The sequence below is a fragment of the Cavia porcellus genome, unplaced genomic scaffold, assembly GCF_034190915.1.
Source record: "Cavia porcellus strain 051 isolate PalLab524CR breed Dunkin Hartley unplaced genomic scaffold, mCavPor4.1 scaffold_23, whole genome shotgun sequence".
In the NCBI taxonomy this organism is placed as follows: Eukaryota; Metazoa; Chordata; class Mammalia; order Rodentia; family Caviidae; genus Cavia; species Cavia porcellus.
Genome location: NW_026947506.1, coordinates 54,385,839 through 54,629,631, shown reverse-complemented (window position 1 = coordinate 54,629,631; position 243,793 = coordinate 54,385,839). Strand labels below are relative to the sequence as shown.

Sequence of the window (243,793 nt, the reverse complement as noted above, 5' to 3'; positions counted from 1 at the left end):
AGTGTTGTGCCTGTGGATGTCCCATTTTCCCCCACCCTTAACTAAACATGCTATCTTTCCACCAGTGTGTTTTTGACCGTATGCCAATGACTGAATGGCTGTGTGTACAGGGTTTTGTTTCTACTTCTTTTCTGTTCCATTGATTTGCATGTCTGCTTTTGTGCTCGTACTATGCTGCTTGTACCACTACAGTTCTGTAACATACCTTCAACTCTGGGACTGTGATGTCTCCTGCTTTGCTCTTGTTGTTCAGGATTGCTTTTTCTTTCCAGGCCTCTTCCAGTTCCATATGAATCCCTGGATTGTTTTCTCCGGATCGGTCAGGAATATCATTGGTATTTTGATTGGGATTGCATTGAATCTATACACCAGATTTAGAAATGCAGCCATGCTGACAATGTTGCTTATGCCTATCCAGGCACACAGGGTCTTTCCACTTGCTGATGTCTCCTCACTGTCCTTTTTTAGAGTGATATAGTTTTCCCTACAGAGATCTTTCACCTCCTCAATTAGGTTAACTTCTAGGTATTTAATTTTTCTTGAAGCTATTGTGAATGGCTGTTTTGGTTTGTGTCTGAGTGTTTCCCCAAAGCCTCACACAGTCATGGAGGTGGCTGAGTCTAGCGTTCATTGTCTAGCACTGGGATTGGTGGTGCAAGTGCTGCACCCGCCCAGCAGTGGAGCCAGCATACAATAAGGGAGATGAGGAGGCATGCTTTTCCCTTTTGCCCTTTTGCTCTTGTTGCTTCTGGTATCTGTTGTAGTCATGCTGCCCCTTAGCCATGCCACCTTGCCTTGGAGCCAGCTGACTATGGACTGAAACCTCCAAAAGCTGTAAGCTAAATAAACCTTTCCTTCCTTCATTTTGGGTGTCAGATATTTTGTCCCAGCAAGAGAAAAATAACAAAAACAATGGCACTGTTTTCTTCATTTCTTTCTCAGTGAATTCACTATTGGTGTACAGGCAAGCTATCAATTTTTGTGTTGATTTTGTGTCCTGCAATATTGCTGAACTTGGTTATTATTTCAGAAGACTTTTGATGGAGTTTTTGGGTCTTGTAAAGAGAAGATTATATCATCTGCAAACATGATAGTTTTGTCTTTTCCTATACATATCCCTTTTCATTCTATTTCCCAATTGCTCTGGCTAATGTTTCAAGGACTGTATTGAACAAGACTGCTGACAGTGGGCACCCTTGTGTTGTTCCTGATAGCTTTCAGGATTTTAGAGGGAAAGCTTTCAGGTTTTCCCCAATTAATGATGTTGGCAGTAGGTTTGTCATAAACGGCTTTTATCCAATTGAGATAAGGTCCACCCATACCTGTTTTCTCCAGGTTTTTTTTTTTTTTATCACAAATGGATGTTGGATTTTGAGACTTTTTTCTACATCTATTGAGATGATGATGTGGGTTTTGGTAGCTTTGTGATGGACAAAACCGAGAAACTACTCATCTGCCATCTGATGGGTAGCTGGCTTGGCTCCAAGGTTGCCCATGGACCACGACCTGTCACTCAGGAAGAACTAGGAGAAAACTATAACACGCACAGCTTGTGTGGGCCTCAGGGAAGCTACCAGGAATGAAAAAGCCAATCTTAAGAAGACATAGGAGCTAAATGTGGTGGCACATACCTGCCAACCTAGGCTACACAGGGAACTCAAGGTCAGTCTAAACTACATAGCAAGACCCGGTCTCAAAAAAAGAAAAAATATATATATAGGACACCAAGTGTGGTTGTGTATGCCTGTAATCTCAGCTCTTGGCTGAGAGGCTGAGGCAGGAAGACTGCTTTGAGTTCAAGGCCAGCCAAACATGCTCAAGGGGATGCTGCAGAGCTATGAACATATACTGTGAGGAAATTGGTGGAATGAGAACAAGCCTGGTGGGTTTGTTCCGTGAGTCCCGTCCTGGCCCTGCACAGTGGCTGGGGAAGCTGCTCTGTGGCTTCCTGAGCTATTTGTCAAAATGAGAAGGTAATACCAGAACCCACCTACGGTTATTTTGTCAAAGGAATCTGAGGAGCCTTCCACAGTGTCTCCTGCTCTGCCTTGGCTCCTTCTTGACTGCTACACAAGTCCCAGCAGGGATTTCTACATGTCCCCAGCCCTGTTCACGCTCCAGCCTTGCCTCGTGGGCCCTCTTCACCCTCAGGCTCCTGCCAGGGAAACCTCCACTGTACCACAGGTGTGGGGGCCTCACATGAACTTCCAGGGTTGACTGCAGCTTGGCAGGGGACACTACTCTGACCCCTGTGGGGACGGTAGAGGGCAGGAGGGATTGGGAGGCTGTGTGCTCAGTGGTTGCTCTGAGGATGTGCTGGAGGTGCAAGGGTCATTTTTTCAGCCCAGAAAAGGAGCTCTTGTAAAACGTTTTTTTTTCCAATGGCAGCAACGCACAGGACATGACATGGATTACAGGATGGAGTTCCAGCTGGGCAGATGACCAGGTCCTAGAGACAGACGGTGGTGATGGCTGCACAACCTCATGTCCCAATGTCACAAAAGGTTAAAATGGTAAACTTTGTTTCACCACAACAAAAACATTTAAGCCTTCTGCCTACCGCCTTGGGTGGGAAAAGGCACCTGTGGTGGGCGGAGAGAGGGACAAGGACCTGGCTGGGTTTTCTCGGAAGCTCTGTGCCCCTCTACCAAGGAGGGGCTGGGCCCAGGGTGTTGACCCTGGCTCTGTGGGGCTGATCTTGGGGACCCAGTTGGTGGGGACGGCTTGCTGGAGGCCAGGGCTGTTGATGGTCCATGCTAAGCCCCACAGCAGGGCCCAATGCAGGACTGCAAACAGCTTAGCTTCAAGGTCAGGCCCTTTGTGCCTGGGTGCAGAAACCAAGACACAGGAATGCCAGGGTTCTACCCAACATCCTGGGGTGGGTGGAGGCAAGGAGGGGGAGGGTGTATGTCCAGCTCCAGGATTGCAGCCTCCCTGCCTGGTGTGGTATTCCTAACACCCTCAACCTGTGTATACCTGGCTGAACACCAGGTGGGGTGGAGTCTTTTTGGGGTCCCTAGGGGGCTGAGCATCTGGGTTGTAATGCAGGGCTCTGCACTAGCAGGCTATCCTGTCTCCCAGTACCCTGACCCTTTGGGCCCAATTCCTTCCCTGCCAGGGCCCCTTGAGATCCAGCCTGATGGGTTGTCACCCCTGTAGAGGTCCAAAGATCCCACCAATCCAGCCATTCCCTGGGCTGCCTGGGTATGTGGGGTCTGGGGCCACTTCCTGGCCCATGCCCACTTTCCAGTGCTGTGCCCACGGAGCACCTGGACCTTTTACACTTAGCAGAGGGAAATTGGACCCAACCCAAGTTCTTATCAGCTGGAGTGGTGAATTGACATTCACTGAGCCAAACACTGCCATGGGTCCCAGAGGCCAGGAACAGAGAGGAAGGCATGGCCCACAGTGGTCATTCATGCTACCAGGAACCATGTGACAGTCCCACTGAAGCACCATGAGAAAGCTGTACTTTGTCCTCTGGGGAGTGGAGCCTGCGGAGCTCTCATGTCCCCCAGCTGCTCTGAGGTTGCAGTGAGGCTGGAAGAGGACAGCACAGCTGGTTCCAAACTGCCGTCTATCCGGGGCTCTGCACAGCCCTGCTCAGAGTGAGGTGTCTGTGGCAGTAGGTGGGCCAGTGGCCAGCAGAGCAGTTGCCCAGCCCCGAGCTTGGCCAACCCTTCACTGTGGCATCCCTTCATACCTGAGCATTTCTCACAAGGGCCCCACTTGTCTACTCCACATGGGGCCATGGATGCTCCTGGGCTGGTCCCGGTGGTCACCGTGGGAATGGAGCTGCCTTCTCAGATTCTGAAGGGAACTTTATGCCTCGAGGGTTGTGACTGGTTTCACCAAATGGGACTTTTTTGTAAGTTAGACTTTTTCCCTTTAGACACAAGCAGCTTCTAACTTCCTCAGGCCAAGGTGAATGGGCAGAGCACAGATACGGGAACCAGAAGCCCAAGTCTAATTTCATTTTCTTTTTTTTTTTTGTTTTTTTCATCGGTACCGGGGATCGAACTCACGACTACCTGCTTTCAAGGCAGGCGCTTATGCCGCTGAGCTAAACCCCCAGCCCGCTAATTTCATTTTCTTAGGCAAGTGGAAGTCTAGCTGCAGGAAGGGATGACAGGGCCCTGTATACATCTGTCATTTCTGTGTGTTCCTCACCACACCCTGTTCCTTGCCCTGAAGACCTTTACCCACCTCAACATGCAGAGACAGTGATCTGAGGCATATGTGCTCTCCATCTCCTTGGGGCAAGCACTGAATAAGTCTTTCCTTTTTTATCAAAATAAACGGCCTCCTCTGACTTGGGCAGCAGCAAGCAAACCACGGCACATATTGGCCTTGGTGACCAGAAGGGGCTGCAGCTACGTGGCGTTCCACTGAGACACGAACGCTGAAAACTCGGTGTTGTGGCGAGGCGGAGTACGCTGAAAGCTGCTGTCCAAACAAGTCTTCACTAGGGATCAGTTTAAACCTGACCTCTCAGGACCAATCAAGCCTGCCACTGCCACCACAGGCCATGACCCAAACTGTCCTTCCTTAGCGACTTCTAATCTGTCTTGAAGACGTGTCCAAATCTGTCATGCTTTTGTGAGCTGCAGCTCCTTAGTGACCCAGACAAGTCACCCAGGGCCACTTCAGCCTTGTGGTAGCCATGCAGGAGGTGGTGTCATTGTGTGTTGGCATGATCACCACAAGGGGCTGAGATGAGACCAAGAAAGGCAAAGAAGCTTAAAGGACAGGGCCGTGGGGGACACTCACAGGGCAAGTGGGTACCAAGCCATGGGAGTCTTTTTTTTTTTTTTTTTTTTGGTCTTTTTCATTTTTATCGGTACCGGGGATCGAACTCACGACCGCCTGCTTGCAAGGCAGGTGCTTTTGCCACTGAGCTAAACCTCCAGCCCCGCCATGGGAGTCTTAAAAAGCCCAGCTGCTACAGGGCACCACTGCATGTCTTGGGGACAGCGAGGCAGGCACATCATTGAGGATACAAGTGTAAGTGCAGCACAGGACAACACTGAGTTGTCACATGGCTTGCCTTCTGGGTGTGGTCAGCGTTGCCTTCAGTTTCAGGGCCTATGTTGACACTGGGACCACGAGACCAAGACAGAGTGCCTGAACCCTGAGACAGGTTGGGTCTGCCTTGAGGCTGCTGAGGAGACGCACCTGGAACACAGGTGATATGGGGGAGGGTTACTGGTGTGAAATGAGCTCCTCTCTGAGCAGATGTGGTACCCACTGCTGGCCCTGGGCCCACCCTGTACCCAACACTTCCGACCATGAGCGGTGGCAGGGTCTTATCACAGGCCTGGGATGCTCACCAGCTGGGTCTCTCCTGTTCCTGCCCCACCCTGGGCATGCCCCTCCTACCAGGGAGGCCAGAGGTAGACCCAGGCCCTGGCTCACTCATGCAAGCATCACGCTGAGGTAAGAAAGTCCCTTCCTTGTCCTGGCTAATGGTGCTGACCCCTACCCACCTGATGCCTGGCTCTGGTCTATGGCCTCTTCCTAAAGTTCACTCTGCAGGCCAGGGCTACACACACTGGGCCATCAGGTAAGGCTCCCACAGTGGCCACCACTGGGTCACAAGGTGGCCCCAACCCTAGCTTTCAGATACCAAGCTTAAGTTTCCTCTCCCTCCTCCCAGCCCCACATCCCTGTGCCGCGTCCCCACCTTGGCCTTAGAGCCCCATGGAGAGGCAGGCCCTGCTCTGCAGAAGCTTGGGCAGCTCTGTAACCTCTTGGCAGGGCTCACCATGGCACAGGTCTGGGTGTGGGGTATTCCTGAGGTGGATGACACTGAGGGTTCTGCCCTCCTTCGCCACCTTGTCCCAGGCCCGTGCTGAGGAGGGTGACTGTGATGGCCTCTAGTCTGTGGTGTCCCTTGGACCATGTCAGCTCTGCCACTCACCTTTGTCACAGGCACTGTGGTCAGGACTCGGGGCAGCTGGTCACTAGGTCTAAAAGGACAACAAGGTGACGGGGCATGAGGAGCTACAGGGAAGGGGGCAGCAGGCCTGAAGCCATACACTTGAGACCAGCAGCCGCCATGCCCTGTACCCCAGGGTCCTGCACCTCTGTCCTGGTCCAGAAGGCTGTGGACCTGTGTCCACAGGGCTGTGACTCTGTGTTCTCATGAGGCCCTCCCTCCCCTCTGCCACCCCAGTGACATGCACCTGGGCAGCATTTCCCAGGGCAAGGCAGCCTCCAACGGGCAATGGCTCTGTTCTTCCCACCACCCTAGGAGCTGCAGTGGCCACCGCTCCCACCCATTGAGGCCCTGTGTGTGGACAGAGGGGAACTTGGGCACTTGGGTGGGTTGGACACCTTGGGAAGCCTCAGCCCCATCACATCAGCTCCTCTCCTTCAGAAGTTTCCATTTTAAAAAATAAAACCAAGAAAGTTGGGTAAAACACAAACCACAGTAGTGTGGGCAGAGATGCATTTTCTTCTGGCCTGAGGGTAGGGCTGTTCCATTCCAGGGCTGGCGGGGTCACATTCCTGGGCACATCCTGGTGTCTAGGGGAGGCTCCCAGGGAGGCAGCCCAAGTGCCCACTGCCAGACTTTGGCCAGCATGGACACTGGCCTGGGCAGGCCACCCAGGCCTGCATCTAAGGGACAGCAGGTCTCAGGCAGGGTCAGGGCTTTGGAGCAGGGAGGGGCTCCCTGAGGCCTGGCCAGGCCAGTGTCCAGCTCTGACAGCTCCACACTTTCTTTTCACTTTTGGAAGTAAGCCACCATTGCTGGCTGAGCCAGCTGCCAGCTGGCCCACTGGGGGAGCAGATTTGAGATAGGGTGAGGTTTGTTCCCCAGGCGCAGGGTTCCGGCCAGTGCATTCCCTTGTGCAGCAGCTGACACCTCCTGGACATATTTCTGCATGACACACGGCTGTTCGCTCTCCTGCACTACAGCCATTGTCGCTGCCCTCCCTTCTGAGCGACGACTCCTGCCACTTCATTCACTGAGACCCCCACCCATCCCTGGCCCTGACCCCAAGGGGCAGGCACAGGACAGATGGACACGCTGGTCTGGGCTCCCAGACAGGCACACCCGAGGTCTGATGGGCCCCAGCTGGATGGAAGTCCCGTGCTCCTAGGCCAGCCGGGGCTCAGACACCAAGGCCCAAGGCACTGCAGCCAGGCTGTTTAGGAACTGTGCCTGCCCAAGCCTTCAGGGGCAACACTGCTCCAGGACACGCTTCTGGGGGAAGTCAGATCTACAGCTCCCGCCTGCCACGCGTTCACAGGATCTGAGAGCCACTGTGAGGTCCCGCAGGGCTGCAGGCTGATGGGAGTAGCCCGTAGGAATTCCCTGCTCTGGTGCAGGCTCCAAATCGTAGCTAGCGCTGCTCATGGGCTGAGCTGTCCTGGCAGCAAATGTCATAAACAGACTCACAATGCTTAAATACAGATTTATTGCAAACTAACACCGAGGAACTGGAGCAGCTTTGCAAGCTGGACACCCCACTCTCCAGGGCCCCTGGACAAGGGGAATGAGTCACCCCGCTTTCCTCGGACCTCAGCTGGTGGGACTTAGTGGCCAAACTGCAGCTGTCGTGTCTAAAAAGAGAAAACAGGCCGTGCGCCAGCCGTGGACAAACACTGGTGGCACCCTGGGCAGAGACCCAGCCGCTGGGGACAAGCCATGCCAGGAAGGGGCACGGCAGGGCCATATGAGACTTTGCACTGTTCTTCCTGGCCAGAGGCTTGGCTTATTGAGCAGGGTAGGAAATGGGAGGAATCCACACAGAAAACAAAAGCAGGCAAGAGGAACACACACCGCCATGGAAGGGAACGACTCCAAGTCTCCCCAACAATGAGGCACAGAGCTCCCACTCTGTCACTCCTCAGGCAGCCCAGCCACAGGCAAGGAGAGGACAGCAGACACATGTACTCTGGAGGCAGTGGCATGCAAACCCCAGGCTCCCGGTGGGAATTTCAGGAAAAATGACTAAAACTTCCTCAGGATCTCTGGGAGGTGACAGTTCTGCTCCCTGGCAGCAGCTCCATGGTGAACGTGAGATGACAGGGATCTCATAGCTCTGTTCTCTCCTTGAACCACACAATACTCTCTGGTTCCCACCTCTCACAGGGCTGCCTGTACCCTTGGGCACAGAAACTCCCTCACATGGCGGCAGGGAACCAGCTCTGGCTCCATGGCTCCTGGAGGGACGTCCCCCCACCAACCCCCCAGGGACAGCCCCTCTCTAGGCCTCACTTCCAATGGGCTGCAGGAGGCACAATTGTGGAGACCCATCTGTGTTCCAAAACCAACGTCTAGGAGACAGGGCAGCACTGGGCAGGGGTGACACAAGCTCCTGGCTACAGGTACACAGAGCTGAGTGTACCTGGGCCCCTCTGGTCTGCACAATCTAGCTGTGATGGGGCAGCAGCCATGCTCAATGTGAGCACAGGGCTGCCAGCACAGTGCCCAGTCACTGGGAACACTGGGACAGTCTGTGGGCTCTGGGACTGCCATCCTGAGCCAGCACAGGCACCCCACGCCAGGGGCTGAGATCCAGGCTGTGACTTTCTGTGGTCTCCTCCTGAGGGTGCTCCCAGCCAAATCCCATGAGGCGGCATCTGGACAGCCCAACAGAGTGCTGTGCAGCAGAAGCCACAGGCAGAGTGGACAGGCCCTGCCGAGCCCGAGACTCCCAACAGCAATGACATGCAGACGGCACTCACAGAAAAGCAAGGCGCATGAGCACACCCCAGAGTGAGGGGTTCTGCAGAGGCCCAGCAGCATCCCAGTGCACCCTGTTCCCCTCATGCAAGCACTGAACCCCACATTTCAACCTGGCCTTGCTGAAAGGACAGAACTCCCCACCCAGCCACAAGGACAGCAAGTAGAGGATGTTAACACAACAAGTGGGCAGGGCAGAGGGCAGGGCCCTGAGGCTGGGTGGTGACTGCAGCATGCACTTTTGGCTCCTGGGCAATGTCCCTCCTGTAGTCAAACGCCTCTGGTCAGCATGCGCCACAGCGGCCAGCAGCACTGGCCTTGCACCTTCTCCTAAGTCAGGAGGTGCGAGGTCAGGGAGAACGGCCTGGCTCACCCTTGAGGGCAAGGGTGGCTAGGGGTGAAGGAGGTGAGTGTGTCCCTGGCACGGAGAGAGCCGGGGGGACAGCCGAGGACAAGGGTATCCTTTTCCTTCCAGTCACTAAAACTGCACAGCCCCCGGGGAGATGTTGAACATGGCTGGGTCGAATCGCTGGCCTCGGAAGGGAGAGCCTTCAGCATCCCACCCCTTCTTCAGCATCTCATGGACTTTCTATGAACAGAAAACAGAGAGGTTAAAGATGCCCAGCAGCATGCTCTCTCCCTGGCATACTGACCACGGCAGCCTTGCCTTGGGGCACTTTCGTGGCAATGGCCCACTCTTCTTCAAGACTGTGGCCCGGCACACCTTGGGGGACACTATGGAGGTACATGGGAGAGTCCTATCATTGATCACACAATCCAGGATTGACCCAGAGTGTGAACACCTCCCTGGGCACACGGTCAGAGCTGGGGAACTCAGTGCCACTCCGGAACTGCTGCCTCCTACAATGTGGACAATCCTGTTGAGGGATGAGTCTGCATTACGCTGGTGAGCCCTCCTGGCCCTGGCATCTGCTGCCTGCTACCCACCCACTGCACAGCACATGCATCTGGGGTAGGGGTGGCCCTACCTTTCTTTCCATCGTGAGAAATGGAGTTAGTGCAGGTCAGGGGCCCCTGCTGTGGAGTGTACAGTGTCTGCTACAGAAAGCCCAGCAGACAGGTGGGCACAGATCTGAGTGGCGGGGAAGCCACTGGGTCTCCATGGTGTCCAAATGAAATGCCACTTTCCTGGTAGGGCTTCCTTTCTGGGGCTCCCCCCAACCCCAATGCTGGGCACTGATTCTCTGAGTTACATCCCCTTTTACTGACACTGATCTATCCTTCCCAACTTCTCACAAGTAATTCAGAGTCTAGAAGGAGCGTTTTGAGAAGGTTCTGCAGCAGGCCTGAGAGAGAGCACACACATGACTGAGAGGAGGGAGGTGACAGAGAACTCCTGTGACCCTGAATGCCTAGCCTCCATCTCGGTTTGTAGGGAACATGAGGCCAGACCATCTCAACCAAACCCAAGAATGGACTAAGCCGACAACCCAAGCAGGAGGCCATGAAGGCTCTGGAGCCCCTCCAGGCTGGGGATAGCTGGGAAGTCCCATGGGAAGCTGAGCAAAGGTGATCATTCTAGACCTAAATGAGGAAGTCAGTATGCGGAAAGCAGGCTTTCTGGGTGTCGCCAGCTTGCCTGGTAACGCTGGCATCTGTCTGTCGGGGGGTGGGGGGTCCTGCTATGCTGAAGACAGTCATCCAGCTTGAACTGACGATGGGCCTGCGACCACACTCCCTTCCTTGGGGAAGCCTGCGCAATGAACTCAATGAGGGCAAAATGAGTTGATTCTGTGAAACAGTGACCTCACAGTGACATCGAAGACTTTAAAACAACATGAGAAGTGTTATCACTTCAAAGTTAAAATGCTTCAGAACACACAGCATCTGTCATATTAGAAGTACAATTTGATATCCTGGCAAATTTAGAAAACTCGACGAGTGTGTACCATAAATGGGCATCCATGCTGGGCACGCTGGTGACTGTGATTATGCCAATATGCATAGCAGACGAAAGCTGAGAGAGAACATGCCCCACCTCCAGCCTCTCTGCAGGGAGGCTTGTGATCCTCAGCGAACGACCTGGGCCCCAAGAACTCTCAGGTGGGTCCCTCTGCTTCTCTGTGAGGTATCCCCAGGGCCAAAGAGAAAGTGGTCAGACTGATTCCTGGGGCCACTCAAGGGCATGAACCTACCTTCTAAGTTGTTCCTCCATTCAACATAAAAAGGACTTCATTTACTATGGCATTCTTGGGTGGACAGGGGCCCCAAGCCATGTGCCGAGCCCAAAGAGGAGCGAAGACCTGGGCGCTATCACACAGCACTGCCCCATGACTTGGGCTGATTAGCAGCCATGGCTGCAAGGCTGGGTGCTGGGCTCACTGGCTGTCTAGGAGCAGGTCAGTGAGGAGTCACTCTGGTCCCACCCATGCACTGAAGCCCTGCATTTCTGCAAGTTGCTGAAGGCTATGTAGGGCCCTCTGCAATGGACAGGGACACCATATCCCTTCGAGGATGGCAGGCTACCCAGCCTGGCAAGTCCACAGCAGAGCTCATTTAGATACAGCAGTCTTTCCAGACCACACCACCTGAAGTTTCTCTGGATTCTTTTTAATCAGACTGCTGCCCAGATCCTGGACTCCCACACAGAGCCACCACCAGGGTGCACCAGGTTTGCGAGTACGGAGGTGTGATGCAACTGGTGCTAGGACAGAAGCAGAGGATACATGGGCAGCTGCCCACCCACAGGCAGTGGCGGACTATCCCCTAGCCCTGGAGCCTCTCCTGGGATTGAGGAGACTTCTGTCCCCAGTCTGGGTGGCAGCTGCCAACACATGTAGCCCCAAAGCTCAGGGTCAGAGACAGAGCAGCTATACAGAGGCTGAGCTGCTCTTTGCAGAAGGTGGGCATGAAGTGCCTGGGCTCTGAGGACCTGGAGGGCTAACTCAGGGCTGCCTTCCTCCTGAACATGGCGCTGTCAAGAAAGTCACACTGGACAGCCAAAGGGCGCCAACACAGAACACACAGGATAGGGAGGAATAGGAAGGCAAACAAGAGCTGAGGCTCCTGCTGGTCTGGGTAGGTCCACTCCTGGTTTTGACTTGCACGCCCTAACTTGCATACGTGCTGCCAAAGCAAGCATGCCCTTGTATGTCCTGTGTGTCCCAAACTCGAAAGTCACAGGTGGAAAGCACTGCAGGCCATTCCGGCTTCTCCCAGGTATCACAGTGAAGTCCAAAGCAGACCTCACTGAGGCTTGACCAAGGCACACGGCTCATGCCAGAGTGAATCCCCATTCTTAGAATTTCCCTGTGACAGACTTGAAGCTGGCATCTGGAGAAGGCATGAGGAGCTGCAGCCCTCCATTCCACCGTCTTGCAGTGCAAAGATCTGTTGCCTGAGCAGGATGCTTGGCAGGGTTTCCTTCTAGCCTGCTTAACTGAGCACCTACATCCATGTCCTGAGTCAAAACAGACCTAAGCCCAGAGTTCGCTCCCTGTGGACACAGGCTGACCTTAAATGGGGCCCACCCCTAGATCAAAGGTTCACAGACGGGATGGATGCAGTGTGATGGGACCAAATGCCATCCGTCTACACCACTGCAGGTGAGTGCCAAGCCCCTGCTGTCACCCTAGGACCCCACGACCTCTAAGCCAATGGATCTCATGACATGTCCTTTGACATCACTGGGCCCTGGATAAATGGGAACTGAGCTGAAAGAAACGTTCTCTCCCAAGGGACCCAGTCAGGATGGGCAGGCCAGGCAGGCAGAGGAGTCTGGGATGAGATCTGCAGTCAACCCTGCCTGGGCCCGTGGCTGATCTCAAATCATTCTGAAGCCCTGGGACTCAATATTATGAAGAGAGATCATCTTTTTGAGGTGCTGCAGGGCAGGGGCCATGGCCACAGCATCTCTAACACAGCCATAGAGCATACAACCTGATGGGTACTCGCTGCCCAGGAAGGCAAGGATGGGCCAACCATACAAACTACAGAGACTCAGAGACCAGGGCCAGACCCCTCCATGTGCACTGAAAGGTGAAATAACTTACAGGCAAGTAGCCCTTTCTTCCCTGTGCAGCCACTCTCAGGGTCATTAAAATAGCAACCATGAACATGTTTATCTCATCAGTCAATCTCTTTGCCACAGGCAGACAGATCATCCCTGCACCATGGGGCGGCAGTGACTCCCTGCCCCAAGAAGGACCCCAGCCAGCTCTGTGGCCAGCCTACCTCCTCCTCACCACTGTGGACAAAGCAGGGGGGCTCATCTCAAGGCACCCTCCAAGGCTGTGCCACCTGGGCTCATGGGTAGAATACTGTGCACATTTGTCTTCAGGTGGGGACACAGGTGGGACAGGGTGCAAGATGGGGACAGACACGCCCCACCCACCAATGTCACCCAACCCAAGAGCAGCCTGTCACCAGCAAAGGGGAGTTCAGTGGCCATACCAGCTCATGGCTCTGTGGCTTGCCCTGCAGCTTTTGGTGGTAGTCGAAGGTGAGCCTGTCCAGGACTGCCTGCTCCTCTTCATCCACGGTGGCCATGGAGCGCTCTTTGTTGATCTTGTCAATGTCAATGGGCTCCTCACCCTCCAGGATGGCATTCCACCAGTACTCGCCCACCTTGCTCAGGCTCACCTGAAACAGAGAGCAGAGATGGACATGGAGGGCGGGAGACCATGGCTAGCTAGCCCACACCCATCCAGGGGCCAGCCTTCTGTGTGGAAGGAGTCTGCAGAGGGACAGGCATCCAGAACTAGGAACACACCCGAGCTTGCTCAGGGAGGCGGCTATAGGCAAGGTGTGTCAGACATAGGCATGAGGGAAGAAAACTAGGGGATGCTCATCCTGTTGGCACCTGAGACCTTCTTCCCAGCCTCTACCCTCATGCAGGCTGGCACATGCCCACACCCACTCCTACCCTGTCCCAAGAGATACCCCACACACAGGACCTGTCCTGGGCTGCATGAGGCCTCCCTAGGTCCATCCTGCCTGTTTGGCCCGCCCCACCAGCTCTGGTCAACTACCTTTCTGGCTCTCAAGGCCACCACCCAGTCTCCCACTGTCTTGGTAGCTGAGACCTACAAGGTGAGACCAAACTCTCAGGGAACCCTCACCACCCAGTGGGCTGGCCCATCCCCACTCCCTCCCTGCAGACCACTCTGAGCCCCACGTGCGGCCTTGGCACGGGGTCTGTGGGTCTCGTCTCAGAGCCACATACAACTACTGTGAGGGAGCAACGCACACCTTTTCCTGGGAAGCTTTGTGTATCCTATCTCTGTGGCTGGGGCCAGGGATCGAAGGAGTAAGGACACTGGATTCCTTGCCATCAGAGGCTGAGCTCACTGGGATGTTCTTAGGATAGTGGCCAATAAGCAGCAAGTAGGTCTCGGTCCATTTCACCCTGTCCTGTGACCAGTCCTCACAGTTCTCGGTCCTCACAGAACAGGAAAAGACAGCCAGGGCTGCTGAATGAGGCCTCCCACCATGGAAGAACTGCCACCAGGCTTTCCGACCAGGGGGCAAAGAGACCAAGCCACTCTCCAGATAATTACAACACATGGGCCAGCAGTGGCCCACAGAGGACGCACCCTAGCCACAGTTCCGGGTCAGACTGGGAGGCAGGCAGCGGCCGCAGCAATGGCCACAGTGGAAAAGGTCACCTCAACTTGGAAACAATGTGAAACTCGCACCACAGCAGACGTCAGTACCTCAAACTCCCCTCCTCCAGGCTCCTGGGACTGGGAGGGGACAGGGATCAGGGACAAGGAGGCCTCTAGGCCCCAGCTCCACCAGCAAACACCACTGCTTGACAGCACCTGGTGCCATAGGAGACTGTTGGCCATCTGTGGTTGGCTTCCTGGTGCGAGCGGACCTAACCCAGCCCCAGAGTCCCCAAGTGGGCATGACAATGTGCCCTGCTTCCCTAGCCTGGGAGAGACTCTGAGGTTTTTAAGAGGACTGCTAACTGCTGGAGGAAGAGGCTCTTATGCTTTTCAAGCTCATCCCCATCAATAATTACCTCATTAATCTACACAGCATCCTAAGTCCTGTAAGGCAGTACTATAGGGCTGGACCCTGGAGGTCAGGGCTGTGCGGGGTACGGTCACTTGAGCCCCCAGCCTATTGCTGGCCAAGGGAATTCAGGTCTCAATGGCCCTCAGGGCCTTTCTACAGTGCACTGACCAGATACCACTCATGGCCAGCCCCACCCTGCCGCCACCTCCTGGCTGAGGCAGGAGGGAGGGACTCGCCCCCATACCTGACCATAGCTGCACTCACCAAATCAGTCACCTGCACCCCTTCTTGTCAGAACTGTGTGCTCTACAGCTGGAGTACACAAAACTTACAGTTAAGAGTTGACTCTTATTCAAGTTGTTCCAAAACTACTTAGATGCCTTTCAGCCAAGAGCAGTGGTACACTCTGCATTTAGGGAGGTCAAAACAGGGTAACACCTTTGAGTCCTGTCTGGGCAATTTAGCAAAACTCTGTCTAAAATAAAAATAAAAAATATAAAAAGTGCTGGGGATGCAATTCAGCACCACTGGCTTCAAGCCCCAGCATCACCCACCAAAATAAATCAATAAATAAAATCAAGTAGGTTTTTAAATTAAAACACAACAGTAGTTTCCACAGTCATGCTGTCAAATGTCCTCACTTAGCTGTAGTATCAGGACCACTAGGCTGAGCAATGCAATTTACAGGAGGTCACCCTGCTCACATGTCACTGTGCGTATCACAGGTATGTGCTAGAGGGAGTTGTGAGCCACTTTGTAAAATATTTTTGGAGTCTTTTTGCTTGTTTTTTTTGAGACAGGTCTTGTTAGCAGTTCAGCTTGGCCTTGAACTCACTATGTAGCCCAGGCTGGTCTCGAACTCACAGTAATCCTCCTGCCTCAGCCTCCCAAATGCTGGGATTATACAAGTATGCTAGCACACCCTGCTTAAAATATGGTATTTTGTTGTTGTTGTTGTCTTTTTGAGACAGGGTTTCACCATGTAGTTCAGGCTGGCTCTGAATTCACTGTACAGCCCAGGTTGGCCTCGAACTCAACAGTGGTCCTCCTGCCTCAGAGATGAAATTCACACAAAATTCTGCCCACAACTAAATAACTCAGTAGATTTAGCATATTCACAATGGTACATAACCAGCATCACTATCTCTAAAATCATCCTTTCTCACCACCCCAAGAAGTCCTATGTCCATTAGCAGCTTCTCCACATTTTGCCCTATACCTTCCCCTAAATGCCTCTTCCCTGGCCCCTGGCAACTACTGATGATTCCATCTCTAGTGATCTTCCCATCTGGATATTTCAACACTGGAACCTTATGATGTCTGTGTCTGGATTAATTCACTTAACATGGGCTCCTTCAGGCTAGCCATGGTGTAGCCTGCATCAGAACTTGGCTCCTTTTCATGCTGAGTAATATTCCACTGAACGGACACACTGTGCTCTGCTTATCTGTTCATTCACAGAAGGGTGCTAGGGTGGCCTCCACTTTCAGGCCATTGTGAGTAACATGTGCAAACAACACCTGTTTCAGCTCTGCTCTGTCTGGAGTCTTTAAGCACAGAATCGCTGAGTCCAATGGTAATTCTACATTTAGCTTTTTGAGAAGCTTCCAGATTGCATTCCATGGGGGTGGTACCATTTTCCATTCCCACTAGCAACGCGCCTCACTCTGATTTCTCCACAGGCTCAGTAACACCATCCTCTTACTAGTCTCCCCCAACAAGGGTGTGGTTGGCGCCTTGCCCTCAACCTGACCATGTGCCCAGCGTCTGCTTCTGGGTGAGCTCTGGTGGATGCCTTCAGCGCTGGGGTAGCAGACAGGACAGGAGCTCACATGAAGGCCCAAAAGACAAAGCCTCCTCTTCAAAGCCATAGCCAGCTTCGTCCTTGGCCCTTTCTGAGACAGGGTCTTGCTCAGTCACCCAGGCTGGACTGCAGCTTGCTGGGCTAGGACTGGAAACACGTGCCACTGTGCCAGCTTCTTCCTCTTCCTCCTCTTCCTCTTTGTTAGGAGGTGAGGGTGGGGGAAGGGAAGAAGGAACCCAGGGCCTCGTGCATGCTAGCTCACCCTTCCCATTTCATTTTCTGTAATAATCTGCAGGCCTTCTGAATGCTAAAGTAATATAATTTACAGTTTCTACTCTGGCTTCATGGAGATGCACATGAATGGATCCACAAGAACAACTCACAGGCCAAGAGAGGCTGCCAGGCAGGACAAGTGGCTCCTGGCTAGGAAAGGTAAACCTTTTCCTCACAAGAAAGCCAGGTGAACAACTGGAATGTCCAGATAAACCAACAGAGAAAGCAAAATCAGGAATCCATGTCAGCAAGGACACAGGTGTGTGGGCGCACACACCACGGCAACACTCGGAAATGCTGCATCCCCCAGGGGGCCCGCTGAGAACCAGACTCTGGAAATCGTCTCAGTACAGGAGGAGAAGAATGGTGCAGCTTGCACAGGAGACTTGCAGGGTTAAAGCCTCATGCATGCACAGTTGGTTTTCAGAGCCTGAGCTTCAAGGGCTAATTCCTTAGAAGAGCATGACACTCCTGCACCTTCGCTACGCGTGCACCCTATCAGCTCGAGAGGATGCAGGAGGATGGGGTGCACAGCATTGGGGGCCTCCTGTGCAGCCTCTATGGCCCCTCCAGCCCCATGGTGCCCACGCAGCCTGCCAGTGGGAGACAGCTTGCCGGTTCCCCGCTGAGGAAAAGACAGGACAGTGTGCAAGTCGGAGCCCAGCTTCTAGGCGGAAAGAGCTGGTGCGGTTGCCACGGCTGATTTTACATCTCTGTAACCAGGCTAGGAGCCTGCCTGAGTCAAGAAGTCTCATTTAACATTCGACGTGTGGGAGGGAGGGAGGCAAGAACTGTCACACGGTTTTAGCTGCCACCCCTGCCTGCCCTGGCTGTCTGGTGTGGGAGCCACCACGCAGTGAGGGGGAGACCAGCAAGTCTGCTCTCCTGCAGCAGGTGAGGAGGTCAGAACCTCTTGCTGTGGAGTCTAGGGCAAGACTGACAGCTCCTGACAGTGCCCTTCCTCTTGGCAGATGCAAGAAGAGCCCTCCACAAGTGTCCCAGGACTATGGTGGCAAAAACAGCCTGAACTCTTACACATGGTCCTCTTGTAGTTCTTTTTCTATTTTTTTGGAGACAGGGTCTCACCATGTAGTTCAGGGTGCCTTCAATTTGTTATGCAGCCCAGTCTGGCCTTGAACTTATAGCGACCCTCTTGCCTCAGCCTTCCAAATGCTGGGATTACAGGCATAAGCCACTATATCTGGCACTCTTGCAGCTTTGAAGGCAGACATCCAAAATCAAGGTGTGGGCAGGATCGCATTCTTTGGAGGCTCAATCTTGCGCATGCTGGTGACTGCTGGCTCCCCTGGCTTGTGGACACAAGTGCTTTCTGCCTGGTCTTCACATGGCCTTTTCAATGTCTGCATCCCTCTTCTGTCCTCACAGGAATACTTGTTTCAAAATCAGGGGCTGCCTGGACAGTCCAGGAGGTCCACATCTGCCCTCTTCCGGAAGAGGTCACACCCACAGGGTATCTGGGGCCCGTGGAGGCAGGCCCTCTACTCCCTCTCCTTGGGATGTCCTGCTCAATACAGGTAGCTGCGAAGCCATGAAGCTGCGCCAAGGCCGAGCATTCAGCTGCACATGAAGGATGAGAAGCAGCCACCTGCAGCCAGGCCCTGACCTGTAGCAGCCACTCTATGTCTACTCAATGAGGGGAGACTGTGCCAGGTTTCATGGGGCAGATGTAGTGCAGTGAACAGGATATTTACCAATCAAAACCTGCTTACTAACTTACGGTACCTCTCAGCCGTGATCAGAAGGAAAGTGTCCCCACAAGGTCACCATTCAATAAATTTAAACCAACAACACAGCAAACCCTTGGTTCCCATGAATGGTAACTTTCAGTAACTAGAGGACAGCAGGAGCAGGCAGAGGCAAGCAGAGCTCTGCAAACCAGCAGGAGACCCCAGTACAGGGTAGCCTGGGCTGACAAGACAGCCATAGGAATAGGTCAAGATGTACCACATGACTTGTCTTTCCTGAGACCCTTTATTTTCCCAGTAAGGCTGCAGTAGAAATACAATGCCCAGCACTGACAGTAATAGCAGCTTTGAGGGACCTTGGAGCCAGCAAATGTGGCTTCTCAGTGCCAGCATTTTTGCCAGGCTGGCCGGCACTGGCAGAATACTGGAAATACCTGTCTGTGGCACTGCAGGTACCTTTGACTGCAGTTGGCTCTACAGGAGCAGGTGCCTAGCAAAAGTTGACTAAAATATTAGTGGCAGCAGGGATGCAGGGAAGCCTGGATAGAGACATCTCAGTGATGACAGGCCTGAGGGAGTCCGCAGGCAGCTGGGTGCACATAATGTCCTCCACAGCCAGGACCCCCAATGTCTCCAGCTAGGGGAAGACGTGTACAGAGCACCCCCACCATGCATAGGAGTGCAGCTCCCTCCTCACCATCTTTTCACCCTCCTCAGCTGAAAAGAGTCATTTTCCAGCTTGCATGGGGCCGGGAGTTTACTCTATGGGGAAAGAGTCCACGAGGACTGATAGGGATGGCTTTCAGGCCCAGCCTTAGCTCAGGCCACATGTGCAATGCTGGCAGCCAGCCTCACAAAAGGTGAATATATTGCCACATCCTGTTCCACCTATACTTTACATACAAGTGCACCAAATACACAGAAGAAGCAGTATGGCTTGAAACTCCCATAAAGAAATGAGAGTCGCATGGATCAAGGAAAATCCTTAGGAGATGAGCAATGTAGTGATAACCACACTTTACAGAAATGGTGTAAAGTAAAAGTAATCATCAGTACACAGTTTACAATCCTGGCAGTTCCAACCCAGTGGCCACAGGTCCAGAGACCAGTGATAGAGCAAGGTATAAGGGGGTAGAGGCAAGGAAGCCAAGGAGCAGGGTGGGGATGGAGACTCACCACCCGTGGTACAAGGCCACTGGACAGCTGCCATGCACAGAGGCCACACTCACCAGCACACACTTGCCCGGTTCCAGGCTCCAGAGGGAGCTCTCGGTGTTGATCTTATGGGTGAGCTTCCCTTCCATGAGAACGCGCTCCCTGCCCTCCTCCAGCAAGGCCACGCGGATGGAACCACTGCTGAGGGCCACCGAGACCTGGGGACAGGCAGAAGAAACATGTAAGGATGGCTAACAGCTGCTGGGCTGCGGCAGGGACACTAATTTCAGAGACCTGGGGTCCTGAAGGTGTCTAAGGGAAGGAAGCCATTCCAGCCCACTCTGCACCCAAAGCCACATGCTCGTGCCCTAGGACACAGCATGCATTCTGAATCCACATAGGCACCTTCTAAAGTCTGTTTTTGGTTTTTTTTTTTTGATACCGGGGATCAAACTCATGACCTTGCGCTTGCCAGGCAGGTACTTATGCTGTTGAGCTAAATCCCCGGCCTAAAGTCTGTTTTTATAATGCAGAAGTCCTTCTAATACTGTATCCCTTGTGCAAAATATTTGGGGGCAAAAATGTTCCAGGTGTCAAAAGTTTTTCTGATTTTGGAATTTTTGCATAGACTTTACTGGTCAAGCCTCCCTAATCAGAAAATCAGAAACCTAAAGATTTTTGGATCAGGGAATATTCAATCTGTACTTGCACAATATACATATTAAATATTGAAAAAGAATTTTCCGGGCGGGGGATTTAGCTCAGCGGCATAAGTGCCTGCCTTGTAAGCAGGCAGTCGTGAGTTCGATCCCCGGTACCGATAAAAAGGAAAAAGACAAAAAAAAAGAAAAAGAATTTTCCCATAGGTCTGAAAATTATTTTAGAGGCTCCTTGGTACCTGATTCATTAAATACTTATAAAATTACTGGGAAAAAATCCTCAAGGTTACAGAATTTCCCAAGCAGAGTTTAGTATTTGCCAATGGAATCTGATACTGTAAGCTAACTGTGGTTTAAATGAGCATGAACCATAAAGGCAAGGGGAGGACCCATATGCAAGCCTTTGCCCTGCCAGGTACTTCTCAGTGACAGATATGTGGGCAGCTGGGAAAGGAGGGGACAGAGGACTGCCCCAGAGGACATGTGACCCCTCACACACCAGGAGCAGGGAGAACTCTCCACCTGCCCCAGGCCACACAGCCAGGTTCTGAGAAGACTCAGGGGCGTCCTCCAAACACAGTGCACATGGGCCACCTGTGCCAACTTTACAACATGGCCACCTGTGCTGAATCTTTACTTTGGAAAAGTCTGCTGCCCTGGCTTTGCTGCCCACCTTCTAATAGGAAAAGAAACACAAACATATGTGAACAGCTCGGCTCACTCTCAGGTTGGCACTAGATGGATGCTGGGTCCAATGAGCCTAGCTGTGGAACTTGTGTGTGTGTGACCAACAGCTGATGCCACCTAGCTCCCCTGGCCTGGCCTTCCAAGAACAAGCTCAGTCTAACTCCTTTGGCAGCTTTACACAGTAATGTGATTTCCAAATCTGGGCAAGATTCTCACATGGCTTACCCAGGAAAATGAATGAAATCTTCCAGGGAGAAAACCAAGAGTTCTAGCTGAAAAACACCACACCAGAAACAGGTGGTCGGTCATCTCTGACCTGTCACTGTAGAAATGAAAATAACACAGAGAAAGACCACATCCCAGACAGTGCAAGGAGAAGAGTGCACCAGGAGCAGAGGAACCTTAAATCTGGGGGACACAGAAGGGCTGGCACAGGAGACCAATCTTGCAGGGCAGGAGACACCTAGGAGCTACAGCGGGGAGCCCAACTGAGGGCTGGCAGTTATGGAGGCAGAGGTGAGGCTGGGGCACAAAAGGGAATAGCTGAGTCAGTGCCCGGAACAGCTGCATGTAAAGTCCAGCCAAGAGGGTTGAGGTCTGTGTAACCCAGACCTGCCAGACATTGAGCAGCAGTCTGAGGGCCTGGCATGGATGTCTAGGCCCAAGTGAGGTTTGACCCACTCCAGTGTGGTATGACCAACACCTTCCAGCCTGCAAACCAAGGCCGCCATGCTGTGGAAGAACAGACCTCTGACACACAGGGAGGAAACTGTCAACGCTGCTCCACACACAAGAAACTGGGGTAATTAAAGAAAAAGCAGAAAACCAAGGATTGGGTCTTATTAAGAAAACTAGCAGCATGAAAAGAAAGACATAAAAACTAAAAACAAGCTACAGAACTAATCAGGAAAAGACACACTCAAATATTTCCATGTTACATATCTTTACAGAGAATTGAAAAGATACTGTTTGGAAACCAAGAGTAAAATACGAAAAAGCTGTAAGATCAAAAGGAAAAAAATCAAAATTCAGTGAAGATAAAGTCCAAGAAACCAAAGTAGAGACAGAGCAATCAATCTGACATTCTGGAAATTATGGCAATAGGCAGCAAATTTCCCAGCGAGAAAGAAAAGTATCTTTGAACTGAGAGAGAAGACCCTCTGTGTGCTGAACAGAATGAATGATCAGACTTGGGTAATTTTATAGCACTGAGTATTTAAAAAGGTCCTAGGCATTCTGAGGAGGATATAAAAAGGTTTACTCACAAAGTCCCTGAAAGGATGAGGCTTCTAGAATCAGCAGCACCTGAGGTAAGAGAGCAAGGGATACTTGCAGTCAGCCTTCAAGGTGAAAGTGGCCCTAGGACAGAATGCTACACACACCCAGTAGCGAAAGATGTGCCAGGTTAAAACCAACACACTTTAAGGCATAAACCAGACTCGGCATTTATCACACATATCATTTTGATAACCCAAGAAGAAGAATCTCCAATTGGGATCCAAAAAGCAGTCCATTTAGTCCACAAGTGCACAAAAAGCCTAGGATGTAGCCAGAAAGCAGAACTCCAGGATAGTCACCTAGGCTGGAGCCAGAGAAAGTGATTTCTAAGTAATACTGCATCTGGATAACTCATGTTACAAGGAAACTGCACTGCTTTCCACAAGATGAAAAAGAAAGGCACAAAATCCCCAGGAAACCAGCATGATGCATGAGACTCCTGATCCACTGAGATCCCAGGGTAATGAGAGGGAAACAATTTAACATAGGACACCCACTTTATTTATAGGGTTATTTTATAACACTAACCCAAACAGTCAAATGCAAAACAGTACAGGAGAGCTGTTCACACACTAGAGGCCCCAGGAATCCAGCTGAGGAATCTAGCACTGTCTGCACAAGTCGAGCTGGTGGCCTTAGAGCCCATAACAATGTCTCACACAAGTCTGCATCAAGGATCTGCACTGGGAAGGTCCAAAGGCCAGTAGTGGAAGCTAGCAAGCCTGTGCCAGCAGGATGAAAGATCTATGCCAGCAGGCTGAGGGATCTGCATTGTAGCCAGGAAGCGCCACTCAAGTAAGGACCAGGGCTCCCCAGAAGAGAACTACAGCCATCCCCAGTGATAGTGAGAACCCGAACTCCTCCAACAATGAGAACAGCTGCGCTCCTGTCAGGAAAACCAGCTTGATAAGCTTCTTCAGGAGAATCAACCCAGCACACCATCTTCCCTCCAGTTCTTTTATCCTGCTGGCAACAAAACTCATCAACATGCTGAGTCAGTTCAGCTGGGTTTACAAGTTGACCTATTAGTTAATCCACCACAAGTACTAAAAAGCTCTTTCTTCCCTAAAAGCAACCAAAAAAACCGGGAAGTGTCAATACCAGCTCCTCACAGACATGGAAATAAAACCACAGGTCTGCAGAAAGCCGGGGAGGATTTACTCAGGAAAACCAATCATGCCCCCCTTTAGACCAGCAAGCTGGGAGGCACTGTAACTTGCCCAAGACCCACCCCAACGCTGGCCTGCAGCAGCTTGCTCTCTAGTGCTCCCAGGCAGCCTCCCTGAGGAGCAGCACAGAGCCAGAGCTCTTTCCAAGCTCTATTCCAAAGAACACAACCATTATCTGACCTGTCTGAGGGTGTCCGGAAAGACCCTGCTTGCAAGGCTGTTTCAACAGAACTCAGACACTCAGACACACACACAGACACTCTCTCTCTCTCTCTCTCTCTCTCTCCCCTCCCCCCATGGGTCTTCACTGAAAACAATTACACATGAGGGTGTGACAAATGAAGTAATCAAAAGGCAAAGGTGGGAATAAAATGCCCACCATGCCTCTGAAAGCTCTGGCATATTCCAGAGCTCATAGAAAGCCACATGAATGTGCAGGCTCAGTGCAGAGTGCACTCAGGGAAACCTGGGTGGCCGCAGCTTTCTTCTGTGGCTGACCTTGACCATGAGCAGGAAGTGAAGGCTACAGCAGATTGCACTGCTAAGTCAAGCATGGTGGGCAGAGTTCAGTGGGCACATGATGCCCTTCAGCCAGGACCAGCTGACTGCTAAGTTCATTCTGTAGAGAGCTCACTAGCTACACAGGACAACAGTATGTATTTAGGAAGATGGTAGAGTGGTAAGCAGCAAAGAGTCTCATCAAGATTTGGTGTCCAGACACTAGAATATAGCAACATGAGGAAGGTGGGTCCCCTGGACCCAGGAAGGAGCAGAAGTGAGACTTAAAGACCATGGAGAGAGATAATCCAGAAATCCAGCAAAAATAAGAAAACCTGGCCCAGAAGCCATGCCACCACCTCTCACTCCCCAGTGAACCAGCTGGCAAAGCCAGAGAGGAAACCAGCCTGCACACATAGGGACAGTGGAGGCAGGCCCTGAATTTCTGAAATGATAGTGACTGAAGGAAAGAAACAGCTCAGGGCTTACATTGATTCACTTTGCAAGCCTGTATCTAGTAGTTGGAAGGTAATACTGTGTAGTATAGTAACTACTGCTGAGTTCCTACTGTCTTGTTTTTAAATTCCAAGATCATTCTCAATGTATTGCTTTGTTACATTTTATTGTTTTGTTTTAGTCTCTTAAAAAAAAATACTGGGACCCGAGATTTAGCTCAGCAGTACAAGCATCTGCCTGGTAGTGAACAGTCGCGGCAAGTGAACAACAACAACCACCAAAAAACCCTCCAAAACAACCAACCAAATAAAAACGGATTTACAGAACCACTTCAGGAAAATCATTAAACTCCAACAATAAATAACCACAAGAGAATCCGATTTTGGGGCTGTCACACTGTGTTATTACAACAGTCACCTTTCAACAACTACAAAATATAAGATTTAAGGGGCTGGGGATTTAGCTCAGCGGCATAAGGCAAGCAGGCAATTGTGAGTTCAATCCCCAGTACCAATAAAAAGGGAAAAGACAAAAATAAATGAATAAATAAGCTTTAAGAAATGAGCAAGTGTGGCCTTTACACAGGGAAAAGAAAGCAATCAGCAGCATTTGTCTTTGAGGACATCCAGACATGGATGTAGTAGAAAGTTCTAGAAATAGCTATTTTTAAATATGCTCAAAAAACTAAAGAAAGCCATGTGTAAAGAACTAAACGGGGGGGGGGGGAATGAAAACACAGACTCATAATGTAGCAGCAAACGCATCCCCCAGCCAGTATACTTTAGTTTCTTAGTTGTCCAGGTAACAGTTCCTGTTACAGTTCCGGTTGCTCCTGCCTCTTAGAAACAGCAGATCACTGTGATGCACACTGTGTAAACCAATTCTCAACTGACAAGCCATTCTGCCTCTATACTTTCTGCTCACTTCTCCCATATAAGCCCAAGACCACCAGAAATCGGGGCCTGATATTCTGGGAATGATCCCGATCACTGCCTGTTGACATAAAATAAATCTGCCTCCAAATCCTGGGTGTTGCTGTTGCTTGCTGTTGTAGTAAATGTACAAAGTATCAACAGAGTGATGGAAATTTTTTTATTTACAAGAACTAAATATAAACTGGAGTTCAAAAGTAACTGGGGAAGAAATGTGGAAAAAAATCGCTATAAGCACTCAAAAGCAGATTTCAGCATTTAGAAAACTGCATCAACAAACTTGAAGGTAAGTCCTTTGAGCTGTCCAATCTGAAGAACAGAAAGAATGAATAAAAATGGACAGAACCTTGGAAACCTGAGGGCCACCAAACACACCAACATCTAATGAGATGGAATTCACAGAAAGAAAAGAGAAAAGGCAGAGAAATATATGAAACAAGAGTGGCCAAAAACTTTCCAAACCTTTATGAAAAATTCACCTACACACTGAAGAACTCAATGAATTTGAAGTAGGTCAAAAGCTGGATCATGCTGTCAAAAAAAGCAAAAGGCAAGCTGGTTGTAGGAAAGCATGCCTATAATCCCAGCTACTCCAGAGGCTGAGGCAGGAGAACACAAATATGAGCCTAGCCTGGCAATTTAATGCAATTAAAAATTTTAAAAAAGGATTGTAGATCCAGCTCAGTGGTAGAGCTCTTGCCTATTTACGTGCAAGGCTCTGGTTCAATTCCTAGTAGGAGCCTGAGAGGAGATGACAAAGCGGGGAAAAGCAATTCATCCTGTAACAGCTGGTTTCTCATGAGAGACCACAGAGGCTACACACAGTGGGATGATGTGTTCATGTCACTGGAAGACGAAAAAAAAAAAAAAAAAAACCAACGACAACTCTATATACAGCAACATAATTCTTCAAAAAGTAGGAGATAAGGTACTCTTAGATAAAGGAAACCGAGAGCTCACTGCCAGCAGATCCATCTTTTCTTGCAAGTCCTACACAAAACACTAAAGGAGGCCCTGCAGCAGAAATGAGCAGATGCCAGGTGGCTGGCTGGATGTGCATGAGGGACAGAGTAACCAGTCCAGGGAAACAGACAGCTAAGGTCTGTTTTCAGTTGGTAACTTCCTCTCCTATATGATTTCTTATTTTATTTTACTTTTTGAGCTAGAGTCTCAAAAATAGTGCAGGCTGGTTTTGAACTATTTTGAAGCCCAGGTTGGCCTCAAAGTTGTGAATCCTTCTGCCTCAGCTTCCTGAGTGCTAAGTTTACAGGTGTATATCACCATGCCCAGCTATTTGATTGTTTGAAACAATAACTGCATAAAATACAAGTAACAGCTCAAAAAAGAAGGGGTAGGAGCAATACAGGATAAACTTTTGTATACTATTAAAGTTAAATTAGCATTAATCTGAAATAGACTGATATAAAACACAACATGAATCATAATTCCCAGGGCAAACACCAAGAACATAATTCCAAAAAAAATTTTACAAAATAAGGAAATTAAAATACCAAGCTAGAAAGCAGTAATAGAAGAAAAGAGGAACAAAATGTTCAACACTTACTACCAAGTCACAGTGACTGAAATCAGAATGGTACTGACATGAGGAAAGACATATAGTTCAATGGGACAGAATGAGAAGTCCAGTAATAATCCATATATTTCAGCCAGCTCATGGTAGAAAGGGCACCAAGATTACTCAATGGAGGAAGAGTATTTTTTCAATCTATTAAACCATGATAATTGGCCTACTTAAAAATGAAGTTGGACTTCATACCACAGAATAATTCAAACTCAAAATGTATCAAGGTTTATTTACAAGAGCTAAAATTAGAATACTCTTAAAAGAAAATGTAAATGAAAATGGAGTAAGTAATGGCAATGGTTTCTTTTTTTTTGGACCAGGGATCGAACTCACAACCTTGCACTTGCCAGGCAGACTCTTAAATCCCTGGCCCCAGTAATGGTTTCTTAGAAACAACAAAAACACAAATAACAAAAAGTAAAATAAAAACCTTTGGACTTCAAAGAACATTGTCAAAAATGAAAAAATAAAAAAACGGGATAGGGCTGAGGATTTAACTCAATGGCATAAGCATCTGCCTGGCAAGCATGAGGTCGTGAGTTCAATCCCTGGTACCACCAAAAAACAAAACAAAACAAAACAAACAAACAAAAAAAACGAGATAGAAGAAAATACATTATTTTCAAATCATGACAAAGGTATACTACTCTCACAATTCAACATTAGAACGACAAATTACTCGATTAAAATATAGACAAAAGACAAAATCAAAACCACAATGAAATATTACTTCATACTCAGCAGAACTATAGCTATAACTATTTAGCTATAGCTAAAATCATAAATCAAAGCAAATCCTAAGTATTGGTGGGGGCATGGAAACTTGAAACTTGACATAATTCTGGTGAGGATGTAAAATGTAAGCTGGTGTGACTACTCTGGAGAGTGGGTTGGCAGTTCCCCCGGAGGGAATTACAACATTCCACTCAGCCCAGCGCAACCCCACAGGAACTGAAATCCTGCATGCCGCGTGAGTGGCAGTAGAGGAGAGAATGAGGTACAAGTGGGAGTATGTGGATGCCCCTTCCCTCCAGCTGTGCCTCACAGGCCAAGTTCTAAGACACCACGAGAGACAAGCGAGGCATCAGAAGGCAGAAAAGTGTAAGTGACCTTAGAAGCAACACTGTAGCACTCACAGGCATGGAAACACCCTATCAAGAGTAAGAGGCAGACCTCCAGGGTTCTGCTAAGAGCTTCACCACAGAGGCCCTGCTAAGACAAGAAGTGATGCCCAGGACGCTGACGGGCATATCATTACTCAATCGTAAGACCGCACGCAAGTGCACTGTAGAGATACAACGTGAGAGCAGTACCACATTTACTAAGCATATGAGTTACAGTCAGTACGAAGCCTGGTTTAAAATCTAAAGCACTCCCCCAAAACACCACACTATCCTCATCCAATACAATAATTTGTACCAGGTGGTGTATAGAATCTAGAGCAGTTCTTTTTTTTTTTTTTTTTTTTTTTTATTTAAAAGGAAAAAGAGAAAAACACAAAATAAAACAAAGCGGTGTAAGGATACACATAATACAGAACTACAAAAAACAACAACAACAACAAAAAAAAACAGTAAAAAATCACCTGTTGATAGATTACATATTATCATCTTAGAAATAGTTGCTCAAATCACAGTATCAAAGAATACAAAGTAGACATTCAAACAGAGAGACTGCAAACAGCTGTGTTCAATGATCCAAAAACATTACTATAGTCAGTTATTTAACACCCCTAAACACACTTGCTGTTATATCCGTTAGAGCTCTTTTTTTTTTCCTCCCTCTCTTTTTTACAACAAAATTTAAACATTTTGGATTTTATTACTCCTTAGTTCTTATTACTTTTTTGGGGGGGAGAGAATAAAGTCAAATATGGTAAAACAAAGCTGTCAGTCAAAACCAAGGATAGACATAGCACATGATGTAAAACAGAGTACAAGGTTATCAACAATGGTTATCAACGATGTGTCCTGTTTCCTTAAAAAGAATTGTCTATCTCATTAGATATTATAAAGTTGAACAAAACAGTAGAGAACAAGACCAATAAAACTTAGGCATTGTAAACATTACAGGACTTCCAAAGGAGACAATAGTCAAGCCAGAATGGGCTTCTTAGTGAATCTTATTGCCTTCAAAGTAGTTGCCTATACCCTCAAACTTGATACCATCATACAGAATGGAACAGAGTCTAATCAGTCAAAACAAGATCGTGGGAGTGTTACAAGACTTCAAAACAAGTTAATAGGAAATCAAAAAGAGTTACTATTATATATCCTGCTAATTTTTTTAATTTTTCCCCTTAATTAAAACAAACATAAGAAATAACTAAATAATAATTTTTTAAAGAATAAGGGAGAGATTGAGATAAAACAGGACATAACAAAATAACAATACAGGTCAAAGCATGACTGTTTCAGCAACCTCGTGCTTCACCTCCAAATAACCTGACTTAATAGTAGTTACCATAGTGTCTGTCTTTTTACAGGGAGGGGAGATTCTTTTTAAAAAATCACAATTTTTAAAAAGCAGCGTTAGTGTTCATGTTCAACTTGAGTTCTATCTCCCTAATTCTGTTCAATTTCAAGTTGTCTTTTCTGTTTTGTTTTGCAACCCCAGGAACCAAATCAGGGCCTTGGATGCTAAGAAAGTGCTCTATAACCAAGCTTCAACCCAGACCTTACAGCATTATCTTACAGCAGCGTGTTACCTAACAAATACAATGAGGAGGCCAGTTACAAGTGACACATTTCATACTGTTAGGTGTTGGTATTCACAAATGAGGTGAGTCTCAAACTGCCAGACAAAGCATTAGCCAGATTTCTGATTACTGGGACCAAACACCTGCTACCCATACCATGAAGAGGGCAGAGTGCATCAGGCTCATGGTTTCAGAGGTTTCAGTACATGACCAGCTGGCTTCAGGAGAGAACCATCATGGTGGGAGGGCATGGTGGACCAAAGCTGCTTAGTTCATGACAGGAAGCAGAACAGCGGTCAGGGACGGAGAGGAAGGGGCAGGGACAGACAAAGTACCCACGGTTACCCTATATGACCCACCCCAAACACAGTAAATCAAGTGTGCTTTATAATCTCCTAGGTGGCTCCCAAGCCAATCAAGTTCAACCGCTACATGGTCCTTCCATAAGGAAGACAAATCACTTCATTTCCATAACAATTAAATTGGAAACCATTAGTAGGCTTTACACAGAACTGTTCTAATAGGATGAGTAGATCAAAGTGGACCATAAGGTAGCCAAAGTTCAAATAACTGACCATAACAAAAAAGCTATAAAAATGCAACCTACTCCTTTCCAATCCTGATTCAAACTCCAGAAGGCATTTTTTAATGTACTGATTAATATAACTACATAAAAATTACTATTAAGTTCTGTAAGGAAAAAACAAACCAACAGAAACTTTGTGACAAAATGAAACAATAGGGTTGTAACAGAGTAAAACTTATCCATGGTTTTGCTATCTGTAATTTTAGCTGCCTGCAGTCAATTGTGATCAAAAATTTTAAAAGGACAATTTCAAAAAGTAAAAAAATGTAAATTCTAAATTGCACGCCATTCCGAGCAATGTGACGAAATCTTTTTTTTTTTTTTTTTTTTTTTTTTTGGTCTTTTTCGTTTTTTTATCGGTACCGGGGATCGAACTCACGACTGGCTGCTTGCAAGGCAGGCGCTTATGCCGCTGAGCTAAATCCCCAGCCCCTATGTGACGAAATCTTGTATTGCCCTCACCATCTAATCCTTTCTCTCCAGTGTATCCATACTTTATATGCTATCTGCCTGCTAGAACTTGGTAGCCTTCCTGTCAGATCGACTATCACAATGCTTGTGCACAGGAACCCACATTTTGCTTAATAATGGTCCCAATGCATAACAGCACAGATGCTGCCAATTCAGATATGCCAAAGAGAAGCCATAGAGTGCTTCTTTTTAATGAAAATGTGCAAGCTCTCGACTTAATTTAAAAAGTGTGTGAGGCTGTTAAGATCTATAATAAGGATGAATCTTCCATCCACAAAATTTTGAATGAAAAAGAAATATGTGCTCCTTTTGCTATCACACCTCAAACTATGAAAGTTTATGGCTGTGATGCACAGAAAGTGCTATGTTAAGCTGGGAGGGCAATGAAATCCAAGGCTGGCAGCACTGTGGTGCACAAGAAACTGAACTCCCACAAAAGCTTCAAAAAAGGGTCCCTCAAACAAGCGATACCAAGCCATCTACTGCCAAGTCTAGGCTGGTTACATAGATTCATGAATAGGTTCAGACTGGAAAATGTAAGAAATACTGAAGAAGCTGCTTCTGCTGATGAGGAAGCTGTTGCTACGTTTCGGCCAGAGTGGAAGAAGTTGGTTACAGAGAGAGAAAGTTCTTAATTTTGAGGAAATCAGGCTCTTGTGGAAAAAAGATGCCCAATGGGGCCCACATTCACAAAAGTGCAAGGAAAACAGCAGGAGATAAAACAACAAAAAAAGATTAATTATGGTACTATGTGGCAATGCTGCAAAGCATATGATAAAGCCAGGCATGGTGCACAGAGCAAAGAACCCACGCACATTTAAAAACAAAAACAAAAATTATCTGCCCATGTTCTGGCCACATAATCAGAAAGCGTGGGCAACAGCCATCTTGTTTATGGAATGGTTCCACCAATGCTCCAGCCCAGCAGTGAAGAAATACTTGGAAGAGGAAGGGTTGAACTTAATGTTCTATTAATACCAATGCGCAACCATCCTCAATTTGTTTGCTATGAAAATATAAGTGTGTATTTGTACCTCCAAATACTCCAAATCACCTCAGCCTCTTAGGCAGGACACTATTTGGTTTGTCAACCAAATCAGCAAAAGATGCAGACCCTAATCTGGACCTAATGCAGTGTGGCAGTCACTCACTACTGCCACCACAGTAATACTCATCAGCAGCTGCAAGGGCTGAGTTTCAACCAGAAACTGTCTGTTAGAAGGACTAAGGCATACAGCTGTAAATGACTTTAAAGGCTCCCTGGGGACCAATGAAGAAGGTGGGAAAATCATTCATGCAGCAGAACAATCTGGTGGAGGAGGATTTGCTGATGAATTTGATGAAGACAACAGAAGAATACACTAAAGGCCACAAAGAACCGTTAACAGAAAGTGAGCAACTTAAAGAATTTGAGTCATCTACAGAGGAAGAGGAAGATGGAAAAAGTATTGCAAACTGGACAGGCATCAAAAGACAAAATTATAGAATAAGATTCTCAGATATAACACCCCTGTGGAGGATTCCCTTTTAGGTGAGAAGGGAAGACTTCCAATTACAGCATTCTTCCAAAAAGTTTAGTCCCACTGCAGAGAATTCCCAACTACTGACTTGGTCATGGCCCAATGACCCAGAATTACCCACAGCAGGAAGGTCTCATCTCATACTATCACAAGGAGGAGGTGGGAACAGTACAATGGCAAGATTTTCGGAGAAAAAAACCACATAACTTTCATTATAGTATATTATTAACATTGTCCTATTGTATTATGTTGTTGTTAATCTCTTCATATGTCTGATTTATAAATTGTACTTTACTAAAGGAAGGCATGTATAGGAAAAAATCTCTCACATATAGGGTTCAGGGCTATCCTCAGTTTCAGGCATCTCTTAGTGGGGGTATGTGCCCCTGAAATTTATCTCCAAGGATAAGGGAAAGGTATTTACATCACAGAAGATGATCTCTCTAATCCACACAGAGCTCTCAGAAAAAGAGCAAGAACCTAACAGAAAATGGGTGAAAGACACAATCCGTTCAAAACAAAGGCACATGTTGAAAGATACTCACATGTAAGAGAAACACCAATTCATACTACACCTACGTACAGTTTTTCACATATCCAGCTTATCAGAAGTTTGATAACGTAATAGTGTCAGTAAGTCTGAAAAGGACTCTTGTACAATGTTGATGGGCATGTAAGTTAACACAACCTCTATGAAAGGCATTTCCTTAACACCTAGAGAAATATTTTTCAATCTCAGAACTGCATTTCCTGGAGTTTATTCATATGACAATGTATATATGCAAAATAAAATATATTAAGACATTCACTGCTTTATTGTCTATAAGAACAAAACATTGGACCAACCTAGGCAAGCAATAACATCTGTGCTATAACAGAGAACAGGGAAACATACATTCATACTTGATTACATAGACCTCAAAAGTATCCACTGAAGTATCCCCCAAGCCAGTTGTGGGGTGAGTTAGATCAGTGTGGGGTAGAAGAGACACACAGCCAAGCCTTTCTTTTACTGGTCATGTTTATCTTTGTGCAAATATAGTGTTGTGCATTCAAAAACTAGGTAAGTTAAAGCGCAAGAGGATAAACGCAGCCTACTAGCCTTTTCTGCTGTGGAAGTTTCCTGTAATAACGTCTGCCCACGTTTCTTCCAGATGCGTTCTAAGAAGGGAACACCATATGTCACAGAGCTTTCAGCACAAACCCTAGCACCTGCACTGAGCTTAGAGGAAAGTGTCACCCAAGTCTAAACCCAGAGATCAGAGCCACACGAGCCACACCTGAGGCCGAAGTGCTGTTCAGTGGTTCTGGGGTGAAGCTACAGTTGGCACAGGCACACAACAGGGCTGGGCACCCACAACCTCTGAGAGGAAAGGGAAGAGGCCAGAACAACAGATTCACTGTCGTTCAACAGCAGGCAGTAACAACACCACAGCAAGCTCACTGACTGACAAGACGGTCAACAACACAGCACCTGTGCTCTGGTCTCCATCTTTTCACCCTCAAATAAGTTTAACACAGAAGTCTTCCGCATGAACTCAGCGCTGCCGTCCTCTTCCCAGCATACAGTGAGGAAAGGAAGGGTGGCGAGCTACTTTGCCTCAGCAGCAGAACCATAGTCTGAGGCAGGAGATTAAAAACTTCACCCTGGGGCTGGAGATTTAGCTCAGCGGCATAAGCACCTGCATTGCAAGCAGGTAGTCGTGAGTTCGATCCCTGGTACCGATAAAAAGGAAAAAGACAAAAAAAAAAAAAAAAAAACTTCACCCTGGCTCTTCTTTAGATTCACCAGTGAAGTGATTTTTTTAAATGCTGCATGTAACACAAGCCCATTTCTGCTCTCCTCTAAAGAGCACAATGTACTCTGCATGCACTCCTGCATGGCCCCACGACTCTGAGGGGCTAGTGGGTCCTTGCCATACCATCTACAGGAAAGGAACTGGCAAGGCATCTGGGACCCCATGGCGTGAGCCACACCTGGAGGACAGAGCATGACCTCGACCAAGGTCCTGTCCCGCCAGGTAGAGCCAGGGCCAATGTCATCCGATGAGCACCGCTGTCAGGCATGATGTCATGGTGCTTGTAATCTGATTGATGTTAGAGACAAAAACCCAAAATAAACACTACTGACAGGCTGCCGTGACAGGTAGGCTTGGGAAACAATGGGAAAAGGAGTCAGTCCTGAAAAAGGAACAACTCTAAGGAAAAGCCTTGGTGCAGTGGAAGCCAAAAGACAGAGTAAACCTGTTCCAAAGTTTGAATAAGGGTATGATTAAAATGCTGAGATCACTATAAGAGAGACCAAGTCTTTCCAAAAGAAGTTTATAATTTTATAAGAATGATGTGGGGTGAAAATGCTATTGAAGAAGAAAAAGAAAATTCCCCATCACAGAGGAGATGAAAGTTTTCACAAGCAGGTCACTGGGGTAAGTTGTGTGAGTACCGCAAAAATGCCCATGCTAAATAAGCCAACAGCAGTCACAGGAAGGCCCTGGCACTGTGGTGTCACAGTGTAGTGCTCAGAGCCCTCTCAGGGTGCCAGGGATGCTGGCTCCTGCTGCCTGCTGCCTGCCAGCTCAGTGTGCAGGCCTGGGAGCCCGCTAGAGCACAGGAGGGACAGGCCACTGAGATGGGCATCCTCTCAGCACCAGACACATGTAAACCATTGCAATGTTCTTTACTATTGCCCTATCCTGCCACTGCCTTGTTCATTATTCGCCAACTCTATTGCTGCCTGTGCAATAAAAGGATATACAAGGTATGTTCTAGAAATTCAGTGAATGCTTACATTTTAAAAACTTTATTAAAGACACATTGCTATTAATGCTCCTCAAACTATTCCCCCTTGGTTTGCACACACTTATCCCACCTTTCTTGCCACTTTCTGCAGCAGCTTCGGAGTTCTCTTTAGTTAGCTTGTTCTCTTGTAGCTTCTCAATCCAGTCAAAACATTTATCTTTCATAGTCATTCTGACTTTGAGGAGGAGCCACAGCCGCACAGTACCAGACACAGTTGAGTAAGGTAGACGAGCACACATTGGAATGTTCTTAGGAGCCTCTGTCCTTGTAGATAGATATTCAGGAAAGAAAACTCCAGGGCTGCTTCAGAAACTGGCAAAATGATAGGCTAAGTATGTTGGAAGTGAGAGAGGGTTTCCTGAGGGGGACTAATAACAATACATCTTTTACTGTGATATGTTTTTAAAGTTTAAGCATTCATTATATGTTCTGATAACCCCTGTAGATTCTGGACCAGCAACCCAGTCTGACTTGAAGGCCACCACCTGGGCCACATGCTCAGAAAACACCCACTGCAGAATGAGTGAGACCCAGGGTTGCTCCTGGTGAAAGTAGGACTACATCATCCCAGAGTTGTAACAGGGATGTGTGAGAGGTGTGAAGCTCATCTTGAAACTGGGCAGCCTGTGAGATCCACGGGTCAGGGCTTCCCCAGCGTGATGCCCACAGTGCAGAGCTATGGTTTCAACTCCAGTTAGTGGCACACACCTGAGACCCGATAACAGTCCAGTGCAGTTGTGATGGAGGCTGTGGAAGGAATGGCAAAGGTGGCTAACCACCCTGGAACTGTGGAGTTGCAGAGACAGAAAACAACTAGCTTTGCCAGGCGTAGTGGCTCATGCCTGTAATCCCAGCACTCCGGAGGCTGAAGTGGGAGGATCGTTGCGAGTTTGAGACCAGCCTGGGCTACAAAGTGAGCTAAAGGCCAGCCTGAACTGCATAGCGAGACCCCGTCTCAAAAAAAGATTTAAAAAAAAAAAAAAAAAAGAAAAGAAAAGAAAACAACGAGCTTTAAGCTGGCCCTAGGATAAACTCTTTGAGAGAAAGCCTCAGTCATGCATAGCACATGTTAGTCAGAAAAGGTCCAGAAAAGGAAACCAATTTTTTGGCCAAGTGAATGAGTACAGTACTTTTCAGAATTCTACCAGAAAATGACATGGAAATCAACACCTGACCCACTAACATCCTAAGAAGCTGGATAAACAACCTAAGAAGGGCATCCAGTACCCACTCATCTTCCCAAAACTGACAGGGAACAGCCACGCAAAGCCAGGACTCTGCAGCCATTCCCACACTCTGGCTTGACTCAGATCCCAGGGGAGCTGGAAAGAGACATACTCTACCTGGGTGGGTAGACGGAAGAATTCTGCAAATGGCTGATTCCTGCCAAAGCCAGGCCACTCATGGCTCACCAATCCATGGCTGAGGCACTTTAATGGCTGAGAGTCCCATCTCTGCTCCACTACCAGCACATGAGCATATCCTGCCTATCCCCTGGAAGAAGCTGTACTCATGCAACCCAGGCCACCTGCTACAACCCCACCAGATGCTACCCAAGGGCAAGGAGGGCCAGGTGCATCTCACCGCCAGCCTGGACTCGGCATCTCCCAGGCCCAGGCTGGGGAAGATCCTGGCTGCATCCTGACCATCACCATGTAGAGGGCAGGTTGCCTCACTATCTGAAATACACGTGCTAGTGTCAGGAGTAGCTCCAAGACACAAGTGTAAACTCAGAGGTGCACATATTCCAGCCCTCCGTTCCCTCTGACAGGCTACCAGCAAGGGGCCTACCCTAGATACTGTAACACCTTCTCAGTTTCTGTTCCTCATCTATAAAATAGCATTACTTTGCAGGTCTCAGGTTCTGGTGAAGCCTGGGGTGAGGACTCATCTCATACTGGCTCTATTGCCTGGGGTTTCTGAGAGGAGACTTCCTATTTACAACAGAGAAAACCACCATGGCTAACCATGGCTAATGAGGCTGCCTGAGGAAACAGCTCTCCTCTTGGAAGGGTAAACTATTCACTGTAGCTACTAGATGAGGTTTCAGAAGCCGGCTCTTGACCCACAGAAGAGCTGTGGGGCATAGGCTGGAACAGCACGTGGTCCTGTGCCCTTGGGTTTCTCCTCTGGCCTCAGGACTGGACAGCATCGCAGGGGGTCTCACCCGTGACCTGACCCGAATGAAGCCAGGATGCCTGAATGCTCACAGCTGAAGATAAAGCAGCCGTTCTGGGTGCGGATTAGGGAGGAAAGCAGTGCTGAGGCAGCAGGACCAGCCCTCCCCAAATCCCATGAACAGGAGAACTGAACGACATCAGGCAAGGCCTCTACCTCTGCAGGGAGAGAATCCTCCCCGAGGACCCTGAGCCAGCTGCAGAAAGGAAGCTCTAGGACAGGGAAGTGTGTACTCAGCACACATATCACCCATGTGAAACCAGCGAAAAATAGTGCAGGAACAAGGGAACAGACAGCATGGAGAGCAGATGGGGATGCTGGGTGGGCTCTGGGGGCCACAGAGTCTGTAGCACCCACGCTCTCCCCTCCTGTCCCCTGAGGAGGTCACAAATTCCCTATCTCCATGGCACACTGTTTGTCATACTCAGGGAGCGCATTAGGGAGGAAAGCAGTGCTGAGGCAGCAGGACCAGCCCTCCCCAAATCCCATGAGCTTAGTGAGTCCCGGCTGCCGACACCAGGAACCTCAAGGGACAGCAGCCGTGTGAAGGCCTCCCTGGGGGCCTGGCTGAGCCAGCTCCTGCTAGGAGGCTCCTGACAGACTCATCTTTAGGAAAACATGGACTCCACCAAGACAATGTTGGAGTTTGCCCCTGAAAATCAAGGCCATCCACTCCACTGCCCTGAGAGCAGCTATGACTGTTTAGTGGGAGATAAGGACATCAAATATGTGAGCCTCTCTCATGGAGCTCATGCTGCTCACAAGAAGACACCTGCCGGCCAGCTGAAAAAAAGAAACTCACAAGTCCAGTGGTGAGAGGTATGCAAGTGACCCCAACTGAGGCAGGAGCAGGACTGAGCCATACATCCTAGGCCAATCCCAACCCTCACCTATAATACTGGGTCCCTCCTGAGACAGTGCAGACTGACTGAGGGAAACTCCACCCATACCTCCACCCCAATCAGGGCTTTTACCTGCTTCCCCTTCACCACGTGCTTGGGCACCGGCACCCTGACCTCCAGGTCAGTGTAGTCCTGGGACCAGGTATAGTTCTCACGGACGGCACCGTTGTAACTGTCGGGGTTTCTCTGGAACTGCTCCTGAGCCCTGAGAAAGAACAGGAAAGGTGAAACATGGCCAGGCAGACACAGGCAGTGGACCCATGGCTAGTAAAGCACCTGGCCCAGAGCCTATACCCAAGGAGTGACCAACCCAAGCTGATGTCAGGCTTGCTTACTTATGCATCTGCAAAACTCCTCACCTGGTGTGACTTCCTTTCTGACCCTTACATGGTCTTCAGGACAGCCCAGGAAAAGGGAAACGCTACAGAGAAGAAAACCCACATGTAGAACCCTCAAGCTTACGAAAAGTATCTGTGACCACTGTCAAAGATCAGCCCAGCCAGGCATGGTGGCACATGCCTGTAATCCCAGCACTCAAGAGGAAGAGGCAGGAGGATCTCTGTAAATTCAAGGCCAGCCTGGCTACATAGTGAGTTCAATGCCAACCTGAACTGCACAGTAAAACCTTGTCTCAAAAAATTGAAAACAAAAAACAAAGATCAGCCTAGACATGCCACAGTGCTCAGCTACAGACCTGTGACCTAGCCAAATGCCCACAGGCACTCAAGTTTCCTATAAACTGTGTAGAAAGGCCAGCTTTTTATTTTGGTACTGGAACTCAAACTCAGGACTTCAAGCTTGCCAGGCAGGCACTGTTTCACTGAGCTAAATCCCCGACCTTGGTTTTTCTTTTTTTTTTTTTTAATTGATTTTATTTAAAGAAAGACTAAACAAAACAGAAAACAGGTAGAAATAATACATACTTTCAAAGAAAAATAAACAGTAAGAAATCACTAGTTAATGATTACATATTGTCCTCTTACAAATAGTTGTTCAAGTTACAAAAGTGAAGCATACAAAGTGGAAGTGGTCACTCAAACAGCGAGACGGCAAACAGTTCTGTTCAACTGTCCAACAAAAACTTAGTAATACGGTTATCAATCCTATACACTTTAAAATATACATGCAGTTATCCATGCCTTCATTTATGCTAAGATTAAACAAACAAAAGCAGGCTAAAATCACTCTGAACAAAGAATAAAAGTATTGCTGGATTTCACATCACGACACTACGGGATCAGCACTGGGTACTGTAGTATCTCTTTTTCTTCAAAATAGTTGTTCATTTCATCATGCGTTATAAGATCAGTTCTTGTAAACTATTTATAGGTTCTACACATGCATGAGTCTCAACATGTATTTCTATCCTTTCTATATTAGAGGGAGAAAGAAAACAAAGCAAGACAAAACAAAACATATTCCTATAAACACATGAAATGAAAAAGTCATATAAAACCACTGTACAAGTAGTTCTACCATGGCTACTATGTTGTCTCTTGTTATCTTCAATAGAATTGTCTATATCATCAGACATAGTATAATTGAATATAGCAGTACATAACAATATTAATAAAAATAAAACTTTGTAAATAGTATAAAACTTCAAAAACAGGTAATAATCAAACCAGAATGGGTATCATAGTGAATCTTGTCATCTTCAGTGTAGTGGCCTATACTCTCAGACTTGACACTATCAATCATAACAGTTTTGAATAAAATCTGTCAATACCAGACAGCAGTCAAACCAGATTTAACTAAGATCAGTCATGGTGAAACAGTATAAGTTATACAGGGCTCCAGATTAAGTTAATAGGAAATAAAGGATGATTACTGTACTATATCCTGTTACTTTTGGGACAGCTGTCTGTGCTCTCAGATCTAGTGCAAGTAGACAAACTGGGACAGAATATAATCTATCTAAGCAGAGTAGTGTGAATAATGTGGGTTTTAAATCCTGATACACTATTAACAATATCCTCTGCCTTCTTTTTTAAGACTACTCCTCCCTTTCACTCCCCCAGGGTACACTATGCATTTTTGGGTCTCATCACTTCCCTCAGTTTTTAGATTGGGAGAGGGGGAACCTGCTACTTACCTAAGTGGTTTCAAACATTCTCCCTCCTGGACTGATCTCAAGTTGTATTCCTTTACCTATTAAAGCCTGTCTTTCCAATCTATCTGCAGGTGCTGGTTGAGTTGCCCCTATTATTCTCTGGTTCCCTGTCACATAGAGCACTGTTTTCTCATATTTGATCTTCGCTCTGTAAACTCTTTTTCAGGTTAATTATATTTCCTATAAGGAGCCTCAGTGGACCCTACCTCCTGATCTACTCTGCCAGTGTCTCTTTTTTTTTTCTTTCTTTCTTTTTTTTAGTGTGTCAAAGACCATCTATATTAGAGATTATAGCCAACTTTCTCTGCCTCATTTCTGTTGTGCCCTTTTTCTGCCTTTAGTTGTCTGCTTTTCTCCTTCATTCCCCTTTCTGCTCCATTCATTGAGGCCTCTCTGTCACTGTTCCTGAAATCCTGGTACTGTTCTCTCTCTAGAATGTCCTTCAGTATTCTCTATAGGGTTGGATTGCTGGTCGTGAATTCCCCCAGTTCCTCTTTGTCTTGGAAGCATCATATTTCTCCATTAATTTCTAGAGACAGTTTTACAGGGTACATCAATCTGGGCTGCAAGTTATTTTCTTTCAGGGCTTGGAATACTTCGCTCCAAACTTTTCTTGGTTTGATGGTCTGTGTCGAGAAGTCTGCTGTGATTTTGATGGGTTTTCCTTTATAGGTGATCTGTTTCTTTTCTCTGATGGCTTCTACTGTTCTGTTGTTATAGTGTATTTCTGAGATCTTATTATATGTCTGGGTGTGGCTCTGCTTCGGTTGTAGGTGGCTGGAGTTCTGTATGCCTCATACATCTGAATAACATTTCCTTTTCCTATGCTTGGGAAGTTTTCCTTAATTATTTCTGTGAATAGCCTTTGTAGTTCCTTTGTTTGTACCCCTGAATGTGAATCTTCATTCACATTCTTTATTCTTAAGTTATAGATCCTCTTGTCGTCTTCTATCCTTTGTATTATTGCAGCCTGTTTTATTGTTATTTTTAAGAAATTTTCCTTCCATGATCACACATTGCAAACCTGTCTTCAAGTTTTGATAGTCTATCCTTAGTTTCTTTCAAACAGTTTTGCCAGCTTTCAATGGAGTTTTTTATTTCCTGGTAATGTCTTTGAAGCTGCTTCATGTATTCTATGTTTTCTTTACATTCTTAACGTTTCTCTCCTTTTTTTTTGTTCCTCCATTCTTCCATCTGTGTTTTGAGAGGTGCTTAGCATTTCTTTTATTAATCTATTTATATCTTGCTTTACTTGATTAATTATTTCACTTTTGAGCTCCTCTATGAGGTCCCAAAGATATCTCCTTATGTTCACTGATGCCATGCCTGGTATTGCATGTTTGCTGCCCTCGGTCTCTTTTGTATTTATCTCTTCTGGATCAATGTTCTCAGGGATGGGGGCTGGGGACTTTTACTTGTTTCTTCCTTTTGTCACGTTTTTTGTTTCTTCTATACGGGTGTATAGAGGAGGTCCCAGTCCCTTTCCTTGTTGGTTATAGTTCTTCTGAAGTGCACTGGCTAGGTATTCCTGCCCACTCCAGTGTGTTATTGAGGTACAAACAGGGGTGACATATGCTGGCTCCTCCCCTCTGGATCAGTCAACCTGCTGAGGCTTTCACTATGTTGGTGTGCGCTGTGTAGGGAATTGATTTGGGACAACTTATTAGGTCTCAGCCAGAGGCATGACCCAGGCCAAACATACCGCACCAATCTCGTCTGGGAAGGGAACAACTGACTGAAGTCACTGTTGTTCCTTGTTCCTGCCAGTCCTGCCCAATTCCAAAATGTCTTCCCATTTGTGCCCTTTTCCCAAGGAAGGGTCTTACTCCCAGCACTCACCAGAGGTCAATGCAGGTCCCTTGCTGGCTCCATTCTCCTTTGGGCTCGCCGACCTCCCACATCAACGCAACTGCACTTCAGTGTGACTGCAGTTCCAGGGAGTCAAAGCAGTGGGAAGTTGGGCGGCTCGATGAGTCACAGCCACGTGAGTTCGGGCACTGCATTAAGAGCACCGAATCTTAGCTGCTCCAGTAGTAGCCCCAGGACTGCATGTTTGACGGGTTCTTTTTCCTTTAGTTTTTTTCTGGGTCGAGAAGATCCATCTGCCTCTGTCTGGGCCTCCCCATGCTGTTTTATTTCGGCATCTGAGTTGCCTGTCTCAGAGAGTCTCTGTATTCTGCTCTTATCTATCCGCCATCTTTGCTGGATGGCTGACCCTGGTTTTTGTTTTGAGGCAGGGTCTTCTATATAATTCAGACTGGTTTTGATCTTACTATGTCCCTCAGGCTTGTCTCAAGATCGCAGCAATTTTCCAGTCTTATGCTCCTAAGTGTGGGGCAACCTTTCTTTAAAAAAGCAAAACAACTTTACTTGCAGCTGCTTAACTTCAATTCTACTCTAACTTGAGGCTGTATATTCTCCAAGAAAGCAATTCAAAACTAAAGGGCCTGAGCCAGGCGTGGTAGCACACACCATCCACTACCCAAGAAGCTGAAGCAGGAGGATTCTTGGGTATTTAAGACCAGCCTGGGCTACAAAGTGAGCTCAAGAAGAAAAAAAAAAACTAAAATCATAAGCCTGCACTAAAGTCATAAGCATCCTTAGTAAAAACATAGATGATATATTCAATGAGGTGAATCTAAGAGTCTGGTCAACCAAATCCCACTGGAATCGTCCACCACAGACATAGCACACACAGACAGGTTGAGCCACGACAATGTGCTAAAAACAAAGTACAAGCATAAAATTGTATCATGAGTTTAGACTCAAGTCCACTAAGTGAGTTAAGAATCTAAATCACAGAAAAAAGCCTCATTTTGTGGAGAAGGTAGCCACATGGAACATTCTGCAGTGGGTTGCACTCAGCCACCTTCTCCAGCCTGCCCAGAGACCAAGAGGAGGAGACACATCCCAGCAGCCCTACAAACAACACGCGCACTTCACTTGCTTGAAGAGCACGAGAAACTTCCTGTGTCTCCATCAGTGCTGATGTAGACCTAATGCAAGGGTGGGAAAGTTTTGAGACAAAAGAATGTACCCTGAGTGACTGGGCCTCCCTCATGGTCCAAACTGTCTGGGTTAGGTGTGGCTTGGCTCTTAAGGGCTGAATTCAGTCATTCCAAATGATATGTTAGTATCTTAACCCTTCAGATACAAAATATGACCTTACTTGAAAATAAGGTCTTTTCAGAGGTGATCTAGTCACAACGAGGCGATTAGTGTGTGCTCTGACTCACTATGCCTGGTGGCCCTATAGGGGGAACTTTGGACATGTTCCCTAGGGGACATTCCTAGGGAAGACATTGTGAAGAGGGTTTCATGAAAACCATGGCCAGGACTTGAGCGATGGGGCTGTCAGCCAAGGAATACCAAGACTGCAGGCTACCCAAAGCTGGAAGAGACAGGAAGCGCCTTCCCCAGAGCTTTCAGGTGAGAGGGTTGCCCAATCCCTGACCTCAGATCCCACTTCAGAACAATGACACAACTGATACCTTTTGTTTAAGCCACCATTCTGTGGCACTCTGTTGTGACAGCACAGACAAACTCAAGGGCTAAGGAAGTTAAGCTCTCAAGTCAGAGGTGAGATTCCAAATTCAGTATCAGACACTGGCAGGACCAGGCACTGGTCAATCAGAATGGATGCCAATTAGAACAAGGCTGGTATTGTGGAAGTATGGAAGTGACACATGGGGACTGAGAGCCACTGAGGACACGTGCTTTGATAGCATAAGAAAGCAGGGCAGGATGGCAGCAGGAAAGGAAATAATACCTGTATGCAACTGATAAAAGTATTTTCAAAGACTACGTAGTGGGGGGCTGGGGATTTAGCTCAGCAGCATAAGCACCTACCTTGCAAGCAGGCGGTCGTGAGTTCGATACCGGTACCAATAAAAATGAAAAAGACAAAAAAAAAAAAAAAAAAAAAAAAGACTACGTAGTGGTGTAGAGAAAGCTTTCAACATTCCATAAAACTTAAATATAGGATATACAACTTTCATGTGTGTTTGGGACTCTGCTTCTAAAAGGAGCAAATACACATACACAGCTGTACATGCACATAAAAAGCCTGGAAGGAAGAGGGGTAAACCTCTGCTGCTCCTTCTGGCAGCAGCAGGGTAAGAAGGCATTTGATCTTCTCCTTTGTACCTGTGGGTATAGCCAAATCCCCTACAATATATGGACATTTTAACAACAAAGAGGAAAATGGTTCTTTAAAAAAATTTTTTTTACTCAATTCTTTTATTTTTTATTCTTTCTGTCTTTCCTTTATTTTTTTTCCTTTTGGAGGAGGAGGATTGCAATTTTTTCTCCCATTTTTATTTTTCTTTTCTCCTCTTAACTTTTTACTACCTACTCAGGAAAATGGTTCCTGTTTTAAAATTGTTGACAGCAGACAGTGATGCTTCCAGTGGCTCCGAAGGGCCACCATGAGCCCTGGAGTGTCCAGAAGTCAGCTGTGGAGAGTGGCACACAGGTGGAGGACACACCTGCACATACTCCAATGGCAGCATTAAGCTCATGTCTGATGTGGCAGCAACACCTGAATACATAGCAAATGTCTCCAGGAGAACAGGGCAGCAGCAACTGCCACCACTAGGAGCACTGGGTAGGGATGGGGAACCCTACCCTTGACAGCCTGCACCTGTCACCAAGTAGGAGTAATCAGAATTATGAAAGCATAAATAAAATACCCACACACACTAGCAAAAGACCAGCACAGCCCAGAGATCTGGAAATTCATATGAAGACTCCTCAAATGTGATAATGAGACAGCTCTTTCAAGACATGAGCAAGTGTCCTGGGCAAGGGGCTTCAGGCTACAGCTTAGCCCTGGGCAAGGGGCTTCAGGCTACAGCTTAGCCCTGTCTATCTTGCTGGTGATGCCACAGGGATGTACTCCTCTAGGGCAAAGGACATTGCTCAGCCCGGGCAATGTCCACCAGACTGACCTGACTCCAAGTCTGTCCCCAAAGCCCTGTGCCCCTGGCAAGAGCTCTGATCACATGGCTTCCACCTGGCCTCTCCTCCTACTGCGTCCTCGGCTCCCCTTGCATGGGGCCCTATAGCCTGCTTTCAAAGCAGGCAGGAGAATCACTCCTAAAACAGCCCTAGCAAGTTGCTGGGTGCTTTTTTTAGCACTCAGAATCCACATTCTCTTTAAATAAAGTTGCTTATTTCCAGCCGACAGTATGTAAAAATAAGTGTCCTGTCAAGTGCAGGTGGGTCTGGGCTGTGAGGGAGGGAGAAGATAGAGGGAGAGATAGAGGGAGAGATAGAGGGAGAGACAGAGAGAGAGAGAGAGAGAGAGAGAGAGAGAGAGAGAGAGAGAGAGAGAAACAGAGAGAGAAACAGAGAGAGAAACAGAGAGAGAAACAGAGAGAGAAACAGAGAGAGAAACAGAGAGAGAAACAGAGAGAGGGAGAGAAAGGGAGAGACTGACTGGCTCCCCGCCCAACCCAGCTCTGCTGCCCCCAGCCACCCCTGCAGCAGTGGCCCAGGGAGGAGGAGGGAGGCAAGGGAGGAGCATAGAGGCTTAGCACCAGAGTGGGAGGGAGACAGTGAGTCAGCAGCTTGGTGCAGATTATAGAGCAGGTATCCAGCAGCTCCCACTCCTGCTGAGCTGAGACACAGAGCCTACCAGAGCTGAGGGCACAGATCCTGTCTCCTCAGAGGTGGGCCAGCTCCAAACGCTAGACACTTCCCAGGCCTCGACACTGCAGGCTAGGGCGTGCCAGGACACAGTCACCTGCACAGGTGTGCACTTATGGCACGGTCACCAGGAGTCACCATTATGCCGGGGAGAAGCAGGGCAGCTTACACCAGGGCAGGAACCAGCACATCAGGCAGCCTGTCCACACACTGTCATGACGACCAGAAGGTCCTCTATGCCTGAGTTTGTTTAGACAACCCTGAGTTAGAACAGCTATGCCAGTATAAGAAACTGAGGAAGAGGAGCCTAAAGCCTTAACCTAAAGAGTCTCACCCAGGAAGCTGACCCCCAATCCGGCAGTGGCTTTATTACTCTGGGGAGGGGGGGGGCTGCAGATGCCACCACCAGGCTCTTTTTCAGAGAAAACGCACCTTGGCAGGCATTTGTTACCTGAGAAGGAGCCAGGGGCTGGCTCTTCCAAGCCACCACCAAAGCTGAGGTGCCTGTGCTGGAAGGTAGAACCTATACCTGCCATCACAGGTGCTCCCTTGGGGCCATATCCCTCACCCCCAACAGAGCTGTTCTCGAAAATCTCTTGCAACCAGTCTTATCCTACTGGAAACATCCACACTCGCCCTGTATAAGGTAACACAAAGACTACCACACCTCTGTGTGCTGATGATGAGGTCACCTCAGGTATGAGTGGTCTTATCACACCTCCCCACCTGCTATAGACTCCACTGGCCCTGCACCCTTGGGAGAGGCACCACCATGTGTGTGCCAGTCTAAAAGTGTGTGTCCCAAAATTCACACAGAATCCTAATCTCCAAGTGCAATAAGGAGGAAGAGCTTTGGGAGGCACAGCCCTATGAACAGACTTGGGTCCTTATGAGAGGAACCTCAGAGAGACCTGTCCTTTCTCCCCACATAACATCACACAGAAAGTACTAAGAAGCTTCACATGCTCACCAGCACTGCCAAGAACCTGACCATGAACTTCCAGCATCCACAACGCAGAGCAATGAGCGTCTGTTGTTTGTAACCACAAGATTCAGGCATTTTGTTACAACAGCCAAGCAGACTGAGACAGAGTGTGCTTCATGCAGTGTGCATGTGGTATGCCCGAATGGTGTCTACATGCAAGGGGCACGCCTGGGTGTGTGCACACTGTGGTTCATGTCTCACCTTCCGCACTCTGTGCCTCTTTCACCTAATTCCTCTCCTCTTGCTGACCCTGCAAGCCCCTGGTGGTCTCTTCTCATTCCAATGCAACCATGCAGTCTCCAACAACCTTCCGCGGCTCTCGATGGGCCAGGAGACAAAGCCCAGAACCTCGGCAACACCCCCAAGACATGCTTGATTCAGTCATCATGGCTCCTGCCCCTTTTTCCTCTGTCCTGCTCTTCCTCTATCAACTCTAGCCTGCCTTTGTTCAGTCTCAACCCAAGATTTTACAGAAATTTTTTCCACCTGGTGCAAACACAGTGATTTTTCTTCTATGGCTCTTCATTTCTGAAGCTTTATAGAATGAACACACTGCTCTGCCAGGCTCACATCCTGCTGGTTGGCTACAGCTCCTTGGGAGAGGCCACTCATCCCCACGTGCCACCCTCAGTCTTCTAGCAACAGTGCTGCATCACCTAGCGCCCAGCCCAGGTCTTCACTTACTGGGCACTACGACTCTGCACCTTTAACCTTCTCACTTGGAAGGCACAGGTCATGTCCTGGCCATGTTCCAGGCTTCCCACGCAGCAGCAGCTCCCAGCCCACCAGCCTTCACAACCCTTTCGGTCATGGATCTAGAGGGCGGCCCTTGTGCTGCCAGCTGGCTCACATTCCCCTGCCCTTCCTCCTCACAAGTGCCATCCAACCACTGCGGCATATGCCTTACTTCTAAGCTTGTGCTTCCTCCTTAACATTGCCAAGGCCCCTGAGCAGAATGACACTGTGGTCATGGTACCACTGCAGCACTCACCTGGACCACAGGCCCTGCTCTCAGTGCAGCCTATGATTCAAGGCCACAAAGCAGTCCCTGGGTAGTGGAAGTGGGTTCCCCTGCCCAGAGATCGCTCCGCATCTATGGGATTCAAAGCCTAAGGCCAACCCTGATGTCACCTGCATAACCATGTGATCTCAGTAAGTTTCTTGGCCTTCCTGTGCTGGGGGGACCCTGACTCATAAAAAAGGCAACACTAGCAGCATCTGTCCCACAAGGGTGGACCATGAAGAATAAATGAGAGAACTCACATTAAAGGACTAAAACAGAAGTTCTCGTTCTGCTCTTACTTATTAAGTGCTTTTTTCCCTGTTAGAAAGCCTTTGGCTGTTGACGAGGATTCACCAAGCAACTCCTATGACAAAGCAGAGAGGTAAGTTAATCACTGTGCCTAGTAATTCCACACTTTTACTCTTGGCCTTCTTTTTCTAAAAACCCAGTGCCAGTAACTTTCTTTATGCTGATGTCACTAGTTTCCCATTTGCCACCATTAGTCTTCTAAGAACAGCATCTGGCTGACTTCAGGACAACGGTGACCCACCCACAGGGGGTCTAAATTCCAGAGCAGTGGCTAGACTGCATGTGGAGAGCCTGTGCCTTCTCAGCCACTGAGGAAGTATAAAGGGTTAGGAAGGTCATGCTGGAAGGACACAGGAGCCAATTTCAAGAGGCTTCTGCCAGCCAAAGACAGGGTAGTCAGAGCATCAAAAACAATAAAATGTGCAAGGGACTGAAGAACACATATAATAAAAGCCTGTGGGTTCATAAAACAACAATCCATGGCTCAGTCTGGTGACAGAGTACCATTCAATCTAAAATCAGCAATAAAAGGGTAAGAACCATAATTCCAAAAAAGCTAAGTCCCTAAATAAGAATTCCAGATAATAAATGAAAATCACCATCTTGTGAGCTGAGACAAAAACAAGCTGGCAATGGTCCTCTGTGGCTCAGCTCCAGAGGAAAGGCTATTGGGACGCTGCTGGCGGATGGACCCGGAACATTCCCCAACATCCCCTAAAAGCCTGTGGCAGCCAGATGCCACACACCTCCCAGAGAACACCACCTACAAGGTACTTGGCCTCTGGCCAGGGACCTCTTATCTGTTCCAGCCTGCAGATCTTACCAGCAGCTCAAGAAAAGATGGGGAACCCTAAAGAATCACATACAAGTCACAGTCAAGGCAGAATCTGGCAAGAGATACAGGATGTGGTTCTGATGTTTCTTTGACAAATATGTGGTATGGAGTAAAAACAGGAAAGGGAAATTAACCTAAGTCAAGACACTTATAAAACCCTTTGGCCAAATTCAGTGTTTGAAACTCACTGGAATGCTAATGTGAAAAAAAAAAAAACACCACAAAAAGACATTTTTGAAACCATCAGAAACAAGAGAACATGGACTGGTATCCGATGATTTTAAAGGAGTGTACATTTGTAAAACAGATAATTACATCAGATCTAAACCCTTATTTTTAATGAAATACTTATGGGTAGAATTACATGATATCTGGATTTGTGCTATCAAAAACAGAGCAACAAATGTCTGGTAAAAGATGAAGCAGGAACCATGACACACTGCTAAGTGATGAAGCAGGCTGAAAGTTCTGTGGGCGTTCGTTATGCTATTCCCTCCTCTCTGCGCTATTTTTGAAAATCTGCAGAATCAGGTCTTGGCTATCCATACAGGAATGGAACTGCTAGGCCACAGGTGTGAACATGTCCACTTTCAAGAGATTATGCCGAGCTGCCTTCCCAGGGATCAGCCCAGTTCTCCTCGCTGGCATCGTAATGCTGCAAGCTCACAGGACCAAAGCCTTACACTGGCAGGCTCAGTGGACTCATGCCAATCGCAATACACAAAACAGTGTCTCAGTACAGTCTCGGCACTTCCCTGCTTACTATTAGACTAACAGTGCCGAACAGCTCGTTACAATTATTGACCATTTATGTCTTATCATCTACAAAATTTGTTCAAGTCTTCTGATATTTTTCTTTATTTCTGATTTCCTTGATGTGACCATTCTCCATAAACTATAATTTAAAATTCTATTATTTTCAGCTTGTAAATAATGAAAGCATCCATCATCTTCATACTTTTAAGATGTCTAAAAAACAAGCTCTTCATTCTCCTTTTTTTAGCTGGGTGTGATGGCTCACGCCTGTAATCCCAGCACTCGGGAGGCTGAGTTAGGATGATCGTTGCGAGTTGGAGACCAGCCTGGGCTACAAAGTGAGCCCAAGACCAGCCTAAACTGCACAGTGAGACCTTGTCTCAAAAAGACAAAAAACAAACAAACAAAAAATCCATTCTGTCTCTCTCTCTCTCTTTTTTTTTTTTTTTTTTTGTCTTTTTGAGACAGGGTTTCACTATGCAGTTTAGGCTGGCCTCGAGCTCACTTTGTAGCCCAGGCTGGTCTCAAACTCCCAATGATCCTCCTGCCTCAGCTTCCTGAGTGCTGGAATTACAGGCGTGAGCCATCACAACCAGCTTAAGCTCTTCATTCTCATAACATCAAATGCACTGATAGTTCCTTTCACATCAATGCTTCTACATCTTTACAACCCCTTTCTTCTTCAAGGTCTGAAAGAGTCATATTCCTTTTTTTTTTTTTTTTTTTGGACAGGGTTTCATTATGCAGTTCAGGCTGACCTTGAACTCACAGCAATGCTCCTGCCTCAGTCTACCCAGTGATTGTAGGTGTGTGCCGCCACCATGCCCGGTATCATATTTATTTTTTTTACCAAGAATATGCTCTAATTTTTTCTTCTCTGTTACTATTTCCTTTTCATCAACTTTTGTATCTTTGTGAATTCTTTTCTTCTGTTGACTAGTTCACTGCACCAGAAGTTTGTCTATTTTGATGTTTTGCTTTGTCTTTTAAGGTAATCACCTTCTACTTGTTGACGACCTGGACTACACAATACTGAAGGTCAGCTTGGAGCCCAGGAGAGTCCTCCGTGACTACTGTCTCTGCCGGTCTGGGCAGAGCCCCAGCTCCCTGCAGCAATGCTCCAGGGGCTGGCAGCTGGCTCCTTCTGTCCTATGGCGCTACCTGTACTGTCAGCAAACTGTCCACCGTTTGGTCAGAAATTGTAACGTTATATTTTGAAATTTTGCTTTCATATTTTAAAATCAATTTTGTAATAAATAAAATAAAACACATTTTGTAGCTATAGTTTAAAAATACCAGATGATTCCATATTTACCTAAAATAATGAGGCAAGGTCCTTAGACTCGCTTAGAATAATCTCCATGAATTTGATGGGTTAAAATGCAGCTTAGGGAATACATCTGACAATCCACATCAGACAGTTAGTTGATACCAACAAAAATCAATCAATATCTACTATGAAACTATTTTAATTAACTAAAATGTATGAGATTTAAATTGTGTTAACTGCTTTAACAAGGCAAAAAGGAATTCCAATTTTTACAAGTATATAAATACATTTTGAAAATTAGCAATCAACTCCATAGATCTAAAAGTATTCTGGGATATGTAAGTATCTTATCCAACTCACTTTTTTTTCTCATTTATTGAAAATAAAATATATTAAGGCCAACTCTACTGTTTCAATTCCCAACAAATGTGTCTTTCCCTCTTCTGCTTGTCTCCATCTCCCTGATGCCACCAATTCTGAAAATCAGATGCAGTCCTATAAGTGCAGCCCACCCAAGGCCCCATCAACATCCCACCTACCCTGCACAGGCCTCTCTGAGCCACCTTTGCAGCTGCCACCACTCAAGCTGGTGTTCATTAGTGCTGAAAACAAAAGCTCTCTTCTGCCCACACTGGGATCCCAGGGCCTTAGGAAAGGACCCCACAGCTAGCACATCAACCACAGGTGACCCTACCTGCCATCACCAAGGCCAGGTGTCTGCACTATTACTGCAACCAGGGACATCAGAGAAAAGACACAGAGCTCACAAACTCAGGACCAATAGAAAGTGACAAAATAGCCCCTCAAAAGCTTTAGGTGGCAGAGGGGGCCTTGAAGGGAAGCTGGACACTCACACTAATCGCCTATAGAAAGTTAGTGGAGCTCGCTGGCCTGTAATCCCAGCACTTAGAAGGTTGCAGTAGAAGGATGGCTGCAAGCTTGAGACCAGTCTGAACTACATTTCAAAACCCAGTCTCGAAAAGACAAAAAAAGATGAAAAGAAAGGAAAAGAGAAAACTCAGTGGCCCACAGGAAACAGGAAAATGGATCTTTTGCAAATGTGAAGAGGGTCCAGACACACGAGAGGGGAAGGGGAATAAAGAGAACTAAAGTGTATTAAGTGCATGTACCTACCCTTAAGCTGAGTGTAAACGTCATGCACTGCAAACATGAGCCAGTAAAAAAGGAAGAAAGTCACTTACCTATAACTGCAGCACCACCTTGACATCACCGTGAGTGAAGGCTCCGTGTTACACCTGTTAAATGGCAGTGCACAGGTGCCTGTCCCAGAACAGCTATGGGGTTAATGAGGGTCAACTGCCACCATACTGCATCATCCTCAGTATTCTCACTAACCTGGACCATCAGTACTGCTAACCTCACTATCATCAAAGAAGAGAGCTGTCATACCTGGTTAGGGAGGCCAGATGTAACACTGCAGGCTAGGAAAAGGAGTAACAGATTTAAATGCTTACAGTTGTTGTATGGGCAGTAAACTGCTGAATCCTGAAGGGAGTAGATCTGGCAGGTGTTTGGGGCAGCAGTCTAAAGAGGTAAGAGATTCTATGGCAGGTGTGCACTAGGGGGGACACCAGAGCCAAGGGCTATGGGACTCACCTTTCTGGGCCCACCTGCTGCTATCTCAGCTCATTCACCCATAGCTGTCCCTTCACCTTCAAGCCTCTGCCAAAACTGAACTTCTTTCCTGCTTGCAAGGAGGGAAGCACTCCCTGCTCTTCTCAGCAGCTCCTTCACATTCAAAAATCATGCCACATGTGTTCACACACAGAGCAGGCTTTCTGCCCACTAGCTCACTGTGTTTACTTAAGTGGCCACATGACATTATTTGTGCTTGTCAAGGACTCCCATATGAGATTATAACCTTTTAGGAAGAAAACAAGCCACATTTAGACAGTTTCCAACATAGAATGCACACAGCAGGGGCAGTCTTCAATGCTGAAGAAAAAGAACTTATGGACAGATACAATCACACCACATTCTAATCTTACAGAAGGTATTTCACTCTTGTTTCCTTTAACTGGACATTAAACAAGTAACCAAAGTCTGCATTATGTTTTCAATTTATAAGAAAATCTCTGGAATCCTAAGAGCTGGACAATGCTTGGTCCTATGTCTTCAGCTGTTTTGAAGACCTGGAGGCCAGCTTCTGCACAAGACAGCCTAAGGACACAGCTCAAGCCCTGGCAAGTTCTACTGGAAATGTCAACCTGAAAGTCAGCCTTCTTTCTGGGCACCCATCTTCTCTCATTATGCCTGAAATGCCTGTGCCTGCAAACAAAACTGTGCACCTGAAACACAAGAGTAATCCCAGTGAGGTTTCAGAAGAAGTGACACAACAGGTGTGTTCACCTGAAAGGGATGCATTTAGATACCTCATGGCTCTAAGAAAAGCTATCATAAAAAGATGCTGGCACTTTTTCTACAAAAGGAGGTCTGCTATGTTGAGCATGTTTTTCTGCAACACAGATGGCTGAGGCCAGCAGCAAGCTTGGGGTGTCACCTGCCACACTCACTGTCTTACCTCACAGCCTGGGATGCCAAAACACGTACGGTAATCCTTTGCCCCCCTTTCTCTGGGAAGGACCCCAGATAAAATTAATAGCTGTCATAAGCCTTGCCTGCCCCATACCAGGTGCCCCAAGCCTGGGGATGAGGGGAGGAACAGAAGGCAGCCAGGTGTGGCGCTACACACCTGTGATCCCAACACTCTAGAGGATGAGGCAGGAGGATCATGAGTTTGAGGCCAGCCGAGCTACATATTAAAATCTTTTCTCAAACACACATGCACACATGTGTGCACACACACAGCAGGCACTTCTGAGTGGAACAGCCAATCCCTGAGAACCTCTGTTAAGGTAGAGTCATAAGAAGCTGGAAAACACACTAAAAATTGAACTGTTAGGTGATTTTGCTGTATTAACCTCTCAAGAGTGAGCTCACACAACTCCAGACTGCACAACTACCACCACATGGCTAGGCTCTGTTGCACAGCCTCTGTACCAAGGCTACTGATCTATGCCATCAGCAACTGGAATACAGCAATACCACTAAACAGAGCTAAATACAAAACAGGTACCTAAAAGCACAGTGCGAAAGGGTACAGAATGCAGCCTGTAGGCTGAGGCTGCAGAGATTGGGCCAAGGCAGAGCTGGACGTGAAGGCCCAGGACGCCTTTGCACACCACTCTGGACTTTGTAAATATGCTGCTCCTAGGCTACACTGAATTTTTATTAAATATATTTTTCTTCCTTCTATAATAAATTAGCCTTATCCTAGTGGAACTGTTCAACTTTACATTTAACTTCTTGATTCTTCTGTAATACTTAGCTTAAAACACAAATGTACTATACAGCTATACAAAGGTATTTCTCTTTATAACCTTCTTCCTGTTTTTAAAGTTTTTAACTATTTCAACTTTGTGAGCTCTAAATTAAGACATGGAGTGTGCTCAGAGGAGGGGCCCTGAAGAATGGCTCCTCTGTTTACAACACACCCAACAGGAATCCAGGGCCATTGTGAAGAGGGGCACAACACTTGTGGCCTCCCTATGAGCAAATGTCCTACATGTGAAAAAAGAAAAAGAAGAAAAAACCCCAAAAAACTAAGACACACACACACACTCCCCATCCCAGGCCGACACAGGATCGGCAACATCCACATTTTATCCCCAGAACGTCTTCAGGGAGGTGACTTAGCTGTACAGTCCTCTCCAGAGACTCAGGGCCTTCTCTGGACTCTCCCAAGGGGCACACCTGAGGCTCTTGAAAGCCTGCTGGCTTTGTTCCTTTCCTGTCACAGCTCTACTATGAACAGACAATGCATCATGGCCACAGCTCTATAGTCATGCAACCTGCTGGTGTTGGGGCTGCACTTTCTGACTTTTAAGGAGCTTGCTGAGGTTTACAAAAAGTCTACTAAACCCACCATGACTTCTCTTGGGGGTTCTTTTTTTTTCTCCCATGGTTTCCCCTTGCCTCTTCTTCAGCTATGCATTCACTAGGCAAGATATATATATATATTTTTTTTTGTTGTTGTTCCGTCACATTCTAAAAGACTGCTCTGGTTTATGTGGTCCATCATTGATAGAAATACTTCTGCAGTACGTGACGAGACACTCACAAAGAGAAATCAACACACTCAGGATTCTGTTATTCCACAGGATGCTAGGGAAGAATTATTTTGACAGGTTCCTAACAAAGCACTCAGATAACACACAACTCTGACACTAACCGGTAAGCATCCCTACTGGAAACAGGAGTCGGTGGACCAGGGAGGGCCTCTTTCCGCAGTTTTCTATGCAGGTCTTCCTGCTCTTTTTACCTTCACACCTCTGCCTTCCCTAAAATCAAGCCCGAGGACTCTCTCAGCCACTGTTTCAGCTACACTATCTTCTTCCTTCCCTTTCTAGCCACAGCATCCTTCTAGCAAGGCCCACGATGTCTCTGTCACCACAGACTTTCCAGCCTGAAACCCGACTGCCTTCTTACAGCTTCCGTCCATCAGATGGTCCACAGCACCTGGCACCAAAGTCCCTACCCTGGGCTTCCCAGGTCCGGCACAAGCACACTCACAACACGCTCTGGACACTTGAGTGACTGTAGCAGCTTCCCAGCACATGTCCACCCTGCCTCCCTACCTCATCCATGCTACTGCCTGGTATCTTTCTAATGAACGAGACTCCACTGCTCATGAGTGAAAAACTGCTGCTAAAGATCCATTTCTTCAGCAGTAGCAGAGGTATACTGTGAGGTCCCTGCCAGTCTCATCCTCATAACATCTGGTCCTCAGGAGGCAGGAGCTCTAACATTTCCTTCATACCACCCTTTATCTGCACAGGTCACTCCTTCTGACCAGGCGCCTGTCCCTGCTCTCCTGCTGATCTTTAGCGCCATCTCCCCTGTAGGCTCTGCAGCTTTCCCATCACCACTTCTTCTTCTTCTTCTTTTTTTTCCATCACCACTTCCCCAAGGAGAGAAGAGGCTCTGTGTGTGCCCACAGGGACACACCACAGAATGGTCGGCCAAACAACACGACTATTGGCCATGAACATACCTTGGAAATATCGCATGGCAACTTTGAGCTAAAGTAAAGATCTACAAAGTAACCTGCTCACTAACAAGAAAGCACAAAGCCAAGGCAAAGAGGTTTTACATGTCAGATTTGAGGGAAGGTGCATCCTTGAAGAGTTGCAAATAAAAGAGAAAGGGAAACAGCACCACCATTCACAGTTTAAGGACACAGACTCAAGGGCAAACCCCTGCTCAGCTGCTGGTCAGCAGTGTAGCCATGAGCTGGTTACCCCTGGATTCCTAAGCCACAGTCTGTCAGCAAAAGGGGAACACCACATCCCCTGCAGAAGCAGCACTGCTTTCTTGGGTTGCATGACAGTCTAATCACCACCTCAAACAACACACGAGGTGAAGCTATTCAAGGCCAGGAAGGATGCCCTGGCTCAGCTGTGACCTCTCCTGCACTCAGTACTATGCAGTCCTTTGCTCATGATGACAGAAACAGGCTTTCTGGGTGCCCACTTTGGGGTCCTAGTCAAGAGAGCTGCCGGTCTCATCATCTGAGAACACACATAATGTAGAAGGCTTGGCCACGTCAGAAACTGACATCCTGGGGCGCTGAGGTGCATTAGCCAGGACATGGTGAGAACAGAAGGAAGACAGGCTGGGGAGCTGCCCTCCCAGCTACACAGCCTCGGTGTAGCCAACCCCATCCTCTTCCACATACAGACAGGCTAAGGGGCTCCAGTGAGCCCGTTCTAACTAGGCTGGGTAACTATCCAGGTCACACCAAGATCCAGCCACTCACTCAGATATGGACCCTTCCAATGTCTGGCTGGGACCATGCTTTGCTGTGTTGATTTATGTTTGAATTTGATGCAGGAGACAGATGTTCTAACTCACCACAAGCCTAAGTCACTTTTTACAGCCCCTATAAAATTATTTCAGTGGAAGACCTTTGGTGGATAAATCAGCAATCCTGTACTAATATCTTTTAACTAGCATGACTAGTTACTCTATCAAACTACCTGTATGATTCTATAAATAAACAATTCCTCAGGAATCCAGTCTGGTTTCTGCTCATCTGAAAATTCTTTGTACTAAATTATATCATCTTGCGCTGGGGATATAGCTCAGTGGCAAAAGTACCTGCCTGGCAAGCATAAGGTCCTCAGTTCAATAGTCAGTACCAAAATAATAATAATAATAATAGTAATAATAATAGCTTGCTGGATTAAATCGCATTTCAATTAGCACAGCCTCAGTGAAACAAATGTCAGAAAGTCAGCTGTGATGAGGGCATTTACATAGGCTACAGAGGAAAAGAGTTCTGGGCTTGAAAGGTACAGATGCTTTGCGGTGAGGCTACTTCACTCCCAGGGACAGGCCTGTGGGAGTGGCTCTGGCACCTGCCCACCTTGCCACTTACTGAAGCCCGCAAGCTGACATAGAATGGGACAGGCCAGACAAGTGTCACAGCCAAACCAACAACTCCTGGGAGCACTAAAAATGTTACTTTAAATTCTGGGTCCAAGTGCCCTTCCTCAATGTGAGGAAACACTACCACAAATGCTTTGTGCAGAAGGCGTCCATCCACTTGCCACCTGCTAACGTTCAAACATGTGCCCTCCAAAATTCAGGTGCCCAAGCTTAATGGCCAATTTGATGGGTGAGAAGGGCTCCTCCCATATGAATCAGGAGAAAACCTTCTCCCCACATCCAGCCCTCTTTGCTTCCACATCTTCTGCCACAGAGGACACAGCCAGGCAAAGGCGGTACGGCCTTGGAAACACAGCAGCCTTCTCCAAACACCCAGCTGGTGGTGCCTTGATCTCAACTGCCAGCCTCCAATATTATGAGGAAATGAGTTTCTCTTTGGTATAAACTACCCAGTCTCAGGTACTAGCAGCCACAGATCAGGTACATAAAGATCACACCAAGCACCACTGACTTATGCATGCATGAGTGTGGAGAGGCCAAAGAGAAGAGTCACCATTACCCTGGGGAAGGTCGCCTCTGAGCTACAAGAAAGGCCTCCAGCAGTGTACCCAGGTGGCCCAGCCAAATCTGACCTCCAGGCTGCAATGTGTCTGCCACATCTGTACCCACCCAGTGGGGGGCTCCCCAGGGTACACCCTGCTTCTGGTGCTCACTTCCACGCTCAGCTCACCTTGGCCTTGGTAGGTTTCTCTTGCTCCCTTCACTGCACTTGGGCCCATTTATCCCCGTTTCAGGACTCAAGCAGGCACGAACTCCTGGTCTGCAGCACAGCAACCATGAGCAGGAGCCAGCCTCCAAGAGCACGGCAGCTTGGCCACCAGTCAGCCTACTGCTGTTCATGAGGACAGGCACCCCGCCAGCCCCCACAAAAACATGGAAGTGATTGCTGATCAACCTGTCAGGGGTGCTGGGGAAGGAGTGGGTGTGATTCAACTCCACCCCAGCCAAATTCACAGCCCGGGGTGCTACTACCCAGGGCTGTCGGTGCCAAGAAACCTCTGGGCTTCCTTGATCCCAGAACCACAATGGGCATCTATATACTGTTGACACATTCCTGGATCCCAGCTCACTCGAGCCCTGCAAACCTCACCACCTGCTACCTCCTCTCTCCTAGCCTCACTCAGAATCGGTCTTCCTTGTCAAGGCCATGCTTGCTCTGATCAGAACATCAAGGGAAACCAGAGTGAGCCTGGGCAACAGGGAGAAGAGTAGGTCACCTCGCAGAGAGACTGATGTGCGCACCCATAAGCCCACAGGACATGAGGACTGTTCAGCTGTGGAACCAAACTCAGGGAGCAGAGTCAGACTGCCCCCTAGAGGTGTGGTTTTGTGGTTTTGGGGCCTAGAAGTGGATGAGAATTCCAAGGGAGGAGACTGCAGGGAGCAGAGACAAGAGTACAAGCTCCAGAACACCCACATTTATTAATAGTCAGAAAAAAGACAGACCAAAGAAAGAGGCTGAAAGACTAATCACTGGGAAGAAGAAAACTGGGAGGAAGGGATATCCACAGCCTCATACTCTGGGTCAACAATGGGACACTTAAGGAAAGGCCACTCACTATCAACCCAGGGGAGCTGGCCACTGTGAGAGCCACTGATTGAACTCAAGAGAGCAGAAATCAAACTGTTGGCTTTCACACAGGAGTAGGAGGCAAGGCCTGGGCAGAACTGAGGCAAAGGGAAAGGAATACCATGCTGGAGGGCAACAGGCCCAGAAAGCCATGTGGGTAAGGGAGGCTCAGCAAGCAAAGATGCAGAAGGCAAAGAAAAACAGAAGAGAAAACATTTAAAAATTCAATATAGAGCCTAGGGAGAGCACATGCTTAGCGTTTCCAGGACCCTGGGTTCAACTTCAGCCTTTTCAACAAGCGATGCTGTCAGGACTGGATATCCATATGCAAACAAGATGAGCTTCAAGCCACACCTTGCACCACATGCTAAAAATAATTCAAAACAAATGTAGATCTAAAAAGTAAAATCTAAGACTATAAAACTTCTCATAGAAAACACAGGAGAACTTTGTATTGTGACTTTGTATTAGGCAAAGATTTCCTAAAGACGACACCAAAAACATGATCCATAAAAGAACAAACTGATATTCTACACAGTACCAAGAATTTCTTCAAAAGGCAATGTTAGAGCTGAGAGGTGTAGCTCAGTGAGAGAAGATTTATTTAGCACATACAAGGCCCTATCACTACCAAAAAAAGATAAAAGAGAAGGAAAAAAAAGACAATGGGTTTTTTGTTTTTTGTTTTTTGTCTTTTTCCTTTTTATCAGTACCGGGGATCGAACTTACGACTGCCTGCTTGCAAGGCAGGCACTTATGTCGCTGAGCTAAATCCCCAGTCCCAAAAGACAACGTTAAAAAGTGAAAAAACAATTTAAGGGCTGGAAGAAAATATTTGCAAATTATATATCTTAAAAAATACTCATATGCAGAACAAATGCAGAGTTCTTAAAATTTAGAAAATGAACAGGACTTTAAAAAAAAAACAGGCAAAAAATTTGAACAGACACTTCACCAAAGAAGGCACAAAGAACAGCAGTGGTATTGCTTATTAGAGAAATGCAAATTCCAACCACAGTGAAATGCTATTACACACCTATGAGAATGTCTAAAATTAAAAAGACTGAAACAACAAATGCTGGTTAGGATGAACAGCCGGTGATGCCCTGAAATGCGAGTGGGCAATGACGTGTGCAGCACTTGGGAGGACAATGTGGTGGTTGCCCTGAGTGCAACCTCCACACCTCAATATTCAAAGAAGCGAGGGATTTGGCAGAACAGTGGTTCACCACTCCTTGGCGACATTAGCTCTAACAGGCGAAAGGTGGGAGCAACTCAAATACTCATCAGCGCATGAAGAACAGCAGCACTCTGGGAAGCTGAGACAGGGGCCTGAACAACTTAGTGAGAGACCATGTCTCAAAATAAAACAGGGCGGGAGGTAGCTGGGGGAAGAGCCTAGGTCAGTCTGTAGCACACATGGGTACACAAACATGGGTGTGCACGCACACATGCACACACAGCCAGAGAATGAGTAGTTGAATATCAAGATAATTATCATGAAAGAAACCAGACCAAAAAAGTCCACTTTGAAGAGATACTTGTGTGCTGGGGATTTAGCTCAGTGGCATAAGCACCGCCTTGCAAGCAGGCAGTCATGAGTTCGATCCCTGGTACCGATAAAAAGTTAAAAAAAGTTAAAAAAAAAAAAAAAAGAGAGAGAGAGAGAGAGATACTTGTGCTCTCCTGTTCACAACAGCACCACTCGCATTAGAGAAAAGGTAGAAGCACCCTCATGTTCACTGACAGGTGAATGGAAAAACAAGATGCGGTCTATTCACACAGTGCAGAATCATTCTGCCTTAAACAGGAAGAATATTCTGACACATGCATAAACCCTAAGAGCACTACACTGAATATGTCAGTCAGTCTCAAAAAGACAGACACCATAGGGTCCTCTTCTCTGCAGCCCCCCACAACAGTTAAAGTAGCAGAAAGGAGAAGGGGCCACAAGGGCTGGCGGGGAGGTGAACACAGAGTTGTTTAGTGCAGACATTGAAAGACGCTCAAAGTCTGGGAAGATGAAAACCTGGAGGTGGACGGTGGTGGCAGATGCATGACAACCAGAGGTACTTAACGCCACTAAAGGGGCGAAAATGCAAAGTTTCTTATGTGATGTGTACCTCACCACAATTGTTAAAAACAATGATTTTTAAAATTTTATTAGTAATTTTGGATAAGCATATCACATTCATCATAGGAAATTTGTACCTGTACATAGTTTCTTCTTTCCTATCCCCCACCCTTCAACCCCTCTTTTCTTCCTTATTTACAAAGTTTTGCCCCATCTTTTCCTTCTGCCCGTTTTTCTCCTAGTACCTTTCCTTGCTTTCCCTCTCTCCCTTCCCTTGTTCTCCTTCTCATTTGAACATTTTCTTCCTATTTCACAATATCTATTACATATTCTGGTTCTTATTTACATTTTTGGTTTCTCACACCAGAAAAACAATATGATGTTTATTTGTTTGTTTGTTTTGAGACAAGAGTCTTGCCAAGTATGTAGTTCAGGCTGGCCTCAAATTTGCACTGAAACTCCTGCCCCAGCCTCCCGAGTGCTGGGATGATGAGTGAGTGCCATCATGTCCAGCTCGATGAGGTATTTAAACATGTGTCTGATTTATTTCACTTAACAATATGGTCTCAAGGTGCATCCATTTAGCTAGCAATGTCTCAAGTTTATCCTTCTTTATGGCAGAGTAATACTCTATTTTACTAAAAAACATAACTTCTTTATCCATTATCAATTGTTGGGCATGTGGGCTGTTTCCAAGATTTGCTATTACAAACTATGATTTATATCGGAAGGTTGGAAAAGAAGTACACTCTGCAGCATAATGACCACTAAGAAAGCACTCACAGTGTCGTCCAGCTATTACACTATAAACATGGCTGTGCATATATTGCTATGATACGATGCTTTTAATTCTTTCAGGAAGATACCAAGAAGGGGAATAGCTGGGTTGAATGAAACCTCCAGTTTTAGTTTTTTGAGGACTCTCCACACTGACTTCCACAGTGGTTGTACCAGCCTGCATTCCCACCAACAGTGAAGAAAGGTTCCTTTATTCCTCCCAGCCCTGCCAGCATATGTTACTGGTTGATTCCTATCAACAGCCATTTGCCAGGAGTGAGATGGAATCTCAGAATTGTTTTAATTTGCATTTCTCAAATAACCAGTGCCTATTTCTACTTCTTTATCTGGGAAGTGTATATGCATTTCAGATGCCTATTTTTGGATTGGGTCTTTAAATTTGAGGAATCTGATTTTTTTTTTTTTTTTTTTTTTAGTTCTTTATATAGTCTAGGTATTATGAGGAACAGCTGGCAAAAATTTTTTCCAGGCAGGGCATATAGCTCAGTGACACAGTGCCTGCCTGGCAAGTACGAGGTCATGAGTTTCAATTCCTGATACCAGAAAAAAAAAATAATTTCCCCCCCACATTGTGGGTTGTCTCTTCACCCTGTTGGGCGTTTCTTTTGCTGTGCATAAGTTTTTCAAGAAAGTAAGATCCCAGTTGTTGATTCTTTGTGATAGTTCCTCTGCAATCAGGGTTTTGTTCATAAAATCTTTGCCTACATCAATGTATTCAAGAGTTCTACCAATTCCATCTTCTAACAGATTTAGTGTTACAATTTTAATATTTATATCTTTGACCCATTTTGATTTTAGTTTACTGCATGATGAAATATATGTCTAGTTTTAATCTTCGGCATGTAGAAAGCCAGTTTTCCCAGCACCATTTATTAAAGAGGCTTTCTTGCTAGCTGTGGTGGTACATGCCTATAATTCCAACACTCAGTCAGGAGGCTGAGGCAGCAGGGTCACAGCCAGTTCAAGCCCAGCGTGGGCTACACTGTGAGTTCAAAGCCAGTCTGAACTACACAAGACCCTGTCTCAAAAAGGTTGGTGGGAGGTATCAGGGTCCAGGCAGCCTTTCCAGAACAAGAAAGAAGGGGCACCCTCTATGCCTCACAGAGGCAGGGTGTGAAGGTGAAGGACCCAGCAGGAGTCTCACTTCCCTCAGGATGATGGGAATCCCAGGGAGTCATCCACACAGAGCTCCTGCAGCCAGGAAGAAGTAGAAATAGGCACTGGTTATTTGAGAAATGCAAATTAAAACAATTCTGCCTCTGGACCTCCTCCTTCTGTGTTTGGAAGAGGGCAACAAGGCTGTCAGACCAGTTGTCTGCTATGTGTGGTTGGATTTAACGTAAGCAAATCAGATGAAGGGGCACTTGGATGAGGGGCTGAGGGCACAGAGGTGTGATGTCACTGAATTTCGTCAGTCTACAATCAGGCTTTGGAAGCCCCTCACACACTCACTTCCTTCACTTCTGTTGCTCTGGGCAGTTCTGGGGGAGACTGACTGTCAGGTTTCACAGACCTTCTGTTCCCAACCCAGGAACCCAGGTTAGACCACTGGGCAGGTGTGGCTTTAAAAATAATCCAGGTCTACAGAATGCTACAGCAGTACCTTTAGAAGACACCCTCATGGAATCATGTTTCTGTGAGGCAAAATTTTACTATGTACCCCAGGCTGGCCTCAAACTCACAGTGACCCTCTTGCCATAGCTTCTGAGTGCTGGGATTACAGGAATATGCCATTAGGCCCAGCTAATTTTAAGTAGATTGAAGGATCTTTTTGTGGACTTAATTGACTGCCCCTGTAACTCTAAATCTAAGCTGAGCTTACAGGTAAAACGATGCCAAGACAGGGCCTTTGCTGCTCTCAACAGCAGTACGTCCACCCAGACAATGTCCAACAGCCACAGGACCTCGAGCTGAAGGCGAGCTGATGCAGGGGTACTCACGCCACCCACCAGGACCCTGAAACTGCTAAACATCTTTAAACGTGGAGAATCATCTCCAAGAAGTTGCACAAAAGCACACAAATAAAACATCCCCATGTACTGATCCTGCCAGTCCAAGTCTGTCACACTGCTGCTGCTGCTGAAGTGGACTCCTTTTGCCTGCTTGACCCAATGGAGAGGACATGAGGCCAGCCTGACCCTCAGTGAGCATGGCGCTGCCCAGTCCCCTTCTGCCCTACCGTTCAGGTCAGTGACAAAGAGACCTCCTCAGGATTCACCCCTACAGCTCTGACCAGAAGCCTCCATACTCACTTCTGCTGTCCTGGCTGTCTCTGCCACTCCTCTTCTCAGCTGCCCCTCTGCATGGGACCTTTCCCATCTGGCACTGGTCTCTGCCCTCCTCACTCCCTCCAGTGATAGTATCTCACTCCCACAGCTGCAAGCCTCAAGTTCAATTTCTGTTTCTCTCCCCCAAGCTTCAGATTCCACACCTACCACTCACCAGTCACCTCTCAAGTCAGCCAAGGTGGTACATGCTTGTGATTCCAGCACTATAGGAGGCTGAGGCAGGAGGATTATAAATTTGAGCCCACCTGGGCAACTTAGTGACTCAGTAAGACCCTGTCTTAAAAACTAAGAAATGAGCCAGGGATGTTACTTCAGTGTGAGGCCTTGGATCCAATACTCCATACTGTAAAACAAACAAACAAAACTAAGTCCTAGCTAAAATCAAACACACATTTCTTATCTGTAAAAGCTAGAATGCTGGGGACTATGCTTACTTTGCTGTGTATCCTGTGGCCTTTGGGCCACTCCCACCAGCCTGGCTCAGGACATCAATTCCCACTAGCCCATATATCCACCATTTCACTCTCTGCAACCCTGCCCAACCCTTAAAGTGTGCATGTACATGTACATACATGTGTGAGAATACAAATTAGTGTACTAGTGTGTGAGGCACACATGAATATATGGGAGAGCTCATAAATTACATCTCAATTGTTTAAAAGTTTACACACATGGTAAGGCATGTATCTATCACGTGCATGGTGAATTATATATTTGTACACCTGTGTGGTGAAGTGTGTAAACATGTGAGTCCAGAGGAATATAAAACACATTCCATGGTGTACCAACACTGGCTCCACAATTTGTAGGGTAGAGCAAGGGTTTATTTTTACATATTTCCTATATAAATATACGTAATTCACTTGTCACAGTGGCCAGCTATTTTCTCATGTTAAAATTATCTAGTAAAAAACAGCAAATAGATTTTTTTTAAAAACAGAGGAAATTTAACAAGATGCTATAGTAATGGAACATAATTTTCTCTATTTTCCAAATTTTCTAAAACCTGCTCTTCCTGTTTAGACTAATGAAACAGCTTCTCTGTCACCCAGCTATAGCATTCACTGGGAAAGACACCAATCCCAACAGCAATATACACATTATCTGGCTATTAATGGAACTTGGACACATGGGATTTGCATATAATTCTACAGAGTAACTGAATTTAATGGGAGAAAAAAGAAAGCTACTGATGTTGGATTGATTTAGCTGCTTTTAATGGGAATATTTAATGAGAATAAAAATAATTATTCAAGTTAATATGCAGTTTTAACATAGTATGAATTAAAAGTCCCCAAAGGGCCCAAGAAAAAAACTTGATCAACTCACAGTGAAATTCATTTGAAAGAAATCAAGCAATATTAACAGAACAATCGCCTGCCTCGCAAGCACAAGGTCATGAGTTCAATTCCCGGTACCAAAAAAAAAAAAAGAGAGAAAGAGAGACCTTTCATAGAGTCATGGAATGGCACATTTAACTTACAACATTTAAGGACAGAAAGATTTTTCTAACACAAAGAAAAGTACTAAAGACAAGACAGTGAATCAACTAGAACAAAAACAATGACTAAGAACACAGGGAGTTTGATTTGTAAAACTACAGAAGCACACTATCCAAACACCCATCAATGCATTAAAGTAGGAAATACTAAGAGTAAGTCTCTGTATGGAAAACACAATCTTTCCTATAAATAAAAAATGCAAATTAAGCAGCAGACTATCATTACAGTTGTCTACCTAAAATTTAAAGATATACTCAATTACCGGTTTGGATGTAGTCCAGCTGGCCCTGGGGGAGGTCAGGCAGAAGGCAAACTGGAGCACACTTTACCGGGCCAGCAGCAAGTGGGTAGTGACCACAAAACCATCTGCAAACAGGATGCCCAGCACTGCTACAACTTTTTTTAAAAGCCATCAGTATATGTAATTCTTACCATAACTAAAGCTAAACTAACCAAGGAAAAGCAGTATCTTTACCACTGACCACACCGGGGGACAGAAAGGAAGTCTAAGTCCTGGGTCCAAGACTGACCAGTCACAAACAGCACCACAAAAAACAGCTCCATGTGAGTTAGCGCTGCACTAGTCACCAGTCACCTCCTGGGCTACTAGGAGATTTTATAAAATTTGCACTAAAAGGTTTTGGGTTTGCTCCATTGAAAAACCTTTCAGTGACTCTACAAATAGATTTGACCGTCATCACAATTCTTTTCTACCACATATTTCAGGTAGCCCTAGAAAACAGACCTGCTAGGGTGGTAGCATTCAGGAGGCTGAGGCCAGCCTGAGATCCACAGTAAGTTCAAAAGCCAGCCTAGACTACCTCGGGAGACCAAGTCTCAAAAAAAAAAAAAGAAAAGAAAAAAGAAAAACAGGCTTAAGAGCTATAACACACCAAATACTCCTCATCTCCAATGCTCCTTCCATTGCCACCCCACCAGGAGAACTCCCAAAACACACTTCACAGGCTCTTCTCCTCCCTTCTCCCAGTTCACTGAAGCTTTGAACCCACAAAGGCCAGCATGGGTAACCCCCTGTCCTGGAAGCATTCCTAGCAGCCCTTGGCTTCCAATCCCCTCCTCTGCATTTTACACACAGGACTGCAGCTGTTTGTCCAGCCCCTGCCCCCCAAACTGCAAGCATCTCCCACTTTGTGGTTGTCATGCCTACAACAGGGCCCAGCACATCAACATCCCTGTGGAAGAGGAGGCTGGAAGAGCATCCTGGAGATGAAGAGAAGTCTTCTCTAAAAGGGAATGTAAGTGTGCAAAAGGAAGAGGCCACTTCAAATTATCCTGAGCTCCTGGATGTGGGAGGCACGCTAATAAAGACTAGCAATCTCCCATCCACCTAGGATGCTGTGGAGGGACTGAAAAGATAAGACACAGCAACCTGCCTCTGGGAACTAAGAGCCTTTTGGAAGGCACCAAGCTCAGACAGGAAGGATCCTCCACAAGCCACATGAAGTATGGCCAGGTCTCGGCCAGGTCTCAGCCACAGGGACAACAAAGCAGAGACAATGACGGGTAAGTAAGTCTGGGAGCCCGGCTCTGACCTAGGGCCATGTGAACGCTGTCCACAGTTGGGATGGACAGGTGGTGACAGGACAACATCCAAGTGCCTGGCTCTGTAGTAAAAAAGCGGGGCTCAGATGATTCAGTTGTGCAGGCAGATGGTCCCTGAATCCAGGGCGTCCCCAAAGAAGATGTACTACAGCACTCTTTGCACCTGGAACGCTTGGGCACCCTCAACCACCAGGAAGAACTACCAGGGACAAAGGCAGGCACACGTCTGCATAAGCGCACACACCCCCCTCATACACACATTCTGAGAGTAGTGTGTACTATCCCTCTGTCCTTGAGGAAATTGAAGGGAACTCAAGGGACTCAGTATATTTTGCTTACAAACAACATTTTGTGAACCACTGTGAAAGTTTAGAAAAAATGCCTAATTTCCAGGGCTCTACTTAAAGTTACTAAATAAGAACATGGCAGACAAATAATAGCAGCCACAGAGGCTCTCTGAGATTACCAGCTTAGAATCCAGGAATGGCACCCTGTAATGAGTCCTAAGTGAGGGGAGATGTACCCTGCTGACCAGGAACGAACTAAGCTGAGAGAAACCAACTGGAAATGCAATCCCGGTGCTATAACCAGAACAGGTAAAATCTCAGCACTGAACCTGGATCCGGCGCCATTGGAAGTCACAATTTGAATTTCCTGCTGCCCCTGCTGCGTCCCAATCAACACGGCAGGGAGAGAGACGTGTGAAAGCTCTGAGAGCGGGAATCGGCGAACCAAGAGGCATTGAGAGCAGGACTGGCAGGTAGCCCTGCATCGACCTGCGGTGAGTAAGAGAAACGGGGACCCTTTCATAGACTAGGAGGCTCCAACAGAGAATATTCTGGGACCAGGCAGACTAGCCGGGACAGGGCCCTGCAGTGACTTTAGTAGCACATTCTCCTCTCAAGTAGGATTGGTGGGGAGCACTTGGCCTGGGTGACGCCGCTGACTAAGATCCAGTAGGCTAGCCCAAACCAGGTCCTTGCACCTGGTGGTGCACGCTAGCAGTGAAGCCTTCACTAGGTTGATCTGGAGGGACGGGCCCAGCAGAGGCTGCCCAGGTCTGTGTCTCCCTAGTACACTGCAGTGGGCGGGAACACCTAGTAGGCGGATTCAAACAAACTGTAACAGACAAAGAGAAAAAAAAAACTGGGCCTCCTACATACGCTTGTATGGAAGGAACAAAAAGTATGGGAAGAGGGAGCAACAAGAAAGGGTCCTCAGTCCCCAATCCTGAGAACACTGATCCAGGAAAGGTAAATGCAAAAGAGAATGAAGACAGAAAACATGCAATATCAGACACAGCACCAATAGACATAAAGCAGTATCTCTGGAGCCTCATAGACGAGTTCAAAAATGAAGTATTTAATGAAATAAAGCAAGAAATAAGTAGAATAATTAGGCAAATGCTAAGCAACGTCCAAGAAAAAACAGATGGTGAAATGGAAGAACAGAAAAAAAGAGGAGAATTGTTTGATGGAGAAAATAGAAAAAACATAGAATACATGAAGCAGGTTCAAAGAGATTACCAGGAAACTAAAAACTCTATTGAAAGCTGGCATAACAGCTTGAAAGAAACTAAAAATAGATTATTAGAACTGGAGGACAGATTTGTAAGGTGGGAGCACGAAATGAAAAACTTCTTAAAAGTAACAAGAAAACAAACAGCAATAATACAAAAGCTAGAAGATGATAAGAGGATCCACAACTTAAGAATTAAGAACATAAAAGAAGTAGGGACACAAACAAATGAACTACAAAAGCTATTCACAGAAATAATCCAGAATTTCCCTAATTTAGCAAAAGGTAAAGATACTCAGATGTATGAGGCATACAGGACCCCAGCCACCTACAACCCAAACAGAGCTACACCCAGGCATATAATAATCAAAATTCCAGAAATACAATATAAGAACAAAATACTAAAAGCCGTCAGAGACAAGAAACATCACTTACAAGGGAACACCCATCAGAATTACAGCAGACTTCACGGCACAAACCATCAAATCACGAAGAGCATGGGGGGAAATAATTCAAGCTTTGAAAGATAATAACCTCCAGCCAAGACTGATATATCCTGCGCAACTGTCCCTAGAAATTGATGGAAAAACAAGGTGCTTCCAGGATAAAGAGGAACTAGGGGAATTTGCAACCACCAATTCAACTCTACAGAGAATATTGCAGGATATTTTAAAAATGAAAAATACCAAGATTCCAGAAACAGTGGCAGAGAGGCCACAATGAATGGAGCAGAAAGCAAAATGAAGAAGACAAACTGATAACTAATGACAGAAAAAGAGCTCAACAGAAATGAGGCAGAAAAGATTGGATGGTAGGAACAGCCATTTTGGAGAAAACAAGACATCATAATAGGTAGTGCTGATCTAATATCATCTTGTTTTGAAGTCCCATCGGTTTTAACCTGTTGTATCTTATTGGATTTTATTATATGTGATAATATAAACAAAAACTTTTATAGACAAGGAGATTATACAGAAACCATTGTTCATTTTCTGTTAGTTGATTCTAAATACCCTGTAAAACTGTCATTCTCTTGAACGGTTTTACATTGTCTTGATATGTTTAATGCTACAGTATACGAAGTTATACCCAAAGATTTTAAGAAAGAGACACTATGGTAACACTTTTATGTCGAGATTATCTTGTGGTGAAACACTATTTTGCTTAAATGGCTATGTTTTGACCTGCGCTGTTTTGTTGTTATGCCCTCTTTTTTATCTCAATCTTCTTTTTATTATCTACTTTTTCATTTTTATCCTTTTAATTAAGGGAAAAATAAATAAAAAATAGCAGGATATATTATAGTAACCCACACTGATTTCCTATTAACTTGATTTGAAACCCTGTATTGCTCTCACCATCTTGTTTTGACTGATTTTCCTCTATTCTGTTATGCTTGATAGTACCAAGTTTGAAAGTATAGGCAACAACTATGAAGACAATAAGATTCATTATGATGCCCATTCTGGTTGACTATTATCTTCTTTTGAAGTCCTCTAATGTCTCCAATGTTTTGGTTTTATTGGTCTAGTTCTTTACTGTTTTGTTCAATTTTATTATAACTGCTGATATAGGCAATTCTTTTTAAGATAGCAAGAGGCATTATGGTAACCATTGTTGATCACCTTGTATTTTGTTTTTACATTATATATTATGTCCATCCTTTTGATTTGACTGACTCTGCCCTATTATGTCACATTTGGTTTTACTCTCTTCAAAAAAAACTAATAAGAAGAAGCCCCTTCCTTTGTCTGGAGGACTGAATATCTCTGCAATCAGGGAGGGATCGCAGGTTCCTGAGGCACCTCGGACTGTGGTAAGTGCTCAGCACACTCTGCCCAAATCTCAGACTGTTCCGGACCCCCCAGGCTTCCGGGTGCAGTGAAGTGGAGCAGCGGGTTAGAGACCACTACATCCGCCTCCCCATCCTGGCTACATTTGGAGGTCTGCTGAGCTCCCGACGGGTAGGCGCGCCTACACTATCCCCCGAGCCCAGCCGCGCCTAGCCATCGGTGTGCAGAGGAGGAGCTGGGCGGATCTGGAGTGCCCACAGAAGCCCCTTCCTTTGTCTGGAGGACTGTGGATATCTCTGCAAGCAGGGAGGGATCACAGGCTCCTGAGGCACTGCGGCCTGTGGTGAGTACCCTAACCCGGCTGCGATTGAAGAGCTGTGGAGCTTCCAAGGGGCAGGTGGGCGCACAGTGTCCCGGAGGCCCAGCTTGTCTGGAACTGCGGAGTTCTGAACAAGCAGAGGAGGGCCATTGGTTCTACAGGCCCAATGGCTTGGGGTAGCGTGGTGCCAGAGTCTCAGTAGCTGCAAACATAGAAGGGGATTTTCAACAGATCCTGAGGAAGCTTTCAAATAACACTTGAAACACAGAAATATAGGAAAATGACAAAACGAAAGACCAAATTACAACCTCAAACCTCCAGCCCATCTCAGGAAACCCTAGGAGGAATGTATTTAGAAGAAAATATACCCCATCCACCTCATATATCAGACACAATAGCTACTGAAGTTGACAAGCAACTCCAGGAAGCTTTAAAGAAATTCAAACTCGAAATAATTTCCCAGATAAAAGAAGAAATGATAAAAGAAATGAAAGAGATTCTAAATATATCTAAAGAAAACACAGATAAAAAATTGGAGGAACTAAACAAAAAGATAGAATCCCTAGACGAGCAATATAAGAAACAAACAGAATACATAATGCAGATGCACAGAGATATACAGGAAATAAAAAACTCCACTGAAAGTTGTAAAAACCACCTTAATGAAAGTGAAGATAGAATTTCAGACCTTGAAGACAGGATTGCAGCTAGTGAACAGGAAAGGAAAGATCTTTTAAAAATAACAAGGAATCAGGAAACAACAATTCAACAACTGCAAGATGATGCAAAGAAGAATAACATAAGAATGATAGGGATTAATGAAAAAGAAGGAGACAACATAAAGGATGTCAAGAGGATATTTAGAGAAGTAATAGCTGAAAATTTCCCAAGCATAAGATCAGAAACTGACATCAGGATCAGTGAAGCATATAGAACTCCAAATAGTCATAACCAAAATAAAACTACACCCAGGCATATAATAATCACCATCCCAGAAATCCAACACAAGAATAGATTATTAAAAGCTGTCAGAGAGAAAAGACAGATCACTTATAAAGGAAAACCTATCAGAATCACAGCAGACTTCTCATCACAAACAATAAAGTCAAGAAGAGCATGGAGTGAAGTATTCCAGATCCTAAAGCAAAATGATTTCCAACCTAGACTGATATATCCTGAAAAACTATCATTCAAAATAGATGGTGAAATACGATACTTCCATGACAAAGAACAGCTGAAGAACTTCATGAACACCAAACCAACCCTGCAAAAAATATTGAAAGTCAGTTTAGATACACAAAGGAAAAAACCACTAAGCAAAGCAAATAATTAAACAGAACAGAAAGATAAAGATGCAACAGCAGAGAGATAAGATTCCTACAATTAACCAGCATTTAACAGTAATAACCATTAATGTATTTTCTTTTTTTTTTTTTTTGGTCTTTTTCACTTTTATCGGTACCGGGGATCGAACTCACAACCGCCTGCTTGCAAGGCAGGTGCTTATGCCGCTGAGCTAAACCCCCAGCCCCATAACCATTAATGTAAATGGTCTCAATGCACCAATCAAAAGAAACAGACTAGCAGAATGGATCAAGAAACAAAATCCAACCATATGCTGTTTACAGGAAACCCATCTAACCCAGAAGGATACTCACAGACTGAAAGTCAAAGGATGGAAAACAATACTTCATGCAGCAGGAATCAAAAAAAAAGGCAGGAGTAGCCATTCTGTTTGCAGACAACATGAACTTTAAACCAACAATGACCATAAAGGATAAAGAAGGTCACTACATACTCGTAAGGGGAAAACTTCAAGAGGAAGAGATAACTATCTTAAATATATACGCACCAAACTCCAGAGCACCCAGTTATATAAAACAATTATTAACAGAAATGAAAACTCAAATTATCAGTAACACAATTGTAACAGGAGACCTTAATACACCATTGACACCAAGGGACAGATCAACCAGACAGAAAATGAGCAAAGAAATAACAGAACTGAATCATACCTGTGAACAAATGGGTTTGATAGACATATACAGAATGTTCCACCCAACAACATCAGAATACACATTCTTCTCAGCAGTACATGGATCATTTTCTAAAATAGACCATATATTAGCTCACAGAACATATTTAAACAAGTGCAAAAGAGCTGAAATCATCCCTTGCATGTTATCGGATCATAGCGCTCTGAAATTAGAAATTAATGACAAAAGATACTGCAAAAATCCCACAAACACATGGAAACTGAATAACACACTCTTGAGTAATCAGTGGGTCACAGAAAATTAAAGAAGAAATTAAACAATACCTAAAAGAAAATGAAAATGCAGATACAACTTACCGGAATCTGTGGGATGCAATGAAAGCCGTCCTGAGAGGAAAATTTATTGCACTGAGTTCCCACATCAGGAAAACAGAACGAATACAAATAAATAACTTGATGCTACACCTCAAACAGCTAGAAAAAGAAGAGCAAGTCAAGCCCAAAGCCAAAAGAAGACAGGAAATTATAAAAATCAGAGCAGAAATCAATGCAATAGAGACTAAGAAAACAATCCAAAGAATCAACGAATCAAAGAGTTGGTTCTTTGAAAGAATAAATAAAATCAATAAGCCCCTAGCCAACCTTATTTAAAAAAGGGAAGAAAAAGCTCAAATTCATGCAATAAGAAATGAAAAAGGAGAAATCACTACAGACCCAATAGAAATACAGGAGATCATCAACACCTATTTCGAAAACCTCTACTCTCAAAAGTTTGATAACACAGAAGAAATAGACAGATTCTTAGAAGCATATGAAGTGCCAAAGCTAGATCAAGAGGATGTAAAACTGTTGAATAACCCAATCTCTGTTACTGAAATTGAAAATGTAATTAAGTCCTTACCCACCAAGAAGAGCCCAGGCCCAGATGGATTCACTGCAGAATTCTACAAGAAATACAAAGAAGACCTAATGCCGACACTCTTCAAACTATTCAATGAAATTGAAAGGGAAGCAATCCTTCCTAAGTCATTCCTGGAAGCAAATATTACTCTAGTACCAAAACCTGAGAAAGACCCAACTAAAAAAGAGAACTATAGACCGATCTCCCTAATGAACACAGATGCAAAAATCCTAAATAAAATATTGGCAAATAGGATCCAGCAAATCATCAAGAAGATTATACACCATGACCAAGTGGGATTCATCCCAGGAATGCAAGGATGGTTCAACATACGCAAATCAATAAATGTAATCCACCATATCAATAAAGCCAAAAATAAGAATCACATGATCATTTCTATAGATGCAGAAAAAGCCTTTGATAAGGTCCAACATTTATTCATGATAAAAACTTTACAGAAAATTGGAATAGATGGTCTTTACCTCAATATAATAAAGGCCATTTATGACAAACCAACAGCCAGCATCATACTAAATGGCCAAAAATTGAAAGCCTTTACTTTAAAATCAGGCACAAGACAAGGATGTCCTTTATCACCACTCCTATTTAATATAGTACTGGAAGTACTAGCCAGAGCAATTAGGCAAGAAAGAGAAATAAAAGGGGTAAAGATAGGAAAAGAAGAAGTTAAGTTATCATTGTTTGCAGATGACATGATACTCTACATAGAAGACCCCCTAAACTCCATTGAAAGACTCTTAGATACAATAAATAAATTCAGTAATGTGGCTGGATACAAAATCAATACTCAGAAATCAATAGCATTCCTATACACAAACAACAAAATCACAGAGAGGGAAATAAGAGAAACTGGACTATTCACATTAGCAAGCAAAAAAATGAAATATTTAGGAATTACTCTTACGAAAGAAGTGAAAGACTTATACAGTGAAAACTATAATACACTGAAAAAGGAAATTGAAGATGATCTCAGAAAATGGAAAGACATCCCTTGCTCATGGATAGGAAGAACAAACATTGTGAAGATGGCCATTCTCCCAAAACTGTTATACAGATTCAATGCAATCCCAATAGAAATACCATCAACATACCTTATAGATCTAGAGAAATCACTCCTAAATTTCATCTGGAACCAGAAGAGACCTAGAATCGCAAAGGCAATTCTATTTTATTTTATTTTTTTTAATTTTATTTAAGGAGAAAATAAAAAAAAAGCAAAGAAAGGGTACAAGTTATACAGATTTACAGAAAAAAAAATGAACAGTAGGAAATCACTAGTTAATGGATTACATATTGTCATCCTAGAAATAATTGTTCAAGTCACAAAATTAAAGCTTGTAAAGTGGACATTCCATCAATGATACTGCAAACAGTTCTGTTCAATGATCCAATAAAACTCTGTGATATCATTTTCTATCTTATACACTTAAATATACATGCAGTTATATAGTTTAGAGCACTTTCTTTTCCTCTCTTTTGTACCATGACTATTACACATTTTGGGTTTCATTGCTCCCACGGTTCTTATTACTTTGCAAAGGCAATTCTAAGCAGCAAAGACAAAGCAGGAGGCATCACAATCCCTGACTTGAAATTATACTACAAAGCAACACTAGTAAAATCAACATGGTATTGGAATCAAAACAGAGCTGAAGATCAATGGAATAGATTAGAAGATACAACCACAACTACAAACACACACTCAACCACCTGATCTTTGATAAAGGAGCCAAGCAGGTTCACTGGAAGAACGACAGTCTCTTTAATAAATGGTGCTGGAAAAACTGGCTCTCCATTTGCCGAAAACTAAAGCTAGACCCATGTCTATCACCATGTACTAAATTAAAATCTAAATGGGTCAAAGATCTGAATATTAAAACAGAAACACTAAATCTATTGGAAGACAAATTGGGTAGAAACCTTGGAGACATAGGAGTAGGTAGAGAATTCATGAACAGGACTCAAACCGCACGGGAAATACTTCCCAGAATCAATAACTGGGATCACTTCTTATTAAAAAGTTTCTACATGTCAAAAGAAATCTCTAGCATAGTGAAAAGAAAACCCACAAACTGGGAAAAGATTTTAGTGAACTCTCAGACAAGGGACTCTTGTCTAAAACATATAAAGAATTAAAAAAACTCAGACCTCCAAAATTCAAAGATCCAATCCAAAAATGGGCATCTGAGATGAATACGCAATTCTCAGATGAAGAAATGCAAACGGCAAATAAATACATGAAAAAATGCTCATCATCATTGGTCATTAGAGAAATGCAAATTAAAACCACACTGAGATACCATCTCACTCCTGAAAGAATGGCCAGGATCAAGAAAACCAACAACAACAAATGCTGGAGAGGCTGTGGGGAAAAAGGAACTCTCCTGCACTGTTGGTGGGAGTGTAGACTGGTACAGCCTTTGTGGAGGTCTGTCTGGAGATTTCTCAAAAAGTTGGGATTGGAAATCCCATTTATTCCAGCTATTCCACTTCTAGGCATATTCCCAGAAGAACTGAAAGCATCATACCACAGTGATATATGTGCACCTATGTTTATAGCAGCACAATTTGTAATCGCCAGATCTTGGAAACAACCCAAGTGTCGATCAACTGAGGAATGGATAAAAAAGTTGTGGTATTTCTATACAATGGAGTATTATTCAGCTATAAAGAAGGATCACATTGAGATATTTATCAATAAATCGGCGCAGCTTGAGACCATACTCATAAGTGAAATAAATCAATCTCGCATGTATGAATACCGAATAGTTTCCCTAATGTAAGTAATGATTCAAATATATAAAAATATGTGGTAATCATGATTCCCCATTATGTGGCCTTGAAGCCTTATAAAATTTTCACTTATTAATTAGAAAGGCTTTATTCTGGGCTTCTTGATATGGAAATATTTGAAGCTATAGTATATGAAGTTTTATCCAAATATTTCAAGGAAAAAGACAGACACTATGGTAACTACTATTCTTTAAAAAAATTATTTAGTTATTTCTTATGTTTATTTTAATTAAGGGAAAAATTTTAAAAATTAGGATATATAATAGTAACTCTTTTTGATTTCCTATTAACTTGTTTTGAAGTCCTGTAATACTCCCACGATCTTGTTTTGACTGATCAGACTCTATTCCATTCTGTGCGATAGTATCAAGTTTGAGGGTATAGGCAACTACTTTGAAGGCAATAAGATCCACTAAGATGCCAATTCTGGTTTGACTATTGTCTCCTTTGGAAGTCCTGTAATGTTTACAATGCCTAAGTTTTATTGGTCTTGTTCTCTACTGTTTTGTCCAACTTTATAATATCTAATGAGATAGACAATTCTTTTTAAGGAAACAAGAGACAACGTTGATAACCATTGTTAATAACCTTGTACTCTGTTCTACGTCATGTGCTATGTTTATCCTTGGTTTTGACTGACAGCTTTGTTTTGCCATATTTGACTTTATTCTCTCCCCCCCCCCAAAAAGTAATAAGAACTAAGGAGTAATAAAATCCAAAATGTGTAAATTTTGTTGTAAAAAAGAGAGGGAGGAAAAAAAAAAAAAAGAGCTCTAACGGATATAACAGCAAGTGTGTTTAGGGGTGTTAAATAGCTGACTATATTAATGTTTTTGGATCATTGAACACAGCTGTTTGCAGTCTCTCTGTTTGAATGTCTACTTTGTATTCTTTGATACTGTGATGTGAGCAACTATTTCCAAGATGATAATATGTAATCTATTAATAGGTGATTTCTTACTATGTTTTTTTTTGTAGTTCTGTATTATGTGTAACCTTACACCTCTTTGTTTTGTTTTGTGTTTTTCTTTTTCCTCTTAAATAAAATTTAAAAAAAAAACTAATAAGAACAGTGGGAGTAATAAAACCCAAAATGTGTAATTGTCATTGTACAAAAGAGAGGAAAAGAAAGTGCTCTAAAGGACATAACTGCATGTGTATTTAAGTGTATAAGATAAATAACCATATTACCGAGTTTTATTGGATCAATTGAACAGAACTGTTTGCGGTCTCACTGTTTGAATGTCCACTCTATATGCTTCGATTTTGTAACTTGAACAACTATTTCTAAGATGACAATGTGTTCTCTATTAACTAGTGATTTCCTACTGTTTGTTTTTTCTGAAATTCTGTATAAACTGTACCCCTTTTCTGTTTTTTTTTTTCTTTTTTATCCTTAAATAAAATTTTTTTTTTAAAGTTACTAAATAAATGCAACCATCATGGGCACTGCTAGCATCTTTGCTATATAATTAAGAAGAACAAATGAACATATATACAGCTTTCATCTAAACTCCACTAGCAACCAGGTCCCCAGAATGATTTCCAAACAGGGTGGCACTGACCAACATATTTACTAACTTCTGTACATAGAATAAACAAACCATGCTGCATGCAGTGGCACGCCCCTGTCATTCCAGCTACTTGGGAGGTTGAGGGTGGAGGTTCTTAAATTGGAGGCCAGCCTGGGCAACTGAGCAAGACCCTGCCTCAAAAAAGAAAAATAAATAAAAAGGAATGAGTGTATAGCAAGTCATAAAAGCAAGTTATTCTGACTTCAAACATGCAAACAGAAGGCTCGTGGGATTCTGGGAATGCATAAACCAGTAAGGGGTTCCCTTATCAAGGGTAGCATGACAGGTGAGAGCTGCTGCCTGCCCTAGACACCTACCATGTCCCAGCAGACACTCAGAGCTGAGGAACTAGTTTACAACCCGTCTGAACCTGGAAGCTAACTCAGTTTTAGATTAAAACCAAATTATGTTTTGTACGGTTTTGTTACATTCTGAATTTCTCAAGAAAACCCCTGCTGTTCAAATTTACTCTGGCCTTTGCCAAAATTTGGTCTGTGTTTTGAAGACTGCTCCCCATTTAAGTGCAGCACTGGCTGTCTTCTGGGTGCTCAAAACCCCAAGGGCTGCACATGTAGCCTGCAGCCTCTCTCCAGGGCCAGCAGCTGCCTTCCTGGGGCTGCAGTGCTTAGGTCAGGAAAAGGCTAGGGATGCCTTGACTCTTTCTGTGGGTGTGTGCAAGCATGCAGAAGTTATATGGACCACACAGTAAGCGTGTGGATATACGCTGTATCATCTATTTCCAATGCAGGACAGTAAAGGAAGGAGATGCTACAAAATACATGTCATAAAATTAGAGCATGTAAGGAGGAGAAAAAGGTTCAAAGGGAGGGGAGGGGAATGGCAAAAAAAGATGCGGTAAGATGTATCATATACAAGCTCCCTACAATGAATGCTACCATTAAGGATATCTAAAATGTACCAATGAAGTAAAAAATGCAAAAAAAAAAAAAAATTAGAGCACAGGTCTGAGGGGGTCTAGATTGTAGAGTTTAGGATGGAATCTAGTTTTTTCTTTTTGTTTTAGATTTTTTTTGTAGTATTTGGAATTGAACCCAAAGTTATATCCTCAGGCTTCCCTCCACCCCAGCCAGGGTTAAACTGCTAAATCATCCAAGCTGGGCTCAGATTTGCTATCCTTCCTTCCTTAGCCCCCCCCCCCATAGTGCTGGGGGCTCTACCAACATTCACGGCAGTGCTAGCCACAGCCTGAGCTCCTGCTCTGGCCTATGGAGTAGAAGGGACATCAACCAACAAACGACCATGGAGAAACCTCCAGTGCCAAGAATCCACTGCTCAAAGGAGTGCTCGCGTTCTGTACAAACTCCTTTTGTGCAGAATGACAGGGCCTCATGGTTCAAAGGACATTAGAGATTATCTACTATTCTGTCATTTTCTAGACGACAAAACTGACATAACAACTCAAAGTGACTTGGCCCTCGGCACACAGGCCAGTCCAGCCTCCTGCTCTGGCACAGATGACCCACTGACTGTATCAGGGTCCCTGGTCAGAGAGCACTGCAATTACAGGGAAGGCAGGCACTGGTTACAGCCTCCACAAGCTGACTGCTGGATACCTTGGGAAAAGCCCCTGGGCTGCAGTCCCCACGGAGGGTGCACAGAGCACAGGCCCCTTCCCCTCGGCACTGCCTCTGTCTTTAAACACAGCCTCTGCATTTTATAATTAAACGCTGTTAGGACAACTGAGCAGCCATTTGGAAAAGGATAAAACTGGATCCATACTTCACAACAACTGAGTAAATTCCAAGTGGACTGGAGATATAAAAACCCAAATTATACAAAGGTCATTTTCACAGACTTATAGGAAAAAAAAATAAGTACTATAGGAAAAATGATGAAATCCTTCAAAATTGCAGGGAGGGGAGACCATCAAACTCTGATTCAAAAACCCAGATGCAAAAAAAAAAAAAAAAAAAAAAAGGAAGGAAGGAAGAAAAGAGAGAAGAAAAAAGATTGAAAAATCTTTTACAGTAAACATTTTTGATACTAAAAAAAAAAAACCACTTATGGGCCAAGAGTGTGGCTCACCAGTAGAATGCTAGGCTAGCACACACAAGGCCCTAGGTTCAATCCCCAGCACCATAAAAAATAAGATAAGTCAATTTAAAACATTTTTTAAAACACTTGTTTGAGGGAAAAATCAGAAACAAAAATAAACTGGCAACAAGCTCAAGGTCCTAGGTTTGCTCCCCAGCAACATACACACACACACCCCACACCATAAACTCGAGGAAATATCTATAATACATATTACAGTTAAGATTCTAACCTCATTTCATATGGTTAACTCTTAAAGACTGAAACCACGGACAGGGATGAACACTAGTAATGCTAGTAATCCAAATTACTAGGGAGGATGAAGCAGGAGGATTGTAAGTAAGTTTAAGACCACTTTGGCCAACTCAGCAAAACCCATCTCAAAATAAAATGTAAAGGCCAGTGGCAGAAGTGCACTGGGCATTTTAACCAGCTCAAGTCTAAAACAGAGTACTTGCCTAGCATGCAGGAGGCCCTAGATTCCAAGCCCAGGACCACACACAGAGACACATACAAACTCAAGCAGAAAAATAACAAACTCTCCAGAGAAAAACAAAAGATACTCTCAGAAAAAGATACAAATGTCCCTTTAATACCTGAGACTGCCCACATTCACATATAAAATAAACATTAATATGTCAGTGCGTACTACCTTGTAGATGAGTAAAATCAAATCTTACTTGCACACCATGAATCAGCTGCAAAACAGCCTCTCTTACATGGCAGCAGGAATACAAAAAGGCACTGCCTCATGGGGGCTTGGCTGGCATGAGCTAACAACAACACAGGCACATGCCATATGAATCCAACTCTAGGGATTTACCTAAAGGTATCCCCTCAAAACTAGCGTGACCTACAGCACCAGGTGTCCCAGCAGAACAGCAAGAAATATGTACATGGCCCATAGAGTCTGGGGCCCAAAAAGCCATGACAGAGGGGCTGGTACTGCTGTCATACACAGTGTACCCCTCAATGATATGAGGGCAGGAGCTCCAGGGCAGAGTCAGCAGAGAAGTCGATATGAGGGTACACAAGGAGATTGTCTTCTGGATAAGACCCAAGAGGAAAAAAGAAAAAAAAAAAAATGTATAATGTATGGAGTGTTATTTGCTTACCTTTGCAAAAAGAAAAACCAAATGAATACATGGTCTCCTTGGTACTTAACATCAATATGCTCCAAAGGCTCAACAAATAACAAAATGATGAATACCGGACTAATCATTTTAGCTAGTAAGGGTGGAAAGTCACAAGGCAATTGACACCAACATGCTCTATCTGGTTTGCATACTGGGTACCAAACAAGCAAATAGCAGGACAAAATTTTAGTATCAAAATGTATGGAGTGCCACATTACGAAGGGTCCAGAAACTACTGAAAACTTTCCTGGGAGTCAAGTTGGAAACAAAGTAGAACAAGCATGAACTTGCTCTGAGGATGTCTTTTTAATAAAATTTTGATCTGTGAACTCTGAAAATAAAAATAAAAGTCAAAAAATAAATACAAAAAATGCTAAGTTCTAAAACTGAGTACAAATAGTAGAAATAAACCTAACTGTATGTTGAATTGATAACATAACTACCAGAACAAAGAAGTAATCCAAATAACTTATGAACATACTCAGCAGAGTATATTCTAAAGCAATGGCAGCTGCTGAGGAATCCTTAGCTTTACCCAGTAGGTTTGCCGGTGACAAGTGACACTGGAATGGGTACAGAAAGTATAAACCATTCTGCATGTAGAGGGGACACACACTGATCCTGGAACCAGAGTTATCATTATGAGGGAAGGGAAGCACATATTCAGAGCAGAGAAGCAAAAAGGCAGTGACCACAGGAACTGGTACAAAAACAAATCCCTCGTGCTCACTTCGGCCACACATACACTAAAAACAAATCCCAGCTCTGCCTACCAAAGGGTCTGGAAGCTCAGCTGAGAGCACATCTCCTGCTCATATTCTAAATATCATCCCAGAGGGACAGAACCAGAGCAAGTTAAGACTACAAATGGTACCAGAGCTGAGATAGAGAAGGCACAGGTGACTGTGGTACAATGTGTGCCACAACAGGAGTACCCAAAGAACAGAGATGTGCTCCCACCGTCCAAACCAAGGACAATGGAGAATAGATAATAGTGAATGACAAGCCTTAATCCACAAAACAAAACATCTGATACACACAAAATAATGGAATTTTTAAGTCATAATTTGCAACCACTCATACTGTAACTGATTTAAGCAGGATCATCAATAGATACAAGAGACTGTGGTGGCCTCAACCTATCTCCTGCAGCTCCTTTATTAATGACAAAGAAAAGGCTTTGCAAAGCAACCAACTAACTCTCCCAAGAACCTTCACCTAAGGCCGGGTATTTAGCACAGTGGGCATAAGCGCCTGCCTGGCAAGCAGGAGGTCATGAGTTTGATCTCCGGTACCAAAGGGAAAAAAAAAAAACCCTCACCCTCACAGGCTTCAGTGCAACAGTACCGGCCTAAACACAATGTCCTGCTTCAATCTACTCACAGGGAGCAGTCAGAAAGACCCAGACTGTGAGACGCCTGACAACTAACCCTTGTCTCATAAAAGCCACAGTCAAAATGACAGAAAGTGATAACTATTTTAGATTAAGAGAGACTAAGGACACAGGATAACCAAACATAATGTGTGATGTTTGGATTTTGGAAGAAAATAAAACACACTTCATCAGTGGTGGAATGAACTGTCATAGTCACAGAATTAAATAATCCATAAAAACTATTTTTTGTGAATGAGTCCCACAAGCATGAGAAGAGGTCAGACAAGAGCCTGTACCACATGACTCCATGTGTAAACTTCCAATCAGGCAAAGCTGCTCTGCAGAGGCCATGAAGAGGTGCTTCTCAAAAGATATGTACACATTCGAATCTCCAGAATCTGCAACTGTGGCCCCATTTGGAGAAAGGGACTTTGCAGATGCAATTCTGTTAAGGATCTTCACGTGACAACTCCAGACAACCCAGGTGGGCCCTGAGATCTAGGGACAAGCATCCTTCTAACAGACACACAGGAGAGAAGGCCATGCAGTGACAGAGGCAGGTGCAGAGATGCTGCTGCAGCGAACACCTAGACCATCAGGAGCTGCTTCAAAAGAGGCAGGAAGGCAGGCAGGACGCTCCCACAGAGCTGTCAGAGGGCATGCAGCCATGCCCACACTGGATTCAGAGTCCTGCCCTCCAGGACCGTGAAAAGCTGTTCCTGGCTACCAAGCTGGACATGCTTTGCATTAGCAGCCCCAGGAGTCAGGCCGCTGGGCAGCTGGGAATGGAAAGTGGGAGAAGGCATAGGAGTGGCTGGGGCGGAAGGACATTCCACTTGCTTGTTTGGAGAATATCCTGTTACGGTGATTCCACAGTAATATTCACTTTGTAAAAATCCATAAAACCAGGCCGGAGATTTAGCTCAGCGGCATAAGTGCCTGCCTAGCAGGCACAAGGTCACGAGTTCGATCCCTGGTACAAAAGAAAAAAAAAAAATCCATAAAACTGTACTTTCAAAAACTTTCACACTACTTTTTTTTTCCCCTCTTCTGGGGACTATGTCTACAGTTTAGGCTTTCACCATGGTCCAGCACTTGACTTACCACCGTAGGCTCTACTACCACACTGCCTCTAATGAAACTAGGCTGTCCTGAACCTCAGGGAACAGAACTGTTTACCTCTACACCAAGAAGGTCGTGAAGGCTGCCACGTCTGCATGAGGTGTGTGCCTGGGCAGACTTCAAGGGATTCACATGGTACAACCTAAAGTTCTCAAGTGACTAAGACAAAGAAGTGCATCAGGAGGGCCTATGGGGGCTCCCTGTGTGCCAAGTGTGTCTGAAACAGGATCAAGCATGCTTTCTTTACTGAAGAGCAGGAAATTATGATGAAGGTGTTGAAGGCACAAGCACAGAGCCAGAAGACTGAATATTTTAGGATGACACTCACTGTGTAATAAAACAATAAATAAATAAATAATAAAAACTTTCACACTAATGGTCAAAGAAGATCCTGAATGAGATTTGGAAGGTTTGAAACTGTCAAGTATAACACTATCAAGACAAGCAAGGGTCTTGATAAGCCCAGCTTCCCAGGGTGTCTCCAATTTCATCATTTAGGTCCCTGGCAGGTGGTAAACTGTGAAGCTGCATCTACCAGCTCTGTGAGTTAACTGGAGACCCACAGAGGCTGGGGTTAGCATAGCCCTGGATCACTATCAAACTTGCAGAACTCCCACTGGCACAGCACAGCAGGAAACTACAGGAACCCAGGATACACAGCACCTCTTCCCTACAAGCTAACACCTGATGTGAGCCAGGACCCTAAAGATGGCCCAGGTGAGCAGTAGAGGTGGCAGCAGGTTCATGCCTGGTGACTTGAGACATGCAAAGATCACAGAGAGCAGTAAGACAGCAGCAGCACAAGAGTAACCTGTGCACTCAGCAGAAAACCTCAGCCTTCTCTCTGGATTCACTGCCAGGGAGGAGATGGGAGCAGCGCTCACTAAGAAAGGGGTCCAGAGGCTGGGGATTTAGCTCAGCGGCATAAGCGCCTGCCTTGCAAGCAGGCAGTCGTGAGTTCGATCCCTGGTACCGATAAAAAAAAAAAAAAAGAAAAAGAAAAAAAGAAAAGGGTCCAGTGGCAGTGTGCACATCCTGCGCTCCACAAGGACAGCTTCCAGTACTGGGAGGACAGCAGGTAGAGGGCAGTATCAGCATTTATGTCTCCACAGAATCAGGAAGCCCACAGGGCCACAGGGAGGCAAGCACATCCATTAGGAAGAGATTTTCAATCTCTAATTTATATTCTGAAATAAACAAAATATTACTGGATAATGACTCTTTTAAACCTCAAACCATAACCATCCACATGAAATCTAAATGTGCAGGAAAGTGACAAGAGTTAAAGAAAGGAAGAATGCAGGACTTCAGTGGGAGGCACAGGTCTGGACCCCATGGTACAGTGTGTCCACAGAGTAGAACAGGAAGGAGAAGATGGTAGGGAGGGATAGAGAACCACCGAGGCACGAGGGAGCCAGGAAAGGGGTGTCCCAGAGGCAGAGGAAGGAGACAGTGTGGGCGTCAATATGACCAAAGGAAGCAGGAGAAACTTCACACAGAACACAACTTCAGCAACTCAGAGGGAAAGCAAGGGCATGGTTAACTAGAAGGCTTACGGCGGCGGGCGGGGGGGGGGGGGGATATGTGGGATTCTGAAGTTACCTCTGTGCATGTGCTCCAGTTGATAGCTCCATGTACCCCCAAAGTGTCATACATCAGAGGAGGGGCTTTCTGAAGGTGACTGAATCATGGAGGTGCAACATTCACAAGATTAGTCCACTGATGAGCTTACAGCTAAATGTGAAGACTGGTGGGAGGAGCTGGTCACAGTGGGCATGGCCTGGAAAGGTGTGGAGGTACATCTTCACTCCTTCCTTGTGGCTGCTGCTTCCCACCTATCTTGCCACGAGCTCTCTCCCCTCTGCCACGGTCCTCTGTTATGCTACCATGCCCTAGAGCCAGTCAACTACAGACTGAAGCCTACAAGAGCCAAGCCATGAGTCAAAATAAACCTTTCCTCTCCAGAGCTGGGGTGTCTGGTACTGTGTTACAGAAATGAGGAAGTAATTAAGATGATGTGCATGCATGTTTATAAGCCAGAGGGAAACACAACTGGACAACAAGAAGCATTAAAAGGTCAAGCTACTGTCAGGAAACTGAGACCAGCTGGAGGGAGACCTTGAACACCCAGGTCTAAGCACAGAAGGGGATGCTCCAACAGGACTGGCAGCCAGAGATGTCCAGAAACCCAGCCAGCTACAGTTTGGCTTCAGGAACACTGAGAGGGAGAGTGTGTTTGAAATACAATAATGGGATGACCATCTGCTCCCCTAGATATGAACGTAACCCACTGCTCACTGGAACACAAATGGCATCACGCCCAAAGGGAAAGGGACAGAGTGGACACTTAGGGAAAGGAGGACTTGTGTGGCCTTCTATGAGCAGATGCCCATCTTCTCTGAGAACCAGTTGGTAGTGATACAGTACACACCATGCCCAGTCTCAGCTGCAAAAACTGACATGGCTCCTACACAAGCAGACAGTAATCTCCAGGATGGAGCCGCAGCTTTCACACATTATGGCAGGAGTGCCACAAGACATGGAGTCAATAAAGCAACTGGATGTGAAGCCAGGCATAGACAGCAGCCTCCAGCACCAAGACAGGACCCTACCCCAGGAAAACTCAGCTGGAGAGGTGAAGAATGAGCATTTCAAACTGGGATCACTGAAGTTCTAGAAGTGCATAAACTCAAAAGGTGCACCTGAGAACAGTGGTTATCTGTGTAAGACTTCAAGGACTGGGTGTTGGTCAAAAGGATCTTCAGTTTCACCTGTTTACAAAAGCAATGCATTCTGTTACTTGCTAAATAACAGTCAATGAAAATTTTCCAAGAAATACATTTTCTATAGGAAGAGAGGAAAATTTAGTACTTCTGTAACCTTCCAGGCAATATGAAAGACCAAAAGAATTATTTCCTAAATTGGGCTCCTGCACACAACAGTCCCTCATGAGCCAACTGGAAGGAAAGGTTCCCTGTCCCTAGTAGTTTGCTGTCTTTAGTTTTAAACTAAAGTCTCATTAATCTGTCTACATGACATGATGATTCATCAGGAGCTCTGGTGAGGGGATACACTTGGTCACCACAGATGGACGAAGAAACATGGACTTGACCATGAAACTACCAAGTCTTGATGTAAACAGCACTTCTCTGTTCATTCCACTGGCTATTTGTTTTTCCAGAAAAGTCACCCCCATTCTTTGGCTTTTGTATTAAGACTCCCCATGACACTGGCAGCACAGAATTTCAACCTTCTTCTTTGTCTGACCTCCCTGCTCTTACAGTGTGACAGAGAATAACCCACATCCTTTTTGGGAGGCTGGAAAGCAAAAACCTTTCAATGCAGACACAACACTGCTGCAACAGCAGTTTTACACTCATGTCACTTATTCTGGAAATTCGGTTTCAACTAAGTATTTGCAGTACAGGAAAGAAACTCACACAGGCAGAGGCACCAGGGGCTACAGAACAGGGCAAATACAGGCACAGACAAAGGTGCCAGTGCTGGTGGAAGCAGGGCCCAGCTGCCCCAGACAGCCCAGGCCAGCCTCAGGAAGCAATCTAAAGTGCCTATGTGTTTTTCAGCTGTATTTTCTAATTTTTCTCAACATTTCTTCTAAAGAAACATTTAGCCTGTAATTCCCTACTTGGAAGAGCAGCCATGAGGATCACCACAAGTTTGAGACCACCCCAGGTTACACATAAGACTGTCTCAAACAAAGAAACACAATTTTTAAAAGTTCAGTCCCCTCTGCTTAGTCACCATTCTCTCATAATTCCACCAGAAATGGAAGCTAAGAGCAAGACAAAAGCAGCCAGAACGCAGCTCATGCACAGCACCATCGCCCCTGAAAGGCTGTCCCTACAGAAGGCTGTCCCCATGAAGCTGGACAGCACCCAGGCAGCAGGCAGCGGGCTGCAGGGTGAGCTACAGGCCTGCCCAGGCTGAGGGCCATGCAGTACTGACAGCGATATCACTTGTGCACAAGTTTAAAACTAAAGACAGCAAATTACTAGGGACAGGAAGGAAGGGGCAAAACAGAACTCTACTTTCTACTCTATTTTGCTGTGAAACTAAAACCATTCTAAAACAACAAAAAGTGTTTTTTAACAAGCAAGGGGAGAGGCATAAACAAGTGCAGAGACACAGGTGGACAGCAGCCACACTGGATGGCAGCAGCACAGGGCCAGGCCAGAGCTGGCAGGGTGCTTAAGTTCCACTATATTCCCTGCAATATTTTTCAAATTTCTTCTGATCTGTGAGGCAGCATTTTTCAAAACATCAGTTCTAACTTTTTAAGGAAAAAGAGGAAATTCTAAGGTAGGAGTTCAAGATAATCAAGTCTAAAACAAAGCCTGCATCAGCAAAATTATAGATGTTCAGCTCCAAAGCCACAAAGCAAACCTCACAAGTGCCATTTTTGGAAAGAAATGATCAGCAGCCCTGACACCAGGGATCTGGGTGGCTCAGACACCAGAACAGGAACCCCTAGGGCCTTCATGAGACATTAATTGCCAAGACCCATGTGCAGCACAGCACAGAGCCAATGTTGAGCTCAAAGAGCCCCAAAAGTAGGGACAGCTTGTAAAAGGAAAAAAGCTGAAATTTGGAGGCAAGTCTGAGCCCTCATCCTCAGCATGAGTCTAAATGTGAAAATGACTGGCAGCTGTGAAGGCCCTCAGGCGTGCCCTGCTGACCTATACCTGAATGCCCTTCCAGGCATGCTCTGGGTGTCTTAGTCTATTCTGAGCTCTGAAAGAAACCTACACGCATTTCTTTTTTGTTTGGAGAACTAGGGGCTTGTTCTCCTTGCTGCGAGACTACACCCAAAGGTTTCAGGAAGGCACTGGCCTCGTCCTCTCAGGAAGCCAGTCAGGAGGCCACTGGCCTTCACACCCCCCTGTGCAAGCCAACTGCCAACAGCGCAGTTCCAGCTCTGCCACACTACCTACAAAGAGTCTGCAAGTTTGTACTCCTGGGAGAACCTGTGCTTCAGAACTGACATTTCTCCTGCTGTATTCAGCTTCTCACTAGGGACACTCAGATAACGCTTAAGCATTTTTAGGTCACAGCTAGTCCTACCTACCCACTTACTGTGGAGCTCAGCAGCCGCAGAACGAGAAGTGCTGTGTGAGCCTGCAGACAGGAGCACAATGTCGGGGGCAAGAGGGGACCACCACCAAGGCACAAAGCCCTCATGTGGAGGGACAAGAGTCCAACCCAGCCCTGTGTTCCAGGCCCTACCCTGGAGGGCACAGGGAATAAGCGCAGCCCAGCTCTGAGAAAGAACAGGGCCTCAAGCTACAGTGGGATCTGACTGCCTCCTGAGACCCTATAGTGTTTCCTTCCCAACACCCAGTCCCCCACCCAATGTGAAGAAGGCTGCTTGGCGCCTCCTCCCCTAAACCCTGGAGTGAGGGATGGGCTATCCCTGCTATTACAGCACCCAGCCCTGATGAGGAAGTCAATGACATAAAAGTTACGCCAGGAGAGAAGAAGGGGAGGAGGCCCTTCTGCACACAGCATCCATACCATCCATAAATCAGTGTGGGGTTTGCTTTCAGAAGCAAAATGTGCCCAGACAGAATCAGGACTGCTCATTTCACTTGGGGACAGAAAAACGCCCATTAAAAAACTCCTGCCAGTGTGTGGCCACAAAGAAGCCCTCCTTCTTCCTTTTCTGGCTCAGACCATACAAGAGCTTGGAGTGGCGTGGGCAGAGAAGCCACCAGCCAGAAGCCGAACTTCCAATCAAGGCCTACAGGGGCAGGGCAGGGCAAGGCAGGGCAGGGGACTGGGGCAAGGTCCGAAACTCCACCTGCAATCACAAATGTTCACTCATTCTATAGATACTAAATCCAAGTACCAGACCTCGTAGAGCCATGTGCCAATGATGTTTCTGTGAACAAGGGGCCACATACACAATGGTGGTCCCCTAAGATTACCACAGAGGTAAAACAAGACACCTCGATGAACAAGAGCAAAGAAAACTACGAGAGAGGAAGAAAGACTCACCAGAAAAGTCACGGGGAAGAGTTCAGCAGTTTCTGCAGACCTCAGTGAGCTCCTTGAAAGTCAGGTGTAGCCCCAACACCATCAGGTTGCATGACTATTTAGGCTCGGCCATGGCACACTGTCAGCTTGTAGCAGAGCTGTGACAGGAACAAAGCCAGCAGGCTGCTGTGACCAGATCCTGAGGCAAGGGACAGCTGTCAAGAACAGCCTCAGATGTGCTCCTCGGGAGAGTCTGGAGAGGGCCCTGAGGTGCTGGAGAGGATAGCTCAGCTGCATCACCTCCCTGAAGACCTTTTGGGGATAAGATGTGGATGCTGATGATTCTAACCCTGCATTGGCCTGGGACAGAGGGGTGTGTGTGTGTGTGTGTGTGTGTGTGTGTGTGTGTGTGACTTAGCTTTTAATAAGAGCTCAAAAAATTAAAATTTAAACTTTAAACAGGAAAAAACTTATAGAAGGACAAAAAGAAAAATATCTTTGTACAACTGTAAAGTGTATTTGTGCTGTCAGCAAAGGGTGATTAAGTTTAAAAATTCTAACAGCTCATAAAGAAGATGTTACAGAAGGCCGGGGATTTAGCTCAGCAGCATAAGTGCCTGCCTGGTAAGCACAAAGTTGTGAGTTCAATCCCTGGTACCAAAAAAAAAAAAAAAAAGAAAGAAAGAAAGAAAATGTTACAGGGCCAGAGATTTAGCTCAGCGGCATAAGCATCTATCGAGGTTGTGAGTTTGATAGCTGGTACAAAAAAAAAAAAAAAAAGAAAGAAAGAAAGAAAGAAAGAAAGAAAGAAAGAAAGAAAGAAAATGTTATAGTAAGCTAAGGTTAACTTACTCGTTTGAGGAGCAGCAGAGCATGAGGCAGGCTCTCACTACGTAGTTCACGCTGACCCGAACTCACTGTGTAGCCCAGACTGGCCTGGAACTCACATTAATCCTCCTGCCTCATTCTCCTGGGATTGATTACAGGCATGTGCTGCCATGCCCACCAAGGTAAATTTATTACTGAAGAAGAAATCATACAAAGGATGTAGGTGTAGAGCAGCAATGTGCGGCAGAGCCCTGGGCCTTCACACAACACACTGCTTGTGCCCCCAGCCTACAAGCTCTGCTCCTGCTGAGGGCCCATACAGGGCACGGCTGTGCATCTTTTAGACCCTGTTTTTGGTGTATTTTTGCTACATTTTGGTATATTTAGATACACAAATCCTTACTGTTGTCACAGTTGCTTACAGCACTTAAAACATCACAAGCTACACAGGTTTGTGGCCTGGGAAAGATAGGCTATGCCACCAGGTGAGCTTGGCCAGAGTACACTCAGGGACACTGGCCAAACAGTCACCTTGGGTGCATCTTTCAGACTTACCCAGTTACACAAAGAACTTTCACTGTACTTGTTCAGTGAACCCTACAACAACCCGCTCAGTTAAGCACCATCAGCTTACTTCATACCTAAGGAGGAGCAATCTGCTCACAGCCAGACAGCTCAGCCTGGTCACAGCAGGCAGCAAAGTGCAGCATCTTAGGACTCGGGACTCAGGCTCTCAACCCACACGCTAAAGTTTTTAAAGAGGAAGAGGGCTAGGCCCAGGAAGTGCGAAGATGAAAGTGGTGGTTTCATCGGATAAAGAAGCAAAACACAGAAGGGCCTTCCTGGCTCGTCCGCGGGCAGGGCTCAGCAGCTCCCACGAGTCATGACCTCAGCTCCCAGTTCCTGCTCCCACTCTCCTATCAAACAGCAAGGCTGCCTGGAGAAAAGGTCTCCTCCACAGCCGATTCGGGGAAAGACCACAGACCTAGGGCACTGCACAGCACAAGAACCAGAGATGCTCCCAGACACAGGACAAGCCGGTGGATGGAGCAACTTGAGAGTACAGGTGACAGTCCAAAGCCGTGGGGTAAACACCCACAAGCACATGCCAATATAAACCACTGCAAATAAATAAATATGTGGGGGAAGAGGAAAGGCTCTGCCATACTGTGTGCAAAGTGGCAATGACAAGAAGGCCACTATTAGGACACAACTGTATACCAGACCCCAGGCATCAGCCAAATGAAGAGGCCCACACGAGGCTCCACCTCACAATCTGAACTCTGCTGTGCAATGCATCCAGCCTGAGTCAGTGCCCCAAAAGAAGGTCACTCTGAAATGGCCACTCTACCTTTCTGTCACCCACTTTTGCCTGCCTCAGTCATTTCCCGTCTATAAAACCAACTGACTTCTTGGTGAGGTAGAACACTATTTCATAAAATGAGGTGTTTCCCAATTCCTGAATTGTAAGTAAAAAGTCAGGTAGATCTTTAAACTAAATTTGCTGTAATTTTGTCTTCTGACAAGTATAATTAATAAATGTAGGATAACAAAAATAAAAAATCATTTAGCCGATACCAAAGTAATAATTGTTCTAGGTGAGCATAATCAGTGGTTATAAAGATTAGCGGGCAAAACCTAATAGAGATGTTTACCTAACACCCAAGCAGCTCCTCACAAGATACCTGCTAACTACACAGGGAACATTGCAACTCAAGGGGAGAAAAGTGTGAGTGCTACCAACCCAACCAAGCCACCATGTGACCATGGCAGCAATGGGACAAAGGAATACAGAGACCTTTCTGACAGGAGGTGCCCAGAACACAGGTCACCATCACGGTATTCTTGGCCAAAACACTGCACATGAGTATAGTCATAAGGAAGCATCAGACAAAACTATAATTAGAGACAGCCACAAAAAAAGAGCTCTCTTGAAAAAAGTGTCAAGGTCATGAGAAACAAGGACCAAGAAACTGTCCCAGATAAAGAAGACTGAGGCAGTGTATCCATGAATGCAATGATAGGAACAGAGTAAAACCCGCCATGAAAACAGGACAGAATTGGCACAACAAATGAAATGTGAGGAAGACTTAAAGATGCACTAACAGCAGCCCCTGGCTACATGGGATGCTAGGATTTGGGGAAGCAGGGTGAAAGAATATGGGATTCAGTGTATGATTTTTACAAATTTTTGATAACAAGTCTGAATGATCTAAAAACTGACATTTTAAAAACCAAATAATAATGATGGTAATAATAACAACACACACTGACAGCTCCATGAGAGAAGGCGCCAGTGGTTGGCCAGCCAAGAACAGTTTGGCTTCCTCCCCCCAGCCCACCCTCGTGCCCACCAGCACACACCTCACAAGCCCGACCTGCACACTCTACCACCCAGTGGCCACTGCTCAAGGTATCACAGCTCCAGCAGCTCCCAATGTAACCAGGCAGCTCACAGGACTCTGAGCCAACCATCTGAGACAACCCACCCAGAGGATCTCTTGGGGAACTCTGCAAAATGCAGCTGCCCATGCGCCACACCAGCCAGACACCCAAACACCATTCTCACTTCACTAGTAAGTTCCTTGGCAGAAAGACTCTGGTCACTCCAGCTACGTTGAAGAATAGCTCCCAGCCTGCACAGAGGTGGTCTACAAAGTCCCAGGTGATGTCACAGGCCACCATGGGAGATAGTGAAGAAGAAAAGCACACATAGCAAGACCAGCCCATAGCCTGAGGCTCAGCGCCAAGGAAGGAAATGTGGTCACAGGAAGCCACCTTCGAGTTTGAAGCAGAAGGCCAGAAAGTATGACATGTGCACAAAATGAAAATGAGGAAAAATTTAAAAATGTTAAATGTTACTGGATGATGTGAAAATTTTAAGGCTGATCCTTTTCAACATGCCTTTTAGCTTCCACCATTCACTCAATCAGTTGCTTACCAAGGGCCAACAACGGGTCAGGTGCTGGGATCCACAGTGGCCAGGCAGACAGAGGCTCTGCCTTCACGGAAAAGCCAAACAATGCCCAGCATAGACACATCCACAGTGACATTAGCCAAGGGACAATGATGGGGCTAGGACCTCCCCTCTTAACTCTGCCAAAAAAGAACAGACAGGCACCAGGGGGCGAGGGAAAAGACACAAGAAGGCAGGGTAGACAATGCAAGCAAGCATGGTGGTGCGGGTCAGAGAACAGAGACAACCTGCCTGGGGCACTAAGGCTGACGCTAAGCAGAAACAACAGAGTCCCTAGATGCGAATGTCAGCGAGAAGGGGTGACAAGCACCCCTGGAAGCTTAGATCGTCTGATTTTAGAAACACACAGAATGGAACAGCAGCAGCAACTCTGACCACAGCAGTGCTGCATGCCACCTCCACTTCCAGGCCTGTCTGAACCTTGACCTGACCCCACTAGCTCAGGGGCTCACTCCCCTGGCCCAGGCTTCACTCTTCTGGACAAAAGGCTCTGCACATCACAAGGCCCAAGCTTATTCCTGAGACTTTTCTCTCCCACGGGCACCCTCTGCCTCAGGGACACCCAGGCTACAGCCTTCAATGCATCCAAACCCTGACGTTTCCAAATGCTCTTTATATCTTTTTTTTTTTTTTTTTTAAATCAGTACCAGGGATCGAACTCACGACTGCCTGCTTGCAAGGCAGGCGCTTATGCCGCTGAGCTAAATCCCCAGCCCCTCCAAATGCTCTTTAGTCCTGCTCTCCCTAGAAACCTTGACCCAGGTCTATTGCCTGTCTGGTGATGTCAGCCTCTGGTGGACACAGCCGCAGCCCACCTGATTGCCTGCAGAAGCTGCCTCTCCCGTGCATCAGCAATTGGCAGCTTCATCTTGCCAGTTGCCTGGCAACAGAATTTGAGATGGAGAACAATATACAGCTACATTTAAAATTCTAAGTGTGAAAAACACTTATAATTTATTACTAAATAATTACTATATAGTAATAAAGTATAATTACCAAACATAATAAATACTAAATAGTCTATACACCTAGAAAAGCCACAAGAACAAGGGAAAAATTATTAGAAACCACAAAAGGCAGTCAGTATCCGTATACAGAACCTACTGAATAAAAACATTAAATTCTACAGAAGAACATAAAACAAGTCTTAAATAAAGAAAACACACCTGTTCTTAGATAGACTCAATAATGTAAAGATGGTAATTCTCCCTAAGGTGAAACATACATGCAATTACTCCCAAAGAAAATTTTACCAGAATTTGCATATGGAAAAATTGATTTCCAAGAATACTCAAGAAAAGTCTGGGAAAGAAAAAGATAAACACTAGTCCTCTCAAGTGCTAACGTGCATTATAAACCTATATAGTAAATTAAATAGCTTGGTAGTAGTAAACAAACTAATGGAACAGAAAACAAAGAAAACTCAGAAACATATAAAAACTGAATCGGAATCTGAGAATGTCACAGTGAATGGCACTTCAAAGAAAACCAAAGAAGAAAAGGTAGGAGTAGTACAGAAGTAGCTCAGAGCCATAGGCTAGCACCTGCACTGCCCAATGAGTTTCCCTGAGAAAGCTGATGGTAGAAACTCTCTGGGGCCAATTTAGTAAAGTTAAAAAGTTAAAAAACTCAAAGTTAAACATCAAAGTTAAAAAACATCTCTGACCCAGTAATGCCTATCCTGGGAATTCAGTCCACTCATATGCATATACATGTTCCAAGAGACAGATGCAAGCTTAGTTACTGCATCATTAGTGGTGATAGCAGATTGGAAACAACTAAAGTACACATCCCTGGGACTCATTAAATAATGAAGTTTAAGATCCACCAGGTAAAATATTATACAGCAGTAAAGAGATATCAGAGTTCCTGGAGAGTAGCTGAACATGCACATGACATGCAGGCCTCACCCAGAGCTGCCGACTGAGATCTCCAGGGAACAGTCCAGCAACCCACAGAGGTGAAGATGGTGCAATGGGAAATCCAGGGGAACATGCAGAGGTGAGGCTGACCCCACCCACTGCGGCCCCAAGAAGTGGTGCCCGGCAACACTGCATGTGATTAGTACTAGCTGCTTATCAAGCACAAGCCTACACAGCACACTTGAGTACGTGGCTAAGTCAACGCTCACAGATGTGCTGTGTGCACACCTGCACTGTATGTACCAGGCCAACCATTTACATCCTGTGTCACACACGCACACACACACACAGAGGTATACATTTTACAAAAGAAGCTACTGACAATGGTGGTCCTAGGAAAACTTGTTCCCATGATACATTCTTGGTGCTTTCAAAATTGTTACTCCAGCCAGGCATGGTGACACACACCTGTAAACCCAGCACTCAGGAGGCTGAGGCAGGAGAATCGCTGCAAGTTCAAGATCAGCCTGGGCTACAAAGTGAGCTCAAGGCCAACCTGAGCTGCACAGCAAAACCCTGTCTCAAAACACCAAAACAAAACAAAACTGTTACCCAAAGCCCACTCTGATTTACAGGAAACAGGACAGAGGACAAGTTAAACTACATCACATGTAACAATCACAAAACTAAGACAGTGACAAATCCAACAACTAACCAAACTGAAATCTTTTTGTTTTGCTTTTATGGTGCTGGGGTCAAACCCAGGGCCTCAGGCACGCTAGCAGATGTTCGCTATGAGCCACACCTGGCCCAGTGTGATTTCCTCAAGAGACCTTCTGAGGGAGGTGGGGAGAAGCACGTAGAACCAACTCTGAGCCCAATGTTGACTGACTTATTTGTAGTCTGAATCAAAAAAAGCTGTTTTTTAAAATTAGGATATATGAGAAAAGAGCAAGTTTAAACACTACCTGAAAATATTAACAGGTGAAAAGGTATGAGGCAGAAGCTGTCTGGGAGTAACACAGGAGAGGAGAAAGTGGGCCGCTGCTAAGACATGACAATGGGCATGCAAGGAGTCTCAGACACCTCCTGTAGTTTCTACTTCAAACTCTATCTAACATTGTTTTTGCAAGCCATACACTTTTTTTTTTTTTTTTTTTTTTGTCTTTTTCATTTTTATCGGTACTGGAGATCAAACTCACGACCGCCTGCTTGCAAGGCAAGTGCTTATGTCGCTGAGCTAAATCCCCAGCCCCACATTATTTTTTAAGATAGGGTTTCATGCTTCTCCTGTCTCAGTCTCCTGCGTACTGGGACTACAGCACTGCACCACCACACCTCTGCCTGTGGGACCTCTCCATTTTGTTTGTTTATCTGTTTGCTGAGATACAATTGCTTGGTATACAATTTGAGTTAATCTTGAACTCACTATGTAGCCCACACTGGCCTCACACTCAAGGCAATCCTATTGCCTCGGCCTCCCGAGTGCTGGGAGTATATGTGTACACCACCACCCTGGCTGGTTCTCCACACTTTTTTTCTTTTTTGGTACCAGGAACTGAACCTAGGGCCTCACACTCACCAGACAGGCAGGGTGTATAAGCTGCGTTACAAAATAAAAAGATGAATTACAAAATAAAAACAAAAAAGCAAGGTTACTGGAGGAAAAAAAAATAATGAGAACCTATATCAGGCTTCCTGCTTGTGACTTGAATCAACTCCTCTGCAGGCCTCTTCACCTGAGCTCTGGGGGAGATGCTGCAGTGAGAATTGTCACCAACATGAACAGCAGCAACAGTACAAGGCGCGACAGCTGGAGTCCGGTCTCCTCCCCAGGTCCATCCACAGACAGCTGACTTTAAGGGGACAAGCAGATCTCCCTCTTCACGGCTTTCCACTCCTGTTTTTTCTTAGTATGTGCCATGCAGCACACATCCTATTCACGAGCAAGAGCAACCAGGCACAGCACTCAATAGTGTTCAGTGCAAATTCGAATGCAAAACAATGCAGGAAAGTTTCAGGATACAAGGTTCAACAAAAAAAGAGACAGTGTCAGCCAGGCTTGGAGGCTGAGGCAGGAGGGTCCTGGGCTACCTAGTGAGTTCAAGGTCAGCTTCTGAAAGTATACAGTGAGACTGTCTCAAAAAAAAAACAGAAAAAGAGTCATAATATTTTACAATACATATATATGTACATATGTATATTTTTACATGCAAAGAGAAGGCTATAGAAAATATATCAAAAATTAGGAGTGGTATGATTTTTTTTAACCTATATACTTGCCTATTTTTCAAATACTGTAAAATTGAGTATAATCAAAACAAAAGCTTTTTCTTATTTAAGTAAAGGGACATAATAGTAACAATAACCAGGCATAGTAGCACATGCCTGGGATCTCAGCCCTTGCAATGATGAGACAGGAGGATCAAAAGTTTGAAGCCAGCGTGAGCTCATCACAAGCTGAAGGCCAGCCTTTCCCACATGGCAAGACCCTGTCTCAAAAAAGCATTTTTTTTTTTTTTTGTCTATTTTCCTTTTTATCGGTACCAGGGATCGAACTCACGACTGCCTGCTTGCAAGGCAGGTGCTTATGCCACTGAGCTAAATCCCCAGCCCCTAAAAAAGCATTTTTGTAACTGACTTTGCCACTGCGATTCTACCAAGGGTCCTGCCACAACGGGCAACTGAAAACAGTGCCTTCACCAGCAAAGGAAGAAGGTCCTTAAAACAAACCAAGGAACCCAGTTTCCTCAAGCAGTGGGACTACATAGATAGGGTTCCTCATACCCGACACACCCCACCTGCTCAACAGCCCAGCTGAGGGGCACCAAGGGGCACAGACATCAGGACAGATGAGAGCATGCTGCAGGGTTAAGTACCAATGTCCCAACATCCCATACTGCAACCCTGACCCTCAGGGTGCTGACACTGGAGCCAGGACCATTAGGAGTTGGTTCAGACATGGGGTCCAGGCCTTCCTAAAAGAGACCCCAAGGAGTTCACTGGCCTTTCTACCATGGGAGGACTCAATGGGAAGAAAGTTTAAGAACCATAAAGTGGGCCCTCAGCAAACACCAAATCTCCCACACCCAGTCTTGGCCTTCCAGCCTCCAAAACTGTAAGCAATAAATGTCTGTTGTTTACAAATCACCCATGCTACAGAAATTTGTTATTAGTACCTGAAGGAACTAAGACAATAAGCAAAACTGAAGAAGAGTGCTCAGAAATGAACTGCGCATGCCCCAGAGTGCTTGCCTCACGCAACACAAGGCAGTGAGAAAGGGTAAGGAGTCTCTCCAAGTCCCAGAAGGCCTGCAAGAGCCAGCCACACACAGACAAGGGCACAGCGGGGTAGTGCTCGGGAGACCTGCAAAGACGGGAAATGTGTAGACCAAGAGAAACTGAGCACCTGCACAGGTCCCCTTACAAAGCTAACATTTCTCTTCCAAACAGTGCCACTCTCTTCCCTAGAAGCTCCATGGCCCCTGTACCAGTGGCCACAAGGCCACTCCACCAAGAATGGAGGAAAGATCTCCTTGGTAACCACATCTACCTATGAGGTGGTTCTTGGTTAAGTATTTCCTGATCCCTCTGCTCATGCAGCACTCCACACTCCTCCACTTCCCTGCGTGGGGCAGGAGGGATAGGCTAGCTGGATGCAAGGTTGGGGGAGTGCCCCCCAACACCAACAGCCCAGGCACCGCCACCCCAGCACTCAGGACGACTGTCTCCAGGTACTAACTGGTATTATTATTGCTATTTTGTATTCCTTTTTCCTTTTTTAAAGAATTCTGTTCACAATTTATACAAGGGAAAACAGAAGTGGCACAGTCTTTTGGAGATTTTCATCAACATCACAGCACCACCAATTGCTGCGTCCTTCGGCTGCCTGCAGCGACACCTGCAGGTAGGAGCCTGAGCTGCAACAGCCGTGCCTGTGACTACAACGGTAGGGAGGGGCCCTTGGCTTCTATTGAGACTGGCCCCAGAGCAGGACAGAAACCTACAGCTCTGTAGAGGTAGGGCAGGAAGAGAGGTGCCACATGCTGTGCCCCCTTCCTCCGCAGTGCCAGTCAGGTCCACTGCACTGGTCACTGGACAGTATTTCTCACAAAGTCTCCAGCAGGAACAACTCAGAGCTGTGACGTTCTCGTACTATCCACATGCCCATTCTGCCTTGTTCTCCTGTCCAACCCTAACTTCTCCTCAGAGGAGTTAAGTCTAGCACTGTAAGCACTGTGGATTTCTTTTTCTTTTTTAGAGATGGGGGTCTCTGTATGTTGCCCAGGCTGTCCTCAAACTGGAGGCTCAAGTGATCCTTGCTGGGCCTGCCAAGCAACTGGGCCTTCGGGCACGCACTGCCACACCAGGCTCAGCACTGGTGTTGGGACCTTCGCTGATGGGTCCCAGCTGAGATGTTAGGGAGGAAGAAAGAGCTGCAAGGTTGGAGCTGGGGATTTAGCTCAGTGGCATAAGCACCTGCTGGCAAGCACGAGGTCATGAGTTCAATCCCCAGTACCCCCCCCCAAAAAAAGAGAGAGACACAAGGTGAGGGAGGTACTAAACTCAGTGCTGGCAACTTGAGGCCAAATTAACACTTCCCTCAAATATCCCCCACATCACCCAAAAAATACTACACATGTGACTACATGTAAAGACCTGCACATTACTACCTACAAATAAAAAAAGTACATCACAAGAATGTAAAAGCACAAGACAGCCTAAGGGTGCAAGGCCTGAGGGTGCAAACGAACAGCAATGGTAGTCCCTGCTGCTGCCAATAAAGAGCAACAATCCCAGCTAGTGCCAGCATCTACTCTGACCCTGTGGTTCCGAGATAGTGGCCAAAAACCGTCAACTGCACTGCAAAGAATACACCATGCTATTATGTAAATTATACTTCAATAAAACAAAATCATGAAATAATATACACTTCTCTATACAATAAGAACCACTGTTTAGTATGATAGACTGGAAGAAACCAGCTCTGTAACATCCAAGTGCAAACCTGAAACCCAAGTGCTGGTATAGAAGCTAGAACAAATTATCTAAAGGATCTAGTGATCTCATTCAAATCACTGTTAGACCATGTATGGCACACTTCTTAATCCCAGCACTTAGTGAGGCTGAGACAGGAGGATCACAATTTTAAGAGTACAGTCCAGAGAACTTAGTGAGACTATCTCAGAAAACCAAAACCAAACTATATTCTGTGAGACTCTAATGGCCACAGTGATTCCTTTGTTGGATCTGGACAAAATAAACAGAAAACTATCTGGAAAGGACTCACTATTCTAGATCCAACTAAAAAAACCTGTGCTTTGTGGAAGGAGGTCAAAACACCAACACTAACAGGAATTTAAAAAAGAAGCTGAGTCCGATTTTCCTGGGTGACTTTGAGGAGTTCAAGACGCCAGAGGAGAAAGTAACTACAGATATAGTGAACAGACCAAAGGAGGAGAAGTAGACTGAAAAAGTGACTGAACTGCTGATGGTTGATACAAAAAATGTTTAACAGGTAAGAAGAGTTTTTCTTCTTTGTGGTATGAAGATTGAACCTACTCACTGCTGACTACAGGCTTGTCTTTTGGATTTTGTTTTGTTTCTTGTTTTTTGTTTTTGAAAGAGTCTAAAACTGGCATGGTGGCATAGCCTCCTGAGTAGCTAAGATTACAGGTACACAACACCATACCCAGCCAATAAATTACTTTTTAACTAAGGTATATGTTATAGCTTGCATCTAGATGTCCCCTCAAAGCCTCACGCAGTCATAGGAGGGGTTTTTTGGAAGTGGCTGGATCTAGAGTGTTGATGGATCACAGATGTGAGGAATGATTCATGGTGAGATGCTAGGATCTCCACCCTGGGTGTGAATGATGCCCACCTTAAGGATGGATAGGCTGCTTAGGATACAAGGGACAGAAAGTTGCTACTTCTTATCATTTGCTACTTGGCTGCTTTGCTGGCCTCATACTGCCAGGAACTCTTTCTCCTTTGCAATACCCCTGTCAAACCTCCCTGCCTTGAAGCCAGCCGATTACAGACCTCTACAAAATGTGAGCTAAATAAATCTTTCCTGCTTTAACTTTAGGTGTTCAATATTTTGTCTCTGCAACCAGAAAGGTAACTAAAACAGTATGTACATTGTTTTTTTAGATATAATGTATGGCAAGCCTAATATACAACAACATAATGTAAACATAACTTCCTATGCACCGAAAAATCAAAAAATTCCTGTGACTCACTTTATTTCAATTTTCTCTTCGTTACAGTGACCTAGAACTCTCTTAGTGAGGACTTCTCAGCTTGCAGGCAGAAAATCAAAACTATTAGATCTCTGAGGTATACCTGTATTTAATCACTCCTTTACTATGAAAATTCAGAATTCCCCCAAAATTCTGTTGAGGGAATGTGGGTATAAATAACCCTCAAGTGCACAATGCAGTGTACCTGAGAGTTTATGTGTCTCCAACCCCGCCACATTCCCAAATTACTATGTTGAATTCTAAGCCCAAGGTGATGTGATTAGGGCACAAGGGCACTCCACAGCTGGGCTTAGTGCCCTCACAGGAGACCCCAAGCACTCCCTTATTCTCTACCATGTGAGCACATACTAAGGAGACACAACAAGGGCCCTTGCTAGACACTGACTCTGCCCACAACTTGAGATCGGATCCCAGCTTCCACAACTGTGACCAAAAAATTCCTGGTGTTTGCTGGCTGGTTGTAGTGGCGCCCAGCGAGCAGAGGGCTGAGGCAAGAGGATTATTTCCAGTTCAAGACTAGCCTAGACTACAAAATGAGTTCAAGGCCAGCTTGAACTGCATAGCAAAACTCTGTCTCAAAACGAAAAAAAATTTTAAAACTTCTGGTGTTTGTACCTAAGCTGTGATGTTTTGCTGCAGTAGCCTAAACAAAGACAACTACATCTATATTCAATCTCCGTCCTCCTATGTGATTATTTTAATGAGAAACTGCACACAGAAAGAACTCCAGAAAACTGCTTAGGGTTCCCTTGAGTCTAGCTGGATGCACTTCGCACGCAGGTAGAGTGTCACTCCACGCACCAGGGAAGAAGCTCCTAGGATGCAAACCTGAGCACACACAGGGCAAAGATGGGCCAGTTCTCCACCAGCCAGGATAGGCAGGCCTCACTGGACACCCTTAGCAGGCATGTCCAACCCAGCAGCTCATGCATGCGGCTCTGGATAACACGGCATGCAGACCTGCAAGGCTCTAAACTTTTACCCTGATATAAATTTAGCATAGCCTTTCATGACCCGATGCTGCAGTGCTCCAGTACCAACACATTAGGCAACTGCACACTGTGGGGAAGTCATGCCGCAGCGCTAACTATGCCTTCTGAGCCAGGAACAGTTGGTGGGACCAAAATCCACATGTAACACATCAATTGATGTCCCATCATGCACTTGTGTGACTTTGGGACTAAAACACAGCAATGACCAGTAAACATATTTCAACCCACCTATACATGCGTGGGTTTACAAAGAGAAAGTTATTATTACATGTTATAACATGTAAGTTTTCTTATTTGTTAAATTTGAGCTTATGTTGTTTCATAAAATAATAAGCCCAGCATGGTGGCAGAAGCCTATAATCCCAACACTTGGAAGGCTGAAACTGGAGATTATCACAAATTCAGGGTCAGCTCAAGCTACATAGTGAGTTCAAGGGCTGCTTGAAGTACATGAGATCCTGTCTCAAAAAACAAAATAACCAAATAGATTAATAAAATAGTAAGTTTATATATAAAAAGGAACTTTTGTTACTTATACACATTAACAACACTATAAACTTTAGATGCACCCTTCCTCACTTAATACAGCCCAGGAAAGACAAAAGGGTTCAAAAACCCTTGAGAATTCAGAGAACATCTAAAAAGGTCATGTGTCAGAAGCAAGGCTAAACTAGCCCAAAAATAAATAACACCATGGACACATATTAGCAAAACTTAAAAACAAGTTTCTGAAAGGTGAGGCTGACCTGCAAACTAACTTTGGCAATAAAATAAAATTCTTTGAAGGAAGAAAACAAAATCCAAAGACTCAACACAAAATATATATAATATGTCTAATACCCAATCAAAAGTTACAAGACACATAAAAAAGCACAAAATCAGAATACAATTCAATGAACAAAAACAAACCAAAAAATGACAGAAAATGGAATCAGCAGATAAAGACTTTAAATAAATATAGATGAATACAAGGATTTAAAGGGAAGTTACAAAGGCAGAAATCAAAGTCATTAAAAAAATTAAAGGAACTTGCAGAGCTGAAAAAGTATCTGAAACAAAAAATCTACTGGATGAATATGAAGATTAGATACTAAACAAAGAAAGATAGTAAACTTGAAGACAGGACCCTAGAAACTATCCCAAAGGAAACACAAAGAGAAAAGATCCTATAAACACAAAATTGCCAGAGCAAACCAAAAAGGACTGAAACTAATGATAAAGGGAGCACTGGAAAGCTGCCAGAGGTGGGTGTGGGTTTCTTTTTTTTTCTTTTTTTTTTTTTTTTTTTTTTCCAAGAATATACAGTGTGGGGCTGGCGAGTTAGCTCAGTGGCATAAGCGCCTGCCTTGCAAGCAGGCAGTGAGTTCGATCCCTGGTACCGATAAAAAGGAAAAAGACAAAAAAAAAAGAATATACAGTGACTCCCAAGGTGTGGGGGTTTTATCACACACAGAGAATCTTGACAAACTTATCAGAAGCAACACAAGTCAGACAACAACAGCATGACATTCTCTAAAATAGGGGGAAAAAGCATCAACCTGAAATTCTACACACAGAAAAAACATCCTTGGAAATAATGCTGAAATAAAGACCTTTTCAGACAACAAAAGCTGAAAGAATTTCTCACCAGCAGGTCTGTTCCATATGAAATACCAGATCTGTTGCTCTACCTTATACCTTCCTCTACTTTCAGATCCCAAAAGCTTATTTCACTACCTTTCCTTTCAGAATCCCATACTCAAGACCTTCTTCCCTCTCCACGAACTTGATTTACCCATACCCAACAACTGTCTTCTCTGAACTCCATTATTTAGCTGGACCTTTAAGACTGCTGTCAGAACTCATCTGAGCATTTACAAAACTTATTTTCCCCCATTTTTTTTTCTTTCTTCTTGTTTGGTCTTTTTGAGATAGGGTTTCACTATGCAGTTCAGGCTGGCCTTTAACTCACTTGTAGCCCAGGCTGGTCCTGAACTCACAGCAATCCTTCTGCCTCAGCCTTTCAAGTACACCACCATGTCGAGCCCCTACTCTTTATTTTATAAGTCATTCTAAATTGTTCACTTGACTTAATTAACTGGGAATAAGACTCCGTGAAAACAGCTCACACAGTGAAAGGAGAAGAACAGAAGGGAAGTAGTGGGCTGAAGATGTCAACCCACCAAAAAAGAATGCAGATTTTCCAAGAAGCAGATCCCAGGACAATTGTGCTGCAGACACTGCTAGCTCCTCCAGCTCCAACTGCAAGGAGAACAGTGTGACCCCTGCAGAGCACCCGGGAAACATGTTCTGAAAGTGAGTACAAGCATAGAACAGCTCTTGAGTCAGAGAAACCCTGTGTCCTAATCTAGCTCAGCCATTCAATAGCTATCTGACCTCTGGCTTATGTAAAATACACAAGAGGTCAGGTATGACACTGCATGCCTGTAATCCCAGTATTTGGGAGGCTGAGACAGGAAGACCACCATGAGTTTAAGGCCAACCTGGAATATACAGAATGACCTTATTTAAAAAAAAAACAAAAACAGGGGCCAGGGATATAGCTCAGCAGCGCAGCACCTGCCTGGCAATCGTGAGGTCATAAATTTGATTTCCAGTATCAAAAAAATTAAATAAATAAATTCCATAAAAACCCTATGAGTCAGGCACTATGAGGATCACAGAAAAAGTTTTATTTGCCTAAGTCACTGCATGCAGGAAGTACCAGAAGCAGGATATGAACCCAGGGCTCTGCAGGTACATATAATACAATGGACAACATGGGCACACACCCTAGCAGTATTCCTGCAGGAAGAACATAAAAAATTACGATGCTATGCACAAGGCCCTTCTGGCATCAAAAAAACAAGAAAATGGAGGTACTGAAACCCTTATACACAAACAATGTGAGGTCTTTGTTGGGGGGGGGGCCTCATTTTGGCTCTGGCCCTCCACTGGCTGCACAGATTATTACTATGCCTCATAGCAAGAAAAAGCAAGAAGTCAGAAGCCAACTGAGCCCCAATCCTATTAACTGAAGGACTGCACCTTACAAAGAAAATGCTAAGATAAAAAATGGGTGTTGCATGAAATGAGACCAATTATAAACAAATTCAACCACCAGATGTCAGGGGAGAGACATGACAACTGCACAGGAACAGTTCTTACCTGGGGAGCTCTGGGGGTTCTGGGGGGACTTCAGCAGCACTGGCGATAGCTCCTGAGGCTTCCACTTCCTCTGAGTCCTGGGTACCCTCCTGCTCAGCCACCTGCGAGCCCAGCGGCTGTGCCTTCTCCACCACCTGAAGCCCAGTAGACTCCATGACAGAGTCAATCTCTATTTCTTGAACTGGGACTGGGACTGGTTCCTTCTCAGCAGTGGCAGTCCCCACAGCCTTGGCCTCTTCTTCTTCCTTTTTTCTGATTTTCTCTTCAAGTTCTTTCCTCTTCTTTTCATCATCTTGACGTGCCATGTGATCAAAGGTTTTGAACACCTAAAATCAAACAGCAATCCAGCAATCAATTCACACATTCTTGAGAAATGTAGAATCTGGTAAGCACAGAATTAAAACATAGTGAACAACAGCAAAGAAACTTTGGCAAAATGGAAATGCACTACAACTTTACTGAAAGGTGACAGGAAAACCTTCTGTAGAAAAGTTCCAAATCAAAAACAAGGCTAACAATATTTCCATACCAAGGACACACAGCTAGACAGTCTTAACTGTCATCATGTTTACAGGCCCAATCTTGCTCACAGTGCAAACACTACACTGCCTCGGCACCATGGGCTTGTGAAGGTACCAACAACTCAGAATCAAAAATGAAAGGTGAAGACATAGTTGAACTTCAATCCATGAAATGCACCCCAGCTTCTCAGGTGGCTGCTGCCCTTCCCACACTGTGAAGGTGAATGGGAACCTAGAGCATTTAATCCCCGAAGTGTCTACCAGGCATCAATAGTGTGCAGGGAACACAGACCCCAAAGCGACAGCTGTGCCTTCTAAGAACCTGACAGTCTGGTGTGTGGACAAGTCTCCCAGCCTCTTCTGGGACATGGTGATACCCGGGAAGATCCTAGGACCTCTTTACCAAAAAAATACAGTCAAGACAGACCCATACATGACAACTCTGAGACAAGAGGGAAGTGATGGAGCCCTTGGTGTCCTGCCAGCCACAGGTGGGAATGACCATTCTGTAGTGAAAGAAATCTAGAGGAAGAAGGAAGGGGATTCAGGCAGACTCAAGAGGTACAGCCTTCACAGGGACCCTTGGAGAAACCAACCACTGGAGGAACCCACAGTGCCAACAAGTAGACTGACCAAGAATCAGCAAGATACAGCCCAGCGTGGTGGCGCACACCTGTAATCTCAGCACTCAGGAGACTAAAGCAAAAGGGTCACTGTGAGTTCAAGGCCAGCCTGAACTATATATATATATAGTGAGACTGAAATATATATATATATATATGTGTATATATATATATATATATAGTGTATATATATAGCAAGACCCTACCTAAGAAAGAAAGAAAAAAAGCAACCAACCAACCAACCAAGAAAGAGCATCGGGCGAGCAGGCAGCAGAAACACCTGCAGTAGCTGGAAGAAGGCCAGGCTGGGAGGTCAATCCCTAAGGGACCGGGTGGGAGGGCTAGGCTGCAGCAGGTATCCAACAAGAAAAGGGAACCAAAGATGGGTGCTGACACACAAACTGTGCCAAATGCTTCTATAAACAGTCTCAATCTCCCCCTCACACAAGAATTCTGTGGAAAAGACAGCATCAACACTGCAAAGATGAGAAAAAACAAGGCTTGGAAAGGTTAGGTAATTTGCCAACAGTGCTGTCAAGAGAAAGAAAACAGCAAAACTTACATCAGACACAGCATGGAGTGAATTTAAAGAGTGAAAGGCGACACAAGTAAGGGAAAATAGAGTCCACGAAGGTTAAAACCTGGAAACTCCAGGTCCATTTCAGCACCGAAGACAACCTGAAGCCTCTAACTTGTTTGTTACCCACATCCAAGCACAGCCACTCCACCCCGCCCAGGCCCCAGAGCTGCATCTTCAAATGAGGCTCCTTCACCAGATTTTACTAAGCAGCACTTCTCAAACTGGACTTCAGGAAAAAGAGCTGTCAACTGTAACAAGCAACACCTCAATCTAACTGACTCTCCATTAAAATGCACTGCAGTAGGGCTGGGGATTTGGCTCAGCGGCATAGGTGCCTGTCTTGCAAGCAGGCAGTTGTGAGTTCGATCCCTGGTACCAATAAAAAGGAAAAAGACAAAAAAAAAAAAAAAAATGCACTGCAGTAGCATATGCTCCACTGTTGTCCCCCATTGACATGTTCTGAATTTTGTTTAATATTTTTCTTTTTTTTCTCTCTTTGAAATAGATTTAAAAAAGAAAAGATGGAGGGTGGGGGATTTAGCTCAGCGGCATAGCGCCTGGCTGGCAAGCACTAGGTCGTGAGTTCAATCCCCAGTACCAAAAAAAAAAAAAAAAAATGGACAAGACAAATCTCAAAAGCAAAGAAAAAAAAAAAATACACTGCAATATTACAGAATGAGATGCAATGTCACACACATCAATCCTGCTGATGGCCTGTCACACTGCACAGGCAGACTGTGTGAGCCCCAGAACCAGCAGACACTGACTACACCAACGTCCACCACACAAGATACTAGGGTGAACCTTTCCAGCTCCAGAAAGCAACAGCCCAACCCTCCAATCAAGCCCTCTCTGCTGGTGTTTGGAGACCCCATGTATCCTCTCTCAAGTAAGGGGGCCACAGGAAGAGAAGTCTTATGCCATGTAATCAGGAATAGAAAAAAACCCTAAGTGGCAGAAGAGTAGGCATGGGAGGTGGGGGTCAGGAAATGACCCACCCCCACCAAGAGATAATACTGTGGCAGCATCAAGTCCCTAGTTTGATGTCCCAACCCACAACAAAACCTTTGCCAATACTGAAATCAACTTACAAGCCTCCTCACAAATGACTGTCTATGACTAGCAAAGCAGGTTCCTAGGAATCTCCCAGACCTACCAAGGACTATGCTTTCATATATTTAGTAGGACTGTGCTTTTAAAAGTTCCCTGGGCAGGTTGCCCACAATGGCACCTATCTATAACTTCAGTACTCAAGAGGCTGAGGCAGCCAGAGGATACTGAAAGTTCAAGGCCACTCTGAAAACCTGTATGGTTGATACACTGTGTCAACTTGAGGAGTCTAGAAGTTAAACTATATGACTCAGCAGGGGGCCAGGGGCCTCCATTTGTAAATATTCTCATCCTGTGCAAGAGGAGGGCACAGAGATTTGTAGCCTGCTTACAATTCAAGGGAGGAAAAGAGGCTTGCTCTCCCCTCCTGCTCTTGCCGCTTTTGCTGTCTTCTGTCACCTTGACATCTACGCCACACCACCTTACCTTGGAGCCAGTTGACTGAAACCTCCACACAAACTGTGAGCTAAATAAGCGTTTCCTCCCTTCATTTAGAGAGAAAAGTAACCAATACAACTACCTGTGACCCTTTCTATAAATAAATACATACATGCATGCCTATATACATACTAAACATCTTCCCCAAACACAGATGGCAGCTTAGTTAACCTACGATCATTATTCCAATCACCCTATAACAGGCAACAGAGTTAGACAGAAACATAGGTAGTTAAACAAGGCTGAATCTTCAAAGGAGCTAGTGCAGAAGGCCAGATACTTTGCAGCTGTAGGATAGACAGACACCTCTGCTGTGGGCCAGATCTCAAGACAAAAGATAAATCAAATGCAAGCACATACTTCCTACAGATAAGCATCAGGAAATAATAATCTATCTAAGTAGGTCTGTATCACCCTGAGGAAGCCAGGAGTCACCATCCCAATTCCCTACAGGAAGAGTCACTGTTCTTTTATGCATGCCTGCTTGTTATGTGACTCGCTTCCCCATTTGTCCCCGATTTAATCAATTTTACCTGAGCAATTAATCTTACTGGTTGGCCATAATTCTGTCCCACCTTGTGCCTACCCACCTTGTGAATTCCCATTGTTCCCAACTTAGACTCCCCTCACTTTGTGGTTTTATCTACAGAAGTCCTTAGAAAAGAGTCTTTGACAACCCACTCAGGACCCCTTCTGTCTGTCAGAGTCTTCTCTCAATAGATATATTCTGCTCTTAATTTCCATTGTTCCTAAAATTCATTCTTTGATTTTAGAGAACAGGGACTCATACTGCATGTATAACATGTTGGAAGTTTCTTTCCCCTGTATCAACCCAAGTTTGAAAATGTGTGTCCTCTTTGAGTCATTCTTCCCCTTCCTCTGCCCTGCTCCCCAAAAGAGCTTATCCTAGAAGGAGTAACTTAACTTTTAGGAAGTGTTTTATAAAGAGTTGCCAAATAAATGAACACACTACCTCTGTCAGTTCACTTGTAAAACAGAGACTGAGACCAACCTCTCAGGATGTATTCAGGTTAAGATTATACCTGAATAAAACATTTTCCAAAGCACAGTGTTGTACAGTATAGTGCTGTAACACTCTTAAAAATGTTCCCTTCTCCTCCTCATTTTTCTGCAAGCTACAATCATCCTAGACAAAAGTTAAATTGCACCCCACAATGTAGCAGTTACATGTGAGAACAGAAAGATTAGTAATCAGAAAAATGAAGTTTTGAGTTCTGGACACGATGAACTGGCTCTGTGGTTTTGGCACAACATTTAACCTTGCTGAAAAGGCACATAAAACTTCACCTTATCTACCTCGCAGAGACACTGCGAACATCGAGCAGCAAGAGCGCATCCACGTGCAGTACAAGCCTGAAAAACACCACCTCTGATGGCTCTCTGATCACTCACATGGCGCCTGAGCCACTGACAGAGATGGAGCAGCCCGCAGTTCTGAGGCTGGACTGGTGGAGCCCCATGTCTACCCCTCCTCCGGCTGTCATTTTGCTGGTAGTTACTGAACTATTCTAAACTTCGGTCGCTTCCTGTGGGTACTAAGTAGAATAAACCCGCCTATAATGACACTTCAGCGGGTAACATGAAGCACTTTACAGGTGCCAGGGTACAGCAAGAAGTATCACCAGCATTTCTGTCTTCTCAGGTTCCTACAAACAGCCTCAGAGCTCAACTGAATACTTTCTTTCAATGTCATCAGAATCCCACCCCTCCCACGAAACTTTCTCAATTTTTCAGCTATCGTATCTATTCCTTTCCTTCCAACCCACTCGCTCTATCACGTAAGTGGTCCTACAGAGTTCTGTTGCCTTCTCTGTTTTATTTCCTTTAACTGTAAGTGTCGAGAGTAGACAGACCGTTATTTAAACACCCACATCACCCTGTGGCAGGTGAAAAGAATGCTTATAACTAAATTCCAAAGTACCCAGTCAACTTCATTCAGTAAGTATTAATAGCACTTCAAACACAGAAAAACTTAACCGGGGACGCATAGATTTACATCCGAACGGAAATTTAATCACCGCCACCAGGTCTCCCCTGGATCTGCGAAGTCACAGCGGAAGGCGCGGCCACACCCACCGCCCGGCACAAAGCCTCGGCCAGCCAGGCACCTCCGGAGCCAGGCAGCCCCACGGGCCCAGGCGTCAGCCTTGGGGACGCCCCTCCGCTCCTCCATCAGCCCCCGGCCCGGACCCTGACGGCGGCCCCCGTGAGTTCGGCACAGGGCCCGGCTGCCCCCGCGACCGAGCTGCGGGATGTCTGGTCGCGCTTCCCAGCACATGCAGCGACTTGCGCGGGGTCACCACTGCGCCTCTGGGGGACGCGGGCGTGCGGGGTCCAGGCGCTGAGGGGCCGAGGCGGGGCCGCGGCCGGGACCCCCATCTTGCCTCACCTGCAGTACCAGGGCCTGCGCGGCGCCGGGAGGGAACCCCATGCGGTCCGTTGGGTGGCGCAGCAGGCGATAGAAGTCGGTCTTTCGGTAGAGGAACCCGAAGAGCACACGCAGGAAGTCCTGGACGTTGCCCACATGCTGCAGGATGCCCAGCAGGGCCTGGTCGTACAGCTCCGCAGCTCCGGGCTCCATATCGCCGCCGCTGAGGGGACGCGCACACCGCGGGTACCTTCTCACACCCGCCGACTCGCCACTTCCGGCGTCTACATCTAACGGATCCCCCCAGACATCGAGGCCGCGGAACTTCCGGTCCGCGCCTATTCAGCCTTGCTGCCCCGGGCTGTTTTCTTGAGACCCCGCTACCCCGCGGGGTCTTCCCTTCAGCAGCTCTAGCTAAAAAATACCAACATGGGGCCGAGGTGGCACTTACGCGCAAGTAGGCCGGTGCTGTAGTTGCTGTGAGGAGCGCACCTGGCAGCCATGCTTGAAATGGGCGGAAGGATCTTGATGAGAGCAAGGTCATGTGATAAGCATCTTGCCTACGTACTGTCAAAGTATAGTCTTGTAAAAGTTTTTCCAGAGGCTGGTCCGAGTGCAGTGGTGTTTACAACTAATTGATCACAACCAGTTACAGATTTCTTTGTTCCTTCTCTACTCCCACTGCTTCACTTGACTAGCCTAAAAAAAAAAAAAAGTTTTACCAGAGTTAGACTAACCCTGATTCCAAGAAAATTTCGAGAAACTGGACATTTATAGATATGTTAAGAAAACAGAGTAAGATCGCTAGGTTGGATACTAAGCAGATTGGTGTTATACAGTATGATAAAACTATAGGTTATCTTTTCGAGTGGACAAAAATGACGTACCTGTATTGGACCAAAATCTGCAAGTTAATATATCTCCATAATGTAAAGGCTCTAGTGAACTTTAAAAGACATTAAACTGAGGTAGATTGCCCTACGTGAGCGGTTGTGAAAACTTTCTCGTTTTAAGACACATTTATGCTCTAATCTGGTAAGGATTCCATAGAACTTTTATTTGGTTCTGTTTATCCGTATTTAAAATTAAAGGGCCGGAGATACAGCTCAATGGCATAAATACCTGCCTGGCAAATGCAAGGTTGTGGTACCACCACCTCCCAAAATTAAATACTATGTAAACTTAATTAATTGAACACTGTATAAATGCTGTTTATATACAATATTTTGGAAATTAAAACTTACAAAATTTTGAAATAGCTACAAAACACATCACATGTTACATACTTTTATTTAAAATGATCTTTGAAACAAAGTAGAATAGCATAGTTTTACATTTTTGCAAATCTCTTTTTTTGGTTTGGTTTGGTTTGGTTTAGGTTTTTTGAGAGGAGGTCTTGCTTTGTAGTTTAGACTGGGCTTGAACTCCCTATATAGCCCAGGGTGGCTTCAAACTTGAGGTTATCCTCCTGCCTCAATCTCCTAAGTGCTGGGATTACAAGTGTGTGCCATCATACCCAGCCTGAAATTCTCTTTAATGTCTATGTCTTTAATGTCTCTTTAATGTCTAATGTTTATAGATAACAGCAAGATCCTCACATCTGCTTCTGCACTGTTCCTTTGCAATATGTTGCTTTAATCGAAGAATACAAACATCCCAGTCTCACACAGATCATTAAGAATGAGACTGCTTTGTCTTTTTTTTTTTTTTGACTGTTTTGTCTTTTCAAAATGAAACTGGCAAGATTTTTCCAGAAATGGAAGGCAGTGAGGAATGTAAAGCTACAGTACTTATTAATGGAGTTTGGTACCTAATTAAAAAAAAAGTGTGTCCCCCAAAATTCATATATCATAGCCATATCCCCACTATGACTGTATTTGGAGATGGGGGTGTTAAAAGGTAAAGTCAAACTGGTTATGAGAGTAGGACCCTACCTCTGAAGAACTAATATTTTTATAAGAGGAAGAGTTGGACATAAGGTCACACACCTATAATCCTGCCGTGAATGAAGTGAGGCAGGACAGTCATGAGTTTGAGGTCCTTGAGGAGGAGAACCAGATTGGAGAGGAAAAAGAGACCCTAGAAACTTCACTGTGCACACACAGAGAAAGAAACACAGTATGTAAAGACACAATGAGATTGCCACACACCACATACCAATCCTGAAAGCCCCCTGATGCTGGACTTCTAGCCTCTAGAACTGTTAAGTGAATTCATTCTGTAAATCCACTTCATCTTTGCTGCTTTTTGCAACAGTTCCAGCAGGCTAGTGCCACGGCCTTGATCTTGTTGACACTGCAGTATTACCCAACATTGCCTTTGCATTATTACTACAAATGCCAACATAATAAAAAGGCAGATAACATCACAATGTTATTTTTACCTTGAGACACTCTTATGCTTTGTGTTTGGATGGTCCCCCCCAAGCCTCATTCAATCATGGAGGCAGCTAAATCTAGTTTGTGATTGGTTTATTGTCTAGCACTGGGATTGGCAGTATGAGCACTGTACCTGCCCAAGGGTGGGGAGCTATCATACAATATAAGAGAGAGAGAAGGAGGCATGCTTCCTTCCTTTGCCATTTTGCTCTTGTTCACCACCATGAACAGTTGTACCTCAGCCATGCCCCCTGCCACCCTCAGTATGAAACCTCCAAAAAAAATTGTAAGCTAAATAAACCTTCCCTTCCCTAATTTTGGGCATCAAGTATTTTGTCTCAACAATGAGAAAAAAGTAACCAAGACAGACATCCTTGATAGCATAGATCTGCAGTGCCAGAACTCAGGAGGCTTAGCCAGGAGATTGCTTGAAGTTGGAGGGCAGCCTGGGTTGCATTACCCTGGCAAGGTATGAGGGAATTAATCTGATCTAGGAGTGTCCAGTGTGCACTAGCAGGGGGCAAGGTGCAAGGGCTGGGATAAGCAACATGAAAAAACACAAAAATCAAGGGGAATAGTTATGGAGCAACCCAGTGAATGATGTCCTCAGGCTTCAGCTGTGCATGGTCTGGTCAGCACCCAGAGTGACCAGAACAGGGCTTTAAGTGAATCATTTCTTCAGAGTGAGCCTCAGAGGAGCAGTCCAGGTAAATTTTCTAGATCTAAGGCTGGATTTCTGAAACTTATAGAGATAGTTAATATGTTCCTGGGTTATATAGGTGTGCAGGTATGTATATAGATATAGCTGGTCTTTTAACTGGTCATAAGCTACATGTAGTTTTTATTTAAATCTTGTTTTTGAGTTACCTCTGTCATAAATGCAGGCTCATTATCACTGCCATTGATCAAAGATAGGTCATATCTAAGGATGATTTTTTTAGAGCAGAACCCTACAAACTTTTATTGTCTTTTCACTATGAGTAGGGAATGTAAGGTTAGTGTCAGTGACAAAGATATTGAAGCCTGACCTGGATACAGGGTTATGGGTGCCAGTGCAGTGGCTTGAGCTTGCAGGACACATATAGGGGGCAGGTCTGATGGCTGGGGTTGATGTTTTGGTCTATCGGATCTGCAAGGAGGAGTTAGGTTTCTGAACCAGATTATTTTGATTCATTGGTAGAAGATTTCCAGAGAGCAGCGGGCAGCAGTTTGCTGTGCATGGGCAAGAGAGTATTGGCTAAAAGAGTTTTGTTCAAGATGACCACAGCATACCTAGCCTATTGGACTTAATCCTAACAGAACTACTTTCATTTAGAAGCAGGGTGTCCTTAGCACCCTTTGGGGGATCAATTTTGTAGAACAGTTCATCCCAGTACAGCATGTAGCACCTGGACAGTTAGTTAGGTCTCAGCCTTAGGTAAGCACCTTGTCAGCTTTCTTGACCTGAAGGACAGTGGCCATTAGAGCACAGAATCAGGTTGGGGAGGGACAGGTCCTTAGTGACCAGATTTGTACAGGTAGATCACTGGGCGCTCCCAGTGATTGACAGTTTGAATAAACATCACTGTTTTTGTGAACTCAAAGATCCAGATTCCATAGAAACCAGACGCTCCAATAAATTTGTGGAGTTTCTTTCTTGAAAACAATTACTGCCAGATATTGTAGCAGAGCTTTAGTGTCTGGTCAGCAGAAAGCATGAGTGTCACTAATCAGAAGTGCTTTTTCAAAGAAGAAACAAGTTTTTGAATTTCTGGGAGGTTGAATACAGGTTGGTTGGCTTTTGAGTTAAGAACTTGGGTTTTCCCATTTAAAATCAAAAAGGATCTGGCTGATAGGAGCCAGTCAAAGGCAGGAGAAGGCATTCTCTAGGTTCAGACAGGTTTACCAGCAGGCTATCAGTGGCAGACGACTGAGGCAAAATATACTGAGGGCAGTCGTGGCAGTATTGGCAGGTCAGAGATCTTGAACTGACTTTATAGGCAGGAGAGGTGTATTTTAGCAGTTGGAAAATCTGTATTGTTTGCTTGGGGAGCTGTGACAGAAATCTGTCATCAGAGCCTCCCTGAAAATAGTAGGAGGATTTTTAACTCCAAATGGCATTGAGTCCAAGTGAGCTAACGTTTTACCTCAGGATTTTCCCAGTGGAAGGGGCTTTTAGGAGCAACTTGCAAGCAGAGGAAGGCATCTTTTAAATCTAGAACAGTCCAAAAAGGTGCATGGGTTGGGAACTATAGAGTGCAAGGTAATGGCTGCATTGTTGATGGTACAAAGATCTTGCCCAAGGTGATTAACAGTCTGTCAGGCTGTGTAGCTGGATGTCTGTTTCTGCTTCTTGTGACCGCCTAAAGCAACAGGGATCACAATAAGGTGGCATGATAGATAGCCAGGCCCAGAGGTGAGTCTTTATTCCTCTGGGAGGAGAGTTTTCAGACCTTCAGCATTATGCTTATCTGTCTCAGGCTGATGTAGGCAGGCATCATCTTTCTCTCAGGGAATAGTCAAAGTTGAAAGTGTATCATTAAATGAAGCTGACTGGCTTGGTGTGAAGGAGATGTTCTCCCAGGCTGCAAGTTTGTGCCTGGCAGAAGGGGTGAGAGGCAAGAAACTCAGTTTCCCTGGTGATGGTAACTTTTTTACAGAGGAAACTTTTGAAGGCAGAGAGTTCTGTTTCATTGTCTACCAGGGATGTCACAAGTTTGCCCTTAACTTTTGCAAAGATCGTAGGCTCCTGGGGGCCTAATTTTTTATGGGTACCAGGGATCAAACTCAGGACCACATGCTTGCAAGGCAGGCACTTATGCCACTGAGCTAAATCCTGAGCCTTGGGGGCCTAATTTAATAGAGCTTGAACTGTCCTAGCTAGTCGGGCCTGACATGGTGCACTCATTTGTCAGGGCTGATGGTCCAATTTTTCCTCAGTCAAAATGTAGAACTCAGAAGGAATTGTTGATAGTTTTCTCCAGTAGATGTTAGATGACACTATCTGACCAGAGTAGGCATGTCTATGGTGGGGCCTGTGTGGCCAAATGAAGGCAATGGCTGGCTGGAACCAGTTCAATTGGCTGGAAGTAGAAAAGTTGCAAGCAGGAAATGAAGCTATGTGTTGGAAGCCACTGCAGTGGCCAATGCAAGTGCCAAGATGGGATTCTCAGGAAGCACAGGTCTCTTTTCTTTTTTCTCTCTGTGATGCACAGAGTGGTTTGGCTTTATTTTTAACTCCATAAAAGCCCTTTTCCTGCAGTCAAGTAGTGTGGGTTTTGCTTAGTGGCCATCTCTGACTTCCTATGTGTGTGTTTTGTACCCCTGAACAATGGTACAACACACAAAGGGTGGGTGTCCCTTCATAAGAGAGATCATTCAGATGCCTGCCTGGCTGCACCCCTCATGGAGACTTAGGCACAAGTTAGCTAAGGAGGGTGTGAGGCCTTCATTATGCCATATATTGACCACCACAGAACTGCAGATAAGGACCCAATCAGCCACTGTGATCAGTGCTTCCCAGTCTTGGTGCACAGATGGAACAGCCTATTGCTTATGGTGTCCATGCCACTCACTCACACAATCATTCAGCAGGTAGTCATTCCAATCCCCCTTCCCTTGAGGGTGGCCTTAACAAGAATTGATCAAGCTCTTCTTCTGTTCAAACTGAGCAGGACTGACAGACTGACTAATTGGGGTGCTGCCAGGGATATTATGGAAATCATGCAGGAAGACAGTGTCCTTCTTCCTTTGGGGTCTGATGTGAGCCAATCAAGTGGGGAGCCAGTACTCCTCTTCCAGACTTCCAAGGAGACTCTAGAAATATCAAGGGTGTGCCTTCCCACTGGAACCTGGAGAGGCCCTTGCTCTGTGTGAGAGGGCCACAGCAAGTAAGCAAAGAGGTCACCACAGTTCGTCTTCCCAGCCAATGCACCAAATGCAACAGCCAGCAGAAACACCAAAATACTACCCAGGATTTGGAGGCAGATTTATTTACATTGACAGGCACCGATCAGGGCCATTCTCAGAATATCAGGCCCTGGTCTCTGGTGGTCTAGGGCTTATATGGGATAAGCAAGCAGGAAGTACAGAGGCAGCATGGCTTGTCAATTGGAGGTTGGTTTATGCAATGTGCATCATAGTGACCAGCTATGCATCACAGTGATCAGCTGTTTCTAGGGGACAGAAGCAACCAGAACTGGAATAGGAACTGTTACCTGGGCAACTAAGAAACTCAAGTATACTGACTGGGGAGCCATTTTCTATTACATAAGGCTAGCCTGGACTACAATAGGGAAACTTTGTCTCAAAAAAATTGACAAAAAAAGTGTTATGAGAGAGTCAGGCATTCTGGCACATGATTATAATCCCAGCATTCAAGAAGCTGAGACACTATAGCAAATTCCAGCCAGCCCAGGAATGCACAGTTCAGACTGGCCTAGACTACAAAGAAACACCCTGTTTCAAAAAGAAAGAAAAGAAACAAGCCAAATACAGTAGTCATTTACAGTGAGTTCCTCCCTCCTGGATCCACCTTTCGGTTCTCCTCACTTCACTGGTTGTGCCCAGGAATAGAGTTATGCCACCCCTGCCCCAAACAACTCCCTCATCCTGTGCCACCACCACTGTTGGTGATCCTCCTGCCCAGCCTCTTGAGTGCTGGGATTACAGAGATGCACCAACACACCTGACTCCAGAATGGAGACTTTCTGACAAGAGACATAAAAGAAGGAAGAATTGGGTGAGAAGCGGGCACCCGTGAAGGAGTCTGAGCCCTGAATAAACATGGAGTATATCTAGCCAGAGGCTCTGAGACTGGCCTGGAAGGAGAAGGCCATCTCAGCTGACCGAGGCCTGAAGGACACAAGGCAGCACCACAGTGCTGCTGGACAGGCTCATGGCCAGTGTGATGGTCACCTTCCTGGAACAGGGTTTCCCATGCCCTGAGGAGTGGGTAGAGGAAGGGCCCCCCAACAGGGAAGACCGGTGGCCCTCGGTGCAGAGCCAGGCAAGGCTGGCCCATCAGCGCTCCCATCCATTCCTGGGCACAGGCCACAGTTGGCACCAGCTACCATGACAGGGCCATCAAAGCTGTGGTTGACACAGGTGTTGGTGGCAGCACTGGGAGCCAGGGGCTACTTCTAGAAGGAGGCCTTGGGGGCTGTGGCCACCCTCTGCATGCACTCTTTCTCCAGCGCTAGAGCTGAGTTGACATCAGGCCCTGCAAAGAGACAGGAGAGAAGCCTACAGTTAGGGAGGCACGCAGCGGTGCAGGGTACGGTGCAGAGCCAGTTAGGGAGGACAGCAGAGAGCAGGCTGAGCCCCATTCTCACCTGTGCCTCCGGCAAGTCACTGAAGCTGACATCTACTCGAGGAGTCCTGAGACCAAGCTGTGCTTTCTTCCAGAAAACCCAAGCTAACACCACAGCCACCCTCCTCCACCTTCTGGCTGCCACTACCTGTGCCACCCTGGTCCTGGCGCGGCTCCCATGCCTGTGTCTCCTTGCTGCCTTTGTGCCTCCCCACCATCCCCACCCAGAGGCCTCCAAATAGGGTCAAGAAATGCCTGTAGGAGGCTGTGGCATCACAGCTAGGGAAGCCGGAGCTGTGTAGGCTACAACCCTGCTTTTGTAGACGGAGTCTGCAACCTAGGGTAGGTATTTCTGCTTCCTCCTCTATGAAGTAGGGCTGATTATAGTACGTACTTCGGGGAGTGACAAAAGAATCGAAGGCCCCTAGAGGCACTCACGCAGCCTTCTCTGAATGCTCCCTGGCAACACTCAGTGCGACCAAGGGTGGAAGTAAGCTCGTCCCTGCTTGCCCACCCTGAGAGCCAGAAGCATCTCATGCTGTCCCTTCTGGGGTGAATTTTAAAAATCATGTTCAAATCCAAAGCAAGGAAATGCATATTCTGCTGAAACCAAGGTTTTTTGTTGTCATTTGCTGTTTTTGCAATTCCAAGATTGAACCTAGGACCTCCACACTGAGCTACATTTCCCACACACACCCTTTTTTGATTTGTTTTTTGAGACATGGTTTTGTAGTAACAGGCTGTCCTTGAACTCACTGGGTAGCACAGGTTGGCCTTGAACTCACATCAATCCTCCTGCCTCGGCCTCCCGAGTGTGGGGATTACAGCCATGTGCCACCACACCCAGCTATTTTTTTTTGAGATGAGTTATCACTAAATTGCTTAATTCTCAGTTTCATCCTGAACTTTCAATTCTGCATCAGTCTCCCAGAGTGTCAGGATAACAGTTGTATACCACCACAGCTGCCTACTGGCACAAGTTAAAGTAGAGGGAACTAGCAACTGGCATTAATAGACATCTGCAGGCTTTGTCAGAGGAACTATTAGCAGACACAGTCACAGATTCAGTCATAAGAGGACACACTACAGCACTGGCGATAATAATGGAAAGCTAGACACAATCTAAAACAGTTGGAAGCTGCTTAAATAAACTGTTGTAGAAGTACATGATAGGATTGTATTCTAGTCCTAACTTGCCCTCACTGATGAGTCAGAGAATCAATTTAGTAGACAAAAACCAGCATTTTTTTAGTTAATGATAGATTAGAACCAAAAGTTTCAGCATGCTTCATAGGAAATAAGGACAAATATCAACTGTGTTTCATGAAGCATTTTGTCTTAAACAGGAATGATCAGCCAGGTGTGATGGCACATCCCTGTAATCCCAGCCCTCATGAGGTTGAGGCAGGAGGATCACCATGAGTTGGAGGCCAGTCTAGGCTACATAGTGAGTTCAAGGTCAGCCTGAACTATGGGTATAGTGAGACTCCATCTCAAAAAAAAATAAAGTCCAACAGCAGCACAGTAACCTCAAATCTGCAGACAAAGAAAGATACTCATAACATGTGAAGTGAAAAAGAACAGCTTAGCCAGATGTGGTAGTGTTCTCTTGTAATCCCAGCACTCAGGAGGCTGAGGCAGGATGATTGTTGCAAGTTTGAGACCAGCCTGGGCTACAAAGTGAGCCCAAGGCCAGCCTGAACTGCACAGAGAGACCCGGTCTCAAAAAGATGAAAAAAAGAAAAACAGCAGCTTTCCCAGATGGGAAGTAAGGACCGGCCTTGGCGGTGCGAGTGCACAGCACTGACTTTCCTGGGGAGTACCTTGCTTCAGTTGGCACCGACTGCACTCACCCAGGTAGCTGAGGATGACAGGTAGGAAGACCAGGCCGTGCACCAGGCCCATCATGGTGATCAGGAGGTTGAGGCGGAAGAAAAAGATCTGGATGAGCTGGGCCTCAGCAAGGCCCAGGATGAGGATGCCTGGCAGGTTGGTCATGGCCACACCGGCAAACACCTAGAGGGTAACAGCCAGGCATCAGGCAGGCACAAGGTATCAAGGTGGGGGTCGGTGCATGCCCCGCCACTCACCGCACTGCCCATGGAGACTGTAGCCTCCCTGGCCCTCTCCAGCCGGCTGGGCTTGGTGCTGATGGCAAAGGAACGGGTGATGTGCGACACAAACTCCACCGACATGCCCACCGCCTGCGGGCAGAGGACAGGGTTCAGGGGAGGCTGAAGGCAGAGGCGGGAGGAGATGCAGGGGGAGCTCAGGGCCAGATCTCAGACCCGTCATCCCTCCAGGGACTCCTCTGGTGCCTGTATCCCTCCCATTACCGCAACCAGGTTGATGAGGGATACGGCGTTGTAGGTGATGTCCCACATGGCCATGAGGCCGATGGTGTCCACAAGGATCATAATGATGACAAGCAGGTTAAGGAGGCCGGAGCGCAAGTCCAGGCCCAGCAGGAAGTAACAGACCACGAAGGTGGGCAGGAAACACAGTGCGAGCATAAAGATGCCCTCGGGCAGCACGGTCACGTACTGCTGGTAGAACACATTGGTGACCCTGCCGGAGGGGGCTCAGTCACACACAGGCCGAGGAGCCCTTCTGGACACCCCATTTCCAATGGAGTCACTGAAGCTCAGGGAGGGTCATTTGGGGGACCGAGCAGCACAGAAACAGACAGGCTCCAGACCACCACTGCAGCCTCCGATCTGAAGCTGTCCCTGTCCCTTGCAACCCCTCAAAAGCCCACCGCCCCGTTGGCCCCTACCCAGCAGCTATCTCCCTGCACCCTCCAGCGCAGCCCCCAGGTCCTCACGTGTAAGGGAAGACCTCGAAGGCCGGGTCCGTCCCCGGCACCTTCCGCAGCTCTTCAGTGATGTTGGTCGCCAGCAAGTGCGCAGCCTGCAGGGCCTCTGTGAAGTCCTGTGAGTTCTTCAGGGGCTTGTGGTAGGCCATGAACTGGGAGGCTGCACAGCACACAAGAGAGAGAGAGAGAAAGAGAGAGAGAGAGAGAGAGATCAAGGGTCAGAGCCTGCTGGGGACCCTCGGAGCATACCAGTGACAGAAGCTTGGGCATGGGATCAAGCCAAGCTCTGCTGCCACCAGCTCAGATGCCAAGCAAGGGGCCTGCATCTGTGTTTTGCCATAGACCTGAAAAGTCTGCAATTAGCCCAACCACCCCAGAGCCACAATGTCAGCAGATGGGGCAACAAGAAAGCTCCCTGGTGTTCCCAAAGCTTTTCTGTCTGGTTTCAAAACATGCATGACTAGGGCCAGGGATTTAGTTCAGCAGCATAAGTGCCTGCCTAGCAAGTGCTAGGTCATGAGTTTGATCCCTGTACAAAAAATAAATAAATAAAATAAACGCATGATTGTTTAAATCAATTGTTTTTCAGAGTTTTTCAAAGCTGTGTGTCCCTACAGGAAAGCTCTAGAAACAAAGACAAAAAATGAAAACTCTTCAGTTCTGAGAGCTGGTTAGGACTCTAGCGCTAAGTACAGCCTGCATTTAGTAATTCACATTGCGAACTGCTTCAGAACAAAGTGAGAGAATCCATCAAGCTCCCCTAATTTTCACTGACCCTCAGGCCACTTCTGTGCTAGCTGCGCCAGGGTCCCCATGCTGAGCCATAGCTGGCTCCCTCATGCAGATGTCCATCTGGCTCTGCCACCTGCTGCAGGAAACTAAAACATGTCACAGTCCTTCCCCTGTCAGTCCAACTCCAACTGCCTCGCTACTGCCGGTAGCTGGTAGGGTTCTGCCACTCTGAGGCATCTTAACCAACTGCCTGGCACTAAGGCCTGGATGAATAGACAGGTGTGGTGGTAAACGCCTATTATCTCAGCAGTCTGGGAGACTGAGGCAGGAGGGTCACAGGTTCCAGCCCAACCTTGGTTACTTAGGACTCAGCAAGAGCCTGTCTAAAAATACAAATTTTTAAAAAGGCTAAGGGCATAGCTCAGTGCAAAGGCCTAGGTTCAATCTCCAATACCACAACAACAACAAGGACAAAAATTATACATGCGTGAAAAGATGCTTAGCCCAGGGCTGGGGTGATCAGTAGTCTTAAGGATGACATTAGCTGCTGAGAAACTGCCACCAATGTCACTTTGACCATAGGCTCGAGTGGGAAAATGGATTTAGTCTGAAGCCCAGCACCATTGGAAGCCCTTACAGAGGATGGAGGGGAGAAGATGCAAGGTGGAGAGAGGCTGTTCCCAGGGGCTCCAGGTGACTTCCTGTGTGCAACCTGAGTCCTTCTCCCAGGCAGGGCCTTGCTTACCTACAACCTGTCCATCTGCACTAAGGTTCACAGAGGTACTGTATGCTGCCATGCCACTGCAGGGGGACAGAGCAAAGCTTAGTGAGGATGAGGCCCCCTCCAATCTCCCCCCACCTACCCCAGAGAGGCCCCTCCTGGTACCCCTACCTCTGTGTGGCCACTGTTCTCACCCTACACAGCCACGTTCCCCATAGGTTGCCCCTCTCAGAGCTCACCCTTTGGGACAGTTGATGTTGGGCAGATCACTCAGGAACGAGGGAAGGTACTTGTGGAACTGCTCCACTGTGGGCCGCACAGGCCCCGAAGTGAAGCTCATGCAGTACTTTAAGCACCTCAAGGCACCTGCAAATAGGGGGGCTCTAGATGGTAACGTCTCAGGGCAACAGCTCCTGCTCCTGCTCTGAGCCCCGTCTCTGTCCCCATCCCAGGCCCCGGGCCCTGGGATTTGCATCCTGAGTCTCTAACTGAGGGGGCTGAAATCCTGGTATGGAGCAGGAAATGGGGGCGTGTCCCCCCACCTGCAAACACAGCAGCTCCCCTTGCAGCTGGGCACCGGCCTCAGTGAGTACACTCCAAAATCACGGGTATCATGCCCCAGGGAACACCAGAGTGTAAATGCCCAGGCTCCTCCCTGAAGCCTGGTCTGTGCCCTTGACCCCACTGCACCCTGCATGGGTTGGGAGGTTGAGAGAGCCTCGTTAGCCCTTTCCTAAAGCTCTCTTGCCTCAGTTTTCCCAAATTACCATGGAAGATGAGTCTGTGAGGCTCTACACTTACTCTCAGTTGAAGGACAGAACTCATCCCTATTGGGACCTGAGGTGTAAAGGCGACAGCAGGGGGATGGTGTCAGCCAATCAATGAAGTCGTCCACCCAGGAGGAGGCAGGGATGGCCAGGTACGACCTGGTGTGGGCACAGGAGGTGAGGGCCAGGACCACGATTGCATAGGGGCCTCCCAGGCTTAACGCAGGCATTGGGGGCAGCGGGGGAGGTGGGGGAGGCAGGGGCAGGGCTAGCAGGTGGGAGTAGGGGACACAGATAAGGGCTCAGGCTGGGGGCCAAAGGACCAGGCACTTACTGGTCAGGGAACTCGGTGGCATACTGGATCTTCTGGGTCAAGGAGAAGGGGTCGCAGCCTGCACTGGAGCAGATGGCGTTCATGCCATAAACGCTGGAGAAGTTGTAGCCCGAGGTGGTGACAAAGTACACTGGGGGCCCCACCTCAAAATATCGGTTCAGAGAAAGGAAGTAGTCGAGCAGGTAGGAGTCCTGGGAGGGAGGAGGACCAGGGAGTCTCAGGAGGCCACTCACCCACCAAGGGCTGATGCCAGCTTGTTCAGAGATGTTAATTCTCCGGAAACAATTCAATACAATTCCTATCCAAATCCCAATACCATTTTTTTGAAAAATTCACTCTAAAACTCATAAGATCAATGACACAGAAATATGGAGCTTAGAAATAAATACTTACATATATGGTCAAATAATTTTTTATGAAAGGGTGTTCAAACTATTCAATGAGGAAAAAACAGACTTTTCACCACATGGTGCTAGAAATATCAGAGGAAGTGTGAGAGAAAGTGGGGGTCTACACGCAGAGGAATCACGCTTGGGCCCTTGTTTCACACCATACACAAAGTTAACTGGAAATGAACCAAGAATTTAAATCAAGCCTCAAAGACATAAATCTCTCAGGAGAAACAGTGAAACTTCATAATGTTGTCTTGGGCAGTCATTTCCTGACATGACACCAAAGACACAGTCAACAAAAGAAAACGTAAAGAGGACTGCATGAATATTTTTCAAACCTGTGCATAAAAGAACACTATCAGGGTCTGGGGATTTAGCTCAGCGGCATAAGCGCCTGCCTTGCAAGCAGGTGGTCGTGAGTTCAATCCCCGGTACTGATAAAAAAGAGAAAAGAGAAAAAAGAAAAAAAAAAAAAAAAGAACACTATCAACAGAATAAAAAAGCAAATGTTATGGTTAAATTTTAGATTTTAAAATGTCAGAGCCAGGGCTTGTGAAGGTAAGTTCATAGCTGATGTGCTGTGGGGAAGCTGGGCTCAGTCTGAACAGATGATCTCTAGGGGTGTGACTCGGAAAGGTGGATTCTTGTCCCTGAGTCCTTTTCACTCTGCCTCCTGGCTGCTGTAACATGAGCAAATGTCCCCTACCCAGCTCTATCATGTCATTTCTGCCTTGGAGCCAGAGGTCAGGGACTGAATCCTCTGAAACTGTGAGGTAAAATATAACTCTCCTCCTTTAAATTGTACATATTGGCTGTTGTGCCCAACAAATGGGAAAACTGGGTAATATAGCAACCCACAGAATGGGAGAAACATCCACAAACCTGATATCCATGATCCACACGCATGAAATCCACAAACTCCACACCTAACATTGCTGAATTGTATACCTACTAGAGCTGACATGCATGCACACACACACATACACACACACACACACACACACACACACACACACACAAAATGAGCAAAGGCATTAAACGGACACTTTCCCAAATAAGGTATATGAGTGGCCAATAAGTACATAAAAAGATATGCAACAAGACACAAAATAAACATACAAAAGTCAATAGCCTTCCTGTACACCAGTAATGAACCTGCTGTAAAAGAAATCAGGAAAACAAATCCATTCACAATAGCTTCAGAAAATAAAAAGGGTTAGGAATCAGCCTAACCAAGGAGGTAAAAGGCCTGTATAATGAAAATTTTGGAACACTGAAAAAAGAAATTGAATAAGACATTAGAAAGTGGAAAAACCTCCTTGGTTCATGGACTAATATTGTTAAAATGGGCATATTACCAAAGGCAATCTACAGAGTCAATGTGATCCCTGTTTAAACACCAATAACATTCTTCACAGAACTGGAAAAAAATCTTAAAATTCATATGGAAACACAAAAGCCCCAGATAACCCAAAACAATCCTGAAAAAAGAACAAGACTAGAGGCCTAGACTAGAGGTTCTATAGTATGAAACCCAATTTCATACTATAGAACAAAACCACAGGAGCAAAAACTGCTTGGTACTGACACAAAATACACTTTGTTTGTTTGTGTGTTTGGGGTTTTTGAAACAGGGTCTCACTATATAGTTCAGGGTGGTTTTAAATTCACACTGTATAGCCCAGACTGGCCTTGAACTCACTCCAGTCCTCCTGCCTTAGCCACATGAGTGCTAGGATTGCAAACACACAAAACCATGTCAGCTGAAAGAGACATTAGACCAATAAAATAGAGCAGAAGATACAAAAACAAACCCATACAACTACAACTGATTTTGGCAAATGGTCAAAAATTTATGGTGGAAGACCAGGCAAACACCTGTAATTCCAGCACTCAGGAGGCTGAGGCACAAGGATCTCTGTGAGTTCAAAGACAGCCTTGAACATCAGTTCAAAGCCAGCCTGAACTTCATAGTGAAACCCTGTCACAAAAAGACTATATATGGCAGAAAAAATGACAGGCTTTTTAACAAATGGTGTCAAGAAACTGGAACTCAACATGTAAATTAAAATAGGTCCTTATCTCTTCCTCTATTCCAAAAAACCAAAGTGGATCAAAGACCTAGATATAAGTTCAGAAATTTTTAAACTACTAGAAGAAAACGTACAGGAAAATATTTTAAAGCCACAGGCATAAGCAAAGACTTCCTGAGTAGTACCAGAATAACATAAGAATAATATTATGAATCAACAGGTGGGACTACATCAAATTAAAAACCTTCTACACAAGAAAGGAAACAGCTACCAGTAAAGAGACAACCTACAGAACGGGAGAAAATCTTTTCCAGCTATTTACTGACAGAGGATTAATATCTAGAATATACAAAGAACTAAAAAAACTTAGGGAAAAAGGGGCTGGGGATTTAGCTCAGCGGCATAAATGCCTGCCTTGCAAGCAGACGGTCGTGAGTTCGATCCCTGGTACCAGTAAAAATGAAACAGACAAAAAAAAAAAAAAAAACTTAGGGAAAAAAAACTCCAATTAAAAAACACACAAGAAGGGGGCCAGGGGATTTAGCTCAGCGGCATAACAGCCTGTCTGTCAAGCATGGAGTTGTGAGTTTGAGCCTTGCACCAAAAACAAAACAAAAAAACAGGAGTAACTACTTATGAGAATTCTCAAAAGAAATACACACCAGATGTGGTAGTGCACATCTGTAATTGTAGGACTCAAGAGGATCACTGTGACTTCAAGGCCCGCCCAGGCTACACAGTGAGCTCCAGGTCAGCCTGAGCCACATAAGGAGACCCTGCCTCAAAAAGACAAGAAAAGAAGAACAACAGCAACAACTTGCCAATAAATGCATGAAAAACTGTCTGACATCTTTAGTCTTTATGGAAATGCAAGCCAAGCGCCACAGAGAATCCATCTCATGCCAGGCAGAATGGCGACTGTGGAGGATACAACAAATGCTGGTGAAAACTAAAGGGAAAAGCAAACTTCTGATCTGCTGGTGGGAATGAAAATCAGTGCAACCAATGTGGAAATCCGCACAGAGATCCCCAAATAAAAGTTCAAACAGACCCAGCATTTGATCCAGCAACCCCACTCCTGGGTGTATCTCCAGCACCCTCCACTGGCACACACACATCCTAGCATCCAGAGGCACAGTCATAAGCACCAAGCTGTGGAGACAACCTAGGTATCCATCAGCAGGGGCACATATAAAGATAATGTGGTGTGGCCGGGCGTGGTGGTGCACACGGGCAATCCCAGCACTTGAGAGGCTGAGGCAGGAGGATCATTGCAAATTTGAGACCAGCCTGGGCTACAAAGTGAGCTCAAGGCCAGCCTGAACTGCATAACGAGACCCTGTCTCAAAAAGACAAAACAAAAAAAGATAATGCAGTGCGTATACACCATAGAATACTCCTCGGCTATAAAGAAGAGTGAAATCATGATATTTGTCTGAAATGGAAAGAACTAGAGTATTATCATGTTATGGAAAATAAGCCAGATTCAGAAAGCTAAGTATCAAATGGTTTCTCTTAGATGAAAAACCAAATAAACAAATGTAAGTGATGACAGTAAACCAGAAGGTAGAATTTTGGAGAGAGGGGAGGAAGTTTAGGGGGAAGAAAGCAATGGGATGAAAATAAAGTATGCTACCTCTATGTAGCAAAACACTGAGAGGAATCTCATTACTCTGCATCACTATTACACACTAGTATCATTACGTATCAAGGAAAGTCTCATCAGCCCCACAGCAAGACAGCTACCACTTCACTCTCACACTAGTACAGCTATTATTGAGCATCTCAAAGTAGACTGGGATGCATCCCACTGGTAGAGCAGATGCCAAGCAACTTCAGGACCCCAGGTTTGAGCCCCAGCACCAAATAAAAACACCAACAGGCGTTGGTGGGGATTTCACACACAGGGTAGGCACTCAGCCGGTTGGCAGTCACCTTGTGTGGCCATCTCTCACAGACAGCCCTTCTGACACAGCATGCAGGATAGCTGTCCTGCTGTGGCGTGTGAGGCCCTTGCATCTCTCAGGCACAAGCCTGGATCCTCTTGCCAGCTGTGCCAACTGAGAGCGATTCTCCAGGGCTGCCAGGCCTCGGCAACCAGGGACAGGGGAAATACCGAGCTCACCTTGGGCAATGCCAGCTCCTGGTCCAGTCCCACGATGAGGTGACTTATGAAATAGAGGCTCACTCCAAACAGGATCAGGAATAGCAGCAGCTGGAGCAGGAACTACGTGTGAGACCCCTCCCTCCCACAACAGCCCCGTCTGCTCCAGATCCTGATCCTCAAGCAGCGTAAGGCCTGCAGGAGCACGCCCCCTCCCCTGACCCTCCCCTCCCCTCTCTCTCTCCTCCCCAGCATCTGGCCTGGGGCAGAGTCCAAAACAACGCTCTCCCCGTTTCCTCCCCTCCCCCTCCCCTTCCCCCTGCCCCTCTGCCCCTCCGACCCATCCCGCATCTCCTTGGGCAGGCATGCTCACGCACCACAACCCAGCGGGTGACCCGGTGCAGCAGGAAGGGGACGTATATCTTGCGGAAAAAGCAGAGCAGGAGGCCCGCGCTTTGCTCCGAGGCAGGCAGCTTCCGGGGGCCCATGCAGCAGAGGACGTCAGGCCGGAGGGCCTGCAGGGAGATAGATACTCAGAGGACAGTGGGGGGCCCAGACCAGACCCCATGTCTGCCTTACCCCAAGTGGCACCACCAGCATCACATCCTGGGGATGAGGAACTGTGACTTGTTCACTTTTCATTGTTTTGTTTTGTTTTGCTTTGCTTTGTTTTGCTGAGCAGGGTCTCAATACTATATCCCAGGTTGGCCTTGAAACCCATCCTCTCACCCAGGGTGGGCTCAAACTCTGGAGTCTGGAGTGCTGGGATCACAGAAGTGTGCCACCATACCGAAATATATATATATATATATATATATATATATATATATATATAGTCTTGTATACTTTAGGATGGTTCTGCTAATTTCCCAAAATTACCAAAACCAAACTGTCTTTCTATGGAAGTTACGAAGTATGTAGTAGCCCAAATACCCCTACCCTCGCATAATGACCTGCTCCCATCCTACTGGCTGCTACCTCTGTGGCAAAGAGGCCACATCTCCTTAACAGGTGGAGACCCAGCCCAGACAGATCCCTTGGTACCTCTTGCCTCTTGCTGTCCAGAGAGAGCAGGGCTACAAAGGCAGTAATCTGCAACAGGAAGTCCAGGAAGACTGCCAGGCCAGAGGTCAGGGCAAAGGTCCGCACGGCTGGCATGGGAGTCAGGGCCCCTGTGGAGGGGAAAGGCTGTCAGGGGATACTGGTGACTGGGCAGAGGGCAGGGGTCTGCTGACACCTGCCGCCTCCAGGAAGTCCCACCCTCTGACACTGGCTCTGCAGAGAAGACCTGGGGGCACTGCTCACCCAGGAAGAAGCAGATGGTCTCTGACAGACTGCAGAGCAGCATGCTGGGGCCCACACTGCCCAGGGCTCGTCCAATGTGGGCCTCTCGACTTTCCCCAGGTATCCACGGCAGCCTCTGTGTGGAGCAGCAGATGGTGGAATCCAAGACCCGCCAAGGGCATTGTCCCTTGCACTAACTTTCCTGCCCCGCAGCCACCTTCTGCCTGCTAGCGGGGAGAGGCCACATGGACTCTGATTTTGGCTTTCCATGGAATGCTACACAGCAGCGTAAAGACAGGAAGTGGGTCTGATATGCTACCCCAGCAGATGTGTGGGTCTAACAGAAAGTTCCAGATAATGTACAGTAGTGGAGCACATCTGCAATCCCAGCACTCAGGAAGCTGAGGTAGGAACATTGCCGTGAGTTCAAGGCAGCCTGGACTGCATAGCAAGACCTTGTCTTAAAAATACAAACACATGCTTGTGTGCACACACACATGCAGGATAAATGTGTCTGCATGCTGTTTTCTAGAGGTGCAGCCCTGAGAGTGGATTTGTGGAGAAGTGAGTTGATGCCCAGGAAGGCAGTGCAAGACTCTGTGATGTGGGAATGAGGGGTATGGGGGACAAGGACCATCTCCCTTCTTACCTGGTACTCGAGGACAAAGATGAAGATGTTGTCAGCGCCCACCGCCAACACCAGGAAAGGCACCACTTGGAGGATGACCAGGGAGGAGGGGACGCCCAGGTAGGAGTAGAATCCCATGGCAGCCACAACCGATCCCAACACCACGGCCACCCCGCCCAGGCCCACAGTGACCTTGGATTCCACCTGCAATGTACGCAGTAGGCTGGCCTCCTGGTCTCCAGGTCACCTCCCACCCAGACCTGCCAGGAAGTGGGCAGTGGGCAGCGGGTAACGGCAGGGACCCACAGGTGTCAGAACCACCCACTCACTGCAGCAAGGAGCCCGAGTCTGCACCAAGCCCCCCACCCAGCCAGCCTCCCACCAGCAGTGCTGCACCCCCAAAAGTGCAGGTCCAGCTGCTGTATGCACAATCACCAGACATGGTAAATGGCAGCTGTGCAAGTGAACACAAGGGGCCATGCTAGGAGTGGAAATAAAACTCTTTTCAACACAGAACACTTCTAAGAAAGAGCCCTTTGGGAGAGTCTCTTCAAAGGTGCTCCCCGTGAAGGGTGAGAGGCCCTGGTTAGGAAGTTTTCAAAAAACATACTGCGGTCTGGGGACCTGGGCACCCACTCTCACCAGTACTCGGTCACATCTAGAATAGCTGCCCAGGGCCAGGGTGATGTACACAAAGATGACCAGATAACTGATGGCAAAGATGGGCAGGTCCTTGAGTGTCGTGCGGTTGATCTCATCCTCCAGAGAGCGCTGTGAACACACATACCAGCCCGGTGACCACACAAGAGTCTCAGGGCTGGGTGGCCTGCTGGGGACCCCGACAAAGGTCCAGGAACACCCATCACAAATCTCAGTGGCATTCATCACCTGGATGGCCCAGGATGGGTACCCTGGAACCTCCCTGGGACCACTACAGTGACCACCACAGAGCCAGGACCCTGAAGTTCCTACCTCAGCCATGAAGGCCACCTGGAACGTGCCAGCCATCCTCTGCTGGAAGGCTTGAAGCTCCTGCACAAAGGCCTCTTCCCAGAGCTTGGCCTGAGCCAGTCGGGGGTCATCCACGGGGTAATTGTTGACAGAGAAGGTCATGATGAGGGCCTCTGCCTCTGAGTACTCCTTCCCTGGGGTAAGAAGTGTTCAGCCCCCACCAGGTGCAGCCCGCCTCCCTCCCCCTCCTGCTTGTCTCTGAAAATTATGTATTTACTCCCATGTCCCGCTTCCCTCTCTGAGCAGAGGCAAGACCTCAGGGCCCAGGCACAAAAGCAAACAAGAAGCTGAGCGAATGACAGACAGGAGTCAGGATGGGGTACCCGCAGCCCCACAGCCAGGCTAGTTCCGGCTCCCCAGCCTTCAACGGCACCCAGCTTACCTTGGTATCCCCCCACAGCAAGGAAAGGGAAGACAGGGGCCCCGTAGTCAGCCATGCAGCTCAGGGCCAGGCTTGTGCCATCTTTGAAGGTGAGGGGAGAGCTGGAGGGAGACCACACAGGGAAGAGGCCTTTCCGGACCCCGCCTCACCTCCCAGGGCCTGGCCCATCCTAGGTGCTCTGCAGACGAAGGGATCACCTGACCCAGCAGCTCCTTAATGGCCCTCTTCCACCCAAACCTCTTCAGGGCCCAGTACCCCAAGTGAAGAAGCCACCTTGAGCCTCCTCTGCCAGGCAGGAGCTTCCTGTGTCCCCTTGCACAGCTGGCCCTCCGGCCCACCCTTATTTGCTTCCCAGAGAGGCGTTACTAAAGTCCTGAGTCGGGATTTGAGCTACAGCCTTGCACCCTCCTTTCTGCTGTACCTGGACTCCTCCACCCCCAGACAGGAAGGACCTGAGGATCCCCCTTCTCCTGCCATGCAGGAGGCTTTGGGTCTCAGTCTACAGTGGTCAAGCTGGTCCCCTCCCTTCCCTTTGCTCCCCTCGATCCCCACCTTGGTGTCTTCCTGAGTTGTGTTGTGGCTGTTCTCCAGACCACCAGGAAAGGACTTTCACCTCCCAGACTCCTGCTGCCCCCTACACTGTCACCTTACCCCTGAGGTAGCAGAAGTCAGGGAGAGATGGGGCCCATTGTGAACATCCCTGACCCCCAGAAAGCCTTGATGAACACTGGCTAATCCTCCTGGAGACTACAGGGTGTTGGCCCCAGCATTTGTTGGAGATAGCACAGGAACTCTGGATGAGGTCTCCTGGACCACTATGGGTTTAAATTGAACCAAGAAGTAAGAACTAAATTTGAACCAATCAGCAGGCTCCTATTGGAAATTTTGGGTTTAAATCAATTTAGACCACTTGTTTACAGGCTCAAATTTGGACCAATCATAGCCTTGAATTTGGACCAATCATCGGTCTTAAATTTGAGCCAATCACAGGCTTTCAGCTGTAAATAGCACTCCCCTCTCTCTTCTTGGGTGGGGTTTGGAAGGTTGTCTCCTGTTTTTTGGTGTCTGTGTGCTGCAGCACAAATGAAACAGCCTTCCAGCGGCCAGAAAATATGCTCATGATGTATTTCTTAGGTAGTGAGAGTTTGAAAGATCCTGTAAGTGCACTCAAGACTTCTGAGTAACATGGACAGAACAGTAGCTAAGAAAGGAGACAGAGCAGCAGGGGCTGTTGCCAGAAGAGCTCCAGAGACCCACAGCCAGGGTGAAGACTGGCAGTGCTCAGCATGCGTGACAGCAGCCAAAACCAACAACTGGTGACACCTCCAGTGGCATCAGGCCCTGAAACTGTGATGCTAGAGGCCATTGGCACTCAGAGCACCAGGCCTGTAACAGAGCTGTGCTTCCTGATTCAAGATTCCTATCCTCTGAATCAAGCCAAAAAAAAAAAAAAAAATAGATAAAGAAAAAGAAAAAACAACTCTCATGTGATCAGCTACCCGGCCAGGTTCTCTATTTACATTTTTGGCTCTGAGGAAGTAACTGTGTTGGCCACTGGTCCCTCATAGCAGTGCCCTCTGCTCTGTGACCTTGAGCAGCTCACTGTACCCTCCCAAGCCTCAGCCTCCCTTCTACTCCTTGAGAATGGTGTGCATGCAAAATCAAACTAAGATAGCACAGGAGGACAGCACACCTGACCACCAATGCCTTCCTGGCATAGCAAATAGCCCCTCCCTGTGCTGCCATTTCTGAGGGACAGACACTCTGGGCTCAGGGCTGAGGGTAGTAAGTCCATGTTGAAGACCACTGCTCTATACCCATATCCAAGGGTCTCAGCCACCCCAGCTTTCCCACTGTCCTCTTTGGCCCAGCATCCTCTCTGGCCTCTAGAATAGACAGAGCCAGGAACCAAACTCCAACAGCACCAGGGATTGCCTGAGACCCACCCTGAAGGTGGCCTGGGACCTGAGACCAGTCACAGCCCTAACCTGGCCAGAGGGCACTGCTTTCCATTCACACCAAACCACTCCTGAGCTACCAGGGGCTCTTCGAGGGCCAGGCACAGAGGCAAAAGAAGAAAAACAGTGCAAACACTAACATGAGCTGGAGGAGAGTGTGGTGGCACAAACCTATAATCCCAGCAATCTGGGAGCCTGAGGCAGGAGGATCACAAATTGGAGCCCAGCCTAGAAAACTTAGTGACTTAGCAAGAGCTTGTCTCATAAATGATGAATGGATAAATGAGGATTTAGCTCTGAGTTGAGTTCAATCTCTAGTACTGAAAAGGATGAGGAAGGGTCAGTGCAAAGGCCCTGGGTTTAATCCCTAGTACAGTCACATCAATCCTTCAATCAAACTGAGCCCTCAGAAAGGAGTATGGCTGCCGCCTGCTCCTCCCTGGCTCAGGGAGGACTCACTTGGCACAGTAGAGGAAGTGGTCCCTCCAGTCCACCTGGGCTGTCTGGCCCATCAGAGTCTGGTTGGCGGTGAGCAGCAGGAGTGTGCGGTTACTCTGGAAGTACTGCAGGAGGCTGTTGATGCAGCAGTCGGAGAGGCTGGTGTTGTGTGGTTTGAGGGGCGCGTAGCAGATGTCCCGCAGGGAGATGTTGCGTTGCGCCTCTGGTGACCACACTTGCAGGTGCCTCAGCCTCTCCTGCAGGTCCAGCAGCTCCAGCAAGAGGTCCAGGCTCAGGATCCCGCTGAAGTTCTTGGGCCCCAGCAGCAGGGAGTCGTACATATAGCTGGACCGATTGGTTGCCGTCAGGAAAACCTGGTTGGTCCGGAAGAAGGGGCCAAAATGCTGGTCGTGAAACTCCTTCTCCTGCCGGGCTTGGCTGTTGGGAGCTGACCACAGATCCACGGGGTCCGTGGTGAGTTCCAGGAATGTCAGGCCCGATGCCAAGGCCACAACTCCCACCAAGGACACTGCCAGGACGGTCAGTGGCCACGAGGCCACCGTTCTTCCCCACCTCTCAAAGAAACGGGCAAGAACTGTGTTCGGGGAACACCTGTGTTTCTCCGAAGTGACAGGGGACACAGGGGGACCTTGGCTTCTGGCCTTTTTCCTCCTGGCAGTCACACGGAGTTGGGCAAGGATGGTGGTGAGCAGCAGGAAAACACAGCTGAAGATGATGATGATAACCGCCCAGCCTGGCAAGAGGCCCAGGTAGAAAAAGGGGCGCAGGTTGGAAGGCGGGGGGATGACGGGGCAGGAGGCGGCGCAGTCCTGGCAGGAGCAGGCCACCGTGCCATTGCCCTGGGCCTCGTTACAGGGTGTGATCATCGCATCCAATGGCTGCATCCCATCTCTCAGGGTCTGGCTGGGCTCAGTTAGGTGGAAGGTGATGTCCAGTGGGGCCAGGCCGTTCCCCGTGTCTCCCTGGAAGTTGAGCCAGCGCTGGGCGTTGCAGAGGTCCGAGCCGTACACACCGCACATGCTGCCCACAGCCAGCGTGGCGGCTGCGGGGATGCGTACACGGCTGCAGGATTCGTAGGCCCGCTCTGCAAAGCTGCGCTGGTAGAAGGCCTCATAGGCCACCACGGCTGGTGGTTGCCCGGTTCCCCGAGGAGCCACGCGGGTGACATTGATGAAGAGGCTCTGGTCAGGACTGCAGGTGTTCTGGCAGTGCAGGCTGACGAAGTTGTCGGAGCAGGCGGGGCAGCGCGTGAGCAGGGCCTTGGTGATGCTCATGCTCATCTCAAGGGACAGCAGCTGCTTGGTGGAGCAGCAAGCGTAGGTAGTACCGGAACCATTATAAAGACGGGGACAGATGCGCTGCAGGAGGGCCAAGTGGTCACCTGTGATGAGGCGTGCCGGGGTGTTGGACAAGCAGGACACGTTGGACAGTGATGTGAGGCCTCCCGACAGCTCCGGGTTGGGGCCGCACTCCTCATAGGAGGTGCAGTAGCCGGCTCGGTGGATGGGCGTGTAGAGCTCGCCCCTGGCCTGCAGATACAGCAAGGTCAGATACGGGCCAGGCCAGTGGCATAGAGGACAGGACAGGGTGCAGGGAAGGAAGACGACCGGGCAGAGGCCTGTGCTAGGGTGGCAGTGCTTTCCCCAGAGAAGGACATGACCTGACCCACGATGGTTTAGGAAGGTCACACTGCAGAGCAAAGAGCGGATGCCAAGGAAGGTGACCGAGGGACCCATGTTGGCCTGGGTTGCCCCTGGCTGCATTAGGGGCCTGTTGTGCGGGGTCATCAGGAGGTCTCCTCCCCCAGTACACCTTTGGACCCTCTGTCACCATCTCCCAGCTCCAGACTCCCACCACATCCCGACTCACTTCCTCCCTAAGGGCTAGGACCCAGCCCGGCTGCCACTGCTAACCCTTTGTCCCTCAATCCCTGACCTGGAGACCCTTCTTCTGGGACCTCAGCTGGAGGGCCTGGGATCCTTCCCCTAAATACACTGCCATCCATCAACCCCCACAAAGCCCCAGGTGTCCTGGGTCCCCATGAGGCGGCACACTCACGGAGCACAGGAGCAGGGCCCAGAGCAGCCAGCCGTGCCAGCAGGACGCCATCCTGGGGCCAGGAGGGAGTGTCGGGATGGCAGGAGACAGCTGAGGGTTGGCTGCGGAGATGCACAGGAGCCTCCTCCCCTGGTGACAGCCCGGTCAGACAAGGTTGGAGCCAATAGGGCTGAGCACTGCTGGTTAATAATCACCTGCTCCCACCCCTGCCTCCTGCTGGCCCCATCCACAGCCCCTTAGGTGACCCCCGCTGTTACAGGGCTGGAGTCTCCACACACTGTCCAGTACCACTGAAATCTGAGGGGCGTTGAGCCCCTGGGGAACAGATCCCGCACACCCCTTCAGGAACTGGCATTGGAGCAGAGGTGCAGGTGGGACCAGGCACTGAGGACTTTGGGCTTCGGCCTTGGGCCCTTGGAGTGGTCCTGGGAAGCTGCACCCCTTGGGTGTAGACAGACCCTGACTCGAGCCCACCCCTTCTAGGAAACAGGGGCAACTGTGGGCCTAGACACACCCTCTGCACTGTGATCCTTAGCAACCATTACTAATTAATATTAACAGCCAGATAACAAGGGCAGATTTAGGATGGAGCTACGCAGTGATGAAAGTCCCCTCCAAGCAGGAAGTAGAACCAACAGCCTGTTCCAGGGCCCGACAGAGGACAGAGACTTCAGTATATCTCCTCTGCTCACCTTCTCCTCCTCCCCACTCCCTCATCCAATACCAAGGCCAGCAGGACCTGGGTGGTGACACCTCCCAGGGCCCAGGTACATGGCACACACTTCTGCTCCCTCCTGATAGGAATCTCCTGAGCCTCCCTTTGCTCCCACTATCATAGGAAGGGTATGACCTTGGCACTCCTATTAAGGCTAAGCCACTGAATGCTGCCAGACTGCTCATGGGACCACCTACCCGAGAAGCCATCCAGGCCCCAGGCAGGCAACCCCGGAAGCTGGCGGAAGGCCCTGAGCTGTCCTATGTGCAGGAATGACCCCTGCCCAGCCCCTCCAGCTCCTCTTCTGCCTGTCTGGCCTAGGTGTTGTCATCCAGTTCCCCCAGAAACAGACTGACAGGGTTCCAATGTAAATGGCTTACTTGGGAGGTGCCCCAGGTGACAGCCTTGGGTAGACAGGTAAAGAGCCAAGAGACAGAAAGAAGCCAGCTCCTGGCCTCCAGGCTTTACTCAAGGAATAAGGACATGGTCACTTTCTCCACCTCCACTGGGGACTCAAGAAGCTTTAGCACTTGCCACACACAGCCAGAATGACTCCAGGTCAAGAGCGCTCACGGCCAGAAGTTGCTGGCACACAAGGGGCACAAGTGCCAAGGCCAGGGGAGCCACAGCCCTGGCACCTGCTGCACAGTCATTCTGGTCCCAGCACGGCCCAGGTGTGCAATGCCCAGGGGTCTCCCCTCAAACATGAACAGAGGACAGTGGCACATTTGCCCCAGGACAGAAGATGACAACTTTCACCCAGTCTGGCTACCTGTGTCTGTCATGGTTACATGATTCACGTGCTCCTGAATCCTGCTTTCCTCTATTTTACTTTTCTTTTTTGCAGTACTGTGGCATGAACACAGAGCCTTTGCCCTGAACTATATTCCCAGCCCTATTTATTTTTTATTTCAAGGCAGGGCCTTGCTAGACCATGAAATCATGCAGGCTAGGCGATCCTCCTGCCTCAGCCCTCTGAGTGCTAGGTTTCCAGATGTGCACCATGCCCAGCTCCCTTGACCTTTCACACACGCTCTCCACCATCTTCGTTGCCCGGATCACCTCGTGTATACTGTATGACAGCCTGCAGAGCAGAGCCCTGTCTCTTTCCCCACGCTGACTGTGGGCTGCTTTCCAATCTTTCACTGTTAATTTAAGTTTCTGGTTTGCTTCCTCTTGGCTAATGGAGTTTTTTCCTTTTGGGATTTACTTCCTTAAAATAAACCAGTATCGTGAGTCAGAACACACATTTACAATTCCTACCTGTGCAGCTCATCATTCCTTTCCTCCGGCTAATCTAGGGCTATCAGGCGAATATCAGTTTAGAGTCGATAGCAGCCCTGGTGACAGATACACACAGTGACATCACCAGGGCCAAGGCTCCTGACACCAGCAAGCTCAAGACTCACCAAACTCTCCCCTTGCCCATGGGATACCAGCTGTGAACTGATGCCTCAGTTGGGGCTCCCCTAGGGCACTGCCAAGGCCTGAACCCAGAGCTGGTAAATATTAACCATGTGCTTCCTCATCCACAGTAGGCCTGATTATTTTTGGGGGTGTACTGGCAATTGAACCTGTGACCTGCTCATACTATCATATTTCCCGAAAAAGAGACCTAACCACAAAAGAAGTCTTAGTCTGTCTTTTTAGGATGTTTGCATTAAAAATCCTACCTCAAAAATAAGCCCCACTGGAGGCCAGAGATATTCCTCAATGGCATAAGCGGCCTGCCCAGCAAGTGCAAGGTACTGAGTCCAATTTCAGGTACAAAAAAAAAAATCATTTAAGATTGTCTGCCAAGCTGGGTGTGGTGGCTCACACCTGTGTTGAAGGAGGCTGAGGCAGGATACCACTCTGCATTCAAGCCCAGCATGGGCTACATAGTGAATTCAAGGCCAGTCTAAATGACATAGCAAGAGCCTGTCTCAAAAAATAAAATAAAATAAAAAGATCATCAGTCAGATGGCATATGTAGTGTATTATAAAGTAATACCACTTAACTATAAATAAATATTATTGACATTAATACTTAAAATACATGACAGTGTAAATTATAATTGTATATTTGTAAATGTCCAAGCAAGTGCCTTTGGATGAGGAGTAAACACCTGTATAAGCAGGTGAACGGAAGAGTTATTTATTTGTACTGGGGACTGAACTTGTAGACCTCATACTTGCCAGTCAGGCGCTTACACTGCTGAGCTAAATTCCCAGCCTGTGAACACAAGATTTATTGTCAAATGACCAGAGTGCAGACGCATCACCTAAATGACAAGTACATTGATACCAACTGACCAATCAGTGCAGACTCATCACATAAATGACGAACACAGGTACCAGACGGACATGGCTGCATCTAACATGAATCTTCATAATTCAATACACCATGTTGTAACAGACATATGTGATTTTCTGAATTTTTGTGCCTGCCATTTTCCTCACTTTTGTGTGGACCATCATTCGTAACCCTCATCACTTTTGTTGCCATGCCTAAGTCATCAGTTAACACTTACTGTCATTGAGACTCTGCGGAGCCCCGCCTGGAAGAGGTCGTGACCAGGGTGAAGAATTCCTGGGTGAAGTGGGGGCAAAATCATTGACAGCTGTGTCGCCGAGTGCACTCCAAGCAGGCTACGTGGACAGGAAGTGCTCATTCAAAGACAGCTGTGTTGCTGGACATGAGAGACAGGAGCCAGTGATTCTAGAGGAAACAGAATCCTGAGAAATTCAATCTGGGATTGGGGGTTTGGAGAGTTCTGACAGTGTTCCAGAAAAAGATGACAGGACCACGTTTGAGTAAATGTAGATTTTTGTACATGGATAGAGGGAGATTGTTGTACCTGATAAAATATGAGATCCTCTGGGGGAAAAGCCCTACTGCATCTTTTAGAGCAAAAGTTAAATACAATGCCAGGTCCTATTTTCAGGGAAATGTGGTTGGTAAGAGCTCTCTCACAGAGGTGCATCCCACTGTTTTTATGTTTTCGTTCTGAGACCAGATCGCCTTACGTCGCCCAGGTTGAGCTGGGACTTATGTGATCCTGCCGCCTCAGGCGTGCACAGGCTTCATATCTGTTTGCTGTTGCTGCTGTTATTTTGAGACAGGGCCTCACTATATATTTCAGACTGGCCAATGTAGCCAAGGGTGGCCTCAAATTCATAGCGATCCCCCTCCTCAGCCTCCCAAGTGCTGGGATGACAGGCATGTGCTGCCATGCTCAGCTGGCTGTCTCATTTTTAGCCTTCTGTAACTGGAATGAAGATTAGCCACTGAGCAGCCTCAGAGGACAAGAACTACAGCCCTCCGTGGCTGGGTCTGGGCTGATGCCTGGCAGAATCTGCCCAGGTAGACCCTGTAACCAGGCCTGGGGATGTTGGGCGAGCTCACTGGCTTGTTTCCCTGAACCCCAGCATCATTCTGAGAGTTTGGAGGTCCAGGGGAAAGCAGAAGAGACAGCATTGTTAAGCCAGGCACTGACCTGGGTGTGTGTCCAGTGACCCCTGCCCAATCTACTGACTCCTTGGGGCAACCAGCCAGTTAGCAGAATCTCCATCCTCCTTGCCATCAGAACCCAGCCTATCTGGTGAAGGATTTATGCCTAGGATTCAGGAGAGAGGATGCTCTCCCAGCTCCTTTGCAACTAGCAGTGGCCATGAGATCTGGTTTTGTATTTCCTCATTAAAGGGATGAACACAGCCAGCACAGTACTCTAGCTTTCTACCTTTTCACTAGACAAAGATAGGATGTCTGGAGCCATAGCAACCATCTTGTGATCCTGAGGTGCCGAACATGAGGAAAAAATAAAGGTGAACAATATAAAAGTTGGGAGTGACATCAGAAAAAATGGTGAGCTAGGAAGCTCTCAAGTCTTTTCACTGCCAGAAACAGTGAAAAATGAGCCAAAGTATCTGAACAACTTTGCAGGAGTTCCAGAGAACAAAAGTTGACAGCAGCCAAGTATTAACTCCATAATCATTTTTTTTTAAAAAAGCCACCATGTAGCCCAGGAAAGTGTTATGGTACTGTCACTCACCTTGCCCACCTCCTCCCCAACATGGTCACTGAAAGGTCCTCACCCTAGTAAAAATTACTGTACAATTATGGCAGTGTTGTGCCATGGCAGAAGGCCTAAGTAAAACTGCTTACCACTTCCTCCTCCTCCTTCAGCCCTAATTGTAACTCCCTTTCCCGTTTGTGTGCAAAGAAAATTCCAATCAATTCCTCGCACATCATCAATATCCATCCCATGAGACATTTCTGATCAGATGTCATATAACTCTCTGCCTCTCTGCATCCAGTGGAAGGAAACAGCCCAACTGCCATGGGTTGTGTGTTCCTTTCCATGTCCTTAGGAAATACATTATTTACTTTTTTTGTTTACTTTTCACTTCTCTGTTGGGCCAGAAAACTAACAGTTTGGTGCCTTGCAACTCAGATTGGCAGAGTGCATTGGCTCCAGGGAGTGACTCACAGTCCAAGCTCCCTACCTATGAACCACTTTCCCTTCCTCCAGGCCCTGCTGATTTGCCACTGCTAGCCTGCATTCAACACTGACCCACCTCATTTGTCGCAGGTGAGCCACCTTACGTCTGTCCATTCGGGGTTTTCTGTTTAATTGTGGGCCCATGTCAGATAACCCATTGCCATCAGTGGACAAAGATAGCAGTTTTCCCGTTTCTTGTGCAAGACAGCCTGAGGCAGAACTGTTACCCTCTTGTTCTTTGAGACCCCACCCCACTCTCTCTGTGATGGCTGATGAGAATGGGTGTTGGGACCTTCCTTGTCACACTTTTGAGATAGGTGATGACTTCTTTTGATAAGTGTGACCCAGGACAATTTTCATGTCTTTGTGGGGGGAGCTAAAACTCTTACATCCCAAGGCAAAGTTATCCTCTTGGCTCACCTCTAATTCTGGTCATGGCGAACACCAATTCTCGTCCCCTGAAAAATACACCTCTGGGGTGCCTGGTTCATAATCTTGGTGCTCTTGGCCTAAAGGCTGTAAAAACCAAAAAGCTGATCTTTTACTGTCGGGTGGCTTGGCTGACCTACCAGCTTAATGGCAGCCCATGGCCTAAGGGGACAACACTTGACTCTATTCTTCAAAATTTATATAACTTTAATCACAATGGTGGCAAGTTGGTAGAAATTCCTTATATATAGGCCTTTCTCACTCAGAGGACATGCTCTTCTCTCATTTAGTCATGTACAGAGCCCAAATATTTCTGGCTCACTCTACTACACCAGGATCTCTCCCTTCCTCCCCACTGGACCCCTTAGATGATGTACCTCCTGTCTTTACCCCCACCCTGCCCCATATCCCCAAGCCCAAATCCCACAGCTGTCTCAGTCAGGTTTCTGAACTCCCTGTGTCATCCTCTCCCCTTTCCTGACCCCCAGTGGCCTTTAATCCTTCTTTTACTTTCTCTCCACAATCTCAGATTTCTTGATCCCCTCCACCTGAGCCATCTATTCCATCAGACAGCTCCTCTTCTTTGTCCCCTGCTCCTGCATCACCATTCTCCCTGCCAGCTCACCATACTCAGTCTCACACATTTCAGCCACCTAGCAGGCCATATGGTATTTGACTGCCATCTTTCAATCCCATATCACATGGTCCTCAGCAGCCATCTTGCTACAGCTCACATGGAGGACAGCCTCCATTTTGTGGTCCTCTGCCATATGACAGCCTGTTGCCATCTTGTGACAGGTCACAGTAAATTGTCATCATCTTGCAATCCCTCATCATGGGATCAGCAGCAGCCATATTGTTGCAGGTCACATGATGATCAGTCACCATCTTATGCTCCCTTACCATGTCACCAGCAGCAGCCATCTTGTTGTGGGTCACATGGAAACCAGTTGCCATCTTGTGCTTCCCTACTTGCGGTGACAAGTGACTTGTGGCCAACCACCCAGTAATTCCCCACAGATGCCTGCCAGGCACTTGGCTTCTCAGTAGCCATCTACACCTCCCACTCCACAGCCTTCTCAGCCTCAATCCCTATTCCCCTTTTGGGAACAGGCTGGTCCTGAGGGACTAGTTCATATTCATGTTCCTTTTTCCCTTGCTGATCTACGTCAGATTAAGCATAAATTAGGTTGCTTTTCTGTTGACCAACAAAATCATATTAGAAAATTTAAATTTATAATTAATTATTATGACTTACATTTCAAAGATGTTTATGTGGGCCGGAGATACAGCTCAGGGGCATAAGTGCCTGCCTGGCAAGCAGGAGGTCGTGAGTTCCATCCCCAGTACATACACAAACAAACAAAGAAAGATGTTTATGTGATTCTGAACACCACCCTCAGCTCACAAGAACAAACTCAGGTATACCAAGCAGCTCAAAAGAAAAACTTACCATAGACATAAAGCAAATACTACTAAAAATGACCCTGGGTCTGCTATTCTTATTTCAAGAAATCTGTTAATTGATCTACAAAAAGGTTCACACTGGTCTATTTAATTATGGTTCAAATTGGCCAAATATATTTAAGTGCACTCTGATTTTGTAAGATGTTTGTCAGTCTGTCTGTGTATCTGTTGTCTGTTTGTCCAGCTTGTTTGTACTGTACAGATCATCTGTCCATGTTTGTTCATTCATCTGCTTTGTAAACAGCTGTTCCTTTTTATTTGAGCTCAACAAACTTTTCTCTTTTCCTTTTCCTTTTGTATTTTCAGGTCATTTGATCAAGGTTTATTTGGGTTATAGATTTAAAAAGCATGCTTTCACTTGGGTTTCCAGCTGGTCAAAATGATGCTAAAATTGGTTAAACAAAATCCCTTGGGATGAGGAGAGATTGGACAAGACTTCAATTGACTGATAAAAAAGCAGCCACCTGGGGCTGGGGCATAAGCACCTGCCTTGCAAGCAGGCAGTCGTGAGTTCGATCCCTGGTACCGATAAAAACGAAAAAGACAAAAAAAAAAAAAAAAAAAAGCAGCCACCTGGTTACTTTAACCAGTTCTTATTCATTACTCAGAGGCCCCAATAATCTCCATAGCCTTATGGGAGACACTCCAACTAAAGTTATAAAAATATATTAAGGTTCTTGATGCTAATACAAAGGTTTCATATGGCTAGGAAAATTCATTATTGCTGGTCTTATGGTATACTCATGCCTTCAAATATAAAATTGGGATTGTTTATGATGACAAACATTTTCTTTCAAATCTAGACAACTGCCTTTTTCTTGTGCTCCAGCCAGGAGATTCAAGTCAAACCTACGTGAGATCACCAGTTAAATGATAATTTTTATAGCTTAAAAACAGTTTATAGCTGGGTATGGAGGCTCATGTCTGTAAAACCAGCATTTGGGAGGCTGAGGCAGGAGGATTGCTGCAAGTTCAAGACCAGCTGGGCTACAAACTGAGCCCAAGGCAAGCCCAAACTGCCTATCTAAAAAGAGAAAAAAACACCCACAAAAAAAGTTTCTAATCTGTCAGTCCTTCTGCTCAAAGTTTGTTTTTGCCTAAAAGGTGCCAAACCCCAAGGCATCATATACATAAAAACAATAACAAATATGCTAAAGTCCTTTTAGATTCCTTTTACCAGATCCACCAGATCTTTTCCAGAAAAAGGTTACACTGATGCATATTGAAGCCATAATAAATTATACTCAACTGGCCTTAAATGACACTGCAGCTGATCTCTCTCCTAAATAAAAAAGGTAAAATTAATAAAACAGGCTGTCCTCCAAAGTCAGATGGCATTAGACATTCTAAGAGCATAGAAGGTACTTATGCAACTATAAAAACTAAATGTTCAATGACAAATCAATGACATGTCAGTTTCTAAAATTCCCTGGACCTTATCTGTATCCTCCTTTTGGGAAGCCATTACTAAAACTGTACTCATAATTATCCTGTTGATTCTATTATTTGGCCCCTGCATACTTTGCCTTGTCTCCTCTAGACTTAAAGCTGTCTGCCTGCCCAACATGAAAATGCCTGCTGTCTACTTGAGGGCCATTAGTTAAAAGCTCTGCAGAGTATCCCTGACTGCTAAGCAGTTCAGCAACTTCCATCCCCTTCAGCCTAAAAAAGCCAGCCTAAAATCCATTACCCCTCACAGTAGTTTGGGTTATTTCTTCAGAGGGAAAAATGTTATAGGCAGCTGAGTCAGTTAAAAATATTACAGGCAACCAGAAAGGGCTAGGACCTCATAGGAGCCAGCACAGAGTCCATAATCTCCCAGACATGATTTAACTGTCAGACCTTACATTTCTCATGTTTCCCATCCTCTCCAGCTCAACCCCTAGACCAGAGACAAGCCCTACCTACCTACACTTTTACTTTTACCCTTTCAGAGCAGGGAATAATGGCTTCCTATAACTTCACCACTCCCAACTGCAAGCTCATTTTTCAGATTCTTCCTTACCATGGTCCTAATGGAATGATACATTCAAATCAAAGGCACCTTTCCATCTGCCTCTCCTGGTCCTTAAAGTATGATAGTGACCTGCCTCCTCATAGCACCTTGTCTTTTATTTCTCCAATCTAGGATGTGAGCGTTCAGCAATGAAAAACTCCTCGTCCTGGCAAAAACACTGGTACCAGCTTCTCCATGGGCATTAACCGTCTTTCTGTCAACCTGCTAGACAGATGCCTCCATCCAGCACGAGGTAGTGAGAGAGTCTTCGCCCTTTTCCTAACAACGCAAAGATGGGAATGAAAGGGTCTTGCCCTAGTATAAGTTATTGTACCATTATGGCAGTGGTCTAACATGGCAGAAGGCCAAAGTGGAAATGCCTACCACTTCCTCCTTCTTCAACCCTACAATGGCAACTCCCTTTCCCATTTGCGTGCAAGGAAAATTCCAATCAATGTCTCACACATCACCAATGTCCCACCCCATGCCCCACTCCCAATCAGAGGTCCTATAACCCTCTGCCTCTGTACCTGTTGAAGAAGACAGCCCAACTATCATGGGTTGTGTGCTCCTTTCTACATCCTCAGTAAACACATTGTTTACTTTTACTTTTCGCTTCTTTATTGTGCCAAAAATCCCTAACAGCCACAGCCTCAATCAGAGGGAACAGGACCGCCTTCTTCACTAATTGTTATGCACACTGGTTCCACTGGGTCTCCCCGAAAATGAGACCTGGTCTTTACCAACTTTTTCTCCAAAAGATGTAGCAGAGCTTATTTGCAGAGGGCGCTCTGTTTTGTCACGTACAATCATCTCTGCACACCCATGTACAGCCTCCTCCTTTGGGCATGTACAAAAAGCCTGCACTTCTTCAGACAGGATCATCTCATCTCCTGGTACGTCATTAGAACGCACCACACCCCGGCTTCTGGCCTGAATTTCTTGCTACTCCATTTCCTGTCAAGCTGTTCGTCCCCATCTCTCACGTCCAGCCACACAGGTGTCCTGAAACCAATGCTCATCCATACAGCCTGCTCATGATGTGTTCTCAGGACACGTGAGGCACTGAGATGGGAAGATTCACCACAGACACAGCCACCGCAGCTTGCCCTCCAGTGTACATGTCACGCATGCATCATGTGCGCTCAGAGTGCTCACTAGGCAGTAACTCTGGATTCATGTTTACACAGGCGTTTACCTCGCATCCAAAGGTGCCCCCTTGGGTATTTACAAATACTTAATCATAATGTATAGTATCATTTATTTTAAGTTTAATGCAAATAGTATTTATTTATATGTAATTATATTTTACAGTATCATTTTATAATTCAACATAACCATCATGTGTTATAGTGGACATACTAAACCATATCCCTCTGAATGTCTTAAATGAAGTTTATTTTTGGAGTATGGCTGATAGTATGAGCATCCTTAAATATCATGCTAGAGTTTATTTAATATAAAACAATATTGTGTGGTTGGGTCAGGTACGGTACTGCACACCTGTAATCTCAGCACTCAGGAGGCTGAGGCAGGAGAATCCCTGCAAGTTTGAGGCCAGCCTGGACCATAAAGTGAGTTTGAGGTCAGCCTGAACTGCATAGCAAGACTCAAAAAGATGTCTCTTCAAAGCCTTATGTGCTTATAGATGGGGCTCTGGGGAGGTGGCTGGGTCATGGGTGTGTAACAACTGAATTAGTCCACTGATAGGTTTAGCACAGTTCTGAGTGTGGATGATGGGAAGGCCCACCTAGGATGTGGGTGGAACCAACCAATGGGCTTATAGGCCAAACAGAATAAAAAGAGAAAGGAAGGTTTGCTGCTTTCTGCACCCTGCCTGCACTGCCATGGACTCTTTCTCTTCTGTGATGCCCCTCTGCTGTGCCCCTCTGCCTGGGAGCCACCTGTGGTCTGAAACCTCTACAATCTGTGAGCCAGAATAACCTTTTCTTCCTTTAATATGTGAGCATCAGGTGTTTTGTCTCAGCAATGAGAAAGTAACTAAGACAGACCCTGACTCAAAATACAAAAACTGATTGTCATGGTTTGAAATTCTTTTGCTGTTCGAAATTTTTTTAAATGTAAAAATAAATAAAAGAGATGGAACACAGTGCAGTGGCAGAGCACACACGGGTTTGATCCCTAATACTGCACGTACACAAAAGCATCTTACTGAGAAACTAAGGAATCAAAACAGCATGGCCTAGAATAAAGACTGACACACTCAGGACAGCCTTCCCAGCAGTGCTGCAGGGAACACTGAGTACCCGCACACAGAGAAAAGGAAGTTGGGCTCTTATGCCACACACAAAAATTAACTCAAACAAAATAAATAAAATACATCTGCAAGAGCTAAAGCTGCAAAGCACGTGGATGAACACATAGAAAAAAAGCTTATGACAATGCATTTAATATTTCAGAAGCATTTGAAAAGGGTTAATACTAATTCTTCTATACCAGGTATGGTGGCACACACCTGTATTCCTAGTACTCAGGAGGCTGAGGCAGAAGGAACACCCTGGAGTTTAAGACCAGTCTGAACTATATAGTGAAATCTTGTCTCAAAAAGCTATAATTCTTCTCTAAATGTTTAATAGAATTCATCAATGAAGGTGGTTCGGGCTTGTTTTTTTTTTTTTTTTTTTTTGTTCCAGGGATCAAACTCATGACCTTGAACTTGCCAGGCAGGTGCTTATGCTGCTGAGCTAAATTCCCAATCCTCTTTTTTTTTTTTCTTTCAAAGAGCAGAAATACTTGAGAGAAAGCAAGCTTCTGTCTGAGAGACAGAAGTGTCTGGAGTGAGTTTCCCAGGGCTCTTCTTTTTGGAGAGATTTTAAGTGACTTCTTTGATGTCCTTAATGCTTATGGGTCTGCCCAGGCCTTTTGATTTCTTCATAAATCAGTTCCACTACTCAAATGTTTAGTAATTTACCCTACTTCTTCTAGGTTACCAGTTTGTTGACAGGTAGCTATTCATAATACCTGTCCTTTATTATTTATGTACTTGTCTTTTTGAGACAAATCAGTGCAGTTCAGGATGGCCTCAAACTCACTTTGCAGCCCAGGCTGCTCTCAAACTTGCAACTACAATGGACTTGGTAAAGATTTTGTATCATTTTCTGTTAGTCTGTTTTTGCAATACTAGTGACTGAATTCAGGGCCTTCTTCTTGATATATATATATATATATTTTTTTTTTTTTGAGATAGTGTCTTGCCATGTAGCTTAGCCTGGCCTTGACCTTGAACTCATTAGGTAGACCCAGGTTGGCCTCAAACTCAAGGCAATCATCCTGCCTCAGCCTCCCAAGTGCTGGGAATACAGGCATGGACCACCACACTTGGCTGTATGTACTTACTTTTGGGACAAGGTCTTGCTAATTTACCTAGACTGGGATCACACTTGCAACCTTCCTGCCTCAACCTCGTGAGTGCTGCAGTTACAGGCGAGTGCCACCGCACCTGGATCCTGGCTTTTGTTTTTTTGTGTATCAAATCACAGGAAAGAAAAAAAAAGATAAGGTTTCATCAAAATTAAAATCTTTGGTGCATCAAAAGACACCATTAAAAGAGTGAAAAGGTAACCCAAAGAATTAGAGAAAATATTCACAAATAATATATCTGATAAGGCATTGACATTAACATCTAGAATATATAGAAATGCCTACAAGTTACTAACAAAAATACAACCTAATTCAAATATGGGGAAAAGTTGGGTGTGATGGCACATGCCTATAATTCCAGCACTCAAGAGGCTGAGGCAGGAGGGATTTCCATGAGTTCGAGGGCAGCCTGGACTACATGAGTTCAAGGCCAGGCTGAGCCCAGAAAGATACTTACTCAAAAAACCTACAAAGATGTTTGTGCAAGTGGACAACAGCACAGAAGATGCCTATCACGATTAGGCATTAGCAAAATGCAAATGAGAACCTCAAAGAAATACCAATGTCTATTCATTCATCTTAGTATAATTTAAAGCATGGAAAACAACATGCTGGTGAGGATGTGGAGAAAATGAAGACGAGTACCAGCTGGCAGTGTGTACCCAGTGTTACTCATAACAGCCTCCAAAGTAGAAAGTTAATATCTGTAACAGACAAATGGATTGACAAACTGTGGCACATGATTGCTGTGGAATACTACTTAGCCACAAAAAGACAGGTCCGGATGCATGCTATGACTTGGGTGAACACTGAAAACATCACACTTAGGGGCAGTCAGTGGTCCCAGAACAGCAGGTGCTATGTTGCTGCACCAATCCGAGCTTCTCAGTGCAGTCAGATTACAGACAGACAAAGTAGATATTCCCAGAGAAGCCGCGAGGTGGCATTTAAGGGGAACCAAATTTCTCTTCCAGATGAGTAAGTAGTTCTGGAGACAACCTTGTGACTGTCCCCAAAACACTGAAATGGAAGTGTTTTGGGGACACGTACTGGAAGTGGTCATTTTTACATTAGTGTGTATTCTCCCAACAAAAAGAAAAGAAGGCACATCCTACCGTGGCCTCAACATTCTCCCTGGTCCCCCAGTGCCGGGATCACAGGCATGTACACCGCACCGGCCTATGCACATTCTTTTTTTTTTTTTTTTTTTTTTTACCAGTACCAGGGATCGAACTCATAACCACGCTCTTGCAAGGCAGGCGTTTATGCCACTGAGCTAAATCCCCAGCCCCCTGCCTATGCACATTCTAAAAGACCTCATTAATCAAGTGGGTATGCCATGTTTTTTAAAAAAATTGTGTTTTGTTTTTGTGACAACTGAAAGCTTTTACCACGCCACATGCCATTGGGAAAGGCAGACCCTGCTTGACCAGCTGGCGGCCATGTGTCCCTGCGGTACTGCAACCAGGCCACAGCTCTCTCAGGACCCCTCCTGGCCACTGCCCAGAGGTGGTATCCAGCCCTGAGGGGCCCCTCATCATCCTATGGCTGCATCTCTGTGTGTGTTTAGCTGCAGGATGTCAAGGTCTCACTCTGTGTCCCTGGCTGTGTCCATTTCTTCCTCTCAGACTGTGTGCCCCAGGAGTGCGGTCCAGCCAGGCCCCCAGGTCTAGGCCTCTGCTACCTCTGGTGAACAAGACTCACCCCTCAGAGCACATTGCGTCAGCCAGACTGCAACCCATGGTAGGAGGTGAGACAGCTGGTCACTCCACTGGGCAGTAGGTCCCAAGACCCCAATCACAGGTTCAGGCAGCAAAGGCCCCTACCCAGGCAGACCAAGCACACTGCATCCAGACCCTAGCAAGGCCAGCAGAAGGGAGACTTAGGCAGCTCTGAATATAGTGGCTTCCAACCAGGGACTCTGTCTTCCAAAGGGGTCCCCGCAGTGACATACAACTGCTAAACAGGTCATGACCAAAACTAACGTGAGATAGGCCTACAGCCTGGGCCCCCAGGCACTGGGACCACTCGGGGCACACAGCGTCCCAAGGCATGGATGGAGTCAGCCTGAGTCAGCCTGAGTCACAGATGATGCCTACAGGGCAGGGCAGGACTCACAGCCCAGCTCTGTACAGTGTGTCCCTGGTTAATCTTTTCATTCCCTTCTACCTGTAAATTGTCCTTGGCAAAGGAGGGTTAGTAAGAAAGGGCCCCTAGGAGAAGAAGTATGCTCTTCAGAAACCAGCCTAATTTGAATTTCAGTTTTTAAAAAAATGAAACTGCAAGGTAGGGCATGCCTGTAATCCCAGGACTTGGGAGGCTGAGGCAGGAGGATTTCCGAGTTCAAGGCCAGCTTGTCTCAAAAAAATAAAACCCAGAGATACTGATGAATACTTTTTCTAGTGTAAGTACATGCCAAGTATGGGATGTCAAGTATGGGAGTTACATAAGACTCCTGAGTGGGTGCAACTTGAATTCAGCCAGATCTCTTAACTGGGAAGGGACAGGGCAGACTAATAACCAGGTCTCCCGGCCCCTTTTCAGAGCTGAGTCCACCAAACGAGGCCCCTCCTGTGTTATCACTTAGCTGAACGATGGTGCCAAACTTGGCACTTAATCTGAGCCCAAAGTTTGCCAGTCTGCCTAATGGAGGAGCATGACAAACCTCAAATTATAGCCTCAGACCAGCAGGAAAGTTTGTAATAAATGCTGAATTTGCCAGGCATGGGAGCACACATCTGTAACCCCAGCACTCCAGAGGCTGAGGCAGGAGGACTACCAAGAGGCCAACCTGGGCTATATATCAAGTTTGAGATCAGCAAGACTTTCAATAAACAAGTAATTCCGAGTCTTAACCATCTGAGCATCACCTTTATTTTTATGGAAGTAGGGAGTAAGCCTAGGACCATCATGCAGAGCCCTGTCCTCAACACTGTAGGAGGCTGGGCCAGGAGGATGGTAAGTTGAGGCCAGCTGGGGCAACTTAGCAAGTCCCTATGTGAAAAGATTAAATAGGCCTGGGGATGTCACTTGGCACAAAGCTCTTGGGTTCAGTCACCAGTACTGGGAAAGATTAAGAGGTCCCTGGGTGAGCTGGTGTACACAGAGGCTGCGCTGGGCCTCAGTCAGGACAGGTATCAGGAGGGTCAGCCCTGGGCTGGGCACCATGGGGTACCAGGTGCCCGAGAGCATGCAAGTGCATCACAGGCTCCTCACACCAGCCCTCAGAAAGGCAGTTGCCCTGAAAGGCAAAAAACTGTACCAGAGAAACAGTTCTTTTTAAAGTGTTGCTCTTTTGAAACTGCCTACTTCTAGAACTGCATTATGGCTTTGTAATCACTTTCTTGACCCTGTAACCATGTGACCATAACAGACCGTGCAAATGCCTGACTGTATCCCTGCACCAAGGTTCGTGAGTTGATGACTGTCAATCCAGCTTTGTAACCGACAATCTCCCCCACTAGCTGATCAGAAGAGCTCCCAGACTGTTCCATCCCGCCTTTGCACCTCCTGCTTGTGCATCACATAAAAGCCCTAGACCACCAGAGGTCAGGACCTGATATTCTGGGAGTGACCCAATCAGTGCCTCCAAATCCTCAGTGTCACTGTGGTTTGTTTGTCCTTGCAACCTCACACACACACACACACAAAACCCCGGGGTGTGGTGGCACGCCTCTGTAATACAGCACCTAGGCAACTGAGGCAGGAGGGTTGCTGAGTTCTAGGCTGGCCTGGGCTACATGAGAAGATCCTGTCTAAAAACAATTAAGGCTGGGTGTTTAGCCCAGAAGTGCCTGCCTGGCAAGCACAAGGTCCTGAGCTTGATCCCCAGGACCAAATACAAAAAATAGTAATAATAATTAGACACCTGTAGCCCCTGGGGCAGAGTGGCTGTCACATGGGAATTCTCAGAGGACGACATTCAGAGGATGCTTCCTTGCTCAATTCAACCTTACCACTTCCGGGGAACGTGGACCCTACAGGTTAAAGTCCACTTGAGCACAGCTGCCCAAAAGCTGAGTCATTAATCTTTGGCAGCTGGGGACAGAATTAGCCAGGATGGAACAAGAGAACCTCCCGCTAGGGTCCAGAGGTTTGGGCACACCCCATCCTCTGTATCTGATCCAGGCGCCCTGCCAGAGCCCTGCACTTCCCTGTCCTTTGTTTTCCACCATGACTGCACTGTTTCTACCCCCTCTTGTGCGCGCTGGCGCTGGTGACAACCACAGCTCCTTTCATCTTTGGGCACACTGGACTCCCCTCCACCAGGTCCACAGCTCCTGTCACCCCTCCTGCCTCAGCACACATTTTTTCTTTGGTGGCAGTGGGCAAACTCAGAGTCTTGGGGTTGCCAGGAAGGTATTGTACCACTGACCTGGATCTCAGTCCCTTATTTCAGAGGCAGGAATTCACTAACTTGCCCAGGCTGATATTAAATTAACCATCTCGCACCCCAGCCTCCCTAGGGCTGAGATTACAGGTGTGCACCACCACCAGGCCTGGCTTGAAACTGCCCTCCACCTGCATGAGGTCCCCACAGCACTCAGCCCACAGAGACACAGGCACCCATGGGTCGCCTCCTTGCCAGGCTCCAAGAACCCAGCAGCCACGTCGGCACTTATGCCAGCTGCCCCAGGATACCAGCCCCAACCCCTGGGCTGGGAACCTTTACAGACAGCCCAGAGGCATGGGCTCAGGGCCAGGCACCCAGCCTTTGTCACCCGTAGGGCACCACCAGCCCAGCTACGATCTGAGCCTTGGGGGTAAACAATCATATTCCAGTCCTCATGGCCATGTGCACTCTGTCCCAAGTCTGTCCTATCCTGGTTGGGAAATGAGGTCAACACACTGGCTTCATTTGGAGGCAGAGTCCAGGAAGCAGCCCCACCACCTGGTTGCTGTCTCCTACCAGTAGACACATGGCCTTGTGATGTCACAGGAGGCCCACTCACATCCCTTCTGCTCTCTCCATGGCCTGGTCAGCACAGACACCACCGGTACAGAGCTGCAGGAGCCCAGAGTGACAGCACAGGTGACCCAAGGGTCTGCCCCTCATGGTACCAGCTCCTTTCCAGGTGGCAGCTCAGCCACCTCACCTTGCGAAGTTGTCCAGTCCTGCTGTTCCCAGGGGCCTTCTGAGCCACAGCTACTGACTTGGAACCCAGGAAAAGCCCCTGGAGCTGCTGTGACTGGGGTGGGAGGGGGGGATTGTGCAGAAGAAATGGCAGGCTTTACCCACACCCTGCCATGTAGAACACTGCAGGCAGACCCGAGGAGGCAGGGTACTGACTGGCTCCGCACTTACCTACTCCATCCCCCAAAGGAACTGCATTGGGGAGACCAACCTACTGCTGGGTTGGTTCTGCAATGCAGGCCCTCTACAGGTGACATCAGAGACAAGCCCTGAGGACAACAGCCAAGTTGCACTGACTGTCCGAGGACCCCAACAAGGCAGTGCAGGAGGCCAAAGTGCTGTAACCTGCACCTCACCCCATCCTGTGACAGACATGTCCTTTTCAGTGCTCTTGGAGCTCTACTCAGGCACCCCCAACACCCCACCAGTGTCATATCTGACTTCCCCACACTCAGGACAGAGAAACAGAGCCCCACCTTGGGTCCCCACGTAGCAAGGCCATCTCTAGGCCCGACTGCACCTGGGCATACCCCCAGCATGCTCAATGAGCAAGTGACACGCGGGGACACTGAGGAGCAGCCAAGGGTGCTGAATGGGTGGTGCCCCACTCTTGGGCCAGGAAGTCAGGTTTTGGACTGGGAAGGTGGTTGGGTAAGAATGTCACACCAGGCCTCCTGCACCTGACAAGTAAGCTGTCAACAGGGGAAAGAGGACAGTGGCCCTGGCACTTCTGAACACAATACGCATGTTGCGGAGCAGGCCGATCACAGTAGGAAGGACATCTCCCAGGACACAGCTCCCAGGGCAGTGTAGCAGGGCTCTTGGGGCCATAGGGGATCACATGGGAGACTTGGTTGGGCACCGCTGCCCTCTGCTGGCCGCACACGGTGCTGCAAGCTGTGAGGGCTGAGGGACCAGTCTGGATGGTAGAGGTTTATTTTGTGGTTGGTCTGCTTTTGCAGTACTAGGGATGGAATTCTGAGCCCCTGCATTGAGCTACATCCCCTGCCCTTTTCCTTTCGGATTTTGAGAGGTGCTCAGGCTGGCTTCAAGTTCACAATCTTCCTCCATCAGCCTCCATCAGTGTAGCTAGGATCACAGGCACGTGACACTGCATCCTGCTGGAATCTCAGGAGAAGGCAGCCTGGCAGGGCTGGCCCAGTCCCCCAGCCCTGTGTGCCCCATTCGGAACGCTGGGGTACAGGGCAGGAGCCACCGAGTCCCCTGGGTGTCTCTTCCCGGGCACGTGGGCCTGCCGGCCTCAGGATGGCGCTGCTGCAGGTTGGGACTTCTTCCCTCTGTGCTTAAAGCTGCGCAGTGGATTCTGGGTCTTCTTAACCTTCTACAGGGCAGAGTCTGGGTAAGGGAGTGCAGCAAACAACTGTCTCCACTGGGGTGGCACAGTGGGCAACGTTGGCACATGGCGCTGCCGCTGAAGCCCTCAGGCCAAGGAGCAATGGCCGCTGCGGGCATAGAGCAGGGACAGCGGGGAAACAGCAGACCCATGTCCCACAGATCTCCCCTGACCTGAGCAAGATGTGGGGATGTCCTGGTGACAACAAAGGAACAAGGTGGAGGGGACCCTGCCGCTGTTCCCACAGCCCTGGAGTACCTTAGCCTTCCTGCCAGGGGCCAGCTTCTTCCGCTTCCTGTGAGTGCGCACAAGGCCACGTAGAGCTGGAGGAACTGCAAGAGACCGGGCCCCGGAGGTCACCTCAACACTCAAGGCTTCAGCCTCCTGTCACCCCAATCCCATGAGACCCAGTCCCTAGACTGCCAGGGCTCTCCACATTCTGGCCAGGATTCCCAGTGGTGCACTCTCAACTGTGACACAAGTGACACACAGCGACTCAGCCTCACATAGACCCAGGGACAGGAATACCAGCTCCACCAAACCACAGCCCACATCACTCCTCCTGGGGGTTAAGTACATGGCAGGAGTGTGAGACAAGGACAGGCTGGGGTGACGTTTGGGCCAGAGTGCAAGGCTCAGGGTAACCGCTTCACACACGGCCCTGTGACAAGCTCACTGGCTTCACGTGATGTCCAGGGCTCCTAATTCAGGCCCTAAGCCCAAAGGCCAGGCCGTGTCCACCTGCAAGCACACTGCTTCTACGGCCTCCCCTCCTATAGCTCCCTAGCACTCACTCGGGGACTACCCTTTCTGGCCACTCAGGCCTTCTGGCCACCTTCCGACCCAACCCTCACCACACTCACCCAGGTAGTCAGGGACATGGCCCAGATGTGGCTTCACCACCGCGGGGTGCAGGGGCAGGTCATGCCGCAGTAGCTGCAGGTCCCGGGGATTGTCCTCGAAATATGTCTGGGGTGGGGGCAGAGAGCTCAGTATGTCAGCGGCATTGTAACTTCGCGGATTGAATTTTTTGGTTTGCAACATGATACTGGGAGCGGTGATGGGTACTCAACAAACCTAGGCAGGGTCTTACAAGTGCTAGGTAAGACATACCCAACACCCATTCCTTTAAGATGGGGACTCACTATGCTCCTCAAGCTGGTCTCACACTCATGGGATCAAGCGATCCTCCTGCCTCAGCCTCTTAAGTAGCTGGGATTACAACTGCAACCAGTCAGACTGAATCTTCGAAAGGACGTTAGACCCATGTGCTTTAAAGTTTAAGAGGCATGAGGTGACCTTTCTACCACCTCTGTCCCTGTCACTGTTCCCATCCAGAGGTGGCTTTCTAACTCATACACAAGTTTAAATGCTCCCTCCAGTGTGTCGCCAATGGCCCTCCAGTGGCCCCCTGCAGCAGCTCTCTTGGATACCCAAGCACTCCCATGTCCTGCACTACAGACTCTTGGTGGGTGGACATCAGTGACATGCCCCACTCGCCTCACCTTGAGTTTCTCAGAGTGTAGCAGCTCCTCCTTGATCTCCTTCAGCCGTGCCTCCCGGATGGCCTGCTTCGTCACTGAGCGCATGGCGTCCTACATGAGGACACAGGTGTCAGCCAGGGCACAGGACCCAGGTCACGGTCGGCCCCCCAGCCCATCCCTCCCGCCAGCGTCCAGCGCACCTTGCATCGATAGCGGAAGCCCTCAATCTCCTCCATGTGGAACTGGTAGGGAAGCAGGGCAGAGGCCTCGCCCTCTGCAGAGAGGAGCAGAAGGGGCTCAGGCAGGGGTGCCATCCCCATGGGGAGACGCCAGGCTGCACACACATTGGGTTACGCAGCACCCAGGGGTGTGCATCACAGCAGTCACATGCCACTGGGACACAGACCATAAACAAGACTTTTGCACAGATTACCTCTGTTACCCTCAGTGCAGGGTGGCTGTGCCTGCCCCACAGGGCAACATGAGGTCAACTTAGGGGACTTAGAAGCCTGGTCTGACCCAGCCCGGGCCCCAGGAGCTGGGCGCTCACCATCAGTGAGGAGCTCCTCAATCCTGCGCAGCTGCGATTGCTCGGTGGGCAGCACAAAGGTCAGCACGATGCCGGGGTTGTTGGCACGTGCTGTCCTGTGACGGGAGAGGAGCCGAACTCAGACTGCATCTCTGCCCCAGGGCTCCACCCAGCCCTCCTTGCCCACCTGCCTGGCCTCTTACCTCCCAGCCCGGTGGATGTAGGCTTCAGGGGTGGGGGGAAGGTCAAAGTTGAGCACTGCGGACACATGGTGGAAGTCTATGCCCCGGGCCACACCAGCCTCTGGGTCCGAGGCCCTGTGGCGAGAACCCAATGTCAGGCCGGCCCCTTTTTCCTTTAGGATGGGTTTATAAGCTTAGCCAAAGCTTAGCCAGCAAAACACCCTCTGAACAAAACTGATGGCTGCAAGACCCTGCTACACACCAGATCACCCCACACCAAAACCACTGCAAGATGTTTGCATGGTGATGTGCACCTGTGATCCCTACTCTCTGAGAGGCTAAGGCAAAAGGATTACAAGCTCCACCCCTAAGTAACTGAAGAGACTTCATGAGACTCCTTTGGGCAAAAACAAAATCAAAATCAAAATCCCCTCAAAATGCCAGGCACAATGATGCATGTCTGTAATTCCAGTATCTGGAAGGCTGAGGCAGGAGGATGGCTTCAAGCCTGGGCAGCCTAAACACAGTGGGTTCAAGGCTGGCCTGAACTACATAATGAAACCCTGTCAGAAAGGAAAGAAAAAAAAGAAAGAAAGAAAGAAAAGAAAGAAAACGCCAGTGGTACAACTTGTAATCCCAGCACCTGAGGGGCTAAGGCAGGAGGATCACTGTGAGTTAAGAGGCCAGCCTGGGCTACACCGCAAGTCCTTGGCCTGGGCTACACCGCAAGTCCTTGTTTTTGTTTTTTAAAAAACCAAAACCCTCATAATTGTTACAGAAACTGGGGCTGCAAGCCACTGCTAGAGTGGCTGCATAGCAAATAGAACCGCAAAAAACACACAGGAAACTGTTGAATCCTTGTGCTGACCTCAGCTGTGGTGACTGGGACTTCCCCACTAACCCCTTCAGCTAGATCAGGGATACTCCCCTTTCCTAGCAACTGCCAGCCACCACCTGCTGCATGCAGGACCATCTTCTGGCAGTGGCAGGGCATGCATTAAACAGCCTTCACCCTGGTCCCATCCTCATGGCCAGGCAGCTGAGTGAAGGCCATAAGGCTGTCCTTCAGGCCACACCACCAGCCACCAGCCAGCAGGACCACAACACCTTGTTCTGTGTGCTCTGGGTTGTTTCCAAACTAACTGACAAACAGGCCTCTCTGGCAAGGATAAGGAAAAATGAAAAACGTGGACTCACTTATCTCCTTTGGGCTTTCGGCCCCGCTGCTTGCCCTTGGCTGGGGCCCCGAGGACGTCAGAATCTGTTGCTATGACACAGTCGTAGAAGCCTTGGTTGAACTGAGAGATGATGTGACACCTGTGGCCCAAGAGAAGAGTCAGCCCATCGGTGACTGGTGTGATGTAGGGAGTGGTGCGACCGCCCCACTGCTGTCTCCCTGCCTCTCCCTCCTATGGACACGTAATGTGCCTGCCTACATTAACCATAATCCTCTCCTACTCACGTCACGTACACGGACGTGACGATGACCCATCAGAGATTACCTCGCAGCCTCTTCCTGTCCCACTGGCCCATCCCTGCCCTATAAAAGCAGCGACCACTTTATTAATAAACGAGGCTTGATCAGATTTTCTCAACTTGTCTCCGGCCCTGTGTTAATCCCCGTTCCTTCTCCAGGAAACTGCCCCTCGGATCCGGATTGACCCACGGGCTGGGTCAGTGTGATACCACTGGTGCTACTATTAACATTGCCGCCTTCTGCTACCTCCTCCTGTCCATCTCTTTCCTCTCTTAATTTGGTGAAAATGGGAAAAAATAGGTATTTTGGGGTTCTGGCAAGTAACTGTCAATCAAGTTCAGAGCCTGGACTCTACCACGTCCTGGCAAGACAGGACCATCAACAGTCCCTTCCTGTGCCTGTTTTCAAACATCCCTGCCAAAGCGCAGCCACTACAAACCTGGAGCGCAGCGGGAGCTCACCATTGAGCACGCAGGTTGGGATGCTGAACTGTTCCAGGAAGAGGCGCAGCCGGTAACTCCGCTCCAGGCTGTTGACAAAGAGCAGCGACTTGCCCCGGATCAGGGACAGCTTGAGTAGGGCATAGAGCAGCAGAAACTTGTCTTCCTCAGTCTCGCAGACCACCTGGAACTGCTGTAACTGGTCTGGCCCTGGCAGCTGGGACTCCTGCAACTTGAGCGTAACCTGGGGAAAGAACAGGCCTGCTGTCAGGGAAGAGAAGACAGACACTGGAGCCGCTGTCTCATCAACCAAAGCACGGACGCTTTCCTGTAGGGCAGAAATGCCCTAAGGATTTTTAGTGTACAAGATCCCTCCAGCTTTGGAACTTAAGAACTCAAAATGCCCTAATATATGTGTGTATGAAACAGATTGTACAAAAAGCACTTGGGCACACAATTAAGACAAACACTGACAAATAAAGCTACCGAGTAGGGCAGGCCTACAGCTACAGGCCTTGTAAAGGGTAACATTTACCAAAAGTGAGAAATTTGCCTTGTAATTTTGGCTCTGCCATTCAACACAGGCCCTTAGGGATTATAGGTGAGGGTCCTCTAAGTTTCTAGGGAAAGCACAGTTTGAACTGGAAATATCTGAGAATACGTACAGACATAGTCTATGTAGCTCAGGCTGACCTTGAACTCATGGTCATCCTCATGCCTCAACCTTCCAAGTGATGGATTATAGGCAAACACTGATGCTCACTTTGAACGCCTCAGAACCAGGAATGACACACCAGTAACAATAGTCCCACCCCAAACACCAAAGGTTCCTCTGAGAAGGAGCATCAAGTCCTTTAAGGGTCCCTTGCCCGCAGCTCCAGCTGCTCCCTCTTACTGGGTTATGTAGCACCAGTTCCTTGAGCGCCTGCACATCCTCATTAAAAGTAGCTGACATAAGAAAAGCCTGGTAAATCCGAGGCAAGTGACTGAAAGAAAGAAAACCGCCAGATCACACCCCAGCTCCAAGGGCTTCTGCTCATCCCCACTCACCTGACTCCATGTCTCTGCTCTGCTGACTTTTCCACTGGGAATCACCCTGTCCCTTCCTTACCAGAGAAGACTCTTGAGGTCGTCCTCAAAACCAAAGGAAAACAGAAGGTCAGCTTCATCCACCACCAGCAGCTCCAGGGAGTCACGCAGTTTCAGGTTGTCCTGCTGCAAGTGGTTTAATATGCGGGATGGGGTCCCCACAACCACATCTGGCTTCTCCATCAGCATGGCTCTGCAGGCAGAAGACGGCGGTATCAGGAAGAGCTCAGCAACTAGAATTGCACTCTGGACCTGCCCCATCTCTTACCACACACAAACCCAACCGCAGGTCTCTGTAGTTTTGTTCCCTGACAGCTTTCACCCACCTCTGTGAGGCTGTGTCTTCAGCAGCTGAAACATTGGCCACTCGCACATCTCGAGCACAATAGGCAGCCAGCTGCTGAATCATGAACTGGGCCTGCCGGGCCAGCTCCTTGGTAGGAACAAGGATGAGGGCTTTCACAGCCTGTTCCACCACAGGACCTGTCTGTAAGAGAATCAAAGACTGTGGCCAGCAGGAATACCACTGCATCTGTCTTATTCTCTACTCCTTCTGGGTCAACCCACGCACTGCAATACAAGCACATAGCATGTTCTGATAAATCCCTCCCTCTGCCCACCTCGGAACAAGACGGAGGGCCTTCCAGGCACTGGCACTCAAAAACAATTTCCTCTAGGGTTACAGCTTATGTGAAACGCAAGAGATACTAAAGCTGACTCGCACAATAACAGAAAACGGAAATGTTTCCTCACAAATGAAACGTAATTCATCCAAAATTATATTCTGGCTGGTGGAGGTGGCAGCAGGATCTGGATCTGGATTAACTCCATCCCAGATTGTGGATCACAGGGGACCACCCCGCTAAGCAGAAAGCCAATGGAAACCTTGGCACCTCCTTTCCCCGCCCTTTGGGTCTTGCGTCCCCCCTCCCATCCGCTCCCACGCCACCCACCGCCTTTCGGTGGAGCAGCAGCTGCAGCATCGGAATAGCGTACGCGGCCGTCTTTCCGGAGCCCGTGCGCGCCCGAGCCAACAGGTCCTTCCCCTCCAGCGCCAGCGGGATGGCCTTTTCTTGGATCAGCGTGGGCCGCGACCAGCCCAAGTCGGCGACTGCCTAAAAGAGACGCGGAGCGCGGTTCAGGGGATGCAGACGGCGGAGGTGCGTCCTGCGGACCCTGTGGGAGGCTCTCCAGTCAGCAGCCCCTCACCGTACCTGCAAAAGCCGGGGATCCAAGCCCATGTGTTCGAAGCCCAGACTCTCCAGCTCCGCCATGGTTCCACACTGACAGTAAGCACGCGCAGCCAGAAACACGTGAGCATATGGGAGCGTCAACCAATCAGCTTCGGAAAAACAGGCACTCCCCGGAACTGCTGGCGCGTAAGCTTCCGGCGTATCCCGAGGCGGCCTGCGGCTGCGCAGCGCTCAGCACCGTCCAGCTCCGGGTTCCCGGGATCTTCAGACCCCGGGAAGTGTTGGGGGGGATTTTCCGTCTGGTTATGATTAGTGAAGGCGATGGTCTAGGGACCCCACGCCGGATCGCAGTCTGGCCCCACGCAGCGAGGTTGCAGATCTATGGGGTCAGAGGTCTCCCTGGGATAAGAACAAAGTGTCAAGACTCCTACCTGCATTAGGAGCTATTAAGATGGTAAATGTCTTAAACCATTCAGTGTGTGGTAGTTTTGTCACAGTTGTAACGAAAACAAATAGAAGTGAGGACTACTTGTGATCCGGTCAAGGGTAGGCGGCTAGCCTGTACTGAGGCCTTGTCTCAAATCAATGTGTAAGATTAGACTCAGTCCACTGTGGAGTGGCTTTGAGACTGGAAAAAGGGTCACAAAACGAACCGCCCAGTAGCAGGAAAATGGTTTATTACTCCCTGAAGTCACTACACCTGTGATTACTTTAGGCCCACCCAGGCGATCCAAGATATAAGCTTTTAGTTTCAGTGATCAGATGGTCAACTTTGCCACATTCAGATTTGAGGGATTTGGGTACATATTTTAAGGGCGAGTCCTGTGCTAACCTTCTAGTATGATCAGACTGGCCTTTACTCAGGAGTCTACGTTAATGAGCTTCGAGGGTGACCTACGTGCAGCTGATGTGACCCATGGCCTGCATATCAGGAACTAAGATCCGGTTAAGAGTGTACCTTGTGCATGGCAAGTTTGGGGAACCAAATGATAAGGCACTGCCATTCAGGACAGCTGGGGGGAAGCGTCAATAAAAGGGGATAAGAGTGGGTGCATCTCAGCCTACACTTCTTTTGCCCCTAGGACTGGAGATTGAACCCAGAGTGCCAAGCTGCTCTCCAGCTGTTTCTGTTTTGAGTCAGGATCTTGCTAAATTGTCTGGGCTGGCCTCAAATTTATAACCCTCCTGCATCAGCCTCCTGAGTAGCTGGGGTTACAAATGTGCACCAACATACTTTTTCTTTTTTTGTGTGTAGGTTTTGCAGGGATGTAGAGTTTAAGAAAAAAGAATACTGGTCAGGTGTGGTTAGTGCACACCCAGCACTCCGGAGGCGGAGGGAAGAGGATCATCATGAGTGGAGGGAGGCCAAACAGTCTAGGTGTGGCGGCTCATGTCTCATACCAGCACTCGGCAGGCTGAAGCAAGAAGATCACTGGGAGTTTGAGGCCACTTTGGCTACACAGTATGTTCAAGGTCACCCTGAACTAGTGAAACCCTGTCTCAAAACACTAAAAATAGGTATGTGGAATATTACAGCATACAATGAGAAGTAACAAGGGAATTTAGTTCTGTAGGTCAGATAAAGTAATTTAATAAATAGAATTTCAAATAAATATGTAAAACTAAGAAATAAGTCACAAAGGGACAACTGATGAATGCAGTTTTATACAGAAGGGCAGGAGAGAAGTATACGGAGAGTTGTCAGGCCTAGGGTTTAGGGGCTAAGAAAACAAGTACTTCATCTCACAGTCCGTCGCTGATGTGCTGTCTACTTGGCTGGCCTTGGAGAATGGTTAAGCAACTACCCTGCCTGTCCCCAGTTCCCCCAGAGATGGGCCTTCCAGGGTGGACACAAAGGACAAGGTCACACTGCAGTCACCCCAGGACACTGACACCAGCAGTCCTGGTCAGGAATCTCTGCCCTTCGTCTCCTCTGCCCACAACCTCTGATTGCATTCCAAACACAGCTACTATAGCACTTTTATTTCACTGGAAAAACCTATAGGAAGGAACCAAATCTGGTTCCCTTGAAAAAATTTACCAGAGCTTAAATAAGAGGCAGGGTCAGCACTCACTGCCCAGGTCAGCTCTGTCCCCATCTTACCTCTGACGCCGAGGCCCTGTGATCACAGGCGTCCGAGAGAGCTTTGCCTGGCCTTCTGAGAAGTCATGTCATGGCCTTGGCAGCAGCTGTGACAACTGCTTTCTGGCCCACAGAGTGATGGAATCCTGAGGACTGCCATGGCAGTTATTAAAAATGTGAACAAACACAATACACAAGAAATGGACTGGTGTTTTCAACTAGTTACAGGCAGTAACACTTCAACTAGGAAGGAAAATATATCATTTATCAAAAAATAGTTCTAATATATAGAAAAACATCTCGATCCTCTGGGGTGAGACATGCCCCTTATTTACATTCACAAAGCCACTGAGGAAACCCAAGACTGGCCAGGGGACAGTGCGAGAAAAAATAGGTTTTGCTCATTTTGTGAGAGAACAGAAGGGAATCAGAGGAGGCCAAAGAAATAAGACAATCTTAACTGAATTCCAATTCCTCAGAAGCCTTAAACAGATTCAGAAAGATTGGACCAGTGTTCTGGGTCCTTGAAAACCGGGATTAAACAAGTATCTGATTTGAATAGTTCCTTGCTGTGGTACCAAGCTGATACATTCTTTTTCCTCTTCCCTCCCCACCAAAACTCCAGATGGCTAAATGTGAGTAGGTGGGGAAAGTACCCAATTATTGAGGCAGAAAGAAGGGACATTTGAGGAGGTTGCTACACCAGCTTCTTGGCCTCAAAGAAGCTCTTGAGGTGCCGCATCTGCCAGATGCCGGTGAGGATAAGGATGCCAGTCTGTGCAATGGACCACCACAGCACCCTCTGGTTGGTGCTCTCACTGGTCAGACGGAAGCGCTCCTCACGATACTGCGTGGAGAGAAGGATACAGGGTTAAAGGAGTAGTAGAAACAGTCCTGGCTGTCCTGAGGGCCCTCCCTCTGTGTGGCTGCTCAACTCCAAGACCAAAACCTCTTGAATAGCACCTGTGAGTCCATGAGGGGTACCAGTCCTCCCACTTGAATGCCCCAAGGGAAGAACAATGCTGTTCCTTCATGGGCACCTTTGTTAGGACTGAAGTCAGGCTCTTACGATTTCAATAAAAATTAAAAGGAGAGAGGCAATAGCTACAGTGGATTGTAAGCTGACCTCTCTACACTTATGGGAGGTGTGTGTGCTGGGAATCAAACTCAGGACCTTGTACTTGCCAAGCAGGAGCTGTACTGCTGAGCTATATCTCTGGCCCTACATGTTTTCTTATACAGCTTAAAAATCAACTAGAGCCAAATAGAATGCATACATATACTGCAATATGTTCAGTCTTAAAAACAAAGGGAGTTGGGGCCAGGGATTTAGCTCAGTGGCACAAGCGCCTACCTGGCAAGCACAAGGTAGTGAGTTCGATCCCCAGTAGCAAAAAAACAATACAGATGGATCTTGGAGGCATTGTGCTAAGTGAAGGGACTGCTATACTTAGGTATGTCAGAAACAGAAGCAGAAAACAACAGGAGCTGAGGAGGAAAGGAGAATTAGTGCAGCTTTAACAGTGCAGATTTTCTGTTTAGGAAGATAAAAAATTGTGAAAATAGAGGTACTACTTGCACAATAATGTGAATGCACTTAATACCACACAGATGTGTATTCTGAGATGATCAAAATGTGCAGTTTTATGTTACGTACATTTTTACCACAATTAAGTGAAGAGTTGAGGGTGTGATCCGGTGATACAGTAATTGCACCTCACATCCAGGTGAGGCCCTAGGTTTCTCACAAAAAGAGAGTATGATGCACACCTGCAATCCCAGCACTCAGAAGCTGAGGCAGGAGGATCACAGCTGCTGAGTTCAAGGCCAGCTCAGGATACATAGCAAGACTATGTCTCAAAAAGCAACAACAAAAAAACTCCAACTACCTACACTCACTCTCTATTCCAGTCTCTGAAGAGCTGATCTTCTAAGTAGCAAAGGCCTCATGCAGAAACGTGGCGCAGGTAGAATGAGTAAAAAGGTCAAATACAAGGAGACATTCGCTTACCCTCTGGTAATCCTGTTCTTTCTGAATCTGTTCCACTTGATCAAGCAGCTGGCGGGCCCGAAGCTGCAGCTCGGTCAGCTTATCCTTAGCTGCGATCTCTGGGTAATTATTAGCATGCTCCCCGACCTGGATGTCCAGGTGCACACGCTGCAAGAAAACAGGAGTGTCTAAGTAGTACGCCTCAAAGCTAGTCCCGGTCTGCCAAACACATAGCACCCCGTGGCTAGGGGACAAAAGGACAGTTTGTCTCCCACTTCGGAGTGTGCTATGAAGTGTCATGCACGACAATGGCAACAAATCAAATCTGAGATACTGCAGGCTGAGACCACCGAGAATTCCTCTTACCAGCTTGCCCCCAGCGAAGAGGGCCATCTTGGTGGAGTTGGAGTGCAGGCAGATCTGGTGCTCGCCGGGTGTGTGAGAGGTGAAAGTGAAGCGGCCCTCGGAGCCGTACTGCCGGGACAGGACCACCTGCAACCATATCAGTGACCGACACCTTTACTGTGACCTCGTAAAGTGCAAGCTCAGGTCCCCGCGACCGCGACGCAGAGCCTGAACCCCGGGCCCTGCACGGGCGCACTCACCTTGCCATCCGGGTCCTTCACCTCCACATGCATGCCCAGGCCGGGGGTCGAGGGAAGGAAGGCCTCCTTCTGCTTATCCCACATCTGGGTTCGGTAGTTGCCTGCGTGGGGGAAAAGTCAGAAACTGCACACCCGCCGCGGCCCAGGGTGGGACCTTGGGCAAGGACCCTGGCTTCTCTGGACCTCAGGGGACGGGGACGGCCTGCCGGGGCTAGGGGAAAAAAGACGCTTCTAAGGACCAGGCAAAAACAAAAGGCCGCTCCACCCCCAGCCCGCCTAACCGATGACCATAGTCTCGTCCGGGATTTCCTCGATGAAGCAACGCTTCTCGGTCTCGCCAATGTGGAAATAAAGACCGCGGACGCCCGCGGCCCACAGTGCGAGGAACAGCAATAACGGCCTCCACATTTCTGGTTGCCAACCAGCCGGGACACCTGCCGTTGCACCTCGCTTTCCAAGCGCATGCGCGCCCTTGCACCCCTGCTTTGCGCCTGCGCCCCGCCTCAGCCACGCCACACAGCCGGCGAGAGGGCGTCTGCGCAGTAACGTCCACCAGCCTTTTTCCTAACCTTCCTTCCCGGAGGGCGCTTACTGCTGTGCGCCTGCGTGCTGCTCCCGCGATGCCATAAACGGAGAAAGCGCCTGCGCAGTGCTCCGTTTCCCTCCAAATCCTTCCCTTGGGCAGGGCTCTGCGCCTGCCCAGGGACGCGGGAAACTGAGTTGTGACTCCGGGAAGACCTGGGAGACTTTTTTTCCAAGCTGAGCGGCATCTATTTCTCGCATGGCAAGAACAGAGGACCAGGGTGTCTTTCCTGGGGTGCCTGATATGTGTTAGGATTTCCAGCGCAGTTGACGGACAAAGGGGGAGATAGAAAGAGGCCTTTATGGCAAAGGAGGATGCAGAACAGTGCAGGGCTCCCTCAAAAAAGGGTGGGGGAGGGGGAGGAGCGCTGGGGAACGACTTATATAGTTGCGCTGGGAAAGAGGTTTGGGCGGTTGTGGAGTCTTGGGATTGGAGAGGGCTTGGCGCACGCGCGGAAAGGCAGCGGGAGGTTTATTTTGGGAACTAAAAGAACCCTGAAGGTACTTTTGGAAAGATTTGCTGCAGTTTTCCGGGCTGGTGCCAAGTTGGGCGGATATTATGTTAGAGATAGCTAAGCTTCAAGCTGGCAGAACCCATCGGTGTGCTTCCTGCCGCCTGTTTACCCACAGTGAGAACAGGCCGCAAGCCTTCTCAGAAGACCGCGGGTCACCAGAGCTTGGGATCCTTTGTGAGACGCTGAGGTTGGCTGGCCTTTGGTAGGAAATTTCCCGGCTTGCATAGCGCAGCATTTAGCTCTTGCCTGCTGGAAGGCCAGCATGCTCCGCTCAGATTTACCCCGCGACCGTCCTGTCACCTCTATAGGGAACTCGGACCCTTCATAGCTCTGTCTCATTCTCCAACCTCCATATTCTCTTTCCCCCCATTCTTCATAGTTTGAAAATAAAAACAAGTGCAATTAACTTAACCTCTCAGTCCTCCTGCCTCAGTCATCTGGGTGCTGGGTTTCCAGGCGTGTGCCAGCGTGCCTGAGTTTAGTTGGATACAATTTAGGTAATCTAATTCCGGAGGTTCAAATATTTACGCTCTCAAAGGTGGAGCAGCTGACACAGTGCTAAAAGCCTACCATTCCAGCTACCAACTCAGCTGGTGCTGAGGCAGAAGAATCCCAAATTCAAACCAATCTAGGAAATTCAGTGACTGCGAGATCCTGTCTCAAAATGAAAATTTTAAAAAGGTTGCCAGATGTTGTGGTACTTGGAAGGCTGAGGCAAGAAGATTGCTGTGAGAAGCCAGGTTGGACTGGAGTTCAAGGCCAGCCTGATCTGCCTAGTGAGACCCTGTCTCAAATAACAAAACAAGACAAGACAAAAAGATTGGAAATGTAGCTCAATATGAAGGCTTTGGGTTCAATCCTCAAGGGAGGGGGGTACAGGGGCAGTTGTGGCCAGTCTTTCTGTAGGCTTTGTCTGGGTTGGCCACACATTCCTTTTTTTTGTCGGTACCGGGGATTGAACTCACAACCACACACTTCAAGGCAGGTGCTTATGCCGCTGAGCTAAATCTCCAGCCCCCTGCCACACAGTTTGTGACTGAACCAATATGTGGTACACAGACATTTGTGGCAGCTGCTGTTCTAAGGGGATCACAATGCTCACTGAAACACAAAAGTCTTTGTCCTCGTGGCGTCAAGAAGCATAAGTCAATAAAAAGGAGGTCAGCAGGACATAAATGTCTAAGAGGAAGGGCAAATGAGAATTCAAGTGTGTGTACATGTCCAACTCTGCAAGAAACATGTGAACATGACACTGCAAACATGGGCTAATAAATATAAAAGGTTTTTTTTTTAAGTGTAAATGAGGAGCATGAGGTAGGCAAGGAGGGGGTATGGTGATCCCCAAAAGCTACGTCCATGTCTGACTGCCACAACCTTTGAATGTGACCTTAACTTAGGAAAAAGATATCTGCAGGTGTAATTGCAGATTTCAAAATGCTATGATCTGGATTAACTAGCTACACCTTAAATCCAAGGACACAGAAACAACTCACCCTTGAGGTTGACTGCTGCCTGAAATAGTAAAAAAACAGGAAATAAGTTTTAGAGAATCAGACACAGAACTACCAGATAATACAATGAAACACATTCACTAGAAGATAGGTAGCTCTTTAATAAATGGAGGTGGAAAAACTGGCTCTGTATATGCCAAAGATTAAAGTTGGACCCATATCTTTTACCCTGCACTAAGCTAAAATTCAGAATGAATCAAAGATCTAAATATTAAAACAGAAGCATTAACTCTTCTGGAAGATAGAGTAGGTACAACTCTTGAAAAGACATTGGTGTAGGCAAACACTTTATAAACAAAACCCTGATTGTACAGGAACTGCAAAGAACCAACAACTGGGATGTCATGTTATTGAAAAGCTTTTACACAGTAAAAGAAACCACCAACAGAGTGAAGAGACAACCCCACTTTTTCCTCAAAGGATTACTAACAAGAACATATGAAGGGGCTGAGGATAATTTAGCTCAGTAGCATAAAAAAATCAGTCCTCCCAGATTTAAAAACCCAACGCAAAAAAATGTGCATCTGAGATGAATACACATTATCTCAGATAAAAAATGTAAACAGTAAAGAAATATATGAAAAAATGTTCAACATCATTGGTCATTCGAGAGATACACATTAAAACACTGAGATTCTCCCTCCCCCAGAAAGAATTGCTATTACCAAGAAATCAAAAAAATTTTTAAAGAAATAAAGAGAAAAAAAATCCGTAACAAATGTTGGTGGGGCTGTGGGGAAAAAGGAATCCTTCTCCACTGCTGGTGGGAATGTCGACTAGTACAACCACTGTGGAAATCAGTGTGGAGATTCCTCAAAAAACTGGGATTGGAGATCCCATTCAACCCAGCTATTCTCCTTCCAGATATCTTTCCAGAAGAATTAAAAACATCATACACAGTGATGTATGTGCAGCCATATTTATACCAGCACCATTTATAATATAGTTAGACCTTGGAAACAACTTAAGTGCCCATGACTGAGGAATGGATAAAAAAGAGACAGTGTTTTTATACAATAGAGTACTACTCAGCAATAAAGGAGGAAAAACTTGAGACATTAATAGGCAAATGGATGCAACTTGAAACCATACTTGTACATGAAATAAATCAGACACGCATGTGTAAACACTTGTCTCACTAGTGTGAGAAGCTGAAGGAAACTCTGTGTGTGTGTGTGTATGTGTGTAGAATATAGTTAAGAGAGTTATACTACTGAAAAAAATACAACAGTCTCACATCTGAGCATGTATTCAGAGAAACTGAAGTGAGGATCTGGAAGAGATATCTACATTCCTGTTTTCACAGCCATGTTATTTACAATAGCCAAGAGGTGGAATCAGTGTAAGTGCCCATCAACAGATGAATGGATAAACAAAATATATAAGTTACACATGTGCATGAATACTACTCAACTATAAAAACGGGTAAAGTGCCAGGCTTGGTAGTACACACCTGTAATCCTAGCTGTTTGAGAGTCTAGAGCAGGAGGATCATAAGTTTGAGACCAGCCTGGGCAATTCAGTGAAACTTTTATCTTGCAATACTGAATTTTACAAAGGCTAAGCATAATGGATGTAATCACTATCTACTGCAAGCATTAATAAAAATATAAATTTAAAAGGGCTTAGGTATGTAGCTCAATAGTAGAGTGCTCATGAGTTGAATTTCTAGTACTATACAAGAGAAAGAAAAAAAAGCCAGGCATGATGGTGTAGCCTGTAATCCCAGCACTCAGGAGGCTGAGGCAGGAAGATCACCAAGATTATTTTTTTTTTGATCACCAAGATTTTAAGGCCAGCCTAAACTGCATAGCAAGACCCTGCCTAAAAAGGAAAAAGAAAAAAAAAAAAAGAGATTGATTCAACCTCTCACCCTAAAAAGTAGCAAAAACAACAAGAGCCAAGCTTTAATGGAATCAGACTTGCAAACCTGGTGTCTGAGGGAAAAGAACACAGAACACAGCAAAGAATTTACAACCTACCATGCAGGTCCCTTCCCACTGGCTGAGCACTAGGAAGGTACAATCTTCTCTAGCAGTGCCTGGAGTTCCCTAGCCCCCATCACAGTGAATGGGGACCCATTTATAGCATTGTTTGTTCTTCATTTTGGGACTAAGAAGCAGATGTTTCAGGCAGCCTGAGACCACACGGATTACACAATGCTTACCTTCTATCGAGGCTTTCTTGTGCATTGTTTTCGTCTTTCCCTCAAGGTCCCACTTGCCAAGGACTCTTCCAAATGTAGGCATTTGGAACCCTCTTGCCTCAGCCTCCTGAGTGCTGGGATTACAAGCATGTCTCACCACACTTGACTCAAAGTAAAAAATTTTTAAATGGTAAAATATAGCTCAGTGAAGAGTGCTCCTGAGTTCAATCCTGAATAGCTCACACATGCACACACACAAATTTTAAAAAAAATGCAAACCAGCAGTGGCAGCAGTGGTGGCTGAAGAAGGGAAGAGGAGGAGAAATAGAAAAAGAAGAAAATAAGGCTGAGTCCAGACTAGTCACAAGTTCACAAAGTTACAAGTTCACAAGTCACAAGGTTAATTTGGGTCTTAAAATAAAAAATGGCTGGAGGTGTAACTGTAGCAGCAAAATGAACATCCTGGGTTCAATCCTGAGTACCGCCAAAATAAAATTAAAAGTCACAGGCAGGCAAACATTGTGCAATTCCATTGTATGAGGTATCTAAAGCAGTCAACCTGGGTGTGATGGAGCATTATTATCATGTCGACATTTGGGAGGCTGAAGGAGAATCACTGGGAGTAATGAGGCCACTGGGCTACATAGTGAATTAAGACCACACTGAGTTACAGAACAAGACTCCCATCTCAAAATAATAATAAAGCTGTCAAAACTGTAGCAGCAGAAAGCAAAATCATGGTCACCATGGCTATGAGGGAGGATTCCTGAATGAGTACAGAGTTTCAGATTTACAAGATGAGAAAGTTCTAGGCATCTCATTCATAGCAGTGTCCATGAATTTCACACTACTAAACCTTACCCTTAAAAGTAGTTGATTTTTTTTCCTCTGGGGCTAGGGATTGAGCCCAGGACCTTGCACCTGCTAGGCAAGTCCCTGTGACTGAGCTGCGTCAGTCCACAGGCCCTTTTATTTTGAGAGAGGATCTCACTAAATTTCCCAGGCTGGCATTGGATTTGTGAGCCTCTGCCTTAGCCTCCTGAGTAGCTGGGCCACCACACCCAGCCTGTCACACATTCTTTATCACACTCTTAAGTGGATTGCTTTGGTCAGTTCAGTCAGTGGATGAGAACCTGACTGGGGCTTGGGCCACAGAAGACTTTTCCATCTTCCTTATCTGACCACCCAGCAGCCAGGCAGTCCCACCCACTCAGGCAAACCTGGCACCTGAAGGAAGCTAATCCAGATTCTGCAGTCCAGAGGGGCCGCCCCAGCCAATCTGCAGGGAACAGGAGGCACTACCCTAAAGCAGACTCCACCATGTGGTTCTGCAGCTAAGTGAGGAGGCTTTGATACAGAAAGAGTTCCAAAAAGAATTTTTTTATTTTAATTTTTAGGTTTTATTTCTTGAAATATGGTTTTTCTTTTCTTTTTTAAATAGGGTACCAGGCTGGGGGGCCAGTGATTTAGCTCAGTGGCACAAGCACATGCCTTGGAAGCATGAAGTCGTGAGTTTGATCCCCTGTACAAAAAAAAAAAAAAAAAAAAAAATAGGGTTTTCAGGCTGGCCTTGAACCCACAGCAATTCTCCTGCCTTAGCCTCCCCCAAGAATACACTTAAATTTAAAAAAGCACAGAAGACAGCACACAGTAAATTTAGCCTGACATTTGTTCGTTTGAAGACACCCTGGGAGAATATATAAGAAACAGATAAAGTGGTTATTTATAGATAAGAGGAATATTTAACCAATAGCGTTGTGCAGGCTAAAATACAGAAAGTGCTGAACCCAGCATTTGAGTTCTTACTTTGGCACTGTGTAACATTGCACCAGATACACACACGTGCACGCATCCCCTTTACTTAATCATGATATAATTTTCCTTCCTAAGAAGCTGGAGCAGGAAACCAAATGGCCAGGGGCCTAGGTTAGGGTCCAAGACAGGCCCAGGAACAGATCGGATGTCGGCAGCACACTTGGGGGATGGGAAAGACACCAATCCCCAATAAAAGGAGCCAGGGATAAGAGCTCCTCGCAGGCTTTCAGCTCTGAGGCCTGTGTCCCCCCCCCCCCCAGCAGCTGTCCACCCTCTTTCTTTTCCATCTTTCTCCCCATATAAATCATCTTTTGTTACACTGAACTTTGCCTTTCTTAAGTTCTTTATTGGTACCAGGTTTAGGATGGTGGGGCTTTGTTTTCAGCAGAGCAGTGGTGTGGTGTGACAAGTGCGGCATGGTTATCTGTTCACCCCTGGGTGTAACATCCTCAGCCCAGCTGCATCCCAAGCCCCCTGTTCTCTGAGACAGGGTCTCAACATGCAGTTCAGGCTGGTCTTGAACTCACAGCAATCCTCCTGCCTCAGCCTCCTGAATGCTGGTATCACAGTTGTGCACCACCAAACCCAGTGCACATCATTTAAACATTCTAATATGCCCTTGTAATATTCAGAGTTCAGTGTAGTATTCGGGGGTACAATTAATCTGACACAATTCCACCAAGGTCAAAAAATGCAACTTCAATTTGATATTGGATCTTGATGCTTTTTTTTTTTTTTTTTTTGCATGAGAACTGGTGGTTTCCACTAAGAACTCTGAAACTGGTCTCAGGATCATAACCACAGACCCAAGCCTCATCGATGGTGATAGTAACTCTTAAAAGTCGGGAATCTGGAGCAGCACTGCCATACAGTGCTGGTGAAACCAATGAACATGGTCAAAACTGTGGACTGAATATTCCACTGCTTTGCCCCAGGTCCAAATCACCATTAAAATGCTGTGCACAGACCCCAGAAGTTCTCCTAGGAGTCTGTCACTGTTTGATCCCATCATTTCACTTCCTCTTTCAAAATCTTCTAGGGTTTCTCCTGTGGAAGGACCTCCCTTCGGCAGTTCACAGCCACTGCCAAATTGCTCACAGCACTTGTGTCACTGTGGCAGCATCACACGCTAAATGTAACATTTTATGTATTTCTTTACCAGCTTTTGTACTGTGAAGCAGAATCTCATGTTAATGTGTAGTTTAGCATCTGTGATTTTTTTGGTAAAATATAGAAGGCTTCACACATTTGCGTGTCATCCTTGCGCAGAGGCCATGCTAATCTTCTCTGTGCTGTTCCAATTTTAGTATATGTGCTGCAGAAGCGAGCACAGCATCTGTGACTTATAGCACACTAAAACACACCTTCTCTCAATCATAACTCACAACCAACTGCACTGAGCAACCTGAAGGTTGTCATACCCAGTTACCGAGGTGCCACGCACTGCTTTGTTCTTTTTTTTTTTTTTTTTTTTTTTTTTTTTGGTGCTGGGGATCGAACTCCTGACCTCACGTTTGCCAAGCAGGCACTTACGCCGCTGAGCTAAACCCATGGTTCCTGTTCTTCTTTTTAAAACACGGTCTTGGGGCTGGGGATTTAGCTCAGCGGCATAAGCGCCTGCCTTGCAAGCAGGCAGTCGTGAGTTCGATCCCTGGTATAGAAAAAGACCAAACACACAAACAAACAAACAAACAAAAAAACCCCCACAGGGTCTTACTATGTAGCCCAGGCTATCCTCTAAGTCACAGCAAGCCTCCTGCTTCAGCCTCCTGAGTGCTGGGATTACAGGTATGCACCACTGCACCTGGTTTGCTTTTCTTACTGAAGATTCCTGGTTTTCCATTAGATTGATAACAGAAGAAATTAACTCTCTACCTGCTAGATGTTATATATGCTGAGTTCGTGTTTTCCAAAACCAAAGAATAAATTTTAAGGAACAACAGTGGTTAAGAGTAGGAAATATTGGGGTCCAGGATGTGGCTCAGCTGCACAAGCACCTGCCTGGCAAGCACAAGGTCCTGCCTTTGATTCCTGATACCAAAAAAAAAAAAAAAAAAAAAAAAAAACTAGAAAATATTCTTGAGACACAGATGGTTCCTGAGATATAGGAGGGGACCTGAAAACTGGGTTGCTCTGGACCCCATTTTATTTTATTTATTTATTTGGTACCGGGGATTGAACTCACAACCTTGCACTTGCCAGGCAGGTGCTTATGCCGCTAGCTAAATCCCCAGCCCTAGATCCCATTTTATAAAGTAACTTTTGTAGAGCAAAATCACAAGGTGGGTATAACGTGGAACAAAACTATGACCAACTAACAAGGTTGGAGTATAGTGGCTTAGGTAATGTTGATCTGATGGGGAAGCAGGTCATATTGTGTGGATGGAAAGAACAAGGGCCTTTTTAGGAAGAGCTGAATCAGGGGATCTTGTTCCCCCACTGGGGTGACTCATGTTAATTTACTGTTTATCTTTTGGGGTAGCACATAGGCCTGGTCATTGTGGCTTTTTTTGAGATAAAGATCTGGCATCCAACACATGTACCTCTAGTCATGGTTGTATGAGTTTTCATCTCTAGCATTGACTCTCCTGAAAGTCGAGCCCTGTCTGACTGCCCAGATTTTCACCTGACTCAGCTGTGTGTAATAAAATGACACTTGGCAGCAGTGTTCACAGGATTTGTTTCTTTTTTTAGGAACTGGTCCAACATTTAAACCTCGCTAGGTGCCTTTTTCTTTTGTATTGGTACATTTTAGATATACATAATGATCAGATTCATCATAGGGAATTTGAACCTGTACATGATATATATATATATATATTTTTGATATATCTTCTTTTTTTCTACTCCTCTCCCTTCCTTTTTTTCTCTGCCTTATTTTCTTTGGTACTGGGAATCGAACTCAAGACCTTGCGCTTGCCAGGCAGGTGCTTGTGCCACTGAACTATAACCCCAGCCTACCCCCACCATCTCATTTATAAAATCTTTGTTTCCATTTTATCCCTTTTTTTCTTTTTTGGTACTAGGAATTGAACTCAGGACCCCGTGCTTGCCCTAGCCCTTATCTTTATCATTTTTGTTTCCTTTTTCCCTTTTTCCTTTCCTCCTCCTTCTCCTTCTAATTTGAACATTGTCTTTCCATTTCTTAGTATCTATTACACATTTCGGTCCGTATTCCTTTTTTTCATTTTGAGACAGGGTCTCGCTATGCAGTTCAGGCTGGCCTTGGGCTCATTTTGTAGCCTAGGTTGGTCTCAAACCTGCAAACGATCCTCCTGCTTCAGCTTCCCAAGTGTTGGGATTATTGCAGTGGACCACTACGCTGTGCTATGTTCAGTTTCTTAAACCACAGAAACCATGCAATATTTGAACATGTGTGCCAGTTTATTTCACTTAAAGAGTATGGACTCAAGGTGCATCCATTTATCTAGAAATGTCTCAAGCTTATCCTTCTTTATGGCACTGTATAGAAAAGCCACATCTTCTTTATCCAGTCATTGGTTGATGGTCATTTGGGGTGTTTCCAAGATTTAGCTAATAGAAACTCACAGTATTTTTGTTTTTTAAAGTCACATTAGAACACTTTTAGAAAAAAGGAGAAATGCTCGAATATCTTAATTACTCAAGGGCTGAGGCAGGGGGACTGCCATGATTTGAGGCCATCCTGGGATACACAATGAATGCAAGGTCAGCCTGAACTGTATAGCAAGATCCTGTCTCAAAAAAACAACAGGGGATTTAGTTCAGTGGCATAAGCACCTGCCTGGCAAGCTTGAGGTCATGAGTTTGATCCCTGGTACCAAAAACAACAACAAAATCAATTCCTGAGGAAGGGACATCTGACACAATCCACTGTCCAATTATGACCACTAAAAAACAATGCATCACTAAAACCTTTATTATCACTAAGAACACTAAAACTATGATTGGAAAGAAATTTGCTACTTATTCTTTCCTTTTATTGCTTTTTTTCCCCCCCTCAGAGCTGGGGATTGAATCCAAGGCTTCACATGTACTAGGCAAGTGGTCTATCATTGAGCTACATCCCTGATGCAGAATTATTTTTTTTGTGGAGGCTAGGGTAAGAAAGTTTTGAAAATAGTTGTGCTGGTTGCACAATGTTGTGAATGAAATTAATGTCGCTGAGTTGCATAGGTAAAATGCCAATTTCTTAGTATACGTATATTTAACCATTGTTTTGTTTTTTGGTGATGCTTGGGATCGAACCCATTTAATTTTCTTTTGTTGGTCTGAGACAGGGTCTCACTGTGCAGTTCAGGCAGGCTTGACCTCACTTTTGTAGCCCAGGCTGGTCTCGAATACCCCACAATCCTCACACACTGGAAAGCTGAAGCAGGAATCTGGCAAGTTTGAGCCCAGGCCGGGCAACTTATTTAATGAAATTAAAATGGGCTGGGGGATGTACCCCAATGTGAAGGCTCTGGATCTGATCCCAGGACTGCAAAAATAATTAAACAACAAACAAATCCACACAGACTTTACCTTTTCCTTTTGGCAACTGCTGTGTCACACCCACAGGAGGGTGGCAGAGCGTTGGCCTGAATCCTGGCCCAGATTTAGATGCTTATGTCCTATATGGAAAAACAATTATGCTGATTAAGACCATTGTCCTTTGTCCTTCCAATGCTGGCGATCCACATACACTGGCTTTCTTTTTTTTTTTTTTGAGACAAGACAGCGAACAGTTGAGTGTAGCTTTGAACTATGTTGCAAAAGCTGATCTCGAGCTTGCTGCAACCCTGCTGTCTCAGCCTCCCGAGTGCACCATCACACTCAACTTCAACCTATTTTTGCGCTGTGAAAATTTTCACATGAACCCAATCTTCATTACTGGTTTCCTAAGAAGTAGAATGCATTACTCACTGCAAGAAACTACACTGGTACGTGGCTCCGGGACCTCTCCAGGTGCGACTGCAACCCTGCCCCGCCCGCCCAGGGTGGCTTCCGCATTGGCCGGTCTGCGCCGTGACGTTCACACTTTCTGTGACGTCACAACCCTCACCCAGTGAAAGGGGCGAGACTCTGCCCTGGGGGCCGACTACGTGTTGACGTTACACGCCGGGGCGGGGCTGAGAGTTTGGTTCCCGGGAGTGGGGGACTCTGCGTCTCATTCGGGTGGAGCAGAGCAGGAGACAGGTAACTGCGCGTTGCAGCTGGGAGTGGGTCAGTGCCGGCTGGCTAGACGCTTGCCACCTGGAGGTCATGGCCGAGGTTGAGGCTGCCCTGTCCTTGAGGCCGCGGGCGCTGAGGGGACGGCAGTGGAACTGGACAGAGCTGGGCAGACGGAGGGTGGCGGTGGTGGGCGGAAACAGGGCTTGACTGACAGGCATGGTAGCGAGTGGTGCAACGGGGTCCGCCCGCCGGGCGGGCATTGGCGGGTGAGGGCGCTCGCCGGGGGGTCGCGCAGGGCGCGGAGTGGTTCGCCATTGGCTGCGGGCGGCTGGCGGGCTGCGGCGCGGCCGCCGGGGTGACCCCAAGGTCGTAGCGGAGTCACATGGCGGGCTCCGTGGGGCTGCGTCCTCCGTGCGGGCGTCCCTTTGTCCTGGGGAGCCGCCGTCTTGGACCAGGCTGCGTGACCTTGGCGGCTACCTCGGCCCCACCTGCCGCCCGGGGCAGACAGCACCTGGGAGGAAGGAAGCCCGCTTGTGTACACGCTCTCGGGCGTCCTTTCCCTTGCCAAGGGTGTGTGATAGCCGCTGGGATGTAGTGGGGACCTGACCTCGAGCCAGGTACAGTGCCAAACCCCGAAGTGACAAGTTTCGCAAGTTTAGTCGCCTACTTCCCTGAGGACAGGTGTAGGGACATTGGCTGCATCAGTGAGCTGGGTGTGGGGAAGGGGCGGTGCCCGGTGGTCGGCGCCCGCGCAGACCCACTTCCGGCTCATTGTGCGCATGTCCGGAAGATGGCGGCTGTGAGCATTTTAGGATTGGAGATCTAGGTCCTTTGGTAACCAAAGGTCACTTATCACACGTTTGTACAGGCCCCCAAGAAGCAGGCTACCAGCTTGGGATAGACTGAGGAAGTCCCAAGACAATTTAGCATTGTGACACCCCCCCCACCTCCGTGGCAGAGATGTCAGCTGAAGGAGACCTTGGGAGGATAGGGCTTAGGGTCATGACCTCCAAAGTTGGTGGTAGAAACTAGATAAAGTAAACGGTTTATTCAGGTTTTCTCTCAATTTTATGATTCAAGCTTGTCTCAGTTGTCCTTTTCTCTTTCGGTGATAGCAGCAGAGGGAATCGTGTTAGGGTAAGGTGCTGGGATTGCACCAGGAATGCACCACCATGCCTGGCTCAGAAATACTTACACACAAATTTCTGTTCGTTTTGATTACATTTAAAGCCCCCCCCCTTCCTTATCAAAGGCTGGAAATTATTTTTCATGGTTTTGGAAGCTGGGAAGTCTTTAAGTTTGAGGTGCCACAGGTTCTGTGTGGTGCTAGTCTGCTTCCTGATTTAATTTTTTTTAGTTTTTGGAACCGAGGATCGAACTCACCACCTTGTGCCTGCCAGGCAGGCGCTTGTGCCACTGAGCTAAATCCCCATGCCTTTTTTGTAGGAGTAGCAGTTTGGGACAGGGTCTCACTATGTTGTGCAGGCTGGCTTTGAACTCACCAAACTCCTCCTGTGTCAGCCTCCCTAGTCCTGGGTATTACAGGCATGCACCCCCATGCCTAGCTCATTTTTATTTTTTGACATAACTGTTAAAATTTAGGTGTTGTAAATTTTTGAGAAATTCTACATATCTGTTACATACAATCAAAATAAAAAAGGGCTGGGATGGTGGTGCACACCTGTAATCCCAGCCTGAACTACATAGCTAGACCTGGTCTTAAAAAAACAAACCAGTGCAAAGATTCCTGTGTTCCTTCCCCTACTTTTCTCCAGTGGTAGATTTTCCAGACTATATAAGTATCACAACCAGATATTTATATTAGTAAACTTCAAGGTACAAAACATTTATCTAAAGGGTAATGGCTGGCTGTTGCCTTTTAATTGTTGAGAGTCTTTCGATGTAGTTCAGTCTGGCCTTGAATTCCTGTGTAGCCTAGGCTGGCCTCCAACTCCATTGATCCTCCTGCCTCAGCTTTCTGACTGCTGAGACTACAAGCTTATGCTACCACACTGTCTGTGCTAAAATCAACACTGACTTTCTTTCCGCCCTTAACCCTTCATCTACTGGCAATAAGGCAACAGTACACCTATTTGCCTAATGTTGGTTGCTAAGAATGCTAAGTAAAGGGAGTGGGATTGATTTTCCACTCATCAAAGTTCCCTAGAGATTCATCCCAGCTATGGTGCCTTCTAAATTGTACTAGTCCTTTTTGAATTAGTGGCTTACACATTTCCTCCTACTTTGTAGTGTTTTTTGTTTTGTTTTTCTGGTACTGGAAATCAAACTCCTGTTGTTGTGCTTGCCAGGCAGGTGCTGTGCTGCTGAGCCATATCCCTAACCCCAAAATAAACATTTTTAGTTGTGTTTTTTTTTTTTTTTTTTTTGTTTCCGGGACCAAACTCATGACCTCACACTTGCCAGGCAGGTGTTTATGCCGCTGAACTAAATCCCCAGCTCAAAACATTTTTAATTTTGAGGAAGTCTGGTTTAACATTGTCTTACTAGAGTGTGCTTGTGGCCGTCAGGTGTGAGAACTTAATCTACAAGACTTTTTTGAGGGAAGGTCTTCACTATGTAGTTGAGGCTGTGCTCAAACTTATGCAATAGGCGAGGCTGGCCTCAAACTCACAGCAGTTCTTCCATCTCAGTCTCCCACCAGAATGCTGGGGTCACAGGAATGTGCCACCACTCCTGGCTCCACGCCTTTGTCTGGAATAAGCTTTACTAGGCCGTAGTATATAACTGTATGTGTTACTAAATGCCATGTGCAATGTTTTGTGAAGGGGCTTTGCCTCTGCACCCCTAAGTATTAGTCTAAGCTATTGTTTTTTCCTACGATTTTTTGATTTGGTGTGTTGGTAAGTGTGTGTTCCTTTGTATTGTCCAGGAGATAGCATGAAGAATTTGAACTAATTTAACCTTGCATACTTGGTAGAATTCTCTAATGAAACCTTCTGGGCTTGCAGATTGCTTTTCTAGGAGTATTTTAATTACAAGTTAAATTTCTTTAATAGTTACAGGGTCATGAAATTCCTGTTCTCACTGGGTGTGTTGTTGGTTTGTGCCATTACTGAGTTCTTCCACAGCCTTGCTAATTTTTTTTTTTTTTATTGGTACTGGCGATCAAACTCACAACCACCTGCTTACAAAGCAGGTACTTATGCCACTGAGCTAAATCCCCAACCCCAGCCTTGCTAATTTTTGGTTCTAGCTGTTTTATCTATTGCTTAAAGGCAAGTGTAAAATGTCTGACTATAAATCATCATTTACCAGGTTCAGTGGTGCATGCCTGCAATCCTAGCACTTGGGACGTTGAAGCAGGAGGATTGCAGTATGTTTGAGGACAGGACTATATAGTGAGACCCTGTGTAAATAAATATATAAATAGTCTTCGCTTCACGTCTTGTGTAGCTTTCTTGTTTGGCACATGCACATTCAGGATTGCCATAGCTTCTTGCAGAGTGTTTTTCATCACTATAGAATGTCCCTGCTCTGGTAATCACATTTGCTCTGAAGTCTATTTTGGCAGCCACAGAGGTCCTTTCCTTTGATTACTATTAGAATGTTAATTGATACATCATTTTCATCCTTTTACTTTGTGTTACGTCATGTATTTAAAGTAAGTTTCTTGCCAGGTGTGGTGGCATATGCTTGTAATCCCAGTACTCAGGAGGCTGAGGCAGGAGAATCACCACGAGTTTGAGGCCAACCTGGACTACAATGTGAGTTAAAGGCCAGCCTGAACCATATAGTGAAACTTGCCTCAAAGACCAAAAAAGAAAAAAAACCTAAATGAGTTTCTTGTATATAAGTTTACAGTTTGGTCCTGTTCTTACCCTGTGCCATCTGACTTCTAATGTGTGTACTTAAATGTGATATAATTATTGATAAGGACTAATGTTTTCCATTTCGTTCTTTATTGACTACTCTGAATTTTCATTTTTAAGTATATTGGTACAATTCAGATACACATGACGATCACATTCACCATAGAGCATTTGTATTTATGCGTGATACATCTTGGTACCGTTTTTTTCCTGTACCACTCCCTTCCCTTCAATCCTTGTTTCCCTCCTTATTTACAAAGCTTGCTTGGGTTTTTCATTTTCATGAGTTTTTTTCTGACTTTCTGTGAGTTTAACATATTTTGAAATTCCAGTTATATTTGTGTGGGTTTTTTGTTTTGTTTTGGTTCTGCTTTGTTTTTGGGTGTTTTGAGGCAGTCCTGCTATGTAGTCCAGGCCAGCCTGAACATGCTGTGTGACCCAGGCTGACCTTGAACTTGAAATTCTGCCTCAGCCTCCTGAGTTCTGAATTAGAAGAGGGTGCCTGCATTTTTTTACCGTCTGGTGGTGCTGATGATTGTACTTGATAGGTAGGTACTATTCTCTGCCACTGATCTGTAGCCTCACCCTTTTTTACCATTTGGAGATGGTCTCAATAAACTTGTCTTCTCTGGCTTTAGATTTAGGATCCTCCTGCTTTAACCACTCAAGTAGCTGGGATTGCAGATAGATACCACCGTGCCCAGCTAATATGTAATTTTGAGGTGTATCTTTTTGCATAGCTATTTTATTTTTATTTTTTTGAGACAGGGTCTCACTATCTTGTTCAGGCTGGCCTTGAACTCCCTGTGTAGCCCAGGCTGGCCTCACACAGCAATCCTCCTGCATCAGCCTCCTGAGTGCTGGATTACAGGTGTGCACCACCACACCTGGCCTGCATTGGCTCTTTTCATTGGTTGTCTAACTACTTCATTGTATAGATGTAATTTATCAAGTTGGCTGGTGTCATTTTACCAGTTTTAGTGAAGTATAGAATAAACCTTACATTCCTGGCTGGGCATTTCTGTAGTCCCAGCCCTCAGGATCTGAGCAAGCATCAGAGTTTGAGTCCAGCTGAGGACACTAGGCCTGGAGCCCTCTATCACAAGGACAAGGGCCTTGGCCATGGTTGCGGCGGGCTGTAATGCTGAGCTACAAACACAGCGTAGATCACGCCTTTGTATTTCTGGAAGTTTCAGAGCATGTAGACTCCATTATGTATGTGTAAATATGGGTGTGGTCTTTTAGGGTTTTTTATTTGCTTGCTTGTTTGTTTTTTTTTTTTGAGCCAGGGTCACCCTATGTAGTGTAGGCTGAACTTGCGTATGTAGCTCAGGTTGGCATACTACGGCAGTCCTCTGCCTCAGCCTCCATGTGTGCTGGCTTTACAGATATCTACCACCACACTTAGCAAATGGGTGTAGTTTTGAATTTTTTATTTGATTTGTTTGCAGACAAGATAAGTTGCCCAGGGTGATTTATTCAGTGATTTTTTTGTTTTGTTTTGTTTGTACTGGGGATCAAACTCATGACCTCATGCTTGCCAGGCAAGTCCTTATGCCACTGAGTTAAATCCCCACCCCTATTTTGTCTTTTTGAGACAGAGTTTTACTATGCAGTTCAGGCTGGCTTTGCGCTCACTTTGTAGCCCAACCTAGCCTCAAACTCATGGCAATCTTCCTGCCTCAGCCTCCTGAGTGCTGGGATTATAGGCATGCATCATCACACCCGGCTTGCTCAGGCTGATCTTGAATACTCAAATGATCCTACTTGCATCAGCCTCTGGAGGCTTGTACCACCACATCCAGCTCTTGGTGTATTTTGTTGTGGTGGTGCTGGAAATAGAATCCAGGGTGTCAAGCATGCCAAGCTTGGTTCTACCACTGAGCCATGCCCCAGCCTGGAGGAAAGGTGTAATTTCAACTTTACTACCGGGACACCTGCTTGGAGGCAAATTCATGAGCAGGGATGCGTCAGGCCAGGAGGCACACAAGCCACCCCAGCCTTTTGACCCAAACCTGAAGCCAGGATTCTCCTCCAAGGCCTCTTTTGCTGAGTTGGTTGCCCTTTGCCAGCCAGGCCTCTCAGAGGGAGAAAGACAGTCTGTTCCCTTCCCCATCTCCTGAGTCCTGAGCTTTTTGTTTTTTCCCACTAGCAGGAATTGAACCCAGGACCTTGAACTCTTTCCAAGTTTTGATGGACCTATAACTTTTTTTTTTTTTTTGGTATGGGGGATTGAACTTGTGATGCTTACCCGGCAAGCACTTGAGCCACCCAGCCCTGATTTATAACTTCTTTATCAGATGTGGTCCTCTCTGCCTCAGCCTTCTGAGTGCTGGGATTATAACCACTGTGCCTGGCTAGTTGGCTTGAAGTTTTTGTTGTTGTTATTTAGTTTTTGAGACAGGGACTCACTGTAGTTCAGATTGGCTTCAAATTTGAGGCAATCTTCCTGTTTCAGCCACCTAAGTGCTGGGGTAACAAGCATGTGCCACCATGCCCCGTTTAAGGTAGCTAGTTTGAGAGAGGATTATATGTTAGAGTAAGCAGACCATCGCTGTGTCTGCCTAGACCTCTTCCCGCCCCTGTCCCACAGGCTCCTTCATCCTTTCTGCCCCCTGACTCAGCCTCTGTGACTCTGTGTAGTCCGGGAGAACTGGGTTTTAGACAAGTGCCTGCCTGCCTGCCCTGGGGCAGAGGAGGGATTGTGCTGTCAGGGAGGTTGGCTTGGGGTCCTGGCTCTGCTGCTGCAGTCCTGTGACCTTAGTGAAACGTGAGGAAGCAGACTTTGGCGAGCAGTACAGCAGAACCTTCTAGAGAGCGTGTGGGTTTCTGCCAGGTGACTACCAACTGTGCTGCAGTTTAGTCTTCACAGAACCACCTGCTCCTCTCCTTGGTCCAGCCCCAGCCCTAACAGCCGCTGGCAGGTGGCAGCCCCCGGCAGGCTCTCCTGGAGCTCTGCCTGAAGCCCTCTCACTCCCTGTGCACTCCTCTTCCTCACCTGGGAGAGCTGCCCTGGGTCCCTGGCCTGTTGTGCATCACTCCCATACTCACAGCTTGAGGGATTTTTCTGTAGTTACTTCTGAAGGTTAAATTATGTACAGGTAAGCAAAGCATTTTTCTAATTTCTCCAGAGTACTGTGAGTATAGCAAGTGCTCTGTAGTTTCTAATTAAAAAACTTACTTTCATTTTATGATTACTCCTAATCCTAAATTATCCTTGTTATCTTTTTGGCAGATGTTTTGTAGTGTCTGAAGGTAGAGAAGGTCATATATATCTGTCAAACCATTCTACTAGTTTTGAACTTGCAGGGGGCAGTACTAGGAATTGAACACTCAGGGCCTTCATGCTATATTCCTGGGCATTTAAAACTTTTATTTTGAGGCAAGTTCTCAGTAAGTCACTAGGTTACCCATTCTGGGATCTTTCGATCCACTTGCCACAGCCCCCTGGGATGCTGGGATTTGAGCAGACACCAGCATACCTGGTTTAGTTAGAAACTTTGTAAGTGCAGATGATGACATCTGCAACTGCGCACCTACCTCCCTTGTTGTTACTCAGCTTCTTGTCCCTGTGCCAGACACCCGGGACTGCTGGAGCAAGGAAAGGTCGGAGATTTCAGTCTGTGTCCTGGGGTGAACAGAGCGTCACAGTGAATGTGTGGCGGAGGAACTGTTCACCTCATGGCAGCCAGGAAGCAGAGATAGACCCAGAGGAAGGGGCTGGGGATTCATCATTGGCCCTGAGGTTGAGTCCCTGTGACCCACTCGCTTACCCCAGGCCCTGCCTCCTAGGTTTGCATCATTTCCTGGGAATATCATCAATTTAGCATGAGTCAGAGCCCTCTATCTGTTTGCCATCCAGAGCCCCCCTGAATGCTGCAGCATGGGTGCGCCCAGCTCTGAACTGTAGACTCACTTGGCCAGGGCAGGGTCCTAGTAGGGAGCGAGTGTGTGTGTCATGTCACATTTTCATGTGGGCTTGGGCACCTTTGTGAGCCCTCGGGCAGGCTAGAATTCTCTTCAGCAGGCAAGGAGAGTGTTTTCCTGTAGCTCTTTTTAAAAGTTTAATAGTTCTCCCTTTAAACTTCCTTGCTTTCTCTCTTTTTGTAAACAGGTCATTGTGAAAGACTTCAGGACAAACATGTTTCACTTAAGGACTTGTGCTGCTAAGTTGAGGCCATTGACGGCCTCCCAGACTGTTAAGACTTTTTCACAAAACAAACCAGCAGCCATTAGGACGTTCCAACAAATCCGGTGCTACTCCGCCCCGGTCGCTGCTGAGCCCTTTCTGAGTGGGACTAGTTCGAACTATGTGGAGGAGATGTACTGTGCTTGGCTGGAGAACCCCAAAAGTGTACATAAGGTAAGGCTCACAGGCAGGTGAGTGCAGCTGGCAAGGCAACCTGGTGCCAACTGGCTGCCCAGGTAAGTGTGCATCCCAAGATGGTGCCCGGTGGCCCAGCAGCCAGGCAGCCAGAGCCCTGCACCCATTGCCACGTCCTATGCCTCAGACCAATGTGACCTCAACAGAAACCACAGTCTTTGTTTAGTCTGGCAGTGGACACCAGGCTCAACCCTGTGCAGATGCAAAGAAGCACACCTGTGGTCCTGTTAGCACACAAGGCAACGGCACGGGAATCAGCGTGTGGCCACGCAAGGACATCGGAAAGCATACATGCAGCCCTGCAAGGACACTGGGAAATGCATGCGCAGCCCTCCAGGATCCTCCCAGGAGCAACTTCAGATGAAGCCTCTGAGAATAAAAACCAGAGGTTCTTGGGAAGAAATATAGTTCAAACATAGTTTGAACTGGGAAACTCTGGCACCCAGAGGATGCTGTAACACACAACAATTAAGTCTCCTTGTGTACTTTCTGCATAAATGACCTTACAGATCATAGATTACTGTGTTCCTACTCCCCTCCTGTTTCTGATTTCCCTAGCTTTCTCCTCCCTCAGCAGGTTTGCCAATAGAAACCATGCTGCTACATTTATTCTCTTTGTGGCCAGTGCATATATGAAGGTTTAAGGGGCCACTACTTGGTTTTGCCAGTCTTGACAGCCCATGGCAGGAGGTACATGCAGTCTGCAGGAGGAGGAGGAAATGGTCCGGGCGGGATGTAGCTTGGCATGGCCAAGGGGGCCTCCCCAGCCTGAGCTGACCATTGCTGTGATTGGGCTTTTGCCTGCCGCTGGGCTTACCTCATGGGAAGGGGTCTTTGCCCCGTCAGCCTGGGAATAAGCTTTGACTCTAGGGATTAGTGAGCCTGGGAAATGGCCCTGCTGCAATGGCTGCAGCCTCGGGCCCTGTTTGGTAGCAGTTTCCCATTTTCACTTGTACCTGAGCCAGGTGAGACTTGGTATCTTGCAAGAGATCTGCAGTTCATTTCCCAGTGAGAACAGATTGCGCGTGAAAAGTGCCTGTGACAGTGGCCCCTGCTGTGCTCTGCTTGGGCCTTGGAGGCTCCTTGTGACAGCAGGCGCAGGTTGTCTCTGGAGTAACAACCGCAAGGCTTCGCGATTGTCTGTGCGAGGACTGTTCTTCTCTTCCTTTGCTCAGATGTCACCTTTTTTGTAGCCACACGCTGTGGGACACGCCGCAGTACCCCTACTTGGGATGCTGAGGCATGAGGATCTCAGGTTTGGAGGCCAGGCTGGGCAATTTAGCCAGACTCTGGCTCCAAGTAAATAAATAAATAGGCTGGAAATGTAGCTTATGCCAGTTGGAGTCAGTCCCTAGTACCATAAAACCAACCAAGTTGCCTTAATGGTGTTCGAAGGTAGAGACCATAGCTCCCGAATTACAGCACATTGGGTGAGGAAAGGCACCTGGGCTGTGTGTGTTCCCCACACTGGTGACCTGAGGCTGGAGGGCACATGGGGAACTGTGGCCCCGGTGCTGCGGATACGGGGCAGCACTGCCATTGCTGCTCTTGTTGGAAGCTTTTATTTTTGTCAGTGCTGGGGTCAGAGCCTTGTGCGTGCTCAGCAAGCGCCCTCCCCCTGGGCTACACCTCCAGCCCTTTTTTAACGTTGGCATGGGGTCTCTGAGTTGCCCAGACTAGCTCAAGCTTGTGATCTTTTTGCCTCAACCTCCCAAGTAGCTGAGATCACAGGCATGTCCCTCTGTGTCCAGCCTCTATTCAGAGCTTGTGAGAGGTATTTTGTGAAAGCCTAACAGCTTTGTGCTCCCTTGGTGGTTGGGTAATTGACTCTGGTTCTCCTCAAAATCTTTTCACCACGTGATGTCAGAGAAAGCAACACTCGGTGGCCAGGTGGAGTAGTAGTTCTCAGTGCCCCAGGATGGGCAGGAGTACCTGGTTCCACAGTCAGTGCCAGGGGACTCCCAGACACAGCTTCCAGGGAAGAATCCCTAGGTTGGGGTGGGAGTCTGGCATTCTGCTCTACAGTCCGAAGGCCTTCAGGCCTGGTCCCTGCCTCTCCAGCCTGCAGAGGGAGGGTGGGGCAGGAAGTGCTCTCCAGAGACCTGGCTGTGATCTGGCTGGACCTCAGGCCGCCTCTGCTGTGTGGACACCACGAGGGGTCCTCTTCACGCAGTGTGAGTCCGTATGTGGCAGTGCACGTTTTCAGGGGGGATGATCCATAACTGCCTTTGGATCTGTGACCCACAGAACTGTAAACACTTCATTGTATCATTTGTGTCTGGGCTTTAGAGCACATGGTTTCAGCAGAGATGATAAATACAGAAACACGTAATGTGCCAGTCATCTTTCTGGTCCCTCACTTCCACATTAGAAATGTCTTGAGATCGGATTCCATCATCACTTTCAGAGCACTCATGCTGGCTGCTGGGACCAGTCTTTTGTATCTAGTAGAAGCAGAACAAACTCAGTGTCTCCTCCTCATTTTGTTTTTTGGTTACCTACTGTGTTTTGTTCAGTTGGGTTTGTGCATGGTACTGCTAATTAGGTGTTGTACCACTGAGCTGTGTTTGTCCCCCATTCTTTTTATTTTCTAATTCTGAGATGGTCTTACTGAGTTGCTCAGGCTAACCCAAACCTGAAATCCTCCTCTCAGCCTCTTAGAATGTTGAGGTTATAGATGGCCAGGTTCCTTACCTGTTTGTTCAAATGTCATGTCATGCTGTCTTCAGTCATAACAGAAGAGAGAAGGAGAAAGGGAACACCTTGAGAGCCGTCTCTGCAGCTGTCTGCTCTGTGTTGGTCTGGTAAAACCCAGACACTACCCACAGTTTTCAAGCTACCCATTTTATTTATTTATTTATTTAGATGGTGCTGGGGATTTAATCTGTAAGCTTCACAATGAGTTACATCTCTTGCCCTTTTTTATTTTGAGACAAGGTTTCACTGAGTTGCCCTGGCTGAGCTTTTTTTTTTTTTTTTGGATACTGAGAATCAAACTCGGGACCTTGTCCTAGCCAAGCAGGTGCTGTGCCATTGAGCTGTGTCCCCACCCCCTCCACTGAGCTTAAACTTAAAAGCTTGCCACACTTGCCTGTCTTTTTACATTTGGTTTTATGTTTTGTAGTTGGTTGTATCTGCCTGTTTTATTCCCACGGTACTGGGCATAAACCCGGACATGCACACTGAAGTACATCCCAACCTTTTTTTATTTTGGATCTGTCTCAGTTTCTCAGGATGTTGAGAGTACAAGTGTGTACCACCATGCCTGACCTTGTATTCACTAAGAAAGTTACATACTGCATCTATGTATATACTTTTCTTTCCCTCTGAGGCCAGTTCCTACTATGTTGGCCCTGAACTCCTGGAAACAAGTGATCATCCCTCCTCAGCTTCCCAAGTAGCTGGGACTATACGAAGCCAGGGCCATAGCTTGGATCCCTATTTTTATTTATTTATTTACTTTTATTTAAAAATTTAACAACCTGAGTGCACACCTATAATCCCAGCATTCATGAGTCTGAGGCAGGAGGATCACTGCAAGTTCAAGGCCCGCCTAGGCTTCATAGCCTATATAGCCTTGTCTTGTAAAGAAAAATGAAAATTACATCTGTGGTAAATATTGTAGCAGGTCACAATGATCTACAATGAGTGTCCTGTCATCTGACCACTGTCCCAAGTTCTGTCATCTCTGGGACCCTTGCTGTCCCCTAGGCTGATTGCACACCTCACCAAGTCCCCATAACCCTCTCTGCCGGCATGAGAGGCCCTCCCCATTGGCGTGGAAGGTCTCCCCATTAGGGCCTCAGCATGCTGGGAACATGTGGAAATTGGCCATTTTATGTTTTTTCACTTAAACATACCCAAAATGACACTATCCTTTTCAGTGTTTAAGATCAGGAGTAAATAGCTAAGCCCCATCAGTCTGGACATTGGTCTCTTTGTTTGGTAGGATGAGGTGCCAGCTTCTTCCCATGCCAGCTTGTGGCCTTGGGAGGTGGGAAGAGCTGGGGCCATCATCTTCCCTAGAGTGCTCACAACAGCCTCAGTGGGCGTCACTGGCCCTGTATCTGTCCTTGTGCCTGCTGCTTTGACCCTGGCCCACTTCCTGAGCCCTGCCCCTGGGGCTGTTCCACCGATGCCCAAGTTGGTCAGGGCTTTGGTGTGCCTGTGACTTGGCTCACGATGGTTGCTGTGGAGTTGGGGCCTGGTGTGTGCCAGGGCAGGGTGCAGGGCTGCTGTCTTTCCTCTACATGTTGTCCTCTGACCCTTTGCTACTTCCCTGCTTAGGAAGCATAAGCCTGTTGTCATCTGTGCCATTGCCCATGAAGGGTGGCAGGGCCTTTTTGCTTGGTAAACAATGAACCACCTTGGATCTACTCAGCTAGCATTGCACGCTGCCCTTCCATTCCCACGCTCACTGGGGCTTCTTTCTTGGCAGGCCCTGCAGAGCTGTCCTGGCCTCTTGCTCCCGGGGCAGGACTGGGCCATGCTCTTGCTCTCACCCACAACTCCCTGAGGTGACCTCTCTACAGAGCACTTCAGGGTTGTTTCAGTGACGCGCTCAGAAGGCATTTTAGGTAATGTAAGTCTAGTGCCTGGAATACTTTTTGTTTGTGGTGTTAATAATTAATTCAGGGCCTTGCACAGGCTAAGCATGTGTACTGTACCAGTGAGCTCCCTTTTATATATAACCCTCTCTTCGGTTACTTTATGATCTCAGTAATCAAGCCTTCAAAGCTGCCCCTCTGGGCTCTTCAGCTTCCTCTTGTTAAAAGCAGTCCCAGCAGTGGTGACAAACCACCTAAACAAGCCCCAGCTTTATCATGATATTTTTTTCCTGAGGGGTCTGTATTTGTGGTTAAGTTAGGGAGAAAAATGAACCTCTCTGCAGGCAGCAAGCAGCACAGAGCGGCATCTGCAGTGTTGATATCCTTGGCATTGTGCTTACTCAGCAGGGCGAGGAGAGAGCCAGCTCTCACAGGAAATGCCTGCTATACTGAGCCCCCAAGGGCCCAGGGCAGCTGGAGGGGTTGGGTGTCTGCTCAGGAGGGAGTTGGCAGCAAGCGGTGGGTCTTGGGACGAGGAGCCAAGCAAGAGAAGAACCACAGTTTGTGTGTGAAGAAACCCAGAAACCCAAGGTGAAGCCAAGGGTCATGGTTATTTTGTTCAGTGGGCAGGGCTGTGAGTGCCGCCTTTTGCACCTGGGAGAGCAAGTTTGAGTGCCCAGAGGAAGCACGAGGCACTGAGTCCAGGACACCCCAGAGCTGATTTAGGCCAGGCGGGAAGAGAGGCACCAGCTCAGAATGAGGTCGCCACATCTTTGGGAGTGTGATAATTTTAATGATTAGCTTACATTTTAAGCAAAAACTTTTTTAAAAAGTCAGCAATTAATGGAAGGGGAAGGGAGACGGCAGCACGCTGAGGGGGCAGACACCAGTGGGGAGCAAGAGTGAGATGAGGCTCAGCCTTGTGCTCTGAAGAGCTGAAGGTGCTGGGCTTTGTGAGTCAGCCAGGTCCTACCACCATGATGCCTGGGGTGGCGATGAGAGGGCTTCTACCAGGCCAGGTGCAGCACCCTGAGGGGTAAGACAGTTTGGTTAACTTCCAGGCTCCTGCCACGTCCAAGGCCAGCCAAGGGAGGTTTCAGGGCCCTTGGGACAGCTCTGTGTCCTCCCTTGCACTGTGACAGTGCCTCAGAAAGCCCAGCATTCTGCCTGTAACCTTAGAGTAGCACTCCATAGAGGCACAAAGCCCGCACATGACGCCGCTGGTTCCCTGCCCAGGGATGCTGTTACCACGTGACGCTAGGTGACCACTGGCTCTGCCTGGCCTCTCTTGGGTTTATAGTTTCGAGTGAAGCATGCTATTATGGGCAACCCCACCAACCTAAGCACCTGCCTTTCCCAAAAGATGCCATATGGTTGCTTTGGAGGGTAGTCACAGATGTCTCTGATGTAATCTCTGCGCAGGGAAAGCCTTATTCTCAAGCATTGGCATAACAAACACCTCGAAACTTGGCAACTTAAAGGGCACCAGTGTGGCATTTCTCATGATTCTAAGGGTTCCTTGGTGGCCCATATGGCTGAAGTTTGGCCAGGTGAGAGTATGAAAGCCTGTTGTGTCTGCTCACCAGGCTCTGATGGCCTGAGAGGCACTCAGTGAGAAGGAAAGGCTGTCCAGCAGGGCCAGCGCACAGGATGGATGGATCTCGTGGCCCAGCCCCAGTACATTGGCCAGAGCAGTTCATAGGCCTCCTACGGCATGGGGAAACCAAGATCACCCTGCTAGAAAAACAGGGCATCTCTGTGGGCCAGGAGGCTATAAAACCAGGTAGCAACCTCCAGCCCTCTTCATGGTTATTGCATTACCTGCCACCTTGAGTCTAGCATGGCATCCTGGGACCAGAGGGACCGTCCATGGGGCAGGCTTTGGTAATCTTGGGTGCTCACTGATGTTTAATTCACATATATGGAGGAAAGGTGGCAGAGATAGGAAATAATCCTCTTAACCTCTGCCACCCTTGCTTTATTTTATTTTATTTTATTTTTTTTTTTTGTCTTTTTCCTTTTTATCGGTACCGGGAATCGAACTCACGACTGCCTGCTTGCAAGGCAGGCGTTTATGCCGCTGAGCTAAATCCCCAGCCCCATGCCACCCTTGCTTTAAAAACTGGCTTTGCCATAAAGGAGCTCGCATTCATTTAGTTACTTTAACTGAGGGATAAGAACGTCGGGTCCAGCTTTAACGACTCAGCCTTGGTAGACTTGTGGCCCATACTGATGCCTCAGTGCACTCCTCCGAGTCTTTGCTTGGTGGCTGGAGTGATGGTGGGTGCTGGTCACAACCAGGTCTCAGGAAAACCTGCTTGTTGTGGACAGGGTGGCTGAGGGCTGGATGGTAGGAGTGTTGTTGTCCAGCTCTCTCTCTGGAGGCTTGTGTTAAGCCCTCAGCAGCAAGCAGCAGTTGGCAAGTGCTTTGGAAGTGGGCAGTTTGTCCATCCAGGGCCTCCCTACGTGGAGGCTGGTTCATGTGGTCAGAACTGCCAGGTGTTCAGGTTTGCAATGTCATTCCTAGGGCAAGTTCAGGAGATGCTTGGCCCTCCACACAGCAGAACAGACCCAGGGGTGGCTATGGATGGCCGTGGGAGGCTCGGGGAAGTCCTTGAGCCAACCTTCTCTGCAGAGGAAAGAGTTGGTCAGCTGCCCATCACAGCTGGCTCGACATCCGTCTGGACTGCAGGCAGTGTGGTCACGGGATGCCAGGACATTCAGGGAGTGGCTGCCTGCTCAGCTTTGCTGGCTGAGAAAACCAAAAAGGATCACAAGGCTGGTTCTTCTTGGTTACGTACTGTTCCATAGTTGATATTTATAGGAGTTGAAAAGCACAGTTGGTGCCAGCACTTTTGGGCGAGGATGTTTGTGATAGCACCCTGCCCGTTTATCAGCTGTGTGGTGGCCTTTGAGCCCGGGTGTGGCTCAGGATCTGCAACTAGAGGCCGCCCTGCCCAACTGCCAAATCCTTACTGTGCATCCAGTATCTTGGCACAGGACCAGATGCAGTGACGCTTGCACAGTGATGGGGGTGACCACAGGAGAGGGACAGAGGCAGGTGGGCAGCTGCAGAGTCAGAGATGTAGGGCTGTGGAGCCGAGACAGCCAGTCAGTGAGTGCCATCATGGAGTGGAGTCTGGGGCTCAGGGACACCCCCTCAGGCCACCACAAGCAATTGCAGGTGTATCCATGGGAGTGAGTATCTCTCTGGCTCCTGCAGACAAACAGGCCAGAGCTTGAGCAGCATCCTGCTGGTGTCTGGGAGAGCAACCCCTGGGTTGTGGAGGGCTGCGCATGGTGCCTCGTGGGAGAGACAGTGGGGCAGAGCAGGTGGCAAGCATCCTACTGGCATCCCTCCGCATTCTCTGTTGGAAACCTAACAACTGGGGAGTGTGGCCTTTGAGACCCTCCCAGGTCTTAAAACTTAGATGTGGCTTTGTGTATCCCTGAGCTGAGAGTAAGTGGGAACAGACAAGCTCCATGGTCGGAAGCCTGGCCGCCCAGGTTGGCACTGAGTGGTAGAGAGCCCTCGGACTCCCGGAGGAAGTGCTGCTCCCCCAGGAAGGAGGCAGAGCTCCATTTGATTGGCCAAAGTCAGTGGGAAACTTGCTCCCTGCCCAGAACTAACAGAGTTCTAACTACCCAAGCGGGGGGGAGTCCCCTTTCAGGATAAAGAGCCCTAGCTGCAAAGAACATCAGGGTCAGGGTGTCCAGCTAGCATGGCAGCTCAGACTTTTGACTTGGGAAGCAGAAGATTCAGCGCTTTGAGTCACCTACACTAAAGTTGAAACTCTGGTTCCATTTCACTTCACCAAGAGTGTTCGTTATTTACACTTCAAAACCTGGGGAGTTGTTTTTGTTTTTTGTTTGAGACAGGATCTCATCTTATGTAGTTCAGGCTGGCTCAAACTTGGAGATCCCTGCCTGTTACCAGATGCAGCAGTCAGTGCCCTTCCAGCTTTGAGGCTGATCCAGGGCCCCCGTTGTCCTCTAGGCCCACCTTTCCAGGCAGTTTCATGGGCCTTGGGGTGTCTTTATAGCCCTGACCATCTACGAGAACGTTTTTAACCTTTTCCCTCTTACCAGTGACTTTGTCCTCTGGTGGTCAGAGCTGTGTGTGCCTTTGTGTATTCAAGTCACAGTTGATATTTTCCTTTATTAGTTTTGTGATGGGCAGTTAAGAGGCTGGGTAGGCAGGTGACCTTTGCAGTGGGTGTGGTGGAGCTAGGGATGCAACATGAATGACTCACAAGTCCACGGGACCTCCCTTCCTGCCCAAGAAGCCAGAGTCCAATTTTGCATCTGTCTCATGGGTGAAATTCCTATTTCAGGAAGCTTCATCTTTTGTGATTTGAAATTATTCAAACTTTCAGGGCAAAAGCTGTGGCTCCGAGGCAGGGGGAAAAAAAAAAAAGAAGCGGTGGCTCCAGGGATTACAGCAGATGGGGCTTGGCCACTTACCCTGCATTGTCCCATCCGCTCCACAGGGCCAGATGTGAGATCAGCAGCAGTGAAGGGTAGGAGAGGAGCTTCAGGCAGCACATTTCAGAGAGCTCCAGATCCATCTCCAGGGCTGACAGAGGCTTTGGGGTTTGTAGGAAAGGAAGGCATGAGGAAGCGGGTAGCTGGCATTTATGTAGCCACCTGGGAGAGGTGATGCTGGTCAGTCTGGCTGGTCACAGGGTGTCCCAGGACACATTCTGGGGGTCCTGGGGAAAGCAGTCATCACTGGTGGGGGCAGTTTGGTTTCCTTATGAGATGTGTTTGGGGGCAGCCTCAGTTCCCATTCTGGGGTGGTTGCACCTGCTTGGGATGACCTCATGCGGTGACTGTGAGTTTCCAGTTTTCCCAGAATGCCAGGACACTGCAGGTTTAGGACAGTGACTGGAGACGAGCTGGATGTAGAAGGCAGTTGGATGTCCCTGCTCATCCTGATAGTGATTTACTGTTGTCTTGGTGGCCTCAGTCTTGAGGAAGAATGAGATGGGGGGAGGAGGGATTGGGATGAGTAACCCTCACACACAGGCTCTCCTCTGGTGTAGCACCCCTGTGCATTGGGGGGGTGGGCTTTAAGATAGTAAGGGAGACACAGGCCAGGGTGAGGTGCCAGCTATGTCTTGCTGCTCCTTACCACTGGGCATTTTCAGGCGCAGCCTCCAGGCCCTTGTTATGTAATCACATTTCCCAGCAGCCCCCTCCTGCCCTCTTTCCACCTTGTCCATGGAGAAGTTGCTGTCCTGCCCACACTGCCAGTGGATTCTTGGGTGTCCAGACAGTAGAAAGGGATAGTTAGTAGTAAGGGATAGTTAGTAGTAAATTTGACTCAGAGAAACAGCAGCTGACAGCTTGGTGGCCTGGACAGGATTATTTTCCTCACCGAGAATGTGGGACAGCTCAGTTTTCAAGGATGCTACAGCGCCCAGGTGCCCCTCCCTGCCTGGTATCCTGTCACATGCAGAAGGAAGCGGCTTTGCTTTTGCCTCTGGGACTTCCCATCCAGCTGCCTGTCTTAGACTGGTCTCAGTTGTCCCCCAGGTAGGCACAGGTGTTCAGTTACAGCAGGGAGGACACCAGGTTGAGACAGGCAGAAAGAGAGCTGAGCTGCTGCAGGAGGAGATGGGTGTCTCAGGAGGAGGGAGGGCAGAGACCAGGGCCAGGCACAAGAAGGCCCTGCAGGCGACCGAGGAGAGGAAAGCAGCAATTAGCATGTGGCTGTGTGGGAATCTTGTGCAGGGAGGTAAGGGGCTCTGGGCTGCTCTCCCTGTAGGTTCCTTTTGGGGGTGCGTCACAGCACAGAATGGACCAGTGTTTGCCACCACTTCCAGCTCAAGCACAACTGCCTGCTGGGGTTGTGCGCTGCCTGCCTGGCTTGCTGCAGGCTTGGAGGGTCTTTCCATTGAGGCCTGGCCCGTGGGTGCCAGAGGTGGGGAAGAGCCACCTAGTGGCTTGTTGTGTTGTCCTCAGCTCATTGAAAATAACCTGAAGTTTTATTGCCAGCATTGGAAGTCAGTACGAGTAGGCCCCTCGGGTCCTAGTCACTGCCGCCCTCTTCCCTGGGCCTGGGCCGGAAAGAATCTTCCCCGTAGTTCTCCAGCTCACTCAGGTGAGTGGAAGAGACCTGTGGCATTGCAGTAAAGAGCCAGGCCCCTTGCTGGAAGGGTCACTGTACCACTGTGCCCTGGACCCCTGCGTGACTGACTGGCACCTGCTATGTGTGAGCTCTGCTCAAGCCCAGCTCTTCTGCAGATGCTTTGGTCATCAGTCCTTGGGTGTCTGATGAGTTAGAAAAGCCAGCCCAGGAGCAGCAGTGCCAGCTAGCTGCAGTGATTATTTTGTTATCATTTTTTTCTTACTCAAAGCATATCATACTGTAGAGAGAAAAAAAAAGAAAAAAGTTTGTATGGCTAGGGAGGCGCCTTAATCCAAAGTCCTGGGTTGTGTGATTTATTCTGTGTGCCTGGACACTGGTAATGGGCTCTGTGACATAGAAGAGAAACTATAGATTAAAGGTTTAAAAGTAGATTATGCCAGGCATGGTGGTGGCCTGTGCCTGTAATCCCAGCACTTGGAAGGCTGAGGCAGAAGAATCACCATGGGTTGGAGGCCAGCCTGAAGTATGTGGCAGGACTGTCTGGAAAAAGAGCAAAAAAACAAAACAAAAAAGGTGGGTTGTACTGCATGGCAGAGGTCACTGGCTTTCAGGGTCACACTTTCCTTTTATCCTTGATGCAGCCCCAAGGGTTGTGGGACTCGGTGGGCTGGGCATGATGTGAGCGCTTGAGTGGGTCTAATCAGGTTTTATGTGCAAGAACAGATGACCATGGTTCTGGCTGCATAGGGCTGAGATGGGCTTGGGTCACTATGTGCCCAGCTGCCATCCCAGGGGGACTTAGTCATTGAGGCTGGACCTGCAGGTGCTGGAGGAGGGGAGAGCCACCTAGTGGCTTCTTGGGGCATTTTTGAGAGATGGACAGCCACGCTCTGGACCTTGCCGGTTTCTGCTTCCAGAGCAAGGACTTGTGGCTGCAAAGGCCTGTGGTGTCCGATCATCTCTTCTTCCAGGAGGATGGAGCACCGGGGTGTGCTGTCCTGGCTCATCTGCTTCCAGAGTTGAGAGCATGCTCTTGGGCCTTGTGGAGAAGCTCCATGAAGGCAGGAACACCTGGGAACGTCTGCCAGACACTTGCACAACCATCTTCTGAGTCCCTATACTTGCACAGAACGTGGTGGGCAGTGGGGGCAGGCCCTGTCCCAAGTGTCACTGCAGAGCAGCCTTCTCTCCACATGCTCAGGCATGAGCCTAACTCCTCCTGCAGAGATCTGCCACTGCTGCCTTGAGTAGGAGTCAGTGTAATGGGGGGAAGAGTTAGGTTGGAGTTGGTTAGGCCAGGTTCTGGTTTTAGGTAGTAGGTGTGTGATGAACCTCTGGAAAGAAACATGTGCAGCTCTCTTTCTGACTGCAGGTGACATCTGTGTGAAGTGATGCTACAGCAGATATCATATGTGACAGGAGAACCTTGGATCTCTTCTGCCATTAGCTATACATGAAAATTAATAAAATTAATTTTTATTAGAATTGTAAAAACACTTAAAAATAGTGAAGAAAACATTCAATTAACAAATTTCACTCTCTATATATTATGTGTTTGTGTTTTGTTTTTGTTTTGAGATAGGCCTCGGTATATACAGTTCAGGCTGACCTTAAACTCATCATGTAACCCAGGCTGACTTCAAGCTCACAGTGACCCTCCTGCCTCAGCCTCCTGAGTGCTAGGATTACAGACCTGTTCCACCATACCTAACATTTATTTTTTGTTTGTTTGTTTGTTTGTTTTGTTTTGAGACAGGATTTCTATTCAGGCTGCCAGGATTGCAGCAATCCTGCCTTCATCCTCAAGTGCTGGGATTATAGGCATGTGTCACTATACCTGGCTTCCCCATTGTTAAAGTGTAGAATTCAGCAGAGTTTTTGTTTTTGGAGAGTAAGAGGTTACAGTGTTTACTGGGTTTCAAGCCAGGTCCTTATGCATGCTAGGCAAGAGCTGTACCAATGAGCAACAGCTGTAGCCCTTTTTACTTTTGTTTTTGAACTTAGGATCTCACTATGTAGCCCAGCCTGGCCTTGAACTCATGGTGATCCTCCTGCCTCAGCATACTGAGTCCTGGGAGTACAAGTATAGGCCACAATGCCTGACTTGGTTTGATTTTTAAAATTTTTTTTCTGACTACATAATAACTATGTATGGTGGTTTTTTTGTTTGTTTGTTTGTTTTGTTTTTTGTACCAGGGATTGAACTCATGACCTTGTACCTGCTAACTGAGCCACTGAGCTAAATCCCTATGTTCTTTTTTGGAGTGTTCGTGAGACAAGGTTTTGCTGTGTAACTCAAGCTGGCCTTGAACTCATGGTGATCTTTTTGCCTCAGCCTCTGGAGAGCTGGAATTACAGGCATATGCCACCACCCCTGGCCAAAATGAGTTCTTGTTGTAGACTTAAACATCCCACAAAACTTCCTTCAAAACCAAATTTCACTCAGGAGGCTGAGGCAGAATTGCTGCGAGTTCAGGGTCTACCTAGATTAGCTAATGGGAGTCCAAGGCCAGCCTGAACTAACAGCAAGACCCTGTCTCAAAAACATCAAAAAAACAACTAATTTTCAGTGAGAGGCAAGAGTTCCCTGTGTGAGGCAGTGCTCTCAGTAGTGGAGACCTTGACTCTGACCTGGCTGGCATCATAAAGGGGCCTACGCCTAAGGGCCAGTGTCATGGCTTCTTCAGCAATGCCTGTCCTGTCCCCAGACACAGTCAGTCACACAGTCAGTCTTAAGCATCTGTCCACATGCAGGCAAGGAACACATACAAGGAGCATCTTGCCAGAGGTTGCTAGTAAGAGGAAAGTACAAATATAGTAGTTTTCTCTGTTCTGGGTTTTTCAAGGCCATGTAATCAGAATTTACTGGTGGAAGAGTGTTAGAAACTGAGGCATATATTGCAAGCCTGGTGTGGTGGTCCACACTGCCACAGAGGCGGCTGAGGCAGGATTATAAATTCAAAGCCAGTCTAAGCAACTTAGACCATGATCCCAAAAAATAGAATGTGAGGTGTAGCTCAGCAGTAGGGCACTTGCCTAGTAAGTATGAGGCCCTAGTTCAGCCCCTAGTGCTGAAGCAAAATACACACATACACAAAACAGTGGAGAAAGATGTATGACAGAGAAGAAAACCAGTGTGTAAGCTTAAAAACCACATTTTAGTAGTTTTCCAGTGGATTTTATTATCTTATTACCTGTTGTATATTTTAAAAAGTCACATGCTTGTATGAGAGAAATGAACTACAATAGTTCAAAATATCTGTGCAGATTATTAATCAAATCATTTAAACATGAAGTAACCAAAATAGTAGCATAAAGGAAATTCAGACTGATAGGACTGCCTGGCTTTCTTTTTTTTTTTTTTTTTTTTGGTCTTTTTTCTTTTTATCGGTACCGGGGATCGAACTCACGACTGCCTGCTTTCAAGGCAGGCGCTTATGCCGCTGAGCTAAATCCCCAGCCCCTGCCTGGCTTTCTTAACACATTTATTGCCTGCTATACTCTGCTAACAGTTCTAGCAGCGCTCTGCATTATTTATAGCATACCAGTGGAGAATCAGTTTCTGTCTTCATCCTACAGAAAAGAAAACTGAGCACAAAAAAACGAAGTAACAGGCTGAGGTGGCAGAGGTTGGGTTCATATGTGCACTCCTGGAGCGGCAATGAGGCTCCTCTTTGTGGGTGGCAAGGCCCACGGCTGTGCTGAACTTCTGGGATCCCTTGGGAGGTACTTGGTGCCCTGCTGTCCCTGAGGGAGAGCCAGCAGGGTCTAGGAAAGGCAGCCTGGGTGTGCCCAGGGAAGAGAGCTGTGGCCCCTGTGTTGTCAGGTGACCACAGTGCTCTTGTGTTGTAGTCAGAAGTTGCAAGTACAGTTACAAGACACAGAATTTATAGTATTATTTTATGATGGTCGCTCAGAGTTAAATACAAGAAAGTTTAGGAAAGCTGTCCACAGCACTAAAGACCTGGATAATCCAGCAGGGCCTGGACCCCACAGCAATGTCCTGCATGAGTCCAGATGAAGACCTAGAGCCCATGACAGTACCTCCCACAAATCCAACTAGCGGGCTAAAGTCCATGATGAAGACTCCTGCAAGTGTGTTTCACAGATCTGTGCTGGGAAGGCCCAAAGGTTGGTGGTGGGAGCTAGAAAGTCTGTGCCATCAAGGTAAAAGATCTGAGCAAGTAGGTTGAGGGTTTTGCACTCTAGTCAAGAAGCAATGCTCAAAATAAGGACCAGAGCTCCCCCGAAAAGTATGGCAGCCATCCTCAGTAACTAAGGTCCCGAGCTTCTCTGATGATGAGAACAGCTGAGTACATAATCAGGAAGCCAGCGTGACAAGCTTCTCCTGGAGATTAAACAGCATGCATCTTCCCCTCCTGAGCCAGGAAGAGATGCTCCAAGTAAAGACCAGAACTCCCCTAATAGGAATCACAGCCACTCTCGGCGACAAGGTCCTGAGCTCCTCCGATGATAATGACAATTCATATCAGGGAAGCCAGATGACAAGCTCCTGTAGGGGAGCCAACAGCTCCAAACAACAACACTTAGAACCCACAGTATCCCACTGTTCCACTCCACCTCTCCTTTTATTCTGGCAACTTTAATCCTCAGGTGGGCCATCTATGCTCAGCACCATGACAGTTGAATTGAGCTGGTATTAAGTTGACCACCAGTTTTAATCCATGACATCTAATGACAGGGACTTGGAAGTTACCCTCTGAGGGCAAAGAGAAAGGAGGAGGGGCTCGGGGCTCAAGTTCAGAGCCCTCTGTTGGGGATGGGTAGGGCCCAGGCTGTCCAGAGCTGGAGGAGGTGGGTTGGGTGGCCTTTGGTGGCTATGACTCATGTGTGAAGGGTGGCTCTCTAGGTAACTATATCTTTTTGTTTGTTTTAGTCCTGGGATATTTTTTTTCGCAACACCAATGCTGGAGCACCCCCGGGTGCTGCATACCAGAGCCCTCTGACCCTGAGCCGAGGCTCCCTGGCCACTGCAGCCCGCACACAATCCTTGGTAGAGGCCCAGCCCAATGTAGACAAGCTTGTGGAGGACCATCTGGCAGTGCAGTCACTCATCAGGGCGTACCAGGTAAGCAGGGTCTGATACCATCAGGATGGGGGGACACTGTCCTGAGGCTCTCTGAGTGTGTGATGCCATTTAACTCTACCTCCTCCAAAACCAGGTTCTTCCATCCTGCTTCAGGGTCCCAAAGAAGCAAAGCCCAAGTACACAGGAGAAAAAGAGCTAGGCTAACCATATTTGAGCAAATCCTCTCCCACTTTTAGTACCTGCCTCCTAGCCGGGCATGGTGGCTCATGCCTGTAATCCCAGCACTTGGGAGGCTGAGGTGGGAGGATCGTTGCGAGTTCGAGACCAGCCTGGGTTACAAAGTGAGTTCAAGGCCAGCCTGAACTGCACAGCGAGACCCTGTCTCAAAAAAAAAAAAAAAAAAAAAAAAAGTACCTGCCTCCTAGTAATGCCTTATGACGTTTTACAGATTTACAGAAAGATGCGTGGGCAGGGAAACCAAGCTATTACTTAAGCATCAAGGACATTGCTGACCACCTGCTAAACACAGTGGCAGGGCTATTGGGCAGGTGGATGCCCTCTTGTTATTTGCTAACTGAATACTGAAAGAAGTGAAATGTGAAGAGTTTAGAAACACCAGAAGCAGGGTGGGGTTTGGAGGGTGTTAGCCTGCAGAGTGGGTGAAGGGCAGGGACCTCGAAGAGGGATCCAGGTAGTAGCCTGCCACAGCAGGCCTGTCACAAGGAGCCAGACTTTTGCTCTGTGTCACTCCTTTGAGTACAGCACCCAGAAGTCTTGTAGCATGTTCGTCCCATGTTGGGAGCACCGAGAGTTGAGACCTTAAAACTCAGTCTGCACACGGTTGCAAGGAGGAGCTGTGCAGCAAAGCAAGTTTGGTGCCTCCCTGCTGGACGCTGCGTGGGTGGGAGTCAGGCCACCCTGCTGGCAGCAGCCAGGCTCCCATGCCCCAGGCTCTCTTCTACCTCCTGCCTGTTTCATGGCTTGGCCATGCAGATGCTCATGGGGCTATGCTGCAAGACATGACATGCTGTCCAGCGGGGCTGCAGAGGAGGGACTGTGGGTCCCCTGGTAGCCAAGGCACCGCCCACAGCGGGTTTTTTCCTAGGTGAGACTTGTGGCTCACCCAGCCTGAGCCCAGGCATAGTGGGCCTTAGTGATTCTTTTGCTTTTTAGTGACTTCTTAGCACTGCTAACAAGAAATTATGGTGAAAATATCCAAAACCAAAAGGAACTTAAATTTGAAAGTGATGGTTGGGTGTGGTGGCATATGCCTGTGATCCTAGCATTTGGGAGGCTGAGGCAGGAGGATTGCCATGAGTTGAAGGCCAGTTTAGGATACATAGCAATGGAGCTGGGGATTTAGCTCAGCGACATAAGCGCCTGCCTTGTAAGTGTTTGGTCGTGAGTTCGATCCCTGGTACCGATAAAAATGAAAAAGGCCAAAAAAAAAAAGGTATGCATAACGAATTCAAGGCTGGTCTGAACTACATGGTGAGACCCTGTCTCCAAAAAAAAAAAAGGGATTTTGTGTTTCCCTTTTTTGGTTTATTGTTTTTGTGGTGCTGGGGATCAAACCCAGGCTTCACACTTCACATACTAGACATGTGTCCTGCCCCATGCTGGCCTCCTGTGTGCACCCTGAGGGCCAGAGCCCTCCTTGTGGATATGCCAAAAGCTCTGCCTCACTGGCCACAGCCATGCCCAATCCTGCCCTGTCCTCGGAGACATGGCACTAGGCTAAAGAAGGCCCTCAGGTGTACCACTTCCCCAGCCATGTCACTTCTAGTCAGCCGAGGGCACTGTGAGGAGTCGGGGCAGACCGATACTGATTCTCCAGGTTTATCATCCCTGAGGTGTTTATTCAAGTGTTTCCACACAATAGTGCTCGTAAGATAAACCGGCCCAAGGCTGACCTGAGGGTTCCCTGGTGCCAGGTTCCTCTCTGGGAAAGCTTTGCATGAGTGTAACTCTTACCCTCCCCCAGTGCAGCAGATCCACTTAATGACTCGCTTGTGTTGTTATTCCAGGTCAGGGGTCACCACATTGCAAAGCTTGATCCTCTCGGCATTAGTTGTGTAAATTTTGATGATGCTCCGGTAACTGTTTCTTCAAACGTGGGTGAGAATGAATCTGTAAATGCTAATTTTAATGTAATTTTGCTTTTTTTTTTTTTTACCCTTCCCTCTTTTTTTTCTCCTGTCCTTTTGTGTGTGTCCTTCCCTCTCATCGTTGGCCCACTCATAGATACGAGGGCACCATGTAGCACAGCTGGACCCCCTGGGGATTTTGGATGCTGATCTGGATTCCTCCGTGCCCGCTGACATTATCTCATCCACAGACAAACTTGGTGAGGGTCTGAGAGCAGTCAGCTACGTGCTTGAGCTCCTCTCACTGTGCGGTAGCCAAGACGTCCATGCAGGAAGGAAAGGCTCTTAAGTTTCCTTCGTTCTGATCACTTGAAATTTATCAGGAATGCAGTGTTAGTGTGTTTCAGCCAGATTGTCCAAGTCTCAATCTGGGAAGTAAAATTTCCAATGGGAAAGCGTGTAGCACAAGAGAGAAGCTGGCCCACCCAGGGCAAGGGAGTCACAAGCTGCTCCAGAGAAAGCTCTTCTGGTGCCAGCTTTCTGTACAGGGAGCTGCTTCCCTGAGCTTCTGGTTCTGAGAAGGGATAGGGCCTGGGAGCAGCTCCTGTCCCTAAGGGCAAATCGAAGGGTGAGGCATGCAGTTTGGCTCTCCTGATTCGAAAATGGTGGTGATCACACCAAGGAAACTTCGGACAGCGTTCCTGCAGCGTCAGGAGGCCAGGGCCTTTGGGAGGTGCATGTGTGGAGCACACAGGGGTTTTGGTCACGGTGGCCAGAAGATAGGCCCGCCACACCCCAGCCTCCTCAGAGGTGGCTGAGTGGGTGTCAGGCTGGCACTCTCCTGCAGTTGCTTCCAGAGTTAATCTGCTTCTGTCACCGTGCTGCTAACCCTACTAAAGAAATGACAGCGTGACTAATTGTGACATGCCATGGCTTCACACAGGCGCTGTGCATGCTCATGATGTTGATGATCACCTCCTTGCTAATATTGCTGTTGGGGAAGGGAAAAATTAGCTTCCTTGAAGACACTTTAGGGAAGCCTGCCAAGAAGTGGCTCCCACAGTTGTTGGTTGAGTTGTGACTCTGGATCCCAATAATCAAGTGATGTTAGACATCACATGGTGTTAATTCTGGAATCGATGTTAGCGATTCGTAACTGCTCTTTAGCCTTGATTTCAGGGAGACCCCTAAACAATAAGGCTTCTTCTGCACTGTACCAGCCCAGTAGCAGGTTTAGGGAGTGATAGGAAAGGCTGCTGTCACACCCCACTGGTCTGTGCAGAAGACTTCTGTGTCCTCCAGAGGCGTGACAACCCTCTCCCTCTCCCTGCCCCGACAAGCATCAGCCGTGTGCCCAGCGCCAGCCACTGACTGGGCAGCCATGGAGGGGGCTCCCACAACACCCTCCTCAGGTTTGCTTAGTTTGCTAGAGCAGCACACAGACTTGGAGAATTTTCCCAATTTAATATAAGGGATATTTTCCCTGATACAAGTGAGTAGCCATGTGAAGAGGTACCTAGGGTAAGGTCTTAGAAGGGTTCTGAGACACTGGGGTTTTCATCCTTGCTCAGTGGCGTGCATTGCATCTTGCCCATGGGTCACTTCTCCTCCTGTGAGCTGCTGCCCAGACACTCTCTGAGGGTGTCACAGAGGCCACTGTGCAGGGTCCAGGCTGGTGCTGACAGTGGGGCACCCAGCCAGGCCTGTTGGTGAGCTGCTCTGCATTCCTACTTTGTGGGTGGGGACCAGAGCCTGTCTGAAAGGGGAGTTACATCCTCTGTTAGGTGGATAGATCAGAGAATGTCTTTATGGCCATCTCCAAAACAGACAAGGAAAGAGGAGCATTTCTACGGCCTGCCCTGGGGAGGGAATTAGGAGGCTGGAACCTGGGACAAAACCAAAAATATGAATCACGATATCCCAGGATGAGTGGAGACCTTTCAGGCCTTACTGAGTAGAACCTCTTCAGGCTGCAAACTGAGCCCTGCCATGTTGTTTACTGGTGAGAGTTTCGTGTTCTCCGCAAGTGTGACAGAAGTGAGTCTCATGAGTCTTGGAGCCCCTTTCCTGCATTCACCATGCAATGTAGAAGAAGAAACCCTTGCACATCACCGCTAGGGCCCAACACCCCTCCACTGACTGTCCCTGCAGTGCAGTGACTGTTTACAGAGCCTTTCAGCCCCTCTGGGTGCCAAGGAGCCGAGGACCTGCTGGGAGCCGAAGCTGTGTCTCACACAGCACCAGCAGTGCTGTTTTCTGTGCACAGCTAAACAGTGATGTTGTGTCCTACAGTACTGGGCATTGGACCCAGGGCCAATAGGTGTTCTGCTACTAAGCTACACCCACTGTCTCCCACTGGCCTTTTTTTTTTTTTTTTTTTTTTTTTTTGAGACAAGGTCTGGCTAGGTGTCCCAGGGGGGGCTTGACCTTGCAATTCTGTCTCAGCCTCTCAGGTAGTAGGATGACAGGTGGGTGCTGTATTATATGGCAGAGCATTTGACCAGAGAAGAACAGGTAACCCTTGGCTGTGCACCATCCCAGCTCCATGTCCCACCTGCACCATAGGGCCAGTTTCTCAGTGTCTTGTCTTTGAAACGGGGTCTCTCTATGCAGTTCAGGATGGCCTTGAGCTCACTTTGTAGCCTAGGCTGGTCTCAAATTCTGTGTCTTAAGATGAGCCTCTCTCTCGGTGGTTTTCAGCTTGAAGAGCCCTAAAGCTGTTCTGTCTACTTGATACTGCAGATGAAGGCGACCTGGAGGTGGCATCCCTCGGTGTCGCCAGCCCATCATAGTCTTTTTTTTTTTTTTTTTTTTGTCTTTTTCCTTTTTATCAGTACTGGGGATCGAACTCACGACTGCCTGTTTGCAAGGCAGGCGCTTGTGCCGCTGAGCTAAATCCCCAGCCCCCTCATCATAGTCTTCAACCCTGAGATCCCTGAGGGTTTTGGACAGGGCCAGCCTCTGAGTACCTGTCTCACTCGGGCCAGACAGCTGTCCTGCCTCATCCTCCTTGGAGGCCGTTCTGGGCCTCTCCCGCTGTCTCCGCTGCGATGTACCGGTGTTGTGAGGTTTGCGGTTGCAGATCAGCAATGACATGTTGAAGGCCAGAGGGCCAGGGTGCCTTATGACTCGGTTCTTCTTCTTTTTGGGGGGAGGGAGGCCAGGAATCAAACTCAGGACCTTGCACTTGCCAGGCAGGTGCTGTGCCACTGAGCTGTATCCTCGACCTCCAGGGTGCTTTCTGAACTGAGGCTAGAAGGCCCAGAGGTAGCCCCCAGCCTTCTGGAGCCCTTTGAGAACTCTGCCCAGTGCACATTCTAGTCCCAGTGTAAGCCAGGAGCCGTCCCTCTGGTCAGGGAAGGTACCTTGGAGTCTCATGAATTTGAAATAGTGTGATATAAAAGTCACAGCTGCTTCAGGTATGAAAGACAGCACTTGTGCGAGTCATGGATCATCTGAATGTGGAGGCGTGTCTATCTCAGCCCCTCTGTGCCACATGTGAAGGCCTGAGCTGTGTGTTAGACTGTTCCTGGGGCTGTGCACCCAGACCAGCCTCTCTGTGGGCCAGGGTCCCTGATCTGCCACCCCCAGCTGTGTGAGCTCAAGTGATTGCTTCACATCTCCACCCTGTCACCTCTTCTGTGTCGGTGTCACCACAGAGAACTGAGCTCTTTAGGATGTTGCCTGAGTGAGGACCAATGTGTGTTGAGATGCCCCGGCAGCATGCGCTGGCAGCAAGATGCCGTGAGCCCTGAGAGGTCAGGATTACAGGGGAGCCCAAGCTGCAGGAGCCTGACTAGGAAGTGAAGACCATGTGGGGAGGGGAGGGGAGCTGCAGGGGGTGCTCTGCCCTGCTGTCCAGGGAGAATGGGGTATGGTAAGGGGCCACACCTGATCAGGGAGCCTGCAGGGGAACCGGATGGGTTTTTGGTCTCCTGGGGCTGCTGTGTCGGGTAATGCAGCACGTGTGATGGCAGGAAACATAGGGGTCTCAGGTTGGGGTGCCAGGTTAAGGACTACTGTCTATTGCAGAATGATAGGTTTGGACTGCTGTCACACATGGAAGTGGCTAGGCCATGAGTCCAGAAAGTCCTTGCCATTTTGTCATACTGCTTGCTTCAGTTGACTGGGGGACTGGGGGTGTACTGCAGGGTTGCCTTAGTGCTCTCATCATAGGCTGCCTTTTCCCAGTGTAGTCGAGCAGTTAGTATTGGCATTCTATCCTGTTCCTTTGTGCCTCGGTATCTTCTTTGTACTGCAGTATTAGATCCCCACTTAGAAGTGGCATCTTGTGGCTTCTACATAAATTTTATAATAGAACTTTGTAGAGACAAAAGGAACATGTTTTTCTTAAGGGGAGATTTTTTCAGTGTAAGATTTAAGCTTGTTAAAGGGGAATCCAAGATAACAAGTGTGAGGGAGGCAAAACTTCCCACCTGTGCACTACTGTTTCCAAACACCTAATGACAGTTTTACATAGTGAACTTGACTTAAGTAAAAGTTGATGGGAAATGTCTCCAAAAGTGTGGCAGGGTTTCAGCTCCTTAGGTGAGTTAGCGTCTGGATCTGTCACAAAAGACCAATGAGGAACACAGTAAGTACTTCCCTACTTCTGATCTCCTGGGCTCTCTGGCTTCTGCCTCGGAGTCCAAGAAAAGCGAGCTAAGGGTCAAGTTGATTTCTAAGCCAGGGTGACTGTGGCTCATTAGTTGGTGCAGCCTCTGGCTCTGGGCGGCATCAGCCGAGCGTGGCTGGGTCCCACGTGGTGGGGCTGCATCACAACAGACACTCCTGACGGTAATGAGGCTCTTTGACAGAAGACCTGGGGACTTAACATGCGCATCACACCAGCTCCCAGCGTTGTCTCCTGCCCCTTGTCAGCTGTGCATCTTAGGGTTATTGCTCCCCAGTAATTGCTAGAAATGCACTGAGAACTCAGGTGCTGGGAAGTCTGTGCTTCCAGTAATTGACAACCAGGGTACCTTCCACTTTCCACTCTCTGTGGTTGGTGTCTTTTATTTATTTTTTATTTTAAACATAAGGAAAGTACAGGTAGAAATAATTATCCCTATTCCCAGTACCCAGACTGTGACGTCATCCCCGTAGCCTCTGCTGCTGACAGGGGTGAGCATCTTTGTTTCCTCTGAGCTTCCCTGTGCCCCCCTCCCTGGGCTCCAGGATGGACTCGCACCTTGGAGTTGGAGCTCCTGTGGCGGTCGAGTGTACTCTCCTGCCTTGACCTAAAGACGGAGGAGGAAAGTGTCTTCATTCTTGCCCTCAGTGTCACATGGACACTTTATGCAGGACTTGGATGTTCCACGCCTTAACGAGTGACTGGGCACCGTTCCTCATCCCCAGGGAAGGGTACCACCTTGCCCAGCGTGCCTCGTCCTCGAGAGTGAGCCTGCCCCGTGGTTCTCCTGAATCAGGACTCAAACCATCAAGATGAAAGGAAGCTGGCTTTTCTCAGACCCGGGGCAGGAAGCATCTGCAGTGACAGTGACCATGGCTCTAGCTGCTCCCTGCTCAGTCCCTGTGTGCCTCTGTACTTACTACCTGCCTTCCTGATTCTTGGCTTCCAGCCAGCTATCTAAGGAGCGGTCCGGAGCGAGGACTTGTGTCACATGAATGTTTTGGTCTCTAAGACAGGAGAACCTCTGGACAGGGCAGCCCTATCCAGTGCATGGCCCGCTTGCCAGTAGCTGCGTATCACCTGCGTGTCTTGGGATGCTTGGGAAGCGTCCAAGCACTTGTGTTCCAGTTTTGCCATCTTTGAGGGAAGCCTAGGAGTCCTCCTTCCATTCAGTATCATCCAGACTACTGGCTGAATGCTGTCCAAGTCAGGCTTTCCAGTTTCCTTTCCTCAGTTTTCCATCCTACAGTGATGTAGATTGGGCCTCTGTGACTGACTGCCCAGGGAGCAGTCCCATCCCCCCTCTGTGGAGGCTGTGAGGAGACCACAGTCGCCTCACTCCAGCTGTTCTACGAGCACATGCATGTCCCCCACATGGCTGTCCGTGGCCATCCCTGCCCCTCGCCATCCCTTCTCCGTGTGTGTCCTCGTGCCGTGTCTGTGCTGCCTGTCACTGTGGTGATGCCCCGGGTTCCAGCCTGTGTTTTGAACTAACTCTCAACCTGTCTTTTTCCTTCTGCGCTCACCCACGCTACCCCACCCTGCCTCTCAGATCTTGCTGTTTTCAAGGAACGACTTCGAATGCTAACAGTAGGAGGTATGGAAATAATGAGCCTTTTCCTTTTTGGAGTCTAGGACTTCATCTAAATAGGATGCACAGCTTTTCCTAGCATGGGATCTAGGGATAGTTGAAACAGCTTCTGTCACTGTTTTCAAGTTACCTGTTGGCATATCCATTTCCCTCTCATGTAGTTACTAATCCCTGCACGGCACTGTGTTCCCGGGGCCCTTCCCTTTCTGCCTGTGTCCTGAGAGGGCATGGTCCTCTTCCCCACCCTGGCCATCACTGAGCCAAGCCTCCCCCAACATAGTTTGTCACCAGCTCCTGCCAGGCTGAGGCCGTGGCAGTGCTGCGTGGTGGCTTCTCCTATCTCCAGACGGTCGTGGCTTTGACTGACTGTGGATTCTTCTGGGTCATGCTGCCTGAGACACTGGATGATATTTATACAGTGTTCCGTGTCAGAAAGATGATTGGAATATTAATAACGGGCATCTGGGAGCTTCATGAGTTGACTCAGGCAACAACACCCCGAGGAATCCAGAGTCAAGGTGCTGGGGTGTTGCCTGCTGTCATCTCTTTCCATCCCCTGTGCCGGCAGCCAGGTTCTTCACTTCTGGCTTCTCAGACTTTCTCTCGCTGCCCTGTTTAACTCACAGGGTCTGCGAGGCTGTGCTTTGTGTGTGTGCTCCTGAGATGGAACCCAGGGCTTCTCTCCTCCAGGCTGTTCTCTACCACTGAGCTCCATCCTCGTCTCTTTTTTACTTTGATACAGGATCTCACTAAGTTTTCGAGGCTGGAATGGATGGTGTAATCCTCCTTCCTCAGCCTCTGGAGTAGCCAAGATTCTAGGAGTGCACCGCAGTGCCTAGCAAGACTCCACATTTAAGTTAAACTTTCCATACACAGATAATTAGAGTCCCATGCAACCATAAGCACTAACATTGTGCCCTTGAGTGAGGCTGCTAACTCGTGAATCACTATACCCCTTACTTCTGGCCTGGGGCTGCAGTCAGAACCCAGAAGCCTTCCCTTCCGCCATGCACTGTGCTTGCCCGGTGACCACTGTGCGTCCTCTTGTTTTCTTTGGTGTCATCATTGCAGACTTTAATGTGCCACGTGAGTGGATCACAGCGGATAAGCTGCAGAGTTGGCCAGCCACTGCCCTTGTCTGGAGCCCCTGCAGGGGTTTGACCACCAAGGTGCTTGACCACCCTTCCTTCTGTCCCACAAGACCCCTTGGCAGAGAGGCAGTGTGGGCAGCACACAGGGCCTTGTGCGGAGCATGTGTCAAATTTTGATGACAGATGGGTTCTCAGTTTTCCTCTTATCTGTAGTGTTTGTGTTGTTAAGTCTTAACTTTCAACCCTAAATCCCAAAGACTTGCCCCTAGGTATTTTTCTGCAGGTTTCATAGTTCTGTGTTATGGATTAAGTCTGAGATCCATTTGAGTTCATTTCTATGTAAGGTTCAGATCAAGGTTCTCTTATTGTTTGCCTGTGGGTGAAAAATCTAGACTCCCTTCACTGAGTCACTTCTGACCTTTCAAAAGGAGGCTTTTTGTGTGGATCCACTGTCTGGCTTTCCATTTTCTTTACTCTTCTGTCCTTCTGCCAGTATTGCACTACCTTAATTGTAGCTTCCAAGCTTTTATTTTCTGTTTTCAAAATTGTTTGGACTATTCTAGGCCTTTTAAAAGTGTCTTTGTATTTATAAAGCTTTCCTAATATTTTGATAGGAATTGTGTTAAACTAGAGTTCTATTTAGGGAAAATTGGGAAACGTTCTTTCTATTCTCTTTTCTAGAAGCTCATAGGCATCCATTTGGGACCCCTACGGTCTCTTATAAGCTGTTCCTATCCCCCTTTCCTTTTTCACAACAAATTTTCCTGAGAGGGAGAGGGAGAGGGAGAGAGAGAGAGAGAGAGAGAGAGAGAGAGAGAGAGAGAGAGAGAGAAAGAAGAAGGAGGAGGAGGAGGAGGAGGAGGAGCAGGAGCAAAGAGCATTGTTAATTTTTTTTTTTTTTTTTTTTTGTCTTTCTCATTTTTATCGGTACCGGGGATCAAACCCACAACTGCCTGCTTGCAAGGCAGGCACTTATGCCGCTGAGCTAAATCCCCAGCTCTGCATTTTTCATTCTTTAATCATTTGGTAGAATTTTCCAACAGAATCATGTGGACATTTCTTTTTCGGGAACTTTTTATCTATGAATTAGATTTCCCTATTGGTCATAGGCCTAATTCAAATTTTTTCCTGTTGGGTGAGCAGTGGTGGTCTGTTTCAGTTAAATTAACAAATACATGTAGAATTTATAACATCCTTGCTGTCTTTTTAAAATCTTTTAATCACAACCTCATAGAAATATCTACACCTTTCAGTTCTTTTATTAAAATACTGACACAAGTTCTCCCTAAATTGCTAAGTTGCTTAACGTCTCATCTCTGGAGACATCTCACTTTATTGCTGTATTAGTAAATTGTTTCTTCTCTTTTTCTTTGTAAGTCTTACAAGGGGTTTGTCAGGTTACTCATCTTTTCATTGAATCGAGTCATTTCCTTGATTTTTCTTGGTGGTTTTGCTCTTTTCAGTTTCATTGAATTCTACTGTGTTATTTCCTTTCTTGTTAGGTTTTCTTTGTTTGTTTGTTTGTTTGTTTGTTTTTGTTTTTTCTCTCTTCTCTTAGGTCTTTGGGTAGGAGCTTCCATGATTGATTAAAGACTTCTTTTCTGATGCGTGTACTTACTACTATAAATTCTCAGCTAGGTGTAGTAGAGCATACCCCTAACGCAGTGCTTGGGAGGCTGAGGCAAGAGGATTGCTGAAAGTTCAAGGTCAGTTTGGACCACAGAGTGAAACAGTTAAAGATGTGCCGAGATGGAAAACAGCCATTTTTTTGTTTGTCTTACTGTGTAGTTGAGGCTGTCTCAAAACAACAACAACAAAAAAAGGCCAAATTTCCCTCTTGGTGCTCCTTTAACTGTCTCATTAACTCTTTTTTTCCTATTTATTTATTTTTAGTTTTCTCCTCCTCATCTTCCTCTTGTTCATCAAGTTTAACATGCTGTGTTTGCATTCAGTTTGAGGGGTTTTTTTGGTATCTTTGATACTTCATGTTTGATCTTTGCATCGTTTGGTTTCCAAGTAGTACAAGGCTTTCTTGTTCTGTTTTGTTTTGTTTTTTTGGTACTGGGGATCGAACTCAGGACCTCATGCTTGCCAGGCAGGCACTTAAGCCACTGAGCTTTCTTGTTTCTGTTACTGATTTCTTGCTTGACTTCATTGTGACTGGAGACTGTATTCCATATAGTTTCAGTTCTGGTAAATTTCTGGAGGATTTTCCCCTGTTTTAAGTGGGCTATTGCTTTGGATGTCTTGGTGTGTGCTCCATGACCATATGGAAAGGTGCCACTGCCAGATCTTGTTAGTTGATGCTTGTTGGGTTCTCTTAGGTCTTTACCAATTTTTTCTTCTCTTCTTTTCTTTCTTTTTGAGACAGGGTCTTGCTATGCAGTTCAGGCTGGCCTTGAGCTCACTTTGTAGCCTAGGCTGGTCTCAAACTTGCAACAATTCTCCTGTCTCAGCCTCCCAAGTACTGGGATTACAGGCATGTGCCACCACACTCGGCCCAATTTTCCTTCCAGTTTTTCAATCATTTGTTGTAAGAGAGATACTGGAGTTCCCTGCTATAAATGTGGAGATTTTTGTCTTTTTTTGCTTGTTTGTTTTGGGGTAGTACTGGAGATGGGACCTAGAGGCTTTGCACTGAGCTACATACCCAGCACTTTCTATTTTTGAGACAGGGCCCTGCTGAGTGTCTTCAGTTGCCCAGGCCAGGCTTGAACTTGTAAACCATCCTGCCTCAGGATGAGTTCTTGTTGGTCCAGACATTCTTTGTCATGCCTGGTTCAAATGTGGATTTCTCTTGTCTCTTTTTAGTCTTTTTTTTTTTTTTTTTTTTTTTAATGGTTCCAGGGCTTAAATTCAGGGCCTGGTGCCTGCGAGGCAGGCACACTGAGCTGTATTCCCAGCCCCTCTCTTTTTAGTCTTGTCAGTTTCTGTTTCACATATCTGATAGCTCTCTTTATTCGGCGCACGCACATTTAGGATTGCTGCATTTTCTGAGTAGATCCTTTCACTGTAGTTTAATGTTCCCTCTGTCTGGTAGTTCTTTTTTCTTTTTTTTTTTTCCTAAGCCCACTTTTATCTGATACTAATACACCTTGCTTCATTTGATAGTTTATATATTTTTCTGTCCTTATTATCTTTAACTTGACTATATCACATATGAAAAGAGTTTCTGATAATAAGCATGTACTTGGGAAATTCTTTGCCAATTCTGTCTTCCATTTGGTATATTTAGGTCATTTATAATTAATAATTTTAAAATGTTAAGGTTTAAGTCTGCCATTTTATCCCTTGTCTGACCCACATTGTTTTTTCTTTCTTTTGTCCTTTTTTATGATTCTTTTATTTTTTTCCTCCTGTTCAATTCCTTTGAACATGAGTGATGTGAGGATTGAACCCAGGGCCTTCACATTGAGTTATGTCCCCAGCCCCTTTTATTTCTCATTTTGCAACAGGGTCTTATTAAGTTCCTTAGTGCCCAGGCTGGACTCAGACTTGTGATGCTCCTGCTTCAGCCTCCCAGAGTGCTGTGGTCATGGATGTGTGTACCGCCATGTCTCGCTTCCTTTCGCCTTTCCTTTTGGGGTTTTTTGAGACAGGGTCTTGCAGTGTAGTTAATGCTGGCTTTGAATTCAAACTCACAGCAGTCTGCCTACCTCAGCCTCCCAAGTGCTGGGACTACAGTTGTGTGCCACCACACCTGGCCTGACCATCCTTTAGGAAAGGTCTGCTAGACATATTCTTTGCCTTCCTTTACCAGAAAATCATTTTACCTTGCATTCCTATAGGATATTTTTGGGTGTAGGATTCTAAGTAGACAGAATGCTGTTGTTTTGTTTTGTTTTTGAGACAGGGTCTTGCTGTGTAGTTCAGATTGGCCTTGAACCTTGGATTCACTTTGTATCTCAGGCTGGCTTCAAACTCATGGCAGTCCTGCCTCAGCCTCCTGAGTTCTGGGATTACAGGTGTACCCCACCATGCCCACCAATCTTTTTTCCCTCTAGGTAAGATGTCATTTTATAATAGCTGCTTTCAAATTTTTTTTATTTGGTTTGATATTACAAAGTTTTACCATGATTTACTTTGCCATGGATTTCTTTGGGCTTGTGCAGCTTCTTGAATCTGTGGATTTAAGTCATTGCCATCATATTGAAGTCTTTTATTATAGAGTCATATGTTCCGGAGGTTCTACTCATTTCTTTCCTGTCTTCTCTCTGGGTTGATTAGTTTCAGTTCCTCCATCTTGAAACTCACCTAATCTGTGTCTCTTTCACCTGCCATTGAGCTTATCTATTAAAATTTTTTGACTTTTTAAATTTCTGTTTGGTCCTTCTGTATAGTTTTAATTTTACTGAGACTGTCTATTTTGTGACTTGGTTTTTTGGTCACTGTCACATCTGTAGTCATTCACTGAAATCATTTTGTGATGGCACCATTAAAACTGTGGGTAATTTTACCATCTGTGCCACTGCAGTGTTGCTGTCTATTGCTTTTCTGGTTTTATTCCACCTGAGATATTCCTGGTTTTCGTTATGAGTGATTTTTTTGTTTTTGTTTTTAATCAAAACTGAAAGGAGCTTTGAGGCTGTGTTTTGGGTATGATGGCAAGACTTCAATTTTAAAGTCCTTGGATTTAAACTCTGTGTTGCAGCAGACTCCACTTCCAGAGCTAGCCTGGTGGAGGAGGATGCTGCCACCTTGTTCCGATAGCTGGGTGCTGCCAGCCGGACATGTCTTAGTCTCCATCTGGGGCTGGTTGGGATTGCAGTGTCATCTGTAGTTTCTGCTGCTGCATCACAGTGCTGACCTAAAAGTTTTCTTACTAGGCTGTGTTCCTCCTGATGCTTGGTAAAGAACAGCTTTTGGATGTCTGTTGCCTGTGGCTTTTTCTGTTTCAGCTCTGAGATATTGGAGCAGAAGAAACCCCTGGGATCTCCTTGGCCATTTTGCCTTCTTTTTACCTTTTAAGGGCTTCCTCTTTTGTTTCCTTTTCTCATTTTAGTAGCATTAGGGATTGATTCCAGGCTTTTCACACTGAGCTACAGCTCTAGCCATGTGTTGTTTTGAGAGAGTCTTGCTAAGTTGCCCAAGTTGAACTTGACCTTGTGATCTTCCTACCTCAAACTTCAAAGTGCTGGGATCCCAGGTGTGAACATCATACCCAGCATGCATTTGCTTTCACATATCATCTAGGATTTTGTTTGCACTTGTGTCCTCTACCTTCCCAGGCATGGGCCTCTGTATGTTTAATTTCTGAGGCCAAGGGTATTCAAGTGGAGGGTGTCTCGGGGAGTCCCCAGCCTCACTGGTTTTGCTTGCTCAGAGGGCACAGCACACTGTCCCCATCTGGATGGCACTACCTGACCAGTTGATTTCACAGTCTCAATATTTTGCTCAAGAAAATGTAGACTGTGGATGCTTGCCCCAGGATCTGCCCCCAGACTAGGAAAATTTTCCAAAAATGACTTTGCTTTTCCTCCACGAATGCCATGGGCCTGTGTGTGCCCCTCTGGCCATGATTGCAGAGGTACATGGTTGATAGAGAACCAGGGGGAGACAGGTAGGCTCCCCCAGGCCGCTGCTGCTGTCATCACCCTCTGGGTGAGAAGACTGAGTTGCTTTTGTTTTATCAAAACAAAAAGAGCTTGAGAAGCATAGTTTAGTTTTAAGATGTAAAAACTGCACTGATGCATAAGATAGTCAAAGGTCATAGCTCCCCACTCTGCTTGAGTCAGAGTCACCTGAGATTCCTGGCTCCCCCAGGACCACTCAGACATGTATGGGGCTGAAGCCTGGAAACAAGCACTGTCACCGAGCCCATAGTGAAGCTTGCAGCATCCTGCGTTACCTCTGTGCCTTTGTGTGAGAGGGCAAACCCTCCTTCAGCTGGGAGATGGTGGCACCGAGCTCCGTGTAGCGATTCACTGCTGTTTGCCTGCCCAGGTCCGTAGATTGTTTCTGAGTGGACCCCAGACTAGGGAAAGAACCTGTCTTCTCCTTTACTGCTGACTTGGAGATAGAGCACGTGAGGTACACAAGTCTAGAAAGAGTCTTTCCTTGGTGGCTGCTCTTTATCAACTTAAGAGTGTGCTTTCCAAAAAAAAAAAGTGTGCTTCCTACGGAGGAGGTGCAGCATCCTCTGGACTGGGCCATGGGGCAAGGGGAGCCTGCTGGGCTCCCAGGATTTAGAATCTTCTAGGAGAGGAGGCCATAAGCCCAGGCCAGCCATTTCCTCTCCTCTGCTGCTATGGGGGCCCTGCACCGTGGCCAGTGACTGCTTCTCCCTCATTTCGTCCTCAGCACTTGGTCGGCCGTACACATTTGATTGTTATGAAACTCATATTGATCTGCTCTTCTCTATCAACTCCTCACTCAACTGCTCTGACTTCTTAACTCTTCATTTGCTGTTTGATTGATTTACAGAATGCCTTCTCACGGACCCCTAATTCCCACCCCAAAATTAATTTTTATCTTGGGGATAAATGGTATTGAAATTATAAATAATTGGTGCACTGGACTAATACATGCATAATAGGAGCTTTGTTCTGGTTTACTTGTGACACCCAGTAATGATCTCAGCTCCCATTTATTGCTAAAGTTTCAGGCTGTAAGATATTTTTGTGTCTCGGGGGCTTTTTTATATCGTTTTTTTTTTCTTTCTGCTCCCCTGGGGCATCCCTTCCCCTCCCTATAACTGCGGTCCCTGGCTGGCTATGCCCTCCCTCACCGCCTGCCTGCAGGGTTCTATGGCCTCGACGAGTCGGACCTGGACAAGGTCTTCCACCTGCCCACTACCACCTTCATCGGGGGACAGGAGTCGGCATTGCCTCTGCGAGAGATCATCCGTCGCCTAGAGGTAAAAACAAGAGCCAGTGTCTAGAATCGTCTAGTGGATTTGAAGGCTGGGTGTGGGAGATAAGAATCTCCACAAACTCAAGGCCACCCTGAGCTGCACAGTGAGACCCTGTTGTAAAATATGTTATCAAAAAAAAGTTACTTATCAGGAACTTGCATTGGTAGGATACTTTCAAGACTGGGTCTTTTGCTTGTCCTATATTTTTTAAAAAATACAAGTATAGGCATGATTTTCAATTAGCCAAACACAAAAGCATTCCGTGTAGTCAGATCCCAGGATAAATTTATTTCTGATACATGAAGCCCTGGAGGATCCCCTACAACCTGGGGGTCAGGCCTGGAGCCATTGCTCCCCAGGTGGACAGGTCCCAAGGCAGCAGGTGCTGGCTCTTGTCCCTCTTCCCCACCCCCTTCATTTCTCTCAGCCTTAGTTTTCTTTGTCTCTCATTCCTGGACTTTGTAAGGATGTGGCATGCTGGGAACCCCTTACAGCATGTTACAGATGGCCAGTGGGTCTGGCTTGTGTCAGGCTGCATGTGTCTCAGCTTTCCATCTGGACAAGCCACACCTCTGTCTGCAGAGCCCGTTCCAGAGCATAGGATAGGTTTCAGGAGATCTGTGCCCAGTGTTAGCTGTTGTGTCACTTAGTGCTCTAACCAATTTAGAACCCATTGCTAGATTCAATGGCCCAACAAGTCCGGGTTGCACCCCACTGTGGGGGAGGGGTCCCTGAGGCCCCTGCCGTGGCTGGACAGTAGCTTGGCTCCCCAGGGCAGAATCCTCCCTTCACACCGTGGTTCATTCCTGCTTTGGGGAATGTTGTGAGGATTCAGATCCTCTTGAGAATTTGCATATGTTGGCCAAGGGCAGCCTGCAGAGTTGGGTGACGGATGAAGACCTGCTGTAGTCTGTGACAAGCGTCTCATGACCTTACCAGCATCTGCAGTTGGAGCTGCTTCATTCCTATCCTTCCTCACCTGCTAGCTATGGGAGAGGAAAGGGTGGAGACCACACCTATGCCAGCCTCAGGAGAGGAATCCTTCCTGTCCACATGCCAGCCTTGCTCATTGGTGTTATCCTGTTCATCATGGGAGACATGAGCCACCGGGTACTGTGTGCAGAGCATCTGAATCACTTTTTTAATATTGAAAAGATAATATGTTGATACCATGTTTCAAATAAGACAAGTGCACTTATCTCACCTGTGTGTACTGGGAAAACTTAAACTACTAAGGCTAAGTGGATCATGAAACTGAGTGGCTCACATCCTGCTTGTGCTGGCTGGTGTTGATCTGAAGTTCTTCCGCCACCTGGACTGCGCGGGTAGCATCCTGTTGTAGCCCTGTCCTCCTTTAAGGGGTCTGTCCTCAGGTGACTTGGCCACTCTCATGTCACACCTACCCCCTGGTGTCTCTCCTGTTGATCTGATATGGTCAGGATGACAGACAAAAGGTGATTGCCCCAAAAGCCCTGCCCTCTCCAGGAGTCTGGGCCCCAGCTAGGCCTCCCCGTGCCCTTCTTCCAGCATCTTTCATCACCTTCCTTCCCAGGAGCACAATCGGAAAGGGGTTGCTGACAGCCTCTGGACTAAGTCCTGTGTGTCCTAATTCCCCCTCATTCCCTAGTGTGAAGGGGCAGAGAACCCGCAGCACCTCCACAGGCTGCTTTGCTCTCCTCCTCTCCCCCAACCCAGTGCCAGTACCCCAGATGCCACAGCTTGGGGCACAGACATGCACAGGACCTTGCCAGGCAATGGAGAGGGGTAATGTCAGGCAGAACTGAGACTCTCAGTCCCATGACCTGGTGCTGATCTTGTAGCTTTGAAGAAAAGGAGAGGAAGTGCTGCTTCTCAGCCTCCTAAACTTTTTCTGAGTAAAGGAGAAGCTGTAAGACAGCTCCCAGCCTCACTAGCCTTTTCTCCTGGGCATTGAGCTAAGGCCAGGAAAGAAAACAGGCTCGTTGGTCCGAAACGGCACCCACGTGGTAATGGCCGTAGGTTGGGGTTTGTAGCCCTGCAGTTTCCTCTAATTCTTCAGCAGTGGGAATTGCACCTGCCAGGCTTAAAAGGGAGAGAAGAGAGGCCTGAGCACGCTCAGTGCTGTTCCGTCCCTTCTGCCGGTAGGTGCAGCAGTGAGAGGGGAGGAGTTCTGCTGCTGGCACCCTGGGCCTCCAGGACAATGGCACAGTACAGAACGCCACGGTGGCTCAGGAGAGGCTCAGGGCCACCACAGGAGCACTGAACTCAGGCAACTGAGATGTATTTTCTCCTCTCTGGCCTGCCCTTCCCAAGGGCTCTGCTCCTGCAGAACGGCCACTGCCTCCTCTCCCTACTTTGGCATCCGGACGTGGTTAGGGGCAATCTGGTCTGTTTCAGACCTGCCACTTGTGATACACACACTCATGTGCTTGTGTAGCCCCGGAATTGCTGAGAGGAGTCAGGTGTGAGAAAGCCTCAGTCTTTAAATGGCCATGGAGCCCCCAATAGCACACGGGACTCCTAGGCACCGGTGCTGGTGCCACGATGCACACAGCCTACTTTTTTTGGAGGATATGGTGTGTGCTTCCTCCCCAGGAGTAATGAGTCGGTGGACTGGGTGCTCCCTTGGCCTGAACAGTGGGCCTGACAGGCTCCTGGCGTGCAGTAAGCCAAGCACCCAGTAGTACCTTGTGGCTGGGCCTCTGCTTTCTCAGAGCTTGCTAGGTGCATTAGAGAAGGAAGCTGTACTCTCCAGCCATCCGGCCTGCTTCAGTGTTCTTTCCCGGGTGAGGGGGTCAGTTGGCTGCTGCCAGCTTATCAGGGTGCAATTCGTGTCCATCAGTGACCCCCATGTCCCCTTGTGTGTGGGGACAGATAGCCTACTGCCAGCACATCGGTGTGGAGTTCATGTTCATTAACGACCTGGAGCAGTGTCAGTGGATCCGGCAGAAGTTCGAGACGCCAGGGATCATGCAGTTCACCAATGAGGAGAAGCGGACGCTGCTGGCCAGGCTTGTGCGATCCACGAGGTATGGGGCTGGCTGGGGTCCAGAGCTCAGGCGTCTAGGCAACCTGTGGCTGTCAGTGGGATGCAGGCCTAGATGTGGCCATGGCCACCTGCCTATGGAAAGATGACCTGGTGAGCAGAGATAGCCTCTGAAGCACCCTCTTGGTACTTAGGAAGGTGACATTAGGACAGGGGACATTCTTTAAGGTGCTTGAAACCCTCCCAGGTTTGAGGACTTCCTGCAGCGGAAGTGGTCCTCTGAGAAGCGCTTTGGTCTCGAAGGCTGCGAGGTACTGATACCTGCCCTCAAGACCATCATTGACAAGTCCAGTGAGAACGGGATCGACTATGTGATCATGGGGATGCCCCACAGGTATGTACGGTGTGCAGGTGCCAGCTGGGGGAGGCAGGAGGCTTCTTGGTTTTCAGGGTGACCAGAGCCCCCTTCATCGTGGCCAGAGCCACATGTAGTTCAGACTGGTGTTGGCTTGGTGCTTAGTTGTATAAGGATTGAACCCTGATTCCCTTACCAGGTCTAACCTCAGGAGCCAGGCTGCTCCAAAGCTAAGGAAGTAGAGGGCAGGTTGGTGGTGTGGGTGCGCTCTTTTCGGCATTCTGGTGTGGCTACTGCCAGGGCCAAGAAAGAGCCATGTTATGAGTGAGAGCAGGGCATGGAGCAGCTGTGCCCTGAGGATATACTCACCTCACCATATGTCCCAGGGGACGGCTCAATGTGCTTGCCAATGTCATCAGGAAGGAGCTGGAACAGATTTTCTGTCAGTTTGACTCGAAGCTAGAGGCAGCAGACGAGGTGAGTCAAGGACCTGTGTGGAGCTGTGGGGCATGGCAGCCTCTGAAAACAGCGGGTCTCCTCCACCCAGTAGCCCACATCCCTTCCTGGGGACTGCTTCCCTGACCTGGGTAGGCAACCTCAGGGAAAGGCTGCACCTCCTCCCTCAATGGAGAGCTAGGAGTGAGCCTTTCCTGCCAACCTTGGTCTCACTGGTTGTACCACAGGGCTCCGGAGACATGAAGTACCACCTAGGCATGTATCACCGCAGGATCAACCGCGTGACCGACAGGAACATCACCCTGTCCCTGGTGGCAAACCCTTCCCACCTGGAGGCTGCGGACCCTGTGGTGATGGGCAAGACCAAAGCTGAGCAGTTCTACTGTGGCGACACTGAGGGAAAGAAGGTGAGTCACTAGGACCAGAGCAGGAGTTGGTTCATGTTTTGCGTGTCTGCGGAGCAGCCACTCGTTTACCCTTGATAGACAGAGATGTGCTCACTGAGGAGGGAGGCCAGTGGGGAGCAGGAGTGGGTCGGAGGGGTGTCATTCAGGTTGCTGCTGGGATGGGGCAGAAGCCCACTCTTGAGGTTGACACAGGCTCCAGGTGTCTAGGGTCCTACTGCAGTGTTTGGGTGTGACAGGGAATGCTGCGTCCTGACAGCAGCCTGCGCATGTATAGAAACTTTCCGTAGATTGTAACCATTTGCACTTCCTTATCTCCATTAGGATTCTATTCACAACAAAGTCTGCAGTTTTTACTATTTAATGAGGATGTAAGTGAGCAGGATGGTGCATGCCTGTAATCCTAGCACTCAGGAGGCTGAGGCAGAAGGTTGGCTGCAAGGTGGAGGCCAGAGCCATAGTGCTTCGTCGCAAGCCTGAGCTACATAGTGAGACCCTATCTTACAAAACAAAACAAAGCTTTATAATGACCTAAAAACCGAATAATCAGAAAATGAAATACTTATAATACCTGTAGGGTGCATGTTGGGCGCTTTCTAGCCTGCTCCCGAGGACATTTTCCTTTGCTCTTGTGCTTGCTCAGGTGTGGGAGTCAGGTAGTATAGAACTGGATTTGGAAAGCTTGAGGTGACTTCTGCATTCACAAGTACATGCAAAAGCCCTCTCGAGCGGTCCTCACTAATAATACCGAGAGCGTCCTGAAAAGTAACGTGTTACTGCAGGCAGCAGAGGGTTTGTGAAACTGCTGCATGTCCACATGAGCCAGTGCTCTTTAAGCTGCCGGGACAGCTGCTAGGACAGAGAGACCCACTTGCCCGCAGCTGTGCGTGCAGAGTCTGAGACTCCAGTCCTGTGCAGTAGCCAGTGGTCCTGGCCATCCCCCGACAGGTGGCTGCCAACTGTCCAGTTACCTTGGGCCCCCCACATCCTCCTGCTTCCCCTGCTGCTTCCAACACCGTCAGGGAATTAGTAGGTTTCTGCTATATAGCCTACAGGAAGATGGGGTGTGTGTTACTTAACCTCAGTATTCATGGAAGGTTATGTACTGCCTCCTAGAGCCTGACTCTCCAAGGGGAGAGTCATCTGATCTATTGTGTGAGTGGCCCTGGGGCGCATGTGACAGAAGTGTTTGTGTAGTGCAGCACTATATGGCTGCACCAGGGAACCTGCTTTCCAGAACTTGGAGAGACCTCGCCTGGGTGCGCAGCAGGTGTGGCAGTCGAGCACGGCAGTGTGCTGCGATGGCGGAGCCTGGCCCTGTGCCCTGGCGGCAGGAAGACAGCTCTGGGGATCAGAGCAAGTGACTTCATGCCAGCGGCTCTCGTTTCCAGCAAGACAACAATTAGGCATTGTGGTGGAGCTGCACAGCCTTCCAGGGGCCCCCGAGCAGGCTGGACACTGAATCCATTGTCTGACTATCTTGCTAGCGTCCTTCATGGCCACCAAGAGGCAGGACATGTGCCATCTTGTTTTTAAAAATTGTTGATTTTGTTCCTGAAAGGCGAGTCCTAGGCCATCCCTTGCTAGCAAGAGGACTTGGCACAGGATTGGGGACCAGAATGACTATGGAAACTTGGGAGGTACAGGTCCACAACCCCATAGGCAGCACAGCACAAGGGGTTGCATCTCATGTCACCTTTTAGGCCAGGAACCCACCTGGACATTTCTGTGAAGGCATTCTTGAAACAAGGCACATTTAAATCAGGATTTTGAGGAAAGCAGGTAATCCTCCACCTTGTGGGTGGGCCCCCAAAGCTCAGTCCAGAGCCTGCAAAAGATGACCAAGGTCACCAGGGAAGAGGGAATTTTCCTGTAGCCAGCTGCCAGGCTCTGACTGCATCCTCCACTCCTCTCTGGCTCTGTAGCCTGCCCTGCCCCTCCTGTAGTTTGACTGTTCTGGCCTGGTCCCAACCTCAGGAGAACCCCAGCTAGGACAGCCTGCGAGTGGCACAAATTTCAAAGCCAGGAGCAGGGGCTGGAGGGACACTGAGCATGGGCAAGCATTGCAGGCAGCAAGGGTGATGTGCCTGGCAGCTGGAGGAGAAGCTGGCAGGTGGGAGGAGACAGCTGAGTAAAGAATTAGATTGGAATTAGGAGGGTCAGTCTGAGCTCAGTTTCATTTTACAGATACAGAAACAAACCGTGTACGCACAGATGTGTGCATACACCTCTTCCAGCTCTGCTCACAGGCAGGTGACAGCACACAGAAATCGGACTTGGATCCCCTCTCCCTAGAGGAACTGGGCTAGCCAGGGCAGCACAGCGGGAGGTGCCCAGAGTTCACCCAAGTGAGCAGTGAAAGGTGGTGCTGTTGTGTGCAAGCTGTCAGGGATTTACCAAGGCACCCGAGCACAGATGAATACAAACGAGCGATGCTGAAGAGAAGGGAAAGCCGCTCTGCACCCCGCTCCTAGGGTAGGCATAGTGGGAGTCAGCTGTTACTGTCTGTCCTCACCCAAGGAGCATGCTCTATGTGGTGAGTGCTACGAGGCTGAGGTAGAACCTGGGGAGGAACAGTACACTTCTCCCCACATAGCATGCAGAGAAGGTGTGATTTGGGGAGCATCATAGACAGCAGCCTGCCAGGGGACCAGGGAGCCCACCAACACAGCCCACCAACAGACACACTGTGGTGGCAGCCCACCCCAGGGGCCCGGGCATGTCGGAGGAGGTCCCCCCAGTGCCAAGAGAGCTGCCTTGGGAGCTGTTGGTGGCAGGACATTGTGGGTAGGGATCAAGCAGATCCACCAAGATCTTAGCAACTTGGGCCAGAAAGGGATTGGGGCCTTTGTACTCTTCTGCCTTCTAAATTCTAAAGTGTCTCAAAACCTTATTTGTTTTGAAAAACAGATTGCAACTCATGTTCTGTGCTCACCTCACCTCACTCATGGGCTCAGCGGTTGGGACATTTTAGATTTGGGGTCTGCTTTGTAGGTGATGTCCATCCTCCTGCACGGAGATGCTGCCTTCGCTGGCCAGGGCATCGTGTATGAGACCTTCCACCTCAGCGACCTGCCGTCCTACACCACCCATGGCACGGTGCATGTGGTGGTCAACAACCAGGTAACTCCCAAGACTGCTCGGCCTCTCTGGGGGGCCTGTTGGCCTCGTTTCCTGATTATTAGAGGGTATCTTCTGTTAAAAATTTAGACAATGTTCGATCCCCAGTACCAGAAAAAAAATTTGGACAACATACAAAAAAAAAATTTTTTTTTTTTGTGGTCTTTTTGAGACAGAGTTTTACTGTGCAGTTCAGGCTGGCCTTACAGTCACTTTATAGCCCAAGCTGGCCTCAAACTTGCAGCAGTCCACCTGCTTCAGGCTCCTGAGTGCAGGAATTATAGACTTATGCCACCATGCCGAGCAGGAAAACTACTTTTTTTTTTAAATGAAGAAAAAGAGGAAATTTTACTTATATCTTAAAGGTGCCATTATTTAGGACCAGGACACCGGTGGTTATTTTTCACTTTGTTTAACAGCATGGGGTCCTGGGATTATAGCTTGGGTAGAGCATGTGCCTCTGGATTACAGGGATGGCGTCCTCCTCAAGAGGCGTCAGAGGGACTGATGTGGGACTGGTGCCAGGGAGCATGAGGACTATTTATTTCCACGTGTGAAAGTGATGAGAAAGAGGGCCTAGGAAGAGAAGTGGGACCTGGCAGGTATGGAAAGAAGGAAAAATTTCAAATTGCATAAGTAAATATGGCTCCATGTAGTAAACACTAAAAGACTTGGAGTTTAAAAGGTGTGATTATACCCAGGCCTGAGACCCTCGCCTATAATCCCAGCTCCTCAGAAAGCTGAGGCAGGATGACTAGCCCAAGGCCAGATGGCTACACAGCAAGACCTTGTATCAAAAAAATAGCCTGAGCCAGGCATGGTGGTGCACACCTGCTATAATTCTAGCCCTCAGGAGGCTGAGGCCAGAGGGTTGCCATGCATGTGAGGCCATCCTGGGCTACACAAGCTAGTTCAGAACCAGCCTGAAATACATAGCAAGGTCTTAACTTTTTTTTTTTTTTTTTTTTTTTTTTTCCTTTTCTCTTCAAATCCGTTTGATTTCAAAGAAAAAAAATAAAATTTCAAAGAACACATCTGTCAGGGGCAACAATAGTACATACGTTGTACATTGTGCATTGTCTTGTTTTTTGGTACAGGGGATCGAACTCATAATCTCGCACTTATGAGGCAAATGCCTAAGCTGCTGAGCTAAATCCCTAGCCAAATCATTCACTAGAGCACAAGACATCTGATTCAAATGTCCGAACAGTGTCAGTACAAGTCTTTCTCTTCAGTGACCTCAGAGCAGTCAGTAGTATAGCTGTCTTAGCTGTTTTTGTATACATGTACATACATAAATGTATTCATTTGTTCAGCTTCTCACACTAGTGAGACAATATAATGTTTATACATGTGTGTCTGATTTATTTCACTTATGCATGTGATATCAAGTTGCATCCATTTACCTGTAGAAGTGTTCAGTTCTTCTTTATGACTGAATAAGTACTCCATTGTATAAAAATGCCACATTTATCCATTCTTCAGTGGATGGCATTTAGGTTATTTGAAGAGCTAGCTAATACAGATTGTGCTGGTATAAACATGGGTGCACATACATCACTGTGTATGATGTTTTTAATTCTTTTGGGAAGATACCCAGCATGGGGAATAACTGGGTCGAATGGGACCCCCTAGTCCTAGTTTTTTGAGGAATCTCCACATTGATTTCCACAGTGGTTGCACCAGTCTACTATCGCCAACAGTGGAGAAGAGTTCCTTTTTCCCCACAGTCCCAACAGTGTTTGGTTGATTTCTTGATAATAACCATTCTTTCTGAGATAAAAGACCCAGTTTTAAGAGCCTGAATCAAAAAGGCGAAGAATATTAATGAGCATAATAGCATCTGGTAAAAAACCACCAGTTATTAAGTGGCTGTTGCAATCAGAACAGCAAATCGGGTATGTCATATATGTTAGTCCACGAGGTGGTTCCCCACACAGAGGGTGACATTGCTGCCACTTTACAGAAAAGGAAATGGTGCAGGCGACTTACTCAAGGTGAGCACCAGGGCCAGGCCATGATCCACCTTCCCCGGGCATGATACAAAGAAGATCTGGAAAAACTCATCAAGGAGAGAGGAGATCTGAAAACAAAACCTACTGCTGAGCTTTCTTTTCCTTTGATTTTTCTCCTGGCAAAATCTGTATGCACTGGGCCTGAGGGTGTGGCTCAGCGGTGGGTGCACGCCTGGCATAAAGGAGGCCTGGGTTCCGTCTCCCATGCCATCCCCTAACGTGCAGATACAGTAGTCTTAGCCTTGCTTTTGTTGAGATGAGGTCTCACTAAACCGCTCTGGTCCACTCTTTAGTACCTCTGTAGGTTAGGCTGCTCGGTTTGATCTCTGGATCTTCTGTTTCTTTGCTGAGACTCTGTTTTTATCCAGGTAGGGGAGAAACTGCTTTTAATGGCCTCACCCTGCTGGGCAGTTGTCCAGGTCCAAACTCTTCCCCAGACACTGCCTCAGGCCACCAAGGAGTCTTGGGGCCTAAGGACCTAATCGCCATCAGTCTGTGCCTGGGGAGACCTGGGCTGTGTAGTGTTTTGTCCTACACGGTTGGAGTTGAGCAGTTACTGAGTGTGTTCTCAGGTTGCCTCTTCCTCTGCAGAGTCATCTGACCTGTGGGTGGGTCCATGTTGCTTGTTCCTCTCGTGATCAGCGGGGCCATAACAAGGCAGAGAGGATGCTGGGAACTGAAAACCTTAGCTATCTGCCTTCTCTGGTGGGACTCCAGGGTGTGGTTTGACCTTCAAATGCCATCCAAGAGGACTGAGGAGAGTACAGCTTCTCCATCTATGGTAGCGCAAGGCCCTGTGGGGGCTTTTTATAGCCACAAGTTCAATTTTTGTATTACCCATAGTACTATTCAGTTTATCAGTGTATTCTTGAGTGAGCTCTGGTAATTTCTGTCCATTTTCTTTAGGTTGTAGGATCTGTGGGCATAAAATATGTGACAGTCCCTTGCTGAGCTCTGTGGGATCTGTCAAGTGCCCCTCTGGTTCCTGATTTGGGACTCATACAGCTTGTTGGCTTCCTGGTTAGCATGGCTGTAGGTTGTCTTCTTTCTCCCTGGAAGCAGTTTGGTCTCCTTGCACTTCTGTTCCCCATTTCTTTCATTTCCTTCTACTTCCTTTGGATTTGGTCTTCTCTCTAGTTTTGTGGGTCATTGATTGGAGGCTTTCCTCCTCTGCAGTATAAACAAAGAACATTACCATACAAATAAAGGGTAGGACTTGTTTGTTCAACTTCTTTTGGCAAAAAGTCAAGCATTTCCATCCAACTTGAGTGAGACTGCATCTTAGGATGCTGCAGTGTCTGGAAACATGCAAGAAGGATGTGTAGGGAGGGGATGAGGGTCAGTGTCAGGCCCAGGGAGAGATTTCAGCAGCATGAGAGGAAGACCCACAGCCAGGGCTGTGGCTGTGTCCAGGAGTGCTGAGACTCCTCCTCCCACTAGAAAACTAGTGAGCGGACTACTGTGAGATGGGGGCACCCTTTGGGGCCCCAGACTGGCAGTTCCACTTAGCATGTCTCTTAGCACTGAGGGTCTGCTAAATACCTGTCCCACCACATCCATGTGTGCACGTGTGTGTGAGTGCGTGTGCGTGCATGTGTGCACACACATGTGCACACGTGCCCTGTGTGTATGTGCTAAATGACCTGGGAGGTCTGCAAGGCACCAGTAATCTAGGTCTGGGGTGAATGCTGACTCAGTTGCCATTATCCCCCAGGTCATGCAACCCAGTGTGCCTGAGATTGTTCAGCCTCCTTTGAGTTTGGAATCTGTGTTTCATAATATTCACTGCTGGGTTTGACTCTCTAATCTTGTCTTCAGCCAGTATGAGAAGGAAGGTTGTTTGCAAGCATGTTGACATAAATATGGAGTTCTTAGGCCTCTCTAAAGAGTAGTTCTGTTAATATTTTTTCTTTTTCCCTTGCAGTGTGGGGCTCGGAACTCACAGCCTCAGATATTAATAGGACAGTGTGCTACTGCCCAGCTCACCCCACCAATTTTTTTCCCTTTTCTCCTTTGACTTCCTGCTTGTGAGGTGGTACTAGAGCAGGAATCTCCATCGTAGGAGGCTGCTTTGCAGATGCTCTTCTCTAAACGCAAACCTAGAAACTCTCCTTGGAGAAATCTTTTCTAAAAAGCCTATCAGATACTCAATATTCTTGCCTACGAATATTTGTCAAGGGGCTGGGGATTTAGCTTAGCGGCATAAGCACCTGCCTTGCAAGCAGGCGGTCGTGAGTTTGATCCCTGGTACCAATTAAAAAAAAAAAAAAGAATATTTGTCAAAAAAATACTTGTCAAAACTGTAATTTGTGCTACCACAAAATAAGAAACAAGTTGGATATCCAACAGTACAAAAACTTTTGTGTGAAATTCGGCAGAGCCTCAGGATGAGATATAGAACCATTAAACTGCTTATTCTGGGAAATAGTCACAGTACAGTAAATAGGAAATGCAGGCTATTCCTGCTGCTGCTGGGAGTGTTAGTAAACCACTCTCAGGAGCAGTCTAATAGTAAGTGGAAGGTCTGCCACACTCCTGTTTTCCCTTCTTAGGAGCAGCTGCACATAAACTGTATGCAGGAGAAAACCTGCATAGGAACCTGCAGAGCTATGTTTGTTTGTTTGTTTGTTTGTTTGTTTCTTTCTTTCTTTCTTTCTTTCTTTCTTTCCTTCCTTCCTTCCTTCCTTCCTTCCTCCCTTCCTTCCTTCCTTCCTTCCTTTCTTTCTTTCTTTCGTCTTTTTCCTTTTTATTGGTACCAGGGATCGAACTCACGACTGCCTGCTTGCAAGGTAGGCGCTTATACCTCTGAGCTAAATCCCCAGCCCCAGAGCTATGTTTTTATGGGAAACTAGCTGGATGCCTCCCAGTAGGCACTCTGATCAGTACCTGAGGGTTGCACTGGTGGATCCCTCCGGCTGGCCTAGGGGGAGAAGAGCTGTGTTTCAGTGTGTGTGCCTCGAATAGGGATGTTGAACAAAAAACAGGCTGCAGAAGATCTGCGGTGTATCAGGATGATACTGTGTATGAGGCACACGGGGTATATGCCTTAAACACAGGGAAGTACACCAGGTAGGTCAGTGCCCTGAAAAACCAAGGAAGGCAGCACCATCATCCACATGAATGTAGGCAGTTGATAGAAAGTGTGTGGCCTGTGGTCAGGTAGTGGTGTTAGGGGTGTCAAGTGCTGGAGGCTGAGCTGCAGTCTGGGAAGGAAGGGAGCATCTGCAGCTGATCCCAAACGGTGCGTGTGGTGACAGAGTGCATGGGAGAGCTGAGGGAATCAAGCAGAAACCGTGTGGGAGCGCTTCCCGCCCCTTCCAGTTTCATGTGTGAAATCAGATCAGAATTTAAAGGGCGCCTATAAAAAGCCTAAGAAGAGGGGCTGGGGATTTAGCTCAGCAGCATAAGCACCTGCCTTGTAAGCAGGCAGTCATGAGTTTAATCCCTGGTACCGATAAAAACGAAAAAGACAAAAAAAAAAAAAGCCTAAGAAGATACAGTTGGTGAACATGAGAAAAACCAAGTAGCAAGAATGAAATGTCCCATAGTTTTTGGGGAGGAAGGCTCTGGCTCAGGCTTCAGCAAAAACATGTACCAAGGACTAGAGATATAGCTCAGTGACACAGAGCGTGCCTGGGATGCACGAGGTCGTAGCGTGCCTGGGATGCACCAGGTCGTGAGTTAGATTCCCAGTACCAAAAGTAAGAGTTGAGCTGGCATGGTGGCACATGCTTGTAATCCTAACACGAGACTGTGGCAAGAGGATCGTTACAAGTTTGAGATGCAGCCTGAGCTACAAAATAAGCTCAAGGCCAGCCAGAACTGCAAAAGCGAGACCCTGTCTCAAAAAGACCAAAAAAAAATGTATACCAAGAGCCAGGCATGATGGTGCATGCCAGGAGGGGCTGAGCCAGGGGGATCACACGAGTTCAAGGCTAGCCTGGTCCACATAGCATAGTGAGACCTGTCTCAAGAAACCAAAATAAAAAGTACCAAGAAAGGCTCAGAAGCCAATGTAGGTTAACTTCAGATTTCCTCATGTTAGGTGATGTGGGGGGTTGATTATACAATATTATTACCAACTTTATATTTACAGTAGTTCATAAAAATTTTAATAGCTGGGCAAGAAGACATATGCCTGTATTTCCAGCACTCCAGGAGGCTGATGCAGGAAGGATTGCAAGTGCAAGCTCAGCCTGGGAAATTTAAGTCCTCTTCTCAAAATTAAAAGGGGATGGGGACTGAGGATGTAGCTCAGTATGAAGGCCTTGGGTTCAGTCCCCAAAATCTAATATGAGATTTAAATGTGGTCATAAAATTATGAACATACAGTGACATTTTGGTACATCTGAATGGAGGAGTATATTAAATCTTTCATATTTCCAAAGAAAAAATGCTCACCATATAAGAATACAGAATTATAGAAATAAGGTCCCGGGACTGGGGATTTAGCTCAGCGGCATAAGCGCCTGCCTTGTAAGCAGGCAGTCATGATTTCAATCCCCGGTACCGATAAAAAGGAAAAAGAAAAAGAAAAAAGGTTCCAAGCTTTAAAGATACATGCATATACATGTATGTATATTTATGCAGGTGTACATCCTAAAGGAATAATCTGGAAAGGGAGCGGCAAGACATTTGTACTATAGCCTATAATGAATTACAGATGACTGGGCTGGGGATTTAGCTCATCAGCATAAATGCGTGCCTGGCAAGCACAAGGTTATGAATTCAATCTCTGGTACCAGGGAGAAAAAAAAAAAAAGCATTACAGATGACTAATTTTTATGCTGTGTCTTCCATATTCTCTATGTCAAACGTAATTTTTAAAAATTTTTTTTATCTTTTCTGGTACCGGGAATTGAACTCGTGACCTCAAGCTTGCAGGGCTGGTGCTTATACTGCTGAGCTAAATCCCCAGCCCTCGTCAGTGAATTTTTGACATCAAAATAATGAAAATCAGAGGAAGAAATAGGCCCATGTGGCCACCTGGGGCCCCTTGGCCTAAGCAGCCCTGCACCTCCCCTGCAGGCCCTTGTCACACTCCTGTTCCTTGCAGATCGGCTTCACCACAGACCCCCGGATGGCCCGCTCCTCCCCCTACCCCACTGACGTGGCCCGCGTGGTCAATGCCCCCATCTTCCATGTGAACGCTGATGACCCTGAGGCTGTCATGTACGTGTGCAAGGTTGCGGCCGAGTGGAGGAGCACCTTCCATAAGGACGTGGTCGTCGATCTGGTGAGTGGTGCTAGGGGTTCCCACCCGCCGCCCATGTGCCCTTGGTAGTGTGCAAGGTGTTCTCTGGCCAGGAGCCCTGGGCTGATGAGAGCCAATCAGGGGCCCTGCTGACCCCACAAAGGATTGCCTGGTGAATCAGGAGGTTGTACCCCGAGACTGCTCTGCTATTGCCTCATTTGATAATTGCAGCCGCACCACCACCGGGTGAGGGAGGGAGTCAGACCCTAACTCAGAGGACTCATCTTGCATGAAGACAGGCCCAAGGCTTGTTCCTCGGCGGTGTCCCTCCCCCAAAGCCTGCCGCAGACTCTCATGCTGTCTGCCGGCCTGCCATCCAGGTGTGCTACCGGCGCAATGGCCACAACGAGATGGACGAGCCCATGTTCACACAGCCGCTCATGTACAAGCAGATCCACAAGCAGAAGCCAGTGCTGCAGAAGTATGCCGAGCTGCTGGTGTCACAGGGCGTGGTCAACCAGCCTGAGTACGAGGTGTGTCCTGACAGCCTTTGCAGGGCCAGGGGGACCAGTGAAGGCTGCTCTCAAACCAGTCCTTCCATTAGGATGAAGTATGACAGCTGTGACATTTCAGTGCATGACTTCTTAAAGGGTCAGGGCTCCCAAGAGGCTTTGTAAAGGAGGTGGGCCTCCAAGCAGTGTTTGTGGGAAGAAAAGGTGTCCTGAAGACAAGGTAGTAGCTGCCCAGCAGTTTTTCTCAGTTGCCACAGATTGTGTGCAGGCAAGGGGTAAGGGCTAGGTCGCACTGGGGAGGGAAGGGCCCAGTGTGCTGTGGACAGGACATCCTGGCCAGGTGAACAGAAGGTTGTGCAGGTTATGAGGAGCTACATGGAACATGGCCAAGGCTAGAGTCCCCTGGGCAGGGCCTGGAGACAGCGCTGAGTAGAGAGTAACAGAGGAACCAGAAGAACTCAGCCCATTCTTAAGATGGAACATGGGGCCAGGGATTTAGCTCAGCATGTACAAGGTCATGATTTCAATCCCCAGTACCAAAAAAAAAAAAAAGAACACAGGCCAGGGCCTCCGACTCAAAGCAGCACCTCTCAAGAACCTAGATGAGGAAGAAACTCAGGGCCCAGACGCAGTGGCAGAGGCTTCTCGCAGGTTTCAGAAAGGCTAGGTGTGGCGGGCTTGAGGCCAGGTGACCGTGCTATGCTTGGGTGGCCATGGCTCCTTGTCCCTCCAGGAGGAGATCTCCAAGTATGACAAGATCTGTGAGGAGGCCTTCACCAGGTCCAAAGATGAGAAGATTCTGCACATCAAGCACTGGCTGGACTCCCCCTGGCCTGGTGAGCAGACCCTGCTGTGAACCCCGCAGGCACACTCCCTCCTCGGCTCCCTCTGTGACTGAGGCCTGTAAGGCAGAGGCCCTGCCCCTGGCATGTGGCCCACCTCAGCCTGTGCCTGCTCCTAGGCTTTTTCACCCTGGACGGGCAGCCCCGCAGCATGTCTTGCCCCTCCACCGGCCTGGAGGAGGATGTCCTGACGCACATTGGGAATGTGGCCAGCTCTGTGCCCGTGGAGAACTTCACTATCCATGGAGGTAACCAGGCGCACTTGACCATGGAACCCTGCAGGGGCCCCTCGTTGAAGGCCACTGCCCCTCACAACCTGTAACGAGGTCTCAGCTTGCTGAGGCACGGAGGGGGAGACTAGGATGGGGGATCAGCTCCATCTGGCCCCACTGCCTCCTGGTGGTGAGAGCCGTGCCAGCCAGGCTGCAGCACTGTGTGTGCCCCACAGGCCTGAGCCGGATCTTGAAGACACGCAAGGAGCTGGTGAAGAACCGTACTGTGGACTGGGCCCTGGCAGAGTACATGGCTTTTGGCTCGCTCCTCAAGGAGGGCATCCACGTCCGGCTGAGTGGCCAGGACGTAGAGCGGGGCACCTTCAGGTAAGGAGCAGAGAGCCCCACTCACCCTTCAGAATCACAGGTGCAATGAGCGAGTGGCTCTGTGCTACTTTGCCAGGGGGTGGCTGGGCCCCAGGGGCAAGATTGCTGCCCTCTCTGTGGAGAGCTGGGTCTGCTGACTAATCCCACTCCCATACCCAGCCACCGCCACCACGTGCTGCATGACCAGAATGTGGACAAGAAGACCTGCATCCCCATGAACCACCTCTGGCCCAACCAGGCCCCCTACACCGTATGCAACAGTTCCCTGTCGGAGTACGGCGTCCTGGGTGAGTGCCGTGGCCCACGCACGCTGCTCCTCTGCCTGCCGCTAGTGTCGAATGTGTCTGTTCTCCTGCTCTGCCGCAGGCTTCGAACTAGGCTTCGCCATGGCCAGTCCCAACGCCCTGGTCCTCTGGGAGGCCCAGTTTGGTGACTTCAACAACATGGCCCAGTGCATCATCGACCAGTTCATCTGCCCAGGCCAGGCCAAGTGGGTGCGGCAGAACGGCATCGTGCTGCTGCTGCCGCATGGCATGGAGGGCATGGTGAGCTCCACCCCAGGCTGCACATGCAGTGCTCATGCCCTATGCTTTGCGGGTGGAGGGGAGGAGTGTGCATTATGCCGAGGGGAAGAGAACAGGAAAAATAGGAGGATGGGAGCACCGCCCTCAGGCGCCCAGCCGGTGCAGCTCTGCTAACCTGTGTGTCCACTGCCAGGGCCCAGAGCACTCTTCCGCCCGCCCGGAGCGCTTCCTACAGATGTGCAACGATGACCCAGATGTCCTGCCGGTGAGGACACAGTCCCTTCCCTTCTGGAGCCTGCAGTGCAGCCTGCTGATCACCCCAGAGCAGGACAGTCAGGGGTGCAGGAAGCTAAAATGAGACTTGTGGGAAACTACTCCAGTAACTCCCCTTTAATGCAAAACAATTGCTACCCCGATTTTGATTATATGGAGACTTATTTCCTTATTGATATGTGGTATTTCCTTCTCTCTCCAGTTGGCTCTAAGCATTGTAAATAAGGTGGAGATTCTGATGTGTAATCTCTAAAGCCATCAGACAATCTATTTCCTCCAATAGTGCTCTCTATAAAAGATATGAGCACAGTCAGATGTTAGAACCAACAGCTCCAGGAGTGTCAGCTGAGTATAACCTCGAGGTAAAGGCTGACTCCCCAGGGCACAAAAATTTACATATCAAAACCGAAGCAACAGCCTCCTAAAACAATTCAGCTGCTACCTTAATTGAATTATGCAAATTGACCCTTGTGCATATCCTCATCTCTACATTTTGCAGAGATGCTTTTCTCCCCACCTGCCAGCCAGCTCAAGTTATGCAATTCCCACCACACTCACTGTCACTCATCCCTGAGCCACCCCCCTTCTTCACAAGATAAATTCTGGGAGAGGCTAGGATCAGGGCCTTTGTCCACACATCCTCACAAGGATTGGATTTAGGACCCCTTGGCTGCCCTAACTTGGAATATGTCTTAATGTCTTTACTCTCATTGTGGGTTTCATTGGAGGTGGTAGATTGATTGGGATTCCAATAATGTCTCAGTGGGATTGTAAATACAACTTTTTAGATTGTGAGGAAGACTACAAAGGGGATTATAATACTTGGGTGACTGCACACAATATTTGGGATTACAGTAGGGCTCCTTTCCCAGATATTCCTGTGTCACTCTGCAGCAGGCCCTAGGGGACATTGTTGCTGCTCTGGTTCAGGCATAGGCCTCAGGGGGAGAAGGCTTCCGGCAACTTTAACCATGCTCAGTTAATTAAGTGTGTAAATAAGCTCAAAGGAAATGATTGGTAGTCTGTAAGGAAAAGTAGAATCGGTTAGGCGGGACTGAGGCACCGTCCCCACCTCTGCCCGTCCTCCTTGCTGCAGGACCTTAGGGGAGCCAACTTCGACATCAGCCAACTATACGATTGCAACTGGGTGGTTGTCAACTGTTCCACGCCTGGCAACTTCTTCCACGTGCTGCGCCGGCAGATCCTGTTACCCTTCCGGAAGCCGGTCAGTGCCCAGGGCCTCCCCCATCCTGTCCTCAGAATGAGTCAGGTGCCATGGGCTCTGCTGGCTTAGACGGCATCTGCAAAGGGACATAGACAGGATGTGATGTCGGGGAGCCCGGCCCTTCTGCTGCCACCAGAGCAGCACTGCTTGTTGCTGTGCTGGTAGACATAGCTGCCTGCAGTGCTGTGGGAAGACAGCAGTGTTAGCAGGGAGTCACGGGGTACAGTACCAGGCCCGGGGGGAAAGGTAAGCCCGTCAGCCGGGTGTGAAGGACAAGTGGGGAAGACGAGCGAGGAGGGGCAAGAGCCAGCCTGCTGTCCGGGACACCACAGGCAACAGGCCTTGGCCATGCAGTGATGGGGTGAGGGGACCTTTGTGCCAGCACCACCAATGGGGCTTGGCAGGCTCGGGCAGCCCTGCAGGAGTGGACACCTGCCAAGGGAAGGTGACAGCAGATAGACAAGCTCCATCCTTCTCTGCCTCTCCTGAGTGAGCCCTCAGCAGGAGTCGGGGAGGCAGCACACCCTGTCCAGGCCTGAGTGAGGTGGGGCAGACCTGGTCGTCACTGGGAGACCATTCTGTCTTTCAGTTAATCGTCTTCACCCCCAAATCCCTCCTGCGCCACCCTGAGGCTAGAACCAACTTTGACGAGATGCTTGCAGGTAGGTGGAGGGGCCATTATCTTGGCGGAGGGTGGCAACCTGGGTGCTTGGCTGCCTCTCAGGCTTGCATGTGTGCCCGCCCTGTCCATGGTCAGATGTGGGATGTCGCATTTGGGCCTCATACAGGCAGTCAGAAAGTGGAGGTTCTGGAGCATGTCCACCTTTGGATTGCAAGATCAGGGCTGTGGGACCAGCATCTGGCCCTCTGCGGGGCTCCTTTTGCCCTGGGTAGGGCCCCTAAGGCCGACCTACACACAGAGAGCCAGTCCTGTGCACACTGCATGCTGTCTGCATCCTGGATCGGTGACCATGCACAGTGCTTCCTTGTTTAGCTCTTGTGTGCAGCACTGTTGGAGCGTGGGCCTACAGATGGCTCTCAGGTCTCTGTGTCCAGTTCTGGGTGTGTGACCACAAGCGCAGTGGCTGGACTGTATGCTAATGCTATTTTTAATTTTCTGAGGAGCCGCCAAACTCTTCCACGGCAGTTCTACACAACGGTCCAGCCTCCACATCCTCAGCAGTTGCAGGCGTGCGTGCGTGCGTGTGTGTGTGTGTGTGTGTGTGTGTGTTGGGTTTTGCTTTGTTCTGTTCTGTTTTATTTGAGCCTGGGTCTCACTCAAAATGCTCCCTCAGCTGCCCAAATGCTGGGCTCACACGTGTGGGCCAGCTCACCTGGCTGTGGATGTTTTTACATAGCCATTCTGTTGCCATTAAAGTGGCATTTTGGTGTGGTTTTAACGTGCATTTCTCTAATAACTAGTAGCATGGCGCATCTTTTCATGCATTTTTTGACCACTTGTATGTCTTTGAAGAACTATAAATCCTTTGCCCATTTCCAAGTTGGGTTGGTTTTTCTTGCGTAGTTTGAAGTTAGTATATTTGGCTCATCAGTCCTTTATAAGGCCTGATGTGATGGTGCACACTTGTAATCCCAGGCATCTGGGAGCCTGAGGGAGGAAGATCACTATGAGTTCAAGGCCAGCACAAACTGCATAACAGACACTGTCTCAAAAAGACCCCCCCAAAAAAACCTTTATCAGATTAATAACAAATGTTATCTCCTGTTCTACAAGTTGCTTCATTTATTTATTTTTTGAGAATGTCTTGTGAAGTTTTGCCCTGTTTTGTTTTGTTGTGACACTGGGAATTGAATTCACACTAAGCTACATCCCCATTCCTCCCCCCACCACCACCCTAGTATCAGGGATCAAACTTATGACCTCAAGCTTGCCAAGAAGGTGCTTATGATGCTGAGCTAAATCCCCCAGCCACCCATTCCTTTTTGTATTCTTTATTTGAGACATAGTCTCACGAAGTTTGTAACTCATCAGGCAGACGGTGCTCTCCTGTCAAGTGGCCCTGGTGCGCTGGTGGAAGTCCACCTGTCCTGGGCTCTGTTCTCCCCTGCTGGTCCATCTGTCCGAGCCATTGCCACGCTAGTGTGATTCTGGGATTTGGGGCAAAATACTGTATCGCAGAGGTTAAGGAGGATGCCCTTCCTACAATCTCAGATCTTCCATTCCAGACACAGCCTGTGTTTAGCTTTTGTTGCTGTGGGGTTAGAGATGGAACACGACCTTCATGGGGAGCTGCGTTCCTGGCTTTTTCCATATTTTATCCCAGGACTGGGTCTCAGCTTACCGCAGAGCCCAGGCTGCACTTGAGCCTGAGATCCTCCTGCCTTGGCTCCTGGGCACTGGGAGCACAGATAGGCACCTCCAGGCCAGGCCGAGGCTTCTGATGTTTGTGATGCATTCTTTAGGGTTCTCTGTATAGGGTCGTATCACCCATGAGCAGTGGTTATTTCTCTTTCTTTTCCATGTTCATATTTCTTTTTACTGTCTCTAAAGGTGAATGGCCAGAGTAGGCACTCGCCTGGCTGCTGGCTTCGCAGGGACCAGCAGCTTCTGGTCTCAGTGCTACACTTGTCCATGCAGCCCTAGCCCTACGTGGTGACCTTGGGGCATTCTCATCACTGGCTCTGTTCCTTCCTCTTGTTACCCCATGTGAGCCAGCCTGGCATGGTCTTCTCTTGCAGGGACACACTTCCGGCGGGTGATCCCAGAAGACGGCCCCGCGGCGCAGGACCCAGGTCGGGTGAAGCGGCTCCTCTTCTGCACCGGTAAGGTGTACTACGACCTTACACGGGAGCGTAAGACCAGGGACCTGGCTGAGCAGGTGGCCATCACAAGGATTGAGCAGGTGAGGGCCAAGCGTCACTGCCCAGCTACACTCTAGAGAACCCCTCCCCGAGGGTCCCCTCCTGACTTGACCCCTGTTCTGTCCCAGCTATCGCCATTCCCCTTCGATCTCCTGTTGGAGGAGGCGCAGAAGTACCCAAATGCTGAGCTGGTATGGTGCCAGGAGGAGCACAAGAACCAGGGCTACTACGACTATGTGAAACCGCGGCTGCGGACCACCATCAACCGCGCCAAGCCCGTCTGGTGAGGCTGAAGCCTGCAGGGATGGGGGGTGTCGGTGGAGCGCACTCGGTCGCTGCCCTCATCATCCACATCCCTGCTCAGGTACGTGGGCCGTGATCCCGCCGCTGCTCCGGCCACCGGCAACAAGAAAACCCACTTGACAGAGCTGCAGCGCTTCCTGGACATGGCTTTCGACCTGGACGCCTTCAAGAAGTTCTCCTAGATGCCCCAGGCGGGCAGGCGGTGGGGCCCCACCGCACAGAGCCCTGCTATTCCACTAAAGCATCAGCCTCAGGCGCCCCTCACTGCACTGCTCTCTCGCCACCACCATCCTGCCGCTGTTGCCCCCAAGACGCTGTTGTCCAGGCTGCCCACTGCTGCCCTTAGGCTGGTGGGGAGTGGCGGGAGGATGGCTCACCCCACCTCACCCCCAGAGCAGGAGTAGGGCCCTGGCTGACTTCCCAGATCATGACCATCCTTGTCATGTGGCAGGGTGCAGACACTCCACCTGGACTGGCGGGAGGGGGGGGGGGGCGGCTGTGTCTTACTGGGCTGAACCCAAGAAGCCCCAGGGAGCCTCAGCCCGCAGGGCTCACCAGGGCAGCCTTGGTATGGCTGGGCACCGTGGCACGGGCACTGTTCCCTGACATCCTTGAGAGTCCCAGTCTGGGCTCAGGGGCAGCATCCTATGCCACCCCTGGGATCCTATAACCAGTCACCAGCTGCTCCGGCCTACCCCCCGCCATTCATCTTCCGGCTGTACCCCAGGAACACAGTGGAGATGCCCATGCATCCTTTCCCTTGCTGTGCCAAAGCAGGTCAGGAGCCGGGAGCAGGGCGGGGTGGGCCAGCAGCCCTTTGTCCGATCACTCTGACCTCCACGGAGACAGATCCGATTTATTTATTTTGGTCAAAAAGAAAAAAAAACAAAAACAACTTTGCATTGCATTGGCTTGACCCATAAACTAAGTTATCCGTGGCTGTGTGCAGCTGTTCTGTGTCTCTGCCTCCTCCCTCATCTCTCGAAGCAGGGGTGCCTGGTGCCCATGTCTGGGAGTGGCATGTGGCAGGCAGGCACCCCCCACCAGGCCTGGACACCCCACGTGAGGGACAGTTTTGGCTCGGCCCCATTCTGCTCATGGCTCCCCCAGCACATTGTGCTGTTTGGGGTTTTCCTTCACTTCTGGTTGCCCCAGCCCTGTGCTTGTTCTTAGCTGTCTGCTCTCTTTTGGTGGGAGAGAGTACTTCACTGCAAGACAAGGTGAGGTGATCAGCTCACCGCACCAGAGAAGCGGTTGGGACCTGCTGAGTAGAGCTGGAGGTTCAGGGAGCACCCGTAGCTCCAGAGCCAGCGCTGGGCAGAGACTTCGCTCTGCCAGGTTCACAAAGCTGTCATGCGGCAGAGGGTGCTGGCCCTACAGGGCCCCTGGGACCTGCAGAGCCCCTCCCTCCTCCAGATCTGGGTGCCAGCTGTAGCCTGGGTCCCATTCCTGCCCAACTTCACCCTGGCCTCAAGGAATCAGCCTGCTCTGACGGAGGTGGCGCTGCCTGTGTCCCCAGGCCCCTGCTGGCCCAGGCTGGGCTGTGGGTCAAGGCTTGCATGGCTGAGTTCTAGAGCTGGGGAGGGAGGGCAGCCTGGCAGGCCATGAGGCCCTACCCACGGTAGTGGCTGAGATCCAAGGGGAGGCCAGCACCGAGCGCAGGTAGGAAAGGAGCAGGTGCCTTACCCCCCTCCCGCGCCCCCAGTCAGGGAATAGGTCAAAGATGGTGCGAGCAGGCAGGAATGCGCAGGTCACCCAGAGTGCAGGGGGTGGGTCTGGTCTCCCCAGATTTCCCATTAGCCAGGCTAGAGTCCCTGCCATGGGACAAGGTGCCTGGGACGCCAGGGGCTCCCCTGGGCCCCCAAGACAGTGGCTGCTGCTCATCTCCTAGGAAAGTGAAGCAGACCAGGGCTGTGGCTGCGTCACTTGGCTCCTTCCTCCCGGGACTCTGAGCCAAGTTGCCACCTTTCCCCTGCCTGTGGGTGCGCTACCCCTCCTTGTGCCCCACCCAGGTAGGGTCCCAGGTCCAGTTCCTTGCAAGGTGCTGGCTGCAGAAATGTGCACAGGAGGCAGGGACTTGAGTGCCTGGTGTGCACTCTCTGCAGATGTTATAAGGACCTGTCCTTCGTCATCTGCAGAAAGTTGGTCACCCCACTTCCACAGGGACTTCCCACAGCCTCAATGCTGCTGGCCCCTGCACCCTGCACCTCACTGTAGAAAGACAGTGTAACTGTTTGCACAGCCCCTTGAGGCAGACCAGCTAAGTATTTTGTTTTTGTTTTTGGTCTTTCTGAGACAGGGTCTGGCTATGCAATTCAGGCTGGCCTTGAACACGCAACAACCCTCCTGCCTCAGCCTCCCGAGTGCTCAGATTGTAGGTATGTGCACCTGGCCCAGCTGCCAAATAAGACTGAGGCCAGAGACACCACATTTCATCTTAGTTCTCACTAATGAGCAGTTGTCTGGCCATGTGGAGTCTCAGGGTGCTGGCAGGCACTGGGCACTGGTTGGGAGGAGCAGCATCTTCATCTCTAGGCCCCTGCTGGGCATCCACACCCAGCAACATAGGCATCCTGCACACCTGCGCATGCACACACAGGGTGCACAGCTTGGGGCCAGTAGGTGGGCCTCTCCCTCCCAGCTGAGTCTGCTTACCCTCAAGCACCCTTTACCACTGATGCAGCGGAGACCCCGAGCCTGATGTGACAAAAGCACCCGGGCCCTGACTGCCCCTGGCCCCAGGAGCCCAGCGCAGAGCCTGTGCTCCCCAAAAGGACCCTGCTGCAGCCCTGTCAGTATTGCTGCAACAACTTCTGTCAATCACGCAGCTCCCTTCTGGATGGCCCAATCTCCAGGATGGACAGTAGACACCTGGACACCAGCGTTCACTTCGCACAGACCCAGGGGCTCAAATTTGGACCAAGCAGCAGAATTGCATTTGGAACAATCAGGAGGCTGGTCTCAAAAGGCTTGAGTTCAAAACAGTTTGGGCCAATCAGGCCTGCAGCTGTTCAGGAGTCCATTCCAGGCCTCCGAGGCTGGGGGCCTCTGGGATGTGCAGTCCCTGGCTGCAGCACAGCTCCTGCCCAAATAAAGCCTGGCTCCAAGAGTCCTTCCTGATTTATTTCTTAGGAAACTTGGTCCTAAAAAGTCCTTTAAAACCACCTGGGATCCTTACTCCAAGTAGTGTGGACCAAGCAGCCACTGTACTCCCGCCCCACAAAAAAAAAAAAAAAGTATAAGCACTGGGTGTGGTGGCACCCCTATAATGCCAGCACTCACTCTGGAGGCTGAGGCAGGAGGATGCTGGGAGTTCGAGGCCAGCCTGAGCTAC

At 47.6% G+C, this 243,793-nt stretch overlaps 5 protein-coding genes, 1 long non-coding RNA gene, 2 other non-coding genes and 1 pseudogene across 15 annotated transcripts; 3 read left to right on the top strand and 6 right to left on the bottom strand.

The window, feature by feature from the left end:
• Window positions 1-7,401: 7,401 nt before the first annotated feature.
• Nudcd3 (NudC domain containing 3) lies at window positions 7,402-112,243 on the bottom strand. Of its 3 annotated transcripts, none has more exons than XM_063234396.1 (6): window positions 112,061-112,243; window positions 105,949-106,274; window positions 38,106-38,238; window positions 19,690-19,833; window positions 13,109-13,297; window positions 7,402-9,284 (listed from the first exon to the last, which is right to left on the bottom strand). In XM_063234396.1, the coding sequence occupies exons 1-6, from the start codon at window positions 112,151-112,153 to the stop codon at window positions 9,174-9,176; spliced, it is 996 nt and encodes a 331-aa protein (XP_063090466.1). In that variant the 5' UTR covers window positions 112,154-112,243; the 3' UTR covers window positions 7,402-9,173. The 3 variants fall into 3 exon arrangements, with proteins under 3 accessions (XP_063090466.1, XP_003465868.1, XP_063090467.1); XM_003465820.5 differs by lacking the exon at window positions 112,061-112,243 and adding an exon at window positions 111,631-112,031; XM_063234397.1 differs by lacking the exons at window positions 19,690-19,833; window positions 112,061-112,243 and adding an exon at window positions 111,631-112,036.
• Window positions 54,415-54,543, top strand: LOC111755636 (small nucleolar RNA SNORA11). The gene has a single exon (XR_002790198.1). It is a non-coding gene; the product is annotated as a small nucleolar RNA SNORA11 (small nucleolar RNA).
• On the top strand, window positions 83,844-84,217 carry LOC111755626 (large ribosomal subunit protein eL34-like; annotated as a pseudogene).
• A 5,699-nt stretch (window positions 112,244-117,942) lies between the features above and the next one.
• Window positions 117,943-141,254, bottom strand: Npc1l1 (NPC1 like intracellular cholesterol transporter 1). Its single transcript, XM_003465786.5, has 20 exons — window positions 140,184-141,254; window positions 136,956-137,084; window positions 134,898-136,426; window positions 132,481-132,581; window positions 132,060-132,232; window positions 131,730-131,858; window positions 131,109-131,291; window positions 130,481-130,595; window positions 130,220-130,347; window positions 129,553-129,690; window positions 129,197-129,286; window positions 124,647-124,837; window positions 124,347-124,471; window positions 123,785-123,911; window positions 123,570-123,625; window positions 122,102-122,252; window positions 121,614-121,845; window positions 121,368-121,481; window positions 121,131-121,293; window positions 117,943-119,187 (listed from the first exon to the last, which is right to left on the bottom strand). The coding sequence occupies exons 1-20, from the start codon at window positions 140,322-140,324 to the stop codon at window positions 119,108-119,110; spliced, it is 4,095 nt and encodes a 1,364-aa protein (XP_003465834.2). The 5' UTR covers window positions 140,325-141,254; the 3' UTR covers window positions 117,943-119,107.
• A 14,035-nt stretch (window positions 141,255-155,289) lies between these two features.
• Ddx56 (DEAD-box helicase 56) lies at window positions 155,290-162,744 on the bottom strand. Of its 2 annotated transcripts, none has more exons than XM_013148225.3 (14): window positions 162,331-162,744; window positions 162,070-162,231; window positions 161,443-161,603; window positions 161,139-161,309; window positions 160,923-161,013; window positions 160,027-160,271; window positions 159,308-159,427; window positions 158,132-158,245; window positions 157,950-158,044; window positions 157,600-157,673; window positions 157,421-157,510; window positions 156,779-156,884; window positions 156,174-156,247; window positions 155,290-155,917 (listed from the first exon to the last, which is right to left on the bottom strand). In XM_013148225.3, exons 1-14 carry the CDS (start codon window positions 162,388-162,390, stop codon window positions 155,657-155,659), a joined length of 1,824 nt encoding a protein of 607 aa, XP_013003679.1. In that variant the 5' UTR covers window positions 162,391-162,744; the 3' UTR covers window positions 155,290-155,656. The 2 variants fall into 2 exon arrangements, with proteins under 2 accessions (XP_013003679.1, XP_003465867.1); XM_003465819.5 differs by having other exon boundaries at window positions 155,290-155,903; window positions 162,331-162,739.
• Window positions 162,745-163,870: 1,126 nt separating this feature from the next.
• Window positions 163,871-167,480, bottom strand: Tmed4 (transmembrane p24 trafficking protein 4). The gene is made up of 5 exons (XM_003465816.5): window positions 167,269-167,480; window positions 166,988-167,088; window positions 166,749-166,874; window positions 166,404-166,550; window positions 163,871-165,239 (listed from the first exon to the last, which is right to left on the bottom strand). Exons 1-5 carry the CDS (start codon window positions 167,393-167,395, stop codon window positions 165,090-165,092), a joined length of 651 nt encoding a protein of 216 aa, XP_003465864.1. The 5' UTR covers window positions 167,396-167,480; the 3' UTR covers window positions 163,871-165,089.
• Window positions 167,481-173,105: 5,625 nt separating this feature from the next.
• On the bottom strand, window positions 173,106-178,554 carry LOC101789347 (uncharacterized). The gene is made up of 3 exons (XR_216211.4): window positions 178,441-178,554; window positions 178,060-178,148; window positions 173,106-173,263 (listed from the first exon to the last, which is right to left on the bottom strand). It is a non-coding gene; the product is annotated as an uncharacterized LOC101789347 (long non-coding RNA).
• On the bottom strand, window positions 174,781-174,887 carry LOC111755639 (U6 spliceosomal RNA). The gene has a single exon (XR_002790200.1). It is a non-coding gene; the product is annotated as a U6 spliceosomal RNA (small nuclear RNA).
• A 24-nt stretch (window positions 178,555-178,578) lies between the features above and the next one.
• Ogdh (oxoglutarate dehydrogenase) lies at window positions 178,579-241,397 on the top strand. Of its 5 annotated transcripts, none has more exons than XM_005001921.4 (24): window positions 178,579-178,713; window positions 186,634-186,882; window positions 202,442-202,633; window positions 204,839-204,941; window positions 210,867-210,911; window positions 218,737-218,852; window positions 221,703-221,857; window positions 222,062-222,208; window positions 222,556-222,646; window positions 222,853-223,032; window positions 226,024-226,152; window positions 233,221-233,400; window positions 233,739-233,891; window positions 234,604-234,706; window positions 234,832-234,960; window positions 235,161-235,311; window positions 235,471-235,598; window positions 235,678-235,856; window positions 236,029-236,100; window positions 237,205-237,333; window positions 237,923-237,995; window positions 240,034-240,197; window positions 240,285-240,439; window positions 240,521-241,397. In XM_005001921.4, the coding sequence occupies exons 2-24, from the start codon at window positions 186,661-186,663 to the stop codon at window positions 240,639-240,641; spliced, it is 3,117 nt and encodes a 1,038-aa protein (XP_005001978.1). In that variant the 5' UTR covers window positions 178,579-178,713; window positions 186,634-186,660; the 3' UTR covers window positions 240,642-241,397. The 5 variants fall into 5 exon arrangements, with proteins under 5 accessions (XP_005001978.1, XP_005001977.1, XP_005001979.2 ...); XM_005001920.4 differs by lacking the exon at window positions 178,579-178,713 and adding an exon at window positions 179,062-179,306; XM_005001922.4 differs by lacking the exons at window positions 178,579-178,713; window positions 204,839-204,941 and adding an exon at window positions 204,622-204,712.
• Window positions 241,398-243,793: the final 2,396 nt, after the last annotated feature.

What these genes read in the sequence shown, in the direction of transcription:
- Tmed4 (XM_003465816.5), bottom strand. Translation starts at nt 167,395, where the DNA reads ATGTGGAGGCCGTTATTGCTGTTCCTCGCACTGTGGGCCGCGGGCGTC. An exon ending in TCTTCGCTGGGGGCAAGCTG is followed by an intron (nt 166,551 to 166,748) that starts GTAAGAGGAATT and finishes GTTTTCTTGCAG; the next exon opens with CGTGTGCACCTGGACATCCA. An exon ending in AAGAACAGGATTACCAGAGG is followed by an intron (nt 165,240 to 166,403) that starts GTAAGCGAATGT and finishes CTCTCCACGCAG; the next exon opens with TATCGTGAGGAGCGCTTCCG.
- Ogdh (XM_005001921.4), top strand. Translation starts at nt 186,661, where the DNA reads ATGTTTCACTTAAGGACTTGTGCTGCTAAGTTGAGGCCATTGACGGCC. An exon ending in ACCCCAAAAGTGTACATAAG is followed by an intron (nt 186,883 to 202,441) that starts GTAAGGCTCACA and finishes TGTTTGTTTTAG; the next exon opens with TCCTGGGATATTTTTTTTCG. An exon ending in GTCGGAGTACGGCGTCCTGG is followed by an intron (nt 235,599 to 235,677) that starts GTGAGTGCCGTG and finishes GCTCTGCCGCAG; the next exon opens with GCTTCGAACTAGGCTTCGCC.
- Ddx56 (XM_013148225.3), bottom strand. Translation starts at nt 162,390, where the DNA reads ATGGCGGAGCTGGAGAGTCTGGGCTTCGAACACATGGGCTTGGATCCC. An exon ending in TGAGGAGCTCCTCACTGATG is followed by an intron (nt 157,674 to 157,949) that starts GTGAGCGCCCAG and finishes TCCTCTCTGCAG; the next exon opens with AGGGCGAGGCCTCTGCCCTG. An exon ending in GCTTCCGCTATCGATGCAAG is followed by an intron (nt 157,511 to 157,599) that starts GTGCGCTGGACG and finishes GTCCTCATGTAG; the next exon opens with GACGCCATGCGCTCAGTGAC.
- Npc1l1 (XM_003465786.5), bottom strand. Translation starts at nt 140,324, where the DNA reads ATGAGCACTTCCTGTCCACGTAGCCTGCTTGGAGTGCACTCGGCGACA. An exon ending in AGGTGGCCTTCATGGCTGAG is followed by an intron (nt 131,859 to 132,059) that starts GTAGGAACTTCA and finishes GTGTGTTCACAG; the next exon opens with CGCTCTCTGGAGGATGAGAT. An exon ending in AACATCAACTGTCCCAAAGG is followed by an intron (nt 123,626 to 123,784) that starts GTGAGCTCTGAG and finishes GTCCCCCTGCAG; the next exon opens with TGGCATGGCAGCATACAGTA.
- Nudcd3 (XM_003465820.5), bottom strand. Translation starts at nt 111,822, where the DNA reads ATGGAGCCCGGAGCTGCGGAGCTGTACGACCAGGCCCTGCTGGGCATC. An exon ending in CGCAGGCCCTGGTACTGCAG is followed by an intron (nt 106,275 to 111,630) that starts GTGAGGCAAGAT and finishes GTTTGATTTTAG; the next exon opens with GTGTTCAAAACCTTTGATCA. An exon ending in GAACCCCCAGAGCTCCCCAG is followed by an intron (nt 38,239 to 105,948) that starts GTAAGAACTGTT and finishes GTTCTTTCTCAG; the next exon opens with GGCTCAGGAGCAGTTCCAGA.